General features: G+C 46.2%; 2 protein-coding genes and 1 pseudogene across 6 annotated transcripts; 1 reads left to right on the plus strand and 2 right to left on the minus strand.

The window, feature by feature from the left end:
- Positions 1-34,112: 34,112 nt before the first annotated feature.
- RBM33 (RNA binding motif protein 33) lies at positions 34,113-187,008 on the plus strand. 5 transcript variants are annotated; one of them, XM_087433658.1, is made up of 19 exons: positions 34,113-34,709; positions 67,735-67,813; positions 74,850-74,898; positions 86,885-86,961; positions 88,882-89,194; positions 94,302-94,418; positions 105,617-105,788; positions 111,330-111,538; positions 115,307-115,595; positions 122,356-122,414; positions 141,083-141,215; positions 141,610-141,953; positions 143,223-143,531; positions 145,917-146,204; positions 149,439-150,098; positions 168,201-168,410; positions 171,311-171,499; positions 180,083-180,171; positions 180,500-187,008. In XM_087433658.1, exons 1-19 carry the CDS (start codon positions 34,667-34,669, stop codon positions 180,546-180,548), a joined length of 3,678 nt encoding a protein of 1,225 aa, XP_087289784.1. In that variant the 5' UTR covers positions 34,113-34,666; the 3' UTR covers positions 180,549-187,008. The 5 variants fall into 5 exon arrangements, with proteins under 5 accessions (XP_087289784.1, XP_087289763.1, XP_087289769.1 ...); XM_087433637.1 differs by lacking the exon at positions 94,302-94,418 and having other exon boundaries at positions 34,117-34,709; XM_087433643.1 differs by lacking the exon at positions 94,302-94,418 and having other exon boundaries at positions 34,117-34,709; positions 168,204-168,410.
- LOC147918343 (large ribosomal subunit protein eL24 pseudogene) lies at positions 57,383-57,892 on the minus strand (annotated as a pseudogene).
- A 22,196-nt stretch (positions 187,009-209,204) lies between the features above and the next one.
- SHH (sonic hedgehog signaling molecule) lies at positions 209,205-218,458 on the minus strand. Its single transcript, XM_004430581.3, has 3 exons — positions 218,150-218,458; positions 212,660-212,921; positions 209,205-210,028 (listed from the first exon to the last, which is right to left on the minus strand). Exons 1-3 carry the CDS (start codon positions 218,456-218,458, stop codon positions 209,205-209,207), a joined length of 1,395 nt encoding a protein of 464 aa, XP_004430638.1.
- Positions 218,459-287,289: the final 68,831 nt, after the last annotated feature.

The following is a 287,289-nucleotide window of genomic DNA, read 5'->3' on the forward strand; positions in this document are numbered from 1 at the left end:
GACACACACACACACACACATCTCCATGGCTGTTTCTAGATGGGGGAGTTGACACGGATACCTCCAACCCCAATCCAGCAACCCAGGTTCTCTCTAACCTTCTCCCTTTCTTTTTTTTTTTTTTGGTGAGGGAGATTGGCCATGAGCTAACATCTGTACCCATTCTCCTCTCTTTTGTATATGGGACACCACCACAGCATGGCTTGATGAGCAGTGCGTGATCTGTGCCCGGGATCCAAACCCGTGGACCCCAGGCGGCAGAAACGGAGTGCTCGAACTTAACCACTACGCCACTGGGCCAGCCCCTCCCTTTCTGATATTAGTAAATCCCTTCTCAGAAACCTGGCTCCTGTTTTCCTTGAAGTGTTTCTTTGCTCAGTTCCCCTGCATGTCTCCCTAAGCTTCCAGTCACCTCCATGGCCCTGCTGCCCATCACTTGGTCCCCAGCTGTGTCATGTTATCAGAGCTCAAAGAATGGCGATTGGTTTTAATAAATCATAACTGACTGTCATATTTACTGAGGGCTTTCTGTGTACCAGGATCTGTGCATAGGTAGATATTCACCTTTCACTCACACAGGAACCCCATTCTACAGGCAGGAAACTGAGCCAAAGGGGGATTTAGTCATTTGCTCAAGTGCACTAGTTTGTGGCTTTATTTTTAATCAGGGCAGCAGTGAGCCCAGCCAGAAGACTCCGGTTCCCAGTTCCCTTGCTACTAGGTATGGCCATGAGACTAAGTTCTGGCTAGTGAGATGCAAGTAGAAGGAGTCGGGTGGGATTTCTGAAAAGCTCATTAAAAGTGGGAAAACAGCTGCCATGGGTCCTTCTTGACTTTCCTTTGTTCTTCTGGCTTCCTCCCTGCAACATAGATCTGATGGCTGGAACTCCCGCAAGCATCCTGGACCCTGAGGCAGCCTTGAGGCTGGAAAGCACAGAGCAGATGCAGAGCAAGAACCCAGGAATCCAGATCCTGATACATTCATGGAGCTTTCACACCAGCCAGTAACTATCGACTTTTGGCCTTCTTTTAATATAAGAGAAAAATTAATTTCCACCGGGTTTAAGCCATTGTAATTGTTAGTGTATATCATTAGAAGCTGAATGAAATTCATAACTGAAAAAGCAGAGAGGTGGCATAGTGTAGAAGTGGCAACTCCAGGGAGCCCCAGCCCCTGGGCCCAGCTGACTGGAAAGGGGGAAACACCCGATTCCAGGGAACCGGTCAGTAAGCTGGGCTGGGCCAATGCAGTTGTCGGGAGTGAGACCCCAGAGCCTTGATGAGGAGCCCATAGGAAGGGAGGAGAGTGGGATCCCATGTAACTCCAGAGAGAGCACAGGAGCCAGAGGGGCAGGTGAGAACCTTCTGCACCCCATGCACCCTGGCTTTCCTTCCTCAGCCACAGGCTCTGGATCCCTAATAAACATCCATTTGTCTTCTGTCCGCAGGCCCACCATCACCTGTTACAGACTAGAAACCAGGAGGTCCTCCCTAGCCCTTCCCTCTCCCCACGGCCCCCCATCTAATTCATTACCAATCCTCTTGATTTTGTCTCCTAAATATTTCTGGAATGGTCTACTTCTCTCCATGTCCACCACCACTGCCTGCCCCACGCTGCATCCTCCGTCCGCACAGCGAGTCAGCCAGTCCTGACTAGTGCGCCTGCGCCCCCGGACCACCCAGCTGTTCTCCGTTTGCCGCCAGAGGCAGGTTTTCACAAACTGGCCTTAGGATTTGATGGGAAGGTGGCGTTTCCAATAAAGGGCTCTTCAATCAATAGTCTAGGCGTATACCTTACACCAGGGGAGACTCGGGGTGGATTAAGAAACAAAACCATATGAATGCTCCAGTAAGTTACGTGAGAGTATTTCTACATAGTAAATAAATGATCACTAGGAAAACCAGTCGTGTGATCAGAGCGTCGGGGCTTTGAGCCAGGCGCTCTCAGCCCCACCTCTGACCCCCGGGGAGGGGAGGGTGCTGGAGGTGGAGTTCAATCACACAGCCAGTGAGTCGATCAATCGTGCCACATAGTGAAACACCAGTGAGAACTCTGGACACCGAAGCTCAGTGGCACTTCCTGGCTGACGAACACTCTGATGTGCCAGGAGGGTGACACGTCTGATTCCCCTGGGAGGGGCATGAAGCCCTGCCTTTGGGACTGCCCAGACCTCGCCCTGTGTGTGTCTCCATTTGGCTGGTCCTGAGTTGTGTCCGTTACTGTAAAAATATAATCCTGATGACAGCACTTTCCTGAGTTCTGTGAGTCATTCCAGTGAATTATGAAAGCTGAGGGGGTCGTGGGGACCCCCATATGTGTAGCCAGTTTGTCAGGAGTGTGGGTGGCCCGGGGACCCCACTGGTGGCTGGCATCTGAAGTGGGGCAGTCTTTGGGGGACTGAGCCCCTAAGCCTGTGGGGTCTGAACCTAACTTGGGGTGGCTGGTGTCAGAGCTGGAGTGCAGGCACCCGCTGGTGTTAGAATAGGGACAAAAGAGGGAGACGGATTTTTGCTGTAACCAGTCTGTACTTTTTTTTAAGTATATTTCCTATTTACAACTAAATACATAAAATTAAAAGGAAGGTATTATTAACTCTGGGAGAAACAAATACTTGTGCATGAAAGCAAGGTCTAAACCTGAAGCAGACTAAAACGAGGTGGAGTTTGGAGCACCCGAGGGAGCTTAAGGAAAAAGACTTCCTTTACCATTGACGTGTGGCACGGTCTCCTTGAAGAGGAGTCTGGTGCTTTTCACTTGCTCTCTGTGTCCCCAGCAGCTTTTGTCTTTCGTGCTCTGTTGGATTTCCTGACTAGCTTTGAGCGCACAGACCGCTAACCCTGGGAGTCAGAAATGCTGCGCTGCCCCTGGAGACACTCAGGGGGCCGCAAGCTGCTGGGTGGGGAGAGGACTTCCAGTCACAGAGGCTGCGTCCCAGGTCTGGAGGACTCAAGCCCTGGGTGTGTGACTTCACCACAGACAGAAGCCTGGTTCAGGAGCACAGCAGGAGCACGGGGAAGCAGCCGGGCATCAGAACCCAGTCCCCACTTGGCCCTGGGCGGGCCCTCTCCTCGGGGTCCTTCCACCTACTGGGCTTTTCCTTCTCTTTGCATCCTCATTTCTCCTCTGGGCTCTTCTGTTACACAAAACAGAAAAAGAGAAGGAGAGCACTTAGCAGATCATTCTTCCTGTGGCCCCAGGGAATCACAGGTGGCAAAGCTGGCCAGAGCTTAGGGACATTGGTCCGCTCGCTTGGTGAGGGGAAAGACCGCAGAGCAACGTAGTAAATCCGAGTGCGGAGCTGGTCTGCGTCTCAGCTCCTGACTCACCTGGTAAAACCTGGCATGTTCTCAGGGTCCATCACGTGTCAAATGGGCCTCATAGTCATCCTGCCCCGCAGGTGAGACTCGTGCGGCGACTCTTGCCCCACCTGCTGATGCCCCTCCGCTGCCCCCTGGTCAGTAGTTGTCGTCTGCAGAGAGGGGCTCGGCCAGCCTGTCCTCTGTAGAGTCCGCGGCCATCATCCCCTCCTTCCACCCCGCAGGCAGGTTCCCAGCTGCAAAGCAGCAGGAAGGCCCCGCGGCCTCCCTAAAGGATGGGCACGTCTCTGGAGCTGTCCTCCTGGGGTGGTGGCGCTGCTTTAGGCCGCACGACCACTCTGAGGAGTGGAGGAGAGGCTGGTGTCCTGGGAGGGCAGGGTGCACACGGGCCATGGGGTGCGGGATGGGTGGGCTGCCCTCTTCCCCTCTTCATCTCAGACCATTTACATGACGTATCAGAGCGGTGTCAACCACCTCGTGCCAGGACAGGGTATTTGTCCAAGGCTCTTCCGTCTTTCAACAAGAGTGATCAAGCCCTCCTGTGCACTGACCCTGGGGAAGCCGGATGAAAAGGCACAACTCACAGGCTGCCCACGCACCGCCCTTTCCTTGAGACCTGAGCCCACGTCTCAGTCCCTCGCCACCTTCAGAGCGGGGCGTACTCATACTCCCTGTAGGTGTAACTTGTCACTGGGAGCAGGAAGTACTCTTGTTACCCTGTAGGTATAACCTGCTGCTGGGAAGGAGAAGTTTTCACATCCCTCTGTGAGGGTAACGTGCTGGGAGAGGAGGTACTGGTGTTGCCCTGTATGTGTAACATGCTGCTGGGAAGAGGCAACGCAGAGCAGGGCTGGAATTTTCCAAGGCATAGAACGTGGGCCTCTGCCTCCAGGGGCAGGATTCACGGCCTCCCCCACTACAGGCAGCAAGGGTGATGGCTGATGCTGGGAAAGCCAGCAGGCGCTGGGGACAGGTTCCAAAGCTGCCCTGCAGCCCCCTCACTGCCCAGGAAAGTGGCCGTGAGCCTCTGATTCTGAGTCAAAAGCAGCGTCCGTGCCAGGCAGCCATTTCCATTTAAAACCAGTATATGTCATTTTCCTGGATACCATCAACTTGTATTAACATAGCATTTCACATTTAAAGGGTTTTTGTGGCAAGGTAGTGTTAAGAGTTGACCCTCAAGGCAAAAAAGAATGAATAAGAGAAAAAGCCAATAACCTCGCCCCCTCTGAGGTTTGACGCGCCGTCTCATTTACTGGGATAGATATTTTCCTTCATTGGATTGTTTTGTCTCTTTTACTTAGACTGGAAACCTCCTGGGCAGGACGGCGTGACCCTCTGCCCCCGAGCAGAGCCAACAATAACCGCTTGCTTTAAAGAGACGAGCGCACGTGTCATTGCCTTATGTCTGAAGAGATGTGCAAACGTCTCTGAAAGGGAGCCAGCAAGTGCTGCGCACTTCTCGTCCCAGATCCCTTCCCTGTGCAGACAGAGCCAGCCTCTCTCCAGGTACCCTCAGGCAGAGTGGGTGCCAGGGCCAAGCGGGGGCTCTGGGATGCCTCCTCCGCAGCCCGCCGGCACACAAGCTTTTGCTTCTCAAAACCACCATCCTTAATTTTGGCTGGGACCTGTGGAGCACAGAGTTCTGGGTAATTCGCTCAACTGAGGAGCAAAGGAGCCAGCTCTCTCCTCTGGGCTTAAGGAGAGACCGGCAGGAAAGGGCTTTTCCTTAGTTGCCGCAAAGAAACCCTGGAAAGAGGAGGGAAAACGAGCCGAGAATCTCCTCTCTCCTCCAACCTTTTCTGCCTGTGCTCCTTTCTTTCTTAAATGTATTGGCCCCAGAGGCTGAGAACGGGAGTCTTTGTCTTCTGGGAGAAATCTGCTGACCGGGAGCCTTTCCAGCCCTGGGCCAGGGAGCTGCAGGATTCCCCCAAAGCGGGCGGGCAGGACAGATGGGAGACGGGGACAGAGGAGCCCAGGGATGAGGACTGGAAAGGACCAGACAGCGCCCTGGGGTGGAGCGAGAAAGACGTGTAGGGCGTAGGCCGTGGCCTCTGCAGCCTGTGGGAGGAGTGGGGTGGGGTGGGAGCCGTGGCAAGAGTCACCCCATGTTGGGGTCCTCACCCCCAGGCACAGAGCTAGGGGTAGGTTAGTCAGAGTCCCCACAGAAAACAAACGGTTGGTGCAACCTGGGTGATTTAAGGAGAGTTGAATCAAGGGCTGGGCAGGATTTAAGCCAAGAGAGAAGAATGGTGCCGTCCCTGGGGCCGTTACCAGTCCTGAACCCAAAGGGGCATCTGGAACTTGGAGGACAGTTGTAGGAAGGCTGCACTTCAGGAATGGGACCTCCAGTAGAGGGATGCACTCATGCAGGCCCCCGAAGAGTGGGCGGGGACAAACATCCACCCCGAGTGCTCCAGCCTTCAGCTCTGCTGTGGACGCCACCCACCAGCCACCCTCCCTGGCACCAAGGGCACAGAGCCCAGGGGTGCCAGCCATTGGGTGGAGAGGGGATGTGGAGGGAAAGAGATGTCCAGCGCAGAGGCCTGGGCTTACACAGGCCGCACCCTTCCTGCCCCCATCATCAACCCGCTGAGCCTGGATGGCTCTTGTCTCCTCTTGACCCCGTCCTCACTCTTCCTCCTCTGGATTTCCGCAGCTTCATCTTCCAGGATCCTGCACCGTGGAGTCTCTCCAGTCTATCTCCAGTGCTCCCGCTTGACCTTTCTTTAAAAACCAACCTAATCATGATTCAAAGACCAAATACACAAATTCCACCGATGTGCCAGCATTTCCCTGAGGATAACCCCAGTCTCCTCAGCACTGGTGTAAGGAGTGGTGCAGGACCGGACCCACCTGTCCCTCTGTGTCATTTCTCTAGGTGCCTTACTTAGATGCCCCCAGTGCGCCTCTTCACACAGGCCGGCCCCTCAGTCTGAGAGGCTGATCCATGCGCCCAGACTCTTCCTTGTTCACCCAACTGCTCCTGGTCCTTTGGGATTGATTCAAGTGTCACCCCCTCCAGGAAGCCTGCCCTCTAGTCAGAGTCTGAGCCCAGCTTTGGTGCCCCCAGGGCAGCACCCTTCCCTCCCTGTGCTGTGACCACCCCTAATGGTGGTCCATCCACCATGGTCTCAGAGAGGAACCCCCAGGGCTGGGCCAGTCACCGCTCGCTGTGTCTCGGCACTGAACACTGGTGCAGAGCAGATGCGCGGGCAAGTTTCCCAAGGCACACAAGCTGATTGACCTGAGCAGTGCACACGTCCACGGGACTCGACCTTTCTGACTATAAAATGAAGGGACATTATTAAATGAGCTCCAGGAGCATTTCCAGCTCTAGTGTTTCAATTGTCCTTGACCTAAAAGCCACAGAAACAAAACTTAGCATAAAAGGTCTCTTTTTGACGTAATGTTAACCGCTCCCATCATTTGTCACATTCTGTGTGCCGCTGCACCGCGGGATCTGGGAGCTTGGGAACGCAATTCTGACCTAGCCAGTGACCACTGGCCACCTCCAATCATCATCAAGCTTCCCCCAGCAGGGCAGTGACCAGCTCAGACCTCAATTCCGATCTCAGCTGCGGTCGGAGTCAGAGCCATATATGCCTTTTTGCCCAAGGCACCGCGGGGCTGTGTTTAACGGGCTCCCGCCAGGGAAATAACGTGGGCGCGGATCCTAACCAATATTGTATTTGCATTGTGCATGTTTTCCCCATTTCCTCTGGAAATTATCAAAGCTATATGTATTGGGATCCTCCTTCCCAGAACCGCGTCCTGCCTGGTGTCATGGGGAGCACGTGGGGAAGGAAAGCTGTCGAGAGTGCGGTTAATCCAAGCACCCCTGAGGCTGTGCTGGGGCCCCAAAGAAAGGACTGGCACACCGGGCCAGGAGGGGATCTGGTTGTGCATCAGCCCGTCCCCTCCTTCAGCAGGACCCCTCGACGTCCCACTGCAGGGCCTTGCCTCCTCTCAGTGGATTCTGACTTCTTAGGCTGCACCCTAATGTGTGCTCATACTGCATTGTTTAGTGGGGGTAGAGGGGGATATTACATATTCTTTTAACGTTGATCAAAGCAGCACATGCAGAGAGTTTAAAAAGCCAAACACTCCTGCAAGACATTCTGAAAAGCAGGCTCCCGCCCACCCCCAGCTCTCACCCACCAGGGGCAGCACCTCCAACTTTGCAAATTGTTTCCTGCGCATTTGAGCTCCATGTTTCCAAATAATAGCTTATGCCGCTATTCCTTGACATACCAGCGGTAGACATTCCCCAGACTTGCCATTTTGGGAGATGAGGAGCTAGCCGTGCACCACCGCCCACGGCTGCACACTCCCTCTGCTTCTTTCTGCACAGTTTTATCGTATTTTTTGCTAAATCTGTGTTGAGTAGTCGTGTCACGATTATAGAGACCCCTCTGGCTGAGCCCCAGCGCTCCAGCCCTTTCCTCTCCTGTACAACTTCTGCGTATTGTTAATAGTGGACATTTCCATTCACTTCATTTTCTACGCCCATCTTGAACTCATACCCAGATTCTCTGACTGAACCCCACGCTCCTCTCAATAGTCAACACCACCACTGGGTGATCTATCCCGGGGCCGGGGACTTCCCAGTTGGATCTTGGGGTTCCGAACTCCAGGATCCCCTTCTTCAGTTTATACCCGTTTAAGTGTAACATGCTCTCTAGTAGCTTCCAACAGAAGATGCTTTGGAGATAGTTTTTGAGACCTTGTCAGATTAAAAATATCTTTATTCTACCCTCAGACGTGACTGACGACTTGACTGGGACTCCAGGACCGGAGTCATTTTCTTTCTGAATTCCTAAGGGTTTTCCCACTGAGTTTCACCTTCTACTTTGTTGTTGAAAGGTTGTGGGGCCATGAGAACGCACCCCCCCACACCTCATCCACCCCCCATACCTCCATCCGCTCCCACACCGTATCCGCCCCCTACACCTCCATCCACCCCCCACACACACCTCCATCCACCCCCCACACACACCTCCATCCACCGCCCACACCTCCATCCACCCCCACACCTCCATCCACCCCCACACCTCCATCCACCCCCACCTCCATCCACCCCCACACCTCCATCCACCCAGACACACACACCTCCATCCACCCCCACACACACCTCCACCCATCCCTCACACCTCCGTCCACCCCCACACATACCTCCACCCGCCCCAAACACCTCCACCCACCCCAAACACCGCCATCCACCCCACACCTCCATCCACCCCCACACCTCCATCCACCGCCCACACCTCCATCCACCCCCACACCTCCATCCACCCCCACACCTCCATCCACCCCACACCTCCATCCACCCAGACACCCACACCCCCATCCACCCCCACACACACCTCCACCCATCCCCACACCTCCGTCCACCCCCACACATACCTCCACCCGCCCCAAACACCTCCACCCACCCCAAACACCTCCATCCACCCCACACCTCCATCCACCCCACACCTCCATCCGCCCCACATCTCATCCACCCCCACACACCTTCATCCACCCCCACACCTCCATCCACCCCACACCTCCATCCACCCAGACACACACACCTCCATCCACCCCCCACACACACCTCCACCCATCCCCCACACCTCCGTCCACCCCCACACACACCTCCACCTGCCCCAAACACCTCCACCCACCCCAAACACTTCCATCCACCCCGCACCTCCATCCACCCCACATCTCATCCACCCTCACATACCTCCATCCACCCACATACCTCATCCACCCCACACCTCCATCCACCCCACACCTCCATCCGCCCCACATCTCATCCCCCAAATACCTCCATCCACCCACATACCTCATCTACCCCCACACCTCCATCCACCCCACACCTCCATCCGCCCCACACCTCCATCCACCCCACATCTCATCCACCCCCCACACACCTCCATCCACCCACATACCTTATCCACCACCACACCTCCATCCACCCCACACCTCCATCCACCCTCTACACCTCAATCCACCTCCTACACCTCCAACTACAGGGAACACAGTTGGCCCAGGGTTCCAGCTGCTCTGCTCTGAAATCTGTGGCCACATTTGTGCAGCCCAGCTTCCCAGGGGCTGCTCCCAGCCAGGGCTGAGCCGGAGAGGGATCCTAAGGCAGGACTGTTGTTGGGAGACATGGGTTGCCTCTGATGGGCAACTGGTGTGAGAACCCCCATGACCTTGGGGAACCATCCTGAGGCTGTGCAGCGCCCCCCATCCTCCCTCCACTCTCCTCCACTTGGAGCCAGACGTTATGAAGCTGCTCTGGCTCCTCCCACTCTATCTCACTCAGGCCGCTCCCCTGTGAAATCTTTGCATTTTTGGTCTGTCTTCTCAGAGGAACCAGACAGACACAAAGGTCTAACTCCACTTTACCTTCGGGTCGCTTGTCTGACCTGCGTTTTCTCTGGACTCTTTTAGGAGCTTCTATGTCACTGGTGTCTGAGGCTTTGTGGCAGTCTGCTTCCATGAGTCTTTTCTCATTCACAGACCTGGGCATTCAAAGGGCCTCTTCTCGTCTCCTGGGGCTGTGCTGAAACAAGTTGCACAAACTTGGAAGCTTAAACAACAGAAATGTACGGTCTCACAGTTCTGGAGGCTGGAAGTCCCAAATCAAGGTGTCAGCAGGCTGGTTCCTTCTGAGGGCTGAGAAGGAGAATCTGTTCATCCCTCTCTTCTGCCTTCTGGTCGTTGCCAGCAACCTTTGGCGTTCCTTGGCTTGTGGCAGCACAATTCCAGTTTTGGCATGGCCTTATCCCTCTGTAACCATCTGCGACCAAATTTCTCGTTTTTGTAAGGACACCAGTCATGCCCCAGTGTGACCTCATCTTAGCTGTTTACATCTGCAATGACCCTATTTGCAAATAAGGTCACTATCTGTGGTACTGGGGTTAGGACTTCAACATATGAATCTGGGGGGACAGCGCTCAACCCATAACAGCGCCCTTTCAGATTGTAAACTTAGCTCCTTCCACCACCCCGTGTTCTTGATTCTCCCACCCCAGATCTGCCATTAGTCGGATACCAGACTGCTACAATGACATTATTTTCTTATCTTTTTCCATGTATTTTCTAATGTTTTGTCTTCTTCTTTTTGTTTTTTCCCTGGAACATATCTTTAACTTTATCTTCTAATCTACTGACAGTTAAAAATTCTGCCACTGTGACGGGGCCGGCCCGGTGGAGTAGCGGTTAAGTGCATGCGCTCCGCTTCGGGGGCCTGGGGTTCGCAGATTTGGATCCCGGGCGCGCACCGACGCGCCACTTGTCAAGCCATGCTGTGGCGGCATCCCATATAAAGTGGGGGAAGATGGGCACGGATGTTAGCTCAGGGCCAATCTTCCTCAGCAAAAAAAGAGGAGGATTGGCAACGGATGTTAGCTCAGGGCTGATCTTCCTCACCAAAAAATAAATAAATAAAAATTCTGCCCCTGTGTCCATTATTAACACAGCATCCTGCTCCCGCTGCCTGGAGTCGCATCCGTTTACGCCGTGAGGGTGGCATGCGTCTCAGACGTTGTCCGCTTCTTGTGTTGTCTCCTTTTCCTCTCCCACTGGCTGCGGTTCAGTTTTGTTTGGTTTTGTCTTATGTGGGCCCCTGCCTTGGATGGAGGGGTGTCACTCAGATGTTAGGGGAACGTTGGCTATCTGTCCTATTTTTAGACAGCAGAAGGCTGATGGGAAGTGAGTGTCTGGGTGGGGCTTGTTGATGTGTGGGCTTTACTGGAGGGACCTGAACGTCGGAGACTTTCTCTCAGGCCCATCAGTCCCCGACTGTAATTCCCTTGTCTATCGTCTGGGGTGCAGAAGACTTACTGGGCTGCCAGTGTTCTGGAACATGTCAGAAGCGTGTGTCTGAGGAGAGAGAATCTCATGACTTGGGGTGAAATAACTCAATGGCCGGTTCTCAACAGTACTGAGGCTGTAGCTCCTTTCAGAGGCTGGGGGCCCTAAGCCTGGGTCTCTTCTGATTCAGCATCTGCAGGGAGCAAACCTCCCACCATCCGTGGGGTGAGGAGGGGCAGCACCTGGCTGAATGGGGTCAGGGTGCAGGGGACCCGTGACCCTGCCACTCTAAATGCAGGGTCAGCCTTCCAGACCTCCTGGTGCTTCTCCCCTCCGAGGCCTGCCTCTCTCCCTCCCTCCCACCTGCCGTCGGTCTGTAGCCACCACCGTTCCTCCTCTTCCTCTTCTCTCTGTCTTTCTGCGTTCATATCTTTTTTAAATTCCTGTGCTGTCCTTCTAGTGGGGTTTTCAGTAGGAGCGGAGATAAACCCTGTGTTCAGTCCCCACTATCGACTGAACACATGAATACAATTGACCTAGTGAGGGGACACAAGGCCCTCCCACACAGCGAGGACAGAAAGGGTGGCAGGAGGGCAGAGCTGAGGGAGTGGTCTGCGTGTGTCAGGGTGTGAGCGGCCCACCTTGGCAGCGTCCGGTGCATCACCACAAACACCAAAGGCGCCACCAGGGGACACCCCTCAGTAGGTCACCTGTCATCACAGGGAAGTTAACAACATTTTTAAAATAAAGAACATTTGCCAACATCTCCCAGACTCTACCGAGTGGGGTCTAACTCCCTCCCTTTGGAAGCAGCTGCTCTGGTCCGAGGCCGAGTGTGGGCAGCAGAACTCGCAGGCGGGCAGGCGGCAGGGCCCCCCAGCCCGGGGTTGGACCTGCCGCGGCCCCCGCTGGACTGGAAGCGAATGTGCTTCAGAAGCAAAGCAGGACCCGGCCGGCATCCCCACAGAGGGCCGATGACTGGCAACGGGGTCAGAGGACCCCAGAGTGACGGGGCGAGGAAGACGAGGAGCTGAGAAGGCCGGATGCCGTAGCGGAGGGTGGGCACGTGGGGAGGCGGGACGGAGTCTGAAAGCCTGGCCAGCTCCTGGCACCTCTGCTGAAGGACGACAGGGAAAGACGGGGCCAAGGCAGGACAGGGAATGGGGACTCACCCCGAAGAGAAACAGGAGATGCGCTGTGGGCTTGGAAGTGGGGGTTTCCACTCCTTATTCCTGAGGTGTCCTCGCTCAGGGAGCCAAACGTCATGGCCACCAGAAGCGTGAGCAGCCCCACAGCTCTTCCTGCAGAAGGACAATCAGCTCATGGACCTCTTGTTCTTCTTGTTCCTCTCGAACTCTCACCACAACCTGCAGCAGCCAGGCCGGAAGCCAACCCACTGTCCACAGTGGCCAGCCCAGGAGGCAGCCTGGCTTGCAGGAAGTCAGACTTGTATCTCGAGCAACCAGCTCAGGAGCCCCTGTAACAGTCGGGCCAGGACTTGGTCAACATCTGCCAGCTTCCCTCATTTCTGCCCCGACTTCCAGCTTAGGACCAGCTGGGGAAAGTTAAATACGCTCCCCTAACCAGTCACACAGGAGCCCAGCTTCCCCCGGCCCACAGCCTCCATCAGGCACAGCTGAGCCCCCCTCTTCCCACTGCGGAGCTGTCCCGTCCTCTGCCTGCCTTTGAGTCCCTGCCAAGCAGCTCTGCCCTCACGGGGCCTTTGTGAACTCCATCGCAGTGAAGGAGCGCTTAGCCCCAGGCCTCCGGGTCCTTCCCCAAGCTCTCCCAACAGAGCCACGCTGTCCAGAAGCAAAACGTGGGTGGTTTCCCCAAATAAGTTGTGGCCCCTGGTTGCTAGCTGCAGCAAGGCCAACCAGGCTTCCCAAGGAGCCGGCCCGGCATTCGGAATCCGTTTCCCTTGGTAATCCTCATTTTAAGCTCCAAACAGTCATCTTGCTACTAAACTTTTAGAGAATTGTTTTCAAACCAGGCACTTCCTGGCTGCAAGGAACCCGTATTCACCCGCGTGTATACTGGGAGTCACGTCTCTTACATGTGATTTGCACACATGATATTTTGCAGTTCTTCTCTAGAGCTGACTGGCCTCTTCCCTCCCCACCCCTCGATCATCGGGGTTGCCCAGTTCCCAGTGGAGGCCAGATGTCCAGAGCATGTTTCTGTGTCACGGTCAGGTGACTTCAGGTGTGGGTGAGCCTTAATCCGTCAGGGAGGCCATATCTCATTTGAATGTTTCTTCAGTCACTATGCAGGGACGATTTTTTGTGTGTGTGTGAGGAAGATCAGCCCTGAGCTAACATCCGTGCCAATCCTCCTCTTTTTGCTGAGGAAGACTGGCCCTGAGCTAACATCCATGCCGATCTTCCTCCACTTTATGTGGGACACCACCACAGCACGGCCTGACAAGTGATGCGGTGGCGCGCGCCCGGGATCCAAACCCAGGCCACCAGCAGCGGAGCGCGTGCACTTAACCGCTACGCCACGGGGCCGGCCCCTGCAGTGACGATTTAAAATACGGTTCACATTACTAAGTCAGATTGATTTAGAAATCTGACACATTATTTTTAGAGTAAAATTTCACTATGTTTCCAACGTATCCCATTGGAAACAGTTTTGAAGAAACAATATTATTTATAATCCTAAACTCCAACTCCTCCTAAAAACAAATATTTCAGTGAACAACCTCAGAGGGAAAAAAGTACAAAATCTCAATGTCTAAAGAGAAAAAGTGTTAATTTTGCAAGAAAGAAATTAACATTGAGTTGTGAGAGAGAGTTCCTATGATCCAAGGGATTTGCAGCTTTAATATTAATGCTCCATAAACCTGAAATGTAGGAAGTAAAAGACAGGACTATTAATTTTCATTTTGAGCAATTATTTGGCCCCTCACAAATGATCTTTTCTAGCTTATTTGCTCATATATTGCCCTTGTGATGGGGAAGCTGGGCGCGCGGAGCGTTTTTCTCCTGCTGCACGGGACTCTCCACCTGTGACTCTGAGCACGTGATCCCCAACAAGCCTTGGTTTTCTAAACTGGTAACTGTGGCATGCCCCTTTGCTGCCACATTATGAGATGAGCTAATGAATACAGATGTCTACAAATAGCTTTGTAAATTCAAAGAACAACATCACTGGTTGGGGAGGCTGCTGGGAACCGAGGATTCATTTCAACATTGGAGCCTTTGCAGAACACAAAAGCTGGGTCCTCTCTCCCCTCCCCAAGGGAGGGCAGGCCAGGCGGTTTCAGTAGAGAGCTCTTCAGAAATATTCCGACTCGTTTCCCTTCAGGAAGTGTGGACGGGCTCACTGGCTGTTTCTCTACCTTCAAACCACTGAGACAAGCCACATAGAACTTCCCTGAATAAGAAGTCTCCTTAAAACAAGCTAAATCAGTGAGGTTTTAAATCAGGTTAAAATTACCATCTGGAATGGCCTCCAAAAGGCAGAGAAGTCACAGACGTGGGGAGAAGGGAGGCAGCGAGCCACCGAATTTGCCTGGTCACGATTTGCATCAGCTCTGCTACCCTTCAGGCAGCCAGGCCCCACCCTCTGTGCTCGGCCATCCCCCCGCCCTCCCTCCCCTCTCACTTGACCCTTGCCCCCTGAGCCCTGGTCATTCACATAATCTGAGCCCATTTACTTCATTGCAGGGAGGCCGGGGACCTTGGAGCAATCTGTTTCTGGACCCAAAAGAGCACAGAACGGTGAGGAGAGACGAGAGAGACACTTAGCTACTAGAGATAAATTATATACATTAGAACAACGATTACAAGAAGGCAGTGAGGAAAACAAAGTCAAGAATTTGGGCTTACCCACAGTTTCTGACTCTCAAACATGCATTCCTGGAACTGAGAAACACCGGGAAACCCCTGGAGGATTTTTCCCCTGGGAGTCCCACGTCCAGTACTACTGTTAAACCAAGAGCAATTTCATTTGTTCCAAAGTGTTTTAATCAGATTTTAAAGATGCTCTACTGCCTGAAGATGAAAGGAATGCTTGTCGGAGTAATTTCTCATAGTTCTGCTCTTTTGTCCGACTAGATCAACACACTGAGTGAGTGCCCAGGAAGCGAGTGCACTTCACACCTGCAAGAGCTTCAAAAAGCAAAGGAGATGCAAAGCAGCTCTCACGTATTCAGACGTGTTTTGCAAGTGGAAATGTGTACATACTCATTTACCCTCAAATTCCCGAAATGATGACTTCTGCCGTGACCACAGCCTTGCTCTTTGTTTACGATGTCTGTCAACGCCTCCTCCCAGAAGGTGGGAGATGCTCTTTTTGCTGCACAAAGAAGGCGAGATCCCTGAGACTCACCCATCTGTCATGAATACTCTTTAATTGCAAAACGGTCCCTCCAAGGCCACCTGCCTCACCTTAGGCTCTGGGTCCCCACCCAGTTAGATGCGTCACACAAGGCATAGAGACAGGGCATCTAGCTTTGGGGCCTCTTCAGAACCACAGCAGTGAACCCAGGAACGCCATCAGCACTGAACAGTTAGGGGGAACTTTGCTGAGCACCCTGGGTATCAGGGTCCCCCGGACCCTACGAGAAGGGCTCCTCATGCACTGGAAACTCCTAAGCATTGCAACACCCAGGATTGTGTCGATTCTTTGGTTCCCAAAGCTCATTTCTGTTTTGTTTTGTTTTTAACATGCGTTTGATGGACTGCAAACTCCTAATGAGAACAGCAGCCTTGGATGAAATAAACTATGAAGTTGAGAACTTGGGCATCCAAACAGGCATATCTTCCTCAATTGCAAATCATTAGCTGGTTCACAGACTTTCGCTGTGACAAACATATTGCATTGTTTAAGTGGCCTAAATGGGTTCGTTCTGCCTGTAGATCAGCCCTAATGCTCTCCCAGCAGGAAATTTATTGTGAAAAAATTGTTCTGACTGGAGAGGAAAAGAAAAATGCATCTTTCACCAAATACTAAAAGACAAATATCTGCTGAGTCACATTTCAGGTAAAGTGACTTGTGATGTGTGTCCCCCTGTGCTCTCCTGTCTCACCCTGTAACCCGTGCAAAATCTGTGTGTGAGAATAAAAGAGAATACAGGATTGATGTGATTTTGCATTTCAAATTAATGTTAAGATACTGTTGTTGCTGCACTGGAAAAAAAAGAATGGTATTATGAAAACTGTGTCAACTCAGCTATTTTAAATGGGCAAAAAGAGCTGATATTTTAAAGAAATATAAAGTATTTTTTTCCAGACTGAAAAATTCCTTTGTAATGCAATCACTCAGGTTCTAATTTTAAATTATCCACTTTATGAACCTGGAGTTTTGGAAATCTTGCTTTCCTAAAGCAGAATGTCCTACACAGCCTGGTTTGAACTCACCTACTGCCCATCCGTTTCCCTTTGAATAAACAGAACAAAGAGAAAGTGTACACCACTCAATGTGATGACTTCTTTAGGAGTTTGAATTTCCTGACCTTCTCTAAAGGAACTATAATGATGTTGCTATCAAAGATCCTTTATATAACGTCAGCAAGATCTCTAGATATCCTTCTTCCTCCTCTTTCTCCTCCTCCTCCTCCTCATCATATTCATCAAAGTGGTTGCAATATTTACAAATGAGATTAGAGAATCAAATTGTGGATCTGGTTGGTTTTGAAGCATTTATTCAACTGTTGCTCCAATTAACAGCTCATCTTTAACAACTTATGGTTATAAAATGCATTACATGTTATCCAGAAATATGAAACAGGCTTAAATCCTCAAACATAATTACAGCCTATGTCCCAAAACGGTTCCTTTCCCGGGGAGCTGTCCCCTGCGCAGTGCTGACGGCCACCCGCGGGTGTCGTCACCAAGGCTCACACGGGACAGGAAGGGAAAGCCCGGTGGGGTTAGGTGCCTACTGTGACATTGTCAGGACATCTAAGAAAGGCAAATTATGTTCTCTCTTCATTGCTTTCTTTCTAAACATATTTGACAACCCATCTTTTATTAACATTTGCGTTCTCTGAGACGATTCTTTTGAACGCGCCATACTGCTTCAGTACGAGGTATCAATAATGGATTAAGAAGGAGATGATCCTATATAAAGAATATTTATGTCTTAATTGTCTTGAAAGGTTGGCACAGTAACTGAAAATTCAAAGGTCAAAAATTCTACTTTGTTTTCCTTATTTTTCAAGAAATCAAGAGACCGACAACACAAAGATTGATAGAAATACATTTTCCTTGTCTCTTCTGCACATTATACCAACTGGAAAAAGACGTCAAGTTGACAGGACTTTGTGATGTTTTCTCTTTAAAGATGAATATGCCTCAGTGTGCCCACTGATAGAGATGCCACCTTATAGGTGAAGGACCAACAGACAAATCATGAAAGTGGTCGTTGTGAAGGAGAGTGAACACTGGAAACATGTGTAACCTCAGTAGCAATCAAATAGAAATAAAAGCCAAATCTGAGATGTCATGATTCACCAATCAAATTATCACAAACAAAATGTATTAATCACAAGTACTGTGTGAAAGAGGATGAGTGGAGCCAAACTTTCTGGGGGTGGGGGGGATGCAGACAGAGATTCATGAGCATTAAAAATGTTCATAGCGGGGCTGGCCCTGTGGTGTAGCAGTTAAGTGCGCGTGCTCCGCTGCTGGCGGCCCGGGTTCAGAATCCCGGGCGCACACTGATGCACCACTTGTCAGGCCATGCTGTGGCGGTGTCCCATATAAAGTGGAGGAAGATAGACACAGATGTTAGCCCAGGGCCAGTCTTCCTTAGCAAAAAGAGGAGGATTGGCATGGATGTTAGCTCACTGAAAAAAAAAAATGTTCATAGCAACTGACTCATTAGTGACCCTCTTGGGAATCTAATCCAAGAAAAAAATCTCAAATCCAAAGATATATGGACAAGGTTGTTCATTCCAGCAATACATATAGTAGAAAAACACAGGACACATTCTAAATATTGCCAAAAGAATCATTAACTAAATTATAAAATAGTCATATGCTTCTACATATTTAGTCAATAAAATAATGCCTATACATACTTTCAGAGATAGGCTTCTGAAAGGATATAGGCAAACTGTCTCTAAATAGTATGACTAAGGATATTTTTCATGCTATTCTTTGCTTATCTATATATTTTTGTTTTATGCAATAAGCATGTTCGTTTCAGTAATAAGGAAAATTCTTAAAAGAGATTTCATTTAAGACATATATTTTTGGGGCCAGCCTGGTGGAGTAGTGGTTAAGCTTGCACACTCTGCTTTGGTGACCCAGGGTTCATGTGTTCGGATTCCGGGCACAGACCTACACACCACTCATCAAGCCATTCTGTGGCAGCGTCATATATACAAAATAGAGGAAGATTGGCACAGATGTTAGCTCAGGGACCATCCTCCTCACCAAAAAAAAAGAAATATATTTACTAGGAGTGTATGAGCAAGTGCTTATGATGAAACAGTAAGTGGATAAAAGGAAGATATAAATTTTATATACAGTATGGGCTAAACTAGGTAAAATAGTATACATAAAGGGAGGAAACACACTGATAAGTTGAAAGTGGCTATTACTTACAGCTGGGTTAGGGGTGATTTTATTCTTTTATCTATTTCAAGTTTTCTACAATGAGCATGCATTACTTTTAATATCAGAAAAAAATAATTTTTAATGAAAAAAATGGACCTTGACCCATAACCTGCACCATAATAAAAATTAACTCAAAATGGATGATAGATTAAACGTTAAAACCTAAAATCATAAAAAGCTAGATGAAAATCTTTGCAACTTTGGGTTAGGCAAAGATTACCTAGGACACCAAAACCACAACCCATAAAAGAAAAATTGGTAAGCCTGACTTCATCAGAATTAAAAACTTCTGCTCTTGGAAAGATACTGACGAATATGAAAAGACAAGCCACTGCCAGGGAGAAAATATTTGCAAAACACACATGTGATAAACACTTGCATCCATCATATAAAAAGAATTCTCAAAACTTGATAATAAGAAACAATCCAATTTAAAAATAAGCAAAAGGTTTGAAGGAAGGTAGTCGGGTGGCAAATAAGCACACGAAAAGATGCTCAACTTCCCTAGTCATATTTGAGAACTGCAGATAAAACCATAATGAAATACCACTACACATCTATTAGAATGGTTAAAAATTAAAAAACAGAAAAACAATACCAAGTGCTGGCGAGGATTCAGAGCAACTGTATCTCTCATACCCCACTGAGCAAATGCAAAATGGTACAGCCACTTTGGAAGCCAGCTTGGCAGTTTCTTGGAGTTAAACAATACTCTCCATATTACCCAGCAATTTCACTCCTATTTGCCCAAGAGAAATGAAAATTATGTTCACTGAAAAACTGTCTGCAAATGTTTACAGCACTTTATTCCTGATCACCAGCAACTGCAAACAACCCCAATCAGCTGGTGAACGCATCAAAGAAACCAGGGTCCGTATTTACAATGGAATGCTACTCAACATGGATCCACTTAACAACACAGATGAATCTCTAATGCATTGCACCATGTACAAAAAGCCAGACTTAAGAGGCCATATATTGTGTGATTCCATTTATATGACATTCTAGAAAAGGCAAAAAACAGATTAGTGGTTGCCAAGGGCTGGGGTTGGGCAAGAAGTTGACCATAAAAGAACAGGAAGGAACTGGGGGAGATTTGGAATTATTCTATATCTTGAGTGAAGTGGTGGTTATATAACTCTATGCATTTTTCAGAATTCATAGAATTGTACAATAAAAGCAGTGAACATTACTCTTTAATTCATGAACAAAGTTTCATAATTATTGGAAAGATGAAACAGTTCTGGAGATGGACGCTGGTGACGGTTGCACAACAATGTGAATGTTCTTAATGCTACTGAACTGCACATTTAAAAAGGGTTAAAATGGAAAATTTATGTTTTGTATATTTTACCACTATAAAAACAAAGTGGCATAATTGCTAGTCATTAATTTTTTTAAAAGTATTCTATTTTACCTTTGGGTAGCAATTGAATTTTAAAGCATATTCACCTCTGTTTCATCATCGATCCTTACACCATCCCAATGAAGCCCACTGGGCTTCAAATCACCTTTGAAATGTCGGAAAACAGGTCCAGATGGGCCAGTGACCTAAGCCATGCAGCCTGCAGGCAGCGCCCTTCCGCTCCATGTTATCAGCACCAATCCGGCCATCTCACCTCCAGAAAGGATAAGATGCTCCTTCCTTTTCCTTTGCTGAGTGACAGCAGAGGTGTTGTCTGAATCTATGTGTGGATTTTTGGAAACAAGGCCAATTTGGTCACTAATTAGTTTCCTTCAGTAGCCCAAGCAGAGGTTTGAGTCAATAAGATTCAAAACCCACTTTTAACAAATTCCTCAGTTCTGTTAATTTTCTGTTATACACAGGAATCAAGAGTTTTCATGAAATAACACTTTAGCTGGGTGCAATGCACTCTGAGGTTTTTATTCTATCCTATACTGTTTCGTTTCTTTAACTACTGGTCATGACCCCCTAAACTGACTTTATCTCCCCTAGTAAGTAGCGACCCACGATTTGACAAACAACTCTAGTGAGCCTGGCTACACAAACTTTAGTGTCTCATTAACAACTTTTGTTGGGGAAAGACTCAAAGTTACACAAAGAGCCTGTTCAGCTATTTTGGGAAGTGAATATGTATTTAAAAAAACTGAAAAACTGATTTAATGAAAGAGTCCTTACCTCTCAGGTCTCATTTCCTGCTCCTGTGACCCACAGCATGGCTGTTCCAACCACACAGATGGCCTCACTGTTACTCATACCTCCAGGCACTGCCCTGCCTCAGGGCCTTTGCACTGGCTTTTCTTCTGCCTGAAGTCTTCCCCAGATATCCCATGACTAGGCCCTCACCTCCCCCCAGGTCTCTGCTCCAGTGTCACACTCTCAATAACGCCTACCCTGTAGTCACACTCTCAGTCACAATCACCCTTCTCGTTTTCTCCTATTCATTGCACTTTCACCTCCTAACATACTATTTAGTTAATTTATTTCCTGTTTATTTTCTGTTTCTCCCAGTTAGACTATAACTCCATAAGGGCAAGGATCTTCACCTTTCCTTCACTAACACATTCCAACTGGAATAGAGCAGTGCTGGTAGATATTTAATAGATACTGATGGAATGCTGCATAAATAAATGGATAGACAGATTCGTTTCTTATATATTTTCTGTAAGTTAGAATGAGTGAATGACAAGCTTTACGTTGTACACTAGTCCCCCATTATCTGCAGGGGGTACATCCCAAGACCCCCAGGGGTGCCTGAAACTGCGGATAGTACTGAGCCCTGTATACACTATGATTTTTCCTACGCACACATACCTATGATAAAGTTTAATTTATAAATTAGGCACAGTAAGAGATTAACGACTAATAATAAAATAGAACAATTACAACAATATGCTGTCACAAAAGTTACCGTAGATCTTAGCAACCTCAGCATACGATTCTTTCTTTCCTTATTAAGGCAAGAACTTGCACCTTTTCACTTAAAGGAAGCACTTTACGGCTTCTCTTCGGCATATCTGAATCGCCAGCATCACTACTCCTGCGCTTTGGGGCCATTATTAAGTAAAGTAAGGGTTCCTTGCACACAAGAACTGCGATACCAGGACAGTGATCTGATAACTGAGAGGCTGCTAAGTGATAAATGGGCAGGTGGCATCTACCATGGGGATCCGCTGGACAAAGGGATGAGTCACGTCCAGGCAGGATGGAGCGAGACAGTGTGAGGTTTCATCATGCCACTCAGAATGGCTCACAGTTTAAAACTTATGAATTATTTCTGGAGTTTCCCATTTAATATTTTCAGACTGAGGTTGACTGCGGGCAACTGAAACCACAGAAAGTGAAACCATGGATAAGGGGGACTACTGTACCTGGTCCAGGGGATGGGAGCTGGGTACATGGTTCTGGTGTCTTACCCTACCCTCCACCCCCTGGCCCAGGCTGGTACAATGATTCTCTAGTGTGGGCCTAAGGAACACCTGGAGCAGAATCACTCATCACACTTACTAAAAATGCAGATTCCTGGACCCCACCCCAGACCTACTGAATTAGACTATCTGACACCAGGACCAGTAGTTTGTATTTTAAATAAGCCCCAACCCCCACCCCCAGCCCAAGTGAATTACTGGCATCATGGGAAGAACACTTGAGTCAGGAACTGGATTCTGATCCATTTCCAGGTACTAACCAGCTGTTTAGACTTCACTGATACCTGCATACTGTCAGACTAATTCAGAGTGTGCACACTCTGCTAGAGATAGTTGGGTGGTCATGACGGTGTGGTGATGGTGGTAACAGTGGCAGTGGTGGGGATGGTGGTGGGGATGGTGGTGGAGGTGGTGATTGTGGTGGTGAGACTGATGGAGGTGGTGATGGTGGAGGTGGTGGTGGAGATGGTGGTGGAGGTAGAGATGATGGTGGTAGGGGTGGTGGTGACGGTGGTGGGGATGGTGGTGGAGGTGATGGTGGTAGTCATCATGGGGTGAGACTGATGGTGGGGATGGTGGCGGAGGTGTTGGTGGTGGTGACAGGGGCCGGGAGGGTTAGGAGTAATCAAGCTGCTGACACTGATCGATACTTACTCAATGCCGAGCACCATTCTAAGTGCATTAGCTCCTTTAGTCCTGTCCAGAGCTGGAGCAGCCAGCACCGCTATCCTCCACCCAAACACGAGGAGAGGGAGGCAGAGAGGAGGGGCATGACTTATTTAAGGCTGCAGGCTGGTGAAGGCAAAGCCAGTTTTAGCTGGTCTGTTTTCCTGACAGTTCTACTTCACTGCCTTCAGTGTGATTCCAACTGCTATTTTTTTACAATAAAAATAAAGAAATCTTATTTTTCACATCTATTAGACAAAAAAAAAAAAAATCTGCAATAAAATCAAGTAGGAATTATTCAAAGAGGTGGTTTTTATGAATTTCCACTTAACCCAGGAGCGGAGGCCTGGGGCAACCTGTACCGTCCTCCCTTCACCTGGGAAGCCCCGGACGTGGCAGGAAGGCTTGATCCTGCCCTGGTTCTCCAGCATGCTGGGCCTTTAGGGCCTGGGGAGACCCTGCAGCCGGGCTTGCTGGGCCTTTCCAGGGAGACTATCGGTTGCTTCAGCTCCTGCCGCTAGGAGAGTTGGCACATGCACGTCAACCTGGAAGCGGACCCTACCAGAAGGCCCCTGCTCGTCTCCGCACCCTAGGGCCACCTGGGAGCCCAGATCCGGCGCCAGCCCCACCCCTCAGGCACGGCTGTTTTAAACTGCCCAAGTGCAGGGTCTCTGTGTGGGGAGAGAGAGGGACATCTGCCTGCGCACTCTCCAGACACCACCCCTGGGGCCTTGGACTTTGCTAGGGACCCTTTAGAGGTGCTTATTACAATTCCAGTAGCCACCTCCCTCCAAGCCTCCTCGGAAGCCTTCCTCTCCGCGCTCATATTCGTATTTTAGGAGGGCCCATGGCCTGCAGCTGTGCCGTGTTAGCCGTGTGGAATTGTGAACACGTGTGTCCAGACCAGGCCGAGACTGAGGGCAGCCCTGGTCCTGGCTAATAACCATCTGTTTCTATCAGTCTGTAGAAGAGCTTCGGAGGTAACGGGATTATTCTGGAGTGTTTACTCCACTGTTTGGAGCATCAATATGTGAACAGGCCCAGCCAGGGAATTGCCCACGACAGCTCTCCAGTCTCAGAAGGTTCTCTGTGCCCCAAACGTGAGCTGACAGAAACAGGTGGAGGTGAGCTTCCAACGAGAAGAGCTGAAGGAGCCGCCCCCAGGCCCTCAGTGCCCCCAGTCGGGGAACAGCGCTGTGGGTGGGGCCCAGACACACAATCATATGGCAAGCCAGCAAAACCACCGTGTGTGCGTCTACATGCTGGAGTTCCTTCATGTAAGAAATACGGAGAAAAAGAAAACATATGTGTTATCTGTTCATGTGTGCGAAAAAGAAACCCAGGAAGGAGAAATCAGAAACGGATGAGATTGGTTACCTATAGGAGAAGGTGGTGATGGGGCGGAAAACATAGAGGACTGGGAACGGGCATCAGGATGGGGAGGGACACCTCTCCGAGCATACCTTTTATATATAGTTCTGACCTGACAACCAAGTTAGTGTTTCCCATAAGTCACTCAATCAATAAGGGTGGAGGAAGAAGGCCAATGAAATACAAACAGAGACAAATGAACCTAAATGTATTACAAATAAATAACATAACAACATGGAAGCTGGGTGAGCAAGAAAAGAACTAGCCTAACTAGTATAGTCAACCATAACTTGACTGTATACTCTGTCTCAGTCAGCTTGAGATGCTATAACCAGGGGAGCTTAAACAACAACCATTTCTCACAGTTCTGGAGGCTGGAAGTCTGAGATGGAGGTGGTGGCAGAATCGGGTCTTGGTGAGGACCCTCTTCTCGCTTACAGATGCCCACCTTCTTGTTGTGTGTTCACGTAGCAGAGAGACAGAGCTCTGGAGTGTCTTCTCATAAGGACACTAATCCCATCATGGCGCCCACACTCATGACCTCATCTAACCCTAATCACCTCCTAAAGGCCCATCTCCTACTACCATCACATTGGGAGTTCAACATATCAATTTGGGCGGACACAGACATTGGCTCCATGACAGGCTCTACAGCTAAAGGCAAAAGGATATTGGATCCAACTTGACGTGTTTTCCAACGGCCACATCTGTGACAATTTGAACAGAATAAATAATGATAATAATGGATTATAATCCATAGAATAAAATAAGAATTCATGAGTCCATACTGAAATAAATAAATAATGGAATAAATAAATAAACGGGAAATGGTGAAAGCTCTTCTTTACAGTAGCAATACAAGTAATGAATATAGAATTATGGAGTTATGAAAGCATCATTTGGCACCCAACATCATAGTGATCAATTCAGGCAAGAATCATCAGTGGATGCTAAACTAGTGGTTGAAAGTTTGATTAGAAACAGAATATTTACATAGTCTCGAAGTATCTCCCCACAAGATACATATTAATTACAAAGGGAAAAATAACTGTACAGTGGAGAAAGCTGGTAGACACCCCCTCGAGGGGTGGACCAGCTGGGCAGTTTCCTGAGGTGTCCATCTAAAGAAGACACACACACAAAAGCCCACTAGAAATGGAGAGGGATGGCGAGAATTATGACTAATAGAATTCCACTCAAGAAGAGTACTCTTTGTGGGTAGAAATATACTCCAAGCCACTCCCTCCCAGCCCAGAGGACTAAGGCAGGCAGAGCCTGATGCTTGGTTCCTATGCACTGGGTTTACCCCGTGAGGCATGCACATTTGGGAGGGGTGGGGATAGCTCAAAACCATGGAGGAGAGGCTGAGTGGTGGCCTTCACCTCTCCATCATGCAGACCTCAGTTCCTTCTTTCAATATGTTGTCTTTAAGTATCAACAAAATACCGGGTCACAGAGGTGAGAAATGATGACTTCGTCCACCGTACCTGTAGCACCACACTGGAATGCCCTTCCCTCTACTTAGTTTCTCACAAATTTCTGCCAAGCTCTGTTCCTGTGCTGCCTCCTTCGAGAGCCTTCCCTCACAGCCCCGGTCAGGTTGGTGCCTCCCTCGTGCTCCCATTAAGCTCTGCACACACCCCTCATGACCCTGACCCACTGTTCTTTGATCTGCCTTCTATTTTTCTCTCTCTGTGTGAACTTGCAGCTTCGAGACAGCAGGACAAGTTCTGCATTGACTTTCCATTTTCACATCTATCCAGGTGCTTGCTCAGCAGATGTGCAGGTGCACAATCTTTTTTTTTTAATGGTCAAAATCCGGACCTCAAATTTTGCTTTATCAATTTTCACCTAAGAAAAACCTTAATGCCCTATTTTGGGGTTACTTTTGAGTTGGAAGGAGGTTTCACAGATCTTTAGTTTAAAAAGTAAGGTGGAACAATACAACCTTCCTGCAAAACTCAAACCAACCTAAAAAATGCTCTTAGACAGTTTTAATTCAGTAAAATCTCCCTTTTTTGATCAGTTATGTCTCAAATTAGCCTTTAAAATTAGCATCCAGCTGATAAATCAACAGTTGGATGAGTTGTCTCTTATTCCCATATTTAACTCAGAAAACAACTTCTAATGGAATATTTCTCTTTGATTTTTGTGTTAAAAATTCCAGACTGGGGCCTGCCCAGTGGCATAGTGGTTAAGTTTGCTGGCTCCATTTCGGTGGCCCAGGGTTCGCAGGTTCAGATCCTGGGTGCAGACCTATGCACCGCTTATCAAGCCATGCTGTGGCAAGCATCCCACATATAAGGTAGAGGAAGAAGGGCATGGATGTTAGCCCAGGGCCAATCTTCCTTAGCAAAGAGAGGAGGATTGGCAACCGATGTTAGCTCAGGGCTAATCTTCCTCACCAAAAAAAAAAAAAAAATCCAGACTAATGAATCTGGGCTTTTTAATATTTATAATGACAAATATTTATAAACAAAATTGCTCAATGGAAAATAAGATATTGTTATAGGAAGGAATTAATAGAATTTAGAGGATTCTACTACCGTACGGGTGTAGAACAAAAGCCTAATTTATTATGATGTAATCTTTCAGACATGCAATAAGTTTTAGAGACAAATCTAGCATAAAACATCTGGAATTCCCTTGTGAACCACCAGGCGGTATCCCCCCGCCATGTACCCTACCCAGAATATTTGTGATGCTTGTGCAAGTCTCCATACCTTGTCTTTATATGAAAGTTTATCTGCATATTTTAATCTTTAGTTTTGTGTTCAACATTTTGCTCTGAGATCTTTCCATTTGGTATGCATAGCTCTAGTTCACCATTTTCACTTCGTGAGTATATCACAATCTATCCATTCTTTTTTTTAGATTTAATTTAATTAATGTTTATTCATTTATTTTTTTTGCTGAGGAAGATTTGCCCTGAGCTAACATCCATGCCCATCCACCTCTAATTTGTGTGTGGGTCACCACTACAGCATGGCTGATGAGTGGTGCAGGTCTGTGCCCGGGATCCGAACCTGCGAACCCGGGCCACTGAAGCAGAGTGTGCCGAACTTAACCACTATGCTATGGGGCCAGCCTCTCCATTCTTCTCATTAAATGTGCATTTAAATACTGTGTTTGTTTTATGTTTTTATTTGTTTGGGGTTTTTGTTTGTTTTTGCTATTATCAACAATACTGCAAGAGCATTCTGGTTCACATATTACTGCACATGTGCAAGAATTTCTTTAGGGTATGTGACCAGCAGTAACGTTGCTGGGTAAAAGAGAATGTTCCTGTTCAACTTCATTAAGTATTGCCAAATTACTCTCCAAAATGGTTGTTCTAGTTTATGCTTCTACCAGCATCTGCATCCTCACGAGCACTTGATATCATCCAGCTTTTAAATTTCTACCAATCTGCTAGGTGTGAATTTGTTTCGATTTGTGTACCCCTTACACAGAGTGAGGCTAAGCAGCTTCTCATATTGTCAGTAGCCATTTGAGTTTCCTCATCTGTAATTTCTGTGTTTATGTCTGATACCGAACCAAGTGGGCTTGCCTCCTGGTGAGTTAAAACTCTACACCAGTGGAAGTTGTCTCACAAAGTAAAGTGTATTTGCAGCAAATAGGAGGCCATGATGAATCATTTTTCCAAAGTCTTGGTGTCCCTGAACAAAGGGAATCAGGAACTTTTATTTTGGTTGGGGAACGAATATTCAAAAGGGAGAGGCAGGTACACTGCAGATTATGGTAATGAGGCTTAATCTCCTCCTAAAGACATCTTCGCACTAAAAATAAGGCAAGGTCCTGGGTGTAGCTCTTGTAGGGAGGCTTGGCTAGCTTCAGGGTGGTTGCTGGTTTTGTCTCCCTAATATTAAAAAACAACTTGGGAAAACAGTTAAATGCTTCCAAACCCATGTTTGAGTTCCTCCAGGCACTAGTCAGTGACATATCCACTGCCCATTTTTCTACTGGGCTATCTGGGGTTTTATTATTATAATTATTGATTAGTAAGAGATATGTGTATATTCTGAGTACTAATCTTTTGTTAGTCATAAGTGTTGCAAATATCTTTTCCTAGTTTTTGGCTTGTCTCTTCACGTGCAAATGGTATCTTTAGATACAGAGCATTTTCAAATTTTACTGAGCTCAAATTTGTCAACCTCTGCCTTTATACTGCTTTTTTTAAATATATATTTTATACTGTTTTTTAAATCTTGTTTAAAAAAAAAAATCTTTCCTTACCCACTGAATTGATGTAATTCTATTAGGCAAATACTTATCAAAACTTTGATATTTTTTCTCCTACGTTCCAGTGTAGGTCAATGACAGAGATTTATTCACGGCTTTCCCAGTGTGTGAACTTTGGTTATCTCAGTAATCAGTGCTCTGTTGGTCTAAAATGTTAACACTAACTCTTTCTAGCAGCAAAAGCTTTCTATAAATGGTTTTTGGTTCAAACAAAATCTCTGATATATAAATGATCTTTTTCGGAAAGGAGACCTTTGAACTGCTCAGGCATCCAGTTCCACACCGAGGACTTGACCCTCAACAGTGGCTTAGCTGTGTGCCCTTCCATCTGGACTACGCCGTGAACCCGGACCCTACTTCCCTCCATCTGTCCATGCTGGTATTCCCCAAACTCCTCCTCCTCCTCCAGCTACTTGAATTGCTTGCTGTTGCTTCATATTCGTTTCTTCCTCATCTCTTTAGCTACGTTAGAAACTCCTCTGGCCAGAAACCACTGTTTTCACGCTCAGCACTTGGTGTAGTGTGTTGTAAATGGCAGGTCGTAAATGAAAAATTGAACAAATGTTTGGTGAATGCCTTTTGGAGAGGACTGTTTATACTTTATATAGCTGGTAAATATTTATCTACTGCTCAGAAGCCAGAGCTCCACCTTCCTTTCACTTTCTGCTGGTGAAAAGTCCATCCTTCGGGTGGCACAATATGTTACGTGACTTTGAAGTTGCAAGTATATTTGGACTCTGTCTCTCATTGCTGCCTCTTCATTCCTGTTTTCTGAGCCCCGCAGTTGTCCCGTTGGAAGGACATGGCCACTGGCACCTTTCAGGCCACACTCTCCCAACCTTGCTGCCTGAGGGAAGATACCCCCATCCCCACCTCGTCAGCTGTGGCATGCAGTGTCCTGAGGAGGGCCCCTGGCTTGAGTTACAGGCCCATCCCTACCGAGAGTCTCTGAAGATGATGGCATGGGGGCAGGGAGCGGTGGTGACTAGATTCTACCATGGGCTCAGCCCATTCCCCAGCCAATCACTGAGGCTGCGTCTCATCAGCCCCAATTGGCCACAGATTGGGGGTGGAGCTGGGGGAGAGAGCAATTCCCCAGAGAGGAGGGTGGTTCTCCCTGACTCGTTAGAACAATAAATGCTGACCACACAGGGTGTCAGTCCTGGCTCAGATCCTTCCAGGTTGTGTGACCTTGGCCAGGCCCTTGGTTCTCACATGGCCTTCATTTCCTTACAGCCTATCAGGTGCCTTCTGTTCCACAAACCTATTATTCTGGAAGGAATGGGGCAAAGGGTTTCTCCCTTTTTTAAAACCTTTGCAGGACACGGATCCTTCCTCAAGTTTTAGAAGCTACAAGAACTCCGTAGTGTACTTAACTGTGTCCCTGGTACATAGCTAAGTGCCTCGGGAAACATTAGCGTCTGCCCTCCGTGCATAAATGAGGAAACAAAGGTCCAGACATGTGAGCGACTGCCATGAGTTTAGACACCATAAGTGGTTCCCAAGTCATGCTCAGGGCTCCCACGGAGGCATGGCTTCGTAAGTTTGGCACTAGTCAAAATGATAAATGACAGTTTTATTTTTTAGTTGCAATAATTAATAGACAGATTTCTTTATTCATTCAACAGTCAATTCTTGACGAGTTAAATTTATGGTTATCAGAATGACAGTGCCAGCTTTCCGACATGGTATATTTATTCTGGGGGATCTGGAACTTCTTTCAATAAGAATGTGTTTCAATGATTTGGTATTGCAGAGTCACTCTGGGAATGGGCTGCTCTCACGTTGACCACAGAGCTGTTGGCTGATGCTAGACCAGGATTCTCCAGGCCAGGGCTGCTTCCTGGTGATTTTTGCACCTCCACTGTCCAGCCCGAGGCCAGGCACGTGGTGGCTGGGTGAATATCTAATGTTAATAGGAATATGCCAGGGACTCAGTCATTCTCCCACTGGAAGGAACTCAAAGGTGAGGGTACACACAAGTCACTACTTGTCAGTTGGCATGAGAGAGTGGATGTAAGAATGAGTCTCTAGACAACACAAGTAAAACAATGTGAGCAGGAAAAAGATGGGAGCTTGCACTCATATTGGGAGTAAACAGGTAACATTGACAGGTGGTGAGAGATGAGCTATATTCGTAAGGAGCTAGAAGGTTTAATTTTGAGTTATTTAACATTCTCGCTTTCAGGAGCACTATGTTGTTTGCTTTTGCACAATTTCCAATGTTATTCTTCACATTAGGCAGTAATTTCATACAGTTCCACACTATGGGAAGTGATTAGACTGGAGTTATCTTGTGGTGGACTGCATGGGAAGTGAGGACATCGTGTGAGCGTTGTCTCATTCTCTGTCCTCGGGGCACCGTGTGGCGTGTCCTGTCCCTGCTTCCCAACAAAGGAAGCAGTAACAAGCTGTGGGACCAGCCAGTGCCATCTGTGATGCCCACGAGCACTGTCTCTAGATTAACGCTTTAAACATGCTTCTGGAACATGACTGAAAACAACATCTCACCGGAATAACACCAATGACGTTAGGTATCACACAGTAAGTCATCGTTAGCAAAGAGAAGGAATTCTTGTTTCAGAAGCCATCCTGGTGCAATTGTAGTTTCATTAGCATACTTATACTTAAGTGGGACTCTCTTTGATGAGGAGTCCTGATCTTAAGCTAGAAATGAGAACCAGACTTGCCATTGCTCCACGGTCAATTTATCGGTTACCATCTCATGCTTATACTTAAATGCAACTGAAATCAAGCGAACAACGAAACTCAAGACCTTGGATTTGCATACTCTTCCACAGTAGATCGTTCAGGTGTGTATTTGACATCTCTGTGCACATTCCAGTTGCCGTTACTAAATGCATTATGTAATTGACATCTTTAGGTCGAAAATCACCCGATTCCTACAGGATATTTTACTCTTATCAGTATGCATTAGGATGACAACCTTTTAATGTCTTTATAAAGAAAATGTTCTTAATAATGAGAGAAAAAATAGGCCAAGAGAAAAAGCACCATAAAAAGACAATTAGTTATGAATGAAAGTAATAACTGAGAAGTAAAAAATACAATGAAAGGGTGAATATGAAGTTTCTTTCTTCGTAACACTAATATATCCCTCAAAAGGATCATACTGCAAATGCCTGCACGTGTGTGGGAACACAACTGTGAAAACTGCTCGTGAGGGTTTAGGGTAAAGGGGCGGGGCCACGTGGATGTACAGGTCCACACAAGAGCAAAGAAAGGTTTGTCCTGTTGTCCCAGGGGAGGCACAGGCCCTACTGAACTGATTCCACATGGCATTTCTGAGGGTGGCTTCCCCTAGAGGGCTCAAGACATCAACTCCTTTCGTGATTTCGGTCAGCTATTGACCTCTCCAAGCCCGAGCTTTCTCTTCTATAAGGTGCAGCTATTTCACTCCCTGTCCCACAGATGTTGAATGGGGATACACAAGGATTCTGAGCTCCCTGGGAAAACAGGGCTATTTAAATACAAGTCTGACTTCAGCATTCCTGCCTTCGGCTCGAAGCACTCTGTGTACGAAGGTTCTCTCCCAAGGATCTGCTCTGCACTTTCTCTCCTGGCACCCTTAGGAGGCCACGTGTGTAGGTGACTACACAGATGCAGTCTTGGAGCTCGAGTGTTCCTCTCTACCTTTCCGACAGTTATGCCTGTAAGCCTCTTTACCACTAGGAACAAAACACATCAAAAAAGGGAAAAATCTGACCTTACTCTCTTCTCTCCTTCAACTCCATTTTTGCCATTAGCACAAATACAACACCCTGGAGTGGTGTATTCAGTTACTCGAGTTTATCCTTTAGATCCCCACACTCAGTTAAGAGAGAGCCTGAAGGTATGGCTTCCTGACAGGTGTTTAAAGATTATTCAGTCCTCTCAAGCCAGAAGCAGTGTACCAGCCAGAGGGCATTTTCAACACAAGCAATGCTGTTTCATAACACAGCTGACATTCCACTTTCATTAGCCTTCTAGGAAAAGTCAGAAAGTCAATCCAAAGTGAAATTTGTCAGCAGAGAAGAAAAAGGGGTTTGTTAAATCTTTACTCAGAGTAATTTATCAAGATCTTCAAATATTTAGTGTCCACGTGCAAAAGTTTTTCCAGTGGGTGTTGGATCAAAGAAGTGTAGAGACACTTGTCCCGGAGAAATTCAGTTTTAGGTGGTTTATAACTGAGAAATCTTTCAAGTATAACATGGCTACAAAGTATTTGAGATTGTTTTATCTTTATGAATTTTTTTTTTTTTTTTTGGTGAGGAAGATCAGCCCTGAGCTAACATCTGCCAATCCTCCTCATTTTGCTGAGGAAGACCGGCCCTGGGCTAACATACACGCCCATCTTCCTCCACTTTACATGGGACGCCGCCACAGCGTGGCTTGACAAATGGTGCGTTGGTGTGCGCCTGGGATCTGAACCCCCGGCTGCCGCAGCGGGGTGTGCACACTTAACCACTTGCGCCACCAGACTGGTCCCATGAATTTGTTTTTTTGAAGCATCCTTCTCAGGATCACCACCGAAACTGTCCTGAAAAACTTCTGAGTTAGGAATTTCATCCTCCACGGCTCAAAAAATAATGAAAGGTGTTTAGGGGTTTAAGCCATCTTAAATCTGGATGTGTTAATGTGCTTTCTGAGGGAGACTTAATTATTTGAGATTGCTTGCCAAGCTTATTATTTCTTTTTGCAGTGATTACATGCAGCTGAATCACAAGAAAGTGTTTTTTAGTTTTTATTTTTTAGATGAGTACAGTATTACATTAATTATTGATCCAGGAATGTTTTTCAAACATTTTATTATGAGAAATAGCAAACACATATAAAAGTCGAAAGAACTTTACAATAAACATTCGTTTAGCCACCAAGATTCTACCATTAATGTTTTATTACACGTCCATCTTTCTATCCATCCAGGAATCCATTTCCTGCAGGGACTGTTGTGACGGTTTACTAACTGGTGTCAGTACCTCCAGTTTCAATCTCTCCATGCTGCCCATCTTCTCTATTGTTGTCAGAGCCATCTTTCTCGAACAAAAATCTTATCATGTAACTTCTGAAAACCTTTCAACACTCCCTCAGCGTCAGAAAAATGCCCCAAGTCCTTACCGCACTCTGGCCCTTGCACACCTTTCCAGCGAACTGCTTCTTGAGCGCCTTCCTCATCCAATACTCTAGAAGCCACATGCACTGCTTGCAGTTCTCCAATCACACAAGTCACTGGACATCTCTCAGCCTTTGCGCAGCCTTCCTTCTACTTAACGTGACCCTTTCCTTGCCCCATAATCCCTACATTCACTGCTACTGAATCAACGCTTGTAGCTTGTGTGTACTTGAAAACCTAATTATACTCACACCCCGCCCCCAACCGCCAAGTCTGAGAAGCCTTCGCTGACGCCTTATCCCAAGAAGCCCTCAGCCTTCCCCCCATCACTGTCATTCCCCAGGACCCTTTCCTCCATGTCACTTATCAGCATGTCGCTTTCTGACCTCTCTCGCTGCTCAGAAATGGACACCAGGTTCACATCTCACCCCCGGGGTCGTCGCAGGGTCTGGGCGGTCCCGAGCGCTCCAGCGCACCTGCAGCCGCCCGCAGGCCCGCGGCACTGCGCATGCCCAGCGACCTCGGGCCGGCCCAAGGGACGCGGCCTTGGGCTGCGCGCTCCCTTCCCCCGGCAGGACACCGCAGCGTCCGCGACTGCAGCTTTCCCGCCCCCAACCCCCGCCTTACTGTGCCAACAGAAACTAGACTCAGGCCGCAGCACAGTACGCGGGGCCTGCTCCCGCCCACTTCCAACGGGATATCCGCCGGCCGTAAAGCTCGGAGCCAACCGCTGCAAAGCGCCTTACGACAGAGCCCGGGGCCGAACTACGGCCGGCAACCGCCCCCGCCCCCACTTTAAACGTTTGGGGTTCAGGAGCCCAGCGTGGCCGCTAACTTCTTGTTTGCCTCCCGTGCTCGGCCTTCGTCAGTCGGAGGCTGCTCGGAGCCGCGGCAGCGTCGGAGGGGAGGCCCGCGCCGCGCCCCGCGCCTCCCGGCCGCCATCATCCCGGCGTGCACCGCGGAGGCGGGCGAGCCGGCGGCCATGTTGCCATAGTTTGTTGTTTTCTTCCTGCGGAGGAGCAGGGCCCGAGCGGCCCGCGACCCCCGCCTCGGCCGCCTCCCCGCCCCTGTCCGGGCCCGCTGTCCCCCGCCCCCGTCCTCCGCCGCGCGTCTCCGGGCCCCGGCTGGCCCGGCGGCCCCCCGGCTGGCTGGTGGGCGAGGCTGACGGCCGGGCCCAGCGAGCACCATGGCGGCCGCCCTGGGAGCGGGCGGAGGAGCCGGCGCCGGAGGTACGTGGGCCCCGCGGGCGGACGCGGGAGGCTGCGGGGCCGGGGGCCGGGGGCCGGGCCGTCCGCCTGCCCCTCGGGAGGGCCCGCTGTCCGCCCTCCCGGCGCAGGCCGTGGCTGTCCTGCTCCGGTGCTCCGCTGTCCAGTCCGCAGAGAGCGTTGCTCTCTCTGCGGCGAGACGCCCGTCCGGGAGGGACAGCGCCTGGGGGTGCGGGGGCGCCGCCGGAGGCGTCGTCCTGGCGAGTGCGGAGGACTCGAGCCCGGGGCACAGACGCAGCTCCAGACGGGCCTTTGTGAAGGAGTGTGTAACGGTGCGGCGTCCAGGGAGGAGGGCGTCTTGAAACAGCTCGGCCAGTTCGTGTGTGTTGACGGGAACTCGTTGGTTGTCTAGTAAACGTCTCTCTTTCCGTTATCAGCATCTGACAGAGGTGGAAGCGGGGCAGAAAAGGTGTAGACACTGGGTCGGTTCCTTGGGGTAGTTTGTCTTGCTTTGCAAGCGTAGATGATTTTGATAGGGCACCTAACAAATTTTAGGTAAGGTCACTTTCTGGTGCAATCACATTTTGTTGATTGTGGGTTTTTGTTTCTTTTTTTTTAGCATGGACAAATACTTGAAGTGACTTTTGTGATTATTCGAAACTTTGATAAAGAAAACCCTTAGGTGAGAAAGTATGACCAACAGAAGCATTTGGAATCAATTCTTATTATTGAACCGTTGGGAAACCGTTCTAGTGTCTACTCCAGAGGGGTTGTTTAGTAGTGCTTACTTAGCAGCACCTTGTAATAGTCCTGCACGGGAATTTTGGCCCAAATGTCAAAACGTTTGTGTGGCAAAATGGAAAAAACCTCATACTTTACGCGGAAAGGTCGCTTCTGGCAATGTAATTTGGTGTATGCCACTTTTCTGGCAGATGAATTTTTTTGCGCGTTTAGATCTTAGGCTTTGTAGTTAAATTTTGAAAATACCTGGTTTACCTTCCTTACGTGGTTACTTTCTAGGGTCAGAATCGTGTTTGATATCATATCATTCTCAAAGTGTAGTCTGGGAACTCCTGGGTCGAAACTGTGATACTAACGTTGTCTGCATGTTTCACTTTTGACTAGTCGAGTTTCCCAGAGGCTATGTGACACGTGAAGACCTCGTTACACAGGTGGCTAATGGAATGTGTGCTTGCATATTCTTTCAAGTATCTCATTTTTTTTTTTTTTTAAGATTTTATTTATTTTTTGCCCCCAAAGCCCCAGTAGATAGTTGTATGTCACAGCTGCACATCCTTCTAGTTGCTGTATGTGGGACTCGGCCTCAGGCTGGACAGAGAAGTGGTGCCTTGATGCGCACCCGGGATCCGAACCCGGGGCGCCAGCATCGCAGCGCGTTCACTTAACCACCAAGCCACAGGGCCGGCCCTCAAGTATCTCATTTTTAATTTTTAAAATAGTAAATGTGAATGAATATGCAGTGGTGCGCCGCATAACGCCGTTTCGGTCAGCGACGGACCCCATGTCTGATGGCGATCCCATACAGCCTAGGTGTGCCGTAGGCTACGCCGTCTAGGTTGTGGAAGTACACGCGGATGTTCGCACAGCGACGACACGCTCCCCAGAACGTGCCGCCGTCGTTAAGCGACACGTGACTGTAATCCACATAAACAAAAGCTTTTGCAAGTTTGAGAATTGCTGTTTTGGAGGGTTAAGTAGGCTTTAGCCTTCATGTTGTGGAGTTTATCCTTCCATTTTGTCACAGGCGGCTGGTTTCCCTTTGCCCTTAGACTAAACCAGACTCCTTACCAGGGTGTGTGAGTGCTATCTGATTTGGCCGCGCCGCTTCACCATCGTGCGGTGTGAGTGTTGGCCTGCTCCTCTCCAGGAGGACTGCCTTGCCCTCACTCTTGCCCCACTGGCTCTGCATGCCCAGGTCTCAGGATTCTCGGAGGCCTTCCTGGAGCATTCCTTCTATCTAAAGTATTTCCATCTCCTGCTTATGTGCCGCCCTCCCCTTTATTCTGTGGCACCCTTGTTTTCCTCAGAACGTTTACCGCAGTTTGTAATTTTGTTTAGTTATTTACTGCTTTGTGAAATCTCCCTTGCCCAGTAGTCCGTAAGCCCCATGAGGACAGGAATGCTGCCTATATTACCTGCCGTATATTCCAGGTTCCTGGCACGTAGTATGTGTTCAACAAATATTTGACAAATGAATGAATTAAAAAATGAAATGTTTTCTGTATGAATCCCTGTACCCCCTGTTCTGGGCATGTGGAAGTTGCACGTTTACAGCTGAGGCGCTCTTTGTGGTGTGAATAGGATCCTGTATTTTCTGCAGTTTGTTCACTTAAGAGTAGGTCCTGGGGGTCTTCCCCTGTGAGTAGGTGAGAGTCGTATGGCTCCACCATTGATTGTTGAACCATTTTTATTTTGATGGGCATTTCAGTTATTTCTACTGTTTCCACTGTGGAAAATACTGCACTAAACATCTGTAGACACATCTTGATGTGCTTAAGCAAATATCTCTGGGGGATAGGTACTTCTAGTGAAAATACTGTGTTGCAAGTTGATGTGTATTTAAACTTTTGATAGCTCTTGTCAGGTTGTCCTCAAAAAAGTTGGTATTACTTTATCCGCCTATCAGTAATGTATGAGAATACCTTGTTTCCCATACCCTCTCTAAGAATCTTTTTAATTTTTCATAATCTTGAGACAGAAAAATAGCCTCAATGTGGTAACTTACACTTTCCCAATCTCTCGTGAAATTAAGCATCTTTTCATACATTATATTTATTTTTTTGTGAATTGCCTGTTTATATCATTTGTCTTTTTTTATTGGGTGGTTGATTTCTTTTTCATTATTTTAAAGAATTATTTGTATATTATTAGGATTATTGGCCCCTTTTTATGGTGCTTGCCCTATAACCTTGTTTTAAACTTTTCACTCTGTGGAAGTTTTAAAATTTTACCTTGTGAAATATGTCACTTGTTTTTATAAGCTTTTTTTGTAATGGTGTCTCCCTGCCAGGCGTTTCTCTATGCTTTTAACATTTTATGTTTCTGAACTTTTTTACATTTAGCTTTTATTCCATATGGAATTTTATTTTGGATATGGTGTGAATTTGGAGCTTCTAACAGTTCTAGTACGATTTATTGAATTCTCCATCTTTTCCCTCTTTATAATATATTAAATTTTCAGTAATAGTTTTTTAAAATAATTGCTTTCTAGTGTGTGTGTATGTTCTTTTTCAGAAATTTCTTGATTATCCTTGTGCATTTTTTAAAAAAATGAACTTGAGAGTTATCAATCAGGTTCTATACAGAATTCAACTGGAATTTTTATTGGGATTGCTTTGAGTTTATTCACGTAATTTGGGAATGACTGATATTTTTACAGTATGGGTTCTTTTCATCCAGCAATGAGGACGTCTCTGTCAAGTTCTTCTTTTTGTCTGTCAGTCATCTACCAAATATTTATTGAGTACCTACTGTGTGCTGGGCGCTGATCTAAGAGGTTGGAATGCATAGTGAACAAAGCAGACAGGGATCCCTGCCCTTAGGGAGCTTAACATTAGTAACATTTTCTTTATATAGTTCTTCCACATTTCTTGTTAGTTTTATTCCTAGATATTTTGTATTTGTTGTCATTGTGGATAGTATAATTCTTTATCCTATTACATTCTCAAATTTGTTACTGATCTACTATAGAAGAACTTTTTTTTTTGGTAATTATATGCAACTGGCTTATTGGAATCTAGTTTTAATAGTTTGGTGCTTTGGATTTTCTAGTTAGACAGTCATCTCTGCAATCTCTTTTATTCCAATATTTCTCTCTCTTATTTCTTTGTCTTGTCCTTCTTGTCCTAGAAGCATTCATTGTCAAGCCCTCCAATATGTTAGTGTGGTGATGACAGGCATCTTTATCTTGTCATCTTGTTCTGAGTTTAATGAATGTTTTTTTTAATGTTTGACATTGAGTAGGATGTTTGCTGTAGGTTTTTGGTAGTTATTGTTTGTTTAGCTAAGAAAGTTTGTTTTTTGAGTTGGGTTTTTAATTTTATCAGATGCTTTTTCTGCATCTATTGAGGTGATCTGTGAGGCTCCTTGTTTAATCTCTTAATGTAATGTATTGTATTGATAGATTTCCAGTGCTGAACCAACCATGCATTCTTGGGTTCAAAACCTTCGTGTTCTCCGTGTTTCATTCTTTTCAGTATATTGTTGGATTTCATTTTAGGATTTATCTATGATCATAAGAGAGATTGCCTTATAGTTTTCTTTGTTTGTATTTGTGTGTGCACGTGTGCTATTCTGTTTTTTGTGAGATAGGCTGACTTCCTAGAGTGAGTTGTGAAGTTTTCTGGGATAGTGTAAAAATCTCTTTATTAAATGTTGGAAGAATTTTATCTGCAAAGCCATGCCTCTTTAAGTTATTTTTCAATTTCTTTTATCATTATTGGTCTATTTAGCTTTTTTAAATCCATGAATAGTTAGTTTTGATAAATTTTTCTGGAAAAATTATTCTTCATGTTTATATTTTCAAATTAGTTAATATAGAGTTAAACACTACAGCTTCCTAAGAATGAGTGTGTTGAGGTAAATTTTTTGAGCAAATTCTTACTTCATTTTCATACTTGATTGATGATTTTGTTGGGTCTAGAATTGTGTATGTGAATTCATTTTCCTTAGATTTTTGGTGGTGGTGTGATGTTTTCTGGCTTCCCGTTCTGCACTTGAGAAGTCTGATGACGTTCTGATTCCTTGTCATTTGTATGTGATCTTTTTTCTCTCTCTGGAGGGTTTTAACATCTCCTACCCAGTGTTCTAAAAGTTCATTAATGTAGGTCTTTTTTTTAATTAACTTTTTTTCATTGTGAAATTTCTGTTGTAGATTATTGTTTATCAGTCACCATATAAGTGCATCCCTCCACCCCTTGTGCCCACCCCCCGCCCCCCTAGCCCCTGTTAACCACCAAACAGTTCTGTCTGTCTGTGTGTTGGTTTATCTTCCACACATGAGTGAAATCGTGCATTGTTTGTCTTGCTCTTTCCAGCTTGTTTCACTTAACATAATACTCTCCACGTCCATCCATCTTGTTGCAAATGGGCTTATTTTGTCTTTTTTTATGGCTGAGTAGTATTCCATGGTATATATGTACCGCATGTTCTTTATCCCATCATCAGTCGAGGGACACTTGAGTTGCTTCCATGTCTTGGCTATAGTGAATAATGCTGTGATGAACATAGGGGTGCATAAGCCTCTTTGGATTGTTGATTTCGGGTTTGTTGGGTAGATACCCAGTAGTGGGATAGCCGGATCATAAGGTATTTTTATTTTTAAGTTTTTGAGGAATCTCCATACTGTTTTCCATAGAGGCTGCACCAGTTTGCATTCCCACCAGCAGTGGATTAGGGTTCCCATTTCTCCACAGCCTCTCCAGCATTGGTTGCTTTTTGTCTTGGTGATTATAGCCATTCTAATGGGTGTAAGATAATATCTTAGTGTGGTTTTGATTTGCGTTTCCCTGATGATTAGTGATGTTGAGCATCTTTTCATGTGCCTATTGTATATCTTCTTTGTATCTTCTGTGCATCTCCTTTGGAGAAGTGTCTGTTCATTTCCTCTGTCCATTTTTTGATCGGATTGTTTGTTTTTTTTGTTTTTCAGTTGTGTGAGTTCTATATATATTATGGAGATTAACCCCTTGTCAGATATATGATTTGCAGATATTTTTTCCCAGCTGGTGGGTTTCTTATTCATTTTGATCCTGGTTTCATTTGCCTTGTAGAAGCTCTTTAATCTGATGAAGTCCCACTTGTTGATTGTTTCTTTTGTTTCCCTTGGCTGAGTAGACATGGAATTCAAAAAGATCCCTTTATGGCTGATGACGAGTAGGGTACTACCTATATTTTCTTCCAGGAGTTTTATAGTTTCAGGTCTCACCTTCAGGTCTTTGATCCATTTTGAGTTAATTTTTGTGTATGGCGAAAGAGGATGATCTACTTTGGTTCTTTTGCAAGTGGCTGTCCAGTTTTCCCAGCACCATATATTGAAGAGACTTTCCTTTCTCCACTGTATGTCCTTAGCTCCTTTGTCAAAGATTAGCTGCCCCTAGATATGAGGTTTTATTTCTGGACTTTCAATTCTGTTCCATTGATCTGTGTGTCTGTTTTTGTACCAGTACCACGCTGTTTTAATTACTATCCCTTTGTAGTATGTTTTGAAGTCAGGGATTGTGATTCCTCCAGCCTTGTTCTTCTTTTTCAGGATTGCTTTAGCTGTACAAAGTCTTTTGTTGCCCCATATGAATGTTAGTGTTCTTTGTTTTATTTCTGTGAAGAATGTCCTTGGGATTCTGATTGGGATTGCATTGAATCTGTAGGTTGCTTTAGGTAGTATGGACATTTTAACTATGTTTATTCTTCCAATCCAAGTGCATGGAATATTTTTCCATTTCTTTATGTCATCCTTGATATCACTCAATAATGTCTTATAGAATATCTTTCATTCTATAGGTCTTTCACTTCCTTGGTTAAATTTACTCCTAGATATTTTATTCTTTTTGTTGCAATTGTAAATGGGATTGTTTTCTTGAGTTCTCTTTCTGTTAGTTTGTTGTTGGCATATAGAAATGCAACTGATTTCTGTAAGTGGATTTTGTACCCTGCCTGCCACTTGGCTGTAGTTGTTGATTATTTCTAATAGTGGTCCAGTGGATTCTTTCTTTTTTTTTGTGAGGAAGATCAGCCCTGAGTTAACATTCATGCCAATCTTCCTCTTTTTGCTGAGGAAGACCGGCTCTGAGCTAACATCTGTGCCCATCTTCCTCCACTTTATGTGGGATGCTGCCATAGCATGACCTGACAAGCAGTGCGTCGATGCACGCCCAGGATCTGAACCCAGGCCGCCAGCAGCAGAGCCTGCGCACTTAACCGCTACGCCACGGAGCCGGCCCCTCCGATGGATTCTTTAGGGTTTTCTATATACAAGATCATGTCACCTGCAAACAGCGAGAGTTTCACTTCTTCGTTGCCTATTTGTATTCCTTTTATTCCTTTTTCTTGCCTAATTGCTCTGGCCAGAACCTCTAGTACTGTGTTGAATAAGAGTGGCAAGTGGGCACCCTTGTCTTGTCCCTGTTTTCAGAGGGATGGCTTTCAGTTTTTCCCCATTGAGTATGATGTTGGCTGTGGGTTTGTCATATATAGCCTTTATTATGTTAAGGTACTTTCCTACTATACCCATTTTGTTGAGAGTTTTTATCATAAATGGATGTTGGATCTCGTCAAAAGTCTTCTCTGCATCTATTGAGATGATCATGTGGTTTTTATTCCTCGTTTTGTTAATGTGGCCTATCACACTGATTGATTTACGGGTGTTGAACCATCCCTGTGTCCCTGGTATAAATCCCACTTGATCATGGTGTATGATCTTTTTAATGTATTGATGTATCCAGTTTGTCACTAGTTTGTTGAGGATTTTTGCATCTGTGTTCATCAGGGATATTGGTCTGTAGTTTTCCTTCTTAGTGTTGTCTTTGCCTGGCTTTGCCTGGTGATGTTGGCCTCGTAGAATGTGTTGGGAAGTGTTCCATCTTCCTCTATTTTTGGAATAGTTTGAGAAGGATAGATATTAAGTCTTCTGTGAATGTTTGGTAAAATTGTCCACAGAAGCCATCTGGTCCTGGACTTTTATTTTTTGGGAGGTTTTTGATTTTGTTTCAATCTCTTTACTTGTGGTTGATCTATTCAGGTTCTCTATTTCTTCTTGATTCACTTTTAGGAGGTTGTAGGAGTCTAGGAATTTATCCATTTCTTCTGGGTTGTCCAATTTGTTGGCATATAGGTTTTCATAGTATTCTCTTATAGTCTTTTGTATTTCTGTGGTTATCTGTTGTAATTTCTCGTTTTTCATTTCTAATTTTATTTGAGCTTTCTCTCTTTTTTTCTTGGTGAGTCTAGCTAAGAATTTGTCAGTCTTGTTTATCTTCTCAAAGAACCAGCTCTTTGTTTCATTGATCCTTTTTACTGTTTTTTTGATTTTAATTTCATTTATTTCTGCTCTGATTTTTATTATTTCCCTCCTTCTGCTGACTTTAGGCTTTGTTTGTTCTTCTTTTTCTAATTCTGTTAGGCATAGTTTGAGGTTGCTTATTTGGGCTTTTTCTTGTTTGTTAAGGTGGGCCTGTACTGCTATGAGTTTCCCTCTCAGGATTGCTCTTGTTGCATCCCATATGAGTTGCTATGGTGTATTTTCAGTTTCATTTATCTCCAGATATGCTTTGATTTCTCCTTTAATTTCATCAAGGATCCATTGGTGGTTTAGTAGCATGTTGTTGAGTCGCCACAGCTTTGTCACTTTCCCAGTTTTTTCCTAGTAGTTGATTTCTAACTTCATGGCATTATGGTCTGAAAAGATGCTTGTTAAGATTTCAGTCTTCTTAAATTTATATAAGCATGTCTTGTTTCCTAACATATGGTCTATTCTTGAGAATGTTCCGTGTGCGCTTGAGAAGAATGTGTAATCTGCTGTGTTTGGATGGAGTGCTCTGTATATGTTTGTTAAGTCCATCTCATCTAGTTGTTCGTTTAGGTCCATTATTTCCTTATTTATTTTCTGTCTGGATGATCTGTTCATTGATGAGAGTGGGGTGTTAAGATCCCCCACTATTATTGTGGTGGTGTTAAAATTTCCTTTTAGGTTTATTAATAGTTGCTTTATGTACCTTGGTGGTCCTGTATTGGATGCATCTATATTTAAAAGCGATATGTCTTCTTGGTGGAGTGTCTTTTTTATCCTTATATATTGCCCGTCTTTGTCTCTCATTACCTGTGTTATCTTGAAGTCAACTTTGTCTGATATAAGTATGGCAACACCTGCTTTCTTTTGTTTGCCATTAGCTTGGAGTATCGTCTTCCATCCTTTCACTCTGAGCCTGTTTGTCTTTAGAGCTGAGATGTGTTTCCTGGAGGCAGCATATTGTTGGGTCTTGTTTTTTAATCCATTCTACCACTCTATGTCGTTTGATTGGAGAGTTCAGTCCATTTACATTTAGGATAATTATTGATAGATGGGGGCTCGTTGTTGTTATTTTATCGCTCTTTTTCTGGTTCTTTTGCATTTCTTTTGTTTCTCATCCCATGTGTTTCAGACTACCAATTCAGTTTGGTAGTTCTATAGGGATTTCTCTTATTTTTCTCTTTCTTTGTCGTGTGTGATTCTGTTCTGATTATTTGGTTAGTGGTTACCATGAGGTTTGTATAAAAAAATCTTGTGAATGTGATAGTCCATTTTTTGATGTCCTGTTATTCCCTTAGACTAAGTTGATTTGATCCTTTTCCTCTTCCCCTTCTAAGTTATTGTTGTCACATCTTATTCCTTCTTGTGTTGTGAGTTCGTGTGTAACCTGATGAGGTTATATTTATGCCTGGTGCTTACCTTCCCTTGATCTTTGGTTTTATAAATCAGTGTTTACTAATCTATTTTGATAGAGGACTGCAATTTTTCTAGTTTTGTCGACCTATTTTCCTCCTTGTTCAAAACTTTGAATCCCCTTTGTCTTTTTTTCTCGGGGATGAGGGCCTTCTTGAGCACTTCTTGTAGTGGGGGTCTTGTGGCAATGAACTCCCTTAGCTTTTGTTTATCTGGGATAGTTGTTATTTCTCCATCATATCTGAAGGATATTTTTGCTGGATAGAGTATTGTTGGCTGAAAGCTTTTGAATACATCGTGCCACTCACTGCTAGCCTGTAAAGTTTCTGTTGAGAAATTGGCTGAGCCTGATAGGAAGTCCTTTGTATGTTATTTTTTTTTCAGTCTAGCTGCCCTTAATATTTTTTCTCTGTCGTTGACTTTTGCCAGCTTTTCTGCTATGTTCCTTGGAGAGGGTCTTTTTGTGTTGATATATTTAGCAGATCTGTTTATTTCAGTCACTGCTATTTCCAGCTCCTTCTCCAGGTTTGGGAAGTTATCATCTGTTATTTCTTTAACAAGTTCTCTGCTCCTTTTTCTCTCTCTTCTCTCTCTGGAATACCTATAATCCTTATGTTGGATTTCCTAATTGAGTCAGATATTTCTTGGAGAGTTTCTTCATTTCTTTTTAGTTTTAGTTCTCTTTCTTCCTCCATCTGGAGCATTTCTGCATTGCTGTCCTCAATATTGCTAGTTCTTTCCTGCCTTTTGTGAGCTCTGATGCCTAAGGTTTCCAGATTTGTCTTTATCTTCTTTGTCGTGTTTTTCATTTCTAAGGTTTCCGAATTTTTTTTAATAGTTTCAATCTCTTTTGTGAAGAAACTCCTGATGTCATTGAGCTGTCTGCCTGTGTTTTCTTGTATTTCATTAAGCTTTTTTATGATGGCTATTTTGAATGCCGTGTCATTAAGGTTATACATTTCTGTGTTTTCTGGGTTGATTTCTGGGTGCTTGTCATTTTCCTTTTGGTCTGGAGATTTAATATATTTTTGCGTGGTGCTTGTCATTGTTGGCTTTTTCTCATAGTGAAAATATTTGGTCACAGTTTCCTTTTGCTGCCGCTGGGTGGGGGTCAAGTGCGGTGTATTCTGGGCAGCCTCAATCTGCGGGCACTCTCGTCGGCCCGTGGCTGATCTGAGGCGTGGCTGAGTGGAGGCTGCTGGGGGGGAAGTGTGGGAACAGCTGGAGCTGGAGCGCAGCTAGGCCGAAGCAGCTGGGGCTCGAGTGCGGGTGGGTTGAAGCAGCTGCAGCTGAAGTGCCACTGGGCCAAAGAAGCAGGAGCTGGTGTGCCGCTGGGCTGAAGAAGCTGGAACTGGATTGCGCTGGGCCGAAGAGGGAACAGCTGGAGAGCCACTGGGCCAAAGAAGCTGGAAGTGGATTGCGCTGGGCCAAAGAAGGAGGAGCTGGAGCACCGCTGGGCCAAAGAAGCTGGAACTGGAGTGTGGTAGGCTGAAGCTGCTGGTGCTGAGGCAGCTGGAGCCTGAGCACAGGCCAAGCCGAAGCAGCTGGAGCCAGGGGGAGGGAGCGGTCAAGCCGGAGGAGCTGGGGGCAGGGCATGGTCTAGCTGAAGGAGCTGGGGCTGTGGTATGGTGGAGCCGGGGAAGCTGTGGCCGTGGCTTGGTCCAGCCGGAGCAGCTGGGGCTGTGGCGTAGTGGGGTGTGAGCTGCCGCTGCATCTGGTGCAGGGGCGTAGGCTCGCCCCACTGCTGGTCGGGCCGAGGTGCCTGGGGGCTGCTGCCTATGGGGGTGGGGTGTGTTCACGCTGCCCCTGCTGGTGGGGCCCAGGCACCTGGGGGCTGCTGCCTCTGGGGACAGGGCTGAGCTGAGGCGCTGCTGTGCTGAAGCACCAGTCGGGGGGGGGGCCGGGTGTGGGAGGGGCGCTTACTTTCCCGTCCCCAGTCTCAGAGGTTTCTCACCTTGCTGCTGTTCTCTCTTCTCCTCAGGGGCTAGCTTGTTGAAACTACACTTGCAACAGTTCCGCTCCCTCTGTAGGGGGATCCCCACGGGCTGTGAGGGGTCTTGGAGTGCGCTGGTTTTTATGTGGTGAGCCGTCCCTCCCTCTCCTCTGAGAGCTGCGTGGTCTCAGTCTCTGGATGGCAGTCCTTGGGGAAGGAAAGGAGCTCCTCTTATCTCCTTCCGCTTACTCTTGGGATTCCAGCACCTTGGGTGTATGGCTGCCTGGGTGCCTCAGGTGTCCCCTGTGTTGTGTGAATAGCTTCTGGTGGAATATGAATGTCCTTTTTGTTGTGTTTTAGAGGGGGAGAGTTCACTGGGGGAAGCTCACTCCACGATGATGCTGACGTCCCAGAATTTTTTCAGCATAGGTCTTTTTATATTTATTGTACTGTGTATTTGGTGGACCCTTTAGTTTGGAAATATTGCATTCTTCTGGGAAATTTTCTTATATTGTTTTTTTCTCTTTTATTTCTTCTGTTCTCATCTTCTGAAACTCTTATTGGATTTTGATGCTTCATTTATGTACAAAACATAAGAGTGAGTTCATTAAGAGTCTTTTTGAAGAGTAGGTATTTTGGTAGTTTTATAGAGTCACATAGAAGACTAGAACAACTAAGACTGGAGAAGGGCAGAAATCAGGGCCGCCCTGGAGCCTCTGGCAGACCTGGCGTGTGATGCGTCCCTCCAGCGAGGCTGCCACTCCATCTTCCGTTACTTTTCTTATAGACATGAGAATTTTGTTCCTGTTTGGCCAAATGCTGTTCATCTTTAACTGATTTAGCTATGGCTAAATGTGGGTCCACTGTTGTAGATCTTTTGATATTTTCTCCTCTTTTTTGAGAGAAGATAGAGCTCTGATACTTATGTATATTTCTGTTTTTAAAATGTTGGCAATTAAGTCGGTTAAAAACAGACAACATAATTCAAAGAGAGCATGTGTCTTGTAGGCCACCAGATTGCAACCTACACTTACTTTAGAGTAGTTCTGCCAGTGTGATTTAGTAAGTTTCATGAATAAGTGATCTTCCTACCTAAACCTTGAGGAAGTTGTGGTTGCCCTTTAGTATTTTTATATAGGAAATCACAGGGTGTTTTACTACAGTTGTTTCCTAAATAAATTCTGGAGTACTGTACTTGGTGTTTGGTAGCCCTGAGTTTTAAACCTTGTTTTGCTGTTTACTGACATTGGTTAGTCTTAGTTTTCACATTTGTAAAAGGAGGATTTGGGGATGGAGTAAATGAGAAAATGAATGTAAAAATGCTAGCTTGTTGAAGTAGAATGAAGCCTCTGTTCAGCTCTTCAGTATGCTAGGATTTATTTGGGTTTTATCAGTCTTGTTTCAGTTAGGAGAACAGAAGCCATGCTATGCTTTCCAAGTATGAAGGGTTTTAATACAGGAACTAGAGACTTATAGAATCCATGGAAAGGCTGGAGGTGCAACGGTCAGGAAAACTTTCTCTGAGAATCTCAGCCTGGTTGTAGGAGCTTGCCGGGAAGCCCTTGTGACTCTGAAGACTGCCCTGGAAGCTCTCATGGGCGATCTCAGTCTGCAGTGCTGGAACTGTCTACTTTTGATGGTATTGAGTCTCAAGAAGCCACCACTGACTATCACAGCTCCTATGAGCCCAGATGCAACACGTGGTTTTCTCAAGAGCTCACTCTCACCTCTCCGAGTACTTCACATCTGCCTTTGTGTGTCTGTCCTGCCTCTGCCTCCTGAGAATAATTGTGATGATAATTGTGACTCAGATCGCCTGTAGACTCTTAACTCAGAACCACACCGAGAAGGTGGCTCGGGGAAGTGCAAGCCCTCTGTGCTCCTCTGCACCATTGTGCAGAGCAGTGGTGTCACAGTCAGCACCACTGTTACTTATGTCTGTGGGAGGGAAAAAAGCAGTTGATGGAAGGACTTTCTCTCTTTCTTTGGCATTTCTTCCTTTAAACTTCACCAGTTTAGCAACTGATGTGCAGTAATTTAAAAGGTTTCGCTTTTTAAAGAGGGTCTAGAGTCTTTGGAAAAGAAATGGGGTATCATTTCCTCTAGATTCTAAGTCATGATGGCAACATCCAGTTGCCCGAGCTCAGACCACTTGTCTTCTTTTGACTTCCCAGGATGATAGAGACCTCAAGGGTTTGGCTTTTATAGCTTCCATATTGGGAGGCAGAGCCCTGTCTTCTGTCAGGACTCATGCTGTGATTTCCAAACACAGGAAGAGGAAATTCAGTTGCAAGACAGGCTGACAAATGGCAATGTGCACTACACTTGATGAGCAAAATACAGAGTTCATTTTACGGAGAACATGGCCAGGGGCCCATATAACGTAAGAGGTTTTTAAAACAATGACTACAAATTATTTTTCAAACAACGTGATCTAAGGGCTCTTTCTGAAAATTTTGCTTGGTTACTCAGAATTTGATAGTTATATTGTAGGGCTAATATACCCCCTCTCAAAGTTCTTGAACATTATCTCATTCTTCTCATTAGTTGCGGTTTAAATAAAGGGTCTGGATTTCCTCATCTGTAAAAGATGGAATTTTGACTCTTAGTGATTCAGAATATGAGCATGTTATACATGAGAATGATGTTGAGACTAAAGAAGGTTGAGAACTTTTAGACTAGAGCAAAGGTTGACACACTTTTTCTGTAAAGGGTCAGATGGTAAATATTTTAGGCTTTGCAGATCACATGGCTTGTGTTGCAAGTACTCAACTCTGCCCTTGTAGCTTGAAAGCAGCTGTAGACAATATGTAATTGAATTGTCAAACAGTATTCCAAGAAAAGCTTATTTACATAAACAGGCAGTAGCCCAATTTGGACAAAAACAAGTGGCAGACCCTGCTTGGCCTGTGGACTGTAGTTTGCTGACTCTGGAACTAGATTAGAGTCCTGTTCCAAGCTAGTATTCTATGGTTTCTAATCTAAGTTCCAGATTCCTGGAAAAGATGAGAAAATAGTGAGAATGCTAAGTAGAAGAGTTGTGTTAATTATACGTATCTTATTGCTTCATAGTTGAAAATTGTAAAAATTTCAGTAGGTATCTTTACTCTTGCTGATAAGAAAAATTGACTCCCTTATTAAAGTAGAATGTCTAGTACAAGGGTTAGTCTTAGAAGGAGAGTTCCCAGACAGAGGCGTTTACCACTCTTGTCCTGCTGAGTTAATCTTCCCCTTCAGAGGTGTGCTGTTCTTCCTTAAAAATTGAAATAACGAGGACACATTTTGTTCTCGGGGTTCTGCTCGGTGTGACAGATACAACCTGGAACTTTGAAAAAAACGCTTTGTCTGTATTCTAAAGGAAAACAGAAAGGAATGACTGCAGAAAATGTAAGAAGAATAGAAACAGGTGTACAAGGTTCTTGTAGTTTGTTTCTTAGGGTTTTGAGTCAGGGTTCTCTCCATATCCATTTTTACATTGTGCATTTCAGGGGAGAGAAACTATGTGTCTTCTTGCTGTCTGCTTCATTAGGTGTGCTCTTCCTGTTCCTCAATGTGCCTTTGTTCAAGCGCAGGTTACCCACATTTACAACCATCCTTATTTCCTTTTGGGAATTCTCATTGTTTTCTACTTCCGTCTGCCATGTCTCACTGCATTATCTCACTCCTTTTCTCTGTCATAAATGGTCCCCTTCAAGCAACTCTTCCATCTCCCTGCATTCATGGCCAAAGCTTCTTGAGAGAGTAGGCTCCACCTGTATAAAGCAACAGTATCTTGGTCCTGCTTACTTTGTATTTTCCTTTTTGCAGGGAAAAATAATAAAACCAGACTATACAGAATAACATGACAAACCTGTGAACCTCACAGCTGGAATTAGCCTTTAATGTTTTGTCATGTTTGCATCAGTTTTTTTTTTTTTAATGAAGGAAGATATTACAGATAAGGTCTCCATTATATTTTGCCTGAGTCTGATAACTTTCTTCTCCAGAGTCACGCACTGTCAGGAATTTGGTGTAAGTATTTTCAATCCATATTTATGTTACATATCAATGTAACAAGATATTAAATAAATATATCTACATATATGTGTTCATAACCAATACATACTATTTATTTTATGCCACAAAGGTTAGCCTGTGTATATGTCATTTTGTATTTTTAACAGTGAGTCTTTGGTTTAGATTTGTCAAAGTGAGGCCACTCATTTTGGGCGAGTGAGGAATAAAAGATATGTGTATTTTTGCTGGATATTGCCAAGTACATTTTTGTGTAGGGTTTGTACCATTTTATACTCCCACCACTAGTATATGAGAGCACTTATTTCCCCATACTCTCAACAGAGTATATTATCAAATGTTTGAGTCTTTGTCAGAAGTGAAGAATGGTTCATAGTTCATTTTAAAATAGTTCGTATTTTAAAAAAGATTTATTATGGAAAAAATTTCAACTTAAAAATAATTGCCTAGTTCCTGTATGCCTGTATGTCCATCATCCGGCTACATCAATATTAAATCATGGCTGATCAAGTGTATTTCATTTGTACTCCATCTTCTTACTCCTTTCCCTTATTTTTTGAAGAAAATAAGAATATCTTAGACATCATATCATTTTCTCTATAAATATTTCTGTATGATCTCTAAAAGGTAAAGACTTAAAAACCATAATACTCTTAGCATACCTGAAAAAAGAACCATTTCATAATGTCACATTCAGCCAGTGTTCCAGTTTTCATTAGATTTATGTCATAAAAGTTTAGAAATACACTTTATTTGAATTAGAGTCCAAATGAAGGCTGCACATCTTGCTTAGTTGATGTTTCTTAAATTTCTTTAGTTTTCTTCTCTGTTTCTCTTTTTCTTTGTGTTTTATTTGTTGAATTGTTGTTTGTCTTGTAGAGTTTCCCACAGTCTAGATTTTGCTGATTGCATCTCATTGGTGTTATATTTTTAAATTGTTTTTTATTGTGGTAAAATACATATAACATAAAATTTACCATCTTAACCATTTTTTTTTGTTTCTTAAAATTATTTTGTTGAGGTTGCATTGGTTTATAACATTGTTAAATTTTGGGTGTACATTATTATATATCAGTTTCTGTTGAGACTGCATCTTGCTCACCCCCAATAGTCTAGTTGTGTTTGTTCTTTTTTCGTGTTTCAAAGGTGTATTTTTTTTTTAATTATTTTAATGAGGCCATATTGGTTTATAACGTTGTGTAATTGCAGGTGTATGTTACTATATATCAGTTTCTGTATAGACTGCATCTTGCTCACCCCCAGTGGTCCAGTTTTTATCTGTCACCATATGTATGTACCCCTTTACCCCTTTTGCCCTCCCCCCACCTCTTCCCTTCTGGTAACCACTGATCTGTTCTCCTTTTCCATGTGTTTGTTTATCTTCCACACATGAGTGAAATCATACTGTGTTTATCTTTCTCTGTCTGGCTTATTTCACTTAACGTAATACCCTCAAGGTCCATCCATGTTGTTGTAAATAGGACAATTTTGCCTTTTTTTTTATGGCTGAGTAGTATTCCATGGTATATGTACACCACATGTTCTTTATCCATTTATCAGTTGAGGGGCACTTGGGTTGCTTCCACGTCTTGGCTATTGGGAATAATACTGCAGTGAACATAGGGGTGCATAAATCTCTTTGTATTGTTGATTTCAAGTTCTTTGGATAAATACCCAGTAGTGGGATAGCTGAATCTTATGATATTTCTATTTTTAATTTTTTGAGACATTTCCATACTGGTTTCCATAGTGGCTGCACCAGTTTGCATTGTCACCAGTAGTGTATGAGGGTTCCCTTTTCTCCACATCCTCTCCAACATTTGTTATTTTTCGTCTTATTAATTATAGCCATTCTAATGGGTATAAGGTGATATCTCATTGTAGTTTTGATTTGCGTTTCCCTGATAGTTAATGATGTTGAACATCTTTTCATGTGCATGTTGGCTGTCTGTGTATCTTCCTTGGAAAAATGTCTGTTCGTATCCTCTGCCCATTTTTTGACCCTGTTGTTTTTTTGTTGTTGAGTTATATGAGTTCTTTATATATTTTGGAAATTAACCGCTGTTGGATATATGATTTGCAAATATTTTGTCGCAGTTGGTGGCTTGTCTTTTCGTTTGTTCATGGTTTCCTTTGCCTTGCAGAAGCTTTTTAGTCTAATGTAGTCCCATTTGTTTATTTTTTCTTTTGTCTCCCTTGCCTGAGTAGATGTGGTATTCGAAAAGATACTGCTAAGATTGATATCACAGAGTGTACTGCCTTTTTTTTTCCTAGGAGTTTTATGGTTTCGGGTCTTACATTCATGTCTTTAATCCATTTTGAGTTAATTTTTGTGTATGGTGCAAGTAATGGTCTACTTTCATTCCTTTGCACGTGGCTGTCCAGTTTTCCCAGCGCCATTTATTGAAAAGAAATTCTCTGTTGTATGTTCTTTGTATGACTTGTTGTATGACTGCTTTGTCAAAGATTAGCTGTCCATAGATGTGTGGTTTTATTTCTGGGCTCTCATTTCTGTTCCATTGATCTGTGTGTCTGTTTTTGTGCCAGTATTACTAGAGCTTTGTAGTGTGTTTTGAAGTCAGGGATTGTGATGCCTCCAGCTTTGTTCTTTTTTCCAGGATTGCTTTGGCTGTTTGGGGTCTTTGTTGTTCCGTATAAATTTTAGGACTCCTTGTTCTGTTTCTGTGAAGAATGTCATTGGGATTCTGATTGGGATTGCATTGAATCTGTAGATTGCTTTAGGTAATAACGGACATTTTAACTATGTTTATTCTTCCAATCCATGAGTATGGATTCTATTTCTTTATATCTTCTTCGATTTCTTGCAATAATGTGTTATAGTTTTCAGTGTATATGTGTTTCACCTCCTTGGTTAGATTTATTCCTAGATATTTTTATTCTTTTTGTTGCGATTGTAAATGTGGTTATATCCTTGACTTCTTTCTGGTAGTTCATTGTTAGTATATATAAATGCAACTGATTTTTTAAGTCGATTTTGTACCCTGTAACTTTGCTTTAGTTGTTGATGATTTCTAATAGTTTTCTGGTGGATTCTTTAGGATTTTCTATATATAGAATTATGTTGTTGCAGACAGTGCGAGTTTCACTTCTTCCTTGCTGATTTGGATACCTTTTATTTCTTTTTGTTGCCTAATTGCTCTGGCCAAAACCTCCAGTGCTATGTTGAATAGGAGTGATGAGAGTGGGCAACCTTGTCTTGTTCCTGTTCTCAGAGGGATGGCTTTTGCTTTTTCACCATTAAGTATGATGTTGGCTGTGGGTTTGTCATATATGGCCTTTATTATGTTGAGGTATTTTCCTTTATACTCATTTTATTGAGAGTTTTTATCATAAATGGATGTTGGATCTTGTCAAATGCTTTCTCTGCATCTATTGAGATGATCGTGTGATTTTTTATTCCTCATTTTGTTAATGTGGTACATCACATTGATTTGTGGATGTTGAACCATCACTATCTCCCTGGTGTAAATCCCACTTGATCATGGTGTATGATCCTTTTAATGTATTGCTGTATTTGATTTGCTCATATTTTGTTGAAGATTTTTACATCTATTAGCGGTATTGGCCTATAATTTTCTTTTTTGTGTTATCCTTGTCAGGGTTATGTTGGCCTCGTAGAGTGAGTTAGGAAGCATTCCGTCTTCTTCAGATTTTCGGAACAGTTTGAGAAGGATAGGTATTAAATCTTTGAATGTTTGGTAGAATTCTCCAGAGAACCCATCTGGTCCTGGACCTCTGTTTTTTGGGAGGTTTTTGATTACTGTTTCAATCTCTTTACTTGTAATTGGTCTATTCAGATTCTCTATTTCTTCTTCATTCAGTTTTAGGAGGTTATATGATTCGAAGAATTTATCCATTTCTTCTAGGTTATCCAATTTGTTAGCATGTAGTTTTTCGTGGTATTTTTTCTATAATCCTGTTTATTTCTGTGGTATCTGTTGTAATTTCTACTCTTTCAATTCTAATTTTATTTATTTGAGCCTCTCTTTTTGTCTTAGTGAGTCTGGCTAAGGGTTTGTCAAATTTTATCTTCTCAAAGAACCAGCTGTTAGTTTCATTGATCCTTGCTATTGTTTTTTTTAGTCTATTTCATTTATTTCTGCTGTAATTTTTATTATTTCCCTTTTTCTGATGTTGGGCCTTGTTTGTTCTTCTTTTTCTAGTTCTGTTAGGTGTGGTTTAAGATTACTTATTTGAGATTTTTCTTGTTTGTGGAGGTGGGCCTGTGTTGCTATAAATTTCCCCCTTAGAACTGCTTTTGCTGCATCCTGTAAGAGTTGGTATGTTGTGTTTTTTTTTTTATTTGTTTCCAGGTATTTTTTTATTTCTCCTTTGATTTGTTTATTGCTCCAGTGGTTGTTCAGTAGCGTGTTGTTTAGTCTCCACATATTTGTGACTTCCTCAGCTTTTTTGTTGTAGTTGATTTCTAGTTTCATAGCATTGTGGTCTAAAAAGATGCTTGATATGCTTTCAATTTTCTTAAATTTATTGAGTCTTGCTTTGTTTCCCAACATATTGTCTATCTTTGAAAGTGTTCCATGTGCACTTGAGAAGAATGTGTATTCTGCTCTTTATAGATGGAATGTTCTATATATACCTATTAAGTACATCTGGTCTAGTGTTTCATTTAAGGCCACTGTTTCCTTGTTGACTGTGTTTGGATGGTCTATCCATTGATGTAAGTGGGGTGTTAAGGTCCTGTACTGTTATTGTGTTTCTGTCAAATTCTCCCTTTAGGTCTGTTAATAGTTGCTATATATATATACTTGGATGTTCCTGTGTTAGGTGCATATATATACATAAGCGTCATGTCCTCTTGGTGGAATGTCCTTTTTATCGTTATATACGACTCGTCTTTGTTTCTTATCTTTTTTATTTTGAAGTCTTTTTTGTCTGATATAAGTATGGCAATACCTGCTTTCCTTTGCTTGCCATTTGCTTGGAGTATCATATTGCATCCCTTCACTCTGAGCCTATGTTTGTTTTTAGAGCTGAGATGTGTTTCCTGGAGGTAGCATATTGTTGGGTCTTGTTTTTTAATCCAGCCAGCCACTCTGTGTTGTTTGATTGGAGATTAAATCCATTTACATTTAGAGTGATTATTGGTATATGAAGGCTTAACATGGCCATTTTCTCTCTTGTTCTCTGGTTGTTCTGTTTCTGTTGTTCTTTTCCCTTGTATTTCAGACTGCCATTTCAGTTTGGTGGTTTTCTGTGATGGTTTTCTCAGTTTTCTTTTTATGTATGATTTGTGCCTCTGCTCTGATTTTTGGTTTAGTGGTTGCCATGACATTTGTATAAAAGACCTCATAGATGAGATAGTCCATTTTCTGATAGCCTCTTAATTTCCATTAGCTTAAGCAGCTTCCATCCCTTTCCTCTTCTGAGTTATTGTTGTTGCAAATTATTCTTTTTTGTGTTGTGGGTTTGTGACTGAATTGAAGTGTTTATAGTTATTTTTGATGCTTTCCTTCCCTTTATCTTTTTTGTTATAATTAAGTGTTTGCTGACCTATTCTGATAGAGAGCTGCAGTTTTCCGATTTTGTCTGTTTATCTCCTTGCTCAAAGCTTTGTAAACCTTTGCTTCTTTGTTTCAGGTAGGAGGGCTTCCTTCATCATTTTTTGTAAGGCAAGTCTTGTGGCGATGAATTTCCTCAGCTTTTGTTTATCTGGGCACGGTTTTATTTCTCCGTTGTATCTGAAGGATAATTTTGCTGGATAGAGTATTCTTTGCTGAAAGTTTTTGTCTTTCAGTATTTTGAATATATCATTCCATTCTCTCTCAGTTTGTAAGGTTTCTGCTGAGAAATCCGCTGAAAACCTGAGAGGGGTTCCTTTGTATGTTATTTTCTTCTGCCTTACTGACGTTAATAGTTTTTCTTTGTCATTGACTTTTGATAGTTTTAATATCATGTGCTTTGAAGAAGATCTTTTCGCATTGGTGTAATTAGGAGTTCTGTTGGCTTCATATACATGTAAGTCCAGTTCCTTTCTTAGGTTTGGAAAGTCTCAGCTGTTGTTTCTTTGAACAAGCTCTCTGGTGCTTTCTCCCTCTCTTCTCCTTCTGGAATAACTATAATCCTTATGTTACTTTTCCAAATTGAGTTGGATATTTCTCGAAGAATTTCTTCATTTTTTAAAAATCTGAGTTCTTTCTACTCTTCCATCTGAACATTTCTATATTTCTGTCTTCTAAGTCGCCAATTCTGTTCTCTATAATGTCTGCCTTATTTTTTTATGGTTTCTACATTATTTTTTATCTTGTTGATTGTGTGTGTTCTTCATATCCATAATTTCTCTATAGTTTTTTTTAAGGACTTCAATATTTTTGGTGAACTGTTCCTTCTGTTCGTTAATTTTATTCCTGAGCTCATTGAACTCAGGATTTTGGGATTTTCTTGTAACTTGTTGAGTTTCTTTATGACAACTATTTTGAGTTTTCTGTTTTTCACATTGTAAATTTCTGTGACTTCATGATTGGTTTGTGGAGACTTGTCAGTTTCCTTCTGTTGTGCAGTGTTACTGTAGTTCTTCATGGTGTTTGATGAATTGATCCTGTGCTGGTACATTTGTGGTAGTATCGGGTTGCAGATTCCACCTGCCACCACTGGTGGGGGCAGGAGCAGCGTTTTCTCGTCCTGCCCTATCTGCTGGTAGTTGTGCCAGTTCGGTTGCTCTGCATTCCCATGCGCTGGCTGCAGCCACTCGGTGGGTTGTGCTCCTGTGGGTGCAGCCTCTGTGATTGCCAGGTGGGTTGCAGCTGGGCACTGTGCTTGGCAGGTGGGTCATGCTAGCAAGGGCTGGTGCTGCACTCTTGGGCAGGTTAGCTGAGCTGTTGTGCTTCATGGTCGGGGCACCTTGGTACGGGTGGGGCCCCTGCAGAATGGTGGGTGCTCTCAAGAGCTGGGCTACCACTCAAAAAGCATTTGCGCCCAGGGCCGGGCTGCCCGCCGCCTCTGCTCATAGTCATGCCACCTGCTGTCTGAGGGTCTGCGACCTGGATTGCTGCCTCAGGAGAGGAGGAGGGTTCCACTCACCTAGTTCCACTGCTTCCTGGGGATCCAGTCCACCCGCTTTCAGGTGTATGGCTGCATGGATCCCTAAGGCATCCTGTTGTGTTGTGTAGGGAATCCTCTGTTAGTTAGTGAATGTCCATTTAGTTGTAATTTAGAGTGGAGGGACAAAGGGAACAACTCACTCTGTAATAATGCTGACATCACTTTTCCATCCTAGCCAGTTTTTTTTTTTTTTAGTGATAGTTAGATCTTTATTTAAAAATCTGATCTGGCAGCTTAGTGTTTTCCACCAACGTGGGGAGCAGAAACTTTTACTGGCTTCACAGTCTTTTGCTTAGGTGCTGCCTTTGTGGGAGCCTTAGCAGCAGCTGTTGCTTTTTAGATGCTTGCTTATTTAGCCTTTTTTGCTTCCTTGGCAGCCCTGATAGTTTGTTCTCGTTGAGCCTTTCTAATTTCAGGTTTCTGATTCCTGGCCATATCAGCAAGAGATGCACCAGTGATGGCCCTCTGGAATTTGACTGCATGGCAGGTTCTTTTCTTTTGAATTTCTTCCGACTGCCCCTTTTTGTGCTTCCTTCTGTAGAGGACAGTCCAGTTTATCTGCCGAGGATTCCTCTTGGAAAGGAATGCCGGCTCACATTTTGCGTTAAGAAATTAGAAAACCTTCCCGTCGATCCTGGCATGGCGCTGCATATGTCTGGGGTAGATCTTGTAGGTGCTATAGCTGCACAGCTCGACCTTCGTGACTGCAGCCGCTGGGGAGAAGGAACGATGGCGAAGAGCCATCTTAGCCGTTTTTAAGTGCACTGTTTAGTGGTATTAAGTACATTTGCGTTGTTGTGTAACCAACACCGCCATCCATCTCCAGAAGTTTTTATCTTACGAAACTGAAACTCTGTCCCCATTAAACAACTCCGCATTCCCCTCCCCCAACCCCTGGCACCCACCATCCTACTTTCTGTTTGTATGAATTTGATTACTCTAGTAATCGACTCATATGAGTGGAATCATATAGCACTTGTCCTCTTGTGACTGGCTTATTTCACTTAGTATAATGTTCTCAAGATTCATCTATATTGTAGCATGTGTCTGGATTTCTTTCCTCTTTAAGGTGGATACTGTTCCATTGTATGAGTAGACCACATTTTATTTATCCATTTATCCATTGGTGGACACTTAGGTTGCTTCTACCTTTTGACTGTTGTGAATAAGGCTGCCATGAACATGGATGTGCAAATGTCTCTGTGAGCCCTTGCTTTCAGTTCTTTTGGATATATACCCAGAAGTAGAATTGCCACACCAATCGTTGGATTTAGGGCCCATCCTAATCCAGTATGACATCATCTTAACTAGTTACATCTGCAGGGATCCTATTTTTAAATAAGGTCTTATTCTGAGGTTCTGGCAGAACTTTTTGGGGGACACTGTTTGTAGTATGATAAAAAACAAATATTTGGTCTTTGCTCCTGGTTCTTGAGCTCCTAAAACACTTTCAGTTTATTGTCTCTTATATGCTAATGAAATGACTTGTGAAGGGGATCCCAAATAGCTTCAGGATGGGGTCTGGTTGCCAGAAAAACCAGCTGCATGACTAATGGGTTAGAATTTTCAGCCTCAACCCCTACCTCCTGGGAGGTAGGAGGGGGACTGGAAATTGAGTTCAATCACCATTGGTCAGTGGTTTAACAGTCATGACTATGTATGAGACTTCCATAAAATCCCTAAATGAAGGGATTTGAATAGCTTCCCACATCCCTGTGCTGGGAGGGTGGCACACCCTGACAACGGGGACAAAGGCTTCCATACTTGGGACTCTTCCCAAGTTCACCTGATGTACCTGTTGATTTGGCTGTTCATTTTTTTTTTTTTTTTTTTTTGCTGGGGAAGATTTGCCTTGAGCTAACATCTGTTACCAGTCTTCCTCTTTTTTTTTTTTCCTGTGACCCGCCGCCACAGCATGGCCACTGACAGATGAGTGGTATGGGTCCATGCCTGGGAATCAAGCTGGGCTGCTGAAGTGGAGCGTGCTGAACTTTAACCACTAGGCTACTGGGGCTGGCCCTCTGGTTGTTCATTTTTATCCTTTATGATAAACTGTCATAGTACGTAGAGTGTTTTCCTGGGTTCTGTGAGTTGTTCAAGTGAATTATTGAACCTGGGGGTGGGGATTGTGGGGACCCTGAATAAAAACAAATCCTGAATTTGTAGTCGGCAGGTAGAAGTGTGGGCAGCTTGGGCATCCCATTTGCAGCTGGCAGGGGGCCAGTCTTATGGGACTGAGCCCTTAACTTGTGTGCTAACTGCAGATTATTAGGGTCAGAATTGAATGGAATTGTTCAATAGCCAGTTGGTGTCTGAGAATCAGAGACTGTTCAACCCAGTGCGGTCAGCAAGTCAGACTTTGTTTTAGTATTTCAGAAGATGAGTGGGTTGCACGAAGGCACATGCAACATTTTAAAAACCAAACTCATGACCTTCTCTAAATAAACCAGCATATGTAGCAGTCAGTTTACATCCGGATAACATCCCAGATTGGAAACACTGGTGTTTTTTTTGACTTCTCTTCCCAGGTCAGCGAGTCCACACGACTGGAGCTTCTAAACAGAGTTTCTGGTTTGTCCAGTATCTCCTTCTCCTCTCCGTCTTCACTGTGATCCTAGGCAGGATTTCTTTTTGCTATTGCTTGGTTTATAGTTCTTTGTTGTTCTTAACATTGTTTATCTTTTAGCAATTCATTCATTGCTTTTTGTTGGTGCTAGGTTAATCTTTCTAAACTGCAATCATGTTGCATATTAAGTATAGATTTCTCATGTTGATTCTTCAGTAATGCCCCAGATCTGCCTTTTCAGCCTTTTCTTTCCTGCTGTGTCTCTCTGTGAATGGTTGTTTCATACCAACCAAATGATTCTCTGTCTTCTGGGCTTGCGCAGCACTCTTCACCCTGTGCTGTTGTTTTACCTGTAGTCTTATCTGCTTGTCAAAAATCTAGTCATTGCTCAGTCTTCACCTCAGTTATTACCTAGTCTGTAACTTCTTTCCCCAGCCCCCCATCATGCTGTATGTATTTTTTTTTCCACATTTTTTTCCCCCTTTTTCTCCCCAAAGCCCTAGTAGTTAGTTGTATGTTATAGTTGCTCATCCTGCTAGTTGCTGTACGTAGGATGCCGCCGCAGCGTGGCCCAACAAGTGATGGGTCCGTGTGTGCCCGGGATCTGAACCTGGGCCACCAGCAGCAGAGCTCGCGCACTTAACTGCCAAGCCACGGGGCCGGCCCCTACTGTATGTATTTTTTTACTTGGAGATTACCTCCAAGATATGTCCTGAGTTGAAGAAATTTTTTACATTTGAATTTCAGTCATTTCATTGATTTAACTTCAGCTGCTTTTTCTGAAGATAAATTCAAATAATATGAAATTTCATACTTCATTAAAAATATCCTGTATCGTCCTGTTTTAAGTTTTGTCTGCACATTATGTGTTCAAATGTGTGTGTAGATAAACATTTGGAATGCTGGTCACTTAATGTTATGATTGTTATTTCTGATCAGAGAAATTTGGGGTGATTTTAATATCTTTGTACTTTTACATAGCTCAAGAAGTTTTTATAGTGAATGTATATTACTTTAGGAAGGACAATGAAATTTTATTCTAAGAAAGGAAGTAGTTTCTGTAAAAATGTAAGGAAGAATACAGAAGACAATCCATAATTAATTCCAACACAGAAATAATTACCACTAGCAGTTTGGCTTATATCCTTCTAGACACAGGTGCACACATGTATTTTATATGTAAAGTGGTCATATCATACTGTGTGATAGTGTGGGATTTTTTTTCTCCCACATTATATTATTGTGGACATTTTCCCATGTCAGGATGTAATAGCAACACTAATTATAATTCTTATTGCTGCCTAGTGTATATTTGCATGACTGTACTTTAATTTTGCCTCTCTGCTTTGTCTTCTTTTGTTGGGCATTTGGTTGATTTCTACTTTGTCCCTGTTGATAAAGCACTCCTTGACGAATATCCTTGAATATACTCTCTGTTCACTGAATGGTGAACAGCAGCCTTCCAAATCTTGGGAGTCCCCAAGACTATTTCAGAGTGTCTGTGAGGTCTGACTATTTTCATAATAGCACTGAGACCTGATTTGCCTTTTTTACTGTGCTGACATTTGCACCAACATTGTAAATGTAACGGTGGGTTAATCTTCTGGTGCCTTAGCATGATTTAAGGTAGCGGCCACAAAGCATTAGAAGTCAGGCAACACAGTAAAAAAAGAATGCCAGTTTTGTTAAGATCCTTGATGAAGCATAAAAAATTACTTTTATTCAATCTTGACCTTAGATTACATTTTGTGTGTGTGTGTGTGAGGAAGATCAGCCCTGAGCTAACATCCATGCTAATCCTCCTCTTTTTGCTGAGGAAGACTGGCTCTGAGCTAACATCTATTGCCAATCCTTCTCCTTTTTTTCCCCAAAGCCCCAGTAGATAGTTGTACGTCATAGTTGCACATCCTTCTAGTTGCTGTATGTGGGACGCGGCCTCAGCATGGCTGGAGAAGCAGTGCGTCGGTGCGCGCCCGGGATCCGAACCCCGGGCCGCCAGTAGTGGAGCGCGCGCACTTAACCGATAAGCCACCTGGCCGGCCCCTAGGTTACATTGTTAAAAAGTATTCTTTGTGACAAAATGGGAAGTATGCATAAAAGACTTTTGTTTCATACTGAAGTACCAGCAGTTGCCTCCAGGAAAAGTACTTGTCCAATTGAGTTGAGAGCTGAACTAGCTGGGGTTTTTTGTTTGTTTGTTCGTTTGTTTTTCATAGAACACCAGTTTTACTTGAAAGGACAACTGACAAAGTGTGGTTATTCAGACTTTAGTATTTGGCAGATGTTTTCTTGAAAATGAAGTGAGCCTGTCTCTTCAAGGAAAACAACTCACAGTATTTGTTGCCAATGATAAAATCCAAGCTTTTAAGCAAAAATTAGAATTTTGGAAAAGTTGTATTTGCTGTGGTGAGCTTGAAAACATCCCGATACTTGAAGACTTTTCTGATGAGATTGCTGGTGCTGTTGCCAAATGTGATTTTGATGTTGAATAATGAAATGTGTCAACATTTGGAAGAACTGTATTAATTCACTGAACCAGTGTTTTCAAAATGACCAATACATAATGTTACAAAATCACAAATGGTAAAAAATCCATTCATAGTGCGTGACACAACAGTGCGTTTCAACATAGGGAGAGCGTGACGTGTTCATTGCTAAGGCTTCAGATTCTGCATTGCAACTAACCTTTGAGAAACTGCAGCTTGTTGAATATTGGTTTAGTATCAAAGAAGAATATCTAAAATTGTCTGAAAGGGCTATTAAAGCACTCTTCACTTTTACAACTACATGTATATTTGGAGTAGGATTTCTTTTATGCACTTTAGTCTGAGCGATATAGTCATGCACTGCACAATGACGTTTCAGTCAGTGACGGACTGCATATACTACGGTGCTCCCGTGGGATTAGTACCACGTAGCCTGGGTGTGTGGTAGGCTGTACCATCTAGATTTGTGTAAGTACACTATCGTGTGCAAGCAGGACGACATTGCCTGATGACGCATTTCTCAGAACATACCCCCGTCATTAAGCGACACATGACTCTATTGCAAGAGATTGAACGCAGAAGCAGATGTAAAAATTCAGCTGTCTTCTACACAGTCAGATGTTAAAGAGTTTTGCAAAACTGTGAAAAATATCTTTCTCTTTTTTGAAAATGCAGTTTTTGTTAAAAATGTCACATTAACATGTAATGGGTTTACTGTTTCTTTTACATGAATTAATGAATCAAATATTTTAAAATGCCTTGGTTTTAATTTCTAATATAGTAAATGTTGAAAGACGTAACCCATGTACATTTTTAATGCATTTTACCCTGTCTTTAAAATCATAGTCAGCTGGGTTTGCACCTGCCATCCCTCTCCTCATTTTCCATCTTTACCCTCCTGCTCTATTTTTTCCAATAAAGACCTTAAGTTAGATTCTGTCCATCTAGCTATCTATTTGTTTATTGGTGTTATTGTTTGTCTCTTCCTTAGATTGCAACCTACAAAAGGGTAGAGATTTTTGTTGTCTTGTCACCCTTGTATGCCAGGTGTTTAAAACAATGCCTGGCATAGATTAGGTGCTCAAGAAATAGTTGTTGCGTGAATGAAGGATACAGGTTTCATGACCTCAGTTTTATTTGGAGTTTCTGCTTAACTTGCACTTCCTTATTTTGGAATGATTTCATAGCCAGTTTCCTTGGATGTTTTATGAGGGTCTCTCCTTTGGAGAAGTATTTATTTTAGTTATTTTTGCATGATCCTGGCTTCTGATTTTGACTTTTGTGGATTTAACTCACTCCAGGAAGTTCTTTTGTAGCAAGATGGCGGTTAAGTTTTCTTCTGGAGTGTCTGCTGTGATGGATAGTGGTCGACTAGGGCAGGGATTCCCAACCCTAGCTGTCTATCAGAATTACTGGGAAGCTTTAAAAAACAAAAAAGAGAGCCCACCGAATCTGATTCAGAGTGGGGCCAAGGACTATAATTTTTAACAAGGTTTCTAGGTGATCATTATTAGCTAGCCTTGGCATAAGGATTTTCTGGCCTTAGCAGAACTGGGTTCTATAATTAATTAGTAATATCTGCCAAGGGTGATTGTGACTCAGTATTAATTCCTTCACTGTGTACTAATGTGGAAAAAGCCATGAGCAAAACTTTTTGCCTATAAAATGTTGGGACTTTGTTCATGTTTCCATAGATAGGGAATGCTGCTTGTTTTCATGAAGTATACAATCTGATGGGGTAAGGAAAGCTAACACAGAGAGACCCTTTAGAAAATAAGTGTCAAGTATGTGGCATTGACTGAAAGTGGAGCAGGAGGTAGAAGAGAAGGCGTTAGAAATGGGTGTTTCGGTTCTGCTTCTTTTTCTTAAAAATCATAACTTGGCTGCTTGTGACATCGGCCCACAGGCATATTTTGTTTGATCTGCAGACTTTTTTAAGGAAAAACTTGAATTAGTTGCTTACATTTAACAATTAGGAAAAAATACATATTTCTGTCTTTCCTTGAAAGTTGGAAGCTGCCCTCACTGGGTCTGCATTCTCTGTAATGTGGACTAACACCCCTGTCTATAAACAAGGTAAAAGCCTGCTGATTTGACATATTCTCACCCAGCCTGCTTAGCTCATTTATATTCCCTGCCTAGTTCCTGTAGGCATTTGAGTTTGTCATCTCTGACCAAAGTTTTTCTTAATACATTATCTTTTTTAAAAAGAGCTTTTTTAAAGTATAATTGACATACAGGAAATTGGAAATTGCATATCTTTGAAACACGCACTTTGATAAGTTTGGATACGTGTATACACCTGTGAAACCACAACCGCAGTCAGTGTAGTGAATGTGTCATCATCTTCAAAAGTGTCCTCACGTCCTTTGTAATTCCTGCCTCTTGCTCCTGCCTGCCCTGCTGTCCCTGTGCAAATGCTGATTCTGTTACTGTTGCATGTCTACAGTTTTATGAAAAGGAATCTGAGAATATGTGCTCTTTTTTTTGTCTGGCTTCTCTCACTAAGCATAATTATTTGGAAGTCATCCATGTTGTTGAGTGTATCAATATTTCATTGTCTTTTATTGCTGAGTAGAGTTGCATTTATGGATATTTTACAATTTGTTTATCTGTTTGCCTGTTGATAAACATTTGAGTTCTTTCCAGTTTTTGGCTTCTACCAGAAGTGTAGCTGTGAACATTTGTGTACAAGCCTTTTCATGGACTTAAGTTTCCTTTTCTCTTGGGTAGTAACATAGGAGTGGAATGGCTGGGTCATATGTTAGGTGTATGTTTAACTTTTTTTTTGGTGAGGAAGATTGGCCCTGAGCTAACGTCTGTTGCCAGTCTTCCTCTTTTTGCTTGAGGAAGATTGTCCCTGAGCTAACATCTCTACCAGTGTTCCTTGTTCCTCCACCTTGTATATGGGACGCTGCCACAGCATGGTTTCATTTAGTTCTTTGAATGCATTTATAATGGCCAGTTCATCTTTTTCTTTTAAATCTGACATCTGGTCCTCTCACAGGCAGTTTCTGTTACTTGCTTTTTTTCCCCATGGGTTATGGGTTATATTTTCCTGTTTCTTTGCATGTCTTGTAATTTCTTGTTGGAAATGGACATTTTAGATAATATATTGTGTCAACTCTGGGTGCTGGTCTCCCTTCTTCCCTACCCCTGGGCTTATTATTGTTATTTGGTTGTTTACTTGTTTGGTGACTGACTAGTTTGTTTAAGTGAAGTCTGTTCTCATCTCCCACCCGACTCTGGGCAGTGTGAAGCTTCTGATGTCACTGCTGAGGGGCCACAGAGACCCTTTGTCATGCCCGCAGTCACCTTGGGATTGTGGTGGTTTGGCAAGGCTCTTTCTGACTATCTCTTTATCCAGCCACACCTTTGACAATGCCCTGGGACATGATTTGCTTTACAGAGGGATCCAATCAAATTCAGGCCTCATTGATTGGATGGTGTCTGAGGTCAGGGTTTGAGACCTGTTCTAACCCGAGTTAGGGCCCTTCCTACCTGTCTTGCCATTTCTCTTTGGCATACTAGGCAGCCTACAGTTCAGTTTTTAGCTCCAGTGACTTTTATCATTCTCCTTCCAATGATCCCTCTCCAAAACCCTCACTGTGAGAGCACCTTTTGACTAGACCTTTTTTGCACTCTGTTCTAAATGGTCAGTTCCTCTCAGAGAGTTTTGGAGCTTTTCTAATGCTTGCTGTTCTAATGCTTGCTTTTCCCCTTGGGCAAACTCTCAAAGCCACAGCTCCTGTGCTGTGGGTGGGGACAGCGGTGTACTTGTCTCTGAGTGACACTCACTTTAGGAGCTGAGTGCCTGGGTGGTGGAGGTGGGGGCAGTTAACGCAAGGTCTTCTTGGCTTACTTCTCTTGGTGTGAAATCTCCACCCCATGAGCTGGGGCAGGGGCAATCTGGGCCCCAGTAGTGTCTGTCCCACAAGTGGAGCCTGAATGGAAAAAGGGAGCCCCCACCTATCACTTGTACTCACCCAGAACTTACCCTCAGCACTGGGCAGGTGGCACAGGATGAGGAACGCAGAGGTCTGTTTTCTGGGCTTCACCAATCTGGAGTGGAGTTGATGCCCCACTGAGCTGGGAGCTGGGAGGAGAGAGTGATTTCAGATTCAAAAACCACAGGTTCTTGCAGCTGTTCTTAACAAATCTGAGTAGATTTCTTGAATAAGTGTTTTTTATTTGATGTATGCCTTTAGAATTGATTCCAGAGACTTTAAATAGTCATTTTATTAAAAATAATTTTCACAGGGAGTGGGTTGATGGAGCTCTTCATGCTGTCATGCTGGAAGTAGAACTCCTGAAGGATACTAATTCTTTAATATCTTTGGTTCTTGGTTTTTTTTTTTTTTTTAAGGCACGTACTCTGTTTGGTATAGTGCATGGTAAGAGTTGATGTATTACTTTGTTAGAACTTTGTTGGTTAATTTCTAGCCCCAGGCTTAAAAAATTCCTGGGGCTTTATTATCTGGCTCCCCTAGGTAGACTCTCTGGGGAGGTTATCTGTCTGCTGCTGCTTCTCAAGCCTCTGCTTGCAAGTGTATCTAAGATGAAAAACTGTAATTCCAATTGTTTGACCTTCCTAATAATAAAAATAGATTAAAAGATGAGATATGAGATGGGCTGTGTGTGCGAAATATACACTTAGTATGGAAAAAATGTAAAATACCTTATTATTTTTTGTATTGATTACATGCTATAATGATATTTTGGATATACTGGGTTAAATAAAATATGTTGTTAAAATTTCACCTATTAAAGTTCCATCTGTTTCTTTTTACTTTTTAAATGTGGCTACTAGAAAATTAAAAAATATACATGTGGTTTATGTTATATATCTGTTGTTTAGCAAGTCTCTGTAAAAAAATTCTTCTTTTAAATAGCGTCTTTGTTTTCCATGATTAATTTGGAAAAATGTAAAGAATACAAGAAGTATTATAAAAATCTCTTTAACTTTTAGCAAATCAGCAGTTTTTTCCTTTTATGTAGTTGTAGTAAAAATATGTACTCAAAAACCCAAGAAAATATTTTACTAAAATTTAAGATTTTTTTTTATTTTTTTATGTTTTCCCCCCCCAAAGCCCCAGTAGATAGTTGTATGTCATAGCTGCACATCCTTCCAGTTGCTGTATGTGGGACACGGCCTCAGCATGGCCGGAGAAGCGGTGCGTCGGTGCGCGCCTGGGATCCGAACCCGGGCCACCAGCAGCGAAGCGCGCGCACTTAACCGCCAAGCCACGGTGCCGGCCCTAAAATTTAAGATTTTTAAAACACTCTGTTCTGTTAGTGATTTTACATGCCTAATAATGTTCAATAAATTGATTTTCTTTGGATAGCTTCGTACCTTAAAAATTTTTGATTATTGAAAATAGCTAAAGCATTTATAATAGTTGTGTATGGAACTTTTGTATTTTAAAATGTCATATCAACAATCCTTAAAAGAAACAAGTTGTTTTGGTATTTGAATATCTGTTTGTGTCTGTTTCAATTTAGTAAGACTGACTTTTATGGCCTCTCCCTCACAGATGACGACTTTGACCAGTTTGATAAGCCTGGTGCAGAGCGGTCCTGGAGAAGGAGAGCTGCAGATGAGGATTGGGACAGGTATGGAAACACCTGGTTATGGGTCAGGGTTCATGCTAATTTATCTTATTCTACCCCTTGGCTATGCAGAGATCTTGATGGAAAACGATGTGTGGGCTACCTGATGCTCTTTCCCAAGTGGGCCTGTCCCTGCTGGGCTGAAGTGAGGGCAAGGGTGGGTGCTGCAGGTCAAAGGCTTTCTGGGCTCCTATTCCAAGCCTGGATAGTCTACACAGCTGCTAGCAGGACACTTGTCATCTTGCCTCACTCTGTGTTTTTATACAGTGATGATATTGACTTGGTGGACACCAGAGCTATTGTTGGAGTAGTTGTATGCCCGAGTGCCTTTTGCTCCACGTCCTACCCAATATTTGGCCAGACTTTAAAATTTTTGCCGTTTTAATATGTGTAAAATGGTATCTCACCATAATTTAAATTTGCATTTCTCTGATTACTAGTGAAGATGAAAATATCTGTTTAGGAACACACACACACACACACATAAAGTATAAAGAAAGTCCACAGTAATGATAGGTGTCAACTCAGTGTAGTGATGACTTCCGGTGAGGAGCTCGAGTAGAGCTTAGAGGGATGTGTACTGGGAGGAGGACACAGGGGGCTTCATCTGGGTAGTAGAGTTCTCAAATGATGGTTATTCTCTACACATTTCTTACTATCTTAAATACTGTGTTGAAAATGTAAAAATGACCTTGGAGTTGAGGTCAGAAAGTTTAATAATAAAGGTAAATAGATGGGAATAAAGAACAATGGTCTACAGCTGTAAAAAGAATACCTCACTGCTGTCTGAAAACTGTGATGTCCCGGAAGTTTTACATAATACCCTACATTCAAAACTCTGTAATTTTTGTAGCCTACATAAAGTTGATTACTCTTCGGTGATTCTTAGGCAGTCTATAAAAAAATTACTTAGAGCTTAGAACAAAGTCTCCTATAAAAGAAATGGTCCTTTCGGAAAGTATTGATAACTACTTTTGTTTAAAAGACTAGGATGGGGAGCTGAATAAAATATAAAGTATATTTTAGTACTTAATTCATCATTTGGATTTTCTCTTCTGTTGGTTGTCTGTTCATATCTATGTGTGTTTTTCTTTTCTATATTGATTTGAGGGATTCTTTATACTTTCTGAAATTTATTTTTTGTGCTTGAAGATATCTCTGCCCAGTCTGTGGCATGTGTTCCCTTTAACAATAGACTTTAAGTAGATTTTTATAAATAATATAGTCAGACTTATAATCTTTTCCTGTGTGGCTTTTATTTTTTTATTAAAATATGAAAAAAATGTATTTGGAAATCATTTTCAGACTTATAGGAAAGTTGCAAGAATGACAAAAACTCTTACGTGCCCTTCTCAGACTCACAGTTGCTTTTTGTCATATTTCTTTTATCGTTCTCTCATTATTCACACACTCACACACATAAAATTTTTCTTTCCTGCACCATTTGACAATAGTTTGCAGGCATCGTGCCAGTTTACTTCTAAATGCCTCGGTGTGTATTTTTCATTGTGTATCCCAAGAACTGGAACATTCATTTGCATAATCACTGTATAAGTTTCAAAATGAGGAAGTTTAACAAACATGTAATTCTATTTTTTAATCTACAGTGGTGTAGGGAAGGAAGAGAATTCCTCTACCCTCTAGGTCCTTTTGGCTGGGCTGTGAATTAAATTCACATGAGACAGTAACAGGAGAAAATCAAAGAAAGCTTTATAACATGTATATGTGGGAGAAACCCAGGAAAACTGAGCAACTCACCAGAATGGCTGAAGCTGCGTTTAAATATCATCTTCAGCTGAAGACAAAGGAGGATGTTGGGGGTAGTAGTTTGGGACTTCAAAGGGGAGCAAGGCAGCTCACCTGGAAATGGAAAAGCAAATGTTTAGTAGATAAGAATGGGCTCAGCAAGGACCCTCACAATCTGCCCAGAGTTATCTATGGTGACAGCCTGTCCTGGGTACAGGCCTGTTGTCTTAAATTCTTTTAGGCAGTTAGGGAGAAGGTCAAAGTTTCTTTCAGTTTTTTGTTCTGTGAAGGCAAGGAGACACATTTTGGGGTGGCCAATTTTGATCCGCCGCGGTGGTTGTTCAAGTTTTGTCAATTGTCCCAATAATGTCCTTTATAGCCAAAAATGAGTTTCGTATTTTCTGGTCTAGGATTCAGTTCAGTGTCACACGTGGCATTTTTTCCTCTCTATTTCTTCATCTGGAAGAATTCTCTAGCCTTTGTGTTTTATGACTGACGTTTGTGAAGAGGACAGGCTGTTGTTTTGTAGATTAGCCCTCATTATGGGTTCTCTGGTGTTTCCTCAGGACTAGATTCAGGTTGTGCGTTTGGGCGGGAATGCTCTGTGGAGACATTGTGGCCTTCCTGAGGGTATCATTTCAGGAGGCAGGTGATGTTGGTCAGGGTGCTTTCTGCTTTTAATCCTTAAGAAATTGTTCCCTATCCTTTATTCTGGTATGTCCTGTGTGTTCTTATGAAAGTGTTAAAGTGTTTTTTGGTTTCTTTTTTTTTTACAGTTAGATGTATAATCTGTGTGAAGTTGATTAAGTTGAGTGATTTTTAACTTACTGAGAATTTCAAGCATATGTGAAAGAATAGTACAGTGCACCCAGTGTACCATCATTCAGCTTCAGTTATCAGTACATAGCCAATCATGTTTTACTTATAATCTCTGCAGTTTTCTTCAAATCACAGGCATCATTTTGTCTGAAAATATTTTAGATTGTATCTCTCTAAAATCTAAAGGATTTACAGGTGTAGCCACAATAGACTTATCTCGAAAAGAAATCCCTTCAAATTGATGTCTTGTTAGTGTTCCCATTTCCGTGATGGTCTCACAGATATATTAGTATATCACACACACAGTGTGGAGATGTGTCTGGGTGCTCTTTTATACTTTGAACTGCAGAGTAAATGAGAGCCATATATTGTAATTGATTGGTATGTCTTTTAAGTATTGTTTCATCTATAGGTTCTCCCCACATCTTTTTTTAGTTCCCTGCAGTTTTTGTTGAAGAAACAAGGTGGTTTGTCTTGTAGAATTTTTTCTGATTGCATCCCCTGAAGTGTTTTTAGTATGTTCTTTCATCTCTTGCATTTTCCGTAGATTAACAGTTAGATCTAGAGGTTGACCAGATTCAGGTTTGAATTTGGGCAGGATTAGGGGGCTCTGACATAGGTGGTGGTGTGTGTACCTCTGTGAGGAGCTACACAGTGTCTAGTTTACTTCTTTTTGTGATGTTATCAGCTGTTGGATGATCTAAGTGGTGATATTCTAATTCTGTCATTCCTTCTTTTTCTGTTAGCTGTGATACTTGTGTAAACGACTTGGTTCCTCTGAGGTACAGAATAAGTGCTTGATTCTTTACTTTTATTTACCAGTTTTCAAAATAATGGATCAGTTTCTTAGCATCCTCCAGAGGTGAGTTTTGTTTTTGAACCATTTTGGCCTCATAGATTTAAATATTGCATGTGTTTTTTAATCCATTGTAGTTGTTATTCTTATTGATGTTCGAATTGCCCCAATATTTGTTCAGTAGGAATTTATTCCGATTGTCGTGACATTAGTTGGCTTTCTGCTGTGATGCATTGAGTTTTGGTTATGGTCTGAGACAAGGTTCTAGTTTTTCTTGTTTTTCCTGGTGTGAATAGCACTCATCCCAGCGTTGCTTATGAACAAGCTCCTCCTTTCTTCACTCATCTTCAATGCATGTTTGCATATGAATCATGTGTATTTCTTTTTTTTTTTCCTTCTGTATCATATGTATTTCTTTATTTGATATTTTTAAAGCAAAAAACAGCCTCTTATGTCTACTGGATAATAAGGGGAGAAATTTGCAAGTTAAGTAGAGGAGCGAGTTGGAAATTGTTATGCACAGCTCTTGCTAGCATGTTGCGTTAATGGTGCATTTGGAAGAACATGATGTCATTGCTGAACCAACACCTCAAGTTTTTAAGTTTTTTTGAAAGATAAGTATGTATTAGTCTATATCCAGGCAGGAAAGAGACAAAAGGTTTTACTGAAAATCATCTCATGGCAGGGTTAAAGAAGCAGTAAGAGTTGGTGCGGCTTCCAGATGGTAGCAGAGGTCTGAAGGGGAACAGTGGTGTCCTAGAGCCCAGGGAGAGCTGCAGGTGGGAACTGGCATTACTGGAGCTGTGCAGGTGTAAGAGAGGGGGCGGTCTCTCCTCCTGCTTGCTTTGTGACATTCTGTTGGGGCCTCCCATGGGCTGAGCCTGTCCCGAAGCAAAGGCCAGGAGAGCTGGTGGGAACCTTTCCCAGAGACACTTTCCAGGGCCCCGAGCCGGCAGAGACCGGAGGGGCCGCATGGAGGCGGGGAAGGCCCACAGAGACGATGGACTCAAGTGCAGTGTTCGTTGTCACTTACATTTCTGACTTTGAAAGACTGTGGCCATGTGGCTGACAACAAAATTCTTGTTTCCTGAGAAAGCCTTTCAGTATACTTCTGTTTATCAGTAAAAATATACTTACTTTCAAAGAGCTGATTGTCCCTAATCTTTGGTAAGAAATACCTGCCAAAGAGGTTGTTCTTACTTAGTGATTATTGGTGAAATCTTTAGGGAGTTCTGCAGTTGAATGCAGGAAACCTCTTCGTCATTGTGGTGCTTCTTTCATTTCCTAACACTGTTACCATTGTTGTCAGGGAGCATTCATAGTCACCTCTCTGAAAAGACTCGATGTGGGCCAGTCACTTCCATTAATTCATTGTTGTTTTTGGCGATGGTGTAATTTTGGTAGTGTTCTATATTTTATAAATTTCTTCCCTTTGTTTATATCTTTTGTAAGGATCCAGCTTTTTGATGACAATAGAGAATCATATGTTTAGTGTTTGTGAAGTGTGTGCAGAGTAGTTAGGATTTGGGCTCTGGAGCCAGACCAGCTCAGTCTCCTACCGGTTTTGCTACTTCTAGCTGGGTGACCTTGGGCCAATTATGTAACATCTCAGTGTCTCTGTTTTCACATTTGAAAAATGGGGGATGATGTAAGTATCTACCAGATGAGATGCTTATGTCAACGAAAAAGCTAATACAGGTAAAATGCTTAGAACGGTTCCTGGCACGTAGTGTAGTGACTGGATGTTTGCAATTTCCCGAGCTGCAATTTATGCTAGTTGTAGTCATATGGACTTAATCCTTCTGTCTCCCATCCTGCTTTCTTCTTTTGTGTTGTTGCCTTGGCTAGTCATGGAAACAGCTATTCTCCATCTCTATACACTTCGCTCATTTATAACTGATATGGTTTTCAGTTATCTTCTTTTAAAAATGTTTTTGTTTAGAAGAAATAGGTAGTCATCTAAGACAGGTTTCTTATTTCCATATACTTGTCTTTTCACCAAAAAACTAATATCTGTACCAAAAGGTACAGATATTTTCTGAATTTTTGCTTGTATAATTACCAACACCTGTTCGTATTATAGTTTTAAATGAGTTCTTCTCAGTTAGCGTCCACTGGGCAAATGGGATTACCTTCCATTTTCAGTCACTTAGAGTGATGGTCTGGAGAGGTGCTTGTCTTGAAAGGGCTGCTTCTATTTTTTGGTCATCTGGAATCAAATTCTCAAATGCGGTTATTGTAAATATTGTGACTAAATAGCAGTTCTTTCCTCACCCATGGAGGGTGATTGAACGCTGAAGATACCAAAATTGTATTTGAAAGATGATTATATGGTTTATGATTGAAAATGTTAGGAGTTATATGTTATTCTCTAATAACTGTCTTACTCATGTAGGTCTGTGAAAGATTTTTTTTCTCGAGCTAAGTTTTTTGTCTTGGATCTGTCACTGCTGTGTGACCTTGGGCAAATTATTTAATCACTTATTCTTATTCTCTGTATCTATAAAATGAGGGTATAAGATTTGTGCAGGGTAACTTAAAAAAACAAAAAAGATATTCAGTGCATGAATGAAATGATTTGTTGAATTGTTTCTAGTTCTCAAAGGTATTATATAGAAACACATTTCTGTTATAACTTCATATGTGCATTTCTGGATATCCTGGTATTCTGCAAAGTAGTATACTAAAGGTAAACATGGTTTTAGGGTAAAATAGTGCTCGAAACCTATAGAACCTAGAAATTTATCACCAGGGCCCCTATAAAGAGTAACAATCCTAATAAGAATATTGGTGTAGTTAAACTGCACTGGCATTTGCACCTAGAATTATAGTCTAGTTGTGTTTCTTCCTTCTAGATGTTGGTCCTTAAAGACATTTACTTTTAAGAGATTGGTTTCTTCAGCACTAAGAACATAATTTAGTGGTAGCCATCTTCAACAATCAAAAAATAATAATAAAAAATGCATACACATCTTCAGCTTTCTGAGCTGCTGAGGGTTTTTGTTTTAGTTGTGAAAAAACCTGCTCCTGATCGTTTCAGAACATAAACGTGCCGACAGAACTGCAGTTGACTGAGGACCTGTGCTTTATACAGAGATAACCCGTAGTTATTATGATTCACTTGTGTGTCCTCATCAGCACTGATTTTTCATTTTTTAATTTTTTCAGTTTTTGCAGTTTGATGAGTGTCAAACGTTCTCTCACTGGCTTTGGTTTTTAATTTTCCTGGTTAATGATATTGGGCATCTTTTCCTATTTCATCATGCATTTTTAAAGGTAGGAGAAAGCATCACTATTACTTATTGTAGTTTTGTCTTTTACTGACTACTGAACAGGTCCAAAGAAATTAAGGTAAAATTAATTTACATTGAGGTAAAAAACTAAGATTAGAAATCTGGTGAGAGCCACTTCCTATAGCAAAGCCTCCCATACTTAATGTTTGGTATGTTTCCATTAAGTATATTTCCCATACTTAATGTAATGTTTGGTAATGTTTAATACCACAAGTTTCCTATGTATTTGAAATTACGTTTTCATTATTAATAAAAACAAAGGAAAGTATTACAAACTTAACGTGAAAGGACGCAAACCCTGAAGTCCTGTATAAATTTCCCAGTGATCTACAAACTTTCTAGCGTAATAGGAGTAATACATTGGCCTGTCTCTCTTTCTCCCCAGTGAACTTGAAGATGATTTACTTGGAGAAGATTTACTATCTGGCAAAAAGGTAAGAAATATAGGTCTTCTTGAAACTAAATGATGCTTGTTTAATTGCACTTAAAATATAGGAATACATCTTATGCATGGGATGTGTTACTGGAAAGTTGGGTATAGATTAAAATTTTGTGAAATGAATTATTATTTTTTATTTATTTTTTTAATTGATGTTTTAATAGTTTTTAACATTGTGAAATTTTGGGTTGTACATTTTTGTTTGTCCATCACCATATATATGTGTCCCTTCACCCCTTGTGCCCACCCCCCACCCCCATTGCCCCTGGTAACCACAATACAGTTTTCTCTGTTGGTTTATATTCCACATAAGAGTGAGATCATACAGTGTTTGTCTCTCTCTTTCTGGCTTTACTTCACTTAACATAATACCCTCCAGGCCCATCCATGTTGTTGCAAATGGGGCGATTTTGTCTTTTTTTATGGCTGAACAGTATTCCATTGTATATATATATACCACATTTTCTTGATCCAATCGTCAGTTGAGGGGCACTTAGGTGGCTTTCACTTCTTGGCTATAGTGAATAATGCTGCAATGAACATAGGGGTTCATAAGCCTCTTTGGATTGTTGATTTCATGTTCGTTGGATAGATTCCCAGTAGTGGGATAGCTGGATCATAGGGCATCTCTATTTTTAATTCTTTGAGGAATCTCCATACCGTTTTCCATAGAGGCTGCACTAGTTTGCATTCCCACCAGCTGTGTATGAGGGTTCCTGTTTCTCCACATCCTTTCCAACATTTGTTGTTGTTTGTCTTGGTGATTGTATCCATTCTAATAGGCGTGAGGTGATATCTTAGTGTTGTTTTGCTTTGCATTTCCCTGATGATTAGTGATGTTGAACATCTTTTCATGTGCCTATTGGCCATTTGTATATCTTCTTTGGAGAAGTGTCTGTTCATTTCCTCTGCCCACTTTTTGATCGGGTTGTTTGTTTTTTTGTTGTTCAGTTGTGTGAGTTCTTTATATATTACGGAGATCAACCCCTTGTCAGATGTATGTTTTGCAAATATTCTCTCCCAGCTGGTGGGTTCTCTGTTCATCTTGATTCTGGTTTCGTTTCTCTTGTAGAAGCTCTTTAATCTGATAAAGTCCCACTTGTTTATTTTTTCTTTAAGTTTCCCTAGTCTGGGTAGGCATGTCATCTGAAAAGATTCCTTTATGACCAATGTCAAATAGTGTGTTGCCTATATTTTCTTCTGTGAGTTTTATAGTTTCAGGTCTCACCTTCAGGTCTTTGATCCATTTTGAGTTGATTTTTGTGAATGGGGATAGCAGATAGTCCACTTTCATTCTTTTGCATGTGGCTGTCCAGTTTTCCTAACACCATTTATTGAAGAGACTTTCCTTTCTCCATTGTATGTTCTTAGCTCCTTTGTCGAAAATTAGCTCTCCATATATGTGTGTTTTTATTTCTGGGCTTTGAGTTCTGTTCCATTGATCTGTGTGTCTGTTTTTGTACCAGTACCATGCTGTTTTTGATTACTATTGCTTTGTAGTATGTTTTGAAGTCAGGGATTGTGATGCCTCCTACTTTGTTCTTTTTTCTTAGGATTGCTTTAGCTATTTGGGGTCTTTTGTTGCCCCATATGAATTTTAGTATTATTTTTTCTGTTTCTGTGAAGAATGTGATTGGGATTGCCTTGAATCTGTAGATTCCTTTAGGTAATATAGACGTTTTAACTATGTTTATTTTTCCAATCCATATGCATGGGATGTCTTTCCATTTCTTTATGTCATCATCGATTTCTTTCAATAATGTCTTGTAGTTTTCATTGTATAGGTCTTTCACCTCCTTGGTAAGATTTATTCCTAGATATTTTATTCTTTTTGATGCAATTGTGAATGGTATTATCTTTTTGAGCTCTCTTTCTGTTAGTTCGTTATTAGCATACAGAAATGCAACTGATTTTTGTAGATTGATTTTGTACCCTGCGACTTTGCTGTAGTTGTTGATTATTTCTAATAGTTTTCCCATGGATTCTTTAGGGTTTTCTATATATAAAATCATGTCATCTGCAAATAGTGAGAGTTTCACTTCTTCGTTACCCATTTGGATTCCTTTTATTCCTTCTTCTTGCCTAATTGCTCTGGCCAAAACCTCCAGTACTATGTTGAACCTCCAGTGGTGACAGTGGGCAGCCGTGCCTCCTTCCTATTCTCAGAGGAATGGCTTTCAGTCTTTCCCCACGAGTATGATGTTGGCTGTGGGCTTGTCATAAATAGCCTTTATTGTGTTGAGGTACTTTCCTTCTATTCCCATTTTGTTGAGAGTTTTTATCATAAATGGATGTTGTATCTTGTCAAATGCCTTCCCTGCGTCTATTGAGATGACCATGTGGTTTTTATTTGTTTTGTTGATGTGGTGTATCACGTTGATTGATTTGCAGATGTTGAACCATCCCTGTGTCCCTGGTATAAATCCCACTTGATCATGATGTATGATCTTTTTAATATATTGCTGTATTCGGTTTGCCAATATTTTTTTGAGGATTTTTGCATCTATGTTCATCAGCGATATTGGCCTGTAATTTTCCTTCTTTGTATTGTCTTTGTCTGGCTTTGGCATCAGGGTGATGTTGGCCTTGGAGAATGATTTAGGAAGTGTTCCATCTTCCTCTATTTTTTGGAATAGTTTGAGAAGGATGGGTATTAAATGTTCTTTGAATGTTTGGTAAAATTCACTGGAGAAGCTATCTGGTCCTGGACTTCTATTTTGGGAGCTTTTTGATTATTGTTTCAATCTCTTTACTTCTGATTGGTCTATTCAGATTCTGCATTTCTTCTTGGTTCAGTTTTGGGAGGTTGTATGAGTCTAAGAATTTATCCATTTCTTCTAGATTGTCCAATTTGTTGGCATATAATTTCTCATAGTATTCTCTTATAATCCTCTGTATTTCTGTGGTATCCATTGTAATTTCTCCTCTTTCATTTCTAATTTTATTTACTTGAGCCTTTTCTCTTTTTTTCTTAGAAAGCCTGGCTAAGGGTTTGTCGATTTTGTTTATCTTCTCAAAGAACCATCTCTTTGTTTCATTAATCCTTTCTACTCTTTTTTTGGTCTCAATTTCATTTATTTCTGCTCTGATTTTTATTATTTCTCTCCTTCTGCTGACTTTGGGCTTTGTTTGTTCTTCTTTTTCTAGTTCTGTTAGGTGTAATTTGAGGTTGCTTATTTGGACTTTTTCTTGTTTGTTAAGGTGGGCTTGTATCGCTATGAGTTTCCCTCTCAGGACCGCTTTTGCTGCATCCCATATGGTTTGGTATGGCATATTTTCATTTTCGTTTGTTTCCAGGTAGTTTTTGATTTCTCCTTTCATTTCATCAATGATCCATTGGTTGTTCAGTAGCATGTTGTTTAATCTCCACATTTTTGTCACTTTCCCAGTTTTTGTTTCGTGGTTGATTTCCAGTTTCATAGCATTATGGTCTGAAAAGATGCTTGTCATGATTTCAATCTTCTTAAATTTACTGAGGCTTGCTTTGTTTCCCAACGTATGGTCTATCCTTGAGAATGTTCCATGCGTGCTTGAGAAGAATGTGTAGTCAGCTGTTTTTGGATGGAGCGCTCTGTATATGTCTACTAGGTCCATCTCGTCCAGTTTTTCATTTAAGTCTACTATTTCTTTATTGACTTTTTGTCTGGGTGATCTATCCATTGATGTAAGTGGGATATTAAGATCCCCTACTATTATTGTGTTGTTGTTAATGTCTCCTTTTAGGTTTGTTAATAGTTGCTTTATGTACATTGGTGCTCTTATGTTGGGTGCATATATATTTATAAGTGATATGTCTTCTTGGTGGAGTGTCCCTTTTATCATTATATATTTCCCTTCTTTGTCCTTCTTAACCTGTTTTATCTTGAAGTCTGCTTTGCTGATATGAGTATGGCAACACCTGCTTTCTTTTGTTTGCTATTAGCTTGGAGTATTGTCTTCCATCCTTTCACTCTGAGCCTGTTTGTCTTTAGAGCTGAGATGTGTTTCCTTGAGGCAGCATATTGTTGGGTCTTGCTTTTTAATCCATCCTGCCAGTCTGTATCTTTTGATTGGAGAGTTCAATCTGTTTACATTTAGGGTAATTATTGATATATGAGGGCTTAATGTTGCTGTTTTGTCGCTTATTTTCCGGTTCTTTTGCATTTCCTTTGTTTCTTGTCCCATTTGTTTCAGACTGCCAATTCAGTTTGGTTGTTCTGTCTTTTGACTCTTCTAGTTTTCTCTTTGTTTATCATATGTGATATTGTTTTGATTATTTGTTTAGTGGTTACCATGCGGTTTGTGTAAGAAATCTTGTGTATGAGATAGTCCATTATCTGATGGCCTCCTATTTCCTTATACTAAGTCAATTCAATCTCTTTCCTCTTCCCCTTCTAAGTCGTTCTTGTTATACGTTATTCTATCTTGTGTTGTGGGTGTGTGTTTACAGTGATGAGGTTAAATTTATTTTTGGTGAATTCCTTCCTTTGATCTTTGATTTTGGTATTTAAGCGGTTGCTAACCTATTCTGATAAAGATCTCCTATTTTTCTGAGTTTGTCTCCCTATTTTTCTCCTTGCTCCAAGCTTTGTATTCCCTTTCTCTTCTTTTTTTCAGGCCCGAGGGCCTTCTTGAGTATTTCTTGTAGTGGGGGTCTCGTGGCCATGAACTCTCTTAGCTTTTGTTTATCTGGGAAAGTTACTATTTCTCCATCATATTTGAAGGATATTTTTGCTGGATAGAGTATTCTTGGCTGAAAGTTTTTGTTGTTCAGTATTTTGAATATATCATTCCAGTCTCTCCTAGCCTGTAAAGTTTCTGTTGAGAAATCTGGTGAAAGCCTGATAGGAGTTCCTTTGTGTGTTATTTTTTGTTTTTGTCTAGCTGCCCTTAGTATTGTTTCTTTGTCATTGACTTTGGCCAGCCTTACCACTAGATGTCGTGGAGTGGGCCTTTGCCTGTTGACGTCTTTAGGTGATCTGTTGGCTTCACTGACTGGTATTTCCTGCTCCTTCCCCAGATTTGAGAAGTTCTCAGCTATTATTTCCTTGAATAGGCTCTCTATTCCTCTTTCCCTCACTTCTCCCTCAGGATACCTATAATTCTTATGTTACATTTCCTAATAGAGTCGGATATTTCTCGGAGACTTTCTTCATTTCTTTTTAGTCTTAGTTCTCTCTCCTCTTTCATCTGGAGCATATCTGTATTCCTATCCTCTATAATGCTAATTCTTTCCTCCATATTGTCAGCTCTGTTCTTTAAAGATTCCAGATTCTCCTTTATCTCCTCCATTGTGTTCTTCATCTCCATCAGCACTGATTGGTTTTTCTTTATGATTTCAATCTCTTTTGTGAAGAAACTCCTAATCTCATTGAATTGTTTGTGTTGTCTCTTATTTCGTTGAGTTTTTTTCTGATAGCTATTTTGAAATCTTGGTCATTTAGGTTATGGATTTCTGTGTCTTTAGGGTTGGTTTCTGGGTGCTTGTCATTTTCCTTCTGGTCTGGTGATTTCATGTACCTTTACATTGTGGTTCCTGTATTGGCTTTGTTTTTCCTCATCCTGGAAATATCTAGTTGCAATTTCCACCCACTGCCACTGTGTGGGGGTAAACGGCTGTGTAATCTGAGCCCCTGTGCTCTGCGGGGGCTGTTCGCTGCGATCTGCGGGGGCCGTTCGCTGAGATCTGCTGGTCGCTTGGTCTGGTCTGGTCGGCTGAGCTGCAGTGTCCGGCTTGCGGGGAGGGGGGCATGCTCTCTCTTTTGCCCGCTGGGTCCCTGGCGTGGGGGGCTTCTCATTCGCCCCTCGTTATCCGCTCTCCTGCCGTGCTCAGATGTTGATGGTACCCCATAGCAGTTCTGAGTCCTCTGTGTGGGAGTTTCCCACTGGCTGACGGATCCCGAAGAGCTACGGTTTCCCCGAAGAGGGCCGCCCCTCCCCGCTCTGTGGGAGCCGCGCGGACCAGGATCGCTGATCTGTTGGGGAGGGAGAGGAGTTCTCCTTACCTCTCCTCACTTCCTCCGGGGGGCCCAGCATGTTCCACTTTCAGATGTGCGGCAGTGTGGATCTTTCCGATCTTGCTTTTCGCTGTTTGGGAGTCCGTTGTTGGTCTGTGACTGTTCCTTTTGTTGTATCTTATCAGGGGAAGAGTTTATGGGAAAGCTCACTCCGCCATGACACTGACGTCACCGAATTATTTTTTAAATGGACAAAGAACTGACTGTTTAATCTGTTAGTACATTCCCTGATAACTTGTAACTCAAGCAGTAAACCCTTTGAAGCGCATGTTTTAGTTCCTCCTATGTCCAAGGCACTCTAGCAAGTATTGAGTTTGTGAACCCAGTAACACAGAAGTAAAACTTGTTCTGAGGGTACTGAACATTTGGAGGTTAATATTTTGCATATTGGATCTGGAATTCACTTTTTGGGAGTATTCAGAGATAAGCTTAAAGATAAGCATACTCAAATATAACAATATTCAGATAAATAAGAATAAAAGTTTAAAACCTAATGTGTATATATACATACATAATATACGTATATATCACTCTACCAATATATTTTGAACATTATAAAACATAGGTTAAATAGAAATTAAAAGCCAAAGATTAAAGTGAAATACTAAATTTTTTATTTTTTTTTATTGAAGTCACATTGGTTTGTAATGTTATATAAATTTCAGGTATACATCATTATATTTTGACTTCTGTGTAGACTGCATCGTGTTCACCACCAAAAGTCTAGTTGCCATTTGTCACCATACATTATGTGCTCCTAAATTTTCATTTTATTTATTAACAGTTTAAAAATACTTGCTCTTCTCACTAAATGTCAAGATAGTTCTTTATGCTTAATTTTTTAAAGTCTTAAGATTGTGATGGCTTTTTATTGTCAACAGTTATTATACTCTGGCTCATGATACTTTTAGGTCATAGGGTCACATCATTTGTCTAATTTATCATATCTGGTTAGGTTGTCTTTTTAATCTCATTTATAATACAATTGATGAAGGTCTCATAGTAGGAGAAGTACCAGTTCTCCCATTTTCTTGTAACTTAGTATGTTGCATTGTTAGCATTTTTGCTAATACATGAATTTGTTGTAGGATTCTTTTGAAGCCACTCTTCTTTCTGTATCCTGTTTCTTACTGTACCATCAGTTTACAGGTGGCCTGGCTTTGGCCTACCCCAGCCTTTCCTCCTTTAAGTGGCTCTGTAGGAGCCACCTCCTACAGAGTTCACCTGTAACTCCTTAAGAATTATTTTAGTTACCTGTAAATCCACTTGATCCTCATATAAGTCAGTGGGGACACATCAGAATGATTGAAAGTGAAAAACCAGTGAGAGTGCCCCTCAGCCCTTCCATGCTGAGAGCTCACCCTCTGGCCTCAGGAGGCTGTGTGTGTAGTATGATGCAGGGTAACAGAGCCAGTCCTTCCTGTGTCATGGTCACAGAGGGGCCTTCTTTCTAACGCGGTGAATTAGTTTGCACGTCCTTAAAGTGCTCTCGCTGCACTTGGGAGTCCACTGCCCTAAAGTGGACACAGTTTTCCTTTGTGATTATTGAAGATGCTTTAGTGAAGAATGCCAAGTAGATGTTCAGATGTTTAAATGTAGTAAAATATTTTTACATGATATTGGATATCTATCCTGGGCAAGCCTGATATATCATAGTTTGCCCTATATGTCTAGCAGGGAGTCCTACTAGCCCTAATAATTCCCTTCTGTTGTGCATTTGTCTTCATCTTGTGAAAGCTTTGGTCAGGACTCTTATCAATAAAGACAAAAAGTAATATTTGGTTTGGACACTATGCTGATGGTTCTGGGGAAGTAGTCTTCCCTTTTTTTTTTCAGTTGGATTGGTTGATTTTTGTAACTCGGTCACTTTTTGGATGGAACAGGAGCAGGCATGACGACGGCAGCCAGGGCACATGATGTCCACTTGAGGCTTTCTGTCTCAGTGGGAGGGCCCTCATCTGCCTTGGACCAGTTTGTTTAATGTGGAACAGTGGATATTCCTCTTTCCTCCTCTCTTCTTTCTTAACATAAAATAAATACACTGTCCCTCGTAGGAATAAAAGAGTTCAAATATATTAAAAAAGAAGTAGTGAAAAAAATAGATATAAACTGTCATGACTGACATTTTGCCATTTTTCCTTCCATTCTTTTTCCATGTGTGGTTTTTTTTTTTTTGGTGAGGAAGATTTGCCCTGAGCCAACATCTGTTGCCAATCTTCCTCTTTTTGCTTGAGCAAGATTCACCCTGAGCTAACATCTGTGCCAGTCTTGCTCTCTGTTGTACGTGGGTTGCTGCCACAGCGTGGCCGCCAACGAGTGGTGTAGGTCTGCACCTGGGATCTGAACCCAGGCCACCGAAGTGGAGCGTGCACCACTAGGCCATGGGGCCAGCCCTTCCATGTGTTTTTAAATACTATATATATATATATAACATTGCTTTTTTTTAATTTAACATTGTATCAATGGCATTTTCCCCATATCATTCAGTGTTATTTTAAGATATTTTTTAATGGCTACGTAATATTTCAGTGTTTGTGTATACTACGGTATACCTAGCCATTCCTATGTGCCATTGGGGTTGTTTCCTGCTCATTGCTTATGACTTTTTAAAAAACTTTTATGGAAAACTTGAAGCATATACAGAGGAAGAGAGAGCAGTGTCACAGTTACCCTCCTGCTTCTGTCACCCTGCTTCAGCAATTTCCGGTTAAAGGCAGTCTTGCTTCATCTTTACCCGCTCACTCCCCACCTCCTGAATTATTTTGAAGTAAATCTCAAACATTATAATGATATTTTAATGTACAAATCTTACTATGCTTTTGAGATTCTTTTCTTAGGCAGTTTCCATAAAGGGGAATTTCTGGCCTAAGGGTATAAACATTGTAAGGTTCTTGTCTCATATTGCCAAGTCCCTTTCCAGAAATACTTTATCACTTCCTAGCAGCAGTATATGAACATGTCTTCCACCTTTCCGTTTCCTGGCTTTGATATCACTTCTTTTTTAAAATCTTTGTTAGTGAGGTAGATGAGAAATGATTTCTAGTTGGTTTCCTTTGTATTTGTTTGGTTTCTAGTGAGATTGAACATTTTGTGAGGTATTTATTCGCGAGTTTATTGTTACAAGTCTGTGACTGGAGCCCAGGTAGTGAGTACACTGGCTGCCTGACCACCACTGTCTTTCCCCTGTTTCCCCCATGACATCTGTGGAGACGTAGCTTTGTCTGGAGAGAGACTCTTAGGCTGCTGTGGGCCAGAGGGGTGCATAGCCATTTACTGAGTGTAGTGAAAATGTCAGACTGTAAGGAACAACTTGAGGACCAGTTCATGTGTGTCAAGAAGGGAGGTTGTTAGGGTCAAGTTTTAAGTATAGGATAAAAATGAGAGGTTGCACACTCAAGATGAAGCAAGCTGGCATGACCCAGTTGGAGCTTTTAAAAATTGGGGAAGCTTGAGATGACGGCTGCCTGCCGGTCTACAACTCCTCCTTCAGCATCTCTGTTTCACTTCTGCAGCAGCTAGTACTGGGCAGGTGCTCTTCTGGTACACCAGGTGTTCTTTACTCCATAAGCTGCCCGTGGTGGAGAATTTTTGGGGAGCCATTCTTTCCCCATTTTTAAACTCCTGCTGTCTCATAAATGTTCCTACATTCTTGAGAGTCCTGGAGAAGCATTCTTTTTCTCTCATACTTGCTTCTCTCCCCATGAAAGGAATAACCCGTCTGTTGGTGAGATTGGGAGAAAGGATTTCACTAGCATTCCTTGCCACTTTCTCTTCCTCTCCTGGGATCTGTTTGCCCTGCCTGCCTGCTACTACCCTGAGCAGAATCCTCCCTAGCTGACTCCACCCTTGCCTGAGGAAACAGTTCACTCCAGTTCATTGGGATATAGATGGAAATCAGCTTTCGCCTCAAGAATTTAGTCTAGCTCTCCATTCCAGTTTCATCAGTAAAGTGGGTATTTTGATCGTTGCCTCCTGTGTTCATTACTCATTAGGTTCAGAATCGAGACAGAAAGTTGAATCCTCAGAACTCAAAAGTGAGATTTGATTACCATCAGGGCCCACTACAACATATATTCCTTTTTTTGTTTGGTGAATTATTTATTGGTTCACTCATTTTTGACAAATACTTACAAGTCTAACAAAAAGACTCAAGGAAGCAGCCGCTTGTTGAGTGAAATTTGGCTTTCATTGAATGGTTAATTTTTAAAGATTTCCCGTGGTTTTATTTAATGAATTGGGCAGCTAAACTTAGGTTCTCCCGTGACAGGCCTGGCTCATCCCTCTTGATAGATGACAGATTACCAGGGCAACTAAACTGAACTTCCTTTGGGCTCTGTTAAGCAATCTGTTTTGTTTGCATACAGATCCTCCTCCCTTCCTTAAGTAAACTAAGTACATGGTCTATGTTATTTTATTTTTATCTTATTATAATGTCAATGATTAGGTGGAGTCCCTTTGGACTAATAAGAATGGCTAATAAGATTGATATTTTTTGGCTTATATCGAAAATACTATATTGAAGAATATACAGACAAGTTTGAGAAACCTATTTTTATAAGCTATAAAATGCCAGGAAAAGACTGCTTATTTGTTGTTTCATCTTTAAATAGAAAATCAAAGTTTTTTTTTCTGTGTTTACTTTTTTCCCCCGGGGTGTGTGTGTGTGTGTGTGTGTGTGTGTGTGTCGGGGTGGGGGGGTTGATTGTCTTTCGGAGGAGGAGTGGTAATTTACACATATGATAGAAATAATTTTAATAGGAGAAGAAAGGGTGAAGTCCCCTCCCCTTAAATCTAAGATACTGGTATATATTTAACTTAATAAAACCTGGAACTGTAGAAATTTGACCATTTGACAGAATCACTAGGCTTCCTCTACTTGCTGACATGGTGAGTGCACAGGCCCGTCAAGAACGGGAGTGAGGACCTGAGCTCGTCCTGTTTTTTTTTATTTTTGGTGAGGAGGACCAGCCCTGAGCTAACATCCGATGCCAGTCCTCCTCTTTTTGCTGAGGAAGACTGGCCCTGAGCTAACATCCATGCCCATCTTCCTCTGCTTTATATGGGACACTGCCACAGCGTGGCTTATTAATAAGCGGTGTGTCAGTATGCGCCCGGGATCTGAACCTGCGAACCCTGAGCCGCCGAAGCGGAGCTTGTGTACTTAACCACTGCGCCACCAGGCTGGCCCCTCGTCCTCTTTATTGTCTTGTGTCACCTGTATTGGACAAACCGAAGTTTTAGTTTATTCCCTTACCATTCCAATTTGGTGATCCAGTTATCTAAAATTTGCTTCTTTCTGAAATTCTACTTTTTTTTCTTTTTGTTTAAAAAGTCTTTAGATTTTGGATATTAACACTAAGTTTAGTTAAATCTTAAGGATACCATCCTTTTTTTTTTGTGAGGAAGATTAGCCCTGAGATAACATCCAATGCCAATCCTCCTTTTTTTTTCTTTTTCTGAGGAGGATCTTAGCCCTGGGCTAAGATCCCTGCCCGTCTTCCTCTACTTTATATGGGACGCCGCCACAGCATGGCTTGCTTGATAAGCAGTGCATAGGTCCATGCCCGGGATCCGAGCCTGCGAACCCTGGGCTGCTGAAGTGGAGCGTGCGCACTCAACCACTACGCCACCGGGCCAGTCCTAAGGATACCATTCATTTTTGTGTATGATAAGAAAAAATTATTTGTTTGTAGGACACCACCAAAGGACCCTTCCCTTTTTCCTTTTTTGTTAGAGTTAGAATAAATATGATCATCATGCTTGCTAATTCTGTACTTGCTTGAATCTGCATCTAAAAATTAGTCTGGTATGCCATATGTGGAATTTCTCAATTGTCACCTGGTTATATCAAACTGAGAACTTTCTGAATGGCAAATGTTTTAATAACATAAGGTTAGAAACAATCCAGTCAAGGTAATTTTGTGCTTTTGTAGCAAGTCTTTTATAGATGTGACATGCATTAATTAGATTTCTTATTTTAATTAGAATCAGTCGGATTTGTCAGATGAAGAGCTAAATGATGATCTTTTACAGAGTGATAATGAAGACGAAGAAAATTTCAGGTACTCAGTATTAGCTCATTAAAAATATTCTTTATTTAAATTGATAGTAATTGTAATTTATAATTGTAATGGAATATAATTGATAATGTGGCGTTATATCTTTAGCATATGACTATATTCTAAACAAGATATTAATATAACTTTGATGTGGAAGCCATTTATATCTTTATAAATAGATCAACTGTGTAAAGTCAGCATTGGTCTTGTATTTAATAGCCTTCATGAGTTCTGCTGAATGCAGGGTGTGAAAGCTCAGAACAGGTATGTGCTGCTTTTTAAAGAATTCCTTTATTTGGGTAGAGGCCGGTGGCCCCAGACTCAGTAACGTTGGTTGCAGTTTGATGTTGCTGCTTTTGTTTTCATTTTAGACAATTTTTATTTATACATATCTGTTTACTGAATTGCCATTTTGGAAATTCCTTTGGACTGTACTTTAGACTCTGGTTGACTATCTGAATACCATTGTTCGGGCTGCTGTAACAGAATGCCATAAGCTGGGTGGCTTATAAACAACAGAAGTTTATTTCTGACAGTTGTGGAGGCTGGGAACTCCAAGGTCAGGGTGCCAGCACTGTTGGGTTCTAGTGAGGACATACTCTTTGGTTCATAGATGGTGTCATGTCCTCACGTGGTGGAAGGAGTGAGGGAGCTCTCTAAGGGCACTAATCCCATCATGAGGCTCCACCCTCATGACCTAAGCACCTCCCAAAGGCCCCATCCTCCTAATACTATCACATTGGGGGTTAGGATTTAACATGTGACTTTTAGGGGGACACAAATATTTAGTCCATAGCAATAATGAATATCTTTCTGTTCTTGACATAGTAAGCTCTATTATAAGAAGAGGAAGAGGTATTATACTCTGGAAGGTGGAATAATTTTTTCAGTTTTATGAGGAAGCAGTTATGGTGAAAATATAAAGAGACGCTTCTTAGTTATAAATGTAGTTAACAAATATATGCCATTTATTATTAAGCTATAGATTTGTAACAGGTTTTTTAACGTAAAGTAATTTTTATGGGTAAAAATAGTTTTAAGTTAATTTATTCTGCCAGGTATTTAAGTTTCCCAATTCCATTCTTTGACGTCGTTATTATGTTTTGATCTTTTGAGTTAGTTAAGTTGCCCTTGAAATGTCCCTTTGGAGTTTTTTAGCCGTATAATATCTTCAAGTCTATGTGTCATATTCACTGTTTTTGTTAGGGTTGTATACTTAAATTTATCTGCAAAATCTTACATTTTAAGTGTTATCTTGCAACTTATTGTTTGGCATTTAACTGTTGTGATTTAATAGGTTGGAAGTGATTTTTTTCTGTAGTTTTAAAACCCTCTTTATTATTTTACTCAGAAATTATGAACTAACCTTTTTGAAATTTGTGACTGGTATAAATTTTATTTGAACATTGAAATGTTTTTTCACGTAGATTTTTAATATATTGATTTTTAAAATAGGAGTTTAGAATTTGCATCATAGAGTTAAAAAAGAAAACAAATTGCTCTTAAAATTCCATCTGCACTTTTCTGTTTATAGAGTAATACTCCTGCTTTTACTTTGAAATCTTTCATTCCATCCTTTTCATTCTGAAAGTTAGAATGAAATATAATCTATCTGCTTTCAGTCCTGGACTTTTGCCAGTCAGACCTGTTTTCCCGGCTGGTTGCTCTGATTGTTTTGGTCAAATAACCTGCAGCTAATGATAGTGGGGGCGATGTATGCATTAGGAGTCTGTGGTGCTGGCTCAGTATAGCACGCTGAGCTCTGTTTTCAGTCATTGTTGGAGTCAATGTGCATTTGCCAGTCACTGGAATAACCTTTCCCTGGTCGTGGTTTAAGTCTTTGTAACAGTTAATTTGTGTAATGATTTAGTTTTGAGCTCCACTCTAATTGGGCACCTCTCTTTGTATTTTTGTCCTTTGTAGTTCTCAGGGTGTCACAATTAGTCTGAATACCACATCTGGCATGGTCACATCATTTGAACTGTCTGACAACACTAATGACCAATCTGGAGAACAGGAGTCTGAGTATGAACAAGGAGAGGATGAACTCGTTTATCACAAATCCGATGGATCTGAGTTGTATGCTCACGAGTACCCAGAAGAAGGACAGTATGAAGGCCACGACGCTGAGCTGACAGAAGAGCACATTGAGTATGTGGAAGAGCCAGAGGAGGAGCAGCTGTACAATGACGAAGTGTTAGACATCGAGATCAACGAGCCTTTAGATGAATTCACAGTGAGTCTTTCTCCTTTGTATGGTCAAAGATAACATGGCTGCCTGGGCATAGGTTTCTAGACTGATTTGAAATCTATTTACCTCCCTTGGGAGGGAGAGAAATTAGACCTTATTATCACTGTCTGCCAGTTTCTTTATCTGAGCTGTGACAAAGTTTGTGTTGACAGCTTGTTTGGCCGGAGGTAATGCTCCTTTGTCATTCAGGAAGGCTGCACAGAATTGTGACCTTGAGGATTGCACCCTAAGGAAGAAAACAGCTTTGTGTGGTGGAGATACACTGTCAATTGTTAGAAGTACTTAATGCAGAGCTTTTATCCAGGCTTTAGACAAGATCTGATAAAGTCCTTCTAAGGTGAAAAGATTATTGACCTGCTAAAGACATCTTTAAGGTGCTAATATTCCACCGTGATTGATGTCCTGTTCATTCATTCTTTTTTGTAACTGAGAACTGTCTAAACATGAATAAAGAGATTGGAGGTTAGTTTAGGAAATGTCACACACAATTTGTTATCTGTAATCAAAGATTGTGCTGATTTTTATTTCAGAAAGATGATTTTGGTGGGTAGTTATTTTTTTTAAGTTGAACTGTCAAAAAGAAAAAGGGACTAATAAAAGATTGCTCGTCTGTGCTAATAATTCATCATTAAAAGAGATTTGTTTTTAAAACAAGCACTTAATGACATTTATTTGGGAAGGACGTGAGGTCCATAGTTGTAGTAGAGTCTTAAGGTTTTCAGGATCCTGGGGTTCCACTGAGGGGCAGTGTCAGCAGGGCGGTTGGGGTGGAGTGGAAGCATGCAGAGGTAGGGGTAGGAGCTCTGCCATTGTCTCTGTCTTCATCCAGAGTAAGCTTGCATTTGAGAAAAAGGTTCAAAAATTACTGAATTTTGGTCATTGAGAGCTATCTATCTATATATGAGTAATTTTGCAAGGGATTGTTTTATGTGGAGCCTTAGAATATTTAGTTCCAGTCATGATTGTGTTTATGTATCTGAATAGTTATTTTTAAGATTTGATTTTTTTTGAATGCTTTCTCTTCAGTAGATATGATAATGAAAAATGTTTGTGGTTTTGGTAAATAGAATCATGTAAAAGGCATCATGGATACTTGTTTTTTTGATAACTTTGTAGTGGTTTGTTTTGGTAATAAATCCTTCACTAGTGTGGACAGGTGCTCTCTGGTTTACTGGTGTTGACGCAAATAATCCATAACCAATCTGTAAATCAAAATTGGGGTGAGTTTATTATGAGCCAAATTTGAGGACCATATAGCCTGGGGCCTTCCTTCCCCAAGGAAGCAAGGGCACCAAAGAAGTGGAGTGTACAGAGCAGTTATATACTGTCAAGGAGCATGTATCACATATGATTGCAATGTCCCTTTTACAGTAGTCACGAGATTGCCCTGTTGGCACAGTGATTGATGGACACAGCAGGTAGCAGGTCTGCTGTGTCAATGGGTGCGGCAGGTAGCAGGTCTGTTGTCTCGAGTTGGGTGGTCACGGGATGAGCACAGCAATCAAATCCTAGCCTAGGGAGAAATGCTTATCCTTAAGGAAATGCTAGTGTGGGGTAAGTTGCATCCTTATCTCAAGGGCATTTGTTCTTGTCTTTGGGACATGTTAATTGCTTAAAGCAGATATATAATGCATGTTCAAAGACCACAGGCCCTTTTGGAAAAACAGGGTCAGGCTGAATTAGTTTTACACCAAATGGCTTCCTCATATGCTCCAATATATCCTGTTGCTTGCCATTTATTTATCACTGGTGTGTTTGTATACTATCCTAAAGTGGGACACAGTAAGTTAAAATGTCATTTAAAAATTGAGCCAAGATCAACAGATGTTAGCTCAGGGCGAATCTTGCTCAACCAAAAAAAAGAAGAAAAAAACTGAGCCAGGATCTTTTAAAAATGTGCCTAGTTGCTCCCTAGTTAGAGCATTTTATTATTTCTACTACACATCAGTAAAATAAGATGATTGGTTAATCACATCTGGGTCCTTTTTGCTTGTAAATTCAACAGTTCAACAAATGTTTACTGATGTCCAGGCACTGGGGACACAATATTGCTAAAAGATGAAGCATGGCGCCTGCCTTCTGTGAACTTAGAATTTGCTGCAACAGCTCACAGTGTGGAAAGTGCTTGGTAGCACTAGTGTGCATGGCTGTGTTGGGGGAAGAGGGGGAATCTCCCTCTGCCCTTTTCCTTAAGGTTCTTATGGCTGGCCAAATAATTAACAAGAGAGGTTAACAGGAGAAAATAATACCAAGTTTAATAACATGTATACATGGGAGAAAGCAGGGACACTGCGTTTCTCAACACAATAGCAGAAATTCTCATCTTAAATACCACGTTCAACCAAAGACAAGGAGGATGTTGGGGGGGGGTGTCAGTTACAGGAGATTATCACTAAAGCACTGTAAACAAGAGTAAGGTTTATTATGCAGTTTTAAGGCCTCACCTTCCACATTGATAAGTCTCTAGAAATGAGGTCATCCCCCCTCTTCCCAATACAGAGAGGGAGATACCTTTACAAATGGAGACTTCCCTTGTAAATGATTGTCTGGTAACTCCTCGCAGGGCCATCCAGAGCGTGTGGCCAGAAGAGACAGAACTTCCGATAAGATGGGCTTGTTGGTGCCTTTTCTGTTGTAACCTCTAGCCTACATTATCTTTATAGCAGTCATGATAATAACTCCTTCCTGAAACAGATCTTTTGTTTTAAATTCTTTAGGCAGTTTGGGAGGGGAAACTCAAATATTCTTCCTGAGTTCTCTGAGTCCTTATTGTCTTCAGCTCGAAATAATCCGCATACCAGAGTGGTGCTTCCTGGGGTAGCCTGCCCTGAGCACCATCAGCTGCATGGGAGGTATCTCTCACTGTGGCCTTCTTGCAGAGTTTGTTATAAAGAGCATTTCTAGTAAGTGAGGAATTTCCCTCTCATGTATTCTATTGTCAAACTTGAGGTTAAATTTAGGCCCCTGATTGTATAAAATCCAACTTTATCCAACATCTTGTGGTCTAAGATTCAGATATCAAAAAGGAAAATAATGTGGCAATTCATTATACTCACCCTACTTTTCCACATTACAATGAATTGATGTTTTTAAGAATTAAAAAAAAATCTTCAAGTAAAAAAATTTATGTAGAAATTCTCTAAGTGTCCTGATATATTTTCACAGAGAGTTGTAAACTTTAAAGGTGAGGCACAGTAGTTAAGTGTCTTTCTTTGAGCAGTATCAACTCACCTCAATACATCTAGCTTTATAGCCAGTCATTCTTTTCTTTTTTCCCTATTTCTTTAAGATTATTGGTTTCTGTATAGTTATCACAATGGTAGAATCTGGCATTACCACTTCTTTGGATGGGAAGAGAGAAATGGACTTAAACGGTGAAATACTCCTCTCCAGCTCTGCAGTGGAGGCCTCTCACTCTCTTCTCAGGCTTCCGCTGGTGCACAAATTAATTAATTATTCATTATTAGACTAATGAACACGAGTCACTTGCATCCTTGTGTGTCCCAGTTGTCTTTTAGTTTACTAAACGGTTTATGTAAACCGTGGTTCGTGTCCTAATTGGGATTTGTTAACTCATAGCTCTGAAGCTGGAATTGAACTCTGGGACATGCTGGTCAAGAGCACATTCTGTCTGTCCGAGCTCCCTTTCAAAATCACACGGGGAGATTTTGTGCGTAATTGGGAGTGGAATTATAAAACCACAGAGTTTTACAATTGGAAGGGACACTTTTACATGTGAAGGAACTGAGGTCCACAGTAAAAAGGTGATAGGACAGCTGTGGTGCTCTTTTCTATTCTATGCAAAAGTAAGCAGATCCTTCAGTTTGTGAATTTTGCTGGTCCTCTTCTAGAGAGTGAATTGGAATTTGATTTAAAAACTTGTACTCTTGTATTAGGAAGGGATACATATCACTTATTTTTCAACAAAATATTAGAAAATTATTTGTTGGGTGATTTATACTTTTAAGTACAGTTTACTTAGGGCTTTTAAAATTAACATAGATTGAAATTTCATAAAACATTGTTCTGTAAAAACAATGTTAGGTTGATAATTTATGTAAAGGGTAGCAGATTTTTGTTTCTCAGTGAGAATCCAGTGTAGACTATACTCTATTGTATATTGGCTAAAAATTTTGATTAGCATCGTTTGACCTTATTTGCAATCTGACAGTTCTGCTATCAGTGAATCACGAGTAGTGGTAGTTGCTCTTTTTGATAGGATGCTAATAATTTCTTTTGGAAAGTAAAATGCAATGTGTTCAGATAGTCTTGAGAGACAGTTGTGGGAACTACGGTGGTTTGTCATCTTAAATACAGCAGTTTTTCTTTGGGGGTTGTAGATGAACACAGTGGGTTGTTTAGGTTCTGTAGCCTGTTCACTCTTCATGGCCTGCTTTGTAACCATCTGCTGTTCATTTCAGCAAGTGGCCAGGGATACTGGGAAGTTCAGCTTCCCTGGGTGGGATCAGATCTTCTTGTTACTTGTTAGAAATACCTGTAGGAACCCTTCTTTCTCCAGCCAGCTTGCCTTCTTCCTTCCCTATGCCCTCAAGGGCGCCTGCCTGCTGACCTGCCGCTTACATTTCATACGAACTAGACTCATCCCTCTAATTCAAGGGAGAGGCTAATGGAGAAACTGATTCTAACATGTGATTATTAATAAAGCCCCTGTGTTGGATTGAATTGCCCATGCTTGTGTCATCTTCTGTTGCCATAGAATGGTTTGAGTTGGGCATGATTCCAGCCCCTTACGCTGTTGAGCTGCTCTGTGTGAGCACATGCACGCTTTCTCTTTAAGATTACTTTTCTTTTGTGTGGATTTTAAGAAGAGCTATTTATCAGGGCACTTGGAATTTGCAGCAGAGCCCATATCACTCACGTTAGCGACTGGGTTAGTATACTGCGCTCCGTTCTCATTAACACATAGGGGAAGTCACATTCTGTTTTTGTACTTAGTGCTTTCTGCTCATTCGGATAATTGCCATAGTAAAATTTGCCAAAATAATTAAGCATGAGTCATGAAGATGAAAAGAGCTTAAAACCCCCCAAAAGCTATATGAGAAAAACATATTTTCTCTTTAATGGCTGTTAGGGTGAAGAATACTTGCAGGCTTGTGGGCAGCAAGGGCTGCAAGAGCAGGAAGACTGTGTTGCTGAAGAGGAATCAGATGAGATTACTGATTCCCAGGTTGCTCCTGAAACGGAAGAGGTATTTGTTCATCTTTTAAAGAGTCCAAAAGTTTGCTGGGGTTTTTTTCTTCCAGATTTAGAATGAGCATCTTTTCAGCATTAGTGAAACATTGATACATCTCTTCTTTGAGCTGTGAGTGTAGTAAAAATCCTGAGCGTCCTTGAATCTTTGGGCAGTGAGTTTTGGTGAGCTGTGATTTTCAGATAGCTGTTTGCCCTTTAAGTGTTAGAATATTTTAAGTGTTTTAAGGGAGTGTGGGTGGAAATCTTTTGAAAATGTCATGTATATGTTAGTGCTTTGAAAGGAGTGCTGTAATTATTTTAAATTAGTTAGCATTATTCAAAAAATAGTACAAGGTTCCCTGTGTTTAGGTGCTTTTTTAGCTGTTGAAGAAACAAGGATGATTGAGAAGCTTGGTTCCCGTGCTCAGGGAACTTGCAGCCTAATATAGGGGAGAGAAGACATGTGGGTAAATTCGTGTGATGTAAACATAGAAGGAAAACCTTGCAGGAGAGGCTCAGATACATGCTTGAGGAGCTCACAGGGGGGACCCTCTGGTTGAGTGTGTGTCTTGGAGTGACTTAGAGAATGGGGTGGGGAGGCTTTGAGGCTTTAGGGAAGAGGTAACCTGTGTGTTGAAGGAGGTCTGGAAAAATAGATGTCATTTGCACGAATAGAACTGGTATGAGATGTAGGGTTTAATAGATTCTGTTTTCCAGCCTTAGAACTTGTCTTGTGAGCCAAGTGTGTAAGCCACAGAATGATTCTATAGCCTTACGACTTGTTGGTTTAAAAAAATTTCTTTTCTTATTAAAATTTTTTTCTCAATTATTTTCCTTAATACTTTTTTCCCTCCTTTTTGCAGGAGATCATGAAAAGTGGTATTTCATTCGCTTAGATCATTTGTTTCAGGTCTTAAGCCAATGCTTTAGAAACTCAGTATACAGAACATTTTTTTTACCCTTTCTTTTCCCTAATACAATGCTATGACAGAGTATATGAACATGTATGCTATGTGCAAACACTTTCTGGGACACATCCTTTCTTCTCCCGAACAAGGTAAATTTGATTTTTCTTTTTGTGCTTTCTCTCTCTCTTGCTATGTGAAGTAATTTGAAATTTGGGGAAAAGATAGAAGAATAGTACAAAGAACACTTTACCTAGATTCTCCAGTTGTACAAGAATGAATTTAGCCTAAGGAACCAAGACAAAGCTAAAGAAGATGTTAAATAAGAAGTGATTCCCCCTCTGGTGACTGCTCTTTCTGACTGAGTGACGAGCCACTACATCAGGTTCAGGGAGACCCGAGGTTTATGCGGGTCATGCTCACCACCTGTCCTAGAGCGCAGAGAAATCCAAGAAGCCATTAAAGGAGGGCGGGTTGGGAATCCTTCCAGGTGGTGAATAGTTGAGAGGAAGCCAAGGAACTCAGCGCCCATTAGTTTCAGGTCTTTCTTATTAGTTTGTGGTATTTTGAAGTTGAAAAATTAATTTCATTGATTTTTTTCCTATAATTTATTCTTTCAGTTTTAGATAATATTCTCCTTACTCTTTGATAATGTATGGTGTTTGTAACTTATTTTAGAATGAGAAAAGCTTTTGTACATTTTAATCTTCAAATGATCTCTGGAGATATAAGCTATTTTATTATAAAGCAAGTAAAGACTAAGCTAACAGGTGTTACCATTGCCTGGGTGCCTTCTGGAACAGAATATGGCTTATAGATCTGGGTATTTCAGACTTCAATTCTTATACTGTATTCATTAAAATATTAAAGCAAAAGTGAGTTATTATAAAGAAAATAGTAATCTTGCCTTCCATTTTCAGTGTTTTCTGAAGAGAGAGATTAAGGAAGAGAGAGAGATTTTTGGAGGAACATTAATGATCAGACCAAGCCTTAAAGTAAATAACACATGTGAGTTAATATGACAGAATATGTCAGACATACTTAGAAAGGATTAATCACTTGGCGAAATGTTAGATGCCTCCCTTATACTTTATGCCAATATGGATCTCAGATGGATTAAAGATTTCAATATAAAAAAAGAATAACCAAACATGCACGTGTACACATGTACATACACCAAACTGTAAATATATTAGAAGAGAACGTTTTAATAATGGTGTGTTAGCCTTAGGCTTACCTGCAAAACAGAAAACTCACCAAATATTAGAAGTTTATTTCTCACTAATGTCAAAAAATTCCAGAGGGCATTTGAGATCTGGTATTGGCCTCACCGGGTCATCAGGTACCCAGGCTTCTTCCAGACTTCTGTGGTACAATTCTAGGGCTGCTGCTCTTTCCATGGTCCACATACAAGCAGGGGATTGCAGGAAGACTGAAAGGGACCATGCCTGCCCTTTGAAGACGCATCCCAGAGTTCTCACGAAAGCTTTGTAAACATCTCCTGAATTACGCCTTAGTCACCTGACTGCTCCTCATAGCAAGGGAGGCTGGTGAATATAGTGTTTATTAGGTGGCAACGTGTTCAGATCAAATTGGGAGTTTTGTTATTCAGGGCGTGATAGAGAATGAGTAAAAATGAACACCATGTTGTCTTGTTATAACTAATCTACTACTCTTGCTATTAGGCCTTTTTAAGCCATAAAGGAAAAGAGTGATCTGATCATATAGAAATACTCTAAAACACTATAAACAAGTTCAGACAAATGACAAATATGGGGAAATATTTACATATGAGCCTAAGAATTAATATATTTAGTAAAGTTAATGTATTCAGTATGTAGGAGTTAATATGTTCAGTATATAGTATGTTCAGTATATACAGGTGAGCACTTCTGTAGGAAGAAGGGCAAAGAAGGTAAGAAAGTAATCTAAAAATAAGATAAGCAAATGACCAAAAAGTATATAAAACATATTCAATAAAATAAAATGAGAATTTTAACCTATTTTAATGTTGGCAAAAATAAAAATTATTGGTCGAGTATCGTCTCGTTCTTTTGAGGGACCATTTTGGAAATACTGACTGCAAAGAGAAAATTTTCTTTCTTTTTTTTCTCGGTGAGGAAGATTTGGCTCTGAGCTAACATCTGTTGCCAGTCCTCCTCTTTTTGCTGAGGAAGATTAGCCCTGAGCCAACATCTGTACCCATCTTCCTCTATTTTGTATGTGGGATGCAGCCACACATGGCTTGACCAGTGGTGTGTGGGTCCACACCCGGGCTTTGAACCTGCCAACCCCGGGCCACTGAAGCGGAGCACTCAAACTTAACCACTACACCACCGGGCCGGCCAGGTGGCAATTTTCCATGAGTTTCTTATGTCTCTGCACGTTGTGTGAACAAAGTGCCGACTGCCTTTTGTTTCTGACTATCTTTTCAGGTATGTTTGTGTAACAAGCAGCCTTGAAAGACATAGTATCTTCTTTCAGAGCAAGGGGCAAGCGTGCATTCTGCTCATTATAACAGACTCGGGGTCCCTAAACTCAGGGTCCATCCTGTAACACAGCCCCCTGTATGCAGGGTCACCTGGCTCTCTTCACATTGTCCAGTGGGAATTTGGGCTCAGGGAGCTGGTCCCAAATTGCCACTGCTGTTGTTGAAAGTGTGACCAGGAGTCTCGTGTCTTCTCACAGCCTGCATGAAACAGTGGCAGACTACCTTGCAAGAACGGTAAAATCACAGACTCTTCACTGTTCTTGACAAGTATCCAAAGCTTTAGAGTCCTTTGGCTCAAAAATTCCACTTTGACGAAGTTAGCTAAAAGAGTCAATCTAAGATGTGTCCAAAGATGTATGCACCTGGTATTTGTTTGCAGCCTTGGAAATAAGTGGAATCAATGTCGGTTTTTCTAGAGGGTTAGCTAAATGATGGCCTAACCTTACGGGAACTACGGGTTACCAAAGGATGTCCTAGCTCTCTGTTGGACGTGGAAAGAGAGGCTCGTGATGTGTTAAGTGAAAAGAGCAAGGTAATAGAATTCCTCCCCTTAAGTTCCCCTATAACTTCACGTGTCTAAGTGTACGTGTGTGACTCTCAGAAAGCGTCTGGATGGATAAAGACAAAAGTGGTAATAGTGATCACCTCCAGAGGGTGATCCCTTTTATACTTTGTACACCAAATATTTTTGCTATGAGCAAATAACTTTTATAAACAGGGAAATACAGGGTGATTAAAATATTCACCCTTTAATTTGGGAGGCAAAGAACTAGATTCCAATTGTTTAACTCCTATGATTTCTAGTTGCTGTCAACTCTCACATGAAACATGCTAAGGGTTGTTTCCAATGTGAATCATTTTATAGAGCAGGAAGTAAACTCTCATCCAGATTAAATAGTTTATCTTTTTCATACCATCTGTAGGAGGTATATTACTTGCTTTTTCTTTTAAGCTGTATGTCCCATAATTTAATTGTAAAGTTACTATTTAAAAATTCACTCATACATTTACTTTCTTATTCATTTGTTCTTGATTACTGTTTGTTTACCTTGTTTATGTTGCCTGTTTTTGTGTTGATGGAAAATTCTTTGTAATACTGTTTGCTCTCAGGACTTTTAATAGTCCCTCTTGGAGGCAGGTGGTAGGCTGGTCTTTTCCCCTAGCAACCAATATTTTAGGCTTATTTTCTTACTCACCGTAGTAGAATCACTGAATATCAGTCAGTCCAAAAGATCATTATTGAGAACTTGTGTGCATCATACTATTTGAGGTGCTGAGAAGTAGGTGTCGTGTGCTATTTCAATACCTTTTGGTAGGCTTTGCTTTTGGAGTGCTGTTATTCCATCTTTTTTAGAAGTCTAAATAAATTATATAGTCCTGAGGGAGGAATAACAGTTTTAATTTGTCACACATGCCTGTATTTTGGTGTCTTCCTGGTTTTCTGACCCATTTTCTTAGATTAAATGTCTGCAGGGTATTGAGGAACAAGCTCTTTGTGCTCCATCTTGCGATGCAGCGTGCATGGCTCTGGGTTGCTTAAAATGGGGGTAGAAAGCATATTGCAGTTTTTTGGATGACTTCATTCTAGGAGCTATGTTTAAATCCATATTAGAGTCTGAATTATGGAGCTAAAAAGTAGTTTCAAGTGAAAAGCCTATTTTAGGTGGTTCCTTTTATTTAACTGATGTTCTTGATTGGTTAATACAAAGAAATCACTATACTTGAAACAAATTAGGAAGATCTAATTATAAAAATCGTCAAGCCTTTCTCATCATACTGCCACGTTATGCCAGTTGTGCTCTTGTCTTCAAACACAGTTCAGAAGATTTGCTATTTTAGACAGTTTTGGCATGTATAGAGGAAGAAATGAGAGAAGTTTAAAAAAAATCTTTGCACTATTTAAAATATTTACCTTTTAAATTATGATAACATTTACATTCAGTGATAGGCACAGATCTGAAGTGTACAATTCAGTGTTTTGATACATATGTTCATCCAAGTTACCATCTTTCCATTGGTAAGAAACAGTTCCATTCCTCCAGAAAGTTCCCTATTGTTTCTTTCTGGTCAATCCTGACTTCTGAGAGGAAACAGTGTTCTTATTTCTGTCACCTTAAATTAGTCTTTTCTATTCTAGAACTTTACATGTATGTAATGATACAGTACTCTGTGTCTAGCTGTATTTGCTCAACATAACGTTTTTGAGATTCATCCAAGTAGTTGTGTATGTCAGTAGTTCATTCCATTTTATGGATAATGCCTTATTTATTCATTCTCCTGATAATAGATATTTGGTTTGTTTCCAGTTTTTTTGTTATTATGAATAAAGTAACTATAAAGATTATTTTACACATCTTTTTGTGGATGTATCTTTTCGTCCGTCTCCTTTGATATTAACTAGGAGTGGAATTACTGAGAGAGGGGAGAAATACATTTAATTCTGTAAGAAACCGTCCAATGGTTTTTCACAGTGACTGTACCATTTTATATTCCTGCCAGTCATGTATGAGAGTCTCAGTTGTTCTGCATCGTTTAATATTGTCAGTCTTTTCCAGTAGTTCCTCTGGTGATTGTGTCATCATGGTTTTGGTTTGTATTTCTCTGATAACTAATGATGTTGAACACTATTCCGTATGCTTATTGGACTTACATATCTTCTTTGTGTCTACTTTTAGTCTCTTACTTTTTTTTTTAAAAGTGAGTTATCTTTTTAAGTTTTGTCTCTATATGCTGTACATAGTCTATATATATGTTCTACACAGAGAATATGTATTTTATGTACATACATATAGTTTATATAGTCTCTGTGTAGAATATATGTATCAATTATTCATATTGTCTGTATATTCTAGATGGATAGATGTCTGTATATTCTAGATATAAGTCTGTTGGATATAAAATTAATATTTTTTCTGAGCCTGTAGCTTGTGTTTTAATTTTCTTAACGGTATCTTTTCATGAGCAGAAAATTTTAATTTTGATGAAGACCAAGTAATTTTGTGACCCCAGAAATCTTTGGCTACCTCAAAGTTGCCGAGATATTATCCTGTGTTTTCTTCTGGAAGCTGTATAGTATTAGTTATTTTTAGTTTAGGTCAATGACCTATCTCAACTAATATATGTGTGTGGAATGGGGTTCATTTTCTGTATGTTTCTATAGTCGTTAGACCGTTATTTGTTGTAAAGACTTTGCTTTCCCATTGAATTGCCTTAGTGCTTATGTTGAGAATCATTTGGCCATTTAAGTTTGGGTCTCTTCTGGAATCTCTTTTTTTATTCCATTGTCAGTACTACACTGTCTTGATTACTGTGGCATGGAATCAGGTAGTGTAAATCCACCTGTTTTGTTTTCCTTTTTAAGATTGTTTTGGCTATTCTAGGTCCTTTCAGTTTCCAAATAAACTCTGTAATTGACTTGTCAATATCTACTAAAAATCTGGTTGGGGTTTTGATGAAGATTGCATTGTATCTTTAGATCAGATTGAGGGAAAACTAACATCTTAATAATCACGTTGCCTGTTAATAAACACAGTTTAATTCTTCATTTCCAACCTGTCCTTTTCTTTCTTTCTTTGGCCTTTTTGACCTCCAGTAGTATGTAGACTAGAAACATTAAGAGCATTCGGTCTTGCCTCGTTCTTGATGGTAGGGGAAAATGTTCAGTATTTGATCAAGTAAGCAATATAAGCTAGCTGAAGGTTTTTCAGTCAGATTGAAGAAGTTCTTTTCTATATCTAGTTTGCTGAGATTTTTTTAAAAATCAGAAATGAGTGTTGAATTTTGTTAGTGCTTTTTCTGCATTTACTGAGATAATCTTGTGACTTTTATCTCTTGTTTTATTAATATGAATTAAATTGACTTTTTATAAAGTATTAACTATACTCCAGACTTTATTTCCATTTCGTGAGTTTTTCCCGTAATGTCCTCTTTCTGTTTCGGGATCCAGTTGAGGCACTGCATTGTTATGTTTCCTCTGGTCTCTGAGAGTTTGTCAGTCTTGTGTTTCACGACCTTGACAGTCTAAAGAAGTACTGGCCAGACATTCTGTAGAATGGCTTCTAGTCTGGGTTTGTCTGATATTTTTCTCATGATCAGACTGGAGTTATGGATTTTTGGAAAGAATACTGCAGAAGTTAGATGCCTTTCTCATCCCATCATACCACTGGGTACAGGACCTCCCTGGCAATGGTCGTTACCTTACAGATAGTGACTCTGAAAAGTTACCATCTTTCCCTTTCTCTGCTCTATTCTTTGGAAGCAGGTCACTAAATCTAGTCTGCCCAAAGGCGAGGGGAGGGACTTAAGTTTCACCTCTGGAGGAGGGGGGAGTATCTACATACATTTGGAATTGTTCTCTAAGTAAGATTTGTTAAATTGACTGATGTTTGAACTTTAAATCAAACTATGGTTCTGGCTAAGCCTCAGTTGGTCATGATGTATTTTCTTTTTTTATTCTGCTGGATTCCATGTGCTTTTATTTTCTTCAGGAATCTTGTGTCTGTATTCGTGAAGGATATTGGTCTTTAATTCTCTTCTTATAATTTTTGCACAATTTGCTCAATCTTTTCTTTTCTTTTTATGGTGAGGAAGCTTGGCCATGAGCTAACATCCATTGCCAGTCTTCCTCTTTTTGCTGAGGAAGAGTGGCCCTGAGCTAACGTCTGTGCCCATCTTCCTCCATTTTGTAGTGCATTGGTCTGTGCCTGGGATCTAAGCCTGCAAACCCTGGGTGGCCGAAGTGGAGCACACAAACTAACCACTATGCAATCGGGCCGGCCCCGGGAAATTTTTTAAAGCAGTGTTCTCTGTAGTTTTCTTTTTGTCTTTCCCCCCTGTTTCAGAGAACAATCTGATTTTTTTTTTCTTGGATTTGGGATAGAATATTGAATTTTCTTTGAGAACACTGAGATCACGGGTTCATTTCAGAATTAGCTAGAGAACTTAAAAAAAATATACAAGTCTGAGTCTTGTTCCCCCTGAGAATTTCTAATTTTTTATGTATATGTAAGATTTCAGTGAACTTGTCTATTTTTAAAGAACTTGAATGTTGGTTTTCATATGCACCCTCTGTTAAGAATTACATCTTTCAGGTTTTCAAGATAATTAAGTAGCTAAAAATCAAATTTTTGAGTGTTTTTGCCAATGTCTATAATGAAATCAAAGATTTACGTACATATTTAAATTCTTGCACAATGTAATCTTAGGATAGTTTGATTTTCATATCGTTAGCCAACACTGCCCTTGAATGGAATTTCACTTGTGAATGGAATACTAGATAATATTTGTTAAAAACTGTGGAGAAAGTCAACATTTTGGCAGGTAGGTTAGTTAATTCAGTAAACCATACCGCCGAAAGAGATGCATGTTTTTTTTTTTTTCCTTTCTTGAGCCCAGTGTTTAGATGAGATAGTAGCTAGTAGCTGAAGGAGTGAGTCTAGCTTTGTGAATGTTGTCAGGTGGCCTACACTCGAGGCACCAAAGGCCCGGCCACACTTCATTTTCAATTCAGGGCTTGCATAATCCTTGATGTAGCTTAAGACTTGACCCCAAGACTTCGACAGGAAGTTTGCATTCTAGGACGTTCCATTGCTCAAAAAACTACCTTATGCTATCCTTTTGTAGTCATATCCTCCCTCCATTTCTAGCTACTGGCAACCAGTATAGTTTTGTCTGTTGGAGAAAGTCATAATAAATGAAATCGTTACAGTATATCATCTTTCGAGATTGACTTCTTGCACTCAGCATGATGCCTTTGCGATTTCATCCCAGTTATGTCAACAGTTCATTCCTTTTTATTGCTAAAGAGCATTCCATGGTTTGGATGGACCACAGTTTATATATCCATTCACTTATTGTTTCCATTTTTGGTGATCCACAAGAGAGTTGTAAACATTTTCCTACAGGTTTTTATGTGAACATAAATTACCATTTCTCTTGGATAAATATCTAGGAATGGGATTGCTGGGTCAGAGACTCGATTTGGTGGTTTGTTTCTGATGAGCTGTAGTATTTGTTTCAGACAAAGAATTTTCAACTCAGCTTTGTACTCTTTAGATTTCTTAGATGGAGATTTGGATGCAGAATAAACTGTATTAGTTTCTGTACTGTCATGTTTTACATTAAGCTTGTTTGGAAAGTCTTTGAACTGTAATTACTGTTAATGGTTGAATTAGAAATGACTGTTGTAATAGAATCTTTGCCTTATTGGTAGTCATTTCTTTTCCTCCTCTGTGGCATTGCTACTCAAAGTGTGGTCTGTGGACCAGCGTGTTGGCTTTCCCTGAAGCTTGTTAGAAATGCAGAATCTCGAGCCCCACCCTAGACCTGTGGAATCAGACTCTGCATTTTAACAGGATTCTCAGTGATTGGTATAAACATTAAATTTGAGAAGCACTGCTCTGGAGCATTATGGAAGTGGAGAAGAGAACTTTGTAAACGAGTTTACCTTTGTCCCATTTGAGTGTAGTGTAGCACAAACCTAGCTGCGTCCATCTCATGTCACTCATTTTGGTTTCAGATACTCAATAAGATGGAAATAATGGTATCAAACCAACAAAATGCCAGGACTTTGGTACTTTAAAATTCTATAGTATACTGAATATCAGAATACTGAAAGGTGGTTTGCAATCTATTAGGCTTAAAATAAAGTTTACATTCATCATTTTATTATCAGGCATTTGAACTCCTGAAGACGGGTCTCTATTTGTAGGATTTATAGCAATGAATATGTGTATTTATAGTTGATCTTTTTTCACAGAAAACGTTCGGGAAAGAATACTACTCGATTATATTGTTGGCTTATTTTCATCTTTTTCTTGTGCGTTTACTAATGAAGTAGTTCATTTTGTTTCTATTAAGAGTAAAGAACATTTAAAAATTACGAATCGTGAGAATAAAGGGGAAAAATATCTTTTCTTTAAGTTTTCAAAAAGTATTTAAATGAAGCTAGCACTCAGTAGGTACCTATATGTAACAGTAGGTCACAAGGACCTAATATGAAGTGAAAAGTGATTAGTGTCAAAAGGAACATGCGTGATACCATAAGAATGTTGATGAAGCAATTACTTTTAGTTTGGAACTAGATTAGGCAAAATTTTTGTGGGAAACCTGATATAAAATATAAGATAAAAGCTGTTTTTAATGTGAAGAGGTGACTGAAGAGAAAAAACAGTTTTGCTATTTCAATAGTCTGAGCAAGAGGTGGTGATGAGCGAACTCTAGACAGTGGAATGAAGTAGAAAGGGGTAAGCGTGATGAAGGAAAGATTTTGGAGGCTGAAAAAAAAACAAACCAACCCAAGAGCAGACTTGGAGCGCTTGCCTGGCAGTGAAAGTCAAAGCAGAGGGGTGAGGGATTACAGGAAGTATCGAGCCTGTGTGGCGGGAAGGAGTGTGCTGTCATCTAATGTAAGTTACAAGGTGGGTTATATGTTAATAAGCTCATGGAACTCGAGTGTTAGTTTAATATTTTGAATGATGCTGGAGTCTGGATGAGACTGAAGGCTAGTAGGGATTTTTGGAGTTCATGTTTGTTGTCTTGGAAGTATAAGTAGCAACAACGTATAGGACTTTGTATATTAACTACAAGCAGGAATTTGGACTTTTTCTAACATTAAGTTAATTTTTAATGTTGGAGATTATTTTCTCCTGGAATCAGTTTAGTGTCTCACATGGCCTTATAATAGGACATTTTGCAGTATTTTTATATGTTAAATATAAAGAACTTATATTTATATATTTTAATCATTTTTCAATATTTAATTTAAAAGAATGTGAGCTCACTTTCCCTCCCTTTTTGTTTTGTATTTCTGCAATGTAGGGAGGTATGGAAACTTTGGAACTGCAGAAGGACATAAAAGAAGAATCAGATGAAGAAGATGATGATGATGAAGAATCTGGACGATTACGTTTCAAAACTGAAAGGAAAGAAGGAACAATTATTAGGCTCTCAGATGTAACTAGAGAAAGAAGGAACATTCCAGAAACTTTGGGTAACTTTTTTTGCCTGTCTCCCATCCTTCTTCACTCCCATTTCAACTTCTTCCATAGTACGGTTATGATCAATCAAATAGGTAAAAAAAAGTTGACTTTATAGATATTATGCATGCCATCCAGAGGGTGAATGGTCTGTGTGAGGTTAGAGTTATGGTGCTGTAAGAGTCATTCTATAAAAATGACTGTCTTCTGAATTAAAAATATTTGAATAAAATATTTGATTGTTTGTTTTTTTAATAGTTTTCATCTGGAGTCAATGGCCTAGACCTACTCTTCTGCATACCTTGTGGTTCCTGGCTGTCTCTGGGAAGGTGGCATGGGGATGGTACAGGGCCATTTGACTCTTCCTGAGACCTGGAAGGTTGCCAGGGCTAATTCTGTACCAGACTACTTTTATTTTGTACCTTTTGGTGACATTATAACCATCTTTTCTGTGTTTTCTTCTTCTATATTCCATTTCTGAGTGTTTAATGAGACAAGGTGACTGCTTTTATAGACATAATCAATTGAACGTTTTGAGCAAGCCCTGCTATTCAAGATCTACAGCAGGCTGTTGCTGATCAACAGAGAGTCTTTTTCAGTGTTGACCCTACCCTCTCTGTATGTTTTTTCCCAGTGTCCATTGCAAAGAATAAAGCAAGGGTTCTCAAATTTGAGTGAGCAACAGAATCACTCAGAAGGCTTGTTAAAACACAGATTCCTGGACCTACTCCCAGCTCTTCTGATTCAGTAGGTTTAGGGTGGAGCCCAAGAAAGTTGCATTTGTGATGAGTTCCCAGGTGATGCTGCTCCTGCTCCTCTGGAACCTGTACTTTAAGAACCACTGGACTATTGTAGCTTAAATCCAGAGAGGAAGGTGGGAGGGTGGAAGGACAGAGGGTTGTACCTGCTCTCTGGTCTTGGTCAAAGTAAAAATCAAGAAATTACCTTTATTGCTTCTTAAAATCGTTATTTATAGCCATTTTCAGTCAGAAACATGAGCATATATCTTTTAAGTGGCAGATATGAATTCTGTGTGAGGACACTAAGCTACCAAAATGCACCAGTTAACAGTACAGTCATGCGCCACATAGTGACGTTTTGGGCAACCACAAACCACAGATACAGCGGTCCTGTAAGTGGGACCATAAGATTAGTGGCATATAGCGTAGGCATGAAGTAGGCTGCGCTGTCTAGGTTTGTGTAAGGACACACTATGATGTTCGCACAAGGACGAAATCACCTAACGATGCCTTTCTCAGAACGTATCCCCATCATAGGTGACACATGACTGTAGTGAGCCAGTCCATCATGTTACTTTACTAAGTGAAATTTATAGAGATTGTTTTAGAATCTTAGCATTCTTACTTCTTCCCCCTCCAATTTCCTCCTCTACCTTTTGGGTCAAGATTTCCCTAGGCTTTTCTCAAGTTATGGTATAAAGTTACCAGTTGGTCTGAACCAAGACAGTGTAAGTTTCTAAGAAAGGATCTGAAGTGGACCTTGGGTAAAAGGAGATGAAGCAGCAGTCTTAAAACAGGAGGATGAGAAAAAACAGAAGTATCCTTCAGTAGGAGGGATTGGTAACATTACAGAACAAGCTGACTGGAGCAGACTTCTCAGTCTCGGGCTGGAATAAGAACAAGGGAAAGATGGCACCCCTGGCTGAACACCAGAGGGCAGTGGGCAGCGGCTTATTAGAGAATTGGCATAGGGCTTTCCCAAGCCAGGGTAGGTGCCACATGGGGTTGTGGGTGGTGAATTATCACTTTTCTGCTTTTTTGTAGTCATGGTGGCTTTGTTACATAAATTGGGGAAACTGACATATCAAATCATAATAACTGGGATAGCTACAAGTTTTAAGGATGTGAAATCACTTGACAGTCACCATTAGGAATGGGGGCCTTTCTCCTCTGCATCCAGCTCCGTATAAGCCACTCTGGATTTTGTGAGTCACCCTCCCCTGACCCTCGATGGCTCTGCCTCTGTCCACCCACTGGTCCTCAGCTAAGGTCATCTCGTCTCAGTTCGTTTTACCTCAGCCCAAGCACTGACAACGTGTTCTGAAATGTCCAGCCTGCCTGTGTTCATAATTTGTGTTTGTTTCATTCCTGCATCTCTTTCTTTTCAAGACTTTTACCTCATTTCATTCTTTTCAGGGTCATTTCTACTTCCTTTATTAAAGTACTTGTGTCAAATCTTCTTTTTTTTTCTCTTTTCAAGGCATCTGGCAGCTTTATAGTCATGTTATCCTGAGACAAGAGGCTGGAAGGGGTTAGTGGTGGGCAAGTTGGCTCCTTTAAATATGGGGGGAGAGGGCCTGGGGTCTTTAGAGGCAGAGTAGTGGCTGTAAGCATAAACAATTTGATCATTCACCATTCTTTTAAATATTAAAAAAAAGGATTTGTGCAGAATGTGATTGTTTTGCTAGATACTAGGGGAAGTGAAAATGGTGCTTAAAATTATCTTTCTCTGCTCCATATTTGTGAGGCCTAACCTAAGAAAGCTTAGTGTTTGGAAACATTAGTTTTCTAGTAACTGAAAAGTTAGGATTATTCCTAGTACAAAAAGGATTTTTCTTAAAGATTGGTTTCCTAAAACAGTGAGCTCCCTTATTACCTTGACACCCCCACTCCCAACAAAAGGTTAATTTTATATATAAGAAAAATATTTATTGAGTGAGAAGCTGCCACAGTATTTGGTAAACTAGAAATTTGTATGGGTTTTTACTCATCAGTTTATTTGTGTGCTCCTGGTGATAGAAATACCAGTGTCAGGTTCTGTATAGAAGTACTTGCATTTATTTGATTGTATAAAGCTGTTTACCTACTCTTTGTAATGAGATTAAAATATCTTGCTACCAGAGTACGTATGTTGTCTCATATGATATGTATTTCTTGACAAATGATGTCTTTTAACTTTTTGAATACAAATAAAAACAATTACTTTGTGATATCATTGATTAATGTTGAGAACACTTCATTCTTGAGAAGAATGAAATAATGCTCCAGCATGCTCTGTTTCTGACCCTTTAGTCTGCGTGTGCAATAGTGAGTTCTCTTCACAATCTAGAAGGGCGTTTTGGTCACTTTTAGTCTTTTTTCACATTCAAATATATGATGTCATCCTTAAATATGAAGAACACGAAGTATATGCTGGTCTTGACAGTTACGAAGCCTAGTACACAGTTGCTGATTTGTATTTTGAATTCAGATTAGATTAGAAGTAGAATTTTGAGCTTTCATCTAGGTTAAGATCTTAAGTAGTGAGCTTTTTTCCTTAACCAGGATTTTGGGAATTAAACCTCATAGGTAATGTGACTGTTTCTCAGTTTTCCCAAGGATGGTAGAAAACTACATACTTAGGAGATAAATTCATTCATTACATGCAAAGGATGCCTAAGAGGAAAAGGGCTTAATTCTCTCACAGAACCCAGTTGAGAAGGGTTTCTAGAACTTACATGTGTAAGGGAATGATTTATTTTGAGTGGAAATTTCAAAAGCCATCTCTAAAAAGTGGGTATCATTTACCAGCGCAGAGATTCAGAGCTACCAGTTCTTTTACTCTAGGAGGTGGACCTCAGATTCTCTTTGAAAGCAATACAAGCAATAAATGGAAGACTACATTTATTTTAATTAGACATTTTTACTTATTATCTATGGGTAGGTATCTAGATTTTACGATATCCTAAGTTTCATTGGCACATGTAATATGTTAAATTTTATTTTATTGCTTTAGCCTAAAGAACATTCTTAATTATGCCCACATAATGTTTTCTTGAAATATCTTAATTTTGTTTAACGTAAGGGATCTGTGGGAAAACTGTTTTCATCTAGTAATAAACAGTTCAAGATTGCTAGTGCCAGCAGTAGGCTCCTACTGCCCTAAGTGTACACAGCGGTCCTTGTATTTGCAAGGTTTTTACAAATTTCTTGATTCAGTTATCTTGTAAAAAACTCATTTGTTATTTTTATTTTTCCAAATAAACTGTTTTCTATAAATATTCTTTATGTATTAGTCCAACTATTATAAAATTATTTATATGCAAATGTTTTTCTTAAGCACATTTTAGAAAGGGACAATACAGCGTAAAACTTAGTTACATTGAACCATATATCTTTACTTTAGAATATGGCCATAGTTCAGAAAACACTTAAAGGGAAATTAACATTTCAGTTGAAGTTACAAATGTAATTTCCATCCTGTCATATTTTGGTGACCTTTTCTGACAGCTTGTCTCAATTGGAGGAAAGCATTTTTCCTTGCTGATTAAAGATGTCATTTGAAACCATTTTATTACTGGTGTTAGTGAAATTAATCTTGACACTTAGAACCACTAGAAAAATAATTGCTGATTCACTGCATAAAATGTGTATGTGAACCAGTCATGTCATCAAGATTAGAATAAAAGTCTGTACTTGTTAAGAAGAGATTAAATTTTCTTTTGAATGGGGTCTAGATTTATTTGAAAGGGAGGAGAATACCATAGAAACAATTTTAAGAAAATGAAGTGTGGCTTAGAGATTTTGGAAGAGTTTGGAGATGATTATGGAATCCAAGGGAGGAGATAAACTGGTGATACTTAAAATTTACCCTTCACTGTGGAAGAAGGCATACGAATCTTTGTCAGTAGAATTCAATGAAATCTTTAGGAGGTAAACATTTATTAATATAAGAAGTGTTATTACAGCTTAGATAATAATTTAAAATAAAGGAACTCTATTTGAATAAGTCAGGTTTATTCTTTTAGGAATTTAGAATAATGTGCCAACTAAAGTTTCTTAGCTCCAGAGTCCGTATTTTTTGTATCCCTAAAGCACTGGTCAGAGGTGAGCACCTACTGGGTGTCCCACAAATGTTTGCATTAATAGGCTTTTTCTTATGTGACTTTGCTCTCATTTGATATGGCTTCCGTATCAGACTGCATGAATATAAATCTTTCTTCACAGAGTAAAGTTTTTTTTAATCTGAAAATTTGAGATGATAGTAGTATTAAATGAGTTTTCCATTCTTTATGGAATTTTGTGATTTCATTCATAGTTTTGTTTTTAAATGAGAACAATCAGGAATTTGTTTTTTTTTTTTAGTCTCTGTGCCACTGTGCATTAATAACACTTCAACTGGTTTCACTAAGAAAATTATACTGGTGTAAGACTGGTGGAGCTGGGTCCTGACCTGTGTCATCTCCTGTCAGTGAAAGAGAAAATGATTGCAAAGTGCCTAGCAGCTCAAGGCTGGTGGTTAAATTGAACTTCAGCCCCTTATTAGCTTCCCTTAGCGTATTTTAGTGGTCTCAAATGAAAGTGCTTTAAAGTTTACAGGAGATACTTGTATTTTATTACAAGGGGAAAGCATGTCTTCATGTACCAGGTCTCACTAATGGGTTGTGAGTGTTGCTGAGTGTATCCTACTTGCTACTGCTAGTTTAGTTATTTATTGTGGGTGAAGCACTTGGTGTTCCAGAGTTTCATTGTCATGTGTTTCTTTCCTGTTTTCTCCCTGTCAATCTAGTTTAGGCTATTTGAAGGTGTCTAACACATGTGCATCTTTTCAAATAGAGCTTTCAGCAGAAGCCAAAGCTGCGTTGCTTGAATTTGAAGAAAGAGAGCGACAGCATAAGCAGGGACGCTATGGTTCAAGGCGGGGAGGAAGGCGAGGAGGCTCTTTAATGTGTCGTGGAATGGGAGACCAGAGAAGAGAGAACAGTGAGCGGGGAAGAATGAAAGACCACAGACCTGCTCTGCTTCCGACACAGCCTCCCGTGGTGGTAATGTTTACACTTTTATTGTGATAGCCAAAAACTTTTGAACAAATGGAAAATTTTTAAATTTAGCCCTTTAGGATTCAGGTAGTAAAAAATAATTCTGTATGCAACTACTTAGTGAAGAAAGAAGTACCAAAAGACCTGATGTCCTCAACTGACAAGAATCACAGAGGAATCTTGCTTTTATCTTCTGCTTGTAGAGAAGTGCACCAACTTAAAATACTGAATTTAGTACGTATAGAATCTAGGCAGTATTGTTTATTTTATAAAAATATTTTTTCCTTTGTACTATTTACCATAAGTTTTTCCTTAAATATAGCAGTTACTCTTAGAGTATCATATCCAAAAAAATTTTTCATAATTTAGGAATAAATCATATACTTATAATTTCAACTTAATTTCAATTTTATCTGTATTTCAAAGACAAGATATCTCAGAAGTAAAGACAAGAATTGTAGTGAATTTTTTTTTAGTTAGCTTTAGGATTTTATGGCTTTTTCTTTCAGAATTCAGTCTTCAAGGAGAAATTTATTTAATACAAATATATGTCAACTCTGTCTACCACATGCCCCTACTACACTTTTATCTGAATTTAGGGGAAACCACACTTTGCCTCTGTGTAGAAATGTTATATTTTAGGAGGCATTCATTTGTGAAATAACAAAAGTAGAAAAGACGACTTACTGTTTTAGCATGAGAATTCCAATTTTACTGTAAAGGAAGGGAAGAGAAGTAAGTGAGTTGATTACAGCATAAAGAAGTTGATGAAATTAATAACTGCCATTTGCTCGTACAGTTGTTTTGTTTTTAATTCTCGAATAGCACAAAGGCTAGACCTTAGTTTCTGCGTTTTCTTCCCTGTCCTTTATCCTTGCCCCCACTTGCCATATATTGAACAGCCAATCCAGTTATTTGGACCTCCTGTGGGGAAACAACCAAACAGGAGACCTGTTTTTGTATACTTGCGTCTCCATGATCCTGGAAAAGTGATTAACTCCCTGTTTTCTTATTCATAAGGAGACGAAGTACTCTATGCCTAGCTTGCCTCCTTTAGAGGAGCTCAACTGAGAGGATATGTGAACCCTTTTAAAAGGTTACCCAAGTGTAAGTTGACCTGAGTCCCTCCCTCTGCAATTCTGATGACTGATGTGGATCCTAGAGCTCACTGTGAATTGGGAATAAATCCATAGCTGAGCTGAGTCATCCTAATGGGGCTTTGGACTGTGAGCTCAACACTCATCCTTGCTAGTCAGTAGTGTTTTAAAATTGTAGTTTACTGAAAAGACTGAAGCAATCTGAAATGAACTCAACCTCACTTCCACCTGTATCCACCCTCAAATCACAAATACTCTTGATCCCAGTCACTCCCCACCCGAGAGCTGTCTGTCTCCTTGACTCTTCACCACCAAAGTTTTAGAGAGAATATTCTTTGCTCATGTCTTTGCTTCCGTCCATTTTCTACTTGGTTAGTCCCTTGCTGCCTGGACTTCGTTCTTCTCACTCTCCTGAATGTGCTCTCAGAATCGCCACCTCACCTTTCTCACTCCTTCCTGTTGGACCATGCCCTGGGGCCCTGGTCATCACTGATGAGCTCCTCTTTGTTGAATCTCTCTTATTTGGGGGCGCACTCTATCTTCTAGCAGTGTGTCTTCTCTCCTTTTTTTTAGCTACATTGTTCTCAGTCCTCTTGTTAGAGCTCTCTCTTCCTCGGCAGCATTGTCCTTGCTACCATCTGCCATCTCTGCGCGAATCTCTCTCCAGCCCAAACCTCTTGCTAGCTCTAAGTTTCTCTGGTTCCTAGCTGCCCTGTACCTCTCCACATGGGTGTCTCGAAGGCCCTAAACTCCGTTTGTTTAAAACGTGATTCTCTTAAAAGTCCTGTATGCTCTTGAGTGAATGACCCTGCGTTGTGCTCATTCTCAGTTCACTTCAGATTGAACTCAGATGTCCCTGTCAGTTAATGTGCTGTCCATGGGGATTCAGTGGTGAACAAGATAGACAAGATCCCCACTCTCGTGTGCAGATGTGTACTTCACAAACATCATGAATTAGAGGAGGGAACATGCTGTATTCTGGGAGCATGATTAGCTGGGGATTTAAGCTAGACTGGAATCTTTGAAAAAGTCCTCCCTGAGGAAGGATAGGTAAGTCAAGGCCATATACAGTTTGGTTTCAAAATTCTCATTGTTCCTCTGAAATGTCTCCTTCCTATTGTTCTTCATCAGACCGTGGCCATTTCTTCCATTCAGTTCTTGCAATGGCCTGTTAAATGGTCTGTCTTCTTCCATCTTCTTTACCGTCGTCCATCTCACATACTATTAGTGATAATCTTCCTGTCAAGTCATCATCAATGATTTCTCATCATATACGTTGTATATGGCGTAATAACAGATCCGTCACTTGGAATTCAAAAGCCTCCATCATTTGGCGTCATCCCAGGCAAAACAGCTTGTGTTACACGGCTCAGTAGTAGTGTTCTGCCTCTTCTGTGAAGTGTGGCTAGTTTGATTAGTGGTTATAAGCAGACTTGTGGAATCAGGTTCTCTGAATTCCATTCCAGCTCTTCTGCTTCCCAGCTACCTGGTCTTGTAAAAGGAAGTAATGATAAGGACCCACTTCACAGGACTGTTAGGAGTCGGTCAGTTACTTCATATACCGGCCTGTCATTAGGTGCTTAAAATGCAGGCTGGGCTCAGTGCTTGGCAGCTTTTGCTGCTGTTGTTGGTTTCCTCCTCACAGAACAACCTCCAGATCCTTGACCTCTTTGAGTGTGTATTTTCACACCCTTGCCTGCCTCCGTCTTCTTTTTACAAGGCTGTAGCCACACTGGTCTCCCTCTCATCTACCCAGCAGGTGTGTCTTTCTGCTTCTCTGCTTCTTCCAGTTATTCCATTACTCGCACTGCAGGGCACATCGCTTTCCTCCTTCCCAGTTCGGATGCCGCCCTGTCAGGCGCTTTCTCCCAGCCCCTCGGGGCATTTAAGCTCTTTGTAGCCCTTTGTCCTTTTCTGAAGCCTCCTTTCCAGTAGGGTTGCTTGTGCACAGCTCTGTCTTTTTGATAAGGTTTTCTGGAGGAGGAGGAGCAGGACTGACTGTGCAGAGAGGGCTGAGAGCAGCTTATGTTGTGTCCTCAGCGCAGCGCTTGGCTCCTTGTGGGCAGTTTTGTTGGTTGAACTGTAGTATTTTCTTTTGGAATCCGTGCAAAGTGGTTGGGGTTGCCATTTTCCTCCTTGCCCTGAGATTGCCTCACGTTGTGAGACAGTAGCCTTCGCTGTGAACCGGCGGAGCAGCTTATTTATCCTGCTGTTTTATACAAGTTTTTTTCTTTTTTTGTGAGGAAGATCAGCCGTGAGCTAACATCCATGCCAATCCTTCTCTTTTTCCTGAGGAAGACTGGCCCTGAGCTATAACATCTATTGCCAATCCTCCTCCTTTTTTCCCCCTTTTTCTCCCCAAAGCCCCAGCAGATAGTTGTATGTCATAGTTGCACATCCTTCTAGATGCTTGTATGTGGGACGCGGCCTCAGCATGGCTGGACAAGCGGTGCGTCGGTGCACACCCGGGATCCGAACCCGGGCTGCCAGTAGCGGAGCGCACACACTTAACCGCTACGCCACGGGGCCGGCCCCTATACAAGTTGTTAACTATGAATTTGTTTCTAAGTCATAACTTTTACAGTGTAATCAGTGTAAATCCATAACGCATCAGCATTCTTTTACTTTTCTTTTAAATACTGATTTCTATCAATTTGTCTTTTTTTGTGGTTTGTAGACACACTCTCCAAGATTAATTCCTCCTCCACAGCCTCAGCCTCCGCCTCCGCCTCCGCCGCCACCGCCTCAGCAGCAGCCAATTAGAAGTCTGTTCCAGCAGCAGCAGCTGCAGCCTCTGCTTCCCCTACAGCACCCGCACCACCCTTCCCCTCCTCAAGGAATGCACATGCCGCCCCAGCTAGAGGCCCCGAGGGTGATGATGACGCCTCCCCCCGTGACCCCACAGCAGCCCAAGAACATACACATAAATCCCCACTTCAAAGGGGCGGTGGTGACGCCCGTTCAAGGTACGTGTCTCCTTTGCTGTTGTAAAGTTACGAGTTACTGTGCCTTGATCGCTGAAGTGTCACTGTGGTCGATAGTTGTCACGGTCACGTCTGTAAGGGTGACTTGGCTTCCTTGATTCCTTCCCCACCCACTTAGACTCGTGCTAGCTTGATGGGCCAAGCTCATTTGCTTAAAAATGTATATCTTTTGTTTTATAATTTAGTGGAAGGTACTGAGAAAACGTTCTAAATTTAAAGGGCATTAGAGGTAATTGTGGAAGTGTCTGAGTTGGGATTCTTCGTCAGTTCCCTGGAGAGAATGCTTGCATGGTGAGTGTTCCCCTCAGCTTCTTCTTGGCGTGCTCCCCTTGAGTCCTGGTGCTAGCTGTAGGGGGGCACAAACCCATCTTTTAGTTATTAATTCTAAGGGGATAACCTGTTGTGTTATTATTGCAGACACATGTTCCTGAAGCTAGGAAACTGGTTTTGAGCTGTTGATATGGAGCATATCTTCATGCATCTGTTCAGCACACGTTGATTGCGATACTGCTGTCTTTCTGGCATCTGAAATACGTTGGTGAACAAAAACAATGCTTTTTGCATTCACAGTCTTGCTTTCTAGCAGACAGAGCTAGTCAGTGAGCAATAAACATAATCAATAAGAATGTTATGTGGCATGTTAGAGGATGAAAATGCAGGGACAGACATAGAGCAGAGGAAGGGACAAGGGTAGGCTTCGTTGCGAAGGTAAAAGTTGATGGTCAGGGAGCGAGGGATGTGACTTTCAGAGGACAGTGCTCCAGGCAGAGGGGTCAGCAAGTGTAGTGGTCTTACTTCAGGTGAGACCATGCCATCTGTGTTCGGGTAACCACCAGGAGACGACGTGCTGTTAGTGAAGTAGTGAAAGCAGAGAAGAGACATAGGACACGGGTTGAGACCTGTGAGCTGTTCTAAGAGCTCGGCTTTTACTCTGAGTGAAATGGGCCGCCATTAAGGGATCTGAGCGGAGGAATGATGTGCTGTGGTTTAGGTTTTAAAAGGATCATTCTTGCTGCCGTGTTGGGAGTGGGCTGTAGGGTGGTAGGGGTGGAAGCCAGGCGTTCAGCTAGGAGGTGACTATGGTAATCCAGGTAACAAGTGACAGTGGCTCAGCTCAGGGTGCTAGCAGCCATAGTGAAAAGTGGTCAGATGCTGGATATAATTCAGGACAGAGCCAGTAGGATTTGGTGATTCACTGGGTGAGAGAGAGAGAGAGAGAGAGGAGGCAAAAGTGAGCCTGGGGAGCCTGAGCATTTGAGGGATGGAGTTGCATTACCTGAGATGGGGGAGAGCAGGTTTTAAGGGGAAAGACCAAAAGTTCTGCTCTAGATGTGTTAAATTTGAGATACCAATAAGACATGCAGGTGGAGGTGTCAAGTATGCAGTTAATAAGAGTTCAGACGAGGGGTCTGGGCTTTAATACAAGTTGGGGGGTTGTTGGCACATAGATGGATCTAGAGCCGGCACCCAGTGAGAGACCCAGAGAAGGGATGTCGATATGTTGGGGGAGACTGAGGCCTGGAACCTGGGGCAGTGGATATGAGAGGTGGGGGTCTGCAGGGCGGAGGGCAGGAGGAACCTGAGTGTGTAGACGACGAGGAGCAGAGGAGAAAATGGCCACCGAGGGCCAGCCAGGAGGCCTGCTGACGGGTCAGTGGAGAGTGGACTGCAGGCTGAGGCTGCACTCAGCAGTAGGGGGTCAGGATTTTGACGAGGTGGTTTTAGTGAAGTGGAAGAGGTCCATGCCTCACTGAGGTGCGTTTGAGAGGGAATGGGGGGCACAGAAGTAGGAGATCAGTGTATTGACAGTCTTTGAAGGTGTTTTGCTAAAACAGAAGTTGGATGATAATTGGTAGGAGGAAGTGGGCTTGAAAGCAAGTTTTTTATTTAAAAATGAGAAACTTAGCAGCTAGTTGAAAAGGAAAAAAATCACTAATGCTGGTGAAGGGGAAAACTTATCCCTGGTACTGGGATCCAGTACCCGGTGGCAGGGATGTGATGATGGAGCGGCACAGAAGGGTCTTGTACAGATGCTGGGGCAGCAGAAGGCCGGGTGGAGATGCTGAGAGTGGGTGGGTATAGTAGGTGGAGGAGTCTTATTAAGTTCTTTCCTGATATGAGTCGTAAGCAGCTAAGAGGGAGGAGGTAGGAGGAAATGTTGAAGATCTGAGGAGGGGAGAGAAGTTATGAAGTCTTTCTCTAGGAGAGGAGAGAGGGAGATAGAAGGGGTACTGGGCAGCACTGAAGCTCACTCAAGCCGTGTGGTCATGAACTTAAGAGTCAGACCAGTCATCGTGTGGTTGTGCATTTTTCTCCAGCCATGTTCACCTTTCTGTGTCAGATGTGGCATAGACAGAGAGTTGGATTTGCTAGAATCAAGGTGTTGACAGAGCAATAGAGGGGCAGCAATGCTTATAACAATGGACCGTGGAGTGTCAGGTGATAAGGGGCCAGGAGATAGTGGAAAGGAGGTCATTGGAGATCTCTGTAGAGTCTACAGTCAGTCAAATCAGGGTTCTGGAGGGAGTGAGGTGGAAAGGCAGAAGGTGGTAAGAAGGGGGATGCGTAGACATTGTGGAAGGGTGATTGATAATGACCAGGTCTGGGATATGGCCAAGATGGCATGGACGATGCTGGTCAGGGACCCGAGAAGCAGGGTTCTGGAAGCACCATCTCTGCCAAGACTAAAGACAGGGCTAGTGTTGAAGACAGTGGTGGTGAGCTGGGAGCTCAGCTCTGAGACACAAGAGCAGTGGTTTGACCAATAGATGGACAGCAGCAGGGGATGGTGAGTGGTGTTGTTTGATGACATGAGATCCAAAACTGAGGTCTGAAACAGCACTGAGGACCAAAAAAGATCCCACCTCACCTTGTCCTTTGGGAGAGCTAGGTTTCCTTTAGAGCAAGAAGAAGGCTGAGGCCATCATGGGTTCTGCTGACGATGAACTGGGAATTCCAAAAGGCGTGATTGAGAAGTTTCGGGAGTTGGGGAGAAGCCTGAGGTAGGACTTGGAGTGTGGGAGAAGGCCAGTGGCCTTGAGGCACTATGAAATTCTCCTGTGGCCTTGGAGCAGAGTGCTGTGACAGTGGCAGGCTGGCCATGAGTGTGGGGAGTCAGTGTCTGTGTGTCCCTATAGGACACTACTCTTGTTGTACACATGCTGGAGGGTCGAAGCAAGGTTAGCACCTGTGGGTCTCTGACCCCCCCCTTGACTGATCCCTTCACTTGTCCCCACCCTGTTTTAGAGTCACTCCTTGGCCTCACCTTCTCCTAGGGCTCTGAGCTCCCAAGGGCAGGCAGGGTGGCTGTTGTGCTTACCACTGTAGTCCCTGAGACCTGCACACCGCCTGTGTCTCCTCAGCAGCTGTGGGATGAATGAACGACCCAGCGCATGCTGCGTGAAGGGCAAGGATGACTCACTGAAGGAGCCCTTTCCGCAGTGGTTTCCCAAGACATGCAACTGCAGTAAATCTAATTTGTCGGAATAATTTTACTGATGTCAGCATCTGTTAATGTGTATTTCCTTGTAAAACTGAGTGTGTATTTCCTTGTAAAAGTGAGTGGAAAACAGGCAGTTGGTAAGGTACACAGGTTTTCTTTAGCCTAATAATGAATACTATTAAAACTGCACAGGGGGAAGGCTGTAAGGGAAACCCCAAGATGTCCTCCAGGCATGAAAAGAGTGTGCCTTGCCTGAAGTCAACAGCCTGAGGGGTATCGAATGCAGGCCTTGCACCCCAAAGCTCATCCATGATTCAGTAAATACAAGATCAGCTTTCAGACAACAGGTTTTAAACTCTTAGAACCAGCTAAATGTTTTTCGTAATGGAGACGCGTGCTTAAGTGCGACACGTTTCTTCTCTTTAATGTACTTTTGATCTTGAGATACGCTGACACAGGGAGAGGGGAGACTTGTCCTTGCTGGGTATACATGGAGAACACTTGAGGCAGTTGCTCATTCAGTAGTGAGTGAGTGAGCTCACGTAGAAAGTCGCAGTTCTTGAGAGAGCCTGAACGTCTGGATGTCTCCTATGTGTACAAGATAGAGTAACCCAGTGATTCTCAGAGCCTTAGGCAGTTTAAAGGTGTTTTTTAAAAATTAACAACGTATGCACATCTTTTCCTGATGGTGTATATTTTCTTTTCAAGGATGAAGAATGTTCCATCATATTGTGATTAACCGGTTTTGATGGAAATTTAACTTATTTTCCAGATTTTCACTATTATAACTGTTGTAATGAATTGAAAACTTAATCACTTTAGTCCATTAAATACATGGGACAACAGAAAGATAAAAATATTAAATATCAAATATTCAGAGTTCAATGTTCGACTAGAATGGTCTGTTAACATTACAAGTTTTAAATTCTCTTCTGTTCGCAGTGGAGAGGGAGGCAGATAGGCAGAAGTGTCTCCCTGCTTGCAAACCCCGTAGACTGCAAGGCTCCCATGAGGACAGTTTGCAGACAGTTTGACGGTCTGAACAAGGCTCTCTCTCTGCTCTTGGACTAGGTTTCTGATCTGCTCCTGTCACACCTGTTCTCAGATGTTCTCTTTTGTCAACTTTAAGACAAAGATTTCTCTTTTGTTATTTTTTACAGTTTATTAAAAAAAATTGCCAGCTAATCAGAAGGCTTCTCTGTAAGAAATCTATTAATTATGATTAGATTTCTTCCCAGAGATCCCTCCTAGGTTTCTTGCTCTCAGTCCACCCTGGTTAAAGAGATTTACACATTTTTACCCTTTCATTGTATTGGAATTATTTGCTAGGAATTGATGTTTAAATCCCAAGTTTAAAAATACGTGGTACAAATTCTTGAAGGTCTAAGTATTTTATATTTCGTACTTAATTTTAAAAACATTGTCTTTATGGGGCTGGCCCAGAGGCATAGGGGTTAAGTTTGGCGCGCTCCGCTTTGGCGGCCTGGGTTCGTGGGTTTGGATCCTGCACGTGGACCTACACCACTCATCGAGCCATGTTGTGGCGGCATCCCACATACACAATAGAGGAAGGTGGGCACAGATGTTAGCTGAGGGCCAATCTTCCTCAGCCAAAAAAAAAAGAGAAAGATTGGCAATAGATCTTAGCTCAGGGCCAATCCTCCTCACCAAAAAAAAAAAAGTCTTTATATTGTTTAATATGTAGTTTTTTTCTTCCTCACTTTCATTATCATCTTTTGAGGTCAAGGATACTCTAGTTTTTTCTTTCTCTACTTCAGAATCTAATATTTTGCTTTAAGTATGTAATTGATATACCCCAGTGCCTTTTAGCTAGCTGCATAGATTTGGGGGCTGGATCCTATTTTATATAAAGTCTTACGATTGACTCACTTTCATTTTGAAATTTTGACTCACTGGATTAGACTCTCAAGAGAGGGATGGACTTCTGCCGTTTTTACATTTTATCAAGTAAGTTTCTTTCAGTCACACTTTGCCTTTGATCAAGTAGTGGCACAGTCCCATACATACACACTACCAGTTTAAATTGGACCTGTGGAAGTATGACATTAATTACAAGGCTTAATGAACAGAATTCCTTGAGTAATCATAGTAAATAAAACATAGTTTATCTTAGCACTCTAATTTAGAGTAATTTTGATTGACTTTTAAGCTATATCATTTCTATATTTCTCATTTATCAGAAATTTCTTAAATTAAAAATATCTATGTTATACCACTATGTTATTCTTGCCGTGTCGTCATGTGGTTGTTCCTCTGTGCGTGTCTATGTCCTAATCTTCTCTTCTTATAAGGACACCAGTCAGATTCGATCAGGGCCCACCCACATGACCTCATTTTACCTTAATTACTTCTTCTTTAAAGGCCCCATCTCCAAATACAGTCACGTTCTGAGGTACTAGGGGTTAGGACTTCAGCATATGAATTTGGGAGGGGCTACAGTTCAGCCCTTAACACCTGACAATCTGAGAGCTTACTAGATCCATCTGGCAGCACATTTTAATGAAAGATACAGCCTATCACCGTATAGCAGTCACCACTCACGTGGTGATTTTTTTTCTCCCCCCAAATCAAGATCAGTATAACATATATGTTTTAAATAGCTTAAACATACCGGATTTAGCCCCAGGGTGTGAAACTAACATCTGGCTTCTTCCCTGTTATATAAAATGTCTGTTTTAAAATTGTTTGTTTCCTTGTTCTTCTGGTAGATCAATGGGAATTCTGCTTGTTGAAAAACAAAAAACAAAACAAAAACAAACTAAAAGTCTTGGCATAGTGGGTTGTTCTTTGTAACAGTACCAAGGGTGTGTGTATTTTCCTTTCTCTGCCTGCTTCACTTGCTCCTTCCCTCTCTCCCTCCCTCTCGTTCATGATGCTGGAGGATTTAGATATAAATTTGTATTTGATTGGAGTCAGGAAACATAACTGGGATTAGAAGCTTGGATAACCTGGATATGGATGTGGAATACAAAATCAGTCTTTTATTTTAGAGGAATAATATCTTCTTTTGTTGCAAAATATTTTAATTCTAAATAGGTATTCACTGTTGAAATTGAGGCTTCTGCTTGTAGTTTTGTATGCTGAAGACCAAAGTTGTATTCTTCCCTTTCCCTTTATGGAATTGTAAAAATATTAAGCACTTAGCTTAAATGTGAACTTAACATATTATATGTGTTGTACCCATAGTCTGTATTTTATATTAAACTTAATATACTCCTCTGCCGGTGGGTTTGGATGTGAAATAAAGCATGTTTGTAATGAAAGGTGTTTTTCCCGCAGTGCCCTTGCTGCCAGTCCCGAGCCAGCCAAGACCTGCTGTAGGACCCCAGAGATTCCCAGTGAGTAGCAGCTGTTCCTTCCACTCTGATAGGGATGAGCATACATTTACTAAGAAATATTAATATAGCAAATACGAGTGGTTCCAGCTAAGTATAAGTTTAAGGATTTGTAAATATTGACAGTAATTTTTGCAGTGGAAAATGTTTGTGAAAAGCTTAAGGTCAATGGATTTTTGAGAATGGAATTAATTTTGTTTAACTGTAAAATTGTTGAATCAGGATCATCAGTAGAATGCCTTTCGTCTTAAAGAATATGAATTTTGATTTTATTATTGCCTTATGTTAAATGAGAAAGAGCCTTTATTATAGTGTGTGTGTGTGCGTGGGGGGGGGCCCACGTGCGTCTGTGTACGTGTGGGTGTGTGTATGAAATTCTAGGGAATGGTAATGAGACCTCTACTTGTTTTAAAAAACCCTCAAAGGTCTTAATGAGTCATTGATTTTATATTTTAAAATTAGTTCACACATTCTCTCTCTCTACCTCCACACACACTTTCCTGTATTTTCCATAAGTTTATCTATTCTTCTAACATGTTTTAACTAGAAGAAAAATGTCTATTAAATTGTTGTAGCTGTTTAAGTTTTATTTGAGTTTTTGGTTCAATTTGTAGTTAGTTCCTGGTTTTGTTAAATCAGTGAGGACATGTTCTTTCGAAAAACAATGTTGAAAAAATGGACCAGACTATAAAATTTTATTTCATTTTTATATAAAACAGATGCAGTTTTGTTTAGGCTAAACAATCTGGTGTTCAGGAAATACCTAAATGACCTATTTGACTCTAGCTTTGATACTTCATTAGATACCATATTTATGTATTGCATTTAGCCAAAAAGGTTTTAATGAAGGATTTAGATGTATAGTCAAGATGATTATTCCAAAATAAAATCGGTATTAGATTTAAGGTTCAGATTATTTTTTAGAAACTTCTTTGATTTGTAGTTATTATTTATAAATTATGATATGGTTTCTAAAATGGATTCATATTGGTTCTACCGGTTTTTTTTAATTAGATGATATTTATTGAGTATAATTCTCTATTTGAAGCACTTGTCTAAATAGCTAAGATTTATTAATTGCATTACCCAAGGATAAGCATGTATGATTTTAGTCATTAGGTACTTTTCTTCTGGTGAAGTAGTTTAACTGCTAGTTATTGTAGAGCACTACCATTTTAAGTACTTTTGCTCTTTCTCAAGATTGTGAGTGTTTGTGTTAAAATCATTATTGGACTTGTTCTTATGCTTTTTTGCAATATAGGGATAAAACTTGATGTAAAAAAGCAGTTGTAGTTTAAGAAAAACATAAAGCAATGTTGTATGTGATCGATATTTTTATAAAACTGTGTTTATGAATATAAAATTAGAATAATCATTTGCAATTTTCATCTACTTGTACATTTTTGTGTTGTGCAAATATAAATTGTATCTGACACTAGAAGAAGCACACTTCACAATACTTGAAGATATTATAAGAGGATAATAAAAGAAAATTTCTTTGTGAGAAATTGAGCTTATTTTTAAGTTATATAGTACTTGGAGGGTAGTAAATACTGTTGAACCGCTTTTGAAAAAGTTTCTGTAAGGCATAATGTTTTGTTTTGTTACTGTTTTTGAGATGGGAAGTGTGTGGGGGTGATAGGAAATAGTTGGGCCAGAAATTAGTCATGTATATACTATGATTTGAGAAATGTTTTCTTCACCTCATTTATTTATGACTGTTTAACATGTATTATATCTTACTTTAAGCCCCAAATACTAGATCTTAAGCAGAAGTTACAGTGAACTTGTAGTCTTGAAAATGCAATGCTCTGCTTATTTCTGTAATGAGTCTCCCTTAGGGAAAATAATCAAATGTGGAATCTATTTTTAAAAAATATGGTAGAGTATTATGTTTTTTAAAAGTCCAATAAAATATTGTTGGGAAGGGAGACTAACTCTAGGCCATCTTCTGTTGTTCTACCTACACTGGATCTTGTTTGGGTAAAATTATTTTTTTCCTTCGCTACTACTAGATTAAACTTTGTTGCTAATCAACGTAAACATAGTTTTGTGAACGTTAGTAAGTTTCTCCTTCGTGCTGAGTGCTCTGCATGCTTCTTGTCTGGACAACTAAACCGTAAAACGGACCAAGCATAGTTAAATGAACCCCAACTTCCGCCCTTAAGCCAGTTTTCACCTGAGTAAATTATAAAAAGTGAAGACGGTATTGTTGTGGCTTAACAAACCTCTTGGAGGTTTCTTACTCCAACCCCTTGGAGATTTCTTACACACAGACAGTGTGCCCTGTGGGCTCTGTCCTGGTACTTTCTAAAAAGGAGGGGTTCAGTCAATATTTGTTAAACTGAATTTTGCTTTGTAAGATGCCTGTACACACACACAAATAAACTGATGAAACATTCAAGTTGGTAAGCCTAATTTCAGATTCATCATAGGATGTATTTGCATTAGTGTACTTCCTTGGCACACAAAAAGATTTGAATTACAGAAATCTATTGAACATAAGTGAAGTTCATTGTGATCTTGTCTTTGCCCAGCCTAAGCCCCTTTAATGAATTCCCGTTGTTCCTAGGATAGGTAATGTTCTTATGGACAGCTTCATATTGCTTACTTGAATCGTGTGAGTACCTCATTCATGTCAGTAGATAAAGTTCTGTCCCAGTCATCCTGTGCTTAGTGGAGCCGACCTGGCCCTGGGCCCTGTGCGCAGAAGGTGCAGATAAATAGTTGTTGAATAAGTGAGCACATGAATTTAATATTGTTATTTTGCTACTTATTAGGAACCCTACATAAAATAAGTAGTGTAGAGAATGGGTATATATTTTAATTTTTTACTTTTTGTTTTCAAGGATACGTATGTGAATTTGCACAGTAGAATTACATCATGTGCATTTAACTATACAAGAATTCAGCTCTACCCCTACTGACTGTAGAGTAAAAAAAACGCAGACAATAGGCAGAAATACCACTAGATTTCCAAATTGTGAAGGAATTAGAATATAGTTGGTATTACTGCTGAGGTGTTCCTTCACTTCCTCAACAATGGCAAACTTTACTTTCTTAAAAGTCCATTTTGTATCATAATTTTATGAAAACTTGAGAAATTCTTAATTTAGAACTCGTAAGCCTAGAAATTGTACTAAATGATAATGCATCCAGTTTTTTAACTAAAAATCACAGAGAACTCTAGGCAACCTAATATGAAACACTATTTTTCATAGAATTATTTAAAAAAATTTAAATCTTAGGCCAAATTTGGTATTCTAGGGTATGCTTGATGTAGCAAAACTAGTGTTTTTATTTCCTATTAATGAATCTTATTTAGAAAATTGAATAAAGTTTTTAAAACAAAGATTTGAATGTCGAAGTAGTAACCGTCATAGGAAAAGGATTCTTATTTTTGATCGTTTTAGAAAATACTGCGTTAGCTCTTGGTGCTGAGCCATCACTTGAGGGTGGTAGTTTTTGCGTCTGGATGGGATTTCCTCCCATATTCCCTTGTTTATGGAATTCAGTGAAGTGCTTTGTAATTTAGGTTTCCATCTAAAAATTCGATTCATGTATTTAATTTTAGTTACAGATATAGCTGTTAGGGCTCAATTCTAAAATGTCTCTTTTCACTCAAACTTTTGTTTCCACAACTATTTTATTTTTTCAAATCAGAGTTTTGAATTCTTTTTGGAAATATATCTCAGTTGATAGTATATCAGAGAAAGGGTCTTTTTCATATCAGAATATTAATCTGCCAAATGAAAAATATATCTCCATTATTTCAATAGTGAGTACTTAAGAGAGCTGGTTGGACAGGAAGTAAGCACATGCCCACAGGAGTTTGAGGTGCTGAGTGACTATCCCTCCTCCATTTCAGCTCCCTTTGTTCTGTCCAGTCTTGCTATCTAGCCACCTGCCACCCCCCAGTCCACTCATGAAATGTCTTCGTTCACATCAGGACCTTTGAATGTAATTTCACGGAACAGTTGTGGTTTTCTTTTTTGGTTTGTTGTAGAAGAGTGGGGATGGGGAGGCTAGTTTACCCTTCTGCAAGTAAGCTTCTATCTTTGTGTCTATTTGAATTCTATTTTATTTTATTTTATTTATTTTTTTTGTGAGGAAGATCAGCCCTGTGCTAACACCTGCCAATCCTCCTCTTTTTTTTTTTTTTTTGCTGAGGAAGACTGGCCCTGGGCTAACATCCGTGCCCATCTTTCTCCTCTTTATATGGGACGCCGCCACAGCATGGCTTGCCAAGCGGTGCGTCGGTGCGCGCTCGGGATCCGAACCGGCGAACCCCAGGCTGCTGCAGCGGAGCACGTGCACTTAACCACTTGTGCCACCGGGCCGGCCCATGAATTCGATTTTAAATTGAAATGTTCTTTCTTGTACACATTGATTAGTCTGATAGGTTTCTTTTTCCACAAAGGCTCTCCCTGATGTTTTTGTCATTAATACAAAGTTTTAAGTCCTTTCCTTATCGTAAGTATATTTTCCAGTTATGTATTTGTCCTCAAAGAGATGTTTATTGTTTTTAAAGTTTGCCCACTTAAAAAAAAAAGTAAAACTAAAATGTTGATTAGTAATACTTTAAAGTGTTGCTTTGAGATTTTGCTAAATAACCTAATTTGTTTTTGGTGTCAGTGCAGTTGCTGTTTTTAAGCATATGGGTAAATCCCAAGTAACTCACATTGTAAAGATTCTTGAACCATGGTAATTTAAAACCCATTCATTCATGATTTTGCGCTGCTGCGTCAGGTAAATGCTGGTATTTCAGGGTAGCCAGTTAAATGCTAAGTAGTTTGGCTGCTGAATAATTCGTGATCTTTGTTTAAATTAAAACTAAAAATTATCTTTAAAAATGCTACTATAGTTTTGAGTTTAAATTAGTCTTCTTAGCGATTACCTTACTTTAGATAGACCCGATAACTGAGGTTTCCATTTGCATTTGCTGTGTAGTTACAGCACTTCACAGGTAGATCTGACTGCATTCTGTTTCCATGTAACGGGGTGCATGGTATCAGGTGGTGGTGATTGACACTTCCTGGATGTGTTTTACACAGCATTTCATGCAAATCATGTTTGATGAGACTGCTGCATCAAATTGCATTTCTTTCTGATTATAGCCCATGCAGATGTGAATCCAGACTTTGTCCCATCTTTCTTTTGAATCCTTACTGTTTTTACAACTTGCCTGCACTGTCTTGTAATTATTAGCACTTAAGATAGGGGAGGAATGATGGGCATTTTCTCTTATCAGATCTATGAGTAGTAGCAGGCGAATGTGGGATGAGACCCTTCCAGCTGTCAGGCATTGTCAGGCTTGCAAGGAGAGAGTGCAGTTTAAAATGCAGGTGACATAATACCCAACATCCTCCATTTGCTGGTGGGTTTCTGATTAATCGTGATTACCATACATTATCATACCATCAAATTTAATCATATCAATGAATTCCCATCTGCAGCAGTAACAGGAGCAGCTAAACACTGTGGTAACAGCTATTAAATATGGTGGATATAGAATTCAGAACCCCGTTGACTTGACTTGCTGTCTTGTCACCACACATTGTATGTGTTGGGTAGAGATAGGGTGGGTGGGAGTCCACATGCATAGCTCAAAGGCCAGGGAACGAATACTCATGGAAATATAAAATGGTTTTCTTGTACAGTTACTGAGCCATTAAGCCACATTGTAAAAACTGCATTATAAAAGTGTGTGATGCACTATTTTGTTTAATTTTTGGCTAAATAAAACTATTATATTGAAATGAAAACCTTTCATAAATCCTCCCCAGATATATAGTGCCATGTATAGTAGACTTAAACTTTGAGTACGGTTTGCTGATCTGTAATTAAATAATTCAGCCAATGAAATGCTAACAGTAAGGCGAAGTTTCAGTCTTAGAAATCCAGTCTGTGCCAAGAAAATCTCTACAGCCTGTTTTTGTTGATGTATCTTGCAAAGCACACCAATTTTTTCTTTAAATATTTATTTTCCCAGGAGTCTTTGAAGACCTGTAGTTTTGTTTAGATGCATTTTAAGATAAACTTGGAAAAGGCCTTATTTTATTGTAAAGTACCTGAAAGTACTTCTTCCAAAGATTAGAAATTTTTTTTATTTTTAAAATTTAATCCTTTCGATGTACAAGCCTGTGAATTTTAACAAATGCATACAGTTGTATGATCACCACAATTAAGATAGAGAATAGTTCCATCACCCCAAAAGACTGCCTCACGCTGCCCCTTTGTGGTCAGCCCCTCTCCCCACCCCAGCCCCTGATAACTGCTGATCTGTTTTCTGTTCCTAAAGTTGTGTCATATAAATGGAATCGTATGGCGTATTTCCTCTTGAATGGCTTCTTCCACTTAGCACAGTGCATTTGAGATTCATTCATCCATTTTGTTGCCCCTATTAGTAGTTTGTCCTTTTTTATTGATGAGTATTATTCCATTGTATGGATGTACCACTGTTTGTTTATCCATTTACCATTTGGATAGTTGGATTATTTCTAATCTTTGGCTGTTATGAATAAAGTTGCTCTAAACATTTGTGTGTAGCTTTTGTGTGAACATAGGTTTTGGTAAGTAGCTAAGAGTGCAAATTGTGAGTCATATGACAGGTGTATTCACAGAGGGGAACTTAAAGCAGACAGGTCCTGTGCTTTCAGTTGGCAGAGCTGATACTGCTGCTTTGCTTTTTAATCAGTCTTCTTTGAATGAGGAAATACAGTTTTCCTAGAGCGTACACTGCTGAGGATCAGTGGGACGTGAACAAAATGATGGAGTGATTCCTGTAACCCAGATTTTGCTGAGAGCTTGTGTTCAACTTTATGAAGGTATCATTTTCTCCATTTTATAGATGGGGAAACTGAGTCTTGGAAAGATTAAATTACTTGAGTTCACATAACTGAGTGCAGAAAGTAGGATTGGAACAAAGGCAATCTGAATCTCTTAACCGTGCTGTACCTTCTCCCTTTCTCTCTAAATATTAAAATGCACCTCAGTAAACAGGGTAAAAATGGTTGGGTCTGGTAAGCTGAATCACAACTATGTAAGATCGTACCAGCCACTAAGTGCTGAGGTGGAAGAGTGTCCTGTGGTGGGGCCTGTCCTTGGATGGGGTCTTTGGGGAGAAGAATGGGAGGGGTAAGGTGCAGGAATAGAGGGTTTTGCATTTTATGAAATAATATAAATAACTAGTCTTAGTTTCACCAAATGCAGTATTTTGTACTAAAGATGTTATAACTTGTGGTGCATGCTCTGGTTTTACTGCTTGAACTAATAACATTTTCCTGATGTATTTAAGTCCATGTGGTGTCCTCCCCGACTCCTGCTTTCCCCTGTATGAAACCTAGTGCTTGGCACTAAGTATATGCTTCTTCAAAATATTTAGGATGTATCTGTAGATAGAAAATTACCTTCTAGGAAAGTGAATGTAGGTATTCAAACAGCACAACCTGAAAGAGAAAGAAATCTCTGGAAAATACTGAAATAAGAGGATTAACATTATGATAGAGGGCTATAATTTTAATTATGTCAGGGGCCACTAGTGGTCTTTATTTTTTGCATTTAACCCATTTAATCAGAATTAACTGAGAGGTGTTCTTAAGTGTCTATTGGTTTCTTAAGTAGTTCTTTGCATTTTAAGTGAGATTAATAAATGAAAACATGTTGTAGAGGAAGGTTGTAATTCATTGAAAGATTCATGAAGTTTCAATGACATTGTTAAGGTATTTAATTAGTCTTATTAACATATACCAACTGACCCTTTTAAGGAAGCTGATAAGTCTCATAATAGCTGTTAGAGCCTCTTTATTCTTTGCATTGTATGATTAACTTTGTGCTAAGCAATTTATGCCAAGTTTTCATCTTTTTTTTGTAACCAAAGTTATCAGTGCTTCCCGAATAGGATTAATGTAGATAACATCATGTAATTAACAAGAGATGCAAAAAAGTGAAAGTACAATTTGTATAAGAATTATAGGGGAGAAAATGATAATTTTTTACCTTGGACTTTTAAAGGGATTTAAAGAAAAGCAAAATAGAGCAATTATTTGAAAGGATTAAGGTAGCCTTTTCTTTCAAAGAGTAGAATTACATTAGTACTAAAAGTTCTATTAAATGAGGTATTCACAGCTCACTAACAGTCTTTAAATAATTCTGCATTTGGTAGAGGGAATTGATAATTTATTATCCTTTATACCCATGAAATGATAGAAGTTATTAAATGAATGATCACATTGAGAGAACCTCTTAGGTGGTGAATGTCAGACTTTGGAGCTGTGGTTTATTCAGCATTACTTGAAGACAAATTGGTCGCAGCAGAAGCAGAGTGTGACGGTAGAAAGAACACTTTATCAACCAAAAATCTGAACATGTGGGTTCATGTCTTGAGTTATTTATTGATAGTGTAACTTTGGATAATCCACTTTTAACTCATAAATCTGAGTTTCTTCATCCCTTAAAGGAAAAGTTGTTTGTTCTGCCTGTTTCTCGGTGCTGTATTTATGAAAGATACACTATTGTATTTGACTTTTGTCAGTCAGGATGTGAATGAGGCTGCATGTAACAGAAAACTCAGCAGTGACTTAAAAAACCAAGTTTCTAATTTTCTGCATAAAAATGAGGAGGTTCTGGGTTGATATAGCAGTTCTATGCTGTTATTAGGGACCCATATTTTTTTCTCCCCAAATTCTAGGCCGACAGAGGAGGAAGAGCAGGGGCACGAGGAGCGTGCCAGCTGAAGCAGCCCCTAATGAGCCTTCCTAGAGGCCCCATCCGACAGTGCTGGCTCTGTTGGTGGGCCAGAACCTAACCCTGCTGACAAGGTGGAATTTGTAGTGTTTGAGCTGAGTACAGTGTGTCCTTCTGTTACTCAAGAAGAAGTGAGAATTATACTAGGGAAGCAATTAGCAATCTTTTCCATGTGGCTAAAACTTATGGCCAGAATTTAAGTTGTATAAATAGAGAAAAAGAAGGTGACATCTGTGTTCAAAATTAAACAGAGAAAACAGTGAGGAAAAATGGTGCTGTGAGCTTAATGATAGCTACTGTTTGTTAACTTTCTCTTCTGTTTCAGAAGGGCAATACTGATAACAGTCGATAAGCAGCTTTCAGGATCTTAAAGCTTAGAATTTTTCGGTTTATTTAAGTAGTCAAACTCGCAGGTTCTGTTATCCGTTGAGGCAAATGGAGGCTGTGAGGGGCCTGCGCGTCTACCCCAGACGGTTTCTTCCTTGTGTCCCGCGGGATCGGACATCTCCAGGGTCGTGACCGTTGTCACTCTGGTTTATTTCACATATCAGTCGTTGACTTTCTTTCTGAATAATATCTGGTATTATCTGCCCTTTTTTCCTAATCCCGCTGCCACCTGGCCCTTATGCAGGCATTTGTCGTCTTGGAAATGGGCTTTTTCCTCATTGGATTTGATGCATTTACCATTAAAACGGTCTCTTTTCCATTGTTGGCCTCCCTCATCTGTACAGCTCAGTGTGTGTTTCAGTTCTTTAGGGCCTGTGCATGAGCTGCCATCACCTTAAATGGCACTGGCTGCCCTCCGCCTGGCTGCTCCAGGTTACCACATCTTTCTGGTGTCAGTTTCAAGGTTATGCCCACAAAAACCCTCTTTTTCCATTCTTATTCTATTGAACCAACTTCTAAAGCCAGAAATTTCCTTGTTTGCTCAACTTGAGTCAGCTATTTCTTTCTAAACTGTAGATAGCATCTCTGGTCCTACCCTGCTTTATCAATCTCTCATATGTTGATCAGATAAGAACTGCTAATTTCTTTTACCCATTCAGTCCAGCCATGGAATATCCATGACTGTCTGACTTTTGACTTGATATAGTTCTTATTGGTTTTCTTGACTCTAAAGCACACACACATTCTCACACAATTACCTATAGATATGTGATTATAAAACATTGAGACAGATAAGGGAATGTAAAAACTAACATTTGCTGTTCATAACAAGCAATAGATAGCCTAGTTGGTTAGTGTAGTGCTCTGGAGATAGGTGACCCTGTGTGAGTCCGGGCTCTGCCGCTTTCTAACCTTGCACTGTGTACAAGTTATGTAAATGCTCAAAAGAGTTCTGTGAGCAGAATCCCTGCCTCTTAGGATTGTTATAAGAATTGAGTGAGCCAGCAGAGAAGCTCTCTGCAGAGTTAGCTAGCAGCAGCAGGAGTGGGCTGAACCTTAGGTCGGCAGCAGCAGAGTCCAAGATGGGGATTTGAGTGCGCAGGGTTAGGTAATGTGGGATAGGAAGTGGGTGGAACTGGGCTAAGATGGGGTTTCAGGTCAGAGTCTCCAGCCCCGGCCTGATCCTTGCGTGGAGGACCCTGGAGCAAATGTCCTACCTCAGAGTTGTCCACCCTGGGGCAGAGGGCTGTGGGCTGTGTCAGGCAGTCCTTAAAGAAGCAGTGCCCATCTGCCAGGACAGCATTTGCAGCTGCTGGGGCCTGTGGCACCAGCACAATAAAGGAGATCCGGTGATGGCCCCAGAGTGTCCAGCACGGGAGTATCAGCTAGAGTGGACTGACCTCATAGCCCTAAACTTTCAGCGGCTTGGTACCGTGAAGTTTATTTCTCATTCCAGTCACCCTCCGGGCTCCTTCCTCTGGCCCTCAGAGGCCTCTCCATTCACTGGCAGGTGGGGAAAGAGTGAGGATTGTTTGTGGGAGGTTATTTTTAATTGACCGGGTCTGGAACTGGCCCATATCACTTCTGCTCACATTCCATTTGCCAGACCTCAGTCACGCGAGCACATTGCCTTGCAGGACTGGTTGGAAAATGGAGCCTAGCTGGTGCTCGGGAAGAGGATGTGAGCATGGACGTGGTGAATGCTGGCAGTCTCTGTCCTGTTGAGGAGGAGGGCGGCTAATTTTTATATAAAGCCAAATAGCATCATAGATATGGATTTATATTTTATTAGTATTAATGGTCCTATAACAGTAATAAGATAATTATTTTCACTTTTTCTGTTGACTTCCATCCTTAGATATAAAGCCATTTTCTAGAACTTGGGCAAATTTGGATATGTATATCTATCTATATATCCAAATGTATATATACATATAGATATGTATACCTATATATCCAGATTTGCCCAAGTTCTAGAAAATGGCTTTGTATTTCCATATTTATTATATGTTATTTATAGATATATGCCTATACCTGTATCATGCTCTTTGGGTAGCATGATAAAGTTTGCCATTATGAAAATTTACTCCTACTATATTTTACCTTTCCTTGAGTATTTTCTGACTTAAGGAATATAGTTCTAACTTACTGATGTGTATTTACTTTTAGGATTGACCCTGTAAAAATGCTTTGTTGTTATTGTATGAGTGAGTGAACGATTATCTCTAAGCACCACCTTTCGAGTAAAATGAAGCATTTTTTATTTTACTCGAGTGCTCTTGTGTGGTTTTTATGAGTGTCATGTATCTTATAGGTGTATGATTCTTCAGTTTGATCTGCAGCCAAGAAGGGGAATCTGGCCTTGGGCTTTGCTCCTTAACAGCAGTGTTGGAAGTTTACCGACAAACTATCCACCTAATTTTCGTTCTTCAAGGAACAACTGTGTTCTCCAAAAATAGGGAAATGGTTGCAGGGTGGAGAACAGTCTCCATGTTCATCTCACTTTTCCTCTCTAATTATTACATCATTACAGTACAAGTGAAAATGATTTCTGTCCTACAGTTAAGTGAGAGAATTAAGTTCTGTTGATCTTGGCTTCTCTTTGCTCCTAGTGCACGGTGTGTGTTCCAGGGCTGCTCAGCCCAAAAGCCTCAGGGGCTTCCTTGCATCTAAGTCAGTATATTCTAACCTCCTTTATTTCCTTCCTGAAGCATTCAGTCTTTCACTAACTGTCTGTGTGCTTTGTGGGCAGCCAGTTGTTTCACATGCTGTGGTATTCCAGAGTAGAGTGTGGGGCTAGGATTACCATGCTATTAGGAATAGGCAGTTTATTCATCCATTAAATATTTATAAGTGTGCCAGGCTCTGTGCCAAGCATGGAAGTATATTGGTGAATAAAACAGACATGGTCTCAGCCCTCATGCATTTGTCAGGTGAAGGGCAGAGAGAAGTGGGAGTGGATTTGAGAGAGATTTAGAGGGTAAAATTACTAGGACTTGGTGATGTCTTACCTGTCAAGTCTTTCTGGTTTGAACTCAGAATGAGAATGCAGGAAAGGGATCTATGCTGATTTGTCTTTCACCTTATAAGGACACATGTAAATTGTCAGAAGCTATGTATTATATATTTACAGTACAGGATGCTGTCTGCAGAAGTGTCATGTGAAAATGGTAATGGCAAGCGTGGTGAGCTTCTGTTACTTGCTGGATACTGTCCTAAGTACTTCACATGTCTTTTTTCATCTTTTCCCATGAGATAGGTACTATCCGTTATCCCTGTTTTGCAGATGAGAAAACCAAGGCCCAGAGAGGTTCAGTCACGTCCTTAGGGCTCCGCTAGTGAGTAGGGACTGGAAGATGCAGGCCTGAGAGCCCCTCAGTCTAGTGCCAGGTCCACTTTCTCAGTCACTGGATTAGATAATGCCTTTAGGATGAAGGATCATCTGGTTAAGTGTTAACTGATGAAGAAAGAAGTTGGGGAGCTTGTTATATATTGCTGACATTTGAATGCTTGTGTATATGTGGTTAGATAGCACATGGATAATTAGTAAAAGGAAAGAAGGTTTGGGGAAGAGATGAAAATCATGGTATTGAAATTCCAGAGGGTGTAAGATTCATGATCCCAGTATATTTTCAGTTTAATACAAAAAAAATGTCTTTAGAAGTTATGAATATTTAAAATAATCTCCCAGGAAATCTGAAAGTGCTTAGAGACCCAAGAAGTAATGTATCCAGTTCTCAGGCAGCTTGAAATTTTTATTGAAAACTAACCACATTGGTCTCTTGGAGTTCATTCTTGTAATTCAGTAACTGCTTCCTTTTCAAAAAGGGTGAGGTTGAGGAGAGAATACTTTCCCTGATCTCAACCTGTGCAAAGTCAGCCTCAAAACTCAGCAGACCTTCTACTTACATGGAAGTGGAAGCCAGTCTACTTTCCAGTTACGTTTGGCCTTATCTGTAATGAGAAAGCCTGTCTTTTGGAGGACTTGGAATTAACTCTCTAATGGAAGGAGGAAAAGAAGGTCATAAAGAGCCCTGTTGCAGCAGCTGCACGATGAAGCTACGTGATGAAGCTCTTCAGAGCGTCATCAGCAGGGGACGAGAATTGTGGCACTAAAACGCAATCATGGAATTTATAAATACTACAGATTTCAGAAGAAACTGAGTATTTTCCAAATCTCTGTAAGCCCAGTACGATATGAGCCTGGTAAGAAAAGTAGTAGTAAATATTGGGGCTTCCCATGTTAAATAATGAAGAAAGCCATGTTTATTAGTCAAGACGGAAAAGTCAGGAACCTCTTCCAAGCTTCTTCTAATTGTGAGCAAAGTTGAGGAAGTAAGGTAAAGAGAAACTGCCAGTCCCTGGCTTCCGTGAAGCTGCGTGAAGAAACGCTAGCTACAGAAGTCGTTCTGTAGTGATGCTTCCTATGTGTGGGGCTGGGTTCTGCCTTCTAGGTAGTGGTGACGCAGCTGTGGATACTGTGAACACAGAGTGTGTCCTGTAGTTGCTTGCACCGGAAGGAAGTGGAAGTGGGGCTGAGCTGGGAGAGTAGAGAGCAGTGCTGTGTCGGTAGTGGTGTATAATTACAGTGATTCTGAAGAACTGAGAAATGGGGCTTGGCTTTATCCTTCTACGGAATTGGTGAACCAGTTGTAAGTTGATAAAAAGTTCTCGCGATGAGTGCTGCTGCTGTCTGGCTATTACTACAACACAGTACTTAAGGGCTGAGTGGAAATAGCCCCAAAGGGCTCTCCTTGCTCGGGAAGTACGTTCTACTCTTCCTGTCCTTTTCTGGTGCTGTCTCCCTGTGTCTGTGCTTGTTTGTTAACTAACTCACTAGCGTAGTGGTGACTGAGGCCGCTACTGAGCGAGAGCCCTGAAGCGTGCTGACTGTAGTTCAGCTTGAAAGTGGTCAACAAATCAGTAGAATAATACTTTGAACTCCTGTTATAATTCAACATACTGTTTCTATTTTTTTAATGAAAAATCTGACCACATTCAGTAATAGAGTAAGAATTAATTTTTTTTAACAAATAGTCTGCTGCTACTAAAAATTAGCAGCAAGCACGTTATTCACGCTAGAAAGCTCTGTAGGTGTAGCTGTAGGTGAATGAAAGCAGACGGGACAGAAAGGAAGCCAGGTTGCAGAGGGCACTGAGGGGACAGGGAATCCCTGTCAGCCTGGGGGTAGGAAGCAACTTCCCCAGTAGGAGTGTTCGAGGGCAGGCCTATGAGGGCCAAGGTACTAAACGATGCTCAAAGATTGGAAAATATCCTGGGTAGTGGGAGGAGCTGACCAGGAACAGGTGAAAAACTGCCCAGAGACATTGGTGGACCAGTTAAAATTAAACATAAACTTCAGTGATTCCAATTCAGTGTAAGGAGATTTTTTCATCCACAGCGCTCAGTAGGGTGTAGAGAGGCAGGACGGTCGGGTCCATCTGTGGCCCACATGTGCGGGGGGGTCTCCTGCAAGACAGGCAGCTGGCAAGAGAATGAAGTAGGGACAGGAGAAAATGAAGTTTCTGTACTGAGGGTTTAGCAAAGAAGCCTTTTTCTGTAGCGATTTCACATTTTGGCTGAGACAGAAGCATAGAGTGAACATTTTCCAAAGAAATTGATGGAATGTGAAAGTTTGTATATGATGTGATGGTTTCCAGAATTCACAGTTCTGAGTTGGATGTAGACTATCATTTTCATATCTAAGTCGGGAAAATTTGGCTTTTAAAATCTCCAAACTTAGTAGTTTTTATAAGATTTTTATTGTAGGGGTTGAGACTTCCCCTGCTGCATTTTCATCATGTCATGAGTAAAAGGAACCCTTGTAGGAGTTTCAACTTGCTTTTCTTGATATTGAAATCTCTGATTTTAAATAAATAGAATGATGTCCCCTTGGGCAAATTATGTAATGTCTTGGGTTTCAATTTTCTTGGCTGTGAAATAGGACACACCCCCCCACCATCACTGTGCTGTGCACTCATGAGCTCAGGTGGTCGAGGGCTCTGTACAGGTCCTGGTACGCAGTGTGTGAGCTGCAGCTGATGAAAGTCACTGTTGTCCTGCCAAAGAACTCATGGACCCAGGGGCCCTCATCTGTCTTTACTCTGAGGTAGAGACTCGTACAGTATCATTACTCGACTGGCTTATGTTGGTTTCACCAAGGTTGTTTATTTAAATCCTTGGCAGATCACTGCAATTGTTGGTTAGTCACCATATGGTGGGGAGTGTGTCAGGGGTTGGCTCATATACACACAGGCTGAGAATCCTTGGTAAGTAGAAAGAATTATCTCCCACTCTTGTTGCCAGCGCTCGGACCTGGCCTTGATTCAGAATGCACCTGTCCAGACTTGGGCATGGTCTCTGACTCGGTTCTCAAGTCTTCTCACCTGGCTTCCACTGGGCTATAAGACCAGCCAGAGAAGCAAGAGAATTGACATTGAATCCAGGTAACCCACCAGGTTACCAAGTTCCTAGTCCCAGATCCTGTGCTTCACCAAGCCATTCCTGAGTCTCCCTCTCCTGGACCCATCCCAATGCCACCTTACACCCAGCATGGCAGACGGATCCACAGATTCCATTGTAGTTTGTTCCAGCGCCAGCCCAGGTTTACGACTTGGTCTTTCAACTTGTTGCATGATTCTAAGAACACGGACAGATCCACTGTTTCCAAGAGTTGACTTGGACTCTGAGGGCTGTCCAGGCCAGTTCCCTTAGACCTTCTCAGTGGCACCAGTCCTCCTGCTGACGGGCCACTTGTGTGCCTGAGGGGCTTTTCTGGGGCTTTTCACAGGCACCATTCCCTTGCTGGGATCTACCCCACCAAACCCACATGTAGACAGTCCTGTTATTGTGACGTGATGCAAACCAGCACACACCTACTTATGAATGACCACAACTCAAGTATTTGAACAGAGCTATTATTTATTATCACACTTTAAAGGTTGAAAATGTATTTCCATTTTTCTTCAGATAGGTGTTAATATTTTACTATTTGTAAGCAAAAACCTCATGAAAAATACGTGTTTTTTATTTTTAAATGAAATTTTAAATTTCAGTGATTTCTTTTACCTTTTGCATCCAAAAGCTTGGTTTAGGCTGTGGTGTTGTCCCTTCTCAGTGTCTCAGGAGCATAGTTTTAATCTATGGGTTTTGTGTTTCTGAATGTAAATTATTTTAATGAATCTTATCTGTCTCTCTGTATTTATCTGTTTGACACTCTTTCCTGCTGTCCCTTCCCCCAAGCTGTTTAATGGAAAATGGGTTTTACTTTGGGTGTGCATTGCTAATTTGTATGGTCAAATTGCATGGATTGGAGGCAGTGTGACCAGTCAAACCTTGCCACAAACCAGAGGGCAGGCAACTTTTTATTTTCTATGCACTCTAAGAAAAATGATGTAAACATTTTTTTTTTGAAATAATGTCAGGACCTTGATTGCTAATTTATTATCATCCAGAAAGTTTTGAAGATTATTTCAGAACACCTTTTGAAATACATGTGTATGTAAGAAAAAAGTTGACATGTAAAACTAAAGACAGAATACTAATGCTGTATTTTATAAATAAATACTTTATTAATAAATGTTCTATTTAAGTTACCTGGTGAAATACACATGCAAAGGCACACCATGTATTTCACTGACTTCAAACAAAAAATAAGAATATTTTTAAAAGAAGAGGAAAGAATGTGGCAGTGGAAGAAGAGGCAAGTCCATTGAAACTCCTAATGCAGATTTAATAAGTAACAATGTATGATAGCCTATGCTATTAGAAATACTTTTCTAGCATATTATTATAGTAAAATTTTTTTTTTTTTTTTGAGGAAGACCAGCCCTGAGCTAACATCCGATGCCAAGCCTCCTCTTTTTTGCTGAGGAAGACTGGCCCTGGGCTAACATCCTTGCCCATCTTCCTCTACTGTATATGGGACGCCGCCACAGCATGGCTTAACAAGTGGTGCGTCGGTGCACGCCCGGGATCTGAACTGGCGAACCCCGGGCCACCGCAGCAGAGCGTGCGCACTTAACCGCTGGCGCCACCAGGCGGGCCCCAGTAAAAATTTTAAATATCGAAGAATATCCATATCAAAGCATCATATCAGTAAAGTATCAAATTAACATTATGATAACATTTATTTATTTATACATTTATTTACTGTACATCTATTAGAGGTAAAAAAAACTTTCTAATTTAGTATGAATGTATACAGTGTGTATTCTCACTTATAAATCTTACATTTCTCAGTTACTGATGTTTAGTGCTTTGATCGTTATCTTAACTGAGGCCTTTATCTAGAGTGAGAAGTGATGTTCCCTAATGTCAAACAAACATTGGTAAGGTGAGAATTTCCTTGATTTCACCTAAAGTGGTAGACCAAGACTACAAGAATTTAAGCTTTGGGACTGTCTGTTCCCCATGTTTCACTAAGTCCCTAATATCTGTATTTTTATGAAGATGTAATATTTGTGTTTAAACATAATTTTTTAACATCATATAGCCAGCGGTTTTACGGGTTTGTGGTGTGTATACTGGTGTTCATTTTGCATTATTACAGTGCCATGGGTAGAGCAGACTTTCGAAGAGAGAAGGAAGGCCATTGTAGTTTGCAAAAGCATTTTCAACGTTATAAAATGATGTCATATTTAGAGGGAACAGCTAATGTATTAGTAATGAAGTGACAGAAAGGGTATTAGGATTTTAAGTTTATGAGAAAGGAGTGTGATTTTAAAAAGTTGAGAAATACGGGATGAGTTTTAAAGAACAAGGTGTTATTAAATGAAAATTATTTTGATGATATTTATAATTAATTAGTTCTTTCTGGAGAAGTAAAAAAAACTGTGAGGCTTTCTTAAATTAAGCAAATGCAGTGTTTTAAAAAATCTCCGTGAGTACTTGAAAGGCCAACTAAAAAATGAAGTGATTTTAGTTTCTTTCTATAGAGTTCTGCTAGTGATACGTAGTCATTGAAAAATGTTAATCTATAGGAGGTCAAAATTTTTTATCCGACAGAATCCAACTGTGTAATATTTCTTTTGTAGTAATGTGGTTTCATAAACATTTCACATTTTCATTTCATTAAACATTTCACTGTTTCGTCAGAGGTTGCTGATTTTTGTTATGGTACGAATTCAATTTCTTTTTCTTCTTTTGAAGTAAAGCAGCTTCATAGCTGTAGCTTATGGTTGTGTTAAAAAGGTAGCAAAGAATGGCATATTTGAGAAGATCGGTGTCAGGAACATGGGAAGTAGACATTTAGTCTTTCGGGTTACTGGGCAAGAAGGTCAGTAAGGTTTCAGTAAGCTTAAAAATAATGTTCTTGTTGTGCTGTAGGAATATTAAAACAGGGACTTAATGTTTAGATGCTGCATTCTGATGTTTGACTGTTTCGTTTCGGCAGAATTGCTTATTTTGCAACATGTAGGTTTATATATGGGGGCTGGGGGCTACAGGAGATCAGTTACTTGATGTTTTCAGAGGGAAACTTGGAACTGTGTATACGTTTCTGAAAATCACAGTTTATTTTCCTGCCTTTCATCCTTCAGGGCCCTCCAGAATTTCCACAGCACACACCTGGACCCGTTCCCAACAGTTTTAGCCAGCCCCCACGCCTTCCTCTTCAGGACCAGTGGAGAGCCCCACCCCCTCCCCAGGAGCGAGACCCTTTCTTCCTAGGAGGTAAAGGGTGATGCAGAGTAACGGAACAAACCCGGATGGGGTGATGTGCCTAAAGACATTTATGTGTTAAACTGAATATAGCTCCCAATAAGAGATTTTGTTAAAAGAGCATCACATTTTTGTACCACGGTGCTTCTGCATTGTCATTTCAAATGCTAAAATTGGATGTTGTTGGTATCTGAAGTGTGAAAATCTCATACGAAGGAGGAAATCATCTATAGAAAATGACTATTGAAGTAATCTAGAAATAGCAGCAAAATCTAGAATTCTTTTCAAACATTTATATCCTGCCACCACTTGTAATTTTTGTCTATAGTAAGATAGTACGTGAAATTGCTTTTCTGTGAAGTGTGTGTACTATAGAACCAGAGGGTAATGGTGTACTACTGTTCAGTTTCAGGTGAACCAAGGTTCCCCAGTCATCTCTTTCTGGAACAGCGAAGTCCCCCTCCACCGCCACCTCCCCCCACGCTTCTTAGCAGTAGTCACCCTGTGCCCACTCCCAGTCCCTTGCCATTCACTCAGCCTGGACCAGCGTTTAATCAGCAAGGACAGCAGCCAGTGTTCCCCAGAGAGAGGCCCGTAAGGCCAGCCCTCCAACCTCCAGGTCCAGTGGGCATTCTTCACTTTAGCCAGCCGGGGTCAGCAGCCGCACGGCCTTTCATTCCTCCTCGACAGCCCTTCCTGCCTGGACCGGGACAGCCGTTTCTGCCCACCCACGCACAGCCTAGTCTGCAGGTACGCCTCACCAGCCAACCGCAAGGAGGAGCGCACCTGCAGCTTTGTGTCTTTGTGTTTCATAAAATGAACGCACGTTTTTATTCTAGTCTACTAAGATGTGGGGAAAGAGTGAGGGTATTAATCTTAAATATACTGTGTATTAAAGACAACTTTTTTGACAATGTTGTCTCCTTAATCATAGGAGAAATATAAAAAGTGATTGTCATTTTCTGGGAACTGAAAAAGTTCAGTATTAAGATTTTTTAAAGGATACACTGCTAATAAAATTAACACTTTTTGATAATACCTTTGCTCATCATTGCAAGATTCTTAAAAGGTTTACCGATGGAAATAAAGTTCTTTGTCAAATTGTATTGCTGCAGTATGTAGTGGAAAGATTCTTTGCGTGGAGGAAAAAAAGTGTTGCTGTTCCCTCATTATTTGAAAGATTTGAGTGCCCTCTGCTGATAGGCTGTGTTTCGTGGGCTGCCTTGAGCATCTGTGATTTCTGTCTTAGCCAGTATGTTTCTTCTTGTACTTAAAGTTTACTATTAAAGTATAGAATGATGATACGCACCTATTTAGAAACACATAGACTATATGTCTAAAGTGAAAAAAGGAAAATTGTTATTTAGGGTATCAAAGTAGGATAAAACGTTTTTTCATTTTTCTTTTTATTAAAAAAATAAAATGAATAATCTCCATTGCAGAAATATTTTAGTATAGATAAGTATTTAAAAAGGAAACTGAGTAACCCCATCGTCTAGAAACAGTCACCACTGAGATTGGGGTTATGTGTTTTCTGTCTTTTTAGTGCATGCATGCTCATACCATGCTTTTCTTTTTCCGGTTAAACATGTTATTGTGATCTTCTCATGTCAATGAATTACCTTGCACTGCATCATTTAAAAATGCTGCACAAGTTTACATTTTATGGCTGTCATATGTTTTGCACTTGTTTACTGGTTTCAGTACTGTCATATTAGAAATGCTGCAGGCGACATTCTTGAGGTTGTGTTTGCTTGCATCTTTAGTTATTTCTTTAGGACAAAGTCCTGGAATTTCAGGATTAAAAGGATTTAGAGCAAATATAAAATGTAAGATAGTAGCTTTTGGCTTATTACTGCATTTAAGATAATATTACCTTCATCAACAAATCTAAAATGAAATTTTAGTATCACTTAAAGTTTCCTTCTGGTGTTGGGGTTTTTAAGGAAATGGCTGAATTGCAACGTAACTACTATATACACTTATAAACTGTTGTTTCTCTTTCTTTTGGCATGGAAGGGGCCCCTGCACCCCCCATTGCCTCCTCCACACCAGCCCCAGCCCCAGCCCCAGCAGCAGCAGCCCCCACTCCAGCCCCAGCACCAGCCCCCACTCCAGCCGCCTCCGCAGCACCAGCCGCCACCTCCACAGCCGCAGCACCAGCCTCCTCACCAGCCACAGCAGCACCAGCACCACCACCACCTCTCCGTTCCTCCTCCGCCTCTGATGCCCATGGCTCAGCCCCAGTTCAGGCCTCATATGCAGACAGCTCAGCCTCAACCCAACAGCAGCCGAATGCAGTGCCCCCAGCGCCAGGGGCTAAGGCATGTAAGTCTCTATCTGTCTTCAGCTGTCTTCAGAGGGTGCCTTGTAAGTCTCAGAGCTTTAGGGGCAGTACTTTGAGTTGGAATATTTTCTAATTCTGATTTAATTAATTAAACATATGTAGTACATTTTTCTGAAGTGAATGTATGTTTAAAAAACTGTTTTGGAAATTGATTTTCTTGACTACAGAAATTAATAATGTCCTTTTTGTGCCTGAAAGACTGTATTAATATCATTTACTTCAGCATCTTACTTTTGTATGTCTAGATATTCCTGTAGCGAAAGATGATATTATGAACTAATAGGCACATAACTTTAGAAAATACTCTTGAGTGACAGTCACTACCTTTGCCGGTGGCTTATTTTTGGATGCATAAATTATCTCTATCTCCTTGAGCTCTGAATAAATAAGTAAATGAATTCAGGAAGAATTTATTGGCTGTCCTCTGTTGCCAGGCACTACTCTAGTTCCTGGGATACAGCAGTGAACAAAAGAGACAGATTTCCTGCCTTCGCGGAGCTTCTCTCTAACTGTGGGGGATGAATGGTGCATTTATTTCTGAGGTTTCGCTCTCAAGTACCGTCAGCAAATGTGTGGCTTGTCATGCATCAAAAGAAACTGGGAAATGCGTATTGTCTTAAACACAGGAGACAGCGTTGCTGTTATTGCCTTGTCCTGCATTGTAGCGCCTCTGTAAGGAGGCTGGTGGTGGGGTCCAGGCTCTAAAGGTGGCTGGTGGGTCCCTTTAGTACTGTCCCTTTTGACCTTGAGCTGCCAGCATCTCATTGAGCTACTTTTAATCTCAGTTTTTCTCAAACCTGCCCCTTGCTTTGTGTGTGTGTGTGCGCGCGCGCGCGTGTGTGTGAGGAAGATCAGCCCTGAGCTAACATCCATGCTAATCCTCCTCTTTTTGCTGAGAAAGACCGGCTCTGTGCTAACATTTATTGCCAATTCTCCTCCTTTTTTTTCCCCCAAAGCCCCAGTAGATAGTTGTATGTCATAGTTGCACATCCCTCTAATTGCTGTATGTGGAACGTGGCCTCAGCATGGCCGGAGAAGCGGTGCGTCGGTGCGTGCCCGGGATCCGAACCCAGGCCGCCAGTAGCTGAGCGTGCGCACTTAACCGCTAAGCCACGGGGCTGGCCCTGTCCCTTGCTTTCTTAAAGTAACATTAAGACTAAAATGATACAGGAAATAAAGGATTTCTAGCTTTGGGAGGAGAGTGCTTTGTAACCTAGGTTTCGTCTTGTTAGAATAGTGGCGGATTACACCCCCGGCTTGTCTTTTTTTGTGTGAGGAAGATTAGCCCTGAGCTGACATCTGCCAATCCTCCTCTTTTTGCTGAGGAAGACTGGCCCTGGGCTGACATCTGTGCCCATCTTCCTCCACTTTATATGGGACGCCGCCACAGCACGGCTTGATGACTGGTGCGTAGGTCTGCGCCTGGGATCCGAACCTGCGAACCCTGGGCTGCCCAAGTGGAGCGCACAAACTTAACCACTGGGCTGGCCCCCCAGCTTGTTTCTTTAAACACTAACCCGAGGGCCGGCCCTGTGGCTTGGTGGTTAAGTGCGCGCGCTGCGATGCTGGTGGCCCGGGTTCGGATCCCGGGTGCGCATCGAGGCACCACTTCTCCGTTCATCCTGGGGCCGAGTCCCACGTACAGCAACTAGAAGGATGTGCAGCTATGACACACAACTATCCGCTGGGGCTTTGGGGGGAAAAATAAAATAAATAAAATCTTTAAAAAAAAAAAAAAACAAAAAAAAAACACTAACCCGAGCAGTCTTGGAGCTCAATCCTCCTTCAGCCATCTCTCGTATCTATAAACTCCTCTAGGTGTTGGGTCTCTTAAGAATCCCGAGAATGAACATGACTGAGAATTTCGTCTTGGATAAAACTTTGGGGCGTCTTTCTCCTTCAGGAAGTAGTTTTTCTTAGGACGTTGACTTAATGCTTGATTCTTTTATTGTCCCAGCTTGAATTTAGGGGACCCAGTAAAAGTGGTGGTGCCGTTAGTCCAGCCAACTCCTTGTGCAAGTGGAGTCCTTTTTTGGCTCTGTCTATTCTGTTAAAAATGTCAGTCCCCGTACTCAGGCACCAACTGCAGTTACCTGGTGTAATTTCCATAAAGATGTCCTTCTCTGTAGGCAATATGATACCTTTACCAGTCCCAGTTCTTAACAGTAGGGCATGCTGCTGTGTAGAGCAGGAAACACTTAACACGTAAAAACAAGTCTACCAATGGGAAATGTATCCGCCCCCCAAAAGAGAAGTAACTTATTAATGAGAATAGTTTTTTAATATTTTTATCTAATAATATGCCTTATTATGTTCTTTCTCCAAAGTTTCCAGTTGTAATTAGAATTTCTTTCTTCTTATGATAGAATACAACTTCTCAGAATGTAACCAAACGGCCAATGCAGCAAATGCAGCCAACTGCTCCAAGAAACAGTAATTTGCGTGAATTACCAATAGCACCATCACATGTTATAGAAATGAGTAACAGTCGTTGCTCCTCCACACCTGCAGCTCAAGTAAAACCTGTTATCAGCACGTCACCACCCTCGAGGCCTGGGGTGGGGTCCAGGAATGCACAGGGGAAGACTGAAGTGAAAGTCAAGCCAGTTAGCCCTGTGGTTCAACCTAAAGAAGAAGCAAAAACAGAACCAGAGGTAGGACTATTTTATTAAAAAATAATATTTGATCTCAAACAGGAAGCCTTATAATTAACTTGTACCTCTTAGTACATTCTCATCCAGTGACTAATGCACAAAATCTTCCCACTTTTTTTCAGCTGGGTCCTTGTTTTAACCTAACAGCCATATTCATGTAAGACATGCTTCCATTCTCACTGGTTTACGCTGTTAGACTGTATATGTTTGCACGGTTATGCTATAGAGTCTGTATATATCAGGGCTTAGCAAACTGTTTCTTTAAAGGGCACCAGATAATAAATATTTTAGGCTATATAATCCAAACTGTCTCTTGTAATTATTCAATTCTGCTGTTTTAGCACAAAAGCAGTTAGACAGTTCTTACATCAGTGGGCGTGGCTGTGTTCCAGTAAAACTTGACGACAGAATCAAGTGTTTGGCTTGATTTGGCTGGTGGGCTGTAGTTAGCTGACCCCTGATATATACTGTTACGTTTCTGTGACTTGTTCTTGTTTTATACTGTGAACTGCTAGAAGGTAGGACCACTTTTACTTTTGGCTTTTAAATTAGATTTTTGGGGGAGTTTGTATTGTTTTGAATTGTATATAGTGTTGCTGATTTTTAAATAGGTATAAATGTTGTTAAGAGTAAATAATAAATGCAAGTCAGTATTTTACATGGTTTCCAATTGAGATCTTATTTGCACTTGATTTGGTTTGGCCAAAAAAATGATTATTTTTGCTTAGAGGTGACTCAGTATTAGTCAGTGCAGTGTTGGTCATGAACTTTTTAATTATCTCTTGTTAACTATTAGTAAAATTTGTGGCTGGGACAAACCCCTTGAGGCCATTGGTCTCCTATAAAAGAAATGGGTGTGCTTGTCTAATGCTTCCGTGCAGTCAAGATTCAGTTCTGGGCTGTTCCCTAGAAGTACAGATACAGAACTTGGGCAGTATCTGTAAAACGTGGGTTCTAACAAAGCATAGGAGTCTAGTGTAGCATAGGTTAGAAACACGCCCTCAGAGTGATGCACCATGGCTAGCACTGTGACCCTGAGCAAGTTACTTCACTTCTCACAGGCCTCCATTTCCGTAACTTTTGGGTGTATGCACCTGGGATGTAGTAAAAGATGAGTATGTAGAAGTTATACTAATACTAATAAAATTTATATACAACGTAATAATGAGTATCGTACATGTATTAACTTAATATGATAAAAGAATAATGGCTTGAAGAGTTTCTCCAAATAAGAATATAGGCAAGTCATGTTTTCTTAATTATATAAAAACCAGTTACGACTGGTTTTGTCTTTGAATCAGTTAAATTGGGGGAGAGTGGTCAGATTTTCTTCTCATAAATTATTGTAGCAGTTGTACTGTAATGTTACCAAATCAGAAATGTAAATATAAAGTCAAAATATTGAGTTAACATTTAATAAGATCTTATTAGAAGAAGGGTGACTTTTTTGCTTTTAAAATAATGTATGAAAAAATAATGTAGATTTACAAACTGGATTGGGATAGTTAATGAAAAGAAGTCTTTGCTGAAAATTTTATCCTGCTTTTAGTTTATATAGCTTTTCTTAACTTGTGTGTGTAAACTGATTTGCTTCAAGAAAATTAAGTCACATACACTTTACTTTTATAAAAATAGTGTCTACATAAAGTGAGAAAGTGGCTGTGTAGGCATACCACTAGCCACGTGTGGCTGTCCCTTTCATAACACTTGATTTAGGCAGACTTCTGAAGAAGGCTTCTGTAGTGTCAGACGGATGCTTTGTGTGTGAAATGGAACTTGCAGGTAGCCAGAGTACAAGTTGAGTGTCTTAATTTGTTTGCTTTTAATTTTCTGTGCACATAGAATGGGACTAGGAGTAAAATTTTTTTACTTTTTAAAAAAATGTTCTATTTGTTTTGCTTAGGTAAATGTCGTTTATTTTCTTATATTCACCCAATTGATAATGATACAGTAAAGGACAAATCTATTTAGAAGTATTTCTACCTATATTCTTGAATGTGTTTTCACTCTTTCTTGATTGCTTGGGGAAGAATCCTAGTAAATACTAATTATTCATGCATTTGAAGCAGCGGGCCCTCTGGACCTGTTACTATGTCCCCAGTGGTCTTATGCTCCCCAAATAGCCGGGCCTTTTGAACTATTGGCCTCTTCTTACTGTTTTTCTGTCTTCTCCTTAATGTCACTTCTTGCTCTGTACACCTGCTTGTGTAGTCCTCATCTGCCTTCAAATTTGCTCTTTCAAATCTGTCCTAGACTTTGAAATTAGATAACTGAATTGGTTAGAATTGCTTCTAAAATGACAAGCAGACCCCAATGAGGGCCTGCCTCTGTGTCCTGTAGGTCAAGTGCACAGTCTCTGGGTGCACCAGCCGACTTCAGCTGCATTCTGGTCTTAATTCCTAATTCTTAAGGTTTATTTGTTAATAGCTGAATTCTGGATAGGTTAAATCCTATTACATTCTTTTGTAAAGGATCTGTAGATGAGGATAGCTATGATTTTTTCTTAAAGAAAATTATTACAATTTTTAACAAATGCTTAACTTATAATAAACTTTCCTCATTGGATGCTTTTTATGACAGTTACTGGACTTTTTCAAAGATTTTTGGATAGACTTCGGAATGGTTTGGGGCTGGCATACTAAAGACATTCCTTATATACCATTAATATTCCAATACTGCAATCGGCAGCATTTTGATTCTGAGGAGAGTGCATGAGTTCAAGGTCAGAGAGATTGACTTGTGCTGTTCATTATAACCAATTATTCTGTGACAAATGAGTTTGAGATCAGGCTGAAAATTCTGTACAAAAAATCAATAGTTCTAATCAGGCCCTTTCAGGTCATTTACACCCCCCCCTTTTGTTGGTTCGTCAGAGAAGAGCCAGATAAAACCTGTGTGGCAGCATGGCCTCCCTGCTGCTGCTGTTTCCACTCAAAACATATTTTGGTATCTTGAAGGTTTAATTGGCTTCAAACTTGTGAATGAGTGGAAATTTACATTATTTCGTTTTTAATATTCTGATAAGATCTTCCAAATTAGCTGTAGCTGTGTAATTTTTTTCCCTCCCCAGAGGAAGGAGTTATACTTAAAGTCTGTAAGTGGATTTTGAATGGCTTCTTTCAAATCCTGAATTAAAGGGTTTTTGGGAAGTGCATTTTCTTAGTTTGTTGATATAGACTGGAATGGTCACCTTGCCTCGTACTCCATAGTAAACCATTCATATTTCTATTTCAGTTTCCTGATGAAGATGAAGAAACGAGGTTGTATCGCTTGAAGATAGAAGAACAGAAACGCCTCCGAGAAGAAATCCTGAAGCAGAAGGAGCTACGACGGCAGCAGCAGGCTGGTGCTAGAAAGAAGGAGCTGCTTGAGAGGCTGGCGCAGCAGCAGCAGCAACAGCAACAGCAGCAGCAGCAGCTCTATCCGCCCCCAGCCCCAGCAGAGCAAGAGGAGCAGACATCGTCACCTTCGCCCACCAATGGTAACGCGTTGTTACCCTTCCCAGGTGCACAGGCCAGACAGAATGTGAAAAACAGACTTCTCGTGAAAAACCAAGATGTCACTGTTTCAAATATTCAGCCCAAAACATCAAATTTTGTGCCATCTGGTGCTAACATGCAGTATCAAGGACAACAGGTGAAACCACTGAAACATTTGAGACAGGCCAGAACCATACCTCCGAGTCCTGCTCAGCACAAAGTCCTGCAGGTGAAACCTGCAGACGGGGAGGGGCCGCCACCCCCCTCACAGACTGCTCGAGTGGCGTCCCTCCAGAGCCGGCCCCCAGACGCCAAGCCCGGCACGAAAAGGACTGTCATGCACCGGGCACACAGCGGTGGCGGAGATGGGCCGCACGTCAGCTCCAAGGTCAGGGTGATTAAGCTGTCAGGCGGGGTAAGTTGACGAGGTTACCAAGCCTCTTGGAATCGTGCTTCACTTAGAATGTCCCCATTCCCAGAGAAAGTTTTGCAGAGGGGAAGTAAAAATGGCCCGTCACAGTCGTGTAGACCAGCCTCTACCCACTTGGCGTTGGCGTAAGAATTGTCGTTTACATTCCACTTCCAACTGGGACCCACGTTGTTCCAGTGGTCTCTCTTGAGTCTTAATGCAAGACCAGTCTGATGATCCCTAAATTAGACGTTTCTCAGTTTTAGCTTCTTTTTGTAGATAATTTGTGATAGAATCATCAAGTTTGTGTTAAAAATAAAATTTGCTTCACCACAAAACAAATCACTTGTTGTGTGTAGCTTTAGATTCAGTGAGCAACTGTGGGCAGGGTGGGGAGTTAGGGGCAGTGTGTGTGTTTTGTGTCTGCTTTTAAGCAGCATTGTTCCAAAGACTGTTTCCTGTGTTCTGTTTTCAAACTAATTTCCCCCATTTGAAACAAAGAAACAGGATGAACAGAATTCTAAAAGAAATGATCTTACCACATGCTTTCAAAAGTGGAACACACTTCATTTCTTTCTTTCCTTTTGAACAGTGCTCATTTTAGATCGTTTCAGTAAGGCAGAGTAATTGCAGTTTTCCACTGCAGTTTGGATAAGTTCAGTACTTAAAGTCGCTGCAGATAGATTTCCATTGCAGAAGATTCTGCCGTCATGAAGCCGTCTAGTCTTTACTTAGGTAATAGAAGGTAACTCTCATCTCTGGCTTTAATTACAGTGAATTCTGCAACAGATGCTATATGGTGTGTGTAATTGGTGTCCTCTATAACAGCACTCCCTATTGTGTGCAATTTGTATTATAAATTGAGGAAGAAAGGGGAAGAACTGTAAGACATAGGCTTTCAGAGCAAACCAGCTAGTGATGATTACATTAAAAACCACAAAATACTTAAGAAAGAAAAGGACCTCTAATTCTCAGTCCATCCAAGGAAAGTAGTACTGTATGGGAATGTGAAGGAGCACGGGTGTGGCATGGCATCCTTTGCGGGACTGGATTAAGAAAAACTCATCATTAGTCATTTAATTAGTTGAGTTTTAATTGCTTTTAATTCTAGGTTTGTAGACTAAAAATGTGAAGCTTTTCATATGCTGTAAGAAAACTTTTGATAGAATAATATGAATTAGAAATTCCATATTCAACAGGACCCATAGTTTTATTTTATCCAAATCTGTTTTTTATCACCTCCATTCATTGTGATTCAAAATGTTGATAAGCAGATGGCATGTGTGATATCAAATTATTTTAATATCGTATAAATTGTTCAATTTGGGTGAGAACCCAAGCGTTCGTCAGTTTCCGAGGGGTCTGTGGCCTTTGCTCTTGACCTCGTTTAAAGCACACATCATCAGTGTCGCATTGTTTTCCTTGAGTTATAAACATAGGAGGGGACGTAGGGCCATGGCTGAGCATAGCCTTTTCTGGTGGCAGCCATGGTGGTGCTTTGTGCTGCCGGGGCTGGTGTGACTCGAGGGCCATGTGCACTTGGCACAGGCGAGCTAGCAGGTGCAGGTGCAGCTCTGCTGTCAGAGAGTAGCTTTCCAACCAATGAACACCTTTCCAGTAAAAGACTTCATCTCCTTAAATGTTTGCTGTCTTTTTCTCCAGTGGAAAAAATATATTTTTTATATCAGACTGTATTCTAAAATCATGCTTATGTAATTTTACAACATAGTGAAAAACAGCAGAGGAATTTTACATGAAAACAGCTATCTGTCAAACTTTGGAATAGCATTTTAGCTCTTTTTAATTCTTAAATATTAAGTTAGTTAACCAACATGTTTTGTGTCTTAGGATTTATTCCAACAATTCCTCCAGTAGTGTGTTGGCAACTTTTGACTTATCAGGGGATAAATGTCTCGTGTTTGTATCTCTCTGAACTGGAACAAATAGTATTTCCCTAATGGCCTTGGGTTTTTTGTTTTTTTGTGTGTGTGTGGGTAAGAACTATTTTTAAGAGAGCATATTCATAATTGTGCTTATTTCAGGTGATGCAAAAAGGAAACTGTTCAGTGCTCAGTGTGCTCACATTTCTTCTCTCATCTCTGTCCCTGCTGGTCCTCTTCTCCTTCCCTCAACTGTGGCATCCATGCCCAGGGCTGCTGTGAGCCCAGAGCTAAACGGTTGGCACCCCAGTAGGGACCTGACGGGCTTAGCATTTGGTAGGGTTCACTTGTATATCATACCTGTGCAGAATATTCCTGATGCATTTCAGGTTTACAGTTACTCGCTTAATAAAAGCATTTTATTGTCAATTCACGTTCTCGTATTTTGCTCTGAGTCTTAGACTTCTTTACATCCTGTTAGTACAATGCATATTGTATTTCTAAGGTTTCCTAGAGAGAGTTACTATGGAGAGAGTCAGTTTTATTTCCTTCATTTTTTTTCTAACCTAAACTGCCGTCTAGTGTATTTAATTAAATTATTCTTGGCATTCGGTCGTCTCCTCATTCTAGTGTGGTCTCTAGACAGGACACGGGACTATTGCAGTCCACGATGCCATTCTAGAGAGTGTGCCCTGGTGATGACCGTAGGTAAATATGTACCCACAGGATGTTTATGAAAGGAGAATTTTCTTGGTGCTCTTATTCTGACATACAGATTGGGAATATCTTCACAACTGCACTAGATTTCTCTAGGTATATTTTACCTGTGGCAGCTGTGAATCAATGCAGAGTTCTCTTTGTTATTTTCCATATTTCATTATTTCTAATCACATAATTTATCTTTGGATTTTATTTGAGTTTTTTGAAAAGTGAAAGAGCCTGAGTCTTATGACAGTAGGTTTTTTTAGTCTGCTTTTCAATAATTATATCTTTTTTAAAGTGATTTTAATTCACCCTAATCATTGTAAGAAAATTTCTGGTCCTTTTATATTGTTCCTCTTTGTTACAGCTAATGCATTATGGACATAGGAAGCAATTTCAAGCGTCGTCGTCTGGGTTTAAAGCTCGCAGGGTGATTCTTCAGTTTCTTCAAGGGCTTTCTGTTGGCATTGTATTTGTGACTGGTTATCCTGGAATTCCCTTTCATGGAGTATAGAGATCGAAGCTCTCGCTCGCCAGGACAGAGAGCTCACGTTGGTACACAGTGGTGTGATATGGTAAAGGCAGTGTGGCTTGGATGAAGACGACCTGCGTTTGGATGGTCGTCTTTTATTTGTTGTCTTTGGGACCCTGAGCAGTCATTTCATTTCTCTGAGCCTCAGTCTCCAATCTGTAATGAGGTTACTAAGGTTACTGTGAGTAATAAGTACATAAAGCCTTCTGACACATAGCAGGTACTGCATAAATGTCCATTTTCTTTTCTTTGTTTTTTTGCGAGGAGGACTAGCCCTGAGCTAACATCCGATGCCAGTCCTCCCCTTTTTTCTTGAGGAAGACTGGCCCTGGGCTAACATCAGTGCCCATCTTCCTCTATTTTATATGGGACGCCGCCACAGCATGGCCCAGCAAGTGGTGCGTTGGTGTGCGCCCGGGATCTGAACCTGCGAACCCCGGGGGCCACAGCAGAGTGTGAGCACTTAACCGCTTGCGCCACCGGGCCGGCCCCCCATTTTCTTTTTAGAATGCTGCTAAGTCCCCTTCTAGAAATGCATTCTGTGATTTTTATGCCATGTAATAGTAGTAGCTACTGTTAATTGAGTGTTTAGCATGTACTTCAGTGTCCTGGTAGGTGCTATTATTTCCATTTTACAGATGAGTAAATTGAGTCTCAGAGAGGTTGTGTTAGTAGCCTAGGGCCACACAGCTACTAACTGGTAGAACCAGGCTTCTGAATCCTATGCTCTTTACATTATTTGTAACAGTTATTTTTTTCTGCTGCTTTTTTCCAGTGTTACTTATTTCTTGATTAGGAATAATATTCTGCTATTTCCAGTGAGTATATACCAGTTAGAGTTGATTCAGAAAATTTTTTGTGGGGGCTTTTAGAATAAGGATGATGATTAGGTTTCGTTTTGCTTGGCGACCCCGATTGGTAGTGCCTGACTAGAGGGTGTGTTGAGAAGGATTTAGAGGAATGAAAAAGTGCTGTGATTGGTGAGTAGCATCAGCTGTGGAGTGGAGCCAGGACTGGAGAGTGGCTGGGTTTCCCTCATTCCTGTTCTAAAACCTGTGTGGACTGGTCTGGTAGCATTCGAGTGACCACGTGGCCACTAGCCTGTAAAGTGAGTGATGGTTGATCCTGGTTCAGTGCAGCTGCAGCTGTAATGTGCTCTGTGCTAAAAATGTGTCTGAACATTTCTGTGTGAGTGAAATTAGGTCAAATTTTATATTTAAAACATTGAGATGAAAACATTAGGGGAATTTGAAATTTAAAGAGACCTTTTGATACGCGGCTAATCAGTCTCTATGTATGTGAATTTTAGTTTTTTTACACTCATTTTATTGTCTGGATTTGTTAGGTCAGATTACAAAAGGAACAAATTTATGCTGATTATAAAGAGTGTTAGATATTGGTAAATATTGCTTCTCAAATTTAATATGCCTCCCTGAATATTGTTTATATAAGTATTCTACTTAAAGAATTGCATGTGATGGAATGGTTCTCTTTTTATTATTTAAAATATGAAAATATTCTCCATTTGCTCATTTCTCAGAAAGCTACTTTTAAGTATTTAATTTTAATTTTTATTTTTATTTATTTATTTTTTTTTAAAGGGCGGAGGATTTATTTATTTATTTATTTATTTTTTTTGTGAGGAGATCAGCCCTGTGCTAACATCCGCCAATCCTCCTCTTTTTTTGCCGAGGAAGACGGCCCTGGGCTAACATCCGTGCCCATCCTCCTCCACTTTGTATGGGACGCCGCCACAGCATGGCTCGCCAAAGCAGTGCATCGGTGCGCGCCCGGGATCCGAACCAGCGAACCCCGGGCCGCCGCAGCGGAGCGCGCGCACCCAACCGCTTGCGCCACCGGGCCGGCCCCTAAGTATTTAATTTTTAGAAACCAAAATAGCAACCTTGTTAAATCATAATTGTATTCATAACCAATACATCATCTAAAAAACCATTCAAGTACTAATGGAGCAAATATAAAAATATGAAATGTTAACGGTGTAAACTTACTATAGTCATCCAGCCATTCTTTGTGATTAAACATCAGAAAAAGGAATTAGAATGACCACATGCCACGGAAAATTCCTTTATTAGGGAATTTTATTAGGCCTGCAGCTCTGTCTTCCGGTTTTGGGGAAATGGGGAGCTTTTCAAGTGTTTGCATCATGGTTTCCACACGTCTGTGGGATCTTAGTTACCTGGCCCGGATGAACTCCAGTCTCCTCCTCAGGAAAAGGAGGCTAGCTTTTTCCCAGGGTGGTTGTGAAGATTAAATGTCGTGGCATGTGTGAGGTGAGGGGCACAGTGCCTGAGCACATGGTAGTGGCTCAATAAATATCACTACCCTTTCCTTTTAGTGTAAGGAAGAAAAAATGGTTTCTTTAGAGCAGCAGTTTATAGAGTTCTTTAAGAAAATAAAAGCGAATTCTGAATTCAACTGCTTTATTCTAATCGAGGTAATGAAAATTTTAAGAATTTGGCAGCAAATTAAGTAAACAGTCCTTTGTTCTGCTGGCCACACCGAGAAATGGGAGAAGCACAGAATGCCTCAGCAGGAAAGCCAGCTGTCCAAGCGTGAGACTCTTGTGTTTTATTTTTAAAAGGCTGTCACAGTTCTGCATGCAGAAAGTCCCAACTTATTTGTATGAGCTTGCTTTTGGGGGCTGGACTGCGTTTGTAGATTTCCTCCCTTCCTCCCTGCTCAGAAGTTATCCTCAGGTTTTCTCTAGAGAGGTGGTAGAAGGGGACACGTACATGCCTGATCTGTGTTGTGGAGTGCAGGACATTTTATTGTGATATAATTTCAAATTAAGAGGAGTTGCAAAAACAGTGTAAGGAATTCCTGTGCACCCTGTGTCAGATTCGCCAGGTGCTTGTGTTTGCCATGTCTGCTTTATCATTGTCTCTCTTTTTTCCTTTTACACACACATAGATGCCCCCACGCACCTATTTTTTCCCAAACCACTTGAGAGTGGGTTGGAGACACAATGTATTCCCTCAGAACAGAGGTATTCTCGTACAACACCACAGGTGTACAGGATCAAAAGTCAGAAAATGTATCGATACAGTGCTACCCTCAAATCCACAGTGCATATTCAGATTTCTTCAGTTGTCCCAACAATTCCTTTAGAGCATTTTCCCCAATCTAGGATCCAGTCCAGGACCCTGTATTACCTTTCAGTTTCCATTAATCTGGAAAATTCCTTAGCCTTTGTTTGGGTCCTTGACATTTTTAAAGAGGAGAGGCCAGTTATTTTGCCCAACGTCCTTTGTTTGGGATTTGTCTTACATTTCCTCACGATCAGTTCAGGTTATGCATTTTCGGCAGGAACACCACAGAAGGACGTCATCTTCTTCTCGTGCATCCTGTCAGGAGGCACACGAGGTCGGTTCATCCAGTACTGTGGCAACTTTGACCACTTGAGTAAGATGGTGTTTGCCAAGTCTTTCTACCGATGAGTTACAATCTTACCCTTTGTAATTGATAAGTAACTTATGGGAGGACACTTGGAGACTGTGTCAATACCCCATTTCTTGTCAGGTTTTCACTACTTTTAGCAGCACTGATGTTTTTCTAATGCGGGCACTCCTCTGTGTTTATTGGTTGTCACGCTCCTGCTTGACAGGAGCTTTCTCTTCTCCCTCGCTTACTCATTTGTTCATTTATTTGCAGTGATATGGGTTTATGAATTCTTATTTTATCCAGTGAACCATTACTCTCATTGTTTGTTTTGATGTTAGACTTGTCCCAGATTGGCCAGGGAGAGCCCCTTCAAGCTGGCCTGTGTCCTTTGATATATCGCTATCATTCTTTGAACACATCCTTACTTTCTGGTGCAAGATGTTCAGGCTCATCTTGTAGTTTCTCTTTGTATTGGAGAGCTGGAGGCCAGCTCTGCTCATTGGGTTTCATTGCTTCTGGGCCCCCTCAGTGCATGTCTAGTCCTTTTGCAGTAAGTTCCAAAGACAGAAAAATGAATCAGAAAGAGATGGCCTGGATCAGTTGGATTCTGCTATATTTTACAATCCTTGAAATGAATAAGAAATACTTTTTGCTGCATTGAGTTCATTTTTTGAATTATTGTCATAGTGTGAGAATTCCAAGACAATTAAACATCACTATTTAAATAATAAAAATGAGTCTGTCTCTGGACCAGGGGGCTAGCTAGGCAAGGCGTGTTCCTTAGGCAGCAGCTGAGGTGCAAAACTACTAAAAGGGAGGTGGGAGGGAAGCATGGTAGGTCTCTGAGGGTCTCCTCCTCCTCATGGCAGGGGGTAGAGGTGGGCTTGCCATTGTCAGGCATCTGCAGTTGTGTTCTGCATTTTGTTTTGTTTGTTGTGCATTTTATCAAGGCTTGTTGACGGCTGCCGCCAGCTGGCACTGTAACTTCCTCAGTTCCCGGTGGGTAAGGCCATCCATCGGTGCCAGTGTGTGTGAGTAGGGCAGCTATGATTGAGACCATCACAGCAGACGTAACTTGGGGCTGAGGAGCTCTGTGTGTGTTAGCAGCTGCTTCAGCTGCATAACAAAGTAGGAACCACTCAACAAACCAGGTGCTGTGCAGGCTCCAAGACATCATCGTAGATGAAAGCAGTGATGGTACTGTGAGTAGTATGAGGAGGAGACCTAAAGAAGTGACTGAGTGGAGAGGCAGAAATAACTGGGTGAAGGAGGGCAGGGCAAGAGGAAAGAGCCTTCTGGGCAGAGGGGGAGAGCACATGCAAAGGCCCTGTGGAGAGAAGTCACAGCTGGTCCCCTCATGGACAGAGTGCAGAGAGCAGATGAGTCTGGAGCCAGGCCTTCGTCGGCTGTTTTAGGTTTTGGATCTTGATCCTTGGAGCAATGGGAGCCATTGGAAAGTTTTAGCAGAGGGGTGGCGGACTAGTCTGTGAACCTTGCTTAATTTTTAAACAGTCACTATTTGCAGTTCTTTTCTGATGTTCTAACATAAGTGTTGATACACAGAAAGGCATAAGGCACCACGTCTGAGCGTTGAATTGAGAGGCAGACAGAAGTGTTCATCCTGGAGTCACCCATCACCCTTTGGGGACTCCTCGTCGGGGAGGTCACCCTTGCTGCCTCCCAGTCTCTGGATGTGCCCTGTGGTTTCAAGCCTCTGGCCCACTTGCCACTGAAGATCTCCCCCTATTTCACACACTCAGCTGCTCCCTCGCTCTTGGTGTGGCGCCTGCACGCGTCCTGCCACGCCTGCGGTATGTGGCCAGTGGTCTGCAGAGCTCCGTCCCTTGGTGACTGCTGCTGACTGAGGCTGGCTGTGCTCTTCTATGCAGTTTTTGTCTTCAGGATTTAGGACAGTGTCAAGTATGTCATAAATATTTAAGAAATATTTGTTGAAATAATTGAGAAAATAAGTAGCTTTTCCCTTTAAAAATAATAGACACTGTTTACGGTTTCTTTACTGAAATATCAAAGGAGGAGTTAGCACAGTGGGTTTTTTTCCCAAATACTTCTGATTATGAAAGTAATAGCTGTTTATTGTAGACATTTAGATGACATCAGTAAGCAAAATTTGAAAAAGCCAAAAATAACATTAATCCTTATTATAAATTCTTCTGGCCATCTTTTCATGCTAAAATTTATGGTTCCCACCCAAACTCCTTCTTTGTTCAGTTTCAAAATGGGGTTGTATTGTACATCCATTTGGCTGCTTTTTGGGGTGTGTTAAGTGGTGAGTCTGCAAGGCAGAGCCCCTCTCACGTTGTGGATGTCACCTGGTGCCACGGTCTCGGGGAGGGGCTGGGAGCTGAGGTGGCACAGTAGGGCCAGGAGGAGGTGAGTCAGATGGAAGTGAGTTGGAAACGAGGTAGGAAAGGACAGAACTGGGATGGGCTTGGGGTAGAGAAGCGAGTTCTGGGGAACTGAGTGTAAGAGAAACTGCTTTGATGCAGGGGGGAGGTGGCTGGCACCTCTCAGGAAAGTGAGAGCCCAGACTCTCACCTTGCTGGACCCTGCCCGGCCCCCTCGCCCCCAGTCCCTCTCGGGTCGGGAGAGTGGCTGGTTGGAGTCAGGCCTCCTTTGTCCCCTGATGCTTTCCCTGTTAGAGGTGCTGATGATCAGTAAAATGGCCAAAAGGCAAATAGCAGGAGAGAGAGAAAAATGGGGCATGATTAATCACTTGATTAATCACTTATTTGATAAGATGTATATTCCAGAATCTTCCTTTTTGAGGAGAAATTATTATACGTAAGTATTTGTTGTTCAGAGCTTTGAAACGCTTTAGTGGGCAAAATTGATAACTTCCAGAGAAAGACTTTTTAAAGCATTCTTAAACATGTGGTGTCCAAATTTGGGCAAAATAGACAATTGTTCATTAGAGGACAGAAATCAGTTTTAATGAATCAGAATTTCTGCTACACATTAGTTTATGGGTTTTTTTAGAGATATGATGTTGGGGAGTGCAATAAGTGTTTGAATCAGAAATAATTCCCCTGTAATTCGGAATCAGTATTTGCTAACCCACCCTCCGCAGCAGAATGGGAATCTGCTTTCTCCGATGTCTTGGATAACTTCCCACTCCTAACTTGGAACAGCTACCAAAAGGAGGAGCCTCACCGTCTCCTCAGGGAAGTCAACCAGCCCTACAAAGCAGGTTCTTCTGAGCTGCTCATCCAGAGCAGGTTGGAAGCTTCTGCTTTCCAGAGCCTGGAGCCTCATCCCTAAGTGTGGGGCTCTTGCTGGAAGGGCAGAGTTCGTGGGACCCCCGATGCTTGACGACTTGCAGCATGCAAAGGCCCTGGCAGACTCCCTTTTAGCCCTCCTTTCCTTTTTTAGGTTGGTAGATTTGTGCTGTAGAAACTGGAGAGTCCTGGGATCCCCTCAGATCCCCTCAGACGCTCAGGGCTTTGGTTTGTTCCTCCAAAGGCCAGTCAATTTTGCTTTTTAAAGATTTCCCCAAACCTAACTCATCTCAGACAGGTAGAATGTTAACAGAGAGAGCAGTTGAATAACTGCCATGTTATCACCGTACTGTAAAATCCCATGTACTACGTGCCAGTCGAATCCTTTATTTCAGGAAACCCAAGCACTTACGAGGTCTGTCTGCCCTGTCTCTTGAACTTTATGGTTTTTTTGGGGGGATGGGGTGGAGTGGGATTGGCCCTGAGCTAACATCTGTTGCCAGTCTTCCTCCTTTTTTCCTTTTTTCCCCCCAAAGCCCCAGTAGATAGTTGTATGTCATAGTTGTACATCCTTCTAGTTGCTCTATGTGGGACGCCGCCTCAGCATGGCTTGATGAGCCATGAGTAGGTCCACGCCCACGATCCGAACCGGTGAACCCCGGGCCGCTGAAGCAGAGCACTCGAACTTAACCGCTACACCACTGGGCCAGCCCCTAACGTTATGGATTTTGCTTCAGTTCAACTCGTGTGGACCCATTACTGGAATTTTATAGGAAGCTTTTTAGATTTCAGTTGTTTACATGTTTGGTATGGTTGCCATATGTAAGGGTAATTTGTTGCAGAGAATAAACGAACACTGCAGATGTGAAATGTTCTCACCTCATATCATATTACGGCAATTGAATGAGAGAATTCACCTAGAAACCTGGATAAGAATGTTAGCCTGTTTATTTTCTTTCCTTTTCTCCTTTAAACAGTAGTCTTCAAAGACAAAATAGAGCCTAAAATGTATTTATATTTGGCAACTTCATATAGCATGCATGTCATTTATTGTCCGGATTCTGAGTGAGCTTTCTGAAGATTACAGGGCTAGGCCCAGCATTGTTGTAGTTAATAGAAACCTGTTCCGTGAGGTCTGTGGGCTGTAGGATCAGCAGCATTGCCATGACAGTGAAGTAGGCCTTATCGAGAGGAGAATTCATAAGAGGCTGCCCTGGGACCCTAACCACTGTCCTTCTGTGTGTCCTGACAATGTTATCTGTCCTCTCAGTACAGAGTATCAAATGTCTGTCATGCGTACAGAAATTAATTTAATGTCACCTGAAGACATGCAATTAATCTTTTAGAGGTTTTCATAATACCTTTACAGAAAGAGTTGCCAGTTTGGTGGATTTGGATTTTGGGGTTTAGAAGAAGATAAGGAAAATTAATTTTTCATCAGGGTTAATACAAGCTAGCAGGGCCACAAAGGCTGAGAAAAATGGTTGGGGAATTTGTCAAGTGTTGTCACTCTAGACTAATGCTGCTTAACGTCTGATAGGTGTAATCAAGAGTTGAGATTTCTATAGAGAGGGATTAATCAATTTGCTCACTAGTGAATGCAAGTCAGTGATATCACTTCTTCATGGGGTTTAAGAATGAAAATAAGATTTGATCTGTCAAATTGCAAGACGCCCTGACAGTATCAATAGGCGTTTTTATCTATAAATTTAACCATTTGTTATAAATAAATTTGTCCTGCTAATGTTGGTGGCTACAAACCTCATTTTTTGTAAAGATTAAGCTGATAAAAAGTATTTCCTAAGCTTACTTAATTCAGGTAGTGCCTCATATTTAAGAAAAACTACTCTAAAAAGACATTTTTATAGTACTTATTAAAAGATAATCATTTGTACAGAAAACAAAATATTTCCAGTTTGGTCTAAGGTAGACCAAACTTCTTTTCTCCTCATCTGTTTTGGAGGAAGTGAAAAGTATTTAAAATCGTGTGTAAAGACACTACCATGTAAGGAATTCCAAAAGCAAGCTGTCCACCCTAGAGAAATTCACTTCCCAAGTGAACTTAGTTTTTTTGTTTTTTTTTTTTTGGTGAGGGAGATTGGCTCTGAGCTGACATCCGTTGCCAGTCCTCCTCTTTTTGCTGAGGAAGACTGGCCCTGGGGTAACATCCGTGCCCATCTTCCTCCACTTTATATTGGCCGCCGCCACAGCATGGCCTGACGAGCGGTGCGTAGGTCCGTGCCCGGGATCCAAACCTGCAAACCCCGGGCCACTGAAGTGGAGTGCGTGAACTTAACCATTACGCCAGTAGGCCGGCCCTGAACTTACTTTTTTGAGTAGAATGTAGTCTGCCACCCACAGATGACCAGTTCTTTCCTTACATGAAGAGAACAGGTTTCTGAAATTCCTAATTTAATCAACAGTGTTTTAAAATTTATGTGACTAAGCACTATCAATTTTAGGCTCTCTTTCAGCACTGTGACTATACACGTGAGTTATAGAAGACTTCCCAGTAAATGGGCAGATGCCGTTAGCTTGTTTTCATTGGCCTTCTGTCTGTGTGTTTATGAGAGTGTGGCATAAAAACATGTTCCTGGCCACAGCCTGGTGATTAAATAGGTTGACTCTTTCCTCGTGTTAACTGGAATAACTCTGGAATTTAAAATTTCTCCCAAGAATTAGCTTTTAATTACGCTGATTTGAAACAGAATAAGTGTTCTCTCAATTGAAAAAAAAAACTTTTTCTTCCAAAATGAAATAACTTGTTACTTATATTTAAGCCTCTAGTGCTCAGCATGATTTTCAGAAAAATCCAAAAGCGCAGCATTATAGTAACCCTTCATTTAATTAAAATGATTTAGCTGAATGATGGTTAGTCCCTTTTGTTTCAGTCCTTGCTGAAAACAGTTATGTTAGTATATGCTCCTCCCCTAGGAGGGCAGTGTGGAATTGAAGCTTTGGGACCGTGGAGACAGGAGGTGCCACCACTTACCGTGTGACCACGGGCCCTGGCTTTTTCATTTGCAAAATGAGGATGATAATATTTACGTTGAGGGAAGATTGAAGGAAAACAAGGTCTGTACAGACCCTAGGACGCTCTTGTTATATTGCAGACGTTCAACCCACATTAGCTCCTCCTGTCCCCATCCCCCTGTCCCATGCTTGTTCTGTCCCCCCCCAACCCCCCCGCCGTGAGTGGAGTGTGTGGAATGATATCAAAACTCTTGCTGATTTAGATCCTGGGAGTGCCTTGGAAATATCTGTTATAAAGTTCATTGTATCATTTGTAGCTATAGAGGGTAGAAAACATCATCTTGAATATAAGTAACTCCAGAGCTTTCCTGGAAACGCAGGGCTTTCTTCCCATTTTTCAGTAAGCAGTTGATAGGAGCAGCTTTTCCTAAAAGTTGGGCAGTCATTGTAGTCTCTTCCTGAAACATCCCCCTTTCTGTGTTCATCAGTGACTCAAGTGTTTGTCGTCTCCCTGCCCTGTGCCCGATTCTGTTCTCTGTCCTGAGGATGCTGTGGTGACCAGTGCCTCCCACAGGGCTCCCATTCTGGTGAACATGACATAACTGAGAGTGGCGATTAATACTGTGGAGAAAAAGAAAGCAGTTAGTGGCCTGGGGAACAGTAGGATTGGAGAGTGCTGTTCACAGGGGCCTCCTCGAGTGAGCATGCCAGGCAGGTAGCTGGTTGAGGCGTCCCCTGAAGGGAGAAGCATGAGAAAGCCCCCAGGCTGGATGGGTTTGTGCGCTGGAGACAGAGCCAGGAGGCCAGTGTGGCAGGACAGAGTGGATGAGGGAGCCGAGAGAGATGAGGTCCAGATCTGCAGAAACTGCCGAAGCATGGATGTTCGTTCCCGTGTCTTTTCAGGTGGTCTCTTAGGAAGCCCTCAATGGAGAGGGTTTTTGTGATACCTGTAGTTCTGAACTTTAAACGGGGATCAAGCCTACTTAAAAAAGTAAACTTTTTTTCGAGTCAGCCCTGATGGCCTAGTGGTTAAAAAGTTTGGCGTTCGCTGCGGCGGCCTGGGTTCAGTTCAGTTCCTGGGCGTGGACCCGTACCACAGTGCATGCTGTGGCGGCGGCTTCCATACAAAAAAAAAAAAGGAGGAAGATTAGCAACAGATGTTAGCTCAGGATGAATCCTCCTCAGCAAAAAAATAAATAAATAAATAAATAAATATTTTTTGAAAGGAAAATAGAAGTTTAGAACTTTGTTTTTCAGGGTTCTTATTTAACATTAATATTTTCAGACATCAATTATCACCCGTCTCTTACTCAAAATAACAATGAAGAGAATTTTTATTATTTGGAATATTTATTGACTAAATGCTTATGTTCTCTATTCCCAGTTTAAAAATCATCGGATCACACAATGTTATATGTTCGTCACTCAAATGCATATACACGTTGTAAACCTTAGAATCGGCGAATAATAATATCCTACTTTTGGTGCAGGCTCTTCTTTTTAAATTGAAGTTTACTATCTAGATCATCTTGTTTTCAGCTTTGGATTGGTAAAGAAAAAAATCACAGTACTCATCCTGTTGTCCGTTGTCCTTTTAGGCCGCAGATACTAGCTAATTATCTATTTCTGCAACGTGGCATAGTGTTTTCTGATGCATGTAATAGTACTGCTGAGCTGAAGGCTGGCCTTTTTAGTATCATGGTGACATTGAATAAATATGTGTGTAGTAACTGATAGCAGCTATAACCCAAGTTCCTGATACTATAATCTCTTTAATATCACATTCATAACTACTCAAGTTTTAAAAAGTATGATCTACTATTTATTGATTTATTCCATAAATATTTCAGTGCCATCTACGTGCACAAGAAATTTTGGCTGGGTGAACAAAACAGACTTACTAGAGTCTACACCACTGGTTTCTCTAGACAGTTTTTGTTTTTTTTTAATTATTTATTTATTTTTTCCCCCAAAGCCCCAGTAGACAGTTGTACGTCATAGCTGTACATCCTTCTAGTTGCTGTATGTGGGACATGGCCTCAGCATGGCCGGAGAAGCGGTGCGTCGGTGCGCGCCCGGGATCCGAACCCGGGCCGCCAGCAGTGGAGCATGCACTTGACTGCTAAGCCACGGAGCCGGCCCTCTCTAGACAGTTACAAGATGGCGTGTGCTCCGGGTATCTTCAAACCCTTACCTCGTCAGGGAGCTGATTTAGATGCGTTAAGTCCATAAGATGGAAAAGTTCCCCAGAGAGCTAACTGTATACAGCCTGGCCATTCATGCACATTAGTAAAACGGGTAGAAGTTGGAGAATCAGTCAGTAGACTGTTGTGTAGCTGTGCTGTGTGGAGAACTGAGTGACCCAGTGCCACCTGTACCTAACGCACAGCCTCTCGTGGGACCTGGGAGCCAGCGAAGTGTGAGGTGTCACCCCATGTGAGAAAGAGGGATGTGTTTAAGGACAGTATGACTTAACACATGCATAGTGCATTGATGAGTCTTCTACTGATGTAATTTCAATAGGATTTTAGATAGATTAATAAATGATAGATCACTGACTCTTAAGAAAGATGGAGATGTGATATGTTCTCAAATTTTTCAACCTTTTAGTATAGAAAATTTCAAGCATATACAAAACTAGAGAGAGTTCACATAGCTTTTTAAGATAAAGACTGGAAAATTATGCACTTAGAATAGGTTATACCTGCCTGGCTGGGGTACCTTGGATAGAAGACTTTGTGGAGAAGTCTCAAGCAGCACAGATGGGCAGCCTGCCTGTGTGTCTCGTGGTCCTGCAGTGCCTGTCTTCCCACAGTGCTTCCACTGTCACCTGGGGGGGTCCTCCGTGAGGTCAGAGTGACCCCAGCAAAACCACATTTCAGGCAGCACAGCGCCAGTTGTGACGATCCCTCCTTTATTCCTGACTTTGATTGTTGGTCTCTTCTCTCCTTTTTTTTTGGTCAGTTTTAGTCAGGTTATTTGTTGATCTCAAAAATCCAACTTTTGGTTTCATTGACTTTTCTCTGTTGTTTTTCTCTTTACTATGCCATTGCCTTTCACTATGATCGTATCATTTCCTTCCTTCTGTTTGGGGTTTGATTTCCTATTTTTTTTCTAGCGTCTTGAGATAAAACCTCAAGTTATTGATTTTAGATGTGTTTTCCTTTCTTATATGACTACTTTAATTGTATCCCCTAGATTTTGATATGTTGTATTTTCACTTTCATTCAGTTCAAAATATCTTTTGTTCAGGAGCCAGCCCTGTGGCCTAGTGGTTAAGTTTGGTGCGCTCTGCTTCAGTGGCCCAGGTTCACGGGTTTGGTTCCCAGGCGTGGACCTACATCATTCATCAGCGATCCTGTGGCGGTGACTCACATGCAAAATAGAGGAAGATTCACACAGATGTTAGCTCAGGGCAAGTCTTCCTCAGCAAAAAAAAAAAAAAAAAAAGTTTCAAAATATTTTTTGCTCAGTTTTTTATTCTTATTTTTATTTCTTAGCCTGGTTTCCTAGAGTCAACCCTGTTGCTGCGCAGCTTAGTGGTCAGCCACTCGTTCAGGAAAACTGTCCATGTCCCTTGAGTCCTGGGCTGGTGATCTGTATGTGGGTAGGAGTGTGCACTCAGAACCCCCCTCAGCTCTTCCTTCCTGCCAGGCCCCCGGGGTCCCTTGCACGAGTGAGCCTCCCAGTCAGCCTACTGTGGAGGACATTTCTAGGCCTTCAGTAGCTCTTTCATTTCCAGAATTTCCTTGTTAAGTTTCCGGATTTCTGGCTGGTCTGCTGCTGTTCCAAACAAGACCAAGACCAGAGGCCCGTAGATCTGTGGGTGTTGCCCATTCCCTTCCTGCCTAGTTGGCTGCTTTTACCGACAGTGCTGCTGGGGCCTCCACACCAAACCAGGTCTGCCCTCCGGGTTTTCCTGCCCTGCCCTGTCCTGATAAAACCCCTTTGTCACTGGGGGCTTCCCTGTCAGCAGGACCAAAGAGGCACTGCTCCAGGTCTCAGGAATAGATCCTGCTCCATTTCTGGTTTCACTTTTGTTAGTTTCCAGAGTCTTAAAATGCTTGTTCTGAACAATGTTGTCCAATTATACCCTTGTTTTGGGGGAGAAAATTTGCAGCCTCTTCATGCTGCCATAGCCAGAAGTCCTGCCCCATGCGACTTTTTTAATCTCATTTTTTCTTAAGTCTCATTACTTTGGGCAGTTTTTGCAAAAATGTTATCTACACCCATCTTGTTCCAGCCTCTGTTCTTTCCCTTTGTTCCATTAAACTGTCTTTAAAAGATAAGTTTAGAGGGGAAAGAGAGAGGCATAGAATATATGGGCTGCTTCTGAGCTAATTTACCAAGTTCCTCTTGGAAATACTGGCATAGCTGAGCAGTATGCGTGAAGAAGGTTTACTAACCACAAACCAATATAGTCCTATTTATGTAAGGAGCTGAGGCTACTAAACATCTGAATCTTACTTTTCGTGTTCAAGCATCCATTTTTAAGATTACGTAATTTAGCAGAGCAAGATCCAATTTTCTTGCTGTCCATTTTCTTTCTTGGCCACCAGCTCCTCTGTTGAAAGATGCCACACTTAATCCTGAATGTAGCTGCTAGGCCCCGTCTAGAGAGGTGTTTTACGCTGCCTGGTGTTATCAGGAACATCAGTAGTGCAGCTTGACAGTGTACTGGCTTCCTAATTGAGTAACAGTTTTTAAGGTCAAGAAATGAAAGAACATTAGTAAAACACAAAATGTTAGATTTCTGATGCTTGTAAAGCTCTTACTAGAATATATGAGTTCCTCCTCTGAAATCCTTGGTGACTCAGCAGGAGGAAGGGTGACTAGGGTGCTCCTTGCCTCCGAGCGCCGTGTCGAGAATAGGGGTGTTCAGTGCTGTGTCCACAGGGGAGAGAAGACGCTGGGCATGCTCCGAGATTTACCGCCACAACCCGTGGGATGAGTCAGGGTGATAGCCTGCTTATGTGAGGTTTGATAGGAGTTACCGGTTTAAAACTATTGCTTGTGCAAACTGTCAGATTTTAACAAGAATGCTCATGAAAATGGAAAATGGATGTTGAAGATGAAGTATTTTTAAAGTTAAGCTAGTTAAGTTTCACTGAACTAAATAGCACTTAAACTTTAATTATAGACCTCTTGGCTGGGTACAGTAATTAAAGATCTTAGTGTTATAAATTTCAAAAATATTATTAAAACCCAAACACTGTCAAATGAGAAATTTTCTTAGTGACTTGGTGAAATGACAGGTTTGGTTTTCCACTTGCATGATGGTTTTGTGTCTCAGTTGAACACTAACCGAGGCGGACGCCCTGATGCTGGGGTGGGGTGTCTGGCTGCGCAGATACTGACCAGTGTGCTGCGTTGTTGGTTTCAGCAGGGAGGAGAGAGCGACGGCTTTTTTCACCCGGAAGGCCAGCCCCAGAGGCTCCCTCAGCCCCCAGAAGTGAGACAGCAGCCTGCCCGCAAGGTGACGCTGACCAAGGGGGCCCTTCAGCCACCCCAGCATCCACCAGTGGGGGCCCACGTGCACTCAGCCGGCCCTCCAGGCATTAAGAGCATCCAAGGAATTCACCCGGCCAAGAAGGTACTGCCCGTTCCTTAGCCCGCCCCACGGGAACATGAAACCTGGTGGCCGTGCACTTGTAGATGTCCTGCTAGTTAGAGCGGGCGGCAATGAGACGGTTCTCTGATGGGAGTGCCTGGCGAACAGTAGGGGTGATCAAATAAATGAGTAAATGAGCCATTGTTTCCTTTGTTCTGGCTTTGAAGGCTAACGTTTCACAGAAGCGCTTTTCCTCTTGTGGCTTATTTGATGGTACAACTCGGGGATGTTGCCCACAACCAAGGGTGTGGTTGTTCCTGCAGCTCTGAGCTGTGCTCTGGAGACAGCCCTGCAAGCCGAGCCCCAGCCTGGCATGCTTTCCTTCCCCTGCCCACTGGTTCTCCAGAGACTCTGCAGATGGAGAACCAGGTGTTCCCTCGTCCGTTTCCTCCTCAGTGCCCCAGCTCACAGGTGGGAGACTGAGGCCTTTGTGGGTGAAGTAGCCTGCCCAAGAAAGGGGTAGTGATCCTGCCTTCTTTCCTCCTTCCCTCGCACTGTGAAGTGAAGGGGTGTTTTCCTTCTCCGAGCTCAGTCTGTTAGACAAAAGGCGTGGGCATCTAGTACCCCTTCTGGGGGAGTGAATGTTCTCCTTTTGTGTGCTGAATTTAAAACCTTCCCTAGGAGAGGTGTGTCCACCTTGTCTCGTTATGTCCTGGTGATAGAGCACCCGTCCCCTCAGCTTCTAGTGAGGGGCATCTTGGTAGCTTCCCCAAAGCCTTCACCTCTCCTGCTGACAGTCAAGTCCCCTCTTGGCGCAGTAGCCAGGTACCTCTTGTCTGATGAGATCATGCAAGGGAGGAAAAGGGGCAGCAGCACTGGCTTCTAGTCTCTTCTAGGAAACCCTGGAGTCCACTAGTTCATCATATCTGCTTGTCTTGCTACTGATGCTAAGTAGTAGTATTAATATGAAGGGGTCTTAGAAGTATTTAAAATACTGCGTGTACATTATATATATGTATACATACATATATACACATTACGTATTATCTCATAAACACTTTGCAATGTGGGGGCAAACAAAATTACTCCATTTTTGCAGTAGAAGACAGATGATATAGACACATGAAGTCATATCTTCAGGTATAGTCTTTAAAGATTGTTCCAGTCTAAATTTTCTTCAGTCAGGTGTTGTCCCTGGATATATGAAAAGAAAGACCTTAGAAAAGTACATCCGGCACCCCTATACAGCTATATACATAAATAAAGCACTCGAGTTTCTACATCTTAAACCTCAGTTTACTCTCCTATAAAGTGAGGACAGTAATCGTTCTTGTCTTATTTGGGTTCTTGTGAGGATTTTATAAGGAGATGCATGTAGAAAGCGTGGTGCCTGGCATGTAAGCAAGCATTTAGTAAAGGATGTTATTATTAATATTATAACTTAGCGTAGTTAGAACATAGAATAGTTACTTACTACTGGTTTCCAGCCAGTGTAACTTGCAACTTTTGATGTGTATTTTCCAGTGTGACTTCTCTTGAAATGTCCTTTTGCACTTTTCAAAAACTCACTTCACAGGAGTAGTTCTGTTCCCTTCTGCACACTGTTAAGAAGGAAATGTTGCGGCTCTGTGTCTCCTTTAGAGGGGTGACTGTGGATGTCCTAAGGTTCTCATTTCCTCTGCCTTCCTCTCTGCCCTTTTCTGTGATGACTTGGGAGGCCCTTTTTGTCCCTTTCTACCCAAACTCTAGGGCAGAATTTGGGTGGGACGTCTGGCAAACCTGATACTGTTCAGTTCCGCTCTGCGGCCTGCGTTTCACTACTGGCTTACCCAGGAAGAGTTTTGTTTTGTTTTGTTTTCTTTTATTTTGATTGATTGATTGATTGATTGATTGAGGAAGATTGGCCCTGAGCTAGCATCTGTTGCCAATCTTCCTCTTTTTTTTTCTCCCCAAAGCCCCAGTACCTAGTTGTATATCATAGTTGTAGGTCCTTCCAGTTCTTCTGTGTAGGGCGCTGCCTCAGCGTGGCTTGAGGAGCAGTGAGTAGGTTCGCGCCCAGGATCTGAACCAGTGGACTGCCGAAGCGGAGCACATGAAGTTAACCGCTGTGCCGCCGGGCTGGCCCCAGGAGTTCTTTTAGAGAAAGCACTTGACACCAATGCTTTATCTAATTTTCCAGTTGGAAAATACCAGAGAGATCAGCTGTCTCTTCTTTTTTTAAAAGGTCCCAGAACAGTGGTTTTGAACTCTGGGCCCCGCCTTAGGCCAGTGACGTCGTATCTTCAGGGGGCTGGGGGGGCACTCGGTCGTTGTTGTTTGGGTTTTTAGTTTTTGTTTTTAAAGCTCTGCAGATGATTGTAATGTGTAGCAGCCGGGGGGGAATCCCCTGTTGCAGAATCTGCCTTTCAGGTTCTCAGGATGGCCGCTGCACATATGTACGAGATGAATTGGATATGCAGTGTTGTGACTTGTGGTGACCGTGTAGTGGCTGTGGGTAGCACCATCCACGATTCGCTGATCCCTGCTGAATTGGCCTGGAATATGGTGGGAGAAATTCGGGCTCTGGGGCTGTTAGGACTGGACCCAAGTCCTTAACTGTGTTACTTGCAGCAAGTTTCTGAAGCCCTGTGACCCTGCTGCTTCCTCTACAGGACGATGGGGACACAGAGAGCGCCCGCCTGGTCCCGTGCTTGGCACAAGATAGAGTCAGACTCTGCTACGACCTCTTCCTTCCTCTTCCTCTGCCCAGATTGGCTGGGGATTGTTGTCTCGTTTAGACATTAAACCCTTTTCTGATTGATAGTGGATAAAAACTGCAGAAAATCTTATAGCTTGTGGTGTGTTTTAATGGATTCTCAGTTATTTGCTCACTTTGTTATGTCATAGTAGCTGTGAAAAAAGACCAAAGCTTAAAAATGTGACAGTTACTTTGTTGTTGCCAGGTCCTCATGCATGGGAGAGGCCGAGGAGCGACAGGTGCGATGGGCCGGGGGCGCCTGATGCCGAACAAGCAGAATTTACGGGTGGTGGAGTGCAAGCCGCAGCCCTGCGTCGTGTCTGTTGAAGGCCTTTCTTCCTCCACTACTGATGTCCAGCTGAAGAGCCTGCTGATGTCAGTAGGACCCATCCAGGTGGGTCCCCCAGGGCCTGTTAGGTCTGTGTCCCTTGGTCTATCCCAGGACTCAGTTATTTCTTGATTTAGAAGCCCTTTGTCTTGGCTTCTTCATGTTAAAATAATACACTTGAGAAGAAAGACAAAGATTTTCTCTACTGTGCACACTTGATATCAGGACTACTGCCTTAGATAGTTAGATGATTTGGAAGTTTTCAGGTGCTCATTTATAAACTTTATGAAATTATTCCAACTGAATAAATTATCCTTGGAAATCGTCAAATTATCCTAAAGTTTATATATGCACCCATACATATAAATTTTTTGTTCTATCACACACTTGTTTTGTTAGTAATAATTAAAATTTTTTTAAGTATTTAGTCTTCTTGACCTTAATTTCCAGAAACAGCCTCACATGTTAACAGCTATGGAACTTCGTTTAGATTTTACAAATATGAAATAACATGCACTATATTTTAGTCTCTTTAATTTTAAAACTGGCTAATTCTAAATGCTTATATGTCTCTGCTGAGCTGGCTACAAATGGGTCTCCAGTTCTGTTGTAAACAAAATTTTCCATTGAAATCTCTGATCTCTTCTGGAGCCCTGGAGGTAAACCAGCGAAGAAGTGAGTTGACCTGGTTTTCCTTGAGCAGTGTATTTGTGGTCCCATTTCTGGCCTTTCCCACCAGGTCTCATCCCCCAGCCACAGCATCATCAGCACATCCCCTCGTCCCATGTCAGGATCTGCGTCTGAGGGTAGAACATGTTGGAAACATGGCTGAGGAAATCGTAAGATGTATAGTGTGGATGTGAGCTTTCTGAGTAATCCACAGTGCTTTCTTTTAAGAATATCTTATAGCCTCTTGCTTCATGAGTGAATGGGGAAACGTTTTCAGACTAGAGTAGATACAAGTAATTAATTTTTAATATGTTTTAAATCTCCATCTACTAATGAGAATTACTAAAAAGGAGTAGATAAAAGCCCTTCCAAAAACTCCGTTATTTAGATTTAACTGCTTCCACCTTCATTTTTGGATTCCTAGAGAAATGGTTAGGTTTAGTTTGTATTTGTATGAATGAAAAGTTAGCCAAAAACTTTGGCTTCTGTTTTTAAGAGAGTCGTTTTCCCGTGGTGTGGTTGGGAACGATTTGTCAGTTCTCAGAGGCGTAAAGCTTACGTTCAAGGGTAGTTGTTTCCCGTTAATCATAATATGGATTACTTTGCAGGGTCAGAACTGACAGGAGAGAATTTTAGATTCATTAAAATGTGGTTTTCCTGGGGCTGCCCCGGTGGCGTAGCGGTTAAGTTCGCTCGTTCCGCTTCGGCGGCCGCCAGTTCAGATCCTGGGTGCGGACATACTCACCGCTTATCAAGCCCAGCTGAGGCAGCATCCCACATAGAAGAGCTGCAACTCTACAACTATGATTTACAACTATATACTGGGGTTTGGGGGAGAAATAAAAGAAAAAGAGGAAGATTGGCAACAGATATTAGTGCAGGGTCAGTCTTCCTCAAAGAAAAAAAAAAATGGTTATCCTGATCTGAGACTCTCAAACAAATCGTGGTTGAGAATTTGGGTCAAATCACAGTTCAGCAATGAGTCCAGATTGAAAAAACCAGGGCCTAGAGTGTTAGTTCTGAGATCAGCACTCTCCAAGGGCTCGTGTTCCAGTCTGACATCCCTGTGTCTCTCTGGTGGGGTGGGAAGTGATAGCACCATAGCTTTCTGTGTGTGACCTGCTGGTTGTCTGGGCTTTGCTTCATCATATGTAGTCTTGATAGTTCTCTTGAACATCCTTAAATATGATACAGTTATCAGGATCCATGTCCGAATGGCTGTGCTGTTTGCTTCTCAGTGGCCTGTGTGAGGTCCAGTGGCTGCACTGCAAGAATTAGCTTGGAGCCATTGCTAAACCACCCAACCTTGGTCTTATCCATCTTAAAAACTGAACTTTGAATTTTCCATTTTGTGGTTATAGATCTCTTGAGTGGCCTTTTTTCCCTCCCATTTGCCATTTTTTTTTCTGTTCTGAAAAGAATTAGAGATCGTTGTGTTATAAAGTTTGATTGAGGGCACTTAAAGCCGAGCAAAAACAGTGTTGGGTTGTTTAGTGGCTTGTTTTAATTAGAAAGAGAGAGAAAGATGGGAAAACGAGAATGAAGTTTTCTAGGTTACATGAGTTACCCTTAAAATGAAGTAGAAGGTGAGCTCCCTCTCGTACGCCACTGTAGAAGTCCCTGTGGAGCAATGAATTTAACACTTATGCAAGGGCCTATTCGTCCACCCTGGGGGACAAAGCAGGTGTTCTTGCCAGTTAGTCCCATGGGATGGTTTTGAGTGGGAGTTTATAGATTTTTAAACACTGCATTCACAAAATACTAAGTATCTTAATTAAAAAAAAAAAAAAAGCAACTAATATAACAAGTTTCTACCAGAGTTAGATAGCTAAAGAATGACACTAAGTATAAATTTTAGAAAGACGTTTATAACAAGACTTCATTATGGTTTAAATATAAATCTACTTCAAAGGGATGGTGCTCAGTGACCCAGGCCTCCTGCTTTCCTGACTTGAGGAAGAGAAATGTACTTTAAGCCTCTGTGTGTGTTGGGCTATGGCACCACCTCGCGTTCACTTAGTGTAATAGCAAGTGGTGTGTCTAGACGAGGAGGGACCCTGGTTCCTTTGGCCTTTTAGTTACAGAAAGTTGCAGTGACTGCGTGTTTCACAGGGCTGCTGCTTTGTCCATGGACTCGGAGAGGCTTTCTCACTGTGGCAGTGGATGGCAACGGGGGAGCCGTGTTGCTTTCAGATTAGTGTGTTATTCCCTTAAACTAGACCCATAGGCCTCTCTAGAAAATCCATTTTAAAGATATTATCTATTAACTCATTATTTACAGAATAAGGAAAAATGACAAGACTTTGTAGAAATGTTATAACTAGAAGGGAGAAATAACACGAGAAGCATAGTGGTGTGTTTCAGAATTTCAGATGAGCGAGCGCAGTAAGAATAAGTGATACTAGCGGTAATAGGAAACGAGGCAGAAAGAAGATTCTGCCTGGGGTCCCAAGACCAAGAGAGAGGGCTGTGGGGTTATGGAGATGCAGTGCCTTGCTCTCGGGGAAGGGCGGGGGCAGATGGGAAGGCAAGCGAGGGGCGCTGCAGGATTTCTGTTAGGACCTGCGGGTTCCGTGAACAGCTAAGCACACGCCCAGGTGCTCTCTAGTGACCAGCACCTGTTCCTGCAGGCGTGGCCCCCTCCAGGAAATAACCCTAATCTCCTGCTCCATCCTGAAAGACTGAAGACAAGTTAACGCTTAGGAGCAGGGAGGGGGAGTAAGGTAGTTATAAGTTCTGAGGCTCCTTTGCTTACTTATCTGTATTTCCCTATTTGCTGGATTTGGCCTAAAATTGTGTTAAGAAGAAAAATTTGTTATCCTGTACATAAATGAAACCGCATGGTCTAAAAACGAAAAAGTCATTTCCTCACAAGAGCATAAAGTCTGAAGTCACTTAACGAGCATATATGACTGGTCCCCTGCGGTGACCGTCACTGAAGTAAGAAGGCCAGCATTGGGTGTGAGCAGCAGTAATAACTGCTGATGCTTAGTTTATGCCACCATGTGTCCAGCATCGTGCTGTTCACTTCTTCTCTAGTGACTTCTTCCTTTATGTCTCCCAACAATCCCCTGGGATAGGTAATGGGCCCTTCAGAATGCAGCTGGCGTAGCAGCAAGAGTCAGGCTTTGAGATGAGGTTTCACTTAAGTCCCAATTTTGCCATTTCTCGGTTTGCAACCTTCGTACAGAGTACCTCACCTTCGTGAGTCTAGGTTTTTCCATCAGACTCTTGTAAACCGCATAAGACCTTAAACGCTCTCTCATAATGCTTCCTTCTTTCCCTGGCATGACCTGGAAGGGAAGGAGGTGAAGGAAAGGAGGCCCCGCGTGCCACTGAGGGAAAGTGTGTGAAAGTAGTGAGGACAGAACGAGAGAGTGTAGCCTCATCCAGCGTCAGCGTGTGCTCTCGACGGGAGACTTGCTGTCCCAGAGGGAGTGTCCTGGAGTTTGCTGCAGGCTGGAGAGGAGAGTCCCCCGGGACCCACCAAGTTTACCAGCCTCCACCTAACATTGCAGTTCCAGCGAGGACCAGAGACTTGGAAGGTGTCTCATTCCCGAGCGTGTCTTGGGCCACCCAGAGAGGTGGAGCCCTCTGACCAGTTTGTGAAGTAGGCCCATGTCAGGGTTCTGACCTTCTCTGAAGGTGGGATGCGTCCATGAGAAGAACGCTTTCTTTGCATCTGGTTCTGACTGACCAGGAGGGTCTGGTAGGTGAAGTAGAAAAAGTTGGGATCTTGCATGAAAGCACTTCAGTCATTTTGACATTCAGGACATTTGGGAAAGAAAACACTAGGCATGGTCAAATGTGGATGACAGAAAACCAATGTCACGAGGTTTAAAGAAAATATATGGATGTGGCCACGTGATCTGAAACCATAATGGAAAAAATTGTGAATTGGAGGCTCTCACACAGAGTTTTGAAAACAGTGCTGTAAATAATCCCAAAAGAAAAGGAGGATTCATAGGAGACCAGTGTGGTAACATGAGCTCTTGGAAGAGCTCATGTGTATTCTGAAGGATAAGTTTGTACAAGATAGGAGGAGGATGGAACGCCAGTGATGGAAGCAAAAGAGGAGGGGACATCAAGATGTCGTTGCATTGTGTCAGAGCAGAAGGAACAGTGCTTCAGGGGCACCTGTAGTGATGACGTGGACATGGCGAAGCCCAAACGTGGGACTTCAGCAAGAAGGCAGCCTTGGTGTCCAGAAAATGCAGTGTGAGGTGATGGTACCTGTGTGTGTGGACAGGCCCGGAAGCTGTAGTGGATTCTGGGAGCACCAGCCTGTGGTGGGGCTGCCAAGATGCTGGTGCAGACTTCCCTGTCTGCCGCTCAGACCCCTGTAGGGTAGGTCTTGCTGCTGCAGGCACCCCGTTGCCAGTGGGAGGTTCAAGTGACTTGTGTGCGGGAGAGATTACCCGAATAGAGGAGTCCTGCACGTTCCTCTGAGGAGTGGTTAAAGGAGCGGGACTGCTGGGCCTAGAGAAGGACAGATGGGGTGGGGGCCAGGCTCACTGCCCCAGGACTTCAGGTATCATCACGTGCAAGAGGAGGGCTCATTGGGTGCTCCTCAGCGCCTCTGAGCCGTCCTGGGAGTCTGGGCCCACCCATGGTGTCTGACTCCAGTCTGGGGTGGGCCTGAGAGTGCACATTCCTAATGACTTATAGGTGCCTAAAACAATGCATATCATTTTTGACACCATTTTTGGCTTTAGGTAATTCCTGAGGGTGCTAGAGATTGTTTGCCAGAGGGGAAAATAGTTTATTTGATTTTTGGAACTGTATCCCCGCAGCATTTTAGTTTATCTGTACACATACGCACACAGGGACAGATGGACAGATCTTCCTAGAAAGAGGAAACACTTTTTCTAATTGGGGAAAAGAGGCCAAGATTCTGAACAACATGGATGGACAGAGCTTTTCACTGTTAACGTAGTGTCTTATGGCACTTCAGCCAAATGGTCCTGAGTGGGATTGTTGAATATAAACGCAGGAAACTGCCAACTAAAGGAGGATTGTAACTTGTACTTTGCCCCTTATGGTAGCACAGTTAGTTATTCTCAGAAATTGTCTGCAGATGTCTTGTCTCTGAGGAATGAGGAGTGTGTCAGGGGAGAGTTGATCTTTCAGCCTCTCCTGCTGCCCGGCAGCCCGTGGCTTGTAGGGGAGACGGGGTCAGAGTGAATATGTAGACTGGAGACAAATGTTAACTTCAGGTTTGTTCTCAGTGATCTAAGGTGTATAACTATATAAAACTGTGTTACTGGTCTGTAGAAGTACATATTTTCGAAGCAGAAACTGGTGCTCATAAGCTTTTTAATTTAGTGCAAAGTGTCTTTTCCTCTGCTCCCAGTAAAGAAATCACTAATGTTTGTCATTTTGATCGGTCAGAAATGGTTCAATATTGACAATTTCTGCAATTCAATCTTATATCTCAAAAACAGGGTTTGTTTTGTTAAACAAGGTGTAAAAATGTAAATATAAGGGGACAGTCAGGAAGCACACTTTAAGACAATATTCTCGTTACTCCTGTTGACTATTTGAAAACCAAGTCATTCCTGTGATTTAAAAATTTCATTGAAAGTTTATGCTCTCTTGACTGATACCTCCTCAGTCAAATGGAGGTTTAAACAACTTACACACAAATAAACGAATCTTCTCACATCAGATGTTTTACCACTTTATATGGTAAGTGGTCACAATGGAGCTTCATGCCTTCATTTCACATTGTGAAATCACCCAAAGGAAATAAAATCACCCCAGAAATCTAGAAACGTTTTTTTCTCAAAAGAAGAGCGTATTTTCAAAGTCTAGATTCCATCTGTGAATTGGAGAGTGTGGATAATTATTTGTGATATTATAAGAAAGTAGTTTTTCTTATTTGTAGCTAATTGAATAATAATTATATTTTTAGACAAGATAAATTTAGATAAGTGCTTCTAATTCTTGCAGTGAGATCTGCCACAGTGCTGGCAGCAGTTAATGTGACGCTGCCGCAGTCACTTCGGGCGCCTTCCCTCTCTCCCTCAGCGCCCGCGAGAAAGGGGAGAGCACGCAGCATAAGACTGGGACAGAAAGCGGGGCCCAACGGGGAGGCCCCCGCGAGGTGCTCTGTGAGTGCTCCTGAGCCCACACTCCCGCTGGCCGCACCCGTGACGGAGAGAAGGGCGTTCTCTCTCTCAGAGCAGCTCCAGAGTTGCAGCCACTGGAAGTCCGTCGAGGATGAGGCACAGCATAGGTCGAGCAGCGGGATGAGGTTGGCAGCTTGGAAGAGAAAACAGGTCTCTGTCAAGTGACACAAGTGGAATTTCAAAGGCCAGGGAACGCATGTGGCTGAGAATGTGTCCAAGAGAGAGACATTAATTCAAGACCAGGTTATTGAGCTTTGCTTGTCATACGAACTTAACAATAAGTAAAATCGTCGAGAGAATTCTTCTGCTTCCAGTTTTTATATCCGAAAGAGGAGGAGAAACCTGGCGTTCTGCTAAGCTTGTTTCAGAAAACCAGGCAGACAAAGCCGAGTGCTTCTTAGTGGGCCGCCTCTGCCGCCTGCGTTGCTGGTGCGGTCCGCTCCCCAGACCGTCTGACTGTTCCTCCAAGGGGTGAGGGGTGGTCCGTGTGCAAACCTGAGTGCCGTGTGCTTGGGAGACTTGAAACCGTTTATCTCAGTGTGGAGCACTTGTTGGAAATTGGGTTTGTTTTTAGAGCTCTCCTAGTCGTGTTTCCTGATGGAAGTTCTCTGTGGTTATTGAAACAGAGTGCTTACTCGTATACAACATACCTTTTGTGCACATTCTCCAAGGCGTTGATATTTTAGATTTGTGCTTCTGTTGTAGATCTTTGACATATGCTGTAAAGTGAAACAGCCACCTGTGTAGACACTTTTACAGGGTCGTGTGTTAGCAGCTATTTTTTCTGGCTGTTGTGCTTCACTAGGCAGAAGCCCAGGCACAGCAGACAATCCCGGGCCGCTGCTTTGGGTGGCCGGCGTGTCCACGTGTCGGCAAGGGCCCCCGCTGCGGCTGCTACTTACCCTGCACTCTGCAGAGCCGTCAGAGTCATCACAGTGCTGGAGAAGACTCCCACGCTGGAGAGTGGGGTTGGCTGGGAGACGGTGGAGCTCCCCTTCAGCCTGCCCCTCCCCAATCCTGGAGTCCCTCGTCCCAGAGCCTCAGGAAGCCTCACTGCCCCCTCAGGGCGAGTGAGGACCAGGCAGAAGTCAGCTCTGTCAAGTGCTGTCTTGTCCATGAACTCTTCTCTTCACTGTTGGCTCATGTCTTTCGGTTCATCTTCTTCAGGAACTCATTTGGTTTTCACGTAAAGAGTGGCCTCTGGAATGGTTGTTTTAACTCCTAAAGAGTTAATTTAAGAGTTAAGATGCCTCATAGTAATCACAAACTTCTCAGTACAGAATGTGACCAGATTATGCCAACGTCTGCCCTAGGCACAGCTGCCCCTCCCTGTGACCCAGCTAGATGGATGAAATCTCCATTTACCCCAAACATAATTAGGAGATAACTACCCACTTCACCCTGTGGAGTCCCCTCGCTAAACAGCAGTTTCCTCCTGTGTGATGAGGATTGCTCTTTTCAGAAGTTTAGTGAGGGCCCCGTGGAAAATCACATGACGGGGAAGCATGAGAACAGGAAGTGACTCTCCCAGGGTACCTGCCACCAGGCCTCACAGAGAAGGTTTAGAGAGAAGATCAGGTGGCTGATGTGGCCAGATGATGGAAGGTCTTAACATCAGGCTAGGAGGATGTAAGTGCTGCTCAGGGGAATGACGTATTGAAGCACTGTTTTTGGATAGATTATCTGGATAGGTAACAAAACTTGCCAGGGAGATAGAATTCGTTTGTTTTAGTGACCCAAGTGTCAGCCTGGACTCAAATTTTGTGTTAAAGCTAATGTATAAATTTTTTTTTTTTTTTTTACCATATATAAGTTGATATTAAAATGTTTCTCTGTTTTCTTCCTCTAGAGTTTACAGATGCTTCCCCAGCAACGGAAAGCCATAGCTAAGTTTAAGGAACCAGCCCACGCATTAGCATTTCAACAGAAGTTCCACAGGTAGCAGCATGTTCCGTGGTTCTGGCGGCGTGGGGCGGCCGGGGGTGGGAGCCTGCCCTGCGCTCTGTCTCGTCCGAGGAGCTGTGGCGCTCACATCTGTGCACCCGCCTCTCTTGGGGGAACGCGCAGTAGTGCGGGAGGAGAGCAGACGGCTCATTCTTTCGTCATGTGGACAGTTGTCCCCTTGTGTTGACAGTGGTCTTCTCCATCAGTCTGCATTTTCATTAATCAGGACCCCTGTTCTGCCCCAGTTCTCTCCTCTTTGGTAAGTGGACTGCTGACCTGTGGAGGTCACTTAATGCTGGTTGTTTTCTTTACATGTCCACAGGCATATGATAGATTTGTCCCACATAAACGTGGCCCTGATCGTGGAGTGACCTCTAGCAGGAGAGGCTGACCTTGCACTGCACGACGCTGTGGAATTTCTTCAAGGAAGCTGCCAGCGCGGAGTCCCCACGAGCTTAGGTCTCTCCGTCCGCAGTAACTGTTTTCCGGAGCGCCAGGCCGCCCAGCACTGATTCCAGAAGAGCCGAACTTACGGGACATGGCAGACTGGAGTTTGGTGTTAGATTGCTTTGAATTCTGTTGTCACCACAAAGAACTACAGTTTTCGTTTTCTTTTGTTTTCAAAGTGCTCACAATGCATGTAGACACTGTTCTTCGTGATCTTACTGTATGATGAATCACAGTGACTCAGATTCAGGAAAGAACATTAACGTCACAAATTCTAAGTCTTTTTCACAGCAAAGAATATTTGATAATGGTTGCACTTATCTTCAGTGCAGGCTAGACAAGAGTTTTCCCAACCGAGCATAACTTGCGTTGTCTTCTCAGAAAGCCCTCAAAAGGCTCTTCTAAAAATGTAGATTAAAATTTGGGTGATTATGATTGACAGTTGCATATCCTGGAAAGCAGGGTATGAGGGGGATTGGGAGTGGTGCCAATTGTGTGGCAGATTCTGCTTCTTGTAAATATTCCAAAAGCGCCAACTATATATTCCCAGTTCCAAAGGGAACTACTCACCCCTTTTTGCACCCTTCCCAGATGAGACGGGAATGCTGGGAGACCCTGTGCTTCCCTGGCCTGGGGAAGGGGTCTTTGAGGCTCTCACTGCGCAGCCTCGAGGGCAGTCCCCTGCTGGGCGGGTTGTGTAGCATACCTACCATGCGAGACGGGGCAACAGCCTGAAGCTTGAACAGACCTGTTTGTTTTTTTCCTCTTTTTAAATGTAGCCCAAAGTGGCATATTCATGTCACTGGCACTGTGATATATAACATTCTTGGGGAACCTGGTTATCATTGTTTTGATTAACTTTTTTTTTTTTTTTTTTTTTTAAGGCTTTTTAAGTAGGGGCTGTGCTGTCCTTCAGTGGACCTAAGAGCAAGGTGACATTGACTCTGGCATGGCATTCTTTGTGGCCTGTGGTGTGAGAAATGGCTGTCTTACTGGGACAGCGAAGCCCCGGGTGCAGTGTGTCTGTGTCACCCCTGAACCTGCTTGAGTCGTTCTGGGCAGGCTCCTTTAGGTGAGACACTTATTCCTCATAAAGCAGCTGTTAGGAAAATTCCTTCTGGGCAAACGTTGAAAAAAGTGCCTTATTGTATTTCTGCTCATGAAAGAGTTTCACTTTTTTGGATTTATTCTAATGTGGACCTGGACTATTTGAGCAAATGATACTAGGGCATACTCAGACTTTTTAGCTGTATTTTATACCTAAGATTTCATGTCATTTATTAATAGAATTAAGGGAAATAGAAGCCTGGTATTACTTAATGCCTCTGGTTAGCCAGCGAGGACAGAGTGCAAACATGGAAGCCCTGCTCAAGTTGTCCTCGTGTCTCGCAGCCTCCTTCTGGGAGCTAAGGCATAGGTCATGCGAACTTGTATCATCTTGTCTTCACAGTTGAAATTTTATATTACTTTTCCAAATTAAGTTACCAGAACTGGAGGAGAGTATTCCAGACCCTGTGAGACTTTGTGTAGCTTTGATTCTAAAATGGCATCGTGTGCTAAGAGTAAGCCTGGAAAATGAAGGTGGTGGTTAATGGCTGCTCTTGAGCAGATTTTGGTTCCAGGAGACTGTAGGCGCTCATAGGATACACTAGGACACCCTCCAGCCTGGGGCCTGGGCGCCCTGTTCCAAAGGGCCTCTGACTAACCGTTGGAAGGTGCCCTTCCTCAGATGCTCCAGTGGAGGATCCAAGGAGTCCGTGCTGTGTGCCCATCCGCTATTTGACATGGGCTGTCACTGCCCACTGTTTCACAAGTAGATACAGATGTGTTTACGTATTTGAAAGCGTAGTTTATTTGGCTCAGTCCACAGAGAGCTACGTTGAAATAATGAGTTTGGTAGCTGTGAGCTCTAATGGAGAGAGATTCAGACCACTTCCCCACATTGGGCAGTGGGAGGCTTACAGTTGATGGACTTATTTTATCACCAAGGACTTACTGATTCAGTAAAATGAGTTTAACAGATTTTTACCACTTTCTGAAATAGTCTGAGTGTGCTGTGGCTTTGAAACCAAAAATCTGCATGTTGTCTGAAAAGTAGGCATTTAAGCATACTTTTTTCTAGTTAGTGATGATAAACTAATCCTACTTGGGCATCTTTGTTCACGACAGACCTCAGGGCTGCTTTAAGGTCTGCTTTTGGCATTGTCTGAGTATGACATGGTGCCTCGGGGCATGTGTGTGTCTGTAACTGTCTACACACACACATAAGCAAGGTTTCTCTTGATAGAATATTCTTGAAAGACCATTAGCAGAGTTGAACTGGGCCTTTCATAAAGCACTGGTTAGAACGGCTCAGCGCAGTTGGCCTGTCTTAATGCACACAGCCCCTGGAAGTGGGCTCTGTTAGTGCCAGCCAGTCCGGCGACACAGGCTTAGTTTCCGTAAGGAAACTGCGGAAAGGAAAGAAGCAGAATTAGAAAGTCATGCTGTTTCCGCGTTCGGTGCGCTTCTCGAAGTGAGACCAGACCACCGTAAGCCGAACCCTCTTGGAAGATCTGTTGCAACCATTATCTTTGTTCTTTACTTATCATGCATTTAAAATGAGATGCAGAAGCATTTAACATGCTATGTAAATATGGACCTTTTAAAATTAAAATGTTATTGGAAATGCTTTCAATTCAGCAACATCTTAGCTATTTGTTAGTTCTTTTGTGTTGTCTTATCAAAGTTTAATGGATACAGTTCCATAATTGTTGATGTGTTTGTGAAATATTCAATTTTTATAAAGATGGTAGTAAGTCAATACGTTTATCCTGACCTGTGTATTATTTGTTCACAAATTCAAGGAGCTTAAAGCCAGTAAATATCAATATATCTCATAAAGCAAACCCGATAGGTGATTATGTGGAGCAAGTTACTTTTTCTTTTTGCATTATCTTGTTTTGATTTTGTGCTGTAACGTAAGTTCACTTAGCCACTTATATGAGCATAACCTTGCATTACCGTTGGTCTGGCCACATTTGTTAAATTCTTATACTGATATTCTTCTAAAAGAGAAATCTAATCTCTTTTTTCCAAAAGGAATGTTGAGGGTTCAACCCTGTCTGGACAGGCCACATCCTAAGTGGGTGCCTGTGCCCTCACCCCGTGGGGAGGGGACTGGAGGGAGACCAGGCGGGGGGTCGTCATAACTACTTTTAATTTGGGTCGTCCTTCTCATGGTTTGTCAAGGTCCTGGGGAAACAATTGTTTACGCCTGGTTCTGTAGCGCTGCTGAATTGTGACAGAGCTTAGATCCTGCACCCAGAGGTCTTTTTCCAAAGATCATTTTGCTTAATTCTGCAAGCAGAAGACTTGCTGGAAGGAGGCTGGGAGAGGTGTAGGGTGACAGGGAAGGGGAACCGATAGCAGTGGGGAGAGGAGAGTCTTGTGGAATGGAGGAGAGGTCATAAGTGTTAGTAACAAACGTTCCTCTAACACTGATTCTTCAGGGGAGTCAGCCAGTCAAGCTGAGGGGCATGTGGGCGGGGGGCACACTGTGGTCTCAGTAGGCGTCCGCTGGACGACTCTGGCTGGAGGCCAGGGGGGCGTCTGCCTGTCGGGAGGGGGACCCTGAGCCCTTCCCACAGGAGGAGGCCTGCGGGCCCCCGCGTGGGGTGGCGTGGGGTGGATGAAAGTGGAGGCCGTGGCCTTGCTCTTAGGTGTAGTTTTAAGAACCTGTCACTTTTTTTTTCTTTTGGCTTTGGTTTTTTTGTTTTGTTCTGTTCATTTTGTTTTGTGTTTCTTTGTTGTTCAGTTGAAGGTAAGCTTAGCGTGCTCGTGGACCGTTGGACTGACAGGGACCCTGTGAGGACAGTTAGGATTGGGGAGCGGTCTGTGTGTGGGGGCCTGGAGTGGCTTCTGTGCACCGTGGAGCCCTGGAGCCCCACCTTGGTTCCCTCCCTGGTTCCTGGGAGAGCTGCCTCCCCGCCTCCCCAGTGCAGGCCTGTGCTGCCCCCGCGGCGGGCTCCGTCACTGTCCTGGTGCCCTTCCCTTTAATTTTAAAAAATTAAAAAAGGGGTCGTTTTTCATTTTTTCTCCCTTCCTGCTTGTAGGACTCCATTGTGGCTTCACATACTCACCGTGGGCCTCCTTTTACTTTTCTTTAGTCAGGAAGAGCCCCCCCCTTTTGTTTGTTTATTTGGAGTGTGTGGGGGGGGGATACTTGAAAGGTGTTGTTGGTTCTTTACAGATTTTTAAGTGACATATTCTAAAGAGGGATTCACTAACAGAGGGAGGGGGTGGAGGATGTGAAATAGGACCAGGAGACCTCCATGAAGGGGCAGCCCCGGGAGTTCATATCAGTTAGGGGAAAGTGTAGATATGTTATTGTATTTAATGAGCACTTCAATTAACCTTTTCAACTATTTTTAAAACTTGTCAATCAAGTGTTATTTTGGACATTCATAAATATGAACTCTCCAAAGGCGTTTAGCCTTGATTTACTATTAAATCCTAAGGATTTTGTGTAAGGTTTTTTTGCAACCTGTTTAATTTTCATCACTTAAAGTGCCTGTGGTTTTGTGTCCTAGAACCAGAGCAGAACTCCCTGATTCATATTGGATCCCAGGTGTACCTTCTTCTGGTGGTGTGTGGTTGGGAAGGATCATTGGTTTACACGTGGTCACCTGCCCTTTCTAGAGAATGTTTTAAAAATCTTAACTCTCTCTTCTGTGCCATGTTTTGGTAGCAAATCTTTTAATTAAGATGGGCAGGTAGAACAGGTATTTTTAGTGAGAAGATGCTTTTTCGTTTTACTTCTAACCAACTAAAATGTAACAAGGTTTTCATGTTGGTGTTTTGCTTTGTTTTATTTTATTAGTTTTAAAAGGTATGTAGAAATATTTAGGCCCTTTAAAAAGAAACACATTTTTTAGTTTTAATATGTTCCACATGGTGGACAGATGTACTGTTTTAATATATTCTGAAGTTAGTAACGTAATATACTCTAGAAAGGAGACCTCCTGACATTCTTTTAGCATGATTTTCTTTTAAATTGCTTTTCATTTTAAGCGCACACATAGCGGAAGCTGATTTTTAAAGGGCTGTTTAAATTTTATGCACTCTGCAGTATTGTCTTAGAATATGTAATTTAGGTTTTTAAAAACACACACAACACACATTTATACTGTCTACCGAAAAGCAAATAATCACTCGTTTTTATAACTCAGCTTTGCTTTTCACAGGCATGGGATCCAGAATTATTCTTCCTCTGTGAGGATTTTAACTCGAAGGCTTTAATTCCACTGTTTAATTTCCAGGTTCAACAACAGCAAAGCCCAAGCTGGCTGTTTCCGTCTTGAGCTGGTTCTCTTTGTTGGGTGTTTCCGTTCTCTTCCTGCTCCTGCTGGTCCAGGGCTGGGCCCCGTCAGCAAGGGCTCTCCTGCGCCCCTCTCCTTCCTCTCCTCTCGGACCTTCCCTGCCAGACCCCGCCCACCATCCGCCTCTCCGAGTTCCCTTCTCATTCTGCAAGGCTTCCACTCTCTTTCTCCCTCCCCTCTCTGATGTCCACACTCTCCTCCCACCCACCTGCTTTGGTGATGGACTCTTCATTTGGTGACGGTGCTGTGTTCTTGCTCCTCTGCCCAAGATGAACACTGAGAATTCCTCTCTGGGTGCAAGAAAGTTGTGAATGTGTTTGCACCCTGTTTACAACTCGATTCCGTCTAAACCTTTGCCTTGACAGGTTTTTACTCATGATTTATTCCTCCAGGTCTCTGGTTGGAGAGAATAACATTTGAATTCTGTTATTTTGCAGTTTGACTGTAGGAGTGTGTGGCGCTCCACAGATGCCAGCGTCCGGGTGCACGGTTAGCGGTGTGATTAATCCCCCTGTTTTATCCCTCTGCTTCTGCAGGACCTCTTTTGCATGAGTCAGTGTTAGTAGTAGCACCTCTTACTCCACTGGGAAGTGCCGGCCCGTCTGACCCATGGTCACTGCTCTCGCTGACTCTGACCCTTCCTAACCGTAATGCGTATGCGCTGTTCACGCTAGGCTGCCAGCTCTGATGTGGAGTCTGAAGCTGTGTTTATTGGGAGTGCATTGAGAGTTCAGAAATCAAGAGGTGACTGAATTGCTTTCCTCTGGGTTGATCTACTTCCTGTTTCTACCCTACACACTGCACGTACATTTGCGGGAGATGGTGTTGCCTTGTTTTACCCCATTTTTATTTTGCCCTAATCACTGTGACAGCTTTATCAGGAATAGATGTGAAGAACAGTAGTGACATAGTTGGAAAAAATGTATTGTTATGTGTATCATTTGTGTGATTCCAGACTGGAAAATGTGTTTTGAACTGTATTGTAATTGGCCAGATGTGTTAATAAAATAGCTTGCGGTTCCCACTTTTGTTCTGTGGTTTGTGTTTTATCTGACCGTTCAGCTTCAGCCCGCTCCACATCTTACCCACGTGGACAGGGACGGCTCTGAGACCATCCCTCAGAGGACCAGGGCTGTGTTTTCCCCAAGGGTTGGGGGGGTCCCTAGGCTGGCAGAGCCGCCTCCTCTGCGGCAGCCCTCCGCCTTGGAGCGGGTGTCTGATTAGTGGACCCGCTTGTCTTCATCTGCATCCAAAAGTCCACAGGAGTCTGAACTGACTGAGCAGACAGAGTCGTAGTATGTTTTTGTTTTGTTGGAAGTAGGGGAGTTGTGGTCTCGTTTTAAATTTTTTATAGCATTGCCAATAATTTTTCAAAGGAAAAATTTCAAAGGAAATTTGTACTCTAACACTGTAATCATAACACTGAAAAGGGAGAAAATCAGACAACAGAAAATCAGAGGGCTCATAATGCCCTCTACCACTATCGTCCTGCGACTTCTGGTTTTGAGATAATGCACATGTGTTGTTGAAAGGTCGCCAGCACAGTGTGCTGTTGTGTATCCATTTTCCGTTTAACCTATCATCAGCCTTTGTATGTTGCTACAAATTGCTCATTATTAATGGTCTGTTTTGAAAAGGAAGCGTTTTAAAGATGAAGAAACCCAGGTGTTCACACGCGCAACTCCGTGCCGTACAGGCTGGGGGATCCCGGGCCAGGGTCTGCACTGGGAGTCGGGCGCGGCACCCACTGGCTCCACCACACCCTTCAGCTCGTGAAACGCCCCCTCTTCCCTGTGAGAAGGGGCCTGTCCTGTGAAGATGGAGCGGGATGGCATCAGGGACAACGACCACTGTGCCTGCCTGGCACGTGCCTCCTTTTCTCCCTCGAGTCGATGGCCGTGTGAGGCACGTGACTCAGGTCTTCTTGTCCTTCGTGGGAGGAAAGAAAACCTTGTGCTCGACTGCCTGAGGAGTGTGTCACAAGGTTGCTACTGTAAGTTGACCGTCACTCAGCAGTCTGGGCAGCAGTCACGGGACTTGAGGCCTAGGTCCACTCTCAGTGCACTGCACCTCTCCACGGTGCGTATTTTAACTCTAGTGACATGGGCAAAAGTGGAGTGGATGGACAGCGCCGTGCCCTCCACAAGCAGGGTGGCCTGCCAGGAGGAGGGTCGAGTCTTCTTACAGGGACTCGGCTCTCCTGTTCTCCCCAATGGTAAGGATGAGAAGGCGGCCTTAGCTTTGAGGAAGGAAGAACGAAGGCGAGAGCAGAGGCTGATTTGGGGGAGAAGAAATTGAGACGGAAGTGACGTCTAACAGAAGTCAATGCGTCTGATTAATTGCTCAGATCTGATTTCACGGAATTTTTAAACCTAAATCAGACTCTGAAAATGCCTAGTGATTAAAGCCAAAACCATTTTTCTTCTGTTTTACCTCATAATCCATGGATAAGTCATTCTTCCTCTAAACCCTGGACTTTGCATTGAGTGGTAGGATCTCTACAGAAAATGGGCTGAAGACGCCTCGAGGTGTCTGATGGAAAACGGTGCCTTTGAATTTGGGGGGTAACGTGAGTGGGGGGAAGCTCCTTAAGAAGAGGTGTTGTGTCTTCACGCCTTTGTGCGACACACTGCTGGCACCTGGGAGGTCTGGGGGTGTATTTGTACGAAGAATTGCAGGAGGGAGCATGCTTGCAGACTCGGATGGAGGTGTTCTGAGTGTTCTTTGGTGACTTCTGTTGAAAGGCTGCAGCTGAGTCACAGAAGTTCTCACCCACCACGGGGTTTGCCCGTCTCATCTGACAGGCTCTTTGTATTCCAATATGTATTTCCATATTTTCAAGGAGATTATTTATAGTAAAGTCTGAAGGGAAGGATAAGTAGCGGAAGAGTCCTGGGAACAGTACAGTGCTCACGAATTGTGGCTCCAGGACAGACGAGCACGGAAATGGGCCATGCCGCTTGAAGGGCGGCTCGCAGCTTGAAGAAGGGGTGGGCACAGCAGCTTTCAAGCCTCCTGCTCGGACATGATGTTTCCTTGCTGCTCTTTGGAGTTGCTGTTGTCGCGATGAGGGGCAGAGAGGTCTCCTTCTATGGTCTAAGTGAGATCCAAACAAGAAAATAAGTCCTAAACCACGGTTGTGCCACCCTCATGGATTACTTCAGCCCCGTTCTGGCTGGGACCCTCTTCAGTGAGACCCCAGGGTGCAGCCAGGAGGCTGGAGTGCTGGCCTTCAGGACCTGGGTGACAGAGCAGGCTTGGAAACGTGGCTCGGACCCCAGCCAGGCCGACCCCGTGAGCTTTTCTGGGCTGTGTGACCTATTGATAAACTTGGAGGAAGGGGACTCACATTCAAGAGGAGTGCAAGTAGGAGTCAAGATACTGACCGAGTACCTGACGCGTCCAAACTTGTGCCTGGTGATAAAGGGCAACAGGACAGCAGCGTCAGGGACCCTCACAGACGTCCACAATGAGGGGGATGGAGTGTGCAGGTGAGAGGCTGGGAACGGTGACCCGGCTGGGGGCGGTGACGGGGCTGGGGACGGTGAGCAGGAGGGAGAGTGACAAGGCCACCCAGGGGCACAGAAGCCAGGCCCAGCCCCTGAGCCCGCCCGCGGCCTCTAGGTGTGCCTCGGGGCCAGGCCCGGCTTCCACCGCAGGGGTCCCAGGAGCAGAGCTTTGGATGCAAGTACCCCCGAACTTAGCACGGGGGTCAGAGGGTGTGTATGCAGCCAGAGAGGGGCTCCGGGTGCAGGGCGGGACCTGCGGGCACCTGGCCAGGGTCCTATAGCCGCCCTGTCCGCCGCCCCGCCGCTCACCTGCCCTTGTCGGCCCCCTCGAAGCCCTCCCAGGCCTGAGTCCCGTGCCCCCCTTGCTTCCCTCAAGCTCCCGCTCCCAGCCCTGGGTGGAGAGTCCTTGGGTGAATGCCGCGCGGGGCACTAGGCTACACGACACGTGGGAGGGACCCTACAGCTTGGCGCTCGAGCACCCCCACCTGTGAGCGCCCTGGAGCTGCCCCTGCGCCCGGACTGCCCGGGAGGGTCCGGGCCTTGTGGACAGCGCAGCCCCCGAGGGTGCGGGTCTCCGGGGCGCAAGCTCCACCTGCCGTCACGCAGCTGGGACGGAATAAACCAAGGACCCTACCGGTCCTCTGACCCACCCCAGGAGGGCGGGCGGGCACACAGGCCCCCGGGACAGTCCCCCGGGCTGTCACCCGCAAGGCCGGGCTCCCCGCCGCGCCCGCCCGCCCTGCACCCTGCACGGGGCCCCCTGCACCGCCCTCGGCAGTGAACCCCGAGCTGTCCGTCTCCCTTCACTCCCGTCCGCCTTCCCGCCCAGGCCTTGCTCAGCACAGGCCCGAGGTCCTCAGGGTCTGGGGTGAAGGGGGGCCCTCCTTCCTCCTTAGGGTTATGTACCTGAGACCCCAGATCCTGGAAGAACCCGAGGTAAGACTATACCACCCGCCACCCACCTGTGGCTGCCATCCACTGCAGGTCACTGCCTTCTTCATGGTCACTGCCACCTCCAAGGGTGACTCCTTCCCCAAGGGTCATGCTTTCCCAGAGGTCCATGCCCTTCCGCTTGGCTGACCCACCTCACTTTCTTTTCTCTCCACCATAGGATCTTTCTGAGATGGAGACTCTCAGTGCTCTGACTCCCTCTCCCCCTCAGCTGCCCACTCCCATCCTTATCCGGAACCTCGTCATCCCAGGAAACACTACCCTGGGCCTGGGCATCTCCGAGGTGGGCACCTCCCAGGACTCCACTCTCGCTCCAAAGTTAGCACTTCCTCCCGCCTCCAGGATCTCCATTCATGCTTTACTGCTTCTCACCCCTTATGTTCTGTTTCATTCTCACCCAGATTCGATTTCCTGGTGGTCTTTGATAACCGTCCCTGGAGCACTCTCAAAGTTTTGCTTTTTTATCTCCCCACGTTGGTGCTCCTGTGGCAAAACTCCAGTTCTCCGTTTCAACTAGCTTTGCATCCCAGCTGTGGGCCACGGCTGGAAAAACAGGCAACCACGCTGCCTGGTCTATTTGACTCCATGACCACAGACCTCCAAAGTGAGCCCTGAGGGCTGCTGGGAAATCCAACTGTATCTCCTCCTCCTCTTCACGGTCACCCGGTGGTCGCTCCGTCACTGGCCTGGGGAGTATTTCCTACCTCCTCGCCTGTCTTCACACTGTCAGCAACCTCCTCCCCTGCTCTTTCTGAGATGCTCACCTTGCCTCCCATTTCTCTTCTAAAACAGAAGCACTAAGAAGAGAACTTGCCGCCAAAATTTCCTCACCGCCAAATCTGCCAGCCCGCATCCAGGTCACCCACACGGGCCACCTGTCCCCCTGCCACGGTAGGTGAGCATCCTTGCTCCTATCGAAGGCCAGCTTCCCTTCTGTCCTGGAGTCCACTTCCTCCCGCCTATTGTAAGACCTTGTACCTGCAAACATCTCTTCACTCCTGAATTTGTTCTTCTGTACTGGACCATTCCCATTAGTAAACAGATTTGCAATAATTTCCTCTAATGAGAAAATCCTCCCTGGACCTCGTAACCACTTTCAGCTACTAACGCGTTAATTCTTTTCCCTTTTTTGCAAAACTCAAAGAGTTGTCTTTTCTTGCTGGCTCCATTTTCTCGTTTTTAAATTCTCTCTCGAATCCACACCAGGCTGGCTTTTGACCCCAACATTTCCCCCAAACTTCTCTTGCCAAGAATACTAATGTCACCAAATTCAGGTGTCAACCCTCAGGGCTCATCTCAGTCTGTGAACACGTGAAGCTGTTGACCTCTTCCAACAGCCTTCAGGATACTGCCTCTTCATTTTCGTCCTCCGTCCCTGGAATCCGCTTCATGTTCTCCTGGTTGGGTTCTCCTCATCTTCATGGCCGCTCAAGGTTGGAGCCCTTGGGCCTCTTCCCCTCTCAGTCCGTACTCACCCCTATATGACCTCAGGTGGTCGTATGGCTTTAAAGATCAACAACTTGCCAGAGACTCCCCCAGTCTGATCCCACCATGGACTTTCCTCTGAACTCCAGACCCAAACCATTTCTACTTAGAGGTTTAGTAGGCATCTCGCACTTAATACAACAGAACTCTTGATCTTTCCCTTGAAACCTCTGCCATTCTCTCCCCCATCTCAGTAAAGGGCAGCTCCTTTCTTAGGGATGCTCAGGCCCCAAACTCTGGAGTCCTCTTTGCCTCCTCTCCTCTAACACACCACACCAATTACTCAGCAATCCTGTCTTCCAAGTGTATCTGGAAATCTCACCCCTTCTCCTGGCTCCGTGGCTGCCACCCCAGCGAAGCCACCAACCTCTCCTGTGGATGGCTGAACTGGTCTCCAGACTGGGTTCCCCGCACCCACCCTTGCCTCCTACCATCTGTCACCAAACACCAGCCCGAAGAACCTTTAAACCGTAAGTCAGTTTACGCCACTCCACTTCTCATCTTACTCAGATTAAAACAAAACCCACACAACAGCCAGCGAGGCCTTGGGTCGCTGACGTCTGCCCCTCTAACCTCATCTCATGCCGCTCTCCCTCACGTCCACTCTGCTCCAGCCACACTCGCCTCCTTGCTGTTCCTTGAACAAGCCGAGCAGGCTTCCGCTTGCTGTGTCCTCATCCTGGAACGCTTTTCCCCTGGGTGTTTTCATGGCTTACCCTGTCCACACTCTTAGGCCTTTGCTCCAAAGTCACTTCATCAGAGAGGATTCCTCACATCACCTCCTTTAAATAATCCCCCCATACCCTCGCTACCCTCATTTTCTCTCTCCTTCTACCACTGTATTATCCTCCTGGGAGTTTTCATCCTTCTTGCTTGCTTTTTAGAATGTCCGGGAATTTTGGATTGTCTGTTGAAGATTTAGGACACATCGTTTTGGGAGTCTGGATCTTGTGGTCCTGTTTTAAAGAGTGTTCATTTTTGTTCTGAAAGGCAGCCGATCTAGTGGAGGGTTAGCTTGACCCTTTTGAGACTTGTTTCTCAGCTTGGGCTGGCCAGATCTGAGCTGGCCCTTCCTCTGGGATCCTGTGGCTGGCATCGGTTGATTGTCCAGGACGTCCGGCACAGTCCCCCTGGTGGCTGGTCAGACCTCCTCCTCCCCAGCCGTGAGTGCGCTACAATCCGTGTAGCTCACAGTTCCTCGAAGCTACTCCCGCCGGGCCCACAGCGTCAGGCCCTGAACACGTGCAGCTTAGCAGGAAGCCGAGACTTACGGGCCCTGCAAGTTTCCGGAGTTCCTTCTCTGCACGGCCTCGTCCTCTCCAGGGCGCTGCCCCATGCAGTCCAGCTGTCTCAGCAGTCCTGCACTCTGATGGCCTCCTCAGCTCAGCAACCTGTCGTGCCCCCCTCGGGCTCAACCTCCTTGCACTGAGGTCTGGAAGGTTCCTCCAGGCAGAGGGCCTGGGCGATCCAGAGCTAACGGTGTGCGACCACAGTGCCATGCCGCCTGTTGTCCAGCGCTGGAAGAGATGCCTCGCGCATTTCCTGCTATTTGATGCCCGTCGCAGTAGGAGAAGGAGTGGGTCGTGCTCAGTCTGTCATGGTTGGAAGCAGAAGTCCTATCCTGTTGTTGTTGGTTTTTTTTTTTTTTTTGGTGAGGAAGATGGTCCCTGAGCTAACATCTGTGCCCATCTTCCTCCACTTTGTATATGGGACACCGCCAGAGCATGGCTTGATGAGCGGTGTGTAGGTCTGCACCTGGGATCCAAACCTGCAAACCCTGGGCTGCTGAAGCGGAGCGCACGAACTTAACCACTATGCCATCGGGCCAGCCCCTATCCTGTTATTTTTTTAATCTCCATAGAATTTATTACCATCTACCATGTTAAATTTTATTTACTTTGTGGATCCGTGTCTCCCTTCACTCTGCAAGTGAGTAAACTCCAGGAGGGAAGGCAATTTTTCCTGTTGTTTTTTTCTTGCTGTATCCAGGGGGCCCAGGATTGTGCTTGCCACTCAAAAGGTGCTCAGCGCAGTAGGTGAACGACGGGAACATCCCCCTGGCCTTTCTGCTCCCGTGTGGTGGACACGAGCTTCTCCTGGAGGAGGGTTGTCGGACCTGATCCCACCCCACGCCTGCTCACACAGGGGCCGTGAAGACCGCAGACTCAACTGAAGTCTGCTGAGGACTTCAAGGCTGCAGGGAGCCTTGGTGTCACTGTCACACTGAGAAAGGCTCCGGTGTTCAGTCTGCTCGCGGGGCTGAGTGTTGGCTGAGGAAACCCTGCGGTGTGAAGAGAGACTGCAAACGTTCTGTATGGCAGCCACCAGTTGCAGGGGCTCCTTGGGATTCAGGTGTCACGGAGTCTGCGGGAGTCAGCTGTGCACAGAAGGGTGTGTGCGACTGCAGGAGACAGAGCTGCGGGGACAGAGCCCGAGACACAGACAACCGCGTCTGCCCGGGGGAAGACAAGCAGATGGCGGGGTCCAGAAACCAGCGAGGCATGAGGCCCGTGGACGGAGCAAGAGCTGGGGGCCCCTCAGTAGAGAGCAGCCACTTCCCGGGGATTCTGGCAGGGCAGCCTGGAGGGAGAGGGGCCTTCTGGTCACACCTGGAAATCTGTGACTTCTGCTTCTCACCCTCCACACTCCTCTCCTCCTGGATTTTGTGGTGACTTGGCCCGTGTGTCATCCTGTAAGCCCAGGCCTCGGGTGCAAAAATACATATATATATTTAATATATGTATATAAATAAATATCCATATTGATTTTATAAAACATGACATTATGGTACATGTTCTTTGCAAATCAAATTTAAAGTTCTCTAGAAAAGAAGTCTACAATGTATTGCATTACATTGGTTCTAAAATATTACATTTTTTCATCCTCAGCACCTCTGAGATGGGGTACATCTGACACTCACCATCAGCCAGGAGGCAGTTGTGACATAGTTGCATAAATTTTGTTGTTATTCTTGGAGGCACCATGGGATGACTGCGGTGCTCTGATGGAGCAGTGAACAACCATTTGAGGACCATTCGAGGAAGGATCGTGCTGTACGAAAAGGTCCACTGGTACCTCCCACTGGAAGTTAGGCATCTTCGATTGGATAAAAGATTTAATTGCGACCGTTTAGTGGGCACTTGTAAGTGCTGGGACTACGTAACATAGCTTATGTTACTTATAATGTGGATGTAGTACAAATATACTCACTCATGTGGTTTAATGTACAACAACCCTGTGCATTATAAAATGTCATTAAGCCCTTTTTGAGGTGAGGCTGCTGGAGTCTACAGAGGGTGAGCTAATTCACAGGGTCACGGTGCGAGGAGGTGGCTGGAGCCCTTGTTGGACCCCCAAGTCTGTCTGAGTCCAGAGGCTGCGCCTGAACTTCTCTGCTGGACGCAGAAAGTGGAAATCGCCTGACGTCACCCCACTGTGAACAGTGTTTTAATGGCAGTCACTCCAAATACGTTTTTATGCATGTATTAGGTGGAAGCATAGGAAATTTCCATTTCTGTACATGAAAAATGGGAGAATATCAGGAATTCCTTGATTCAACCCAACAGGTCATGTACACGTGGGGTCGTGCCAGTGGGGCTGTATGTAGTCCGCCTCTTTCACCCATGGGACGTGGTTGCTCCGTGTTAATAATAGCACAGATACATATGTATATGATGATGATGATGATAATAATAATAGCAGCACAGATCTAGACTCTGGTTCTTACTCGCTGGAAAGCGTTCCATTGGACTTAACTCACCAGATAATTAACCCAATCCATGTCGGTGGACGTTTAGATCACGTCCAATTTGTAGATATAAGTCACGTTGCCACAAACATTCTTGTCTAGTCTTAAAGGGACTCCTGGTGGTAGACTTGCTGAGTCAAGGGTTCGCATACTTTCTGTTTCGATGCATTTTCTCTACAACTCTCCAAAACGATCGCTCGGTTGTACCAAACCACACTCCCACCAAGATGCAGGAGAGCGTCTGTTTCCCACTCACCGCCGCTGTTCGTTAGAGGCACAGTTTTACCTGGGCCCCTGAACCAAGCACGGAGTATTTGCAGACTGTGGTGGCAGGAGTTATCTGTTGAGATGAGCCAGAACCTTCTAGAATGACAGCTATGGAAGCATCTTAGGTATCAGATGATGGGTTCCTCCAGTTTACGGGTGAGAGATCTGAGCGGCTGGAAGGGCTGCTGAGGTCGCGGCGTGTTGTCAGAGCTCTCTCCCCAGAATCTGCCAGTGAAGAAAGGCCCACTGTGTGCCTGTAACACTCCTGATGTTGGGGGCCAGGGATGCACCCACGTTAGAGCCTTCCTAATCATGGAGACGCACCCAGTATTGTGGCCCATGGACCAGCATTTGGAGACCTGGGCTCTTGAGAGCGACCTCCGCGGTCACTCTAGGCCAGCCTTCTCATTCTGCAGATAGAAAAGGAAAGCTGAGAATTGGGAAGAAACTTGAGGCAAATCCCCACCTGTCTTCCACCCTCACTTTCCCCACCTCCACGAGGAGGGTAGACTAGGGACTGTCCAAGCTCACGTTCAACCCTGCTTCTCCCCATCTGATTGCTGTGGCCAGTGAGACACCTTTCCTTCCTCCACTCTGCCTCTTGGTGTCTGGAACATTCTCCCAACTGTTGGCCACTGCTGCCTCTGGTCACCCTGTGTGCTCTGTTACATCTGACTCTCCCTAGGCCCCTGGAGGGCCGGGCCACGCTTCACTCCTATTTTGAAGCAGCCGACACCGTAATTACAGTGTTGAGGTGTGGTCATGAGGTGCCCAGACCTGTCCCATACGCTCCCTAATGCCACTCACAAGCCACTGCATGGCCGGGCAAAGGCAGCCATAACGTGTGACCAAGCTTGGTGTGTTGCTGCTGATTCGTGAAGTTATTGCCAAGAAGGGTCTTGTGAAGAATACAAAAGCAATTCATAGTGAATTCCATGTTTTGAAAATTCCCTGCTTTTTTGTTGACAATATAAAGTTACATCAGCTGAGGCCTCCCAGGAACTGCTCTCACGGACATGCATTTGCGCGCCATCCGACGTCTCACGGGCTGTTTCCTTCTGCCTTTCATCTGTTTTGGGGGTCTTTCTGCTTTGGGGGGATTCTCCTGTGCTAGCTTCCTTTGCTGAGCTCCTGTGGGGCAGGGGGTCTTTCTGTCTCTTCCCCAGAACAGAGAACTCAAGATCACCCCGGAGGCGGAGTGTGGCCGAGAGTCCGAGGGCCCTTCACTTTCTCAGGAAGATTGTGTGGCCTTGCCTGTCTCTGCTCTTTTTCCTGAGAAAAGTCAGAGGCCGGATTCCCTGATGGCTGGTTTCAAGAGTTCCCAGCAGATGGCTCTCTCCAACAGGGGAAGGGCCTGGAGAGGGCTTGCTCCATCGGAGGACAGGACCGCAGAGACCACCCGTCTGCAGGGTGGAGTTCCCTTGAGATGCTATTGCATTCATTCATTGGTTTACTCATTCACTCACTCCTTAATTCAATATTTTTGGAATGCCTACCACGTGGCATTGCTACAGCGTGGGCCCTGAGGACAGAGCAGTGAGCAAGGTGGTCCCAACATGGCCCCAGCGGAGCCTGCAGTTCTCTGGACACCGTGTGGCCTTGATAGCACGGTTCGGACAGTCAGAGGATATCAGAGCCAGACCGGCCCTTGGTTTGGGGAGCGTTAGTCCGACCCTCTTTTCACACGTGGGACCCAGAGCCTGAAAATCGGACATGGCTTGTCCAGGACGTCGCTGGTCCTGTGCAATCTGAGACCCGATCCCAGTCCCCAGGTCTTCCGACACCATCCGCGGAGTTGCCCTGTGGGAACAGAACACACACTTTTCCCACCAATGGGAGTATTTGAGGAACACCTTTTGGGCACTGGCTTTGAGCCTGGAAAGACGTGTCCCTAGGGTGGATTTAGAGGGGAAACAAAACACAAAATTTCCTAAACATTTTCAAGTTAAAATATTTTTGCTTCCAATGTCCCAAACTGTCATGGAGAGAAATGCGGAAAATGTAGATTAGCAGGAGGGAGAACGTGAGGTCACTTGTACCTCCACCACCTGGAGACAGTCCTTGTGAAGAGTCCAGTGTGTCCTGCCAAGCTTTCTCCCAAGAACAGACACATGTGTACATGTAATTACACACACACACATACACTTGTGCGCACACTCATGCACACAAATGGGCTCAAACTGCACACAGTGCTTTCTCGCCACGCAGCGTGTCGTGAGCATCTCCTCATGAGGTCGACTGTTCTTTAGTGTCCCCCGCATAACTGAGTGGTGGCCCGTTGTACGACGCGGCCTGGCTTATTTGACTGATTCCTTAGTGTTGGACATGGAGGCTGCTGCCCAAATCTGCCGTGTTGTAAACAGCGCTGCAGCAGCCGTGGCACATACAAATCCCTGCTCGTTTCTGTGGTATAAATTCTAATAAAACGGAGTCGCTGAGTCAATGGATACATAAAATTCCAAGGCTTTGATAACTTATCGCCAAATTGTGAAAAAAAAGGTTAAATTAATTTCCACTCCCAGCTAACCCCCAGGTAGAAGCGTGACCATCAAGTCTGTGCCAACTCTAAGTAGGACCGTGTTTTAAAAACTCTCCCCTCCTCTTTGTTCTCCCACCGTTTATTCTAAAAGAACTGGTCCTGAAAGTGGCATCTGTCAGCATTCAAGGAGGTGCAAAGAAGAGGGTGGACTTTCCCACTTGGGGGAAAGACCAGGCAGCATGGCAGGCGGGGAGGCTGCAGTGAGCCCAGGGGAGGGGCCCTGGGAGGAGCGACAGCGGGTTAGAGTTGGCACTCAGGGGTGTGACACATCTTCTCCGTCCCGCCTTGCATCGGGTGGGTTAATGAAACAAATGAGCAGTGAGCTCCAAGGAGGAATGTTCAAATCTGGGCTCCCTCCCTTAGCTGTGCGATCTTGGAGAAACCATTTACAGTCTTACAGTTTAGTCTTCTCCTCTGTGAAGCAGGAGACCAGTATCAGCGCTGTAGAAGAATTAAAGCCTCGTTCAGAATTGCTGTCACTTGTTGATGATAAAGATGGGTGGGGGAGGGAGAGTGGCTCGAAGGAAAGAGAAACCACTGTCTAATTGTTTCACGGGGAGTAATGGCGGTTTTTCCATTTCATGCTCAGAAACTTGAAGGAAGAGTGTGTGAATTCTTGAAGATTTTCGTTAGTGCCTAGAACAGGCTTATAAGTTCTTAACAGATACCTATTGACCAACTTACTGACTGACCCAAACCAAAAAACCCAACCAAACTGAAAACCCAGGATGCTGTTTCCCTCCACGCCCCGTTTCCTCCGACTCTCACCGAGGATGAGGACATGGCTGCATCCCTCAGCTGTTGGCCCCTGAAGGAGCTGAGGGAGCCGGGCTGCCCCGGGAAGCAGGAAGTCAGCACCCCCACTGCCCGCCTCCAGTGCCCCAGGTCCCCCACACCGCCTGTCCCGGGAACGGTCACCCCCTATTCCATTGCTCTCAAGCTTATTGTCAGAAAAGGTTGTGATATTTAAGAAGCGACTTAAGTGTTTTATTCCTGAGGGCCTAGCATTTCTACTCGACCCCAGCATTTTCGCTGCAGGAAGGACAGCTGAATCTCTCACTCCCGGAACTGGGGTGCCCTGGAGGTTAGGCGTGGTCGGGGTGCTTGTAACAGCTCATTGCAAGGTTGGGCCTCTGCACACGGCCCAGTCAAGCCAGGGAACCCCTGACATGGATCAGACCCACCCTTCCTCCACCTCCTGCCCTCCTGCCTGCCCCGCCTCCCTCACACACACAGATGCCAGACACATGCTTGCACACACTCACACTATATCCTCGCACATAGACCCACACTCACTCCCACTCACACACACACACACATTCATCCGTGCACTCACACACCATCACATACACTCACACGCACACACACTCATGCACGCTCACATTTACACACTCAGGGACACACACAGCCACACCCTCAAACACTTTATCTGGAGACCCAAGAGGTGCCCCACACGTTCCAGGCCTTTCTGTGGCCTGAGAGGGGAGGCAGTGGGAGCCCGCCTCTCCCCAGTCCGCCCTGGACCCCCTGCCCCTTGGGGGCTGCGGTGAACATGGGGCCGGAGGTCCAGGGGCAAGAGGGGTAGGTGGGGCTGGCGGGGAAGCCTCCAGGTCCCCAGGATCCAGGGCCTCCGAGAGCCGGCGGCCGGCTGGTGGGCAGTGGCGGGACCAGGCGTGCCGATGGGGGCGTGCCAGCCGGGGCCGGGACACTGGCGACCGTGAGCCATGCCTGCCCAGTCGAGGGGCCACCTGGAAGGAGCCGCCCCCATTGCTCAAGATACGAAGCCTGCGCCCCTCCTCCTGCATACTCAAAGGCAGACAAAGGTATTTTTAAACTCATTTCCCTGACCTAAAAAGGCTCTCTTTTGACTGAACACCTAGTCTTTAGGACCCACACTGGAGCGCTGCCTATAAATAGCTCGGCCTGTAGGCTGGGGAGGCCATCATGGCCACTGCAGGGTGTCGGGGACAGCCTAGGCCTCTGCAGGGTCCAGGTGCTGTGAGGGGGACCCAGCGTGGGTGCTGCACTAGGGGTGTCAAGTGACAGAACTGGGAAGAGATGAAATGGGACAGGCCCGTCGCCCCGGCCCCCACCCACCTGTCCTGCCCCTCCGTGCAGGTGTGGGGGGCCAGGGGCTGCGGGAGAGGGTGGGGGGCCAGGCCGGACGGCCCACCTGCCGAACACGGCAGGGTCTGAGCTCCGCGAATTTAACAAGTCACTCTTTCTAACGACGACAGTGTGCTCCTTGTATTGAACTAGGAAGATATAGAAAATAGAACAAATCTGTCCATATCCAAAAAGTCCCTCCAGCCCGTCCCGTGTTGGGGGTGGACAGACCCCAGCTCCCCCTTGTCTGAGTGGTGGCTGGGCCCACTGGGGCTGCACACCCGCCTCTGCCCCGACTGCGTGGCTGTGTGGACTTGGGGTTGATTTGGTTTCATCTTTCGTTCTCCCGCGGTGGTGGTTCTCCTGGTGGTGAGGACAGCTGTGCTGAGGCGAGTTCCCTGGGCAGCTTGCCTCATGGGGTGCCTGGGCCTGCCTCAGTTTCACCCTTCTTTCTCACCCCAGTACTCACCGCCCCTCCCTCCCTCCCTCCCTTCCTGCCTGCCTCCTGCAGCCCCAGCCTCGTGGAGAAAGGAAGAGTCCAGTGCAGGAAAGGGAGGGAGAGTGGCGGCCAGCAGTGGGAAGGGGAGGGTCTGTGAGGCTGTGAGGCTGTCTGCACCTGCCCCTGGAGACCCACACCAGGGGTCTTTATGTGGCATGGGAGGGAGGTGCAAGGCCAAAGGGGGCCTGTCCTTCTGCCTCTCGTCTGCCCCTCCAGGACAGCGGTGCATTCCTTGGCGCCACCTGGAGGAGGCGTCCTCCCGCTCCGTGGCCCTGGGTGGATGCCGAGCAGTGACTTTAACCTTTTTTTTTTTTTTGTGAGGAAGATCAGCCCTGAGCTAACATCCATGCTAATCCTCCTGTTTTTGCTGAGGAAGACCGGCCCTGAGCTAACATCTATTGCCAATCCTCCTCCTTTCTTTTCCCTTTTTTTCCCCAAAGCCCCAGTAGATAGTTGTATGTCATAGTTGCACATCCTTCTAGTTGCTGTATGTGGGACGCGGCCTCAGCATGGCCGGAGAAGCGGTGCGTCGGTGCGCGCCCGGGATCCGAACCCAGGCCGCCGGCAGCGGAGCGCGTGCACTTAACAGCTAAGCCACGGGGCTGACCCGAGCAGTGACTTTAAAACTGGTCCCTACAGCCCACGGGCCGGTCATGACATCAGTTAGTCCCTGAACTGACTAAAGAGGACGGAAACTGTCGAGCGTGCTGCAGGGGGTGAGGGGGACGGCTTTTACGACACGGCTTTAGTGACAGGAAGGTGTGGGTGGAGAAGGTGCCCCTCACAGTGGACGTGCCACGAGGGTCAGTTGTTGACGCAGAGCTACAGCAAACTGCAGCTTGCTCTGGACAGCTGATAAGCCTTGGTCTACTGGATTTTTATTTCCCAAACTTCTTCCTTACAAGCGAGAAAGAGAGCCGGCAGGGACGCTCTCCGTGGCGTGAGGCCCCAGGGGCTGCTCTGAGGCTTCCGCGGCCTTAGGTTAGCAGCCACTTGGGAGCAGCCCTGAGGAAGGTGCTCTCTGCCGACAGCGAGCAGAAGAGAGAGTTTCCACTCGGCTTTTTCTCCACCAGTCACACTGCACATGCCTCTGCTCAAGCCCCAATCCGCCCTGGATTTCAGGGGGAGGGTGCTTCCCCCACGGTGTCACTGGACCCCAGGTGTAGCTGGCGGGGACACCGGGCGGGGCAGACGGCCGCGTTGGCTTTCTTAGTGCGCGTGAGAGTTCCAGCGCAGAGCCGGCCGCTCTGGAAGGAAGAGTCAATTGCGCTTTGTCACTGTTGCTGTTGTGACTCTGGGTCTTGGACACCGTCCTGCCCAGGGCTGGGCTGATGGCTGACATCTGTCATGTCTGACATTAGCGACTCCCCGGGCCCTCCCCAAAGACTGGGTCACAGAGAATCAAAGTGCCTTCACCTCTAGAATCTTCAAAGTCTCTGAGATCATCTTTTTCCTCTGTGCGCAGACGGACTTCCTCAGAGTCGCACGTGGTGCCAGGTGAGGACTGAGCAAGGGCTGTAGGAGCGATCCGGCTGTAGAGCAGGAGTGTTTCTGAGCTTGAAGGGACCTCTGGGTCCCCCAGTGAGGGCGTGGAGGCCCAGCTGTGTTAAAGGCCTCACCGCAAATCAAAGGGCTGGCTAGTGGTGGAGCCACAGTGGTCTGGGGTCCCCAGCTCCCTCTCGGTGAGGCTGTGGGTCAATAATAAGAGGCGTGTGGCTAGAACTCTCCAGGGCTTCTCAGAGAGGCCACCATGACCACTATCCACATATGTGGCCCTGTCTATTCTATGAACCTTCTTGCAGGTCATCTGCTCACCCTGAGTTGCGGGGAGGAGATTCCAGGGAGGGAAGCCAAGGGCCATGGAAACTGAGCCGCCTGCTCCCGGCCACGCAGCAAAGCGAGGAGCCATGGGTCCACGAACCCGCTCCTTCCAGATGTGGCCGCCCCAGCCCCCAGGGAGGAGGACTTGCCGTGGGTCTCACCCCTCAGCTCTGTGAATGGCTACAGTTGCGCCTGGACACAGGCCCCGGGTGGCCCTCCCTCTGCAGGACCTGCCGGCCCTGGGACCCTCGACCTCAGTGAAGGGGCAGGGAAGGAATGAGACTTCACCCAGCCGTCATACGGTGTACCCATGCAATCCTCCTAAGCCCACGTCTCTAGGCTTCAATTTTCCCAACACAGTCATCCATTTTTTTTTCCTTTTTTGACCACTGGTATCTAAGAATAAAGTTATCCTTTAGAACACCAGCCCAGGCCTGGTCCATGGGGGGGTGGCTTCGAGGGCTGGGTTTCAACAGGGGCGCTGGAGGTGAGGAGGGGACCAGGACAGGGCCAGGGCCGTCCACCCCGACTGCACAGGACGGGCCGGCACTGTCCACTCTGACTGCACCCGTCACGTCCCCTCCACACTCTTTCCTGGGTGCTCACCCTGCATCACTGCCTTCTCTCCAAGGGTGCGCTTGACATGTGTTTGCTGGGCCCCCAGCTGCCGTCGTGCGGGTCTGTGAGGCACGCTGGCCCAGGCCCTGTCCTTCTCCCAACGCCACCACCAGAGGGCGCTCGGGCTCCACGCAGGGGGACGTGCTCCTCCAGCCGGCTGCCCTGAGGGGAGACTGAAGCACAGGGAACTTGCTTGGCCTGGAGCTGAGGAGGCCGGAGGGAGGCAGGTGCCGCCAGACCCGGCCCCAGTACTACCCCAGGCCCACCCTCTGCTCCCAGCCGCCCTTTACGCTGGGTGCTCATGCTGCCAGGGTCAGCGCCGAGGGGACAGGAGTGTTCAGCCTCCGAGTCCACTGGACGCCACATGGAGAGTGGCCTGCACACTTGGGAGTGGCGGGCCTTGTCCCTGGTGGTGCCGGCAGCCTCCTGCTCCTGTTGGCTTCTCCCCGCCTGCCCTGGGTGGACCGCTGGAGGGCCTGAAAGGCAGAGATGGGGCCTGCTGGTCTCAGTGGGAACCCGAAGCTGGACCAGCTGGAACGCACACACAGACGTGGAAGCTGGCTGCCTGGCGCTGCGGTGAGGGGGTGCTCGGCAGCACCCCCGAGGGTGGCAGCTGCAGGAGCCCCAGGAGAACGTCCTGTGAGGGAACCTTTGGGACACGGGGAGCAGGGAGCTGGGCCAAGGCTCGGAGCCCCAGGCACAGGAAAGATGGCTGTGCCTTCCCATATGTATCACAAAATAACAATGAGAGCCACCACCGCGGCAAGAATAACACAGCGTGGGTCAGGGGCAGGTCCGCCTGCACCCTGGTGTTCCCAGGTTGATGCTGACGTGTCCCCGCTCTTTCTGAAGCAACACTATCAGATTCCTGTGGCCCCGCCACCCCGCACTTCTCCGCCCAGGCTCCTGCTTCGTTGGGCCCATGCCTGGCTGGCCTGGTGGGTGCTGCAGCGCTGAACCGGGGAGGTGGGCACAGTCTGGGAGGGTTTTGGCTGGGACTCTCACGACACCGGCCAGCAGGGGGACAGACGCAGGGGCCCGGGTGTGAGGCTCCCCTGGAAGACATTGCGTTTGTTGTGCTGCCTTCAGGTTTCGGGCTCCTCGAGGGGGTCCTCGAGCTCTGCCCGAGTCTGGAGAAAGAGAATTTCCCAACCAGGGTGGGCATGGTGTCTGGGGGGAGTGTGTCAGTTTCCGCTGGAAGCAGACCCTGGGGCCCTCCCCTGGGATGCAGAGGCTTCCAACCAGGAACTGAGTTCGGTTGTACAGGGGAGTTTTTTCCTTGGACTTTTGGCATAATATCTCTTCTAATTTATCTCCAGTTTCCAGACTTCCTGACTCTCTTCTTTAAACCAGTTTCCCCCTCCTGGGAACACAGCTGCCTTCATCCTGAAAACCAAAGCTACCCATTGAAAGCGCAATCTTCCACACCAATTTCTACATCTCCTTTCATAGGCCCCAGAGCTTGTTTCTATAGTAAAATGTGAGTGATGATTATTTTCTTCCTAACTTGGTAAATCAAGCTCGGCCAATAAAGGAAGAGAAGGTTGTCTCCACATCCAGACTTCCCATGTTCTCCCTACGGTGTGCTTCTCAGGGAGTTGGGAGCACAGACGTTGATGGCGTCCTCTGACTGCTTTCTGTCCTGGCTGGCTCCCACCTTACAGGCTGTTCCATCCAGTTCAGCTTACCCTTGATTAAGCATTAAGGTCTGCCCGTTACACCACCAGGTGGAGGGGCTGCCAACCGGCTCTTCCTGGACTTGTTACCCTCCTGAGCCCCTACAGTGCTCAGTGAGGAGCGGGATGGAGGGGGTGATCCTTTGAATTCCAATAGAAGAACACACTGTGATGGTGTACACACCACTAGGTTCTGGCCCTGGCCCCCCGCCCCACGGCCGAGCTTGCTTTCTGTGAGATATCCTAGAGCTGGGTTGGGACACTTTTTCTGTAAATACCCAGACAGTAAATATTTCAGGCCTTTCCGGCCATGTGGTCTCTGATGCAACTACTCCGCAGTACGGGTGGTGCAAAGGCCCCCTGGACGGTGTGTAAAGGAACGAGCAGGGCATTCCGATGGAACTATATTGATGGACACTGAATTTTGAATTTCATATAATGTTCATCTGTCATGAAATATTATTATTCTTTAGATTTTTTTTGTTTTCAACCATTTAAAAATGTAAAAGCCAATCTCAGTTGTGAGCCGTATAAAAACAGGCCAAGGTCCGTGTTTGTCTCGAGGGCTGTGGTGTGCAGACCCCTGTCCCAGAGCACACGTCCGGAGAGCACCCAGGAAAATCAGGGCTCACAGGGCTTCGTGACTTGTTTGTAAGAAGTGATATGAAAATCACTTCCCTGGGCCTCTCGACCCCCTTGAGTGGACTGTTTTTCGACCACTTTTCATCAGAGAGCCCGGAATGCTGACAAAGAGCCAGCCCCTGACTCCAGCCTGTAGCTGGCTCACTGGGAGGCACTTTGTTGCTTTCTTGCCAAATCTTGCAACCAACCGGCATTCTTTGCATGTCTGTCGAATATTCCCCATGTGGGTGTGATGCTCAGAGCAAAGGGGCTCCTGGAAAGGACAAGGCCACCTTCTCCCCGTGCTGCGAGCTCCATCACGGGTCTGAGTCACGTGCTTCGCTGCACAAGCAGAACTGCTCCCAGCCCGCCCAGACCCGCCCAGTGAGGATCTGAAGTCTGCGCCTAAGAAGATTCATTCCTTCACATTTTCAGCACAACATCACGGAAGAAAACGAGAATCGCAGACGACAGGATGGGACAGGAATCCCGCCACAGAACAGACAGCGCGGAAAGTCTCTGTAACGTCTTTAATTGTTCAAACAATAGAGCACAAAGGTAACAGTTTCAAGTACATTCTGCTACACGTTTTTGACAGGAGTAGATATGCATTAGTCACGAGGGAGGCGCTCTGCTCAGACTCTCCGCACTGCCCACCCTGAAGATGGAGAAGTGGGTGCCTCGCGCGGCGGGAGCAGGCTGCACCTTCTCCATGCCCCGTGTTTAAGTTCTCCACGAGGTGGCTTCCTTTTGTTGCCAGAGAAAAAGAGAATTCTTAACATAAAGCTGGGAAAGGATCTTAAAAGGACTGTGGAAGCAAGTGGTGTGAGGGTGCCGCCACCAGCCCGGCCAGGAGGGGGCGCTGCCCGGGCCCTCTGCCTGAGCGCTGGTGCCAGGACTCTGCCAGTGACACAGGGACCTTCTGGCCTGGCCAGTGCCCGACTTCTCCCTTTGACCAACTGGGCTGCACCACTAATTGGTCTGGTGGATCCATCTAGCCAGAGCTGTTGGCATGCCCAGGGCTTCCGGTGTACTCACGATTGACTTACACGCAGACCTGAACAGTCAACTGAACAGAAACCACCAAACTCCACCAGGGATTGTAAACCTTGAACTGCTACCACCTAGAAGACCAAAGAAAAGTCTTTCACAGAGAAAAACCAAGTACCACTCCTGCCTGGAGGTCCCGGCCCTGTGGAAGCCTGCAGAGGGTGAGATCCAGTGCGCGCACCAGGCCCCCCGCCTCAATGCCAGCCACCTGGGCCCACGGCCTCCTGGAAAAGCCACGCCGCGCCGGACTATCAGCACAGAAGCCCCCAGCGACCACAGGCCTAGCCTCAGGAGCAGCTTCTCACACCCTGCCCAGGCGGAACGGAGGCCTGCCCGAAGCCGTCAGTTCAGTTCTGCGCCCCTAAACCTGGGCCAGCCTCCAGACAGGCTTAACCTGCTAGCAGGCCCCAAGCCCACAGAGCCCACCCTTCCGAAGCCCAGACTGCTAAGACACTCAGGCCCGAAGCACAAAGCAAGGCAGAAGCCTTCCATAAGCCATAGCGCTCGGAGCAATGGCCGAGGGCAGAGCCCCCTCAGCTGGGCCTACAACACAGCACGGAGGACTTCTCCCCCAGACCCCACCGACATAGAGCACCCACCCGAGGGTGCCCACTAGAGGAGAGCTGTGCCCTAGGGACAAAAGTCCATGCTGAACAACCACTCCAGACAGACAACTTGGGCTTGGAAACCCCCACAGCCCTGAGACTCCAGCGGCTGTGATGGGAGAGGATGGAGGGTCAGGGGACACCGCGCACGCAGCAGTGGGCCTCCTGCAGATTCTGGGAGTTCAGAGAAGAATACCTGGTCTCTCCTCGGGGACCCTGCTGAAAAGGGCACCCCAGGACTTCAGAAAGCAGCTAGGGACCTCCTCCCTGCGAGGCTAGGGGACGTGGCACCCCAACCTGGGGCAGCCAAGCGGAGGGCCCGAGGTCCGCCAACAAGTACACGGAGCCTGGGGAGAAAGTTCTGGGTGACTGCCCCCAGGGCCACCTCCTCCAGGCCCACAGGTTAGGCTGTGCTGGTTACGGGGTGGGAGCAGACCAGCCCCCAGCACAGCATCCCCAACCTTTGGGGTGTAGAGAGACTTTCACACAACAAATACAAACAGAGCTGAGGTTTCTCCACGGATGACAATTAATAAGCAGATCTGGTTCCCTGCTTCAGTTGATCTGAATTCACAGTATAAGCAACACATCTAAATATAATACTGGGAAATCCTGTCAGCACCAGGTTTCCCAGGCAAAGAAGCCAAAAAAGAAAAGAAAAAGGCCTGCAACAGGAATTCTTAGTTATTATATACTAACCAGTCTGTGCATGGCACATTTTATTTCTATAAAACTATTACAAAATATTCAAAAATACATTTTAGTAAATTTACAGCAGTTATTTCTCAATTTATTAATGCAAAAACATCCTTTGTTTTTCTCTGTACAAACTACAGGCTCCATCCTTGTGGGCTCATCACTATGTGCGCTTTTAAAAAATATTATTTTCTAATAAATTCTTTGAAGTTAAAAATAACAGAGTTCCTCCAGTTTGTTCAGAAAAAAAAAAGTGTGTGTGACCGAGTGTGTAACTGTCTTGATTTCCAAGAATGTGGCCAAAATGGTGATGACAAAGCAAATATTAAACCATGAAGACAATACAGGAGATGGCTGTGACACTGGAAACTAGTTAAATTAAAATAATATATTTTCATATTTTACACTATTTCAAAAATGAAATGTAATTCAGTTAAGTATTGATCTCTCAAAAAATCTAATTTACAATTCTGTGTATAAAAATATAATTTGTGGACCCCCAGGAAGCATGTTTTAGTTTACACTTGCTGAACAGCAGGAGCACTGGGAAAGAGGAATGGAGAGGACAGAATTTTGCTTTCTGAAAGTCAGGACGAGGGACATGTAGAAAAATAGACTCTGAGCAGGTCGCTTGGCCTCACAAAATAATCTTTCCCCCTGTGAGTACAGTTCACATGATAATAATAAATTATCCAAGAAACAAACTATTTAAGGCTCTTGAAGGTCCGGTTCATATTATTTAAAACATCTATTCATACCAAACAAATAAATAGCCAGGAGAGGTGAAAAAAATAACCAAAATAAAACAATAACCAAAAAATTCAAAAATATATATATAAACTAAACACAACGACAGAACTTTCCGGGGTCTTTGTTTCCTTAGAGTCTACTTTGGACTGTCCTACTTTATTATTATTATTAATTAATATTATAGTTAAAGTCTCATTCCGTGCGCGCTTTTTCCGTGTGTCTGTATCTTGCTGTTGCCCCCCCGCCCCGCCCCCCACCCGCGCCCTCTGGCCCCGGCCTTCAGCTGGACTTGACCGCCATGCCGAGCGGGTGCAGGGCTTCGCTGTCCAACAGCCAGGTGCCTATTTGGTAGAGCAGCTGCGAGTACCAGTGGACGCCTCCGGCACCTGGCGCGTCGGCCGCACCTGGCGCACCTGGCGCGCCTGGCGCGGGCGGAGGGACACGGCCGCCGCCTCCGCCGTCGCCGTCCCCGCCGCGGTCCGTGCGCGCCGGCGCCAGTGCGGCCAGGAGCGCGTGCGCCAGGCGGAAGGGCGCGAAGGCCCAGTGCGCCCAGCCGTGCTCCTCGATGACCGCGTAGCACGACGCCAGCACCCTGTTGATGAGGATGGTGCCCTGCGCCGTGAGAGGCGCGTACGCGCCCGTGGCCTCCTCGCGCAGCGTCACGCTGTGCACCGCGGCAGGCAGGAGCCGGCGGTCCCCGCCGCGCTCGGCCACCACGTACACGCGCTGGCCCGGGCGCACGCGGCTGGCAAAGAGCGCCCGGCGCCCCGGCACGCCCCCCGGCGGCGGCCCCGCGCTCCACGGCGCCCCGGGCTCCCCGGCGGCCGAGTCGTTGTGCGGCGCGACGAAGAGCAGGTGCGCGGCGGTGAGCAGAAGGCGCTCGCGCGGCTCCCTCGTCTCGATCACATAGAAGACCTTCTTGGCGCCGTCGTCGCGGTCCAGGAAGGTGAGGAAGTCGCTGTAGAGCAGCCGGCCCTGGTCGTCGGCCGCCAGCACGCGGTCCCCGGGGCGCAGGTCCTTCACCAGCTTGGTGCCGCCCCGCTCCAGGTGCACCGTGGCCGAGCCCGGGAAGCAGCCGCCCGATTTGGCTGCCACCGAGTTCTCTGCAGAGGAGGAGAAGGGAGAAAAGAGGAGACAGGGTGGTGAGTTCCCAGAGAGAGGCACGTGTGGAGAGGGGGGACGCACGCTTGGTGTCCCGCTCGCCCAGAACGGGGATGCGCGCAGCTTGGAGGAGAGATTCCAGGCTGGTCCAGCGGAGCCCTCCCTCCCCCAGCCCCACCGCCTCCGGGACAAAATTCAGAAGCAGACACATTCCTTAACGACTCTCTTAGGACTGGACTGGCGGTGACAAAGTTTGGCTGGCGTCTCTGGCAGGAGGCGGGTTACACTCCTTGCCTTCCGCCTTCCTCCCACCCCATCCCCCGGCTCAGCACACACCCCACCTCGCCACGAATTCAGAGGGTGTTTGCTCTCCACTTGGATTCCTCAGGAAGCCTCCTTGAGCTCACTCGGGCGCCAGGGCGCACTCTCCTTCCCTCCCATCCCCTGTGCAGGGCGCGGCGCTCCCTCGTGCGTTGCACATTGGAGTTGCGCGGCGGGGACCCCTCTCACGCCCGCCTCAAAGCCCAGCCGGGGGCCTTGATGTCGGCCAGTTGGGGGGCGGGGCGTGAAAAATAGCTGTAGTAGTTGTAGCAACTGGATAAACATTCCAGAGAATTGGCCGAGGTGTGAAAATCCGGGGCTTGTGTGGATTTTCTAATTAAAATCCAATAAAGGGTCCTGCGTTGTCATTGTGATCTCTGCAATAAATGGGAGACACTCTTGGAAGAGGGGACACTTCCATGGCTCCCCCTCCCCTTTCTCAGCTCACTCTCTCTCCAGCTCTCTGGCCGCCCCCTCCCTATTTGCTCAGGTGCACCCCCTCCTCCTGCGATTCACACGCGGGCTCTCCAGAGACCGGGCCTCACAAGCACTATTTGCACAGCCAGGCCTCTCTTCCAAGCTCTCGAGATGTGTATTTGAATTTTAAATGGCGGGGCCTGCTTCGAGCGCTGGAAGCGGCCGGGTTCTCAAGGCCCCTTGACTACCCGCTTTCTCGAGCCCTCCGTCGCTCTCTGAGGCTCACTGTCCCGAGGACAATTATCAGAGTCTGGGCGGCGCGCAGGGGGCCGGCGAGGAGGGGCGGGGAGGTCTCAGTCGTCTTTGCATTCCAATCTCCAGGATCACGCTTTTTGCAAATAGAGATGACGAGAAAGAATCTTCCCGCTGGAATTACAGAGGGATTTTAATCTTCTCATCGGTTTCTCTGGCATGAAGTGCGGGCCTGGCCGTTGGAGGCCCGCCGTAGCCCCCCGGAATGCGACCCGGGGCGCAGGCGAGCCCGAGTCGTCGAGTCGCACGACCCTGCTTGACACGCACCGCACCGTGCCCCGGCCCGCGTGCACGGAATGCCAATGAGCGGCTCTCCGTGCCCCGGGGGTCTGCTCCCCCCAGCGAGATCCTCGGGGCGGGATTACCGCTGCTCATTTGCGAGGAGACCTTTATGGACCCTCGCTCCCGCCAGGGGGACCCCGCGGACAGGGCTGGCCCGAGAGGGGGCCGCGCAAGGAGAGCGCAGCCACGAGGTCCGGGAAGGGCGCGTCCGGGGCCTCCCGCCGCGCCTCCATTTCCCGCCGCGCAGCCCCGCGAAGTGGGGGCGCCGCCTTCTCCTCCTCCCTGCAACTGAGACCCTTTCTCGCGCCATAAGCCCAGCCCCTCCCCCAACCCCTTCCACACCTTTCTTTCTGTTGTGACCAGAAGCCACTATTTTTCCTTACCTACGAAGTGTGTCTTGACACTTTAAAAAGTGTTTTCCTAGTAACATATGCTATTAAAATACAGCTTAGGAGACAAACAGGCAAAACTGGGGAGGGGGGTGGGGCAGAGACAGTTCCTCCGAAATTCACTGTGAACTGTTCTGGTAAATGCGCCAACCTATGCTGAGCGCTGGAGAGCTCCGCATGCGGTCTCCAGGTGGGGAGCTCTGCGCGTGTGCGTCAGCGCCTTCCCGGCAGAGCGATTCCTCGCCAGCAACAGCGAGTGGCGTTGCAGGCCCAGGGAAGGCGGCCTCACCGAGGGCCGGGCTCCAGCTGCAGACTCCGATCGGCTTTCCTGGCCCTGCCTGTGGCTCAGGGCAGCCCAGCTGGCTCCTAATAAGGACGGATGCTTCTGGGCTTGCGGCCTCCAGATGTTGGAAGTGGTAACTACTCAGTTTATTACCTCCCACCAGGCTTCTCCCGAAAGGCTTAGCAGTGAGTTAAGTTGGTTTAGACTCCAGAGGCGCTCAGCAGGGAGGGGAGAAGATGAGGGGCTTAGACCCTGGACAGAACCTCCTGTGCTGGGGGGTGAGTGGGGGGCGGTTGATTCTTAAGCCTTAAATGAGACAAGGAGCTCAGCCAGACCTGGCTAACCGTGCAGGGCTGCAGTCTCTCACCAGGAAAGTCCACGCCCTCCCCATTCGTGCTGCCCTGTCTGCGCCACCTGCAGTGGGGCTCCGGAAACAGGGTTGGGGAAGGCTCAGGAAGCCGCATGCCCTCTGCATCTGGGCTCCCAGAACCTGGGCCTCCGTGGCCTCAAAGGTAGGGGCAGTTCCTGGCTGGGGGGACACCCCTTATAGGGTGTGCTCTCACATCACCCAGTTGCCTCCCTCCCTGCGCCTCGTGCCCCTCCCCATTTATCTCTTTCCCACCCCTCACCTGCTTTCACGGAGCAGTGGATGTGCGCTTTGGACTCGTAGTAGACCCAGTCAAAGCCGGCCTCCACGGCCAGGCGCGCCAGCATGCCATACTTGCTGCGGTCTCGGTCTGAGGTGGTGATGTCCACGGCGCGGCCCTCGTAGTGCAGTGACTCCTCTGAGTGGTGGCCGTCCTCGTCCCAGCCCTCGGTCACCCGCAGCTTCACTCCCGGCCACTGGTTCATCACTGAGATGGCCAAGGCATTCAACTTGTCCTTACACCTCTGCGGAGAGAAGGGGCGACCCCACAGATGTTAGGGCCCACCACCCGTCCCCGCCCCTGCATCAGCTGCCCTGCCCCATCCCTGAGGACTCGGGCTGTGTGGACAAGTAGAGAGACAAGGCCTGCAGCGGGGCCCAGCCAGCTCAGAAGCGATGGCACTAGGCGGCAAGGAGGGGTGACCTCTGCTCGGGGAGCAAGTCCTCTTGGAGATGAGCTGACATGAGGGCCTTTCTCCAAGTTCTGAAGTGGCAGAGCCCCCACCATGGCCTGAGAGGCAGATGGCTTTTCTTTGAAACAAGGAAACTGCGTGTTTTCAGACAATGGCTGCAGAACACAGAGGGGGCATGCTCGGCAATGCCCCACTCCTCCCCCAGGACGCCCTCCACTCCTCAGCCCCTTTCTGTGGCCCCATTTCTCCCACCTGTGCAAGGCTCCACCCATCTCCCTGGGCACACTTCCTCATCAGGGGGCCGGAGAGAGGCCCAATGTGCAACTTTGCAGAAATCAAGAAAAATACACTGTCTACTTCTTAAAGAATTAAAAGCCTTGCCTTATCTCTGGACCCTCCCTCCTACCCTATGCCTATCTGAGGTGAGAATTAAGCCAAAGGTGGAGAGGGAGGTGGGAAGCCCACAGCCGTGCTTGGGGAGGGGGAGCCAGAAGTGAAAGGCTACCAGGTGAGTGAGACTTCTCCGTGCAGCGAGCGGAGGACAAACAGTCTTTATCTGGACAGCCACATTCCTTTTGCTGTGGAACTCTTTTCTCCCGGCTTTTCTGTGGTCTGATTGTGTCTCTTGTTTTCGCTAACCTGTTCCCTTCCCCCCTCTTGTTTTCTTGGCCCCAGCGCAGAATGGTGTCCAGCAAGTTTGAAGAGCAAACTTAAGAGGTGGAGGCGGAGGCTGGGGGATGGGAGCCCAGAGGCCTGCGCCTTGGAGCCCTCGCCCTGGGGAGTCTCCCTCTTGAAATTGCCCTTGGGCCCCCAACCCCCCCACCCCCCTCCTCCCCGAGCCGCCTGTAGGAGTAAAGAAACATTGACTAGGCGGGACACCAACCAGGGCAAAGTGGAACCCCGGGTTGTGGGAGTTCCCCGCATAATTCTCGGTCCCGTTCAGATAAGGATGCAAGAAAAAACAGAGTTGAGTCAAGTGTGTGTGTTTGGGTGGGTACTAACTCCCCGGTCGTTTATACTGCTGCTGGGGGGCGGGGTGCGGGATTTGAAAGACGGGAAGTGGGTACAAATCCTGACGAGGCATCCCCGGGAGAGGCAGACCCCCTGGAGTAGGCGACAGTTTCAGGGTGACTTCTGCAGAGGGCAGGGCTGGTCTCCTCCGGGCGGGCGGCTGCTCTGCTTGGGAGCCTGGGCACCGGGCTGGAGAGACGGCCCCATCGACGACCCTCACCACGTCACCACAGCGCGGGGGAGCTCTTCCTACAGAGCAGGGGAGGGGGCTCTTGCAAGAAGGGCCGCGGCCCCCGTGTTAAGGGGATGTGACAGATTGCGCAACAGGAAGAGCCCTGTGTATTTGGCAACAATAAAAACCAGTAACATGGTTGTAGAGTTAAACATACAACAAATGGGCGGGGGGGGGGCAGAGGGAGAGAGGGCGGCCCTGGTAACAGATCAGCTCTTGCAGGTTTCTGGGCCTGCCAGCAGTTTTCTTAAAAAAAACAAAAAACAAAAAACAAAAAACTCGGAAGGGCAGAGTTTGAGTGAGGTCATCTTGAGAACTGAACGCGTTTTACATGAAAATCAATCAGTAAACCAGGGTCAGTTTAGAGCCGGGATGTGAAGCCGGCTGCGCAGGCGCACACCGCCGACACGCACACGCACACACCGCGTCCGGAGCCCCCATCCCACCCCGGTTTCCTCCTCCTGGAGGGCAGATGAAGCTTTCAGCAGCTTCCCACCCGGCACCTGGCGAGGGGGAGGGCAAGATGGGGAGGACGCGTACCAGCCCCCAGCGCCCTGAGCTGCGCTACTTGGGCAAGAGCTGGAGGACCCCCGGCGAGAAGCCCCGGGCCGAGCCAGGCCCGAGTGGGCGCCCCGCGCCCCACGCGCCTCCCCGGCGCCAGCAGGCGCGGCGCGGCCTCGGCCCGTGGCTGCAGGACGCTCTGCGCCCCGGCCCGGCGCTCGGCGCAGGCAAAGCCGCGAAGCCCAGGCCGGTTATCAATTCACTGAGTCGTGTGCCGCGAATCAAGCCGGACTCTGTGCAGCCACCGTGAAGCCCGGCGGGGCCGCCAGGCGGGCTTTGTGTCGGCGGAGGTCAGGTTGTTCCCCACGCCTGAGCTCCCGCCGCCTCCCCAGTCTGCGCAGCCGCTCCGCGCCCAGAAGCCCGAGCAGGGACTGTCACCGCCAACGGCCCACGGGCTTCCCCAGTGCGGGGGAGGGGTGTCCCAGCTTCAAAAGAGACCCCTAGTCCCTAGACACACCTCTCTCCGCCCTCTCCTCCCCCCACTCCGGAAAATCAGACGCCTCGCATCAAAACAGGAGAACCCTCCTCGAACCCACACCTGAGCGCCGTCCCCAGGGCCGCCACGCCACAGAAATGTACTCCACGTGGCGTCTCAGGTGGAGCCCCTCGGGAGCCCCTCGGCAGCCCCGTGCCGGCCCCTCGCGGCCTCCTGCCCCCGCAGACCCCCCTGGCACCCGCGGCCTGCGCGGAGAGGTGCTGTCTGCGCTTCCCCCTCTCCGAGTTAATATTAACCAGGAGCTCCTGCGTTCCAGAACTGCTCTGAAAGTTCCACTGGGGACGATCTTGCCATGGTTGAGGGACTTGGGCGGCAGTCACATTAGAGAGATAGAGAGACACGGAGACGCGGAGGGACGGCCGAGACAGGGCTGGAGGGAGACGCACCTGAGAACAGTGGCAACGTGGTTATCTTAAATGAGGGGCCCGCGGTGAGCAGGTTCCCCAGGAGCCCTAACCTGCCCTGGCCTGGGAGGCGTGCCGGCGTCACCCCTTCACCTCCGCCCTGCCCCTCGCCGCCCGGGTCCAACGCCTCCCCCATCCCTCCCCTCCTTCAACTTTTAGAACCAGAGAAGAAGGAGACAGGGAAGGGACAAACCCAGGGGCACCTTCCAGGCCGGCCCCAGCCATCCGCGCTTTTAGGGGACATTTGTGGGGTCCGTGATACAATCCTGGCCCGGCTCTCCCCCCCCCCCCCGCACGTTGGCTGCCCCTCCCCCGTCCTTTTGTGTTGGGAACGGGAATAGCCACTGCCCAAGGAAAAAAAGTATTTGTTTTCGTTTCGTTCGTCTGAGGGAAGTTGACAGAAGGTCAGAAGTTCAAATGCTGCCCGCGTATGCGGCGGCGAGAGGGCCGGGCGCGGGGCCGCTGGCCGTGGGTCCCCGGCGGGGCGGCCGGAAGAGAGACCCGACTGGGGGCTCGGGCTGAGGCGCCGGGGCCGAGAGGCCGGGGAGGCGGCGGGGAGGCCGCCCTGGAACCGGCTTCTCCTGCCGCTGGTCCAGCCTGCGCCGCCGGGGCCATCGCGGCCGTCGGAGCCCTGCCATTAGCCTTGGCCAAGCCCGCGCTTCGGCGCGTGGAGGGCCGGGCGGGCGGCCGCAGCCCACCCCCGCGCACTGAAACCCTAGCCGCGGGATCGATAGCCCCGGAGTAAGTGGAGCCCAAATGCGTCTGCCGGGGTGCGCGGCTCCGCGCGCTCGCGGTTTGGCAGCAGGGCGGCGAGGCCGGGACCCCCTCCAGCGTCGGCCCGGCGCAGCCCAGGGCGGACGCTGACCCCTCTGCTCGGAACCTCTGGTGTCCCCGCCCCCGCCGCTTTCTCTTGCGTCGCCTCCCTCTTCCCCGGTCCCAGGGGACCCCGGGAAGGCCACCTCCCTCCCGCGGGGAGCAAGGGTGACCAGGGGGTCAGAGCCCCCGCCGCACGCACGGGGCGCCCCGAGGCCTGCGCAGAGTTAATTGTGGCTCGCGCTGCTCTCGGGCACAGGCGCGTGCGTCCGCACTAGCGATCCAGATTTAAGGTGGCCGGGAGCTTATGAGAGAGAGTGAGGGATGCCGACCCTCTCCTCCGCTCCCTTTCCCACCCCTTCTGTCAGCTCAAGCCGGCTACCCCGGGTGCCCCTCTCCTTTCTCAGCTCCGCAGCAAGGCCGGGAACCGGGCTGGGAAGCCGAGCGGCCCGGAGGTGCTCCTCTCTCCCTCCCGCCCCCACCCTCCCCTGCACTTGCGCCCCACCAGCGCCGCTCTGTCAGCTGCGGTGCGCTCCTAGCCCTAAAGGTAGGACTTGAATATTTTAATAGGGCAATAAAAAGGATGTTGACCTATATTTGCCAGGAAATCCATTTCTAGCTTCAGTTATACGTGCGTGGAGTTTCAGAAAGTCTGCCATTGGTGGGGAGATTGGCAGCCAGAAGTCTCCAATGGAGGTGGGGGGGGGGGGAGAGGATGCTTGCTTTGCTTTGGTTCTCCTTTCCAGTCCTCTCCCGCTAATATTTAGTCGCTCCCAATTCCTGTGCAAGCAGGTTGGAAACTAGTGTGATGCAATGCCGATAAGTTCTAAGTCCCTCCCCTCAGGTACCGCGGGCTCGGGAGAATGTAAGAGCATCCTTAAAGAAATATCAATACATTCACACTCTGATGGGCAAGACTGCCCCGCTGGGATCGCCTGTGGAGCTCTGCGAGCCCATCAGGGACCAGCCCAGCCGCCTCTGGAGCCCCTGCCTTTTGTCAGAACTGCCTCCTGGCTTTTCCCATTGAGGGTCTTTGGTGGGGGCCCAGTGGGGTGGGGGTAGTTGTGGGAAAGAAAACCACAGAGGAGATGGGGCCGTGTACAGTCTGAAGCGTAATGGTCAAGGCCACATTGTACAGTGACCTGTAAGCCACTTTGTGTTTGAGGGGATCCTTGCCCCCTCCCTCCATTTCCACTCCCAACTCAGAAAGGACAGATGCCCCCAAAGTGAAGGTCTCCTCGAGTTACAAGCTAGAGCTGAGGCAGGATGGGAAGGCCATCCCAGCAGGACAAATCAAATCAGGGCCATGTATGGACCGTCTGCTACCTTCCTCCCCTGCCCCCACCCTAAACTTCTCTAGCTGGACCCTTCCCTCCATTCCCTCCAGGAAGAGGAGGGCAGGTAGGGAGGCAGGTGGGTGGGGAAGGAGAGGGTGAGATGGCCTTCTATTTGCCTCAGGAGCAAGCAGACTAAGTCTGCAACTGCTTGGTTACACGTAACCCCGTGAAAGCAACACATTCCACGCCCGGTGCTGGGTTTCTACCTGAGTCATCAGCCGGTCCGCTCCAGTGTTTTCTTCATCCTTAAATATGATGTCGGGGTTGTAATTGGGGGTGAGTTCCTTAAATCGCTCCGAGTTTCTCGAGATCTTCCCTTCATATCTTCCACTGGCCCCTAGGGTCTTCTCAGCCACGTTGGGGATAAACTGCTTGTAGGCTAAAGGGGTCAGCTTTTTGGGGTGCCGCCTTTTCCCAAATCCCCTGCCGGGTCCGCACGCCAGCCCCGAGCACATCAGCAGCGAGGAGACGAGAACCACCAGCAGACATCTCGCCAGCAGCAGCATCTCGTCCATGGAACCCAGTGACTTCAAAGCTGTCCCCGTGTGGGGCTGTGTGTGCAAGTGTGTGTGTGCCTGTGCGCTCGGGCTGCGCTCTCCCTTGCTCGCTCCGGCTTGCTGCTGGCTCCCTCGCTCTGTGCCTCGCTCTTTCTCTTCCTATATAACCTTGCCTGCCGCTGCTGCAGGGGACTCGCCGCTGATCCCCACCCAGACGGGGGCTGGAACGGCTGGCTGCTGGTCGCTGATAACGGAACACATCGGAGTTGGGGCGCGAGACAGCAATCAAAAGACAAAAAGAGTCTGATTTTAAATGGTAGCAAGCCTCGAGAGCTTGTGAGAGAGGCTGCCGTCAGTACTATATTATAGCTGGCAGGGGCGTATCTGATTGGCCAAGGCAGCACAAGCTTGTCTTCTGATGTTTAACCCTAAAAAAGACTAAATTTTTTTTTTTCTGTTGCTGCTGTTGCTTTATTTTCACCTGAAGGCTTCGAGTTAAAAAAAAAAAAATCTTTACTGAGACAGAGGTGGGCGGGAGGGCGGAGGCACGTTCCTCAGGATAACATCAATTACTCTTGCTTTGTGCACATCTCCGCGTTCCCCCTTCACTTTCTCCAGAATGGTAGGTGCTTCAGTTAAAACCAACTTAAGTTTTTAAAGGACAGTCTAGACCCCCGCCCCCAGCTTTGACCATCAAACAAATATTGTCTCACATTTTTGAGGGGCAAACTGCCCAGGTCTTATTTAAATAGTTTTTCAGAGACTGTATCATGCAAGACCCGGTCTCCCTGCGTTTTAAAGACAGAGGGTCTGTGCCTCCTCCTGAATATTCAACATCCTTGGACTGACCACAACTTAAAGCATTGCTATTTGAAGTGCTTTAAGCGCCTTAGAAAAACTTGAAAATACTGCTCCTTTACTGTGTTTCAATAAATGCATTATTTTTCGTCCTCTGAAGATGGGATGGAGGCGTGCTCAGGGGCTGATACAGAATGAACTGAGGGACTGTGCTGCTGGCTGGGCCAAGTGGCTCTGGGTGCTGTGCTTCAGCTCGGAGCAGGGAGCTGGTGCTGGTGTCTGGGGGTGGGTGGGGGCCCACGGTGCCTGGGGGCAGTGGGGAGTGGGCAAGGCTGTGCACACACCACCCCCACCATCAATCGATTGGAGCAAAGTGCAGGCCAGGGATGAGCTGAATGTGGAGTTCAGGCTCCTTCCACAGCCTGCCGAGCTCGCCTTCCAGGGAGCTCTGCAAAGCCATCCTCAGGGTCCCGGGGGCTGCAGCCCAGATGGGGCAGTGGCCTGGGGGCGCAGCATTCTGGTCAAAGAGGGGCATGCAGAAGAGGACAAGGCACTCAGAGCTGGTCATACTAGGTCCCCAATCCTTGCACTTCTTTCAGGAAGAAAAGGAACTCAAAAAATCCTCTTTGAACAAGAAAAATAAAATCTGAAATTTCCCCTTTTTGGAGAACATGCCCTCTTTCTTCTGGGCCCTCTCCAGGTCACTCATACACAATAACTGCTCTGCAGTAAGGCCGGGGAGTGAGGGCTCTTCGTGTCCAGTGGACACGCTGCCCTGAGAAGGAGTCAGCCCCGGAGCCTCCTCTGTGAGGTTGAGTGCTCTCCCCTGACCCCAGCCCAGCCTGTGGCCCTCAAAACAATGGGATGTTTCCAGCAGTCCAGGAAAGCCCCTGTGCAGATAAACTTGTTTTTGAGGGGGTAATGGAAGGGGACATTCTAAGAGCCATCTAGCATGGCCCTGAGGAGACTGGAGACTGAGCATTATCAAGGCTCAGCCAGTCTGGGGTGCTCAGGAGGACAATCCAGGCTCCCCCCCCCCATCTCTCCTGCTTTTTCTATCCTATGATTTGTGAAGAATCAACGTACTGGGAAGAACACCCACCTCTGGGCAAGGTGGGAGAGCAGCACTCAACCTTATGAAGGCCTAGTGGGCGCAGGAGGGTCTCCGCTTGACTGGTAAAGGGGTCTGACTCGTTGTCCAGGCTGTGTGCTCTGTGCGTCTGTGTGCTCCCAGTGAAAACAGATACAGAGAGGACACCCGGCCCTGCACCCAGAAGGGGCTGCCTGCTGGAGGTGGGTATTGCACAGCTCGTGTGGATATAACACCCTGGGTGGTGCCGGCATGAGAAGCCACCGCACCCTGGGGACACTCCAGTTTTTTGATTGCCTTCCCTCTCCATGGCATCTCGCCTTGCCCCAGTCCCTTCCCTTCTTCCCTTTCCCCACTCTTTTTATTTTTTATTTTTTGCTTTTGCACCCTCCTCTTACAAACCCAGGCACGTGCGGAAGGGCCGCAGCACTGCCCGAGACCCTGCGGCTGGAGCCTGGGGCCCTCTGAGCCGCCACCGAGAGCGCAGCACCCGGCCGGAGGCGCACGCCCAGGGCACGCGATTGCCGCACGTGCAGGGATCTCGGCCCCCCGCACCGCACCGCCTGCGCTTGGGAAGCCGAAGCCTGAGACGTGGAGAGCTCCGCGTGGGCACAGCAGGCCTTGGGTGCCCAGGCGGTTGGCTCCCTCCTGGCCGGGAGCAGGACAGGCACGCGCCATGGCCCTGCACTCGTCCCGGCGGCCCGGGGGGTTCCCAAGCCCATCAGGCCTCCTTGCCCCAGGGTCTGGTCGAGGCCACCACCGCCCTCCACATCTCGCGGCCAGCCCTGGACACCCCAAGAGCCTGTCAGGGGCCGCCTGCCTGGAGACTGGCCAATCCTCAGGAATGAAATGATGATGGACCATAAAACCCGCCGCTGACGCCTTATTTCCAAGGGCTTGCTCCCTGTCATGGGTTGGTGGGAAATCTGGACAAAAATCAGTCGCAGTTTGTATTTATTGCCCTGGAAGCAAGGGCTCCGGCCGGGCCACCGGAGAAGCTGAGGCCTCGGGCCACCCCCTCTTCCCCTTCTTTTCCTCTGCCCCCTCCCCACGTCCCAGACGCCAGACACAGGCTGTCTTCCACCTCCAGACACCAGATGGCTCCCTCTCTTTGCCTTTCCCCCTCCAGACAATTCGGGCCCCTCCCCATCAGGTCAGAGGTTCCAAACCCCAGCCTCTGCCTGACCTGACCAGACAGCCCAGAGAACCCTCAGGATCCATTTCTAATTGGTCTGGGTGCTGCCCCTCTTGCCTGTGGTCATCTGCATCCATCCCTCAGTCCCTCCAGCCACCCCTCCCTCCATCCTTCCCTCCATCTCTCACCAGCATCCCTGCTGAGGACAGGTGGCTGCCTGTCTCCTGCCCCCACCCCGCGGATGTGCCTCCTGGGCCTCCGCCTCCCCCCGCCCCGCCGCTAGATGGCCTCCTCACTCTGCCTTCAGCTCTGGCTCAGCCAGTTGGGAAATCAGTGCAGACCAGCTTGGGAGGCCCCCCGGGCGCCAGCTAGCCAACAGGGTCCATCCTCCCCGATCCCCCTGACCAGTTTTTGCCACGCCCCCCTCTCCCTCTCCCAGATTGTTCTGCGGGGCACCGCGGCTGGAGCTCGGGCCTCCCCGCTAGGCCTCTGCCACTCTTCCCCAGGGTGCTCCCTGCCTCCCGGCGCCTGGGTGCTGTCCGCTCCCTCACCCCCTCCCATTTCATGTCTCCTCCTGATGATACTTCTGCCCAGCCTCTTCCCGTCCAATCACTCAGTTTGAGTATCTTTCTGATTTTGGTTCAGTTTTGGCAAATTGAAGTTCTGTTGCTCCATTTCTCCTGGTGAGTGCCAGCCAGGGCCTCTTCTGATGATTGTAGGGATGGGTCCCTTCAGCCCTCTTCTCCTAGCCCCGGGGCCCTCGCCCAATCCCTGGACTTGGGGGGTCTGAGTCTCTGGCTCCCTGGGGAGCTCCAGGGTGCGGGTGGGCCCTGCTGTTCACGACTGCAGCCCACAGCAAGGTGAGCACAGCAGCCCTCCGCTGTCCTGACTCTGCCGCGCGAGGGCCTGGGCCAGCGGTGGCCTCCCTGCGTCTATGTCCCCACAATGCTGCAGCTGAGAGCAGGCCAGTGGCGGCCGTGGCAGGAGCAGCCGGGGAGGAGGCCTCCCAGCCCACAAGACCTGCACTGGCTGCGCTGGCACGAGGGCCTGGCGGGGCCGCGGTTTCTGCTCTGGCCGGCACTTGCTGGGCAGCAGTTCTCAGCGGGGCAGAGCGGAGAGAGGGCACCGCCAGGGGAGGCGCAGGCTGGGCGCCCGCAGCACACACTGCTGCAGGCCTGGGGGTAGGACCTGGCATCGTCCTGACCTCGTCCCTCTGAACAGGGGCACAGGTGACGTCCGAGGCCCCCTCCAGCCCCGGGACCCATGACTCCAGCTCTTATTCTCGCTGGTTTTGCTCAGCAAACTGTGGTGCCCCATCTGCCCGAGGGCCGCTCACCCTGGTGGCGATGTCCTGTCTCCAGGAGCGAGAGCTGACCTCTCTCCACGTCACATGGACCCCCTGGGAGGCCAGGATCACGCTGCTGCCCCAGGACGTCACATCCTGTGTCTCCTTTACCCACCAGGGGGGCTCAGAGCGGCACTGACCTCGGCGTCTGACACGGGGACACTGACATGCAGAGGTCACACTGCCAGCTGGTGACACGTGAAGCTGCGTCTGGTTCAGTGGCCCCGGCATGGCGGGTGCGTGTGGCTGGAACGTGTGGCTCTCTGAGTCTGTGGGACTGTCTTCGCCCTCTGGTGGGTCCCAGCCTTCACCTTAAGCAGTGGGCACTTCTCCTCAGGTCTGAATAATGCCTTAGGGATGTGTGTGGCTTCGTAGCCACTGCCAGGGAGCCTCAGGCCACATCTGTGAGGGGGACATGGAAGTGGCCTCACGCCCAGGAAGTGAAGACAGACTGTGGTAGACCTAGCTCTTCTGATCCCAACTCCTGTGCGCTGTTCCCCGTCCCACAGCTACCTGGAAACTCTCCCGAGAGAAGGTCGCTCCTCAGATCTCTGGACCTAGTGAAGACGCAGATGCCCCTGGGGAGTTAATACAGAACCCTGGCTGCACAGGAGGGTCGCCCGAGGGCTCTGACAGGGAGAGAGCCATCCAGCAGGCAGTGCTGGCCGCACTCCTCAGCGACCCTGCTGGAATCTCTGCTCTGTTGGCTTTCCTGATGGGATCCCAGGAGCTCACGGGGCAGGCCAGGGAAGCATGGACACGGTGGGTCCCCGTCCCCAGGATGCCCCTGTCCTCAGAGAGGGCCTGTGTCTGTCCCTTCCACCCCGGCAGTACCTGGTGAAGCCCACAGGATGTCATGCAAGGGGCTGACGGTGGAGTGTGTGTGTTTCTGGTTCTTTCTGGAGAGCGAGTTTTGGGGGGTGTGGTGAGGGGTGAGTGTACGTGTGAGTGTGTGTGTGTAACTGCATATGTGTGTGTGAGTGAGGATTGTGTGTCCATGTGAGTGAGGATGTGTGCGTGTGTGAGCGTGTGTGTGTGTGCGTGTGACCAGGTGGGTGGGTGGGACCCTCAGAGGAGTGAGGGCAGGGAACTGGGAGCTGAGAAGCAGTGCTGGCCAGCTTCTCACCAGAGGGCCTGCTGCTGGGTTAGAGCAGGACCCCCGCGGGCCTGGGCCCTGCCCCTGGGGTATGGGGCTCTGCAGGAGGGGGGTCCCTGGGCTCTGCGCCCTGGGCGGCCCCTCTCCCGGGCGTGAAGACTTGAGGCCATTTTTGCCTGCTTCCTGCTTCCCCCTGGCTGGCTCATCTCCCTCTCATTCTGCCGCTCTAGAGGGGGTGGACTCGATCCTTCTTGGCAGACTGCAGGGTGCTTACATCATCTGGGCAACTTCTGTCCAAACATTTTCTTTAAAAATGAAAGGGATCCTATGTTGACATGCGAAACCCAGAGGCCATTTCTCCACAGGAGCCGACGGGAGGCAGAGAGCCATCAGGCCGGCTGCCGCGTGTCATCAGCCCCTCCCATGTCCCTTGTAACTTGGGGCTTCCTCTGTGGCTCCAGGTCTGCCCACCTCTGCCCTCCCCTCACTTGACCCCTCCTGACCTCTGTTTCCTATTTGCAAAAAGGGGGCTGAATTAAATGATGCCCATCTAGCCCAAGATTCCACAATCTCAGTCTCTTTACAGTGGGAAACTGAGGACCCGGTTCCACCTGCCCCCAGCTCTGAGCACCCCCCTCCTCGCCCCTAGCACGTGTCCAGGGGATACCTCCACCCCACGCAGGAGATGAACCTCCACTGCAGGCTGGCTTCCTGGGGCCTTTTGGCTCTGCTGGGCACCTGCTCCAGCACCAGCCAGGCATGGAGTCAGGGAGGCCCATGGGGACTCGCTCAGCCAGCCCCTGAGACAGGCCTGGCAGCCTGTCTCCTCTGCACCAACCCCACCCTCTGAAGAATATTCCCTCCTTCGCTGTCTTGAAGGGGGCAGGACACTTCCTTCTAATGTGCACAATCAAGAGAGAGAAGCGACAGAGGCTTGGGGAGGAGGGCCCACGGGGGCAGCGGAGGGGGGTGAGGAGGTGGGGCAGGTGTGCCAGGAGGTGGGAAAAGGCCACAGAGAGGAAACTGAGGATGCGAACACAGTTTGGACTTTACATTAGCAAAAGCCACTAGAACCTTAATAATTCAACGGGCCTTTTACTTGTATTTTTCCTGTTACCCTAACATTAGGGGGTGTTTAACAAGAAAGCCTGGGTGGGTTGTCGGTGACTGTGGCTGGGGGGGAATTTCCTGAGGGAGACAGAAGCCGCATCCCGGGGGGGAGGCGGTGCGGGGCACGGGGGAGCGGCGCAAGTGCAGACTGCAGAGCCCAGGGCTGGCGGGCAGCGGGAAGAGTGCTGGGGAACGCTTGTGCACAGGGGAGTGAAGCCTTCTCCAGGGCGGCCCCGTGGCTCCTCTCCCAGCCACTGAACAAAACACAGGGTCCTTGCTTTTGGGGCTCCCACTTTGTGTGTGTGGAACCTCTCAGCCGGAGCTGCACTCGGGAAGAAGTTCAATCTTACCTGTAACTTGGGGTAATAATATTTCCTTATTCGGTGTTTATAACGTATTCTTATTGCCTCTGCATAAAATTCAGTTATCAATGCAAGAAACCCTGTCAAGCAAGCGCCACTGTGCTGGGAGGACACTGAGGCACAGAAAGGGGACTCTCCTGTAGGGCATTTGCAGAGATGTGACAGAAAGGCATCAGAGGGAGGCCCTGCCCTGGAGGCACGCACAGTGTCTCTGTGGAGCTGGGGCTAGCACATAGGTGCAGCAGGTGGCTGTGCCCAAGGCCACTTAGAAATGAGTGGTCAGCATGCACCAGGCTGGCCTCAGTCTCCAAGTTCCATACTCCTGAGTCCCTGGAGAGACACCCAGCAAGGCTGCATTTCCAAGCTAACCGTGTTGTTGGCCACCAAGCAATGGACATAAACATGGGTTTCAGGTTAGGCATGCTCAAGGTCATAGTTTGTATGAATCCTTGAATTACTGGTTTCTCACATGACTGTGGAAAGGAACATGGCACAGCATGAAAGAAACCTTTAAACAAGAGCAGTCTTCCCTGGCTGACCTTTCAGAGAGATGTCTCTGTTTTAGGACTTGGGGACCTTCACAGCAGAAGCCTAGAGGGGGCCACCGCTGGGTCAAAAATGACAGAGATTTTCAGACGCAGGCTGCCTCACCTGCGGGTCCTCTATTATTGTTACTCAGTGTTCTTTGCACCATATGACAGGGCGTGAGTCTCTAGGGCCTTTGATCAGAGCTCCATGTGAGGGGGGGCACCTCCCAGCTTTTCTGCCAAGTGAAGAGCAGAGGGGGACAGACAGACTCCCCGTCACCGGGGTGGAGAGGCCCTCCTTTCTGCCCTCATTGCAAGATTGCAGCTTTTGCTGATTTCAGTTTTATTTTTCAAACAGATTATTGGCTCAAACAGCTTATGTGATCTGCAAATCCAGGCAGACCACACGATTCCCCAAAGCTAAACCCAGCTTTGGATCTTCCCGTGGCCTCAGCCCCTCCGGGGGCAGCGTCCCACCGTTTCAGGCGGGAGAGGCCATCTCTAAGTCTCACTGACTGCTTTACGCCCCTCGGGCTCCCGGTGTGTTCACTTCAGCACAGCGGGGGACACGCTCTATCCCGAGTGGCCTCACGCCAGCCTGGGTACTGGTTTCTCGGGGCTGCCGTCACAGAGCACCCCAGACTGGCTCAGCATGACAGAATTGTGTCTTCTCACAGTTCCGGAGGCCAGGAGTCTGAGAACAAGGTGTTGGCGGGCCGCGTCCCCTCCGAAGGCTCCTTCCATGCCTCTGTCTTAGCTCCCCGTGTTGCCGTGCACTCTTGTCATTTCGCGGCTTGTAGATGCATCGCTGCAACCTCCGCCTCCATCGTCACACGGCCGTCTTCTCCCTGTGTGTCTGTGTCTCTCTCCTCTTCTTAGATGGACACCAGTCATTGGATCAGGGCCACCCTACTCCAGTGTGGCCTCATCTTAACTAATTACGTCTGCAGCAGCCCTATGTCCAAGTAAGGCCACATTCGCAGGCCCCGGGGTTAGGACTTGAACACCTATCTTTTGGGGGCCACAGTCCAATCCACTGCAGCATGCGTTCTGTGTCAGCCCCTCAGCAGGAGGGCCTGCTGCCTCCAGCCCCCTCAGGCGACCTCTGTGGTCCGGGCAACCTTGGACCTTGTTTCCTCCTGGGACGGCAGGAGGCCACTTGGATCCTGAAGTTGCAGTTTCTGTCACCACCTTTTGCTGCTGTCCCTCGTTTGAGGGGCGGAGGCTGTGTCAGAGACTTATTTGTGTTTTGGTGCCTACGATGGAGCTCGAACCTGAGTCTGAGCTGTCCCGAGAAAAACCTCACGCGTGTGCAGTGCAAGGAGTTTGCAAAGCCCGTTCGCCCATGATCGCCCCGGAGCCCACAGCAGCTCGCAGAGGTGGCGAGGTGGGGGCATCGTGCTCCTGTTGTAGGTGAGGAGACGCAGGCCAAAGGACGCCCTGCGGAGGGCCGGCCTTCGGATCTGGGCTTTCCCCTCCTCCCCAGAGCTGCAGACCGTGGTTCTGGGGTCTTTAATCATAAACATCTCTCTTCATTAATGTACAGAGGGCAGAGTTCAGATTTATCGCCCTCCCCAGTTTCTCCCACGTCACCCCGCAGGAACCCTCTGATCCACGACTGAGCCCCGTGCACTTCTCTCTGCACCACCTTTGCTCTCTGGCTCTGTATCCCCCTGCAGGGCCAGCTGTGGCCTCTCGTCCTCCATGGAGTCTGTCCATCTCCCGCCATCCTGACCTGTGGGCCTGGGGCGTCCGTGTGTCGTGCCCCAAGCCATCCAGCCGGCGGCCTCTGCATCATGTCATATGTGCATATTTAACTTTGGGGGTGGTTGTTTGACTTTTGTCACCGTGGTGGCTATTTGTATCCTCAGCACGTTTACTAATTTCCAGAAGAGCCTTCAGGGTGTGAATCTTATTCATCTTTGTAAGTCCCACGGCTCCCAGCTCAGAAGGTGCTCAATAAATATTTGTCAATCAAAAGACGTTTGGTATTAATCAGCCAGTTCAACCAGTGACGTGGTGTGAAATGCGCTCTGGTGGTTGCTACTTAAAAAGTGACCCAACAAAACAGAGCAAGAAACAAATAGTGACAACAGCAGAATCTTGAACGTCACACTCCCCTCAAAAGGGCCAGGGAGCTCTTTTCTGCCCGAGAGTGTGCTGGGTCCTCATCTTCCTTTGCTCCCGTCATAGAGTTGACTTCACAGGGGCTGAGGGATGGTGTGTCCCATGCTGGACCTCTGGCCAACGAGCCCCTGGTATTGCCAGAAGTGACCAGAGGGCTCTGGAGTGTGGCCGTGGGCTACGGCTTGAGTCGAGGTCGTTTCTCTGGAGCCAGTGGGTCTGAGCTGGGTCAGATCCTCTTTGACGCCCACTCTGTGTGACCTTGGGCAAATCTCTTAACCTCTCTGAAGGTATTTCCCCATCTGTACAGTGGGTGGTGTCGTGGGGCTGGTGGAGGTAAGGTGGTGGTGTGTCTGTGGTGCACAGCCTGTGCTCGGGGCCCCGCGGGAGCTCGTGTGTGAACGAAGTTGGTTCCATGTTTAGACCGACTTACATGTCTGCCAGATTCTCCTTTTTGAGACTTGCCGCATTCGTTGGTACAAATATACTTAATAAGGCCAAGGGCAATTGGGTGCAAAATAATTCAGTTGTTTTTAAATAGGGTGGGCCTAACGTGGGTCTCTTCTTTCGTTAGACAAAAAGGACAGTCAATCAAACTGAGTTAACTTAAATAATCTTACTTCCTGCTGAGGCTCCACTCACCCTGCCTCTTTCAGACAGCGAATAGGGACAAGCCACAGTGAATCCCATCCCGTGGGGGTCCTAATGGGATCTGTTTGGGACAGAGCCTAGTATGTGCATGTCCCTAACTCTTAAAAATACGTGGTTTTATTTAGTGTGGAAACTCTCCACCGTGCTCTGGCTCCACACACGCAAGGATTCCTGCGAGGATCTGAGATGGTCTTAGAGAGTTGCCTCACGAATAATGATGTATTTTCAAAGGGTATTAAATCTTTGCAGTAATGCTTTGAGGTAGAGGCAGACCATGTATTATTATCTCCATTTGACAGATGAGGAAATTGAGGTCTAAAGAGAGATTTAGATGCTTTATCCAGAGATACTCGGGTAAGTCTCTGACTCTTAATCCATTGTTCTTTCCATTTCTATGCCTTTTAACTCAGGAATTGAGTGTGTTTGTGCACGATTACTTTGAACTCGACTCTTCTAGCCTTAAAGCTTGAGGCACTGGGGTGACCCCAGGCCCTGCACCGCACTCTAAATAATTTCCTTTTCCGTGTAAAGAACATTCTTTTGGTTTCTGTATCGACTCGTGCCCGTGGGGTCTGAGCTGTTCCTGAGCAGCGGTTTATCCACGGAGAAGAGAAACTCGTAATTGGCATCTTCCCTTGAGAGTGCTCAGGGTCACTTGTTTCCACGGAAGGGGAGGTGGAGAAGGCCTGAAGGAGGTCGGGTGGTGGGGGTGGGGGGGGAGGGCGGGATGCCAAGAGAAACCCAAAGGTATGAGATCAAGTCAAACTCAACACTTCTTCTCTCGGCCTTTTCAGTGTGAAGATGGCTCACCCAGAGTACACAAACCAACAGACTGAATCCCAGTTCTGTGTTTGAACTGCGCCCAGACAAAGCCTGCCCTCCAGAGTCCTCCTCTGGCCCCGTCCCGCCATGGTAACCGGGAATTCACTGGGCCATGGGAGCAGGCCAAGTATGTGCTCGATTGTCTTGGATCCTCTTCTTTCTCTCCACTGGCGGATGGTATTCGATGTTGTGTACGTGTGTTGTTTCTCGCCCTGATGTATTTATGCCCTAGTTTTGTTGTGCTTTGTTTGGTGGAGGAGGGATAGGGTGGGAGGCATGGAGTGGCCAGGAGATCCTTTGTATCAGGTTGGTCAAGAATGCTCATCTTCGGTTCTTAAACTGCCACCACTGAAAGGCCGGGAGAGCCATCCCTTGCCAGGATGCACACGTCAATGGATTCGGAAGCAGTTTTAAAACTGCATGCCAACGTGACCGTGTGGCATTTTGATTTGGCTGTTAAAGAAGAAGTGGGTATAAAGGCTCCGGATACCTTAGGCAATGCTCTGTAAAGGAGGCAATAAAAGGTGTAATTAGGCAAATCAAATAAAGCACAGCAACGACTTTCAGCTGTTTAGTCCCGTGTCGTTTCCCGTTAATTTACTGTGCGTGTAAAGGAGGTCTGTGCCTTTACGGTCCCCCTGTTAAAATGAGAGCCCTGGCAGGGCATGGTTGCCTTAGACGTCGCTGACCCTCGTCTCCGAGTGCTGTGACCGCCATGGCACGGCTCCATCTGAAGGAGGGAGTGCGTGTGAGATCTTTCAGGCACAGCCCTGGAAGACCCAGTGGTTGCAGCGCCGTCCTATTAATTTCAGGTTTATAGACCGGCATCCAGAGGAATCCTTGTTTCTGTCCCCATTTCAAGTCAGGTAGCTCAGTCCCTTTAACAATTATGGCAGTTTTGCCCAAATCTGCTGTAATGTGACAACTAATCCATTGGTCACCTTTCTTTGTAGAAGTAATCAATTCTAATCAATAATTGCTTTTGGGCAGCGGTTCCATTCTGCTGTCATCCTTTGGCTTCCAGCATTGTAACAGCATGCGAGGAGCTCTGGGGCAAAAATACCTTTTACTCTGACGGTACTCCAGGCCAGACGGTATTTATTCTTCTGCTTAACCACTAGGTTAACATGCAGAGCATGTTTCCACATTTTATTCTCTGTCCCCACCGTACAGAAAAGAAACGTGTGTAGGAGTCTGTGTCTTCAGAATGCCAAACATCTGAATCTCTGAATGGATTGTCTTCCTTAGTTTTCAGAGAGATGTCTGGTGCCACGTAAACACAACCTGGGCTATTGAAGTGATTTTTCTGGGGAAGGTTTTATAAGGTCTTAGATTCAGCACAAGAGGAAGGATTGAGTGAGAAAACCTGGTTTTAGGTCAGAGGTAAACCAAGAATCTTATGCAAAGAGCTTTCACACCTGGACTTGCATCTCCTTGGCCAAGTCTCTGCGTTGGGAAGAGAGCCAAGGCAAACAGGTGGGCGTGAGGGCAACACAGGGACCAGGCCCCTGCGTTCGTTTTTGCCTCTACAGCCTCCTGGAACTGGGCTCCTCTCCCTTCTCTGGACTGGGTGTGTCCTACTAATAGGTTTGGGCTGCGGTATCACTCAACTCTGTTGTCTAACATGGCCTTATAATTCCTCCAACTGGATGTTTAAATGCCAAATGTGTCTTATTCACTCAGTGCTTCCTTAAGAAGTCTAAATAAAATGAGGCACGTCTGCTCCTGACCCTCCTCTCAGGTTTGGGAAGGGACAGAACTCTGCAAGGAATAATGGACAGTTGAGGCCATCAGAGCAGGTTGAAACCAGGTGTAACTACTACATACTCTTTAGGGACTGTTAAAATTGTGACAATTTTCTTGGGTCTTTTTTCTCTCTCTCTTAAGATAGGCTTTGTAGAAAAAAACATGGAATCTGCTCTTGGTACAAAGGTTTCTAAGATATCTGTTACAAAGGAATAAAAATCCTATTAAAATATTTATAAATCTAAATAACCCCAGAAGCCACACACACAATTAGGCCTTTCAGCCTTCTATTCTGAAAGCCAGATAAATCATCATTTGGAGAGCGAAGATGAAAACTCAAAACAAACACAGAGAACTCGGAGGGCTGCCATCAGAGAGGGCAGGGAATGTGGTCTAGAAAATCATCCTTGTCTCTGAGCCATGCACAGTCCACAGACATCCCAGGAAACCTTTGAGTTTCTGACTCATCAAAAAAAGAAAAAAGCTTGTGTGTCATCATCTCTGGAGAACATCATCGAAGTATAGAACTTTAGAAGGAAAATGAGAAATCTGATCCAACCCCTGACTTTATAGATGAGGAAACTGAGGCTTCAAGTGACTCACTCACGTGGAGGGGTTGAAGAGTTGGCAAAGCCCGAGCTGGAACACACACCTCTGATTCTCAGATCAGAGGCATCCTTTCACGGTGGTCTCCTCCAATTGATTCACAGTCCAGTCTGTGAACCAGCCCTGGAATTCAGGAGACCACACCTGCCATTATTTTCTGGGTGCTGGAGACACCAGAAAAAGCTTGTGCATTGGTCCGTTTCCTCCCATGCATTCATGCGTCCACTTATCCATTTTTTCAGAAACAGGTAGTTGACTCTTATAATGTGCTAAGACCATGCTAGGTATGACCTTTGGTTCAAACAGAGGACCCAACCCCCAGCCTCAGAGTGTTCAGTTCAGGGAAGAGATGTGTTTGAAGGAATAACTAAAGGCCACGAGTCCTGTAATAGAACTGAGGACAAGGGCTGAGACCCCAGGAGAGGAAACCACAGAGTTTAATTCTTGCTTCTGCACCCCAGAGGTCGGCATTAATTTCTCCTCTGGGGGGAGGTGCACACCAGGCAGGTGGTGTGAATTTGGAGACACATCCGGCTGAGGCAGGGCAGGGATCTCCAGTTTCTCCCGGGGGAGGGTTTGTTTCTTGACCCAAAGTCCTGGGTGGAGCCATGTTTCCTTATTGTGTCTCTGAGTCCATGGCTAGTGTCTCCCTAGTCTCCTTCCAGCTTCTCCACTACGAGAGAAGCCTTCCCATGGGCCAGTGGCAGGGCTAGCTCCCCACCTCACATGGCCAAAGGCCAACTCTCCTATCTATGGCTGCAGAGTCATTAAAACCTGGCTCCAAAGGGCCCATAACTGGTCTGACCACTCCAGGGGCTGTTGCCACATCGTTCACAGGAGTAAGGATCTGACTTTGTTTCTTCCTTATAGTCACCTGAAGATTGCTCTTTATTTCCTTTCTAGATGTGTTTTGGACCTTTGAAAAACGGTGTTACCCATCAGCTGGTGTGTTTGCGGGAGGTGTGTGTGGCCCCAGCTTGGTCCAGTCTACCATGTTGGTGCAGTTGGAACTTTGGTGACCTCCTTGCCAGGCAGCTCTCCATCTGGTGGCAAGGAGGGCTCTTGGCAGCTCCTGGCCTATATGGTCCTCAGCAATCCCTCTAAAGGGCCGGCACCTGGCTTTGCCAGCTCACTGCCTACCCCCAGCCGATGACCGTGTGCAGGGTGCAGGCTTCTCTGATTCCAGCCTGGGGAGGATGCTCATCCAGGGGTAGCCCTTTGACTGACAGCCCCACCAGGTGAGTATGAGGCAAAAGAGGGACTTTCTCGCTGGAAGAAGGGGACGGCGGTTTGGACGGGTGACAGCACTTGCCTCATTTATTCAACACTGTGGCTAGTCTGACTCACCAGGAAGGGTGTCCCCTGGAGCCTTGAGTAGGAGGCCTCGTCTCTTAAGCACGTTGAGCACACGCCATACCCGGCGCCCAGCAGGGGCTCACCTCAGGCTGCCCAGTGCCATCCCCTCCTCGAGGTCAGAAGGGACCCACGCTGGGTCCCTTTCCAGTTTGCTGCACCTTCTGAGGCCTCCATCTGACTCAGCCACCGAGGGCAGTGCTGGGAGAGGTGAGAATAAGCAGGTGCTGGACCCTTCACTTCCCGAGATGACCTATGTGGGGCATCGAGCAGATGGGTGCTGTAATGGAGCCTTCCAGTGTGGTCAGCAGCAGCACCCAGCACTCCCCCCGGGTGTTCATCCCTTGGAAGGGCTGACTCACAGCATGACGGATAGAAACACCATCAGTGGAGAGGTGCCACGGGGGTGAGGTCCAAGTTACTGTCTCGGCCTGGCCCCCGCCCCAGCCAAGCCCTCCACCTTCCCAGCTGGCTCAGGGCCCCAGCCTCTGGCTCTTTGTCCCCTGGGACAGGGTGGGGATGGCCAGCAGTAAGTGAGGTCGGCTGTGTCTGGCGACGGGAACCCCGTGTTTGTCCTGTCTTCTGGCATCCGACTCCCGTAGTAGCTGTCCATGGTTCTGTAAGCCAGGTCTCTCCTGGCTCCCCTCGTGCTGCTGTGGATGGGCCTCTAGTGAAGGTGAGTTGGGGGGGGGTACTTGGAGGGAGGCCAGGTTCACTAATAGAGTCGGGAATTCCATCAGTGGGACCTAAGTCTAGAACTGAGGCAGAGTGGAGGGCCCAAGAGAGCCGGGGACTCGAGGCAGAGGGGCGGACGACCCCAGGCCGCTGAGCTGCACGGCCCTGGGCTCTGCTGATCTTGCATGGGGGCTGTAGCCTGTGCCCGCTGAGCGCACAGTGGCACAGGGGACCCCAGCCCACGGAGCCTGCAGCCAAGGTGAGGCAGCAGTCTAGAATGTGCTGGACTGAAAATCCTATTTGTTAAGTGCCCTTTGGGTTCCAGGCACTAAGGGGGAGGGAGGAAAGGAGACTTGGCCAGGCTGCCAGGGCTGCGGAGGCTCTGCATGAGCCAGTTTGGCTGCTGGTTTGCTCTGAGTCATTGCAAAGCAACACCCCAGATAATAAGTGCTGTGCACGCAGAAGGTGAGGGCGCCCCACGCTCGAGGGGGGAGGCTCCCCCAGGCTTGTGAGGAGCTTGTAGATTCTCAGAGCGCCTCCTTTGTCTAATTGACCCTTCCTGGCAGTTTAATGAGGGAGGTCGCTGATATTCCCATTTAACAGAGCTCGAGCTGAGCCCGAGAGAGATCAAGAGACAGCAACTGAGACAGAGCAGAGGCTGCCGGCCGCTCTCTGGTGTCCAGCAGTGCATTCCCTCTGCTATCCGGGCTGCCTCCTCGGCTGTCAGGACAGCGCGGCGGGTCCTGGAAGATGGGCACACCTGGTTTAGGAGGTGGTGTCTGTGAAGCCAAGCATGGCGGGGATGTCACCACGCACACTGGTACGGTCACTCACCTTGTAACCCCAGAGCTCCAAGAGACCCCACGGGGTCCTGTCCCTCACCCTGAAACCTCACAGATGTGCACTCTCAGGAAGACAGGAGGTCTGAGGGCCTCCCGCCTTCCTCCCTCGAATTAGAAGAGTCCAGATCCCTTCCTTGGAGCTCTCGTAATTCATGGCCGGGGATGCCCGAGACAAGTAACTTAGGACAGGAGTGCCAGTTGTTTATTGTTTATTTTGGCTAAGCAGGTCATTTCAACTCCGTCTACATCTACTTTGTTTCCTGTGGAGATTAAAATAATCTGATGCAATTCTTGAAATTCAATAAAACCTTTCACAAATACACTAACCGTTTACCCATACAGAATCCATCTTAGGGGCCGGCCTGATGGTGTAGTGGTTGAGTTTGTGCGTTCACGGGTTCGGATCCCAGGCGTGGACCTACTCACTGCTCATCAGGCCATGCTGTGGTGGCATCCCATATAAAGTAGAAGAAGATGCGCACTGATGTTAGCCCAGGGTCAATCTTCCTTAGCAAAAAAAAAAAAAAAAAAAAGAATACATCTTACATGGCACCTCATTTATTTAGAACACATCCAGGAGACAGAAAAAGAGTGAAAAAGGACTCTGGTTCCTGAAATAGATGTCATAGGTCCATGCTTGACCTGACACAGAAAATGGGCTCCGAGACCCTTATCTGGCATTTGCTTGCTCTTGAAACATTTCTGACTCACCTGGTCATCTGGCTGCAAGCATCCAGCTGTTAAGATTCCTGGAGATTGGCATCACAAGGGGCCAGCCATCAGTGAAGGGGGGAAGATGTGGGAAACTGAGATGCCCTGGATGGCACAGGGGCTGGGCGAGCTCGGGGGCGGGCCCCTGTGGAGGAGCCTGTGCCTTGAGCCCCTTGAGGTTTGACTGCTGTGTAAGGGATGACTCAGGCTCACGACGAAGGTAAATTTTGCTCAGTGCAATTGTTAATAAAGTGGAGAAATGCTGAAATGCTTTTAAGAAACATTTCCATCCAACATGGTGACGAAAGAAGCAGTTTTAATGTTGAGATGGAGATTAGCCTTAAATTCCCTGGAAGGCTGGTTCCCCCGGAACGCGGGCACTTGCATCTCAGCTCCTTCCAGGTGTCACAGCGGCACTGGTGGTGACAGCCCCTCTCAACTTGAGGTGGATGGAATGAGCTGGAGACGGGCGCGCCCCTCCCCTGCCCCGCAGGAGCTGGGGGCTTAGCCGGCCCCCCAGGACCTGGGCAGGGAGGGAGTCCCTGTGGGGCAAAGCCACCCCTAGGTCAGCGAGAGGCGGGGGTGGGGGTCAAGCCTCAGGTGGCCTCTACCAAGCTGGGTGAGATGAGGACTTTGCTCAGGTTCTTGAGGCATCTGAAGTCCCTGCTCCTCGTGTGATCGCTTCTTCTCACAATGGGGCGAGGCATTTCAGTGTTGTGACCGCTCTTGCCGTCTCCTCTCTCTTGGACCTCTGGTGATCCTCTGTGGGCACAGCACATGGGTCCCGCTGACAGCTGCCAGGAGCCCGCCCACCTATGGTCAGAATTCCTCCACCCCCTGGGGCTGGGTGGTGACAGCTGGGGGATTGACCTCCCGTCCTGGAAGGCTGCTCCCCAGACTGCGGAGACCTGGGACATGCAGCAGCGTCTCTGCCCGATGATGCCAAGGGCTCAGGGACACCTCCCTTCTCCCGGGGAGACCGGACAGTCTTGGGGGCTGCTGTCCAGGAGGTCGGCGGGGCTCTGGCCCTGTCCCTGCAGACACCGGAGCGCGTGCAGCCGAGGTGCTGCTGGGGAGTCTGGGATGCCAGAGGCCTCCGGTGGCTGGCCTCCTAGACGCCGCAGAGTTTGCTAGCACCCCATGAGGTCTCCACCTGGCTGTTGATTTTCAGAAAAGTGCCATTTGCTGGATGATTCTCACCAGTGCGTGGGGGTGGAGTGCTCCCGAGGCCGTCGGGACTGGTGTTGGGGGTGGGGACAGGGACTGCCCAGTGCGCCCTGGCTGGGCTTGTGGCTTGGGGACCTCTAGAGCCTGTGACAGGAATTGATTAGAGACTTTCTGACTCTACAAGAATTTTTATAAGCAGCCTTGTTGAGATATCATTCACACCATATAATTAGCTCATTTAAAGTGTGCTATTTTTGGGGCTGGCCCGGTGGCACTGCGGTTAAGTGCGCGAGCTCCGCTGCGGCGACCCGGGGTTCACAGGTGCGGATCCCGGGTGTGTGCTGGTGCACCGCTTGCTAAGTGTGCTGGGGCGGCGTCCCATATAAAGTAGAGGAGGCTGGGCATGCATGTTAGCCCCGGGCCAGTCTTCCGCAAGAAAAAAGGGGAGGATTGGCATCGGATGTTAGCTCAGGGCTAGTCCTCCTCACACACACAAAAAATAAATGAAAAAAGTAAAGTGAGCAATTCAATGTTTCTAGTATATTTGCAGAGTTGTGCAAGCATCACCACCGTCAATTTTAGAACATTTTGATGTTCTAAAATGACCTTAAAAAACAGTCTTTGGAGCCAGCCCTGGTGGCCTAGTGGTTTAAGTTCTGTGCTCTCCGCTTCGGCAGCCCAGGTTCAGTTCCTGGATGCAGAATCACACCACTCGTCTGTCAGTAGCCAGGCTGTGGCAGCGGCTAACATTGAGGACTTAGAAGGACCTACAACTAGAATATACAAATATGTACTAGGGCTTTGGGGAGGAAAAAAAGAAAAAAGAGAGGAAGATTGGCAACAGATATTAGCTCACGGTGAATCATTCCCAGTTAAAAAAAAATAATAATCTTTAGGTCTAACCTTGTCCTTTCATTCCTTATCCTCCCACCCCAGCCCAGCCCTAGGAGACCACTAATCTAATCTCTTCTCCACAGATTTCCCTATTCTGGACATTTCATATGAAGGACACGATATAACACATGGTCTTTTGCAACATGTGGCTTCTTTCACGTAGCGTAGTGTTTTCAAGATTCATCCACATTGTAGCGTGTGTCAGTGCTTCATTCCTTTTTATGGCCATATAATATTCCACTGTGTGGATGGGCTGTGTTTGTTTGTCTGTTCATCTTTGGTGGACACTCGGGTTCTTTCCACCTTTGGCTGTTGTGAATCGTGCCACCGTGACCATCTGTGGACAGGTCTGTCTGTGGACATGCACCCAGGGGAGGCTCTGCTAGAACTTGAATTCACTCTGCAGGAGCCGGGCTGGGACAGAGTGAGGGAGGCCGGGGGTGAGGACCTGCTCAGAGGCCGGGAGGGCTAGCTCCCCGCTGTGGGCCTGGGCCAGGTGGCCATGCTCAGGGTTACAAGAGCCTGTCCTCGGGGGCGTTCTCCTCTGAAGATGGACAGTGCCTGTCTGAGCCCCTGACCCAGAGCGCCCTCCTCCCTGCACTGCACCCCTCTGCCTGGGGGGGGCAGGCTGGGGGTCAGTGCCCAGGAGCAGCCCCCTGCCAACAAGGGGGGCATTGGAGGAGGAACCGCACAGCTCCTCTCTGCAGTGACAGCCCCCCGGGGACAGAGGCCCAGGTGTCCACAGTGGTGGCCTGCTCAGGAAGTGTTCCTTATTGATGTCCTGGGGTCACCGCCCCCAAACTGCTTGCCCTACAATCCTTGTCTCAGACGGGGCAACCTAAGACAAGGATCCTTTTTTTTTTGGGGAGGAAGATTGGCCCTGAGCTAACATTTGTGCCCATCTTCCTCTATTTAGTATGTGGGACGCCGCCAGGGCGTGGCTTAATGGGCGGTGTGTAGGTCTGCATCCTGGATCCAAGCCTGCCAACCCCGGGCCGCCAAATCAGAGCACTCAAACTTAACTGCTATGCCACCGGGCCAGCCCCAAGGATCCTTTTAAATATCCATCTGTGTTTTCTCAAGCTGGGGTCTTGGGGTGCTTGCCTCTGAGTCTGCTTCCTGTTTTCTGCCTGGCCTGGGCCCCATCCATCTGTTGTCATGGAGATGCCGCGTCTCCTTGCTTCTATAGATGAATCAGGTGAGGACACGCTGTCTACCCAGGAGCTGTGCACCCTGCACTAAATGGGCAGGGCGTTCCATTCCTCTGCCCTGGACGCTGGGCTGGGGGTCAGAAGAGAGGGTTGCCCTGGCTCCTCTTGGGCTCCGTGACTTGGGAAATTCTCCCCTCTGGCTAAGTTTTCTTAATGGTATACCAGGAAACTGTGCCTTGACTATCCCACGGGTCTGAGTGTGGCCGAGTCATGCAGGGTGTAGTATAAGTGAGATTTATACACACGAGATTTGACCAGAAGAGCGAACCAGACAGACTGAGGCTGCTCTCACTGTGGTTCGGATGTGCCGTGATCAGCTTGCTTGTTTCTGATGGAAGTTGTCTGGGCTCGCACAAACACAATCAGAAATCCCCCGCCCATCCTTCCCCGTCCACCGTGGAGAGGATTTTATTTCAAAGACAGTGTCAAGGGCTTCCGATTGTTGGGAGGTGACACAGCAAACAGTAGTTCAGGAAGTCTCAAAATGATGTTCCTGCAAAAACACTGTAGATCTGTGAGCTGAACTGAGGGACCCTAGAGTTGAAACCAGAGTGACTGTGGTTGTTTTCTGAACTGTTAGCTGTAGTAAAGATTTAAAGTTCAATGACCTGAATTAGAAAAATACATACCATAATGGATGTAATCCCCTCAATATTAAGCTTACGTCTCATGAAATTTTCTTAAACCCCTGGCACCCCCATGAAGTGCCGTCAGACAGCACAAATAAGTGAGCACGTGAAGCGGAAGTCGGGGTGGGAACCTTGTCAAGAATAACTTGTTTGGTTCAATGACTTATTTTTTGTGGACATATGTGCTTATGGTTGTGATTGTAGATCTAGAAACTTATAAAGTCAATCTTTCAACGGATAAACCATTTTAATTCTTGTGATTGCACCAGATGGAGAAATGCTTCCTGATTGTCTTAAAAACTGCCATGTCTTTGCGGAAAAAGGCTTGAGACCCAGCTCTTTTGTGGGGAGGTCCCAACCCTGGGAGGTGGAAGACTTGGCTTTGAATCTCGGTGTCACTGAGAAGCAGAGCAGTGCTCCTGGGTGCTGTGGTTAAGGACTTAGGGTCAGACACGTGAGTTCATTTCACTGGAACACGGGAGCCAAACTCTGAGACCCAGTACGGATGGTTTATTGTAAAATTACAGCCAAGATATGGGAAATCAACAGTGTGACTCAGACTTCTCTGAAGTCAGCAACTCTTTGCTTACTGTATCTGGACGACGGCAATCTGGACGAGGCTATGCAAATACGCTAAACCAAGTCATTAATTTTGCAGCTCTGACTGGCTTTGGCAGTCTCGGAGCCGTGGACTCAGGGATCTTTGCCATCCCCTGCGTTGGAGGGCCTGACCATAGGGCACCGAGAAGCTCAGAGGGGCAGAGCCCGTCAGGTGCCCAGCTGGGGCGTCGGGCCTGCTCTTCAGGTAGACGCGTTTCCACAGCAGGACTGCTTTTACGATTGCATCCGTCATGCTGTCAAAGAGGAAATCTTATCTTCACTCATTTACTAAATATACAAAGGGCTGGGATTTCCACTTGGCAAATGCGCCTGTTTACCTGAAGGCTGCTTTTCCCTGAACTCAGACAGAGTTCATCTGCAGCTATTTGCAGAAACAGACTGACTTCTGATGCCCAGAATGCTTTCAGACTCATGCTAATTCTGCTCTCAGCCCGTGGGACGTTCCCTGGCCCGGCGGCCTTGTGACAGAATCGGCTGTCTATGATGGACATGATCCGGAGTCTTCTGGAGACCTCTCCCCAGAAGGTGCTACCACCGCCTGGCCTCCCTACTTGTAAATTCTTGTGCCTGTTCTCTTTCGGTTGTATAAACCTGGAAGTTTATTGGAATTTGTGACCAGTTTTCCACTTAGAGGTCACAGACTCTTTATTTTATATGCATGTGTGTTTCGGCCACTTTTGGGTAGGTTCTACTTTAAGCAGAGCTGAGGTAATAATTCTGATTTATGAAATACATCCATTTGGAGGTTCATTTGCTCTTCCAAAGGATTGGCTACAGGTGCTTTTAAACAGTGAGAATTTCCAGTGCGTTTACTTGCGAGTCTATGAACTCGACTAGGCCTCACAACAAAGTGTGATACACACACACACACACACATGCAAACCCCCAGCAAGGAAATAACAGTTTTTTTTTCTATTCAACTCATTTTACTATGCCCATCCCAATGAATACTTTTCCCTTCGAAGCTCTCACTGCGGCAGGCTAAGCCCTCACTGCCGCCTGACCCTCCTGACAGTCTATCTTACTCGCTGGATTTGGCTTCTAACATCTCTGGTTGTTCTGGAAAATGAAATTCACACTTCCAGGACAAACACTGGTCACTTCTGAGGACATCTGAGCAAAGGGGTCATTGATGCCTGATGGGAACGTGAGACTGTGCAAGGGCTCGCCTCTGCAGAAGGGGTCAGCCTGGTTATGTACATCAAAGTTAAGGTCCGTGTTTGGTTCTCCATCTTTGTTTCGTGGGGGTGCCCGTCACTATTTGATGGAAGGAGCCTGGACCTCAGGAATGGGATGTAGTCACGTGGTCACTTGGCCCAAGAATTATTCTTGGTCTTCTCTGGACCACTCTCAGGTTGAAGTTTTCTGCCCTTCTTGACCAGGTACTTGCACAAAAGTATCCCACATTCAGGCTTTCTTAGGTCAGATCTGGCAAACTGGCTTCTGGGTGAAATGACTTTGGATTTGTGCCTGCTTGGCCTTGCTTCGTTTTGGACCGATTCCTGGCTTTGTGGACAGGCCCCCACCCTCGCTGCCAGGAACGTGGTGTGCCATCTCCCTCGGCTCTGCCAATACGGATGAGGTGGAGCCACCCAGAGACACGTGGTTGTGTGGACACACATCCCAACCCAAGGGAGCAGGTGTTTACATGGACCCTGGCTGCCACTGTCTGTCCTCTGGAGAGGCCAACGTGTCATCCAAATGGCGTTTGTTTGTTTGGACAAGGAGTTACAATGTGCTGGTCCTCACCCTTTTGTCTCTGAAGCCGACTGCTGCTTTTCCAGTACCCCTCGGCTCACCAGGAGCCCCAGGACTGGTGACAGAGCCGCCTCAGTGATAGAGGCTGTGCACGTTCCCCGCCGCCTGCCCTGGACACGTCAGCTCAGCAGGCGCACACACTCGCAGGCGTCTTCACTTGGTACCTTCCCTTCAATTTTGAGAAAAAACATTTATTTTTATTCCCTGAAAAGCCTCACCTTGAAAGTGAAGGGGTGAGTTTCACAGGTGTCCCCCATCCCATCAGTGTCCTGCTCCGTCCAGGGTGCCATGACAGCAGCCAGACTGGGTTTAGGACCATCGTTCCTGCTCCACTCCACTTTCCATCTTGATATGAGATTATCTGCAATAAAATGGGAGAAATTACGGTATGTGGGCCTTTCCTTTCTCCCTTATCTTTACGTGTACAAGCTTCCCAGAACAATGTCCTTTCTCCACCAAGTGACGTGGCGTGTCAGGAAGTCAGCGCGTTACGTCTCGGAGCTGTCTCCCTATTCTCCGCCAGCAACTATTTACCGAGCACCGCTCCGTGTCTGTGCTGCGGGGGTGAGTGGGGTGGATATAAAGACTTGTGGTCTTCACGGTGGCCCGCACAAAGCTTCCCTTCTGCTCAGGAGCAGGGCAGGGGCGCACTGAACGCTGAGCTGCACCTCCATAGGAGGGGTGGGCCTTCAGGGCTGGGATGAAGGAGAGGTGTCTGGAGCGGCTGGGGAGGGACTTGCCCCTGAAGGATGGTCAGCATGGAGCCAGGTGGAGGCCAGAGGGAGAAGAGGCTGGAAGACAAGAGAGCAAGAGCGAAGGTTTGGAGCCCTCTGCAAGGCGCCCTCCGTGTTGAACGGGACGAGCTAACGCCCAGACTTGCCCACAGGAAGACGGAGGACCAGGCTGGACTTCCACTCTTCGTGGAGCCAATGCTGGAAACTCCCTGGAGAGATAAGGGTGACAATGTGAGACTTCCTCGGAGGGGAACACGGTCAAGCTTATCCAGAGGGCACGTCCACTGCGCCCCCGGGGAGGGGGTGGCACGCACGGCCCCCTCTCCTGGGTCACAGCCGGGTCATGGCCACGCAGGGATGGAAACTCGGGGTCCTTGGAGCTCAGGGGACCCCTTGTGAGGTGGTCGTTTCTCTTCCGTGCAGGCTCGGTCTTAGACATGTGTGGGTTACAAGCCACGTCCCTGTCCTCAAGGGCGGGGCAGGGGCCATGCCTGCCTTGTCTCTCGGGCCTTCGTCTCAAGGCCCTGGTCCTTTGCCGGTGCTCAGGGGTGTGTGCTGAAGGAAAGCCCGTGGTTTGAGGGGACGTGAAAAGGCCGTCCTGGCACCCCGTCGTAGGCTGAGCCACGGTGGCGCCTGCACTGGCGGGTGTACCTCAGCCACGAGAGCCACTGGCACCCGCTGTTCGGGTTCCCAGGAAAGGAAGCCCAGGGGGGCACACTGCCACGGAGAAGGGGGTGAGAGGCCAGATCCAGATGAGGGCGAGACCCCCGTGGGGGTGGGGGACGGCAGTGCTGGACCAGCCCCACACTGTGCCCGTGGAGCAGTCTCCCCTGTAGCAGGATGCTGGTGACCAGCCTGCCCTTGCAGTTAGCTCCTGGCCATCCCCTACCCCGTCCTCGGCACCATCTCCTTAATTCAGAAAAGCGGGGAGATGTGAAACCTTCAAATCGAGCATAGCACCCAGGGCGTGGGTTCCCCCCGAGAGGCATTGGGCACACTTTGCGGGAGACTGGGAGGTGACCCTTGAGGGTGTGGCTGGAGGCCTTCCCCAGAATGCCTTGCTGGCCTGCCCTGGGCACGCCACCACTGCCCTTTGTCCCCACACTCCCCTCCCTTTGCCCTCCTCGGCTGATCCCGGCCTGTCCGTCCAGCTCACCAGGACCAGGAATGCACCACTGGCTGCTCGCCCACGGCTGTCCCCTTGGGGGAGATATGAAAACTATTTTTGAGCCCCGCTGTCCCTCCCCTGGCCTGCGGTTTCCTCCTGGCCACTTCCCTGAAAGCACGGGGACAGGCCCGGGCACGCCCTTGCCAGCCCCTGCTCCCTGTTAATGATTAACCAGCGTTTCTCGGTGTCCGCACCCAGACTCCAGCCTGCTTCCCTGAACCCACCCTGACCCGGAGCCAGGAGGGTGTGGGGGGCTCGAGCGGCCAGGAGGACCCGGGGCTGGCTCCAATCCCCGTTTCCCCACTTTCTCCGTCTGAGCACCTCTGAAGGAAGTGACTGAACCAAGTCTCCCCGGTGTGATTCTGGCGCTAAGACCCACGGCCCCACAGAGGCACGCCCTCTGAGCCTGTGCTGGGGACCAGTGAAGCTCCAACATGTCTACACCAGAGACTCAGGGTGCTCCAAGCCCCAGCGCCCCGACTCCTCCGCCGTGGGACAGCCTCTCCGGGGGGCAGGCTGTTCTGACGTTTTCTGATTTCTCCGTGGACACTAGATGCGTTCCTGCCGTGAGCAAGTGGCCGCCTCCTAAGCAGGGGCTTCTCCCTCCCCGTGGCTCTCGCTCCCACTGGTCTGGCAGCCGGTCACGTCAGTTTCCCTCCCCTTTGCCCGCCTCTGCCTGCCCCCCAAGAAGACACACTTGGGGCGACATGGGTTGATTGAACCTTGGACAGAAACGCCAAGGTGAAATTCGGGCCCTCCACACCAGGGACCGTCTCTACTTGGAGTCAAAGTCCTCTTTCTTTTGGAGGCTGAGCCTATAAATGGAGTGCTCTGAGCTCGTCGTCTTAGAAGAAGCACCTTCTAATAACGCAAATGCACATTCAGCTACAGGGCCAGGTTGGGCTGGCGGAGCACCCCCCCGACTAGACACCTGCGCCTCCCCTTTCATATTCTGGGAGCAAATTCAGGGTGCCTAAAATGAGCCCATCCGGGAAAGGAACGACCACTCATCTTCACAGCACCCCTGTTCGGGCTTTATTGTTCTCTTCACTTTACGACCAGGCCAGGTGTCCCACAGCTGCCCACGGACTCCTGGGTGAGTTCCCTGTATTGAGACCGGGCCCCTGCTCAGGAAGACCAGGCTCTTCTCATGGGATGGGCTGTCCCTCGCTCAACCCTCACAGCAACTCCTGCCAGGCCGTCCGGCCCCCTACTCCTGGGACGAGGCCACCTGACTATCACTCTCCTTTAAGGAACTGGAGCTTCACACGTGGCATCACTAGCCTTACTCTGTCCCCTGCCCTGCCTGCCCTCCGTCCCTCCCAGACCCCCCAAGAAGGCTGTCCCTCTTTCTGCTCCTGTGGGTCTCGGCCTTGAGGACGGGGCACCTGCCCCACCACTGGGGCCCCTCCCCTCCTGCTCTGCCCCACACACCTGCAGCGGTCCCCGCCCCTTCCATGCCCATGGACCGTCCTTTCCCGAGCTTCTGTTCCCCATCAGGTCCCGGGAGGTGGTGGGCTGGGACGTGAGGCCGGTGTCCTGTCTTTGGCAGGAGGCGGGAGTGGGCTGGGGGGTTTAGAGGGGTTGACATCTCCAGCTGACCAACAGTGGATTAGGAGGGAATGGGGGGCTCTTGGTCCAGGTGCCGAGCACGCAGGACGCACCACAGCCCAGGGGTGCAGTCTGAACAAGACCTGTGTGGATTGAGCGGGAGCATCAGAGCTCCAGAAGGGGTCCATGGAAAGGTTACTGCGGGGACCTGCCGCTGTCCAGAGCATCGGCTCTTTGTAAGGTTGTGGGGGTTGCGGGGCCTCTGATGTGGCTGCCTGGAGAACAGAGAGCACGTCAGCTCCGTTCTAGGAAGACTTGCCCAGAAAGATGTAACGTTTCAGCTGGGGGTCTGCCTTTCTGCCTTTGCTGAGCTGGTGGCAGGGGTGTTTCTGAGCCTCGGGATTTTTGGTAGGAAGTTTTCCCCTTCATTGAAGACACAGACTTGCGATGTTCTGCCTCAGACTGTTGGTGACTTTTCCCGGCTGCAGCTGTGTGGCGCTGCCTCTGCACCATCTCGTGATGCTACAGTCCATGCCCATGTCAGACCTGATGCCCTCGGGAGGCCCCTCCCATTCTGGAGTCCAGAAGACCCTCACCCCACGGCCTGGGGGCATGTGCCAAGGAGGCCTTCCCAGCCCCTGCGGCTCTGTAGCAGACTGCTCCCATCCTCATTACGCACCGAGCTTGTGGTTGTCTTTGCTGTAGGCTGTGAGCTCCTTGAGGCCAGGGACTTTGCTTAACGACATCCGTTTGCTATTCTAGCGCTTTGGAGCCGTGCACGAAGCAGATGCTAAATTTATATGTTCTAACAAGTTCTGGAGAACAGTAACAGATGCTCGGATGTGGCCCTTGAAGTAACAAGTGACACGAGACGAACCTCCTCTTTCAGGGCCTATGGGAACTTACCGGAGCACGGAGAATCTAGAGTTATAATCATGAATTTTGGAAGCAAATACTCAGGGGGGGAACCCCACAGCTGTGATGTACCTCACTTGGTAAAATTCCAGCTTCCTACAAAGTTATCTGCAAGGCAGTTTAAACAAATCAAGTGATAGCTGGAGTAGATTTGGGGGCTCTTGTTAGCAAAACCAATCCTGTGGATCATCCTTTTGTAAAGTATAAAAGCGTTCTTTGGGCCGGCCTGGTGGCATAGTGCTTAAGTTTGGGTGTTCCGCTTTGGTGGCCAGGGGTTTGCCGGTTCAGATCCTGGACGTGGACCTGCTCAACGCTCATCAAGCTGTGCTGAGGCGGCATCCCACACAAAAGAGCCAGAAGGACTTACAACTAGGACCTACACCTATGTACTGGGGCTTTGGGGAGAAAAAAGAAAAAGAGGAAGGTTGGCAACGGATGTTAGCTCAGGGCCAATCTTCCTCAAAGGAAAAAAGGAAGGTTAAAACAGATAAGGGTCAGATGCAGAGTTTTAAAAAAAAATGTTCCCAAAATTATACTTTGTGTAAATTCAAGTTCAAACATTGGGCTCAGCTAAATTTATGTTTTAACCACAATGCCGATAAAAATGACACCACTGACACCTCTTGGGAGGGAAGGGAATTTGGGTTTAGTCTTCCGGTTTGGAGCTGAGTCCTTGCTGAGCTTCTGACACTCCTCGGGTGAGTCTCTGCATGACCAGTGGAAGGCTGGCCGGGCACGGAGGCACGTGGACCTGCCGAGGCTCAGCAGTGGTCCCCCTGCACGGCCTCCTCACAGCCGCCCACCTGGCTCAGCATGGCCATGGCTGCACTCAGGCGCCTCCGACAGCCAGGCAGAAACCTGCTGTGTCTGTAATTGTGGACCGTCCTTCCTACAGAGCCTGGAATGAGGAAACAAAGGGAAAAGGAAGAGGTTTCCTTGAGACCCGTCAGCTCCAGGGAAAAGACCTACTTTCTTGGAGAGGGATTTAAAAGCTGCTGAGGAGGAATAGCCATTTTTGGATGGTTTTGGACTTGGATCTTCTGGCAGAGTGTGTGGCTTTACTGAGGAGGGGCCTGGAAACTTGGAAATTGTGTGAACTCCCATCAGAACACAGCCCAGCGTCTTGCAGGACCAGACGCACATGTGCTTGAAGTTCCAAACCAAACCGGGAGGCGCAGAAATGCCGCCTCTGACTTGTGCCGTCACAGATTTCCGAGGGCAGTTTTTCGATTGGTTTGGAGAGTTCCATGTACAGGGGAGTGTGACTGATGTTCAGAGTTCGGTCATCTCCTGCTCCAGCTCACCGTCCTCGGCATGACCCTGATGACAGGTAAGAGGAGGGGAGGTCGGCGGGAGGACTGTGTAAACTTCCATGGCTCCCACGGCTTCGGGCCCAAGAAGGTCCCCGAGTTCCCATGGGACTGGCGCCCGCCAAGCCGGCAGCGGGGTCCCGACTCCACACAGCAGGATGGTGGAAAGAGCCGTAGAGACGGGCTCGGCCCGGGCTGCTGTGTGACTGTGGGCCACCCCGTGGCCTCGCTGGACCTCAGTCCCCATCTGTTCAGAGAGGGTAAAGGAGTCTCGGATTGGCAAGGTTCCTTCTTGCTACAGTGTCTGCGCCTGGCTTTGCTGGGATTTCTGCAAGCGACCTCTGGTGTTAGCATTGAGAGCACGTCAGTCTTGAGAGCTTCTTCACTGTGCTGTGACACGCACGTGCTCTCCAAGTTCACAGCGTTTGGGTCGGGGTCAACCCTGGACACTCTCCAACTTGCTCCTCAAAGTCTCTCAGAAGACTCCTTAGGAGTTCGGAATCTCAGGCCCACCCCGGCCCGCCGTATCGGCGTCTGCAGGTGACCGGCGCCCCAGGTGTGTGTGCACCGAGCTGTCGGAGAAGGACGGCCGACCGGAGCTTTCTCCCTGCACACTCCTCAGTGGGGAGCTGCTCCTGCTGCCGCTCTTGGTTCCTAAACTGGGTTTGGGTTAGAATGGTCATTGCTGGCATCAGCCTGCATCAGAGCGAGCTGCCGTGTCCCTGCTCTGCAGGCGACATTCCGAAGTCAGGGTGGAAGGCATATGGAGGCAGGTAAGGGGGAGCGAAAGGGGACGAGACGTCGCAAAAAACTGCAAGTGCTGGTGTGTGGGTGTGTGTGCATGTATGCGAGCATGTAAGTGTGTATGAGCGTGTGTGTGCATGTGTAAGTATGTACGAGTAGATGTGCATGTGTGTAGGAGTGCATGCTAGTGTGAGCATGTGTGTGAGTGTGTCAGTGTGCATGAGCGCACGTGTGTCAGCGTGTGTGAGTGGCAGGGAGGTAAGGATGGGGCAATAGAATGTGTGGTAACACTAACAGTTACATCTATTGAGAATGACCACCGCCAGCCACGGTACCAGGCATTCGACACAAGTCATCTCACTCCATTTCCAGAGCAGTGGACGGGCTGCCTGGGCCAGTGGAGGGTGCTGGCCCTGGAGCCACCTGTGCCTTCGGTGAGTCACTTAGCCTCTCTGCTTAAATTTCCCCAATACCAGTATCAGAGGGTTCTTGTGAGGATTAAATAAAGTGATCTCTGAGAACCTCATCGCTAAGGGCCTCACATTTTAGTAAGCTCTCAATAGGTGTAAATCATAATTCTTCAATCCTTGGAGCAGCTCTGAAGTAGTTATTATTATCTTTACTTTATAGATGAGGCAAAGGAAGCGCAGAGAGGTTAAGTGATTTACCCTAGGTCACAGAGCCAGGATGAGCGGGGGTGGGATTTGAATTTGGGTCTGACTCTCACGCTGGCTTCTTTCCTGGTGCTTTATGGACATTTACAGATCTGTGTGCCAACATCTCTTTCAGAGCAGACAGAAGCAGAGCACCCCTCCCCCTTGCCCCTCCGTCCCTGACACCTGGCCTCCCTGGCTCTCCCCTGGGGTGGCTGATTTGTGGTTTGGGGTCTTTGCTGCTGATTCTGAGTATGGGTCCCTTCTTTGCTCTCTGGCTCAGTGTCCTCATGGATCAACTGGGAATGGTGGCAGGGGCTGGTCCCTGGTCACCAAATGGCTGTGGGGCACGAACAGTAAAGGGACGGAAGACGCAGAGCCGAGCCCACGCTGAAGATTGTTGTCGGGCGTCGGGTGTCTCGTCGCCGGCCCGCTGAGGACCAGGGAAGCGACTGGCTCCAGGAAACACTGCTGTTTCGAGGCTTCTAGTTTTAGGCAGCACGCCGCGCGTGAGGTCTCAGCGGTCAGCACGCTTCCGGGGGCAGCACCGTGGCCTCGGAGACCCCAGAGCCGGGCAGCCGCTCCTGGCACCAGGAAACCTGGGACACAGGAGGCCCTCGGGGGAGGGCTCCTTCTGTGCAAGGGAACCGAGAGAATCTGGACGGAGGAGAGAGCGTTTGGAATGACCTCATCCTGCAACCAACTTTTAGTCTCCAAAGACAAAGCTGACGTCAGCTCATATTTGCAATCATTTTTCCTCTTTCCTGCAAAACGGCTCCTTCTGCTGGGAGAGCATTTGGCAGCCAGCCCCGTCTCAGGCTTGCCAAGGCACGGTCCCGTCACTGAGAATAGGTCTCAGGCCCCCACCGAGGGTCATCGAGGGAGTGGCCCCTACAAGCGCCGCCACCAAGGTGGCTCCGCCGGGCGCTGGGGCCCTCGAGGGGGCATCCTCCGCCTCCTATCGCTGCTCTGTAAAAGTTCTGGGAGAGCAGCAAAGCGCTGCGTCTTCTCCAGCTATTCAAAGGGCCCTCAGGGGGGCCCTGCCAGTCCCGTCTCGTAGAGGAGCCGAGACCACGGCTGTGCCCGCGGAGCAGATAGGCCCTGGCACGGAATCCAGGGGGGAGACCAGGCAGGGAGGAGGACAGGGGGCTCAGGGGCCACCCCAGGTGCGGGCCGCAGGGCTCTGGGTCTTCCTGCTGGGAGCGATGAGGCAGAGATGCAAGTCGCAGTGGCGGTCACACGTGGCTGCCCCCGGGAATTTACAGTAGAATCGGTGCTCTGAGGAGTCACTCTGATTTTGCCGGTGTGTTTCTACTGCAGGTCGGTGCCTCCAGGCACATGTCATTCTGCTGCCCGCCTGCACGTCCCTGATGCACACGGTGAAGAGGAGTCAACCGCACACCTTCCCAGATCTGCCCAGGTATCTGAGTTCACCACCACCGGCATGCTCTGTTCCTGTGACCACAGCAATGCTGTCATCAGCGTGCATCTTTCTTGGGCTCACTCAAGGCCCTCCACTTCCCATCCAGTGAGAGAACCTTCTCAGCTTTCCCTTACTTCACCCCAAAATAGGGACCGATCACAGGCTTTCCATCTACATATTCAAGCTCAGGTGTTCTGAAAGGAAAGACAATTATCAACTAGCCCACAAGCATTTACTGAACGGTGAATAGTTGAGACACTGGGCTGATTGATGGGGGACGTTATTCTCACATGTTGGCGATTATACATCTCATCTTCCTTTAGAACCTGTGGGAAAAGCACGCACCACGACTGTCGCTGGGACATGGAAGTCCCCGGGCAGGTATTTACCTGGTGAAAGGAACATGGAACATTCTTATCTGGTCACCTGTCATAAGGCCGAGAGACCGTGCTCCACCCCGCTATCGCCCTGCTCCAGCACTATTGATCTTGTTACTCACACTTTATAAATGAGAATGCTGCTCTCAAAGAGTGCAAACATTTGCTTTGCTGTGCCATTGTCTCTGCCCAGCACAGCCTTTCACTCTTGATATATGTCCATGGATGATTGTTCTGGTCAATGTTTCAGGACGGGAGGGTTCTAATGATGATTTACAGGGTTACATATTGCTGGACCATAAATTTCTGTTTGCAATTAAAAAAAAGTTAAATGCAAACTTCAACTTCACAGTGACTCTTGGGTTTAGCGTGATGATAAATCGTAAAGGACCCCGCCCGGCCCTTCTGGAAGGCCACCAGAGACCTGCACAGTTTCCCGGCAGACGGCTCCCAGAGCTGGCCCATCTGGGGGCTCTGCTGGCTCCTGTGTCCTGTCTCCCACTAGCGTGGGCTGATCCTGACTTCTCATGGCTTTGCATTACCCACCATCTGAACAGTGGCCCTCGTGGGGCTCGCAGGTGGTCCTGCTGTGCAGATAGCCCAGCACACACTCTTCACCCTCTAGGGCCCCCCCCCGGGTGAGCTGCAGGGACATGGCTTTCCCCAAGTCAGAGGGTAGGGACTCTTCATTCTATCGCCATCCATCCTCCCCATGGCTCTGCAGAAGTCCTTGCACTTAGTAGATGCAAGAAAACCCTCAGGGATATGAGCTGTGGGCCCAGGCCAACCGGCTTGAATTCCAGCCCAGACATGGAGGACCACTGCTGTCTGAGCGTCAGTTTCCTCCTTGGTAAAGTGGGGCGACCAGCGTGTCACCCCAGGTCCCCGGACATTTGTATGAGACAACGCAGGAAGCACCTGGTAGGGCCCCCTAGTATTTGACAAGTGCTCAGTGGGCGGCGACTCCGTGATGCGGTATTCGCAGCCCGATCGTTCCTCATCCACGTTGGGTTCTGGAACCTCGCACCTCCCCCGGGGGCCTGTGTGACCACCGACAGAAGCCTGCCCCCCACGGCTCAGTGACTTTGGGCTTGGTACCAGCCCCGTCTCCAAATGCCTTCCTCACCTGTGCTCACCTTGGACCTTCTTTTCCTGACGTGTTGCTGCTTCTGATCTCGTCATCATGGGGTTTTTGACACGCTTTCCTTCTTGTACCCTGGAGCTTTTGAGGACAGAAAACACTTAAACCTTTCAGACTAAACAACCCCAAGTATACCAGAGTCAGCCCTGTTTAGTATCCTTACCTGGAGCTGGCCAGTCCCGTGCTCCTTAGAGAGAGAATGCCGGCGTGAACCCGGGGCACGCTGCCTTCTCAGTGGGACCAGAAGACTGCAGGTGGCCCAGCCTTGGTGAGCTGCCTGATTTTGGGCCCAGACTGTGGCTGTCAGAAGGCCTCTTTGTGTCCTGCCCCTGGGCCTCTCAGGCTGCCCCATTATCCCTGACCTGGCCCCCTTCACCCACGGCCCCGGGCAACCCAGGCACAGGGGCGACTTCGTGAGTTAGCAGATGCCACAAAGAAACTGCGGACCCACGGGGATTTACACCACGAGACCTGCTAGCCTCACCCTGTCCCCCACCCCAACCTAGAGTCCCAGTGGAGCAGTTCTGACTGCACCCTGGACCCCGGGCACTCACCAAAGGTTTCTTTCCCCCAAACAAGTACGGTTCCTTTGTGACGACAATCTTGGTGCTGCTCACTCCTGGACGCCTCCCCACCTGGCTGCACGTGCAGTGGCCACTCTGTCCCCTCTCAGCAGGGAAGGAGGCCCCGTCCAGGCCCCAGCCCACTCTCTAGCCCATGGCTGTGCTTTTCCCAGCAGGGGGCGAACTTCTCCCTGACCGGGCAGGAGCGTGAACCGACAAGCCCGCGTGTTTAGGGATGTGTCTGCCTTCCTCAAAGGCTGTCTCCTGTGGGGTCCACTCAGAGGAAGGGAGGTCCTTTCAGCCGTGTAGCCTCAAATCCCTCCATGCATCTTTCTTCCTTCTCTGTTCCCTTTTTGTCCCCTGACACCAAGGCAGCAGCCTGCCCTTTGCCAGTGTTGGCTCTTGGGCATGGCTTTGCCTTCCCGTCTGCTGTCCTCTCTCCTTCCAGTACTGGCTTCAGCCCCCCTCCTCAGGAAGTCTCTCCTGGATGACTCTCCAATTAACCCAGTCTTTATTTGTTAGGCTGCAAGCTAAGGGGCTGTAACAGAGACCTCCAAATGTGGTTGCGTACCTAAACACAGAGATCGTTTCTCTTACTCGTAATAGCCCAGAGGCTCTTCTCCATGAGGACATGCAGAGCCCCAGGATCAACATGTGGCTTCTCTGTCTGGGTCCAGGGCTCGTTAATAGTAATTTCCTGGCCATAGGGAACGGGGCAAGAGAAGACAAGGAGAAGAGGCGATCGCGCATTAAGTTAGTGATGCAGAGATTGCAATGTCACTTCCTTTCACCTTGCTTTGGTGTGAATTGTTGCATGGTCAGGCTTAACAACAAAGGAGGCTGGGGGATGTGGCCTCTGGTTAGGCAGCCATGCACCCCACTGAAGCTGGAGGTGGTGGGGAGACCTTACTATTCAAGGGAAAGGTGCCCTTGGCCCCAGTGGACATTGGGGGCCATTGGCAAGGCTGTAGCACCACCGTTCTATCCCCAGACCTGTTCCTGCTGTATGAATTATTGCCACGAGGGTTTTATGAGAATGCGTTCCCTGGTTTGGGGATGCACCATGAGGCTGTTTTCTCTCTCCCTTAGGCTGGAAGTCTTTGATGACAGGATCTGCTCTAATCTTCCAAAAGAAGGCCCGTGGCACTGTGGCTTCTGGTCGGCTGACAGGCTCCCGGGTTCCCTCTCTGGGTAGGTGGGGACCAGCCTTGCCTGGCCTGTCGCCTTGGTTTCCTGTGGGTCAGAGGAGGTGAACCGGTGGACTTCCTCTCAGACCGTGTTTCGGATGCTTGGAAATCGGTGACTGTGGTTAGATTCCAGCGGGGACTCTGAGCAGACACTGTCCGGGCCTTAGCCCGACCTTTGTTACAAGGCCTTCCCTCTATCACGAGTCCTCCTCATCACTGTTTACGGCTCCCTTCCGTCCCCCCACCTGCTGGGACCTGTCCTGGGACCCACGACCCAACGTCCTGACCACCTCCCCTGGGACCTGCTCACCCAGATCCTGCGCCCGGGGCCGTGTGCAGTCTCGCCCTGGCCCATCTGAAAATATCAGCACCTTTCCATAAACACAGATGCCCCCATCCCCTGGAGGCTGTGATGATGGAGTGAGTGCCATCGAGAGCAGAGCCCAAGATAAGGGTTTGGGGGACAGTGTTCATCTGGGAGCGGTCCCGGGAATCAGGAGTGAGTGGGGGAGTGACACCGTGTACAGGGAGGAAGGGGAGCCGGCAGAGGGTGTCCCTGGGCTCCGCTCTAGAGGGGAGGAATGACTCCCCAGGCCAGGAGGAGAGGCCATTTGCCCACAGCTGCCTTCCCCTGTCGTAGAGGGACGCCCCTGGGGCTGTGAACGCCCCTCGCTTCGGGGAAGAGAGCTGGGAGGAGCCGCAGGTGCCGGAGGAGGCCCGGGGCGCGAGTGGAGCTGTCCAGCACGGCCGGCTGGAGTCGGCTGGGCCAGGGGACATGCCAGCACCAAACGTGTTTTCTGCACACCCCAGGAGAGTGCTCGTCCTCTACCAATTCCTACCAGCCACGGTGATCTGTTGAGCTTTGCTTTCTGTGGTTTATATCACCAAAAAGTTTTGTGTTTCATTTTCTATATGTGTATGCATATGATTATATTTTAGTAATTAAGCAGAACTTAATTGTTTTAGTGAGGGAAGCTAACATTTAAAGTTGCCGACCCACGTCTGCTTCTCCCCTCCAGCCTTAGTTCCTGTGAAAGAATAGTGAAGAAGAAAAATGGAAGGAATGAACTGTGACAGAGAACAGATCATAAGGGGGTGACAGGAGATGAGAAGTTTCGACAAACTTCTGCAAGGCCTCAAGTGGACAGAAGTGTGTTGGGAGACAGCAGCAGCCCAGATTCACAGGGAGATTGGGGGTGTGGGTGCATCCAGGGTGGAGTGGATCTGTATGGCAGAGCCGCGGATGGGCCAGAAGCAGAATGCAGGAGAACAGAGGTGGAAGACAGAAGCTAAGTTACCAGTCTGTCCTGGGGATGCTCACGATCTCACTCTCCCCTTGTCTGTGTCTCTCTCTGGCCCCTTGGCACCCTCTCCCAGCCCCATGCAGAGCACGTGCAGCAGGCTTACAGGGATAAGACTCTTTACTATTGGGTGGACTTCTCACAGAAATTCAGAATAATACCTTTTTCATTCTGGCATTTAACCTTGATGCTGGGAACATTCTCCCTTGGGTGGCAGAGGACCCTAAGGTTTTGGGACCCAGAGAATAAAATTGCACCAAACCGCTTGTCTAAAGGGAACAATCTTTTTACAGTCATAACCATATAAATGCTCTTAATGTTGTAAAAACTTTTATTTTTCTTCTAGAATCAACCTAGGGATAAAGTCCAGAAGACTTAATTATGGCTTTAAGACCAAATGACAACGTTAGTATTCTGGACAGCGTGAAAATAAAGTTATATTTGGTAAAGTGGTAGAGAGGGCAGGGAGGGAGGGGTAGATCTATTTGCTGCCAGCCTGGTTTGTGTATCGGAAAATCAAGAGATACCTGTAAAGTTAGTAGAAGAAATAGAGTGTGTCCTCTAAATTTATAAAGGAAAAGCAACAGAAGGAAAATAACCACGTAGCTGTCCTATGTCGTTCAGGGGGTAGTGACAAGCAGTGTAATGGGGAGACCCTCACTTTTCATACTGTGTTTGTAAAGCTGGAAAATGGAAACACGGAGGTTGTATCAGCCAGGAGAGACAAGGTTATGCCGTGTAACAAGCAACCTCAGCAATCTCAGCACCGTAACACAGTGAAACTTATTGCCAGCCTCCGTTGAGCACAGGGCGTGGTCCTGGGGCGGGGGTGGTGGCTGGTGGAGGCCCGGGCTCCGGCAGCGGCTCTGGGCTTCCGGGGAGCCACACGCAGCAGCTTCCGCCGTGTTGTTAAAGAGGAGCTGTGTGGCGTGGTGAAACCTAGGAGTGGAAAATGCCGCTCGGCCTGCCTTCTGTCGCAGGGTTCCCTGGATGCCGTGGTGTCTTGTTCGGCCGTACCCTGGGTCAGAGGCCAGCAAACCCGGCTAGCCACTGCTTTTATGTGACTGTTGAGCTAAGAGTAGTTTTACATTTTTAAATGGGTGAAAAAAATCAAAAGGTGAACAATATTCCACGACACACGAAAATTATATGGAGTGCAAATTTCAGTGTCCATAAAGTTTTACTGGAATGCAGCTGTGCACACCTGCTTCATGCCGACTGGGGGGGCTTCTGCAACACAGGATGAGTAGTCGTGACAGAGATCCGACGGCTTGCAAAGCCTGAAGTACTCAACATCTGACCCTCACAGGAGAAGCTGGCTGGTCTCTGCCCTCCATGCACTCTAGTGCTTAGCGTCTGCTCGGGCCTCCTCCTCCACACCAGGATTCTCTCGTTCACTCATTCCTCCAGCAGATGTGCAACCGGCACTTACCTGCTGAGAGAACGCACCCCCAGGCTGTAGAGGACACTTTGACCAGAGAGCTGGGTTCCCCTAGGGGACAGCCAGTGTGAACCAGCTATCCGAGCCCCTCACTCAAGGCTGGGGCTCTCTCCACAGTGCCCCCCTGCCTGCTGTTATCAAGGCAAGGGGGCTGAGGGTTGTCTGACCAGAGTGAATTCAGTTTGGCATTAGACCTTTCTCTTTTTCCAAAGAGGGGTGTACCCCTGGGGGTGGAGCGGGCCAAGTTCTCCTCTGAGGATCTCAGAGGTCCAGCGTTTGCTGGATAGGGCAGCCCCATGGGTTCCAGGCTCTCTCTCGCCTACTGTGGGGCCCCGAGCTCATGACATAAACCAGCAAAGGAGCCCCCAGGGTCCCAGCCCCCTTCAATGCACAGGTGATTTGGTTCGTAAATATTGCATGGAGTTGTTCATGCACAGCGGGGGGAGAATAGACAGCCATTGTCGGCCTCTGCCTCACGGTCCTGTGTTAATTAACTCGGATTTTGCAGGGAAAGACATGCTAAGGTGCATCCTGAGGGCTGCGATCTTATCTGGGTTGGGGGCTCCCAGGGTCCTGGCCAGGAGGGAATGGGGGCGCAGGTGTCCAGATGCTGCAGAGGCTCTCCCACAGCCTGGAGCAGAGGCAGCTCGCGGGGAGGGGGGGATTTGAAAATGTCTCGTCGTCCAGCAGTCGTGTCCCACCTCTGCACATGGGCCAGAGGTCATCTGGGGGCAGGGTGATCTTCCTGAACATCAGCCTTCCCGGACTGGGGATGAACTCAGTTACTCTCCTTTCCCTTGAAAGAACTTTGAGGATCCATAAAAAATATTATTAAAATTAACTAAAAGTGTGCATTGATTCAGCCTGTGTCTCACCTTGTGGGGGCAGTGAAGGGGAGAGTGGGCAGGTCTGCGGATGCAGACATCAATGTTCTGTGTGAGGCTTACCTCCTCAGCTAGGCGTTCACAGTCCTTTGCAAGGTGCCTGGTGCCTGTGTTTCCAGTGGCATCTCTGACCACCCCTTCTCAGCCACCTTCCTCCTCCCTCCCCATGGCTGATCCAGGCACTCCTTCTGCCCCGTACCTGGCTCCCCTTTGCGACTCAACATGGCAACATGTGCCCTTGGCCTGGAATCCTATTTCCTCCCTTTCTTCACCTGATCCTCCAGGACCCAGCACAAACACCAGTTCCTCTATGCCGCTGTCCCCAGCCTGCCACGCGGTCTTCTCCTTGGAGCTTCTGGAAGCCAAGCGCACCTCCAGCTGACTGCGCGGCGAGCGCTGTGGGGCTTGCTTTCCCAGGCAGTCGGGGCCGCGGGCCCTGGGACTCTGGGCTCCTACACTCCGGGTGAGCTGAACCATCTCACCTGCAAACTCCACCTGAAGGTCCACTCACTGAGCCACCGTGCCTCTCTCCTGAAGGTTTAGGTTTCGTTCTCTTGCCCTGTATTAGTTTCCTAGGCCGCCTAACAGAGCACCACTGTGTGGCTTAGATGACAGACGTTTATTTCCTGACAGTTCTGGAGGCTGAAGTCTGAGATCCAGGTGTGGGCAGGGCTGGTTTCCCCTGTGGCCTCTCTCATGGGCGTGTAGACGGCCGTCTTTGCCCTGTGTCCTCACAGGGTCTTCCCTCTGTGCGTGTCTGTGTCCTCATCTCCTCTTGTTATAAGGACACCAGTCCTGTCGGATCAGGGCTCACCTCATGACCTCATTTTACCTTAATCACGTCTGTAAAGACTCTGTCTCCAAATACAGCCACATTCTGAGGTCCTGGGGGTTAGGACTCCAACATATGAATTTGGGGAACACAATTCAGCCCATAACAATCCCCTAAAAAGAAAAATGAAATTGTAACTATTATTTGAAGAAACACCCGTAAAGCAATAAGTGAAGCGTCAATGGATGGATACTAAACGTCTCATCACAAAATGCCACATTGTTGAGAATTATTAGAAGTGTAAAACTGAACCACAGGTGCCTATGGACAGCTTGGTCCAGAACGTTTAAAATACCAAAAAGGTAAAAAAAAAAAAAAAAAAAAAAAAAAGACAAGATTGGAGGCAGAGCAATCCTAAGCAACTTGGTCTGAGGTGAGCGGCCCTGTCGGGCTCCTCCTGCCTCCAGCGCCCTGGGAGGCAGACGAGCACACCTGTTCGCCAGGAGGAGACGGTGCAGGCGCAGACCTCCCTCAGGCCCTGGCTGCGGGGACCCTGGCTGCGGGGTTGGGCACACAGGTCTGCCCTCTCTCCTTCTCCCTCCAGTTCCTGTGTTGCTCGATGTGGAGCCCTGTCCCTCCTCATGGCACAGGTTTCCTGGCAGGAGAGGCCTCGGTGTGCCCTCGGTGCGTCCTGTTGGCCATCTCTCCTCCAGGGAACGCTCACGCGTGGGACCAGCGTGCCCTTTCTTTCCACTCCTCACAGCCGTGGATCTCTGTTAATCTGTTTTCAGGGTTTCTGGACAATTAGCCTGGGTTTTATGTTGTGGAATTACAACCCCCCAGACTGGAATCCAGAAACATTTTTATCTACAACAGTTGCTGAGTCCCAAGGAGTGAAATCTTTTGATGAACAATATCAGACATACTCTCCGCTCAGCTGGCAACTGCATATATTTTATTTACAGCTTCACATTACCTTAGTTCAGAGGATAATGTTATTTCTGTCCTGAAAATTCAGCCTTCCTATTAATAACAAATGCAAACCCGTGGCCATATCCTGCCTCTGTTCCGAGCTCAGATCGATGGCAGGATACAGCTTATGCTGTGTGTGTATTTTCTTTACTGATAAAACATTCTGTTTAGGTATGTTTAATGCTATTTAGATATGATTTGTCCAGAGTGCTTGAAAAATGTCCCAGTAGATTTTCCTTCCCCTGGTTTGGTTACCACCATGCAAAAATGATCCACAGGAATTTTCGTCTGATTTTTATAGAATGAGAATTTCAGAGGTTAAAAAATATGTTAAGCTTGTTGGCTCCCGCAGCCTTATCGTAGAGATAAAAAGAACATGGCCCAGAGAGCTTAAAGAGCTTAAGATCACTGGCGAATGAGCAGCAGAACCAGTGTTAGAACCCAGGGACCCTTTTCTCAGCCTGGAATTTCCTCTCTGCTGCTAGTCCTCGGCTGGAACAGGCTCCTGAGTCAGCTGCGCTCCAGCATCGGAACCTGTCCTGTGGACCCCAGTCCACTGGTGAATGGTAAGCGATGCAGAGCCAGAGTGGCATAGGCGAATTGTTTGCATGACCTGGATTTCCATCAGCCTGTCATCACGGCGGCGAAGAGCAGCTCCTTAATATCCTATTGGGCAGCTCCGAGTAGCTTCTGTCTGGTAATTGCCCAGCTGCCCATGCTGTGATTGGTATTGGCGTCTCATCTGTGCACAGGGCTGGAACTGATTGGCTATACTGCTGGATCAAGGGAGAAACATGTAGCCATACTTGAAGAACCTAATTAGACATTTAGGAAAATAGCAGCTCCCACTCATTGTCCCCCAAAGTCTTTCTTTGCACAATTCAAATAGGAAGCAATCTTGGAGCAATCTGAAAATACGCACAAGCCCACTGCTGCTGCCCGGAGCGAAGGAGTATCGATCTTGCACTGCTTCTATTGATTTAATGTCACCTCTGTGATTTAATCACGGTTTCTTTCCTATCTGTTTGCAGTCTTTCTTCTATTGTCTGCCACGAAGCAGTCAAGGCCTCTCAGCCTCTGAGCTGGTCAAAATAACTTTGTTTTCCATTTGCATTGTTTTCAAGAAATGATTGAACCGCCCAGAGTAGGACATTGGTGGGTAGCCTTACGTGGAGTGCATAGTGTCGTGTGAAAACTGTCTCAGCCTCGAGTCCCAGCGCCGGGATGATGGAGCGGGAGCATCTTCCTCTTCAGCTATGAGGGAAGCACTTGCTTCCTTGGCGATGCTTTTACCTCTCCTCTGCTTTCATTAGAGCCTAGGTATACATGGCTACTGTTGACCACGTCAGAGATGGGCAGGTCGGAAGGAGCGACACACAGCATACGCTCGAGTGAAAGCTTGTTTGGAGGGAGAAGTCCAAAGGAAGCTTTGAGATGTACTTGGTTTTAAAACAGCTTTAGTTCCCAGGATGACTCTTATGTGCAGTGCCAGCATTTCAGCCACGGATGGTGGCAAGCAGGCAGTGGATGATGGCAGACTCTGGGGGACAGCTGTCGGCAGCTCAGAGGCCCCGGTTTTCTGATGGCGAGAGACTTCCATGAGTTCTGGCCCTCGACCACTGAGTCTGTGCTTTCTGTCCATGGACGGGCAGAGAAAATGATTCTGAGATACTTAAACAACGTTTGTTTGACTACATGGTGATGAGATTCATACTTGTAATCTCCATGGTTTGAGAGCATTGCTTTAAGGTCTTAAAACATTGCTGTTTTCCTTTTTAAAGAAAGCTTTGCTTTTATTTTATTTTTCTCAGAAGAGATAGATAGAGATAGAGGGAGAAGGAGATGGAGTAGAAGAGGGAGAGGGGATGGAGGGTGTGGAGAGAGAGAGAGAGACCTACCCCGGCGCTAATCCGAGTTCTCCACGAGTGCAGGTCAGGCCTGGCATGGGACTCAAGACCCTCAAAGATTTACCTGGATCCCCTGTCCTGGCAGTGCCTTCCTCGTGGACGGAGACCACAGGGACACTGGATTATGTGCCCACTCTGACTGTGCTCGTCCCTGTGCCTTTGTTCGTGCCGTTCCCTCTGCCTTCTGCTCCATCTCCTCCCACTGAGATCAAGATCAAATGTACTTACTCCTTGACCAAAAGTTTTAGCCCCAACCCTAAACCTTTTGGAAATTAAAAATCACTCAACAAAATGAGTTGCTTTAAAGAGGGAATCAAAATGGTACTTGCTATTTAGTTAGTATCGATGGGACCCTGCATATCAAGTCTTATGGGAGGGATCAAGCAGTATTTGAAAATTTATGGTGTTCAATTCATTCATTACCATACAGGAAAGATGTAAATAAATATGCTAGATACTCAAGAAGTTAAGGAAGGGGCAAAGACAATAAGCACAAACACAAAGCAAGAAAAGCAGAGAAAGGAAATGATACATGCAGAAATTAATGCATTAGAAGACAGAAGAATGGCCAAGGGTATTACAAATCCATAAATTGGTGTTTCGAAAAAAAATGATAAAAATAAAGGCATCCAAAAAGTCAAAATCAAAAAGAGAAAACACAAATGCATAAAATTAGTAATGGAAAAGGAGATAGCAGCGTGGAGATGAAGTTAGTAAAGAGTAAACATGAGCATGAATATGATTATAAGACTCTGCTTATAAATTTGTAGATTTTGATAAACTGGATTATTTTCTGGGAAAATAAAGATTGGCAAAACTGGCTCAGTTAGATGTTTAAAGTTTGGCTAGATGGATGTCCTTGGAAGAAATTTTAAATATTGTCAAAGAATTACCTCCAAGACAAGAAAACATAAGGCCAGGACACAGATAGTTTTAGTGTCAAGTTCTTTTAAATTTTCAGGGATATATTTTTTTAATAGGCTTTGTTTTTCAGAGCAGTTTTAGGTTCACAGCAAAAGTGAAAGGCAAGTGCCGAGATTTCCCATATACCCCTTGTTTCCACACATGCACGGCCTCCCCCACTATCAACATCCCCCCTGAGAGTGGTACATTTGTTACAATCGATGAACATACATTGACACATCATCATCACCCGGGGTCCATAGTTTACTTCAGGATTCACTTGTTGTACATTCCACGGATTTGGACAAACATGTAGTGACAAGTATCCATCATTATGGTATCTGTACTTTCACTGCCCTAAAAATCCTCTGTGCTCCGCCTGTTCATCCCTCCCTCCCCCCAATCCCTGGCAACCACTAATCTTTTTACTGTCTCCGTGGTTTTCCCTTTCCCAGAATGCCATATAGTTGGAATCATACAGTGTGTAGCCTTTTCAGATTGGCATCTTTCACTTAGTAATATGCATTTAAGGTTCCTCCATGTCTTTTCGTGGCTTGATAGCTTATTTCTTTTTAGTGCTGAATAATATTCCCCTGTCTGGATGGACCACAGTTTATTTATCCATTCACCTACTGAAAGACATCTTGGTTGCTTCCAGGTTTTGGCAATTAAGAATGCAGCTGCTATAAGCATTCGTGTGCAGGTTTTTGTGTGGACATAAGTTTTCAACTCCTTTAGGTAAATACCAAGGAGTATGATTGCTGGATCATACGATAAGAATATGTTTAGTTTTATAATAAACCACCAAAGTGTCTTCCAAGGTGGCCACACCAGTTTACATTCCCACCAGCAATGCATGAGAGTTCCCGCTGCTCCACATCCTCGCCAGCATTTGGTGGTGTCAGTGTTTGGATTTTGGCCATTCTAGTAGGTGCGTAGCGGTATCTCACTGTTGTTTTGGAATAGATAATTTTCATGTTGTTTCATGTTTGTTCACGCAGACACAAAATGAAAAGCCTCCTCAATTCATTTTACTAAGTTAGCATAATTCTTGTATAAATTTTGACCAAAATAGTATGAAAAATTACAAGACCAATCCCATTTATGCATACAGATGCATTAAATTGTAAATAAAATACTACCAACTCAAATCCAGCAGAATATTGAAAGAATAATGCACCTTGATTTCAGAAATGAGGTGATGGCTTAATACAGGACATTATTAGTATAATTTATGGCATCAATAGGCCTAAGGATAGAAAAAAAAGCTCATTTTGATAAATTTCTAAGAGATTCTATTCATAATAAAAAATGTCTTAGCAGATTAGGAATAGAATGATTCTTCCTTAGCTTCGTAAATATTCTGTCCTTTAAACTAAAACCTAACATCAGACATCAGGATAAAACAATCAACAGATCCTTATTAAACTTAAGAATAAGGCAAGAGAGCTCACTTTCCCACTTTAACACTGATCAACAAGTTTTGGGCAATGCAATAAAACAAGAAAAACATAAGAAATGATATACATCTCCAAAATGTAGAGAAAAACATTATGGTAATTTGTAGATGTTTTGATTGTCCTCCTAGAAAAACTCAAGAGAATAAATGGAAAAACACCATTGGAACTATTAAAAAAGCTTGTACTAAAGTTGCTAGTTACAGCATAAAAACATCAATCAATAGGTGTTCTACATGTGGGCAATAACTAGTTTGAAAATTTAGGAGGAGAAAAGGTTATATTCATTATAGTGTATAAAATATCTCGGAATAAATTTAAGAAATGTACAGAACTCATATTACAAACAATCCAAATTTTATTTAACTAAATGGAAAGATATGCCATGTTCCCAAAGTAAAGATTCAATACTGTAAAGATAAACTTTTCCCATAATTAAGAAAAAAATATAATGAAGTTCCAACCAAAATCATGTCAGGATATTTTTGGAACTTGACCAAGTGATTCTAAATCAGAGAAATAACAAACAGGTGGAAACAGAAAAACATTTTTAGAAAAGAAAATTGATGGTATACTTGCTCTACCAAACTCAAGGTATTGCGAAAAAATATTAAATCAAATAGTGTGAAAAAGCTAGAACAGAACAAAACAGAAAACAGAGAAAATATAGAAGACCCTATATTTTAAAATAATTTAGTATATGATAAAACGTACATTTCACATTAGTGGGTAAAGAATGGATTATTCAGTGAATGGTGCTGGGACTCTAGGTTACTATTTGGAAAAGAAGAGTTAGAAGTCTATTTCCCATCAGACACAAAATAAATTTCATGTTAATTAAATAATTCCATGTGAAAAAACTCATGAAAGAATCAGAAGGGGAAAAAAGAGCAATACTTATCTGATCTTAGATTGGAGAAGATCCCATAAAGGCAAAGATGGATAGATTTGACTATATTAAATTAAAAATATTTGCAAGTTAAAAATAGTATTTCAAGTTAAAATGCAAACCAAATCTGGGGAAAATATTCACATACGACAGACAAAGAGTTAAAGTTCTTAAATATAAAAATGCTCTTAAGGATCAATAAGAAAAAGTTGAACATCCAAGGAGAAAAACTGTTCCAGGAGGAACTGGCATCAATAGACAATTTGCAGAAGTAAGACAAATGGCCAATCAAAGTAAGTAAAGTGTTCAACTCCACTAGTAATCAAATAATTCACAGTAAGATAAAAAAATATTTTTTAATGATCAGATTGGCAGAGATAAAATAACAAGCTAACAGGAAGCTTGGGATTGGCGAAGGTTTGGTACAAACACTCTCATCTACGGCTATGAGTAAATTGGTACAATTTTCTGGAAGTAATTTTATTACTTTTTATCAAGATTCTTAATACTTAAACCATTTGACCCAGCAATAAATCTCTCCTAGGAATTTATCCTAAAGAAATAATAAAAAGCTACATACGATAATTTTTATTTCAGTGTTGTATATAATACCAAAAGATTGGAGACAACATAAATAGCTAAGATAGGGGATTATCCAATCAAGTCAGCCCTATTCATGTAGTGGAATACCATAGTTGTAATTCTGAAGGATATCTAATGAGTTGGAAAATTTGCATAATACAATGATAAGTGACAGAAAGATACTATCTGTCAGAAATCTTATAAGCTCAATGTTGTAAAATGAATGTTATATACATATTAAGTACATAAAATAGTGATTGCTTCTACTTGGTGGAATTAAGGGAGGTTAAAAACTGCCTTTTGTATCTTCCAAATTTCGTACCATGAGCATACATTGTCTTCATAATCAGGGGAAAAATGGAACATTATGAGACTAAAAGAAGGGCTTTGCAGACTGAAATGGAGAAGGGAAATTCCATACGAGAGCACCATGCACCGGAAATGAGTTCGGTTCTTTAGGTCTAGGTGACACATCCTGGATTGGAGAAGTGGTTTGTCGATGTTTTCTCAGCACCGCTGTTGAGGCTTCCTGGAGAGGCGACGCTTGCTAGAAGACAGGAACTGGGCATGTATTGTTCCATTGACTCTCTCCAGGTGTCCTGCATGTGTTGAAAGCTGGCCCCCTGGTGTCTTGGTGGGTGTGGGGTTGGGGAGGGCTCTCCCTTTCCCTCCTCCTGTCCCCAGCTCTGCTTATAGACTGGTCTTTGGCTTGGGTGACCTGGTTTCTCCAGAGGGTAAGGGGTTTCCTCGAAGGATATTTTATGATCTTGGGCATTGGGAAAGCATGAACTCCTACTCAAGTCATTCAATACTGAAGCTGCAGAAAGTGTGAGAGAAGGGACCCCAGAGTCTTAGAGTTGGGGGAGGTGGCAATCTCCAGCTCCGTCCCCATATGTGCAGGTCTCTGTCCTGTAACACCTTGAACTAATGTCCATTTGTTCTCTGATGTACACTTTAAACAGAAGGTTAACACTTCTAGAGCAGTGTTTCTCAAGTCCTGTCCAGAAATTCTGCATCAGAATCAACATACCTGGAGGAGGGAGTGTTTTATCTTATCCCAGCGCCTCCCACCCTCCAGCCTCAGCTCTGTCCTCTGGAGCAGCCCCGCGTCCTACTCCAGCTCTCTTATAACACGTGTTTGAAGACAGCTATCCTGTTCATTTTGCCAGAATATCTTTTTCCGCACAATGTTAATAATAACAATAATTTAGTGAATTTGCTGAGTGCTTACTTAGAGACAGGTATTGTGATTTACATAATAATATTATTTAGAGAAAGTTTCTAAATTACGTTTATTTTTCAGATGAGAAAACAGAGGTTCAGAGAGGTTAGGTAGCTGTCCAAAGTCACACAGCTAGTAAACAGTGGACTGGAGAGTGGACTACAAAGCCCCCATCCAGACAAGCAGCTGCAACGTGTCCCTCAGTGTGACCAGCTTTTCCGGTCTGTTCTATGCATTCTCCTAGGGACCCAGTTTAGCTTGCTTAAGATTTGCTCTCCAAAGTGTCCAGGTCTGGACCCAATATTCTGAATTTGGTTTGACCAGCTAGACTCTGGATATTAAATTCTATCGATGTAGCCCAAACTTGCGTTATTTTTTTTTTTATTATATTTTTCAGACCTGTCACATTGCCTATTGCATTCACTGGGTCTTTTTCACATGTACTAAATCATCTCTTCCCCAGCTTACAGCACACGTTTAACTTCAGTTTAGGATTTTTGTATTCATGCTGGATAAATTCCACCCTCTTAGATTGCTGTATATTTAGACCTTTCATATGTTTTTTTAAAAATTTTGATCTGGTGATTTGGATATTAGCTGTATCTTAAAGCTTGTATCAGCCTTACATGTTGTCAGCAGGTTTACATCTTCTATGTGAGTAAAACGTTGAGGAGCACAGCTCTGAGGGTGCAGACCGGTGAGCGCAGGGTCTCCATCCACGTGTGGTGAGCCCACCATGGTCCTCTGCTCTCCTGCACTGTGCCTCCCCTCTGCTGGAACCTTATGACATGGCTGTGACGTGGAGATCCCAGAAGCTGTTCTATTTAAAGCAATCCACCATAGGGGTTTGTTTAGATGACATTTCTCAGCTTCTGCTAACAGTAGGATGAAGAATGGGTGTAAGATGAATCCTGGTTAGTGACATTTGTGGCTGTAGAAATCTGGACCAAGGGGCTTCCTCCTGGACCAGAGGTCTTGCTGGGGACTCTCAGGGCTGTCCCACTCACCACTCTGGGAGTTCCCATGGCTTTGTCAACTTGCTCACCACTCTGTTGGCGCTGTCTCTCCTTTGCCAGCTCACTGCACACATCCGACTGGGCATCAGTCCACCTCTAAGTGGACTGCGCTGCTTCCCAGAGAGCCCATGTGACACCCTGTTCTTCATGCACCAGACATGCTCACTTTGAGCACGAATTACTTATCCTATAATCGTATGCTTGTAGCGTGACTGTAAAACAACGAGATGGATTCTAGAAGCCACACACAGAAAGCAGCCCCGTGATTTTTAGTGACGTCTCATATATATTAAAGTTTATCCATGACCTGGAAAAATTATGTATTGGGATAATTTCTAAAGAGTGACCTAGAAACAGTGATTGCATTTTAAATGCTCAGTAAAATGCTGGTGTCCAGCAGGACTCGCTCTCTTCCTGACCTCTGGAAGCTCAGTTAGTCCCTCTGAGAGCAGAGCAGTGTGTGGGGCTAAGATTAGGCCTTTTTAGGAACTGGATCTTCTTAGCGTGTAACCTCACACTGTTCTTCCCAGGCCCCCACTTGCCTACAACTTCTCAGAGCTCCCTGTCCCCCGACAATGGTCCCAATCTGGGCAAATCAAGGTGGGAGGTGGTGGTATCAGCAACGCTCAGGGAATGAACCAACCAAGCGGGTAAAAGCGAGGGAGGCGTTCGACTGGTCTCGGAGCCTCCGCTCTCGTCTCTCTCTTTTAAAATGAATTTGACTTTCATCCCTTGGAAACAATGCCACCATCTGGGAGAGGAACCCAGATGGGAAGGAACGGTCTCTGCCTTAGTGTGTTCTTGATGGACTCTGGGTACTGTCAGGTCACTAGGAGAGTTCAAAGTTTGACCCAAGCTTTGTATGCAAGTCGCCACAGCCAAAACACTTAGACAATTGTGCGGCTTTCCTGAGAGGAGTGGGCTTGACACGTCCCACTGTGTGCACGTGGAGGAGAGCGGGCATCTCTGGCAGCTCACATTAGCCACCGTCCTCTCAACTCCAGAGCAATGAAGTATTTGCGGAAAGAAACCCTGTACAGTTACTGAAGAGCCCACGCCAGGACATGGCGTGCAGCTTGCACCCACAGTCACGGGACGGCAGCTCCGGGTGCCCCTCAGCCCCAAACACCGCGTGCAATACCAGATATTGGCTTCTGCAAACCCTCTTCTTTGGCAAACAACATGCTCCCTCTCCTTCAAGAAAGCATCGTTGTGAAAATTACAAATTCATATGAACTCAGATCCAATCACATTAAAAAAAATCAGCATTGTCATTATCACAGTGTTTTCCCCCCAGAATCCTGGAGAAAGGACACATAGCATTTCCAGCTGTGTCATTGGCGCTGGCCACACATCAGAGAGAAACAGGAGTCAGATCTTTGACTTGGAAGGTGGGTGAGCAATCTACAGGCCTTGGTGAGGGGCTCTTTCGGTCTCAACGGTGTCTCCCTTCCTGGTCTGGTTGGGAGAACGAGACATGAGGGGATGACAACCTGAGGCTACAGGTGGTTAGTGCCAGGCGAGGTGGAGATGGGGCCGGGGGACTCAGCTGAGGGAAGCTGAGATTGAGCAGGGGTTCCCGGAGAAAGGGGACATAAGCTAGTTTAAAGTGCTCTTCTGGAGGAAAATTCCAGAAATTCTAGACGCCTGCATTCTGGTATGAGCGCTACCCTTTACCAGCGTGAGATGTGCACCAGGGCGAGTCACCAAACCTCTCCGGGCTGGTGTCCCTCTGTTCTGAGAGCTGAGTTGGGGTCCTGGATTTACCATTGACAAGCTGTGTAGCTCTGAGAGTTCGTTAACCTCCTTTTCTCCGCCTGTGAGGCGAGCGTCATGACCTATTGCACCAGGTCATTGTTAAGATAGAGAAGATAAGAGGTAGCACAGGAAACGTGGAACAGTTCGTAGCCATCATTATCATCAGTCAAGTGAAAGCATCAGATCAGGCTGTCTTCAGGATCCCTCTCTCCGATGGTCCACAGGCGAGAGATGAGCTCCCTTCGCAGCCCATGTGACAGTCTGCCATGAGAAAGGAAAAGCCCTCCGTGTCAGCGATCGCTCCCTGAGGTGCAGGAGGAAAAACCCAAGACGGCCACTGCCCACAGGGAGGAAGTGCCTGCTCGGACCCTCTGGCCCCGGGGACAGGATGATGTGCTCCTGTGCGGGAAGCGCACGGAGAGCCTCCGAGGGAAGACTCCATGTCAGAGCAGGAGGATTCCTTTCCCTAACATGAATCAGAATCCACAGTAGAAAGAAGGGAGAGACTTTAAAACCCAGTTTCCCTGGGACAAGTTTTTGGCCACTTAAGAAACCCGAGACCTGTGAGCATTGGGCCCCTTCAGGTGGAGTTCCTGGGTAGGGAGGGGCTGTGGAGGGTCTCCACACCGGGCAGCAAACACGCCCCTTGCTTGGAGAGGTTCTAGATGGGGCTGTGCCTCACTTAAAGGATTGGCACTCACATAAGGCTTCCTGATTTAGTGACACTTCATGGTGCAGGGTGTAAAAGCTGGGCCGTCTGCTCACAGCTGGAGTGAGCCGAGGCTGCTGAACCCGAGTGGAAACCGAGGTGGGGGGCAGGCTGCTCAGAGGGCCACTGGGAGTGGTCATGGTGGCAGGCAGAATCTCTTGGGCTGGGTCAGTCCTGGACTACTTGGGGCTTACGAAGCCACACTGGCTGTCTGGGCATGTACTCCATCTGTGTCAGACCCCTGGCTCTCGAGGGGCAACGTCTTGCTGCTCGGCATATCCATGTCACAGGACCCTGGATGGACACTGCAGCGCCCTGTGGTGACATGGATGCAGGGGTGGCATGGTGCCCACCCATCACCCAGGATGCAGGCTGGGCATCTGCTCTCCCTGAAGCTTGTCGTGGAGGACCTGTCCCCGCTCTGACGGATCCCAGAGAGAGGGCAGGCCGACCTAGAGAGATGCCTAACAGCTCTGGGGTGGGGGTGAGGGACCCACAACCCAAGACTTTGGGAGAGAAGGGGGAGTGGGGCTGGATGTGGAGCCCTGGGCCTGCCTAGGGTCTTGAAAGAGAGCAGGATCCAGGGGGATGCATGGTGTCCAGTCCTTTCCTACCTCGTCTAACAGAGAGCCACACGCCACGCCTCCCCTGGCACAGACCTCGTGTCCTTCTCCTTTGTGTTGGGCCCACAGAGCACGTGTTCTCCTTTTGGAAGGCCCACAGATGAGTCTGCACTTCCGGTTGGTCTCAGCCCACGTTTGGGGAGTTTTCTTTCTTTTCTGAGTGTTCTCTCCCCAGCTCTGCCCTCTGTTTGCTGCTGCTCCATAGAACCTCTTTGTTCTGCCTTGAGCCCCGCTCACTGCCCCAGCACTGTGGACAAGGAACAAAGAGCAGCAGCCTGAGTCACTGCTGACGGGCGGCCCTTCCCTCCCCTTCCAGAAGCTGTGAGCTCATCCAGCCCCCAGTCTCCATGTCCAAGGATTCTGGGCTGCCGCATTTGTGTTTCCCTTTTGACTCGATTCTTGTCTCTCCTCTTCCCTTCCTTCCTTTTTCCTCCCCCTTCTTCTCTTTGGTGTTGGGGACGTGACTAGGGAGACTTGTTTTATGAGCACCCCCAAAAAGGTGCCCTCGATCCCAAAGAGAAGGAGTGGGACCTGCGAGGCCACGTTGGGCAGAAGAGACGGATGCCCTGGGAAGATGGGTGCTCAGGTCTGCAGCCGGACTCTGCTCCCCACGCTCGTGGCTTCAGCTAGACCTGGCCCCCCATGGAGGCAGGTGGGCATGCCACTCAGCTAGGGGAGCAGCTGGATGGCCAGTGAGGGGCTTTTGGTTCTGGGTAGGAGACTAGATTGGGTGACCTCTAAGCTTCCTTCCCTTGCTTAGATGCCAAGAATCTTGTTTCCTGGTGAAGATTCTCTGGGGAGGAATAACATCAAATTCTGACTCCTCATTCATTTCTTCATTCACTCCTTTATTCATTCGTTCACTCAATAAATATTTATCAAGCAGCATAATCTAAGGAACTGTGTTGGGCACAGGGATAGACTATGAGCAAGACCAAACTGCCATCATGCAGCTCACAGCCTGGCAGGGACATGGACGCCAAAGAAACATGAATAAACATGGAAAGGGCTCTGGAGGAACATGACATGGGTTTTGAGTGAGGTCATAAGGAGGCTGTGCAAATGGAAGGCCCAGGCTCAGGTAGGCCCCATTTTCCCAAGCTGGAGAAGTCTCCTAGCCCAACCCTGGTCCAGATCACAAGGAAGAGTAAGTTGGGAGAGAGGGGGTAGATGGAGACGGGAGGCACCTGAGAAAGACCCGCCTTCTCACGATGTTTCCAACCAAAGCTTTTATGATTCTGGCTTCTTTCAGATGCAGTGCACTGTCTGATCTGGATGTCTACCCCACGGAGCTCCATCTCGGAGATGTCCTGCCAATGGGGTCCTGCCGCCGTGTACTGTGTGGCCCAGCCAGGCTGGCAAGGCTGAAGAGAGTCTCATTTGACTCTTCTCTGCCTCAGTTTCTCCCCCAGAAGGAAGGGAGCCCAGATCCGCAGACTCGCTGTGCTCATTCAGGGATTTGAAGGGACTTAACAAAGCTTGGCAGCAAGCCCTCCACTTGTTGGAAAAGGACGCTGCTGAAGAACACAGGCTGTTCCGACTGTCTGGGGACGCGTGAATGTGAGTCCAGTGCACTTGAGCTTCTGATTTCTGAGGAGCGCCATGGAGCTTCCAGACCTGCCCCGGGCTCCACTGAATTGCTCTCGGGCTGCCTCGCGCAGACGGAGCACGACTGTCCAGGTTTCCTCTCCTCCAGGGGCCGGAATCCCCAGGCACTGGAAGCCATTTGGCTTCTGCCCAGGGATCCATTGACCTCTTCTCACTGTGGCCACTCTTTCCCTCAACAGCTGTCCAGATGGTTTATTCCCTTGTCTCCTCCTGTCCAGCCAGAATACGTACTGTGGGCTAGAGATGTAAGAAAACACAGACTGTGCATGAGAGCAGGAAGACAAGACAGCTCAGTCAGTGGCCGGGTGGTGCGGGAAGCCGGTGCCAGCCAGGGCTGGGATTTTAGACTTTAGCTACGGGTCCTCCTGAGTGGAGCAGTGCTGGCCGGAGCAGCCCTCCTTGGGGGGCGGGGGTGGTGTGCGAGGACAAGGGGTCAGGCCACCTATGCCACTGCCCTCCAGGCTGCCTGCTTTAGTACTCACTGATTTTGTTTTTTACTTTAAATTGAGATATGATCCACTGACCATAAAATTCACCATTTTAAAGTGTGCAATTCAGTTGTTTTTAGTGTATTCACAGAGTTGTGCAACCATTGCCATGAACAATTCCCCAACATTTTCATCACCCCAAAGAGAAACCCCATACCCATTAGCCACACTCTCTTTACCTCATCCCCCAGGCCACGGCAGCCACATTCCAATTTCTGTCTCTCAGTTTGCCTATTCTGGATATAAATGGGATCACACAATACGTGGACATTTGTGTGTGGCTTCTTTCACTTAGCGTAATGTTTTCTTAGTTCATCTATGTCACATATCAGTAGTTAATTCCCTTTTATGGCTGAATAATATTCCAGTGTATGGATGTACCATATTTTGTTCATCCATTTATCAGTTGATGAGCATTTGGGTTGTTTCCACTTTTTGGTTATTATGAATAATATTGCTATGAACATTCATGTACAAGTTTTTGTATTATTGGACAAACTTGTATATCTTTTGTATGTCTTCTTTGGAAAAATGTCTATTTAATCCTTTGTTCATTTCTATTTTTATTTTTGTTTGTTTGTTTGTTTTGTTTTGTTTACTTTTTTTTTGAGGACGATTGGCCCTGCACCAACATCTGTGCAAACTTAACCGCTACGCCACTGGGCCAGCCCTACTTTGTCCATTTTTAAATAGGGTCATTTGCCTTTTTGATGTTGAGATGTACGAGTTCTTTATATATTCTGGATACTAGACCTTTATCAGATATGTGGTTTGCAAATCTTTTCTTCCATTCTCCCACTCCCTTTCAAAAGAAAGTGGGCTATCTTTTTACTTACTTCATAGCGTCCTTTGATGAAAAAAAGTTTTTAATTTGAATAAAGTCCAATGTATCTGTCGTTTCTTTGATTCCTGGTGCTTTTGGTGTCATATCTAAGGAACTGTTGTCTAGTCAAGTGTCAGGAAAGTTTATACCTAAGTGTTCCAAGAGGTTTATAGTTTTAGCTGTTACATTTTGAGTTAATTTTTATATATAGCATGAGGAAGGGGATCCAAATTCGTTCTTTTGTGTGTGAGTATCCAGTTTTCCCAGCACCATTTGTTGAAAACTCCATTCTTTCTCCATCAAGTTGTCTTGTTGCCCTTGTCGACATCACTTGCCTACAGACGTGAGGGTTTATTTCTGGGCTCAGTTCCATTCTTTTGATCTGCACGTCTGTTCTTAGGTTCTCCCTGTTTGGTGCCCCCCGGGGCCCATCCGCACCCCCAGACTGGAGGTTGACCAGCAGTCTTTGCTCCTTGAGCATGGCCATCTTCCCCTTTGCCGACTGGCTGGGTTTCCCAGGGACTCAGAGCCCCCCAGGGCAGCTCTGCCTGTCAACCACCTCAGAGGACACGGCCCTGATGCTCCAGTGCCGCAGCACCTTCTCAGAAGGAAAACACTTGAAATTCACAGCACGACCCTCAGTGCAGTGCCCTTTGGAGGCTTGTGAAGGAACTCTTTGCATAGTCACTTTTACTTGAAAAAGGAAAGATGGCTAAATTTTTATTTTCTTCCCTAAAGCCTATATCTGAAAAGCATTCAGTTTATACTGGACTCCCCCTGTGCCCACTTAATCGGAACATCCAGAGAACGCGTGTTCTGGTTATTCCGTATTTTAGGTAAGACTCTTGTAGGGTCTCAACTGCCCTGCTGGCGACTGTCAGCTGTATGGGGCCACGTTCCTGTCACTGCCTTCTGCCAGCCTTCTCTGTTCGCTCTCCTCTGTCCCTCTGCATCTCCAGAGCCTGCTCATTTAAGCTTTAGCTCGTGTCCCCCCAGTGCCGTGCAGCCTTCCTCAGTGTCACTGGCCTGTGTCCCTCCTCTTCCTGGGAAATCAGTGCATATCATGAATACTGAATGGCGGGGGTCTGGTCTGCCCCTCCTGACTGTGACCTCGTGGAGGGCACAGGCCATTTCATCCACGACTTTGAGCATAGCTAGCTGTGCCTAGCGCACACAACTCTTTGTCTATAGGGTCGAATAATAACACAGTTGCAGAATGTTCTTGCAGTGTTAAAGAACACCAGTTCTCGCTGTTCAGGGCTCTAAGGAGAAGCTTCATGGGATAGAGGTAGATGGAATAGGAGATTGGGCCAAGGGGCTCTTGACTCTGAGCCAGTTAAGCGACTTTCTTAAGGTCCCGTAGCTGGTAAGCAGCATGTCTGGAATTCATAACCACACTTGAGCAATAAACGATCATTCCCCAGGTCGGGGCCAGCTCAGAGGGCCTCATCTCCTAGCAAAGGTTTCTGGACTCCATCGGCTGAGCAGTATTTTGGTGAGCCATAAGGTTTTTAGCAGGAGGGTGGAGCTGAGTTTGGCTGATTGATGGGGCAGCAGTGAGAAGGAAGGATGCAGAGGGAGACTGAGGGGCACACAGGGTGGGGGGATCATGGAAGCTACAGTCGTAGAGATGGTGGGGCTGAGGCAGGAGAGGGGCTGGGAAAGTGGGGAGGTGTGAAAGGCAGCGTCCCAGTAGACGTGTGTCACCTGAGCACTTAGACGCAAAGCACCCTGGGAGGAAGGGAAGCGTCTGAGTTTTGTCTGTAAGTTCTCCTGGTGGCACTTGAGGTTGTGAGTGGTGCTGAGGAGGCGTTAGCCCTTAGCCTATCTCAAACCGCCCCGTCAGCATTCAGGCTGTAGACAGTAGGCCTGTCTGCACATTTGCCAGGCACCCCCTTCAGAGTCCTCTCCACCTCTGTTGGGCCCCATCAGCCAATACCGAGTTACCCTATAAGTCTCGGTCTCTATCCCAACCACAGCCCCAAACCTTAGAAGTATCAGCTCTGCTGTTCATTTAACTTCATTAAGTTGGCAGTTTAGGAACGCTCCTTTGCCAGAGATTATCATAAAGAGCCTTCATTTTGCTTTTTTTTTGAGGACAACTTTTAAAATATATGAAACTGCATTTCCATGTTCGTTGTTCAAGCAATGTCACATTATTGATGATGGGTTCTTACTGTTGCCACCAGGACCTCACATCCTGTTACTGTCGTAATTGGGACCCACACAAGGCCAGCACTGGGGGATTTTCTCCAGCCGATCTTTGAAGACTGAAGTACAGGTGACAGTGATGGTGGTGGGGACACCCCTTGCTCCCAGGGGGTCATAGCAGGAGGCCCTGGAACCAGTGGTCAGCTCAGCTACAACACGAGGAGACAGACAACATGCTTGTTCGTCGGGGCAGTGCTTGGTGGACAAGGAAGACCTTAGACCCTTCACGTCGGATGGCATTGTCTCCACTTTACAGGGGATGAAATGGACGCTGGGAAAGGTAAATGACCCTCCCAAATGAGGTAACCGACTCACCAGTCTGCCAACCTTCTGGGTTTTAGCACTGGAAGTCCTGTGTGGGGAAACCCCTCCATCCAGGACTGACCGTCCACAGACCATCAAAGGACAGGCTGGGACTTGAACTTGAATTCCTGAACCTGAAACCTGTTCACTGTGGAACCTCTGTACTTGGTGCTGTCAGCTGAGTTCTTACCAGGGGCCACTCTGTGCTAACCACATGTTATAAACCATCATCACATTTGCAATCCCTGCAGTGTCCCTAGGAGATGTACGTAAAGCCCATTCCATCTAAGAGAGAGGACTCAGGGCCAGAATCAATGAGGTTGACCCAGCACAGACCCCAAGCCTTGTCTTAAGTGTATTGTGTGTGCGTTGTCTGGGGGGGGGGGCGCTGCCCAATGATCCCCAAGTGGGGACAGCAGGCGGGGTGATGGCATCTAAAGACTTATTCTTGCCCTGAGCCTGCCATGGGTAACAGAGAAGAGGATGGAAAGAAAGAGCCTGCCTCCTTCACCAGATGTCCCCATGTCACACAGCTTGGGCCAACCCCTTTCCCAGGAGCGGGTCTGAATGGACCTGAATGCCTCCATCAATTCCAACACTCATCTTCCTCCTAGGGCATGAGATGGGATGGTCCAGGGCTGGTCTGTCCTGCTAGAGACTGGAGGGATCCCAGCGCCCCACCTCTGGTTGCACGCTGTCAGAACCTATCACCCACGGTGTTGAGCAGCTGAGCCAACAGGCTACAGGACAGACGTCCCTTCTCATCACTTGACTTGCTTCTCCATTTTTGGTTTTGTTCAGCCCACACTAAGTCCTTCCAGGCCTGAGTACACAGCACCTGTCTGCCTGCACATACTTGTGCTCCCCACCCCCTCTTTAGAGATAAGAAAGAAATAAATCTGCTCCCTGTAAAATTTCTGAAGCCTGGACACTCAGCACAGGTTTATTTTTTGGGCTGAGGAGCATTTTTTCCAGCCTTTACTACAGCCCTGCCCCTCAATAAAGTGGCTGTGCGAGGGCCCCCATGAGAGACAAAGGGACTTTCAACAGTGTGAGCCCGGGGTGTCCCAGTCTGGACCTCGCTCACCTTTTCTCAATGTCTCAAGTCCCTTCTAGAGGAACAGAGGTCTCCGCCTCGGAACATCTCTAACCAAGCATTCGCTCATCGTAGCTGAGTTTGGGCGGGTAAGCCCTCTCCTGTGTTTGTCCTGGGAGCTGCTCTAACAGAGAGGGGCTGTTTTACCAACATTTGCTGCTCTGTAAATGGAGGGTTTCCCTCCACCTCCCGCCAGCTTTCTGTGACACTGTGGGAGAAGCGAGGGAGCAGGAGGGGTATTGGGCAGTTGACCTCCTAGGGACCCTCAAGACAAGCTGAGGGGGGAGAGAGAAAGGCCTCGAAGCTAAGGCAAACACTATAGCTCATGTGCAAAGTCTGAGAAATCTCAGAGGCTGGGAGGGGAGTGGCTGCCACCAGGACGCCCCTCGAAAAGGATGGATCTCGAGATGGAGTTTTTTGATGGAGTCCAAGACCAGCTTCTCCAGACAAGAGTTGCCCAGATCCTGCAAGGCCTGAGTGGCATCCTGCAGCCAGGCACGTTGCTGGGTTCTTCTAGAAGGTTCCTCCAAAATGGGGGAACTGCTCCAGACCCTTCCTCCAGATGGCTTTGTTAGAGACCCCGAGGACAGGTCTACAAGCAAAGAGGTCTGCAAAACCGTCTGCGGCCTCCAAATAGAACGTTAGGAGTTGTTTGAGCCTTTCCCCACCCCGAAAGCTTTCTCCTAAGAGGTCGGAAAGGCGATGCATTTGGCGACACATTTTGCCCTAACCCCCGGGAGGAGGCATAGCAATCAGGGAGACGGTGGAGGTGGTGACGGTGGAGGCAGCCAGCCGACAGCCACACAAGGGAGCAGCCAGAGTTGTGCAAACTGGACAGCCTGCCCTGAATCGGAGACAAGGAGAGCTGGAAGGAGACTCACTGGCTCCTCATTCTCCCCACCAGGGACACTAAGTGACCCACAGTGAGGAATGAGGCCGAGTCTTGATGCCAGAGCTCCCGCCTCCTACCGGAGAATTTTGTGGGGATAGGAACCCACTCAAGCTGGGTCTATCAATGACTCCAGCCGGCTTCCCACCTTCACCCCTTCCCACCCATCTTCCAGGGAGAACAGGACTGGGGCTTGTATGGGGAAGGCTTGGGGAGAGTGCAGGAACAGGGAGGGAGGCCGGCAGCCGCGCTTCAGCCGGGGGACGCCCGCAGCTGCGTGTGGGAGGCGACAATGGCAGAGAGCTGGATGGGGCCGTCCCGGCAGTCTCTCAGGAGCATGCGCGGGTGTGGCGGGGTGAAGCCCAGGGAGTGACGGCCATGCTGTGTGTGCCTGGCTCTGCTGGTCTCATAGTCCTGTAGAGGAACCTCTGCTTTAGTGTCCAGTTGTCGCTAGACTGTAAAAGTGGACAGTCGCTCCTGTAACACCCTGTCTGCTGCTGCTGAGAGGCCTTTTCCAACTTACCCATCTACTCATAGAATTGGAAAGGGCTTCAGAGACCACTCAGCCCAGCCTCCTCGACCTCCGTCTAGAGATGAGCAAGCCCAATTCCGTGGCGGCGAGGGGCCTCCACTGAAGCCATGAAGGTGGTTTGTGGCTGAGCTGCTGTCCCAAGCCCCCTGTCCCCAGGCCTGCTGCCTCAGACACCATGCCCGGCCACCCTCCTCCCTCCTCCACCACGGGCACCTGGCCACGCTGCCTCCCAGGGTTGGACGAGACCCCAGCCGTGCCGGGCAGTGAGAAACTGCAGGGGGGGCGGTGTTTAAGGGGAGGTCCTCGTCATGTTTCCCAGGGAACGGAACCAGGTTTACCACACGCCTTCTGGGAGGTGATGCCTGTAGACAGCCGTCCCGGGACTCGGTTACGGCTCGGGAGTGTCAGTAACTACGACTTTTACCATCGTCATTATTTGCTGGGTCTTCTTTTTCCAGTTTGTATTGAGAAAATGATGTTCTTAGAAGCCTGTTGCTGCCCACATGAGCTGTCACCCACCTGTGGATGGGGGGTAGGTGTTTAACTCTCTGTGGAATGATCTTCAGAGAGGATCTGAAATAAGGTCGACTGGAAGGCTTTGTGTTTTTAAGGAAACAAATATGTTTTCCCAGATCTTAATATGTGTGTGAATGTCTAGGATTGTGAAAGATATATTTTATATGTATATACAAAGTTGTGCTCCTTAAGGAGCGGGCGAGAAGCCGTCGCTACCGTAACCGAGAGGATACTTCGAATTGGTTCCGTCCGGGCTTTTCTCTTTGGAGATTCTGCTGACTTTCCCTGTGTGTCACATGGGACCAAATGACAGCAAAGTCTACCCTGTGAAGTCTCCGGCCCTTCAGGGGGAGGTCTGTGGACCCTGCGCTCAGCCTCAGGAAAGCCCTCACCCGCCGTGTTAGGCAGGAGCTAGTCTCCAGGATGGGCCGTTCATTTAGTAGCGATTACGTGTCACCTGCTCTGCCTGTGGCATCGTGTGCATGAGGCATTTTGTTAAAGTTTACCTCAGTCCCAGTGAGTAAGTCAAGTTTGTGAAAGGGCTGGCCTCTGTCCTGCCAAGCCCAGGTGGATCAACAGAAGGTTGGTTCCGAGTGAGGAAACCCAACGCAAGTGAGTTCCAGCAGAAAAGGCAGTTTGTTGTTTCAGGTAAGTGAGGAGCATGGGGACAGAGCTGGGCCCGGCACGTGGGCATGGGGACTCGGCCCTTCCTTCTAAGCTGGGCCTTCAGCACCTGTTCACTTTGTTGGCCTCAGTAGCTCGGACGTCGGTGGTGTCTGAAGCTCATGGTTCCGGGAGGATTTTTCCATTTCTGAAACCCCACAGAGCAGGGCTCTGACTGCCCCAGACTGGGTCACAGCCCATCCCCGGGGCAGGGGAAGCACGACCTGGGGTCACAGCCCCCCACCCCCCCGAGTCACACAAGGTGGGGCAGAGCTACTCAAGGAGCAGCTGCCCGGCAGACAGAACCCAGAGGTCCACAACAGGGCGAACTGGGAGCCGAGGTGGGGCAGAGAAGCCTAGAGAAGGCCTCTGCCTGGCAGCCAGGCAGGCCCCGCGGGATCTGGAAAACACCCACAGCAGAGTCGGCACCGGCTGAGCCAGGACGGGGGAGGCTGTGGGACAGCAGGTGAAGCAGAGCAGCAGAGGGCGAGTCTGGGGCCCCTCAGCCGGGCCCCCTCGCTGAGCTCCCTGTTCTGGCAGGAGCAGCCACAGGAGGGCGGGGCCAGGGCCTCCGGGGGAGCAGGTCAGCCATTTCAGGCAGAACCTGATAAGTGGGCCTCGTTGGAGGGGACAGAGGGGACGGAGGGGGCGGAGGGAAGGGCGGATCTGGAGGAGGCTGTGGCCGAGTTTGACCTCTCGACGGTGATCTGCTGGGTTAAAACACTGGGGTTCAGAGGCCCTGCCACGTGCCATTGCCCCCACTCCACCCACCCACTCCTGACGGCTTCACACCAGGGAAGTTTTCAGAATCCGGTTCTTAAGAGGATTTCAGTTTCGGCACCTAAATTTTTTCAAAATGCCAGAAAATCCTCAGTCAATTATGATAGCTACTTTTCTACTTTTCTTCTTAAAACCAGTTGTCAAGTTGCTGCTTCTACTAGATCTGGGAGTTGGAACCACCTCCTGTCTGACACCTGAACTCCAGTGACTGTCCTAATTCTAGGCAGGCTGTAGCTGCTCAGTCAGTGTGGAGCTGGGTTTCCGCTAGGATGGCCACCCCATTTCCCTCCAGAAAGGAAAGAACTTTAGTCACAGTCAGGGTTGGTAGAGAAGATCAGTCATGCACAGTTGTTGGCAGACACTAGCACAGACACTGCCAGGCTGTGACAAGATCTAGGGTTTTACAACTCCCAGCATCCCTCCAAGTGGACATTCTAGGTAGTTTTGAAGGACACGGTACACAGAACTGTGCTGAGATGCTGTCTGTCCTAAGAACAATGTGACGTTGGTAACACTAGTCTTTGGCCGATTTCTACCTTCCCTGGTTGGACTCCACCTGGCTATGCCTCACTTCTCCCCAACACCCAACATCATGCCCTGCTCCCTCTTCCGTCACCTCCAGGCTCTTGTCTTTGTCTCATTTCTGCGTTGCCAGTGGAGGTGGAAATGAGTGATGATGAGAACTAGCAGGTAAAGTGCTTTGCTTCCAGCGTTGTCCTCTTTAACGCAGCCTCTGGAAGATCACCCACCCACGCGGTAGGGACACAAGCTTGGCCTCCGTCCCCTGAGAGTTGAGACAGGAGGACTCAGTGTGTCAGAGGAGCCTTCTGCCACTAGTCTGGGTGCTCTCTCTCCTCCACCTTGTTCCAAAAAAGATTGGAAGCTGAAACTAATATACAATAGGGAGAATTAGAGATAAAAGGAAAAGAAGGACAGAGATAAAGAATGAAGCCAGATTTGAGGCTTTCTCACAAAATCGTAAAAGAAGGTCCTGCCAATTTGCAAGAGGTGAACCATAAATCTCACTCTGAGATTGTAGTGGCTCACAGAAAGAGGGCAACGCTGTCCAGGATGCACCTTGGCATGTTAGTAAGAAAAAAAATATCGTTTCTCCAGAGAGGTCCAGCTGCTGGAGACCTAGGGAGCTGTCTTCTGCTGGGCATCTTGGTCTTCCCAGCCATGCCCAAGTAACATTGTCACTGGGTCCCCAGCACTACGGGTCCCGAGCAGAGCCTGGAACAGCTCAGCAGGGCAGCTTGCTCTCAGGGTGTGGCTGTCGGGAGGATGGGACCATCCCAGGACTGCTTTAGGGTGGGAGAGGCTGTTTGTAAGGTCTTAGTTATTGTCAAGCAGTAATGACAAGTGTGCTATGCCCTAGAAGAAGCCAGACTTCACGTTGAGAAGCAGTCTTCCATGCAAATCAATCCTTATCACTCACATTCTGTATTTGCAAATTTGCCTATTCACTAAAATCTATTTGTAACCCCCAAATCAATATTCCTGGCACTTTCACGGTCATTTGTGGATGCGCACAGAGTGGTAAAGAGTTTGAGTTGCCCGGCACGCCCGTTCCCAGCTAGGGTGGAGCACGGCGACCTCTGCCTTCTTGTTTCAGCTCTCACACTGTGAACCAGGGTCCTTTTCTTGGTGTATCTAGTGCCGTGTTTTTCACATCTTTGCACATTGTGCTGGTGTTTTCTCTGTTTAGAACGGCCCCCAGGCATAGTGCTGAAGTGGTGTCCTGTGTGCAAGAGGCTGTGATGGGCCTCACGGAGAACATACCTGTGTTGAATAACACTTTGTTCAGGTGTGAGTTACAGCACTGCTGGCGGTGAGTTCAATGTTAATGAATCAAAAATATATATTCGATATGGTGTCTTTAAGCAGAAACACACATAGAACAAGGGTACGTATTGATCACTTGATGAAAACATCGTGACCAGAGGCTCACAGGAACCTAGCCCTGCATTTCCACTAGACGCAACGGTTCTGCACCCGCTAATTTGGTGTTTGTGGCGACGTTGTGGACATGACCCCCCCGAATAATGAGAATTGGCTGCATGTCGACTCCACTGAGGTGCTGGGCCGGGTTGGCTGCCCTCCTGAGACGGGGCGCATGGTGCCACGCTGGGGGCCACCTCTCCTGCCACGCCCAGCTGAGTTGCTGGCCTTTCGGACAAGCTCCTCTTTATTGCCCACCGTTTCTGGATCACAATGGCATCTGTCTGTGATGGGATAATGGGCCTTTGCTCGGCCCTGCGTTGTTGGTCGAGGTCGCGGTGCTGACTTCTGCCCCAGATGCTGTCACCTTTATGGGGGCGGGCTTCCTGCTGTCTAGGCAATCTCAAATGGCAGCTCTTGACCTCCCAGGCTGGACAACAAAAGGATTTTGATTTCCCGGAGACTCGCTCCCCCCATGCCTCCCTTGGCTTGGTCACATTGCTTGCTGACCTTCAGGAGAGGACTGCTTGGAGGTCTGGGCACAGAAGCCCACTTTCATCCAGGACCATGGAGCACCAAGCGCCAGACCTTCTCTATACCCGGCCCTGCCATTTGTCTCATTCAAAACCTGTAGGCGCTGAAGCACACTGTGTCGTAACAAGTGGGCCCTCCAGCCGCTGCGGAAAGTGCCTGTGTTGTGACGAGAGAACACACAGAACAGCGAGTGGCAGCCGTCCACAGGCTCATGGCAGGGCCGGGCTGGTGGCCTAGCTCCCACTCCACTGACCCTGCGAAGTCACGTCCAGCTTCCTCACTCACATGTGTCAAGAGGGCATGGGGCCCTGGGGAGAGGCTCCTGGGCCTGGCTGACAGCGCCCCAGCCATGAGCTGCAGTTTCCGGAAGCCCCAGCAGATCTGGATCTCGCCTGTCTGATCATTCCCGGCTGGAGCGGCTCCTGCCGCTCTGTGGAAGCCCCGAGATACACGACAAGGGAGTGGACAAAATCTCACCCCTGTGCAACATGACACAGCCCGGGGGCAGCCGGGACGTCCCAAGGTGGAGGGGATGGTGGCAGATTCCCTGCACGCGCAGGCACAGACTGGACGCATTGTGGCTGGAGGCCAGAGCAGCCAGCCTTTCCGAGGACAGCCGGGGCCGGCAGAGTGATAACAGGAGCTCTTCTTCCCCTAAAAAGAAAGGATAAGTTTCTCTACTCCCAAGTTATCCCAGCTCTCTCCTGAGTTACCACCAGGAGGGTAACGGCTCTGAGAGGGACAGGCCCGTTCACGAGGGACCTGGGCGGCTGCCACTGTTTGGAAAGTGCAATTTCAGGGGCAAAACAGCACAGGGACACTTGGACTGAAATCCCAGCTCTGTTGTGGTTTCAGGATTCGTTATCTCGTCTCTCTGAGCCTTGGTTTTCTTGTCTGTGAAGTGGGTGCTTAATGCCGACGGCACCGAGCCGTGGGGTCAGTTGAGCAGCCGGGCAGAGTTCCCGGGATCCAGCGGGTGCTCAGGGCCTACCACGTGCCCTCTGCTGACTGAGGCTGAAATGGGCCCTCATCTTAAGGATTTGAGCCTGGTCAAGGTTAGAATTCCCGGGAGAGGGTGGTATCCAGAGGCCCCCTCATGTGACTTGTGCTTAGCTCTAGGGAGAGCAGCAGTGCAGGTGATGGAGAGTCAGGTCAGCAGCACTGGGCCAGCGGTGACCCCACGTGCTCGGCAGTGTTACCTGTGAGTCAGGCAGCTGTCTTCCTCCTGTTTACCTGAGAAGGCAGCTGAGAAAACGTGACTTTCCCTAGAGCTCGTTAGTGGCAGGGTCAAGGTAGAAACCCCGCTGTCCTAAGTCTCAGGCCAGTGCTCCTACTGGGGGCTCCGTGCTGAGGGCAGTTCTCAGGAGGACACAGAGGAGGAACTGGGTGCCTTTGGAGGGTGGGCACTACGCAGGCCACGGAGCCCCTGAAGGCTGATGTGGCCAGACGGATGCTTGAGACAGCAGTGGCTGGGGACAGGACCAGCTGGGGACCCATAGCTGGGTTTGTCCCTCTTCAGAGCAGACCAGAGGCTGGCTGGGACCGTGTCAGCTGGCAGGAAGCAAGTGAGGAGGGAAGGAGGAGCAGGCAGGTTGCTGTTTCAACCCAGCACCTGGGGTTGGTCTAAAGGCCTCTTGCTTCAAAGAGGATGAGGGGGAGGGGCTTTGAATGGTTTCTTTGACTGGTTTATTGATCCAGCCATTCATTCGTGGAATATTCATGAAGATCTTCTGTGTTCCAGGTGTGGTGATGGGTCACAGGGATCCAGGAAGTCAATGGAATAGACAAAAATTGTTTCCCTCGGGAGCTTACGTCTCCTGAGGGGAGAGAAATGGTAAACGAAGAAGTAAACACACGTGGCATGCTCATGGGGACACACGCTGTGGAGAAAAACAGAGCGGGGACCAGGTAAGAGGTGCTGAAGCAGGTAAATGGTGCAATTTTAAGTCATCTGTGCAGGTTGAAAACCAAGAACCAGAGTGGCAGGGATGCGAGGGCTGGGGGGGAAGGCGCCTGGAGAAACCCCAGTGCTCTGACTGGAGGAGGCCCCGTGCACGGGAGCCCAGGAATCCACTCTGTCACTGGATGACAAATTCGCGGGTCACACGATGCTGGGGGTGTTGTTGGAGTGACAGGCACCTGTGCTGGGTGGGCCCGCGGATGACAGAGGGAGGGCACAGACGTGGGGAGATCCGGGCACGCCGTCAGCTGGAATCTCACGTGCCATGACGACGACCCAGCAGTAAGAAGAGTTCGGATGCGAGGAGCACGCGGTCAGTGTGGGACGCAGGCTCAGCGCTTCACCTGTCGGTCGTTTCCATCAATTGATACGGGAAGTGGGAATGTTTATCTCAGATCTATGGGGGGAACACTGAGGCTCAGGGTAACAATTACACCACAGTAATAAAGCCGGCGAACACAAAGTGGGGGCTGGGAGGCGGGTCCACCTGCTGTGGATTCCAGGTCCTGTGGCACCACTGCCTGTCACCTCGGTCCCTTTCAGCCAGGGTCTTGCCGAGTGACCAGTCCTTGGGAGTGTGAGGTTCCAGCCCTTCTCCTGCCTGGGCCTCCGCGGCTGGATCCCGATGTGCGCGTGCCCTGCTCTACCTGTGAGGCCCTGTTCTAGGGCGTTTGTCCGGTGAGGGGCTCAGCACGGCCTGGCCACAGACAGGGACCTAAGTCTCAGCCCTTCTGCCCGGGGTTTGGTCAGTTATAAACATATCCGGAATTGGCGTGGGGCAGATTCAGGAACAGAAGCTCCTTGTCCTGTTCTTGCAGTATTGGATTGTACAATTATAGCTCTTTAGAAGTTTCTTAATGTGCCACGAGCCGTCAGGCTGCAGCACCAAGATTAATACTTTCTTTAATGACCGATTCTGGCTTTGACCTTGCAGTGAAGGAAGTGTTCTCCGAGCACATTTTCTCCCTTCTACTTTGCACCTCCTGAAATTTGAAAAAATTAACTCCTTACTCTCATCCAGTTAGTTCACCAAAGGCATTGTACTCCTTCTTTTTGCCTTGAGCTCAAGTGTTTTAGAGAGAGAGAGGGAAGGAGGGAGGGAGACAGAGAAGGGAGAAACAGAAGGGAGAGGGGAGGAGGCGGGAGGGGGAGGAGAGGAGAGAACATGCTTTTCCTGGGACTCTTTGCCCCATTCCCAGATCTCTAGCTGACTTCGGGGAGCTGGTGAAGCCCCTCTTGGAGCTCAGATTCACGTGCGGGCCCCGCAAGGCCCCCTTCCGCAGCCGCCCGCTCTGGCGTGGATTCTGAAGCTCAGTTCTCTCCCTAGCCTCAGACCTTTGCGTCTAGCATTTTGCTTCCTGCTCTGGCGTCACTCTCCCACTCCCTTTCCCTTCCCTCTCCTCTCCCACCTCCTTATCTTCTTTCTCCCTTCCATTTCTGTTTATTTCCCCCGAAGCCCTTAGCCCCTTCAGCCTGCTCTGCTCAAGATGCTAAGACGCCCACCAGTCCTCACGTGGGCATCAAGGAGAGATTTATGGGAAGGGGCAGTGTGGGGGGTACTTGGCGAGGCCCGACTCTCGCAGGGGCATTTTCATCCCCATGCTTGTCAGGCCGGTCCTTCCAGCAGCATCTCCGTTTGCCGGGCTGGTCAGTATCTGCACTCAGTGAAGACAGGTGGAGTGAGGGGCCGCACTGGGACGGGGGCTCTGGGGTCAGGGCAGCACGCTGGCCAGAGGCCATGCTGGCTCCTGGGGCTACCACAGAGGGGCCTAGGGGCAGTCTCGGGTCTGACATGACTCGCTGTGTGACCTTTGGCATATTTCTTCCCTTCCCTGGGCCTCAGCCAGGGGAGGGAATTTTCCTCAGCCATCCACCTGCCCAGGCTCCTCTGCAGGCTCTGTGGGCAAGGCTTAAAGACCACAGGGGACACACTAGAGCACTGCGCTCTTGGCCTTAGAACGGTCAACGTGCTCAGCAGACCTGCTGGGCTTTTGCACAGGGGCCAGGGCCAGGCTTGACGCTGCTTCCACGGTACCCCCAAGGGCCACTCTTTAGTGGGCGATGTGAGGCAATCCTTAACTTCTCGGGTCTCAATTTAGCAACAGTAATATCTGCCTAATGTATTTGTCAAGGTTATGGGGCTGGAATAAGGTTCACGGATGTGAACACATTCAGAAAGGGAAATTTAGCAGAGAAGTAGGTTTCCTGAAGCCGCTTCTGATCGTCCATGCATATCATATAGGAGCCAGGGGGCAGCGCTCCCTGCCTGAGGGGTGCGCCGTCTAGCGTGCTCCCGACTCTGTGTTTCTTGCAGAAGGCCACCGTGTGGGCGGGCTGAGTATTGGGGTTTAGGGGATGCCAAGTCTCAACTTGGGGTTGACACTGGAGTGGGCCCTTCTTCCAGGAGCCCACGGTACTGCTCACCCTTTACTCACACCAGAGTGGAATTAAAGTACTGAGGTTATCACCCCTCAGGATGGTGGTTTTTGAATCATCAGCCAAGTGACAGTGATGAGTCCCATAATCCGGAGTTGCTGGGCTCATGTTCACGGCTCTCGGCTCGTTGACCTCTCCCTACCTTCCCTGTATGGGATGCCCGTACCCCAGTCAGGCTCAGCTACTCCTGAATGTTCCCACTGCCAAGGCTCTGCCTGCCCATTCCTCCCCAGCCTGGATGCCGCTCCTTTTCCCCACCTGTCTGAGTCCTACCAAGTACTCAGGTGATGCTTTCTCTGTGACTGCACTGCACTAAGAGGACAACATTTAATAGGAACAAATGTGAGGTCTTGGGCGTGGTTGCAAACTCCAATTCCCAAGCGTGCATTGGGGAACGAGGAAGAATAGTATCCAGAACCAGAGAAGTGATGTTCTTGTCTCTTCCTCACTGGGCAAAGTTTGAGTTTGTGGTTCTGTTCTGAGCCCAGTGCATCAGGAAGGATGTGCGGGGAAAGTGCCAAGACTGGCTGAGGGTCTGGACCAGAAACCACCACATACGTGGGATGGAAGGTGCTGGGGGGTTCGCTGTGGCGG

Source organism: Ceratotherium simum, chromosome 1 (assembly GCF_057802395.1).
Source record: "Ceratotherium simum simum isolate JZ-2026a chromosome 1, ASM5780239v1, whole genome shotgun sequence".
In the NCBI taxonomy this organism is placed as follows: Eukaryota; Metazoa; Chordata; class Mammalia; order Perissodactyla; family Rhinocerotidae; genus Ceratotherium; species Ceratotherium simum.

What these genes read in the sequence shown, in the direction of transcription:
- RBM33 (XM_087433658.1), top strand. Translation starts at nt 34,667, where the DNA reads ATGGCGGCCGCCCTGGGAGCGGGCGGAGGAGCCGGCGCCGGAG. An exon ending in GCAGATGAGGATTGGGACAG is followed by an intron (nt 67,814 to 74,849) that starts GTATGGAAACAC and finishes CTTTCTCCCCAG; the next exon opens with TGAACTTGAAGATGATTTAC. An exon ending in GGTGGTGACGCCCGTTCAAG is followed by an intron (nt 115,596 to 122,355) that starts GTACGTGTCTCC and finishes TTTTTCCCGCAG; the next exon opens with TGCCCTTGCTGCCAGTCCCG.
- SHH (XM_004430581.3), bottom strand. Translation starts at nt 218,458, where the DNA reads ATGGACGAGATGCTGCTGCTGGCGAGATGTCTGCTGGTGGTTCTCGTC. An exon ending in CGGACCGGCTGATGACTCAG is followed by an intron (nt 212,922 to 218,149) that starts GTAGAAACCCAG and finishes TTCTCTCCGCAG; the next exon opens with AGGTGTAAGGACAAGTTGAA. An exon ending in CCACTGCTCCGTGAAAGCAG is followed by an intron (nt 210,029 to 212,659) that starts GTGAGGGGTGGG and finishes CCTCCTCTGCAG; the next exon opens with AGAACTCGGTGGCAGCCAAA.